At 42.5% G+C, this 233438-nt stretch overlaps 4 protein-coding genes across 15 annotated transcripts; 2 read left to right on the forward strand and 2 right to left on the reverse strand.

Moving 5' to 3' along the window:
• Positions 1-8608: 8608 nt before the first annotated feature.
• RAD50 (RAD50 double strand break repair protein) lies at positions 8609-48229 on the forward strand. Of its 3 annotated transcripts, none has more exons than XM_073355655.1 (26): positions 8609-8721; positions 11298-11477; positions 12222-12305; positions 13404-13555; positions 14385-14570; positions 14719-14923; positions 18721-18849; positions 20330-20495; positions 23364-23557; positions 25438-25644; positions 26514-26696; positions 26927-27084; positions 29146-29321; positions 29991-30228; positions 31960-32149; positions 33354-33480; positions 33805-33998; positions 34411-34521; positions 35109-35201; positions 35281-35394; positions 36246-36373; positions 37736-37960; positions 44873-44958; positions 45490-45632; positions 46760-46893; positions 47726-48229. In XM_073355655.1, the coding sequence occupies exons 2-26, from the start codon at positions 11349-11351 to the stop codon at positions 47910-47912; spliced, it is 3939 nt and encodes a 1312-aa protein (XP_073211756.1). In that variant the 5' UTR covers positions 8609-8721; positions 11298-11348; the 3' UTR covers positions 47913-48229. The 3 variants fall into 3 exon arrangements, with proteins under 3 accessions (XP_073211756.1, XP_073211757.1, XP_073211758.1); XM_073355656.1 differs by lacking the exon at positions 8609-8721 and adding an exon at positions 8769-8823; XM_073355657.1 differs by lacking the exon at positions 8609-8721 and adding an exon at positions 8808-8827.
• Positions 48230-87401: 39172 nt separating this feature from the next.
• On the reverse strand, positions 87402-138760 carry KIF3A (kinesin family member 3A). Of its 3 annotated transcripts, XM_073355658.1 has the most exons (19): positions 138609-138760; positions 134782-135064; positions 133184-133328; positions 132805-132889; positions 130661-130766; positions 129391-129530; positions 128522-128719; positions 126145-126319; positions 121440-121556; positions 119110-119181; positions 113299-113455; positions 112148-112328; positions 111670-111780; positions 110375-110500; positions 107868-107921; positions 106777-106845; positions 105653-105777; positions 104253-104297; positions 87402-87791 (listed from the first exon to the last, which is right to left on the reverse strand). In XM_073355658.1, exons 1-19 carry the CDS (start codon positions 138612-138614, stop codon positions 87626-87628), a joined length of 2361 nt encoding a protein of 786 aa, XP_073211759.1. In that variant the 5' UTR covers positions 138615-138760; the 3' UTR covers positions 87402-87625. The 3 variants fall into 3 exon arrangements, with proteins under 3 accessions (XP_073211759.1, XP_073211760.1, XP_073211762.1); XM_073355659.1 differs by lacking the exon at positions 119110-119181 and having other exon boundaries at positions 87405-87791; XM_073355661.1 differs by lacking the exons at positions 87402-87791; positions 119110-119181 and having other exon boundaries at positions 100483-104297.
• A 6017-nt stretch (positions 138761-144777) lies between these two features.
• CCNI2 (cyclin I family member 2) lies at positions 144778-153155 on the forward strand. Its single transcript, XM_073355675.1, has 5 exons — positions 144778-145203; positions 148315-148471; positions 149631-149765; positions 150568-150642; positions 151873-153155. Exons 2-5 carry the CDS (start codon positions 148358-148360, stop codon positions 152041-152043), a joined length of 495 nt encoding a protein of 164 aa, XP_073211776.1. The 5' UTR covers positions 144778-145203; positions 148315-148357; the 3' UTR covers positions 152044-153155.
• SEPTIN8 (septin 8) lies at positions 150648-228379 on the reverse strand. 8 transcript variants are annotated; one of them, XM_073355673.1, is made up of 11 exons: positions 228065-228373; positions 199881-199966; positions 198687-198801; positions 188308-188503; positions 186598-186784; positions 177565-177726; positions 174902-174998; positions 173484-173652; positions 173083-173215; positions 171455-171645; positions 150648-151069 (listed from the first exon to the last, which is right to left on the reverse strand). In XM_073355673.1, the coding sequence occupies exons 2-11, from the start codon at positions 199911-199913 to the stop codon at positions 151066-151068; spliced, it is 1287 nt and encodes a 428-aa protein (XP_073211774.1). In that variant the 5' UTR covers positions 199914-199966; positions 228065-228373; the 3' UTR covers positions 150648-151065. The 8 variants fall into 8 exon arrangements, with proteins under 8 accessions (XP_073211774.1, XP_073211771.1, XP_073211770.1 ...); XM_073355670.1 differs by lacking the exon at positions 150648-151069 and adding an exon at positions 151821-153278 and having other exon boundaries at positions 186598-186778; positions 228065-228379; XM_073355669.1 differs by lacking the exon at positions 150648-151069 and adding an exon at positions 151821-153275 and having other exon boundaries at positions 228065-228378.
• Positions 228380-233438: the final 5059 nt, after the last annotated feature.

Raw genomic sequence — 233438 nt, forward strand, 5'->3', positions numbered from 1 at the left:
TAGTCTCAGGTCAGAACTCATGATGAAGTCTAAACCAACTTCATCTGTCATTTATCTGTCAATCACTTAAACCAGAGATGAGTCTGATGGAAAGTACAGATTCAGAAAGTTTGGGGATGTTTAAATGTAAAAGGTTGGTCCTCCCATTGTAGAAATAAGGACCAGTTGCAAAACTCAGATCCATCTTAAGATTTCAAACCTTAAAGGATGTTGAGATCCAGGATTTTAGTTCAGGTCCATCTCTAGAACAGACTCAAAGTATATTAAATGTATGTAACAAACTATATTCATGAAATGTTAAGGTTACAAGTTCAAACACCAAAAAGTCAGCAAATGCAAAAGCTAAAGTTTTCAGAGGTACCCAGAAAACCACAGGAGGGGTCTAGGGACTTTTAGCCACCCAGGAAGTGGGTGAAGCTCCTTGCAATGGAGCTGGAGGTGGCATCTCTTCTTTTTCTCCCCATTGTGAGCAGGGTCAGATCTGAAAGTTATGATAGTGACTTGAACTCTTCGTTCTTTATCCCAGCAACCGTTGACAGGAACCAGCTGCCTCACTGCTTCAGTATCTGTCACTGTATCCAAAGATTGACAAATACATTAGCAGATTGTTACTGTTACGACTTCTCCAGGTGTAGCTCCTACTTTGTGTTTTATAAATATCTGTTTATTTACTAAAAGTGGAATCCAAATTATTCAATATGTCTTAGTTATGACAGTCCAATACAGACTGCTGCTCATATGGAGAGTTCACTGTTGTTATTTCTTGATTTGTTCTGTGCATGTGAGATAAATAATTCAGACTGAAAGTATCTGTTAGCTGTTTGTGTACAGGAAAACATCTTAGATTCAGCTGCAAAATTCTATGGGAGGGATGAATTTTGTGGCAATAGAATTACATAGGGTCTAGCAATTCCCCATTGGATAAATCAGGGAGCAACTTTTAATTGTTTCTAATTTTCTTATAATTTAGTTGGGTGTGTGCTTGTTTTCCAAATAAATAAATATACTAGTTTTTTAGTGACAACTAGAAGTTTTTTGTTTTGTGAAGACTAGAAGTGATTTTGTTCAGTGATGAGCAACAGAAATCTTAATTTTTTTCAGTGGAAAAAGTTGTTGAGGTGTTTTTGTTTTATTTCCTTCTCCAATAACCCAAACATAGCTCCACCTTTTTTTAAAACATGAAAAAATTCAGCCCACAAGAAGACTTTCAGAAAGTTATGAACAACTAAAAACAGGGATTTGTAATGGAAATGTTATTGCAACCAAAATTATAGTGTTTAGGAACATAAAGATTGCCATACTGGATCAGACCAATGGACTCTCAAGTCTGGTATCCTATTCCCAACAGTGGCTGATACTAGCATCTTCAGAGGAAGGTGTAAAATCTGCATAATAGACAATTATACAATAGTGTGCCTATGGGGAAAATAGTTTCCTACTTGAGGTGGTTAAGAAAAGGCTATATATCTAGGTTTTCATACTGCAGTAGTGGTATTTTAGCACCTAAATAATGCAGTGATTAGTGTTAAATAAGAATGTAAGAGACAGATATTTGTACTAAAACATGAGGGTTTAGAGCCCTTATAATTATTTATCCTATGTAACGTAACTGGAGGTATTCTTAAATCCATCTTGTTTAGGTTCTTATGCCATGCCCACCACCATGACATTACTCATCTAAATGTCTGATCCTTTTTTGAATCCTATTAAATCCTTAGCTTCAATAACACCTCATGGCACTGAGATTAATAAATTAATTGCACTACACTAATCTCTAAACACTATTTATTTTCCAGGTAGATTTAAAGGACAGGTTGTTTTTGTCCCCAAAATTAAATTTTAAAATAATAATCCTACAGCAAGATACATTGCCATATTGTATTCTAATCCTACAATAAGCACTAATATTTTTAATGGGATTTTTGTGGTTTTTATATGAATTTATAGACTTCTCATTCAAGTTCATAAATCGCCAACTCCTATAATACTGTTTAGACTACAACCTGTAACCATTTCCTGGCTCAAGGTTGTCACTGAGGGAGAGCAGCTGCATGGCTTACACTGACATCAGCGTCATGGTACAACCACTGCTCTGCCACGGATGTGCAAGCCCAGGCCATGAATGTAGAAAAAAGTCCCCTCAAACACACACAATTACCAAGAATATGGTTGGGATTATTTTGCCATGTGAGGTGCATAGCTCAGCTCTGATGCCACTCTTACCCACCGACCTGGAACATCATTTATTTTAGGTTTTAATCGGAATAATTATCTTGCCAGTATTGAAGTGCTGAACAGAGTAAGTGGGTTTAAAAATAAAAATAAAAGTGTGTTCTTACTCCTCTTTGGTTTGATCACTTGTACTATGTATATATAATTATCAGCATACAACCTCCTAGTTTAGTTAGACTTTCACGAAAAGGAGGGACTGTGCTGGATTCTGAAACTGGACAGATTAGAGCATATTCTGATCTCTAATGTGTTCCATAACCTAGGGCCAAATGCAGATAACATCTAGCCTTCATTTCTTTAGTGAGGGAAAAGTGCTCTGGTATCGCTGATGTGTGAGGTAGTCTTGGAGAGTGGGGGTTGTACATGATAAAATAATCTAGTTTCAGCCTATTAAGGTCTTTAAAGATTTAGACCAAAAAAATGAATATCAACCAACACAGAGTGCAGAGCACTTGTCCAACGTGTTCCTTGTGCCTCACCTGACTCAGAAGGCTGGCTGCTGTGTTTTGGACAACCCAAAGCTTTTGCCTGGCCTTGGTTGCTAAAGCCAAAGTAGTGAGAGTTCAAGCCCTGAGGTGATTTGACATCAGGGAGGCAGCATGTACTGATCTAAAATAATAATTAGTTATGTAGACAGCTTTAACACACCTATTCTCAGATCTTCAGAGTTGGATTAAATAACTTCTTTCAATAAAGAGCACCCGCAGCCCGGTCAGCCCCTATCAGTAACCCAAGGCTGGCCCTGAGACAGGTGACCAAACTGCTGTAGAAAGCTAGTTAAGAAATTGTAGTTTTTATGGGAAAAAATATTTTTCACAATTTCTCATTATTTTTTTCTGTTGTTCTTTCCTCTCCCCTTTCTCTTCTTCCCTCCCATCCCCCATATCCATTGGTGATATGAAAAAAGGAAAAAAGGGGGAAAGAAGGGAATGAAGGAAAGAGGGAGAGAAGGGAGATGGGGACTGACTGAACAAATGGACAATTCAGAGAACAACAAAAATATGGACATGCGGGGTGTGAGGTGGGTAGAGTGGGGGGTTGCTATGGGCATGGGAAGATGCAGGGGGTGTGAGGAGGGTAGAGTGGGGGTTGATATAGGAATGGGGAAGAGGCGGGGGGTATGAGAGGGCAGAATGGGGGGTTGATATGGGAATGGGGAAGATGCAGGGGATGTGAGGTGGTTATAGTAGGGGTTGATATGGGCATGGGGAAGATGTGGGGGGTGTGAGGTGGGTAGAGTGGGGGGGTTGATATGGGCATGGGAAGATGCGGGGGTGTGAGGAGGGCAGAGTGGGGGGTTGATATGGAATGGGGAACATGCGGGGGGGTGCGAGACGGGTAGAGTAGGGGGTTGATATGGGAATGGGGAAGATGCGGGGGGGGGTGAGGAGGGCAGAGTGGGGGGTTGATATGGGCATGGGGAAGATGCGGGGGGGTGCGAGGACGGTAGAGTGGGGGGTTGATATGGGAATGGGGAAGATGCGGGGGGTGTGAGATGGGTAGAGTGGGGGGGTTGAGATGGGCATGGGGAAGATGCGGGGGCTGTGAGGAGGGCAGAGTGGGGGGTTGATATGGGAATGGGGAAGATGCGGGGGGTGTGAGATGGGTAGAGTGGGGGGGTTGATATGGGAATGGGGAAGATGCGGGGGGTGTGAGATGGGTAGAGTGGGGGGGTTGAGATGAGCATGGGGAAGATGCGGGTGGTGTGAGGAGGGTAGAGTGGGGGATTGATATGGGAATGGGGAAGATGCGGGGGGGTGAGATGGGCATGGGGAAGATGCGGGGGTGTGAGGAGGGTAGAGTGGGGGGTTGAGATGGGAATGGGGAAGATGCGGGTGGTGTGAGGAGGGTAGAGTGGGGGGGTTGAGATGGGAATGGGGAAGATGCGGGGGTGTGAGGAGGGTAGAGTGGGGGGTTGAGATGGGAATGGGGAAGATGCGGGGGTGTGAGGAGGGTAGAGTGGGGGGGTTGAGATGGGAATGGGGAAGATGCGGGGGTGTGAGGAGGGTAGAGTGGGGGGTTGAGATGGGAATGGGGAAGATGCGGGGGTGTGAGGAGGGTAGAGTGGGGGGGTTGAGATGGGCATGGGGAAGATGCGGGGGTGTGAGGAGGGTAGAGTGGGGGGGTTGAGATGGGAATGGGGAAGATGCGGGGGGTGTGAGATGGGTAGAGTGGGGGGTTGATATGGGAATGGGGAAGATGCGGGGGTGTGAGGAGGGCAGAGTGGGGGGTTGATATGGGAATGGGGAAGATGCGGGGGGTGTGAGGAGGGTAGAGTGGGGGGTTGATATGGGAATGGGGAAGATGCGGGGGGTGTGAGGAGGGTAGAGTGGGGGGGTTGAGATGGGAATGGGGAAGATGCGGGGGTGTGAGGAGGGTAGAGTGGGGGGTTGAGATGGGAATGGGGAAGATGCGGGGGTGTGAGGAGGGTAGAGTGGGGGGGTTGAGATGGGAATGGGGAAGATGCGGGGGTGTGAGGAGGGTAGAGTGGGGGGTTGAGATGGGAATGGGGAAGATGCGGGGGTGTGAGGAGGCTAGAGTGGGGGGGTTGAGATGGGCATGGGGAAGATGCGGGGGTGTGAGGAGGGTAGAGTGCGGGGGTTGAGATGGGAATGGGGAAGATGCGGGGGGTGTGAGATGGGTAGAGTGGGGGGTTGATATGGGAATGGGGAAGATGCGGGGGTGTGAGGAGGGCAGAGTGGGGGGTTGATATGGGAATGGGGAAGATGCGGGGGGTGTGAGGAGGGTAGAGTGGGGGGTTGATATGGGAATGGGGAAGATACGGGGGGTGTGAGGAGGGTAGAGTGGGGGGGTTGAGATGGGAATGGGGAAGACGCAGGGGTGTGAGGAGGGCAGAGTGGGGGGTTGATATGGGAATGGGGAAGATGCGGGGGGTGTGAGGAGGGCAGAGTGGGGGGGTTGAGATGGGAATGGGGAAGATGCGGGGGTGTGAGGAGGGTAGAGTGGGGGTTGAGATGGGCATGGGGAAGATGCGGGGGTGTGAGGAGGGTAGAGTGGGGGGTTGAGATGGGCATGGGGAAGATGCGGGGGTGTGAGGAGGGTAGAGTGGGGGGGTTGAGATGGGAATGAGGAAGATGCGGGGGGTGTGAGATGGGTAGAGTGGGGGGTTTGATATGGGCATGGGGAAGATGCGGGGGTGTGAGGAGGGTAGAGTGGGGGGGTTGAGATGGGCATGGGGAAGATGCGGGGGTGTGAGGAGGGTAGAGTGCGGGGGTTGAGATGGGGATGGGGAAGATGCGGGGGGTGTGAGATCGGTGGGGGGGGGTTGAGATGGGAATGGGGAAGATGCGGGGGTGTGAGGAGGGTAGAGTGGGGGGTTGATATGGGCATGGGGAAGATGCGGGGTGTGTGAGATGGGTAGAGTGGGGGGGGTTGATATGGGCATGGGGAAGATGCGGGGGTGTGAGATGGGTAGAGTGGGGGGGTTGATATGGGCATGGGGAAGACGCGGGGGTGTGAGGAGGGCAGAGTGGGGGCGTTGATATGGGCATAGGGAAGATGCGGGGGTGTAAGGAGGGCAGAGTGGGGGCGTTGATATGGGCATGGGGAAGATGCGGGGGTGTGAGGAGGGTAGAGTGGGGGGTTGATATGGGCATGGGGAAGATGCGGGGGTGTGAGGAGGGTAGAGTGGGGGGGTTGAGATGGGTATGGGGAAGATGCAGGGGTGTGAGGAGGGCAGAGTGGGGGGGTTGAGATGGGCATGGGGAAGATGCGGGGGTGTGAGGAGGGTAGAGTGGGGGGGTTGAGATGGGAATGGGGAAGAAGCGGGGGTGTGAGGAGGGTAGAGTGGGGGGGTTGAGATGGCATGGGGAAGACGCGGGGGTGTGAGGAGGGTAGAGTGGGGGGGTTGAGATGGGCATGGGGAAGATGCGGGGGTGTGAGGAGGGCAGAGTGGGGGCGTTGATATGGGCATAGGGAAGATGCGGGGGTGTAAGGAGGGCAGAGTGGGGGCGTTGATATGGGCATGGGGAAGATGCGGGGGTGTGAGGAGGGTAGAGTGGGGGGTTGATATGGGCATGGGGAAGATGCGGGGGTGTGAGGAGGGTAGAGTGGGGGGGTTGAGATGGGTATGGGGAAGATGCGGGGGTGTGAGGAGGGCAGAGTGGGGGGGTTGAGATGGGCATGGGGAAGATGCGGGGGTGTGAGGAGGGTAGAGTGGGGGGGTTGAGATGGGAATGGGGAAGAAGCGGGGGTGTGAGGAGGGTAGCGTGGGGGGGTTGAGATGGGCATGGGGAAGACGCGGGGGTGTGAGGAGGGTAGAGTGGGGGGGTTGAGATGGGCATGGGGAAGATGCGGGGGTGTGAGGAGGGCAGAGTGGGGGGTTGAAATGGGCATGGGGAAGATGCGGGGGTGTGAGGAGGGTAGAGTGGGGGGGTTGAGATGGGCATGGGGAAGATGCGGGGGTGTGAGGAGGGCAGAGTGGGGGCGTTGATATGGGCATAGGGAAGATGCGGGGGTGTAAGGAGGGCAGAGTGGGGGCGTTGATATGGGCATGGGGAAGATGCGGGGGTGTGAGGAGGGTAGAGTGGGGGGTTGATATGGGCATGGGGAAGATGCGGGGGTGTGAGGAGGGTAGAGTGGGGGGGTTGAGATGGGTACGGGGAAGATGCGGGGGTGTGAGGAGGGCAGAGTGGGGGGGTTGAGATGGGCATGGGGAAGATGCGGGGGTGTGAGGAGGGTAGAGTGGGGGGGTTGAGATGGGAATGGGGAAGAAGCGGGGGTGTGAGGAGGGTAGAGTGGGGGGGTTGAGATGGGCATGGGGAAGACGCGGGGGTGTGAGGAGGGTAGAGTGGGGGGGTTGAGATGGGCATGGGGAAGATGCGGGGGTGTGAGGAGGGCAGAGTGGGGGGGTTGAGATGGGCATGGGGAAGATGCGGGGGTGTGAGGAGGGCAGAGTGGGGGCGTTGAGATAGGCATGGGGAAGATGCGGGGGTGTGAGGAGGGCAGAGTGGGGGCGTTGATATGGGCATGGGGAAGATGCGGGGATGTGAGGAGGGTAGAGTGGGGGGTTGAGATGGGCATGGGGAAGATGCGGGGGTGTGAGGAGGGCAGAGTGGGGGGTTGAAATGGGCATGGGGAAGATGCGGGGGTGTGAGGAGGGTAGAGTGGGGGGGTTGATATGGGCATGGGCAAGATGCGGGGGTGTGAGGAGGGTAGAGTGGGGGGGTTGAGATGGGAATGGGGAAGATGCGGGGGTGTGAGGAGGGTAGAGTGGGGGGTTGAGATGGGAATGGGGAAGATGCGGGGGTGTGAGGAGGGTAGAGTGGGGGGGTGAGATGGGCATGGGGAAGATGCGGGGGTGAGAGGAGGGTAGAGTGGGGGGGTTGAGATGGGCATGGGGAAGATGCGGGGGTGTGAGGAGGGTAGAGTGGGGGGGTTGAGATGGGCATGGGGAAGATGCGGGGGTGTGAGGAGGGTAGAGTGGGGGGGTGAGATGGGAATGGGGAAGATGCGGGGGTGTGAGGAGGGTAGAGTGGGGGGGTTGAGATGGGCATGGGGAAGATGCGGGGGGTGTGAGGAGGGTAGAGTGGGGGGGTTGAGATGGGCATGGGGAAGATGCGGGGGGTGTGAGGAGGGTAGAGTGGGGGGGTTGAGATGGGCATGGGGAAGATGCGGGGGTGTGAGGAGGGTAGAGTGGGGGGTTGAGATGGGCATGGGGAAGATGCGGGGGTGTGAGGAGGGTAGAGTGGGGGGGTTGAGATGGGCCTGGGGAAGATGCGGGGGGTGTGAGGAGGGTAGAGTGGGGGGGTTGAGATGGGCATGGGGAAGATGCGGGGGTGTGAGGAGGGTAGAGTGGGGGGGTTGAAATGGGAATGGGGAAGATGCGGGGGGTGTGAGGAGGGCAGAGTGGGGGGGTTGAGATGGGCATTGGGAAGATGCGGGGGTGTGAGGAGGGTAGAGTGGGGGGGTGAGATGGGCATGGGGAAGATGCGGGGGTGTGAGGAGGGTAGAGTGGGGGGGTTGAGATGGGCATGGGGAAGATGCGGGGGGTGTGAGGAGGGCAGAGTGGGGGGGTTGATATGGGCATGGGGAAGATGCGGGGGGTGTGAGGAGGGCAGAGTGGGGGGGGGTTGAGATGGGCATGGGGAAGATGCGGGGGTGTGAGGAGGGTAGAGTGGGGGGGTGAGATGGGAATGGGGAAGATGCGCGGGGTCTGCGGTGGGTCTACTGGAGGCTGATGTAAGTTTCGGGGTTGCAGGTGGGAGAGGGTCTGAGATCCGTGTGGGAACCATTGGTGCCTGGCTAGGCTCCTGGCCACGACCGTTCGCACCGGGCCCGGGTGGCCGCTCTGTGGGGCGCGTGACCGGACAGAGCTGGGCGGAGGCCGCGCGCTCAGGCCGGACACAGGCAGCTCAGCTGGGCGGGCTCCCTTCTTGAATTGGGCGGGGCCGAGCTCGCTCGCGCTGGAGGCCGGGCGTCAGAGGGCGGGCAATCACCAGCCTGAGCGGCGTTGCGGCCTGTTGTGAGGTGACCTGGGGCGCGTGCCAGGCGGGGGTCTCTGCTGTGGGGGGCGCCGTGCCCTACCCGGGCTGCGGCTGTTTCCTGAGGGAATGGGGGCCACTGGGAAAGGCAGGTGAAGGGGAGCGTTGGGCGGCCGCCCCCCGCCACGGCGCTAGCTAGGCGCCGGGCTGGGGTATAATGTGTTTGGAAAGGTGCTCTGGACTCCCCGCCCCCGGTCACCGCCACCCCTGGAAATGCCCCGGGCCCACCCCCTGGAACCAGCCACCCTTGGAAATGCCCCGGGCCCACCCCCTAAAACCAATCTCCCCCCCGGAAATGACCCGGGTCCATCCCCCCAAAACGTGCTACCCCCTGGGAATGCCCCGTCCCCACCTGCCATCCCAAGAAATGCCCCGTGCCCAGCCCCAACCTGCCACCCCGGGAATGCCCCGTGCCCCCTCCCAACCCGCCATGCCCACTCTCCTGCCCCTAGAAATGCCCTATGCCCACTCCCAACCCACCACCCCCAGAAAGGTCCCTTGCCCACCCCCCAAGCTGCCACCCCGGAAATGCCCCATGCCCACCCCCTAACCTGCCATCTCCAGAAATGCCCTGTGCCCATGCCTCTAACCCACCATCCCTAGAAAAAGAAAAGGAGGACTTGTGGCACCTTAGAGATGAACAAATTTATTTGAGCATAAGCTTTCGTGAGCTACAGCTGCTACTCTGAAACTCATCCCTGGAACATGTCCTGTGCCCCCCACTATGCTCCCAACACACCATTCCTAGAAGATTCCCCCTGTCAGCCCCCACCTTGGTAACTTGGCATCCCTGGAAATTACCCCACCGACTAACCTGCCATCCTGGAAAATTCTCTGTGCCTACCCCTCCCCAACTCACCATCAGTAGAAAATATCACATACCAACTCCTATCCTGGTAATGTACCATGTCTGGAAAATGCATTGTGCTCCCACTTACCCTGATAACCTGCTTTCTCTGGAAAATGCCTAATGCCCCCACTCACCCTGGTAATCTGCCATCTTGGCAAAATATCCTGCACCCACTGCCGGTGTCCTAATCTGCTATGGCTGGAAAATTTTCACCCCCACCGTGGAAATGTGCCATGTTAGGGAAATTCCTTTCGCCCACTACTATTTTGGTGTCTTGCTATCTCCAGGAAATTTCCTGTGCCCACTCCCACCAGAGTAACGTTCTAGAGGATACGGCATTGGACTGGGTTTGAGGAAACCTATGTCCTGTGTGTGACTCAACCATTGTCCTGTACTGTACTGTGATCTTGGGCAAGTCACTTCACTTTTCTGTGCTGCAGTTTCACCTCACATTTGATCTATCTTGTCTAGACTGAGAACTGTTGCAGCAAAAATTGTTTCTCGCTATGTGTTTTTTCAGTGCCTAGCACAATGAAGCCCTGATTTTAGTTGGGGTTTCTAGCAGCTACTGTAGTATAGATAATCGTGGAATTGAATAATAATAACCTGTGGCATCAGGAGCGATCTGTTATTGCTGAGAAATGTCTTTTTTTCTACTCCCCGTCTGTTGCTGCAGTAAATTGCTTGTCATGGGAAATAACCTTTCATTCTCAAAAAATATCATGCTGCAGTGATCACTGACAGGGAATGATGCACAGGGCAAACTGCTCCATGCCTCACCTAATGAAATAATAGCCAAACAACTAAAATGCACATCTTGGTTTCATCCAACAACTCCTTTCTCTGTGTTCATTATCAATAATCCCTTTACTCTCCATCTGTAGCTCACGAAAGCCTATGCTCAAATAAATTTATTAGTCTCTAAGGTGCCACAAATACTCCTTTTCTTTTTGCGGATACAGACTAACACGGCTGCTACTCTACATGGGCTGCGACCCTGCTGCCTGTACTGAGTTCCACTGATTTCAGTGAACTCCATATGGCTGCCAGGGCCAGCCTGCATGATTGTAGGTCTAGGCCTGTAAATCTATCAAAGATGAAAACATCTTATAGCAGTAGGACCTTATGTGAATTAAAATGTTAGATTGTGGGGAAGGGGGTTGGGGAGGGAGATTACTGTAGAAAAACCTGAAAGCCAGTCCATATGTGCTTGAGTTTTGATACTGTGTTTGTAGTGCAACAGCAAATTTTGAAATTTTTCAAGAAAAAGTGTTAATTTCTATAACTTTTTCTTATTGACACGTTTTGAGCAAAAGCTCATAAAATTCAGTTATAGTTTTTACTATAGTTAATTCAGGATATTTCTTTTACTAAACACTCAGGAAATGTTAAACATTTTTAGGCTGACCATAGTTGTTTAGTTGTAATGGGGAATAAGTAAAGAATGGTAAGTTTCTTAACTTACCAATCTATATTTTGTTTGGTTTTTCACTGTAAAAGAGAAAATCTCTAAACCAAAAATAAGATTTTAATTACAAAATAATTTAAAGGAGTGTCTGTAATCCACACCTTCAACCATTATCAAAGAATCTTTGCTCTGCTTTCTTAAATTACACATAACATACTTTTTTTTGATAGTACAAGATTTTTTGGGAGAATGGGATAATGTTTGGTACCTAAATCATCACGAAATTTAACTGTTTATTTTGTAGGATTTTGAAAATTAATTTTTGGGATTCAGAAAAGAAGAATATTCTACAGAAATGTCTAAGATTGATAAGATGAGCATCCTTGGAGTGAGGAGTTTTGGGGTAGAGGACAAAGACAAACAAGTTATCACTTTCTTTAGTCCTTTAACCATTTTGGTGGGGCCAAATGGTGCAGGAAAAACGGTAAGACTTTTGTACAGTGCAAACAGGCTTCATGTCATTATAAATAATTACAAACTCATACAAACAAGAGTGATTGTTTATATGAATTTATAATTAATGAAATTATAAAACCTTAAACAGTTCGCATTTTGTGACACTTGCATAATTTGGGCTCCACTTTCAGGCTTGCATTCTGCAACGAGCTTTGCATAGGCACAGGATTCTGCCTGCATGGTGCTCATTGCAAGGTCAGAGCCTTAGTTGTTTTACAAATACCTGTTTATGCACTAGGTATTAGAACCATATAAATTAGAGATGGGAAAGATCTGTTTAGTGTTTCTCAATGACCAGTCAGTCTGTGGACCAGCACCAATCCCTGAGAACTTCCTGACACAGTTTAGGAAGGCAGCAAACCAGTCCCTGGTATCCAAAAGGTTGAGAAACTGCATTAGATCATCTAATTGATCTCCTTGCCAATGCAGAATTATGTCATATTGTACATTTACTAGTGTTTTGTCCAATCTAATTTTAATCCACTATTGATTGGAATATCTCCACCTGAAGGTCTATTCCACAAGGTAATTAGAGCTATTGCCCTGAAGTTTTTCCCAATACTCAGAACACTTATCTTAATTTCATCCCATTATGTTTCTCCTTTCTTGGTTCTCAGGTATTTAAAGACAGTTACTCTCTTGCCTCTTTAGTCCAGCTTTTTACTTGCTCTAAATTGATATTACTGATACCTATTTATTTCCATTTTTGTAGACTATCATTGAATGCCTTAAATATATTTCCACTGGAGATTTCCCTCCAGGCACCAAAGGACACTCATTTGTTCATGATCCAAAGGTAGGAGTCATGATGGCTAGCTTGTATGTCTAACTGGTAGTAGATATGACAAAATATTTAATGAACATTGGATTGTGCCACAAATGGGGGGAATCCAATAAGAGTTAATTATTTAAATCACCCATTTTAATGTAATACAAAAGCATGGATTGAAGTTGGGAGGGAGAAATTACAAGAAATGAGTTGTCAACCTTAAATTTCTTGGTTGTCTTTTTTCTCACAATCTTAACATTACAAACTAGATTGTTTTGCAGTTAAATTTACCTTTTAATTTACTTTATGAAAGATTTCCACATGTGTATATACAACATCTAAGATGTTAAATTGTTTAAATCTTGTTTAAAAATGCTAAATTCATGTTTGCAACAGTATTTAGTTTCAGTGTGAGAATATCTGTTTCATTATTCTCTGGCTATGTTTTATAAGTTTTAGTTCCCAGAAAATACTTATACAAGAATAGGTAACATGTGACCTGATCACTTTTTAAAATGTCTTTTGGTACAAAATGTCTGTCAAATAGTTGTTTGGTATTTGGTATTTTCTTAGTCAGTATTGGTAAATGGATGGTTTTAACTAAAATGTTTTGAACATGGACTATTCCTTCCCAGTTACTGATATTAAATAAATAAGATTTTATGGGAATATAATGTGGACACGTTGCATATGAGCTAACCTACAGTATTAGAGATCTGCTCTCTGCATGATTTAGGCCCGGATCCTACCATGACTTGCACACTATGAGTAGTCCCATTGACAGAAATGAATGTTTGGTGTCTGACTTGGAGGAGGTTATTTTTCTGTTCTTTTTACTTAAGGGAAGGCCCTCTGATGATAACTGTTTATCAGATGGGTGTGGGGGAGTGTTTGCATTTTAGGATATAAGAATAGCTAAAGTGCAAGGTATGCATAAGAATCCTGGATAACCTCTAGGCCAAAAAATGATTTTGAGTGAAATCCTGGCCTCATTGAAGTCAATAGCAAAACTCCTATTGATTTCAGTGGAGCCAAGATTTCACTTACGGCTTTGGAACAGATGCTTGGATGACCACAAAAGTTTTCTTTGTTAAATAAGTTTTCATATTTTTTTTCCTGCCAAAGGTTGCTAATGAAACAGATGTCAGAGCTCAGATTCGACTGCAGTTTCGTGATGTTAATGGAGAGCTTACAGCTGTTCAGCGATCCATGGTTTGTACTCAGAAAGGCAAGAAAACAGAGTTTAAAACTCTTGAAGGTATCATTACCAGAACAAAGTAAGTTGTAGGTTTTTTAAACATTGCCTCTTAGTTTGAGTGTCCATTTGCTTTGTCTGTATCTTTTCATGTAAGAAAAGAGATAAGTGGATAATTTATTCATTCAAACCTTCACCTATTCTTTCCGATTAAATTAAGTCTAACAAAAAGTTACATGTAGTCCCACTGCATTGTCTATTTGTTTTATGTGTTACAAGAAATCCCTAGATTTAATGGGTAAAACTTTCAAAATGGCCAAAGTCTCTTTGGTTTTCCATGGACATAGGCGCCTAAGTCACTCAGTGATAGTTTAGTTCTGAAGGTGGTGTTTATGCACTACATTCACTTTATGTCCTGTTGGCACTGCAGAAGTAAATTAAAGTAATTTTGTGGGGAAATAGTTCCGTTCCAACTCATTCCAAGTACCTATCTGTTTGTTTGACTCTCATCTCTGACATTTTTTTAAAAAGATCATTTGTTTTGCACTGATCACTATGTTTTTTGCTCCCTCTGCTGGCTATGCAGTCATAGTTAGCAAACTGGTGCTATATACATGGCTAACATGACATTAAGTTACAGAAAGATAGCTTGAAATCAAAGGAGTGCTGTATCAAAATCCATTTAGTTGAAAATGAGGTATTCAGGGTTAAAAATGGAAAAAGTGAGAGAAGAATGAGGGGCAAAAAACATTTACCATTGTAAAAGTAATTATTTGTGACTTAGCATCAAAACAGGATGGGTTAGAATGTTGAAATTATACAGAATGTTATTTATTTTAGAAAAAAATCATAACTGTACAGCAACCAGTAGTCATCTTATTGTTATGCACTTTCTTAATCTATGTACACAGGCATGGGGAAAAGGTCAGTCTCAGTTCCAAGTGTGCAGAAATTGACCGAGAGATGATCAGCGCTCTTGGTGTTTCCAAATCTGTGATTAACAATGTCATTTTCTGTCATCAAGAAGAATCCAACTGGCCCTTAAGTGAGGGAAGGGCCCTGAAACAAAAATTTGATGAGATCTTCTCAGCAACAAGGTTTACTTCTTTCCATAACTAACATAATTACAGTAAAGTACTCCTTCCATTTAATTATAATTGTTTAAATGCTCACTAAAAATGCTCATTCGTAAAGCTGCATGTGCCAATAGAATTTGAAATTTACACATGGTTTTCTTTTTGAAAGGTATATTAAAGCATTGGAAACTCTTCGTCAGGTACGTCAGAAGCAAAGCTTGCGGGTAAAAGAGTGTCAGACTGAACTGAAATATCTAAAACAGAATAAAGAAAAAGCACGTGAAATTCAAGATCATCTTAGTAATAGGGAAGCTCAACTGGCTGCTTCTAAGGAAAATGTAAAATCTATTGAGAATCGACTTGATCCTCTAAAGGTAATTTTATTTGTATGATCATGTAATTCAAGATTTTATTGTAATACTGTACATATTCACTAGGGGAGAGAGAGTAAAGGTTGCTTGCTATGGGAATTTCCTGACTTCTTTGTGATTAAAATCTCTCCAGTTTAATGTTGTATTATCAGGGGGATTTTTTTTGCCATTTAACCATAAAATTCAGAGCAGAACTTAAGGCCATTTTCATCATGACAAATAATGAAATTGTATGAGTAGAATTTATATTCAAAGATGTGGTGGAAATGATCTGTTCTTATCTTTACACCATCTTGGACCAGTTTATTTGTTCTTATATTTAAATTAATTTACATCCATTTGGAGATTTTCAGGCCAAATCTTGAAAGCAACATGTATCTTTCCTTTCTTAAGCTGTCTGGTTTAGTTACAAAACTTTTGGGAAAATGCAATTTTCAATATTTACTCAAGCACCTCAACAGCTGATTTTGGAAGATTGATTATACAACCTGCATAGTTTCACAGGGTGGCATATTTTCATATCTATTACCTTCCCCTCAAATAATATATTAGTACTTGAATATACTGTCAGCACAGGGTAGAAAAGCATCTGTGCAAAACCCTCTCCCTGCCTCTAAGTAAATGATACCTTGAGCCTGTATTTCCCATGATGTCATGACACATTCCATAGCTACAACCAATGTAGATAAATTATAGCAATTCTTGTCTCAGTAACTCTTCCATTAGTAGTACTGTGCATGTTTTTCTGGGATACCCTAGTGCAGCAGTTTTTAACCACGGTATGCAGAGAACTGAGTGTTAGCTATCTTTAAAAGAAGTTAAAATACATTAAATACATTGCTTTTATATTGTGTTGCATCTACATAGACAGTCACGTCAAGTGTGTTTAAGATGCTTAGATAACCATGCAATAGGTGAGGTCATTATTTTTTTACACATATCCATGAGGGAACAAGGTATCCCTTGCTGATGGGTGCAGCCTGTAAGTATGTGGCCTACATATTCTAACTGGCCACAGCAGGAAAGGAGGGAGTTACAGAAGCCTACTTATTGTCATTAGCAGCACATTTGATCACTCCACATCTAAAGTGATTGAGCTTCATCCAAAGATGGTGTAGAAGGTCAAAACCAGAGGGCTGGACTGTTGGATGTGTTATAAGATAGTCATTGGCTATGTTTGAAGCTTGTTCTTACCCCCTAGTATGCCACCTGGGAGTGATATTGAGGATCCTTAGGGGAATTGTCCAAGCGCAGTGCCATGAGCTGAGATGTTGGCTTGGTGGATTAAACAAATCTTTAAATGGGTAGATATGGAATGTCTTGCACCTTAGGGAGCAGATTCTGCAAGGCTACTTGTTGCCTGAAGTCAGGAGGGACAGTGTTGTCTCATGGGGCTTGTTATATGCATGGTTTCATTCAGCTGAGTGTCTAGGAGTCCTGTGTGAAGTGAGATGAGACACACCAGGGAGCAATACTCCGTTACAGAATAGCACAAGGTAAGCCCAGGGTTTCTTAGTGTTTTACTCCTGGGGGAATTCTGCACCAAAAAATGTAAAATTCTGCATATTTTATTTGTCAAAATAATGCAATATAATCACACCAGTTTCACTTATTTTGGTAATTTATTTAAACTATCATACAGAAAAAATCACAATAACTGTTCAGTATTTCCTAAACACGTGAAAGTTAAATTACAAATACTTGGTAACCAATACCCTGCATTCCAGTTGTAATCCTGGATTTTCATTTAAATTACATTACTTTTATTTTGGTGTTTGGTGTTCTGTAAAATAGAATGTTGCTTTAAATTGTTCACTTTCACACATGAAAGTCATACAGTTTTGCTAATCACTGTTGTGCATTTTTTTTAAATGGAAAAGTAAAATAGATCCTGAGCTGTAACCTTACCCCATTCATTGTGCCTCTCTGGAACAGGAAAAGCGAGAAAGCCCATACTCCTTCCTAGCTGAGGACTCTATAAGGCTCCTTTACACCACTCTAGCAAGGTAAAGGAGCCTTAATTGACTAAGAATGGGAACAATCAACTAACAATGGGAACATTAGCAGCCTGCCTGCTTAGGGCTTGTCTACACTGGCAATTTACAGTGCTGCAACTTTGCCGCCCTCTCCCCTCCCCTTCCGCCCCCCCCCCCCCCCCCCCCCAGCACAACAAGTTTCAGCGCTGTAAAGCGCCAGTGTAGACAGTGCACCAGTGCTGGGAGCCACACCCGTTGTGGAGGTGGTTTTTTTAGAACACTAGGAGAGCTCTCTTCCAGTGCTCTGCCGTGACCACACAAGCCACATTAAAGCGCTGCCAGTGTAGAGTAGCCCTTAGTTGTTACATTTATGCTCTGCCTCAGGGACAGAGCCTGCTTCGCACAGCCCTACACCTCCAAGCCCAGGACGCAGCAACGGTGAGCGAGAGGGACAGAGTGAGTCTCTCTTACTCTTTCGCATGCAGGCACCTGCCCAGTCCCACCCCCATAACGTCTCTGCCGAATGCACGCAAGCCCAGCCTCCCTCCTTCCCCTCCACGATGATCTGCTGGCTTCTCCCAGCAGACGCGCCTGGGCTGCCGCAGAAGGGACGTGTGTTCCCCACAGACTTTTTTGCTCCCACATTTTTCTGTGAGGGAGTCAAGAAATCTGCAGACAGTATGAATTCTGCGCCCCTCCAGGAGTAGTGTTTGTGCTTTGGCTTCCCAGGTAGAACCAGCTGATTTGCTGATCAGGCTGTTGTCTTTATTTTCAGCATCGTTTTGGAAAGGTATTCCTTGAAAATCAGTGTACAGCCCTGTGTAACTGCTAGATATACAGGCTTTGGGTCATGGTCCAGCCTTTGTCCATTCAGGAGGCTGTTGAGCAGTTTGTAGGCTTTTATGTGGTGTAGATGGAAGGAGCTGGAAACTGTCTTTTTGGTATTAGGTTTAAGTCTCCATCTTTTACGATAGTAGGCCATCTCTTTCACGTCAACATTCAACACTTCTAGGTGACTGGAATCCTGGTACTGTACTACCAGACAGATGTCATGACATAGATAAAATGCTTGGCAGTGGTATTGGGAAGGTCATTGTGAAGAGACTGAAAAGTGTTAGTGTTAAAATTGAGCTATAAGGTAAACCATTGTTTTGGGACCTCTAGGAGCTGGGATGTATTTTTTTTGTCCAAGCAAAATTTTAAATTAGCAACTTCTCAACAACAGTTCAACAGCCATGACAACCTGCTTCAGTGGGACCTGTGACAGTTTGTATAATAGGCCTGTATACGAGATCATGTCATACTCAACAGTAAGGCCTAGGAATACTGCACCTGTCTTCTGCCTGTTCTGAAGGCCATTCTCAGTGTGGGTGGTGAGTGCCAGCACTTGATCACTGAGGTTATCATCAATGGTGGGGGAAATTCTCTGAAGAATAAGCTTTCAAATAATTTGTTAATATTACTTTTCCATTTAAGTAATGACTGTAGTTGCTGCAGGGATGCTGTCTAATCAGGAAGGGGAGGTGATCCACAAGATGATGTCTTGATTAACATGTGGGGCAAGGTCTGAAAAGATTTGAGAACCCTTGTCTTAGTGTCTAAAACTCCTTATAAACTTGTAGGTGCTGGAAATGACCCATTTTTAAAATGCAATATATTTAAATAGAAAATTTGATTATAAAATCCATAAACTGTAGTGAAGCCAATTTACTTTAGCAATCCTCTCTTCTCTTTTTTTTTTTTTTTTTTTCTTTTCTTTTCTTTTCTTTTCTTTTCTTTTCTTTTCTTTTCTTTTCTTTTCTTTTTTCTTTTCTTTTCTTTCAGAACCGTCTCGCAGAAATTGAACAGAATCTTGCAAAAGTAGTGAGACTTGACAATGAGATTAAAGCTCTGGACAGCAGGAAAAGGCAGATGGAAAAAGATAACCAAGATTTGCAACAGAAGATGGAGAAGGTTTGCTTTATAAATCCTGTGTGTCACCATCCTTCATCTTAAAAAATCAGAAGCAATCATGTATTACAGAATGAATAGTACATTTACTATAGAATGAACCATAAATTTTACAAAACTTGTGTACCCATAGCCAGAACAGTGTTTTGTTCCGTTGGTTTTATTTTCCAAGCATTTTTGGTCACAATTGTTGTAAAACTGAATACAGAAAGGTGTGAATGTTTTTAGTGTACTCAACGGAGTATTCTTCAGTAAATATATAAATAAATATTATTTTTTTTTAAATCCCCCCACTAGTAAAGTCTCAGTCCAGGAAAACACTTAAAAATACAAACAGTCCCATTCAGTTCAGTGGGACTACTCACATGCTTAAGTGTTTTTCTGGATCGGGGGCAAAGTTTATAAAAACTCAGTAAAAAAAAGTACAAAGAAACTATGAAAGGTGGTGGCTGTGGTTTTAAAATATACAGTTTGCTAAGAGTATTAAGCAGTTAAGTGTGGCTGACCCTCCTAATCAGTACTGTTTTTATTATCAGTCACCAGCATTGTTGATGTTTTCAAGCAGGCAAGATGCAATAGGTTGTTGTATAATGTAGTTAGGTAGTAATACAGATATCAATAAATATTATTCTGCATGTATGATTTCTGAGCAATTTACGACATTACAAAGTGAATTTTCAGTATGCTGTGGCTCTCAGAGTGAAGAGCAACCAGACAGCCACGAGTGGCCACCATCAACAAAAGTGACCCCTAAAATAAATGGTTTAAATATAGCAAGTAGCTGTTAGAATACGTCATGAAGATGTGTTTTATTGATTTAGTAGGGAGATGGGGATTAAAACTGTTATTATTACCTTTCCCTCCAAGATCTACAGAGTAGAATGAACTGCTCAGTGTGATGAACAATGGGGTGAGCAATTTTATAGAGTAGTAATGACTTGTCATGACCATATGTAAATGGCATTAACTGGCAGTGGACAGCAGAGCAACCCAAACTTGACCTACAAGTACAAGGACATCCCTTCTCATTAACATCACAAATATTCCTGTTTTCTCTCCCCTTTAAAATAGCCAGTGAAAAAGTTAGTGGTCTTTTATTATGTTTGTGCTAATTATCTGAAATTATTTTGACAACTAGAAAGAATTTGTCCAAGAGCATGTATCACAAAAAATATGTATCATATTGTTTTATCAATATGAAAAAAGGAGAATCCCTGTATTGGACCCAGATAATTTTACTTAGTTCTTGTGGCTTACTCCTGCAGTAAGAAGTTTATTAAAGCTAACTCAAAATACCTTTTAGCACTGCAGTTTGAGTAGTCTTATGGTAAAAATTACAAATCGGGTAATATTTTATCTTTTTATTTTGTGTTTAACCTTTGGAAAATGTATTATATAGTTTATAAGCATGTGCAAAGTATTTTGTTACAAATCAGTTTAAAAAGCTAACTTTTTAATACTGCAGTATACTCTGACTGCATAGGTTTTTCAAGGAACAGATGACCAACTAAGGGATATGTACCAGAACCATCAGAGAACAGTAAAAGAGAAGGAAAGGAGATTAACAGACTGTCAACGTGAGCTGGATAGAGCAAGCAAAGAGTGTCAGAGATTTAACAGAGAGAAATCAGAATTACTTGTTGAACAAGGTATAATAGGCTAATTTAAAAAAAAATAATGCAGAAATTATCTAATATAATATAGACACTTGTAAAAGGATGAGTGACAGAATTTCCATGTTTGAGCCAATGAGAATCTTGAAATGTGGTATACTTATTCAGTATTGGCTGCTTAGTACAGGGGGTCAAAGTTCAAATTTGAGACTTTGATCTTCACTGTCAGAGATAACCAAAAGGTCATTAGTCTTCTCCATGGGATTTCAATTGTACACGTGCCCTTTTGATCAATAATGTTGACGTTGATGCACTCATTCATTTATGGACTTTTTGTGGAAAAGGAGCCATTTTGGGCATTTCTGTTCTAGGTCACCAAGAAGTCATCAGTCTAACAATTTACAAAGCATATGTTTGGTCTGTGAGCTGGTTGCGTTAGCATGAGTCCTCCAGTTTGGAGGAATTGAGATCTGTCACCAATTGTAGTTAATGGATTTTAGCCAAGAAAATTGTTGGGAGGGAAGCGAGTGCACCATACATACCCAAAGGGTTGACTTCAGGCAAGTTGTATTTCATGTGGTTTCTTTAAAAATCCCTAAATACCATGCATCATGTTCTGTATAGCTTATTAATTATTTCAAGATACATACATTAATTACAAGTTTTACGAAAATATCTATAAACAGAAAGTGTTGTCATAACTACAGTTATAATAATATCAATATTTGATAGTATAGTTAATAATGATCTTTGGAAGGACTATAAATGGAACAGGATTACTAGGTTAGTAAGAGCATAACCTTTAAACGGTGGACATTCCTTCTTGGTGTTGTGGTAATTAACCCCTTAGGTCCTGTGTTCTTGATTCAGACAATTACCAAAATTCTTTAAAAGGACAAATTAACTTAATACACATGGTATGGAGGGAGGTTATTGCTTTTCTACTTAAAACAATTTTAAAACCTATATACTGAATTTTATGTGGATTTAGAAAGAGAAGAAATTAATATGAGCTGGCAATTTTAGTGCAATTTTCATAATTACGTAATTTGAATGACTGAGGCCACAAAATAGGCACTTAGAAAAGAAAAAATTATCTTAAATATTGGTGGCAGCTTATCTCCTGCTGATCTGCCACTGCATTTCTTTGCCCCACCTACTAACATTCCTGCATTAGAATAAATGGGTTTTTGTTGAATTGGTCAAAGAAAAACATTTTGCTTTTAGGGTTTTTTTTTTAAATCTGTACAAAATACAGACTGAGAACTCCAATGCCTTGTTTCATTGCAAAGCAAGTAAAAGCTGTGATCTGCTGTTAAGATTTACTAGTGCAAACTCTTCTGCCTTCATGGAGTCTAAATGTAGGTCTTGTTGAAGACAAATGGAGCCTAAAATAGGGGAATAATAAAATGTTGCAAAATGTGGGAAAAACGGCAATGCCAATAGACCTTAAAAGGGCATTTTTGGGTAGTTTAGATCAGTGATTCTCAAACTTTTGTATTGGTGACCCCTTACATACAGCAAGCCTCTTTTTACATTTAACACTATTACAAATGCTGGAGGCGAAGTGGGGTTTTGGATGCTGCCAGCTTTTGATCCCCCCGTGTAATAATTTTGTGACCCCCTGATGAGTCACGACCCCCAGTTTGAGAACCCCCTGGTTTAGACACAAAATTCAATTTTAATGTCCTTTTTTAAAAAAGGAATTTACAAGACTGTAGAAGTGTTTTCATGATTTTTTAAAAGTCAGTTAATATTTTTATTTATTTTAGAAAAATAACATGAGACTTGAAATCTAGTCTTTAAAAAAAGAAAAGTTAAATGTTGTTTTGAATACTGCACGAGACAGACATCCCACTTTCCTGGGATCACAGCAATTACATTTTCCTATTTTAAAAAATTGGAAGTGGAAGGGAATTCTCCCCTGCTGCTGTGTAAAAGGCCCACACAGACTGTGAAAACTGAGTAAAGGTTCAATGCTGCAAACACACTCACAAGTAAATGAGGATAGTCCCACTGAACTCAGTTGACAGGTTCAGCCTTATTGACTACATGGGGGGGAAGTGACAAAATGCTGTGAGATGTACAAAGTAAAAAACAGGGGAAAAAAATTTCTCTAATGTCTGTCAGTTCTAGAAATCATATAAGTTACTTGAAACAATAGTAGGTAAAAATAAATTTTCCAACAGAAGTGAGTTGGGTTTCTTGTTTGTTTTTGGATTGTTGTTTGGTTTTCTCCCCCTTAGGACTTGTTTGTATACAGAAGTTACATTGGTTTAACATAAATCAGTTAAAAAAACAATTTAGGTAAACTGTTGCAACCCACTGTGTGGGCATACCTGCGTTGATTTAAACCTGGTTGTATTTTGTAGCTTGTTTCTGTCAATTTACCAATGAAGGCTAAACCAATAAAAGTCATGTTTAAATTATTTTAGCATCCATACACAAAGTGGCCCTGATAAAATCAGTTTAGCAGCACACCTTTAGTGTGAAACTATGTGGGCACAGCAGACCTGACTAAAAATAAAAGTTACCCTAATTAGCGTATGTTCGTTGTCCAAGTTAAGGGAAGTTCAAAAGTAAATAGCTAGCATAAATAGTGATAAGTAAGCTAAACTGTTTGTGTTAATAAATCTAAAGTGGCATCAGTAACATAAGAAATGAAACATATTTCTTTAAAAAAAGACTTTTTAAGAGTCTCTTCAACTATAGAAACTGCTAAAATTCAGTTATTGATGCATGCGATTTAAAAAAATTCAGTAGAAACATCCCTTCCAAGTGATTTGCATATTGAACATAATCAGATATAAGCAACATATGTTCTTGATGTATACACTTCTAAATGTGAACCTTATTTTTTTTGTGTGTGTGTGCGCGCATGTGTGTACAAACATATATGTGAAGGTCGTCTTCAGCTACAAGCAGATCGTCACCAGCAGGACATCCGAACCAGGGATTCGTTAATCCAGACTTTGGCAGCACTGTTGGAATTAGATGGTTTTGAACGAACACCTTTTAATGAAAGGCAAATTAACAGTTTTCACAAGCTTGTGAAAGAGAGACAAGAAAGAGAAGCAGAAACTGCCAGTCAGTTAATGGTAAGATTTTTGTCACCTTTCTTTATGCATTCTCATAATTAATTCTCATAATATCTGTTTTCATGATGCATGTGACTTGATAGCAGTAGAGTCATCAGAAGTCATGTTCTTTATTTCCTAGTCAAATGTTCACAAGGGACCTACATTACCATTACATTAATCCTTATCTCACAATTAGAATAATAGAATATCAGGGTTGGAAGGGACCTTAGGAGGTCATCTAGTCCAGCCCCCTGCTCAAAGTAGGACCAATCCCCAACTAAATCACCCCAGCCAGGGCCTTGTCAAGGCTGACCTTAAAAATCTCTAAGGAAGGAGATTCCACCACCTCCCTAGGTAACCCATTCCAGTGCTTCACCACCCTCCTAGTGAAAAAGTTTTTCCTAATATCCCACCTAACCCTCCCCACCCCCCACTGCAACTTGAGACCATTACTCCTTGTTCTGTCATCTGCTACCACTGAGAACAGCCTAGATCAATCCTCTTTGGAACCCCATTTCAGGTAGTTGAAAGCAGCTATCAAATCTCCCCTTTTTCTTCTATTCTGAAGGCTAAATAATCCCAGTTCCCTCAGCCTCTCCTCATAAGTCATGTGCTCCAGCCCCCTAATCATTTTTCTTGCCCTCCGCTGGACTCTTTCCAATTTTTCCAATTCTAGTATTATACACACAGTTGTCAACCGTTTTTAGAGTATGCTTGGTATTAGAAGATGCTTCTGCCAGGAAGACCTTGCAAGGACACCTTATATTGTTCAGGTGCTGTTGTTTTTTTAAATTTACACGCAGTGTAACTTATCATAAGCTCTAATGTAGTGAAAAAACATTTAATACTTGGATTGTAAGTTCCCTGGGGAAGGCACCATCTTTTTGTTCTGTGTTTGTACTGTGCCTAGCACAGTGGTGTTCTTACCCATGACTGGGGCTCGTAGGTAGCACAGCCGCCAACTTTTCATTGTGCTGGTGGGTGCTTAACCCCTGGCTCTGCCCCAGGCCCTACCCCCACTCCACCCCTTCCATCATTGCCACAGCCCCGCCTCTTCCTGCCCCTGTTCCGTCCCCAAGGCTGCCCCCTTTCCCCTCTCTCCCCAGCCTCCTGCACGCCACAAAACAGCTGATTGCTGTGGATGGGAGGGATGCGGAGGTGCTGATTGGCGGGGCCTGCTGGCAGGCAGGAGGATCGGGGGGAGGGGGAAGTGCTGATAGGGGGCTGCTTAGGACCCACCATTTTTTTCCCACCCACGGAGTCAGCACCTATGTTAGGTAGTATGGTAATACAAATAATATTCTGCTTAACATGAATGTCTAGAATTGGCTGGAAAAAATCCTCCTTGCCTATGCAAAATTTTGAATTTTGGAAAAAAAACTTGTCCCACATCAGGAGAATCGAAATGGAATTTTTCAGTTTGTTCAGAGGACTGCCCGACTCCTGCTAGGATGGCTGACTCCCCAAACACATGGTTCTTTGGGCTGCTCAGCTTAGAAGCTTGCTGCCCAGGCATTCAGGCATCCCCAGCTCCCAAGCTCTCTGCCAGGTGAACTGCTGAGAAGCGAGGGAAGTGGGTAGATGAGCTGGTGGGAAACCAGGCAAGTTTTTGTTGGAAACCTGCCTGGTGTCTGTCAAAAGATTTGTCAAAATCAACGCTTTCTTGCAAAATGATTTGATTTCAACGACTCGGTATTTTCCAACAGAAAAACATTTTTGTGGAAAATTTCCAACCAGCTCTATTACTGTTCCAAAATATTTCAGTGTGTTGCATTAGACAGGTGCCAATATGGTCATAGTGATCTACTTATAGAAAAAAGTCTGTAGGGGGCTTTGTATAAAATAATTCAGCTGTAGATAATTGCTTAGTAACTGTTTTGGATGGCTTCTTTGTTCAGAGAGAATTTGCAGAAAAAGAAACAATGAAACAAAAACAGATAGATGAAATAAGAGATAAGAAAACTGGACTGGAAAAAATCATTGACCTGAAGTCAGACATTCAAAATAACAAACAGCTTGAACTGAAGAATGTGAAATATGAACTGAATCAGTTGGAGGAGTCTTCAGACAGGATTCTGGAACTGGATCAGGAACTCATCAAGGCTGTAAGATTTTCTATTTGAATAATTTAAATAAATACACACCAGAAAGCATATTTGGTTGTCTTGTTGCTTTTGGTCACATCAAGTATTGCAGATGCGGACAGCAGTGATATAATGAAAGAACCTGATCACCTCTGCCATCCCCAAAACCGTGAAATCTATATCATGTTCTTTGAGAGTAACCTAGATTTTACTTGTTGGAATCAGTCATGATTGTTCTTGGACCCTGAAAAGAACATGGTGCCATGATTTTCACAGTTATAAACTTATAACAAGCCATCCCTATTCAAAGGCAAGTTGTCTAATTGCTGCCTCCTTACTTGTGCCTTTTTAGCCAAATGTTTGTACTTGTTTGCTTATAGCTGAAGAATTTAATGCATCATGGAATTTCTCCACATAGTCTTTCCCTTAAGTAAAACTCTTAAGTGTACTTTATCATTCAATGGATGCCAAAAAGCAAAGACCGAACAGGATGTGGATGAGGCACATTGAAGCCATATTCTATCTATCTAGCACCTTAACAGAGGAATGAAAACTCATTTTTCTTCTTACGTTAGCATCCATCAGGGTAGTAGATGAGCAGTTGGGGAGGCTGTACAACCTTTTTGGAGTCTTAACATCCATGTCCTCTTTTCTTTGTTTTACATCCCTTACTTACAGCCCCATTTCATAGCCTTCATCCTTCTGTCTGGAGTCCTTTCCGATCATGTAATTGTCCTTCCTTTATCCATCAGAGTTATTACTGTTGAGTAATGAAAATCCCTTCCTCTTGTCTCATTATCAGTCTGACTTCATTAGTCTTGTTTGAATTGGCATAATTATAAATCACATTTTAAAAATAAATCTTTGGTTGATTTTATTTTTCTGTTTAGGAATGTGAACTAGATAAGGCTGAGAAGAACAGCAATGTGGAAGCTCTTGAATTGGAGGTACATAAACTTCAGAATGAGAAAGCAAACCTGGACAAGGTCCTTCGGAAATTGGATCAAGAGATGGAACAGCTAAACTTGCATACCACGACAATCACTCAAATGGATATGTTGACGAAAGACAAAGTAGCGTATTTTTTTTTATTTTCCTAGTATCTTCCTTATTAAGAAATGTACATGAAGTTAATATCTTTCATTGAGGCTTTATGAGGAGCAGTTATTTATCAGAATCTTACATCATTAATTGCATAAAAAATTGTGCATTTGAAAAAAGATGTAACTTTATAAGTACACTGAATAAAATAACAGTTTGTGAATATAGAAAAGTATATTTTAAGTGTATTTTGTTCCCCAAGGTGGACAAAGAGGAGCAGATCAGAAAAATAAAATCTAGACATATTGATGAATTGACCTCATTGCTGGGATATTTTCCTAACAAAAAACAGCTTGAAGATTGGCTTCATGCTAAAACTAGAGAGATTAATCAGACAAGAGACAAGCTTGCCCAACTTAAGTAAGTATTCATTTGCTTGATTCTGGCTTCAGAATTTAATTTCTGAAGTTAGTTCATTTTGAAGATGGAGATTTTAATCCATTGTTTCTGTTACCTTACTACAGATATGTCTTGTTTGATTTATTATTGTTTGTTGCATCTTAAAATTAATGCGTATATAAGGTCAGAAGGGACCGTTATGCTAATCTAGTCTGACCTTCTGCATAACACAGGCTAAAAAACCTCACCCAGGAATCTCTATATCAAGCCCATAATTTCAGTTTGTAAAATTATTGAGGCCCCAGTCCTGCAGTGGGATACATATTGACAGACCCCCTTGCAGAATCCAGTTGAAGTTCATGAGACTCCATATAGATCTGGTTATAAGATTTGAGACTCAATGATACTGCAAAGTTCAGAATCATGAAATATAATGATCAGTCAAGAAATATACTTTTCTTGAAGAATAGAATGACAATTTGGTTTGGGTTTCATCCCCTTATGGTTGTAGAATAATGTTTTATTCAATAATATAAGTCTGATTTTTTTTTTTATATTGGAAATATCCACGTACCAGGTACGTTCTGTAATGGACTTTGTTTATAACTGTTAGGAAGCAGTCTAATTTTAGAATTTCTAACAAATATATTTTTGCATATGTAACTTAGCCCCCTTTCACAAGGATACTTAAGCCAAAAGCCAGTTCAAAATATTTTTAGAAAATGGGTTAGTATTAGGGCTGTCAATTAATTGCAGTTAACTCATGGAATGAACTCAAAAAAATTAATCGTGATTAAAAAAGTTAACCACGATTAATCGCACTGTTAGACAATAGAATACCAATTGAAATTTATTAAATATTTGTGGATGTTTTCTACATTTTCAAATGTAATTGAAATCAGTATAACACAGAATACAAAGTGTACAGTGCTCACTTTATTTTTTTATTACAACTATTTGCACTGTAAAAAACAAAAGAAATAGTATTTTTCAAATCACCTAATACAAGTACTGTAGTGCAATCTTTTTATTATGAAAGTTGAACTTGCAAATGTAAAATTATGTACAAAAATAACTTCATTCAAAAATAAAACAATGTAAAACTTTAGAGACTATACGTCCACTCAGTTCTACTTCAGCCAGTCGCTCGGACAAACAAGTTTGGTGTTACAATTTGCAGGAGATAATGCTGTCTGCTTCTTGTTTACAATGTGACCTGAAAGCGAGAACAGGCGTTCGCATGGCACTTCTGTAGCCAGCGTTGCAAGGTATTTACATGCCAGATATGCTAAATATTGGTATGCCCTTCGTTGTTCAGCCGCCATTCCAGAGGACATGCTTCCATGCTGATGATGCTCATTAAAAAAATAACACGTTAACTAATTTTTTGACTGAACTCCTTGGGGGAGAATTGTATGTCTCCTGTTCTGTTTTACCCGCATTCTGCCATATATTTCATGTTATAGCAGTCTCAGATGATGACCCAGCACATGTTCGCTTTAAGAACACTTTCACTGTAGATTTCACAAAACGCAAAAAAGGTACCAATGTCAGACTTCTAACCAACCCAAGGTTTAGGAATCTGAAGTGCCTTCCAAAACGTGAGAGGGATGACGTATGGAGAATGCTTTCAGAAAACTTAGAAGAGCAGCACTCAGATGCGGAAACTATAGAACCAGAACCACCAAAAAGAGAAAATCAACCTTCTGCTGGTGGCATCTGACTCAGATGATGAAAATGAACATGTGTCAGTCCGCACTGCTTTGGATCGTTATCGAGCAGAACCCATCATCAGCGTGGATGCATGTCCTCTGGAATGGTGGTTGAAGCATGAAGGGACATATGAATCTTTAGCACATCTGGCACGTAAATATCTTGCGGCGCTGACTACAACAGTGCCATGCGAACGCCTGTTCTCGCTATAGTATTCCTTATAGATTAGGTTTTCAGCCAAAACTAGCAGGAATTTGTCCAATGTGAATTTGAGATTCAAGCTAACCTAATAGTTTCTGGGCTATAATGGTTTGTAAGCTTGTTTCAGTGCCCTTCTTTAATATAAGAATTCACACATTCCTGTTTCAGTAAAGAACTAGCTTCAGCAGAACAAAATAAAAATCATACCAGTATTGAGTTAAGAAAAAAAGAAGAGCAGTTGTCCAATTATGAAGACAAACTTTTTGATGTTTGTGGAAGCCAAGATTTTGATAGCGATCTGTACAAACTTCAGGATGAAATTGAAAAGACTTCAAAGCAGCGAGGTAAGTTTAGGTATTTCTTCACTTTCTTCTAAGCTCTTTTTAAATTTAAATTCCAAATCTTAAGACAGTAATACTGCCTGTTATATGGAGTAGTGGGTCCTTATCTTTATTTGTGAGATGAGCAATAGTTAATATAAAATTTTATATAAGGCCCAACCTGAAGGTGCCACATTTAAGAATAAAATTAAAATCAGTTTTCCTTAGTTTTATTCTTTTACTTCTATATTGCATGTAAACAGCCACGAAAACATTTTCGTTATCTCAGTGAATTTGCTACCTTATTACTTTATTCTTATAAATTTACTAATAACTACTTTGACGTAGTAAATATGTAGGTCCTGATCCTGGATTGTGTCAAAGCTGGGAGAATATTCCACTACCTGGATCTGCCAGCTATACAAACAGTGCAAACTAGCAGCTGCTGTTTGGCCATAGACTTGGCTCGTCGTGCCTAATGTTAGCAGAAGAGTCTAGTAGTATTCAAAGAAAATTACAGTCACTTTCACAATTCATTTATAAGAGAGAGCAATTTAAGCTAAAATATTCCATTGTTCTGTTAATTTCACAGGTTTCAACTTTGTTTCCTTTTATAGTGCTACAAATTATTGTTGCAGATTTGGTTATTCACTGCTTTAATTGACAAACTTTAATTTATTCTTTTAAAAACAGCTATGCTTGCTGGAGCCACAGCAGTTTATTCACAGTTTATTACACAGCTGACAGATGAGAACCAGTCATGTTGTCCAGTTTGTCAGAGGGTCTTTCAAACAGAATCAGAACTGGAAGATGTAATTAGCGATCTGCAGTCCAAGTTACGTCTTGCTCCAGATAAACTGAAGTCAACAGAGTCTGAGCTTAAAAGAAGAGAAAAGAAGCGTGATGAAATGATGGGGCTTAAACCAATAAGGTAAGGTACCATGCAAAGTATACTGCACCTCTTGTTACACACTTTTAAAAGGAATCATATTATTCCAAATGATGATAGTTTCTGTGCGTTACAAAGAACAAGGATAAACGTGAGGAAAATATTTTGAAGTAGATAATTCAACTCTCAAAACACTAACCCTCAAAAGTGTCATTACATCAATATATAATAACCAAGAGCTTTGTCCTCTACTCCGTTTAGACTGTACTATATGTTTGACAATTCCAGTACTTTCACATTTCTGTTGAGGGTTAGGCAGAGGAATTGGTTAAGTGTTGCTTCTTCAGAGGTCATGTCCAGTATAAAAAATCCTTCATTTTTTTTTTCACTTTTTAACATCTATATAACTAAAATGGTGAAATTATTTATGCTGTCACTAAAATGTCTTCATTCTACTTCATGTTAAATATGTTTGCCATAAGTGCTGAAGCAGAGGCTATGTTGCTGAAAACAAACTGTGAATCAAGCTCACCATTTTACAAACATTTTGTTACAGGAGATATAAATCAATTATTTTTATTAATCTTTCTGTTTCTGAGAAGGTTTTGTGAATTCAGACCTTCTGGAGCAGAAGTTCTGAACTTAGGATCTGCGGGGACATCCTAGTGGGTCCCCAGTACCTCCTCTGTATTGCTGAGGTTCAAGTGTGTGTGTGTGTTTTCCTGCCTTTTTTGGAATCCATCCTTGTATCCATATACTGCTAATCCAGGGGTTCTCAGACTTTTGTACTGGTGACCCCTTTCACACAGCAAGCTTCTGAGTGCAACCCCCCTTATATATATAAAAAAAGTGTTTTTAATGTATATTTCGCACCATTATAAATGCTGGAGACAAAGTGGGGTTTGGGGTGGAGGCTGACAGCTCGTGACCCCCCATGTAATTACCTCATGACCCCCTGAGGGGTCCCGACCACCAGTTTGAGAACCCCATCCCTGCATGGATTGAATTTTATCCCTTGACATTAGATATTTCTAAGGAGCAGTTTAATTGTTGTTGTCTTTGAAATTTACCAGATGGCACCAGATAGCAGTTAATGTTGAAAAAAAATCACCAGATGGATTCCTGCAGATCTCTCTACAAAGATTAATTCTCCTTGCTTCAAAATTGTCTGCATCTTTTCAACTGGGAAAAATGTATCACACAGGGCACTTTGAATTACTCTCCTTTTCTTCTCTCCCAACTCTCCCAAAACAAAACTGAAAAAAAGTTTAGCATTCATGTCAGTACCAACAAGATTTGGGGTTGGGGTGGAAAACGCATGAATTTTGCAGAGGTGAAGGATCTCCAAGCTCAGGAAATGTTGGGAGCCAGTTTTCTAGTAGAGTCTGGTTAGCTCAGGGTTGCATGTGACTTAGTGTGTAAGGGCAGGGGCCGGGGGGGAATACACAATATAAAAAGCTGAGATGCTTTTTCTTCACAAGGTGGTAGTATTGTATAGTGGTTTTCTGTAAGATCTGAGACTAGCATGAGCACATTGCTTTGATAAGGTTTCTTGGCTTTGAACTGATCTTAGCTGACTGAAAGGATAGGATCTGTTACCATAGGTTGATGAATGAGATAACCAGATAGGCAGGTTTCAGTAAGTGACAATTTCTGTAAAATAGTTCCATCTGCTCCAATTCTAAATCATAGCACAAATTACACATTATATTGAACTTAAGCTACTATTTTTAAATGGGCAATTGTTATTATAGATTTATATTTTATATTAAGGCAGACCATAGCTGAACTTAAAGAAAAGGACATACCAGACTTAAGAAACAAGCTACAGAATGTAAACCGAGATATTCAGCGCCTAAAGAATGATGTAGAAGAACAGGAAACTCTCTTAGGTACAGTTATGCCTGAGGAGGAAAGTGCCAAAGCATGTTTACAAGATATAACACTTATGGAAAGGTATCAGGTAAGTTTACTAGATTTATTAATGAATAAAATAACACTCCCTTAGTGCTACCTTGGTATGCAGTCCATCACGGTGCCTCTAAATGTTGAAGAATCTCAAAGCCAATAGAGGAAAAAAAGGATTTAAAAAAAATAATACCAAACTTATCATATGTTTTGGGTGATGATAATATTATATACTTGTATAGTGCCCTTAATTTCAGAGGATACTAAAGTGCTTTACAAACAATTCACAAGCATCACTGGGTTTGTAGAACTCCATGGTGGAAGTAGGTGAAAGATCTTTTTCCTGTGTTCTCCAAGTGGGAACACAATCGCTTTGGAAGCAACTCCTAATTAGTAACTGAACTGTCCTTTACACCCCTAACCTTCTGCCACTCTATTCCAACTCTTCCTGCATCTGGGCTTCATACTATGTGACTCTCCAAATATTGCCCATTTGCTATAGCTCCATCCACATACATGTGGGGGCAGCATTTGCCTCATAATTAAGTGAAAATATTCATGCAGCACTGAATAAGAGAAGATAAATTCAAGAATGTTCCTAACTCTGACTGATTTTTAAAAAAAACAATACAATAGCTGACATAGTTTCAGCTGTGTCAAACCGTGGCACAGTGTTTAAAGGTGTCAAATGGGCAGGAAATAAAGTCCTATACTTCTGCACCCTGTATGATTTGAAGTAAGTCATGTTGATCATACTGATTTAAAATTCCCTTAGTTCTGAATGCATCATTATATATTTATTACTCTGGCTACATTTTTCCTTTCTTTGTTTCAACAGACCTTAAGTGTAAGCTTTTACAATTGTGCCTAATTTAATAAAATGGACTACAAAATTACATCATCTATTTTACACACTGAATTTTTCAGATAGAAACCTTTGTGTGAATGCTATTTTCCCGTGCACATCTGAAGTTCTGAATTTGAGAATATTTAGGTGTTCAAAATAAATTATGCAATTTTGGAATCTGCGTTAAGAACTCTTTGCAAATTTTGTCTATAGTATAAACTCATTTTCTAATAACCTCGTCCATTTGTACATTTGTTTTAAAAATAAATAGTACATTTTAGATTAAAACACATTTTTTAGTATAAGCTGCTCTGAATTTGAAGTAGTATAAGTGCAAGATTGTTTTCTTAAAGTTATTAAATACAGCAGTCAACAGTACAAAAATCTTAACGTTTTTTCCTGTTATTTTCAGACTGATCTCAGGGATGTTGAACGAAAAATTGCACAGCAGGCCAATAAGCTGCAAGGGGTAGACTTAGGTCGAACTGTTATACAAGTAAGCCAGGAAAAACAAGAAAAAAAACACCTGTGGGATACAGGTAAATCATAGAATTAAACTGTTAGTTTCCCAGCCACTATGCATTTTGAATATTGAAAGTAACTTTTTAAAACTCTGTATTTTAAAGTATATGCTTATTTATATTTTTAATGTTTTAAAGCAATAGTTGATGATTATTTAAGATCTTTTAATGAAATCTTATGTCAGGCATACTGCTTCTCATTTTTCATTGGAATGTTTTGTGTGTTATGATCTGTCATCTGATACTAAGAGTAAGATTTCAGTTAGTGCAGAGTAAAAGGTGTTTTGGTTAATGTAAGGTTGATTAAATGTGTTTTTTTTTTTTTAATTTATTTTTCTACAGTTACTGGTAAAATTGAGTTAAATCAAAAACTTAAACAGGACCAGCAGACTCAGATCCAGCAGCTAAAGAGTACAGTGAATGAACTTAAAGCAGAGAAGCTACAAATTTCCAGTAATATGCAGCGTCGACAACAACTGGAAGATCAGACTGTAGAATTGTCCACTGGGGTTCAGTCTTTGTACAGAGAGATCAAAGTAAGAAAATCCAATAGTAATTTATTTACTTTTGCGGAAATACTGTTAAATATTTAATTTAACTGGGGTACGCTAGGATTAACTTTATCCTATTTTAACATTATCAGTTATCATGGAAATTAAGATTTTTTTTTTTTAAATTTCTCATCTTTATTTTGCCACCATATAAATTTGGGGACCTATAGCACTTGCTTTATCGGCATATTCACAATTTCATTAACCCTGAAAAAATAAACATACTTCCTTAAAAAAACATTCCAGGTCACAGAAAAACCATGTCTGTTCACATTCGTGCATGTTTTTTTTTTTTTCACAATTTTAGAAGCAATAACATGAAACAATCTCTAAGGCATTGAGAAGATAAGGATGGATTTCTAATGGAAATTAAGCATCTTGGCCTTTTTTCCCCCAGGAGGCGAAGGATCAGCTATTTCCTTTGGAAGCAACTTTAGAAAAACTTCAGCGGGAGAGAGTAGATCTAATCAACAAAAAGAACACAAGTAACAAAATAACACAAGAGAAGGTTAGACTACTTATCACATGTTAGTAAAATATATTTTGCTTGTTGGGATAGTAGAAATTCAGTCAATTAAAATTACACACTCTTTTAGACAAAGGTGCAGGGCCTTTGTCATCAGGAAGTTTGCCTTGTTGAGAATTGTGGTGGATTTACATAGTAGAAGATTAATGTGAAGCAACCTATCAAATGTGTGAGATTGTTTAGCATTTATATTGGTACTCATTGCCAAAGCACCTGGCTACTTTACATTTCTGACAGCAATTAATTAAAAATCAATAAAATGTAGTAATATAATAAATAGCCTTGTTAGGGGAAAAAAGCTCTGTGTAACAACAGTCATAAAAAATAACTATGCATCTATCTGCTAGAAAATATAACATTTTAATGTGTTTTGAAAAATATGGTAATGTGAGAGAAACTGGATAATACTTGGCTTTTAAAAACTAAATGGTTTCACAGCAAAGTAAACTTTAGCTATGATAATGATCTGCACTTTGAAAATGTTCTGTACTTAAAGTTTATGCAGTTCTGTGAAGTATATATATTTCTTAGACCTAAACATATATTTCATTAGATACTTTTCTCCACAGATAAATGAGATCAAAGAGAAAGTTAAAAATATCCATGACTATGTGAAAGAAATTGAGAAATATATTCAGGGAGGAAAAGAAGACTATAAAAAGGTAATTTTATAATAAAGAGAATAAAAATACTCTTAAACTTTATTTTTTGTTAAACTAACAAAATTTCCTTTTTGTGTAGCAAAAAGAGTCTGAACTTGATGAAGTAAAAACTCAACTAGCTGACTGTGAGAAACAGAAAGAAAAAATAAATAAAGAAATGGGAACAATTAGACAAGACATTGATACTCAGAAGGTAGGTTCCGATTCGTCTTGGTTTATGATAGAGCATATACTGAATGGTTAGGCCTTGATCCTGTAGGTGGGTCCAGGCAGGTGGTCCCTAGCACCCAGGCAGAACTGCGGTGACTCAGGAGTGACCTTCGCTGGCACAGGGTCTTCCCACATAGATCAATTTGCCTGATCAGGACCTTAGTGAGAATAATTACCATGTATCAGCCCAAAAAATTGCAAGATTTACACATTCTAAAGTAGATGCATTCTTGAAAAGCGGGGTCTGTAATGTTCAGTTTACGTGGTAGTCCAAAAGAGATAAGTATATAGTGTAATTAACAGCCTACATTTGCAGAAGTGACTAGTAATTTTGTGTCTAGAGCCTTCTGGGTAGGAGGGCCCTTTAAGGATACCCAGAAATCAAGGCATCAGAAGCAACTAGTCACTCTTGAACATGTTTATTAGCTTGTACCTGTGCTCTTTCAATACTTGAAATTCTTTGATGGTGTATTTAACAAATACTACGTATATTCTCAAGCATGAGATTGGATTTATCTCATTTTTTTCACTATGCTATGTGTTTAATCAGAATGAAGTATTATTGTGACACCTAAATTTTATTTATTTGCAAGCAAAAATCCCACTGGCATGTCTGATATTTTATTATTAATAATATTCGTTGTAATGCCTAAAGGCATTTTGAGGCATACATGGTTCATGGAAAATTTCATCTCCGATGACTTATCTGTCAGAGCCATTGATTAAAATAATCAAAAGCTTTCATTTAGTTGTGGAAAGTCATGTTTTTTGTAAAAACATGGAATTTGAAAAATGCATTAATCTGTTAAACCACTTGACTTTATTTGACTTTAGATCCAGGAAAGATGGCTAGAGGATAACCTTACATTAAGAAAAAGAAATGAAGAGCTAAAAGAAGTTGAAGAAGAACGAAAGCAAAATTTGAAGGAGATGGGGGAAATGAAAGTTCCACAGCTGAAAAAGTAGGGGTATCTTATCTTTTTTAAAAAAAAATAGCATCTTAAATGTTAAGCGGGCATTTTCAAGAAGTTGATCACATCTTAACAGAGAATTGTTTCATGGACAACCTTTCCTCCACTCACACAGACCACTTCCCCTCCAAGTTCATGCTTGCGTAAAATCCCTGTGTCAACTATAGCATAAGCTAATTGCTTAAATTAAAAAGTGGTGCTAATTAAAAGTACATTAAATATTTTCCTGTCTTTTTGTGTGTCATTTAGTAGTAGGAATTAAGAGGAAGGCCAGCAAATATTCCAGAAACCATAGTTTTGAGGACTGCTGCTTTACAAAATCTCCAAAGGTCCAATCCTACAAACACTTCTTACATGAGTGAAGTTACGCGCATGCATAAGTCCATTTGATGTTTGTGGGACTCCTCATATGAGTAGTCACTCACGTGTGTTTGCATGATCTAACCCAATGTAATCATATATGCTTTGTGACTACTGTGGCAACCAATCCTGCAAGTAGCATTTCAGATAGAATTATAAAATAACAATACCACCACTTTTATATAACACGTCTAATACAGCTTAATATTTTATGAGCAGTGTATCTTTTCCGATAGTTTTGTAATATGAAATTTAAAATGTCATGTATGATTGTCTCATTTTAAAAAATGTTGCTAGGGAGAGTATCTTTGCCCTCTTTCTTGTTGCTGCACGTTGAATGGTTTCAATGATTTTTCCATTATAATTCCAATCAATGGGTGGGGAATTAATTCACTTCTCCAGACAAGTATATCTTGTCTTCATGTCTTTTTTTTCATGCTCAATCCTGCTTGCATTAAAGTCAATGGCAGATCTTCCATTGATTTCAGCAATTTTGGTATTAATCCCTTGGGATTGTATATTCTTTGGGGCAGTAGCTATTTTTTATATTTGTTAGTACAGTGCCAAATGCAGTATTGGCACCTAACAAATTATCAAAATAATAATCTTGTTGCTGAGCAGCAGCATGAATAATTAGGTCCATAATGTCAGACTAGTTATTTTATATATTTCTAGCATTCCAGCCTCCAACATTGGTCATTTGTTTTCTCTAACTAGATAGTGGCTTTAAATTTATTCTGTAAACAAATTTTATCAAAAATGTTTTCTCACTTTTTGCCAATATTAAATGTACTTCCATAGTACGCTTCCAACTTTCAGACCAATAAATATACCTTAGGCCTGGTGGATTAATTTCTAGTACTTAAGTTTGTATACAAAATGTTACTTTCTGGCATAAATAGGGAAGTAGGGCTGTTTTTTAAAGACTTCTTTGTATATGAAGCCTTAAATGCTGAACACATAATATACCTTGATTCCTCTCTTATTTGACAGTGAACGACAACGTCTGGAGGAAAAAATAGAGGATTTGAAAAGAAATCACAGTTTGGCATTAGGTCGGCAGCATGGATTTGAGGAAGAGATCATTCGGTTTAAGAAAGAGCTTCGAGAATCTCAGTTCAAAGATGCGGAGGAAAAATACAGAGAAATGATGATTGTTATGAGAACAACAGAGCTGGTAAACAGGGACCTAGACATGTACTACAAGGCACTTGATAAGTGAGTATTTTAATATGATGACACTCCCTAAACGTTTAGAGACTGTTTTACACTTAGAAACATCACACACCTCTCTCATGAGCCTAAAACTAAAATAATTTTTGAAATGCAATATTATCTTTTGCAGTGCAAACTATGCCACTAAAGCTGACTTATCATGTGTAGCTACTGGGGAAAAAAAAGTCTGATCAATATTCTTTTCTCCTGAGATGTAATTTTAAAAAGACATTGTCAAGCCCAAGGTTGACTGGGTCAAAATTGGTTAGGTTTTGATCAAAGCAAATTCTTCAATTTAATAAAAATAAATTATTCATATAGTACACTTAGGAACAACCGTGTATAACAAACCATTGGTGAACACAACAGGAAAGGGAAGAGTTTTGGTATGGAAACAGCTTTCAATTTCAAGCTTTCTAGGATAAATTCAAAATAGTGAGTAAATTAATTCTTAAAAATTCTTGACATTCTTGAAAAATACCATGATTCTTTCCCTGATATAAAATCAGTTATTTAAGTTTAAAGTTCCTATAGAAATATGAGGTATTTCTTTTTCAATGGTTCTATAATATTTATCCTGAAAACTTGCAACCGGAACTTCTTTATAGCTAGAAGATAGGATGAAGATAGCTGCATTTTCTTAAAACAAATTTTATTAATGAAGAAAATAATTCAGCACATTGCACAAGATTGGAACCATTAAAATGTCCCCAGAAATTAAGGTATATCTGTCATCATGTCATCCACTCCATTTTCATGTATGCAATCCAGCTGAACCAGTTAAGTCATAACAAAGTTGTCTTCCTAACCCTCTCAGACCCATTTCATTCCCAGTTCTTTAGAGAAACTCTTTGGGTCTGGATGTACATGTTAGGAGGTATGGGAGAAGATTCATATCATTATATTCATTCACTGGACAGTTTTGCTGAACCTAAACGATAATGCAGGATCATTCTGTTGGCCTTTTGTGTAGAACTCTCTCCGTGCTATGAAACCCACTTTCATGGGGCTCCCCAGGGAAGCTAAAGGCAGAGGTAACCCAGGCAGCACTGTTCCCTAGCAGCAGAGTTGTCTGGGAACCAGAGGAGGATCCAAAGGTGGTGTGGAAACACAGGATCTCCATGCAGATTGTCCTGTTCTCCTATAGATCCTTTCCCACATAAAGGAATTTTTTAGGAAACTGTATAAGGAGAGTCACACAGAAGTTTCATTTTCTTATCACTCCCTCTGATCATTGGCACGCCTCATACCGTTTTTTTTTACAGGGGGAATGGGGAGGGAGTAAACTTTCGACTCAATAAAGATACACAAGGTATAACTGTTATGGATAATCAGGGATGTTTTTCTCTCATTTAGCCCAAAAAGTCAAAAATAACAGTTATGAGCACGGTGGAATTTGGTTATCACACCCATTTTTTCCTCTTCTTTTCTATATAAGTTCTTGTACTACCTTCATTACCATAGTATCTTAGTACCTTCTAGTCACGCACTAAGCAATATGATTAGCATTTGTCACAAGTGCTTTCCTCTTTCTAACTCTCTCTCATACCAAGTGGAGAATTATGTGTGCAGTGTAGTGTTTTGACTTGGAGGGGTTTGAGGGTTTTTTAATGTATGTGCTGTGTTTTCTGTTAGAGAAGAAAAGATTGAACAAGTGCTCCTTAGAGTAGAGTGTGGTGAGGTTTGTGATGGTCCTTACTTCCTGTGGGAGTCCTTACGTCCTGTCATTCAAGTCTCAGATTGACCTCATCAAGAAAGACTTTTCTCTTGCACAGAAGATCTTTCTCTTCTGGTAGAAAGCTCCATTGTCCCCAAGAAGCAGAACTGTTGATCGCAGTCTTCAATCCAGAGCTTTAGTTGATCTTTTTGATACGCTCAGCTGGCCTAGGCTATTGAGTACCTTGCAGATAAGGATTGAGAACTTGGTGTTGATATTCTATGGGAAACCAGCATAGAGAGTGGAGAACAGGTTACATGTGCCTGTGGTAGCCCGTACTCCTAAAGAGATGTGATGAAGCATTCTGTACTAGTTGGAGTTTCCTAAGGGCTTATGGCTTCATGCCCAGGGCCTATGTTAAATGAATGTAAAGATAAAGCAAGCTGTTGGGGACTGTTTTTCCTCCATAATTTTTTTTTAAAAGCAATAAACTAGTTTTCCTTTCTACTGGGCTTACAATTTTTCATCAGTAAAGGTATTCTACATGTTTGTTTTACAATGGAATTTAAACTACAACAAATATTCTTTAGTGTTTTCTGTATTTTACAAAGATTTAGAGACACAGAGAGCACAGTTTGGGGCTAATGTTATGATACTAACATATTATAGTAAATTATCACAATTATATTAGTCTTTTATGGATGCACTGCGGATGTATAAAGGTTAGTCCTCCATTGATAATGACTTAACCAGAGATGGTTATATATTGTGATGAACAAGAATTAAAATTTAAATTTATTACAGTTCTATTCAGTAGATATTACCTCGTGTTTTTTCTGCGGTGTTCAAAGGTTGATTTTCAGTGAAAGTATACTTTCTTTACATGTAAATTTTTTCAGAATATGAAATTAGTGTAATAGAAGTAATTTTATTACTACAAAAATTAATTTCAGTTAGATTTGTTAATATTCCACTATAAGCCTCTCCAAAATTCATTAAATAGTGAATGTTGAAATTTAGTGTGCAACCTTGCACACTAAATTTTTACCTTGCAACCTAAATGGACATGCTCTCCAGGAATTCCCCTGCAGGTTTCCCTTTTAGAGTTCAGAACTCACTTGCATAGTATAGATTCTATTGTGTGTCTGTTTAAGGCAATACAGGAAATCCAGTCATGTAATTTCAAGAAAAAACAGATAAGCATCACTTATTGGTAATCTACAATAATCAGTGAGAAGAAATGTTGCCTCTAATGGTCAGAGTTTGAAATCTCTACATGTAGGCTGGGAAGGTTTTATGTGCACTTTTGTGTTGTCAAGTTTTCGCTGTAAGATTTTACATAGTTTTATTGTTTTGAAATTTGAAGATTGGTAATAAATATTGATGAGTAACAAATTCCTAAGTCCTTGAGAATGTTTTGAAGTTTTTTCCTACATTCGTGCTTAGCAATTCCTATTAATGGCATTGGGAATTTTGTATATCCCAACAAGAGGTAGAGAATGTTTCTGTTGATGGGCAGGTGGGAAAAATAGTTTTTTAAAATAGTACATTTTATTGCCCCAGTTTAAAAAAGGAAAAAAGAAACATTCATGCAAATGACGTGAGCCAGCAATCTACTTCTATTTCCATGTTCTTATCTGATATTATAGCAAAGCACCAGGTTGAGCACTGCTTTCTGTTTAAAGGTCAACTCAAAAATGCATCTTTCCTTCAGTGCTTACTTCTTACAGGTCTTTGGTTCAATGTCAAAAAAAGAAATGATTCAACATAAAAAATATACGTTTGATATTATTAGGTGGGGGATTCAAATGAAATATAGGATTAATAAAGTTCTTATGTCAGTTTTACTACTGTAGAACAAGGTGGGTGGAATTTATTAGTAGAATTAAGCATTTCCAAATGATTGAAACAGTATTCTTGGTAGAGCCAGAAGGGAGGAAAGAGTCCTCTGCACTCTGTAATCAAGAAGATACTACTCTATGTCCCCCTCAATACCTGCTACCTGCAAAGCCCAACATATTATTGACTTGACTTCTTGACTGCAGAGTGAGTGCCTGAGTTGACTTTTGAAGCCTAACCCCTTCAAAATACTAAAGGGGCAAAAATGTTTCTTTTTCTAGCTAAAAGGGAGAAAAAGAGCACACATTCCTATATACATGTCAACCAAAGACCCAAGTTTATTTTTTATCCTTTTTGACTGTTAATACAAAAAGCCTTCCCACCATAAGAATGATGCTCACTAATCTGACGTTCCCTTCCACCGAATAAACTCCTACCAACAATAATAATAAAAAGGAAACTGCTAATATCTAAAAAACCAAAGGAAAAAACCCATCCACCTACCCCAAGCAGAGGTTTTGCCTTGAAAAGGGAAACATGTCAGAGATTACATTAAATCTGCTATTGACTTCACCTTTGCCATTGGTTTTACTTTGTAGGTACTCAGATACTATGCTGATGGGCAACAGTATATAACACCAAGATAGATAGATACTCGCAAAATCTCTGAAATTACTTCAGGTTTTAAAATACACTATAAGACAAGACAAAGATGAGAACAAATAAATAATAGTGTGAATTAAGAAATCCTTGACAGAAAAGATTGTTGTTTGGTCAAAAGAGTTGCCACAGGGAAGTATTGTACTATAACTTTTCTCTGTGAGGAAAATTATTAGAATTTATAAAGGACTGTACATTAAAAATACTGTTTAGTTTAGGGGAAGGTTCAGTGCTCTGGGAGCCAAAAGATCAGGAGTTCAGATCTCACCTCTTCCATTCCCTGCTATTTAAATATCTGGGCATTCCATAGCCTTACTAATAACATCAGACTAGATTATCATAATGGTCCAACATGGCCTTAAAATTTATGAATGTATGAAACATATATCTAAATTGAACCTCTGTTTTTTTTAAAAAAATGTTCTGCCAAGCTTTGCTTCTCCATCCTTATGAGATAGAAACCAAAACAATCAAATATCTGTCCAGTTTTAAATATTTTTCTTTGCCCTCTAACATTAGTGATTTTCCAGTCTTGTCCAAAAGAATGAGAATTTGTCAAAATAAAAGGAGATGACTGAGTTAAAAAAATTTTCTTCTATTGCAACCATGTTTTCATTTTTATTTTAATTTGCATGTTTTTATCATTTTTAATATACACTTCGGCTGGGCTAAGAGGCAGGGATGGTGAACCATCGTGTGTTGGTATAGGGTTGCTTGCTCATTCCGCTGTAGTCAGTGCCTACAAGTTTGCCTAGTGACTGATCCATAATTTTAAACTCTACAGTGCATACTGAATGTAGCCCAAGCTTCAGATGTTCTTTGATTGTGGTATGTTATATGATGTTCATTAGTCTCTTGCCAGATCTCGTTCACTTCTAAAAGGATTTTATTTTATTTGTGTTTTTAAAAATGAAGGCATATTTGTGCTTTTAAATTCGATAAAGATGGACATTTTTAGTGAAGGAAGACAAAATTATTACAAGGTTCACTTGCAAGACTGAAAAATCCCTAAATGTGACTTAAAATACCATCCTGTTTGCACATGGTGTCATTCCCCACTCTGCTAGTCTGCTTTATTTTTGTATACAGGCAAGCTGTATACAATAAATATTTGAGTGCTTCAAAAGTAGGACTTTGGTAAATTTCAGTACCTGCAATAAATGGATAGAATGGGGCAGGAGGTATAACGACATGTATATGCACACTCTGTCACATGCATATATATGTGTGCCTGCGAAGCAAGACATGGCTGAGAAGTCTTTCTGGGATTTTCTAAGCCCACCATCCTTGATGATATCCCTTTGCCTTCCTGTTGTGCCTAAGTATTGGATGGTTTCCAAATCAGTACATAAGAATTACCTGTATGCTTCAATATTTAGAAATGCTGGTTGAGATTTTCAAAATCTAGGATACTTAACCACACATCTCTGTTCATTTTAAATGAATAGCTAAATTCCCTGCATTTCTTTGAAAATCTGAACCATTATGTAGAATCAGTCATAAAGGTGAAAGGCGGTGCTATTTTGTTTCTGTACTGTCAACATTCTGTTCCTTTCATAAAAAAAGTAAATAAAAACTAAATGTTAGCAACATACTAAAAGAACAAAAGAGTTTCTGTTTAATAAAATTGTAATTAGCACCATCCTTTTAAAAAATTACCCCTCTAAGAATCTGAGCTGTAGACATGGTATGTCTGCCAGAATGACAGACATCAAGCACTATAACCAAAAGGTAATGTAACTAGAAATTTAGAATAGAAAGTTTCTTTCAGATCTCTGTTTATGGTAGTTGTGATCTCATTTTTCTGAAGGAGAAACCAAAAAAGACGAATTTTGCAAACATGTATGCATTTGAGTAACTTCATATATTGAACTCAGTGAGGGTACTTACATATGTAAAGATAGTCACCAGCATAAGAGTTTCCAGGGTCAGGGCCTAAGTCTATATAGCTCATAACTTTCGGAATCTTAAACAGGTGTCATTTTTGTGAAAGTTAACTGAAATTTTTTTAAAAATGTGGTGCACCCATAACTTTGAATTTATTTTTGCCACTTTAATGCTAACCATAACTTACTAACCCTAGTGTAACTTAATCACAGTTGCTTTGTAGTCACTGCAGGTTTGGGGAACCTTTAATTTTTTTGGTAAAGATTTGAAATGTAGATTTTACATGTGAATTATGATTATATTAAAAGTTGTTAGTAGTCCTGTTCTTCAGTGAATGAATGCACATGTAAGAGTTTGCCTACATGGGAAGTTACTGCACTTCAAGTGAGGATGTCAAGCTATAGTATTACTAGTTTGCCATGTGGTACCATCTCATGTGAACACAGCCACAGCGCAGTAAAAGTCCCAGAATGTGGTGGCTTAATATACTGCTGCGTGGCAAGCTGGTGTGCTGTAGATTCACATCCTGGATTGCTGTGCAGTAAATTGCCATGTAGACAAGCCCTAAGAAGAGTAGTCAAACAATTTTGCTTCCATTGCTCCAATGTCTCTCAAGATGAAAATATATTAACATTAAAAAATAAGAGGTTGCGTAAGAGAGGGATTATTTACTTGTTTGTAATGTATTTATTGTATAGATATTTCTGCTACACTCACGACTATAAATTACTATTTTAAAGAGCATTTGAGTACCAACTATTTGCTTAGAAGACATAGAAGGAAAAGTGGTTCTTGCTCCAAGGAGCTTGCAGTCAGCCGCAGTGCACAGTTACACCCAAAGCAAATAGACTGTTTTTTTCACCCTTTCTTAGAGCAATAATGACATTTCACAGCATGAAAATGGAAGAAATCAACAAAATCATTCGTGATCTTTGGCGAAGCACCTACAGAGGGCAAGGTACCTACATTATTTTTTGTAGTTTCAGTTTATCGATATCAGTCTTCAGGTGCTGTCTAGTAGGTATAGAATGTTCTATAATAAAAACTGTGTACTCAAAATATAAAAAGCTAAGATATCAAAATAGAGAAGGTGCCATTCTTCAGAATCTGCATCTGTCCCCCTTTAGACTGTGAGCAGATTGTAGTAGTAATAAAGAATTATGTGGTTAACCATGGTTTGGTTTAATCAGAAGTAATTCATTCTCTTCACATATTTTCCAAAGTTCAGACATCCTTCCAAAGAAAAAACTTTTGCTGGTTAAGCATGCTTCTTTAGTTTTGCCTGTTTGTATAAATTAACCTGCTAATGTCAGATTCATCTGATGGCACGAGTGTTCTGAATATTCTTTGTATAATTATATTGCCTACAGTAACACTCTCTCTCCTTCCCAACTCTGTTTAACTATTGCACATTTTACCACCTCACTGTCTCAATCCATTGTTTTAAAACATGTTTTTATAATGAAATTGCATTTTCTTCCCATATTAGATATCGAATATATAGAAATTCGTTCTGATGCAGATGAAAATGTTTCAGCATCTGATAAAAGGAGGAGCTACAATTATAGAGTAGTCATGATAAAAGGAGATACTGCTTTGGACATGCGAGGGAGATGCAGTGCTGGGCAAAAGGTATATTACGGCATTTTATTTAAATGCACATTCGAGGAACAAGCAGTCTGTGGGAGGTTTGGATGTTTGGGAGAATAGGCGTATTCTGGATCTTTAGAAGCGAAGATAAGGAAAGGGGAACAAATGGCCTAAAATTAAAATGAGTGATTCAAAATATGTCTAGCTGCTCCATGGCACTCATGCATTGACAGGATATTCTATGAAAAGATGCATACAGTTATCAAGCTAGTGTGGGGAATGCCCTCAAATTAATCTCTTGCTGAAAGCAATTCTGTCCCCCTTTTTTTTTTTTTTAATAAAAATTCCACATGTTATGTTTTGAGGAAAATCTAAGACTTGCCAGACAGCAGTGTAAAGATAAAACTAAAAATACTGTTGCAGTAGCCTAGGATGTTCCATGAGAGCCCTTTGTAAATGAGTGGAATGTGTTCATTTCTTTTTCTCCTTAGGCATTTTCTGAGAACTAGTTCATCAGGAAATATGCCTACATCTGTGGTCACTGGAAAGCATCCTTTAGTAGAGTATACCCCTGCTACAATTCCCATTGTGTCTTTATAATTTTTACTTGGTCATAAGGTCACATGAGAACCTAATCAATCAGGTTTAGTAACATAGTATCAGCCTGAGTAGTGGCAATTCAAGTGTCTCAACTTCAGAAAAATAATTCAGTGGTTCAGTTGCCCAAAAAGGGACCAGGTCCACTAAGATATACAAACAGATCTCAACCATCCAGTGTCAAAAGGTGTGAGAATGGATCAAAATAAGTGTGATCACCTAATTAAAGACTGTATCTTAATGCATTCTTACATACACATGGAATTAAGTTTCCTGAGATATACTTAATTCTGTTATTTCCTAAGTTTTAGGTACTCCACTTTCCAACCTTCACAACATTCTTTTAGCATAGCTTTTTTGAATTAATTGTTTAATTTAGATTAGAATTTTTTCATTTTGTTCTGTCTGTTAACAGTGAATGAATCTGTTAATGGACATTTACAAACATCTGGCATGTTGTCTTTTAACTCTAAGGCCTGCTGCTGGTTTTTCTTGGTGTTATAAATTGAACAGTTATGTACATCAGTGCTTTCTAATAACATACTGAAGAGTGAGTTTTTATTTTCTTTCAGGTGCTTGCTTCCCTCATTATTCGTCTTGCTCTGGCAGAAACATTCTGCCTCAACTGTGGCATTCTTGCACTGGATGAACCTACCACCAATCTTGATCGAGAGAACATTGAGTCTCTTGCACATGCTCTGGTGGAGTAAGTGACTTCAGCTTTCATTGGGAGTCTTTTGGGATGGATGTCTTCTGAGTTTTAATAGACTTGAGCAAGGTGGATTCTTTGTTATAAATAGATTTGGTTTTACACTACTGTGTCTTCATTGACCTATAGAGTTTTAAGTAAGAACAGAATCAGGTCCAGCATTTGCAGTAGTTTTGCCACTGGTTAGAATTTTTTTTTTTTTTAAATCTTGCCCAATGGCTTGCTAATTCTGTACACCTCTTACCATATTTTGGGCAGGAAAAGCTTTAGATTCCTGCTTCTTTGTTTGGAAGAGAAGAGAAGAATTGTTTCAGTTTTCCTTCATTTTACACATAGCCAAGAAGTAACATGAACGTTAGCTGTTAGATTGTTTGACAGTTTATGCTCCTTGTCTTGGTGCATCCACATTAGGGCTACCACAGGAACAATGAAGAGCTTTTTAGTCATGCAGTTAATATGGGTCACAGCTCTTTATTCTTTTATCTTTGCTAAGAGTTCACTACATCCTTGATACTCAGAGCCTAAGAGTATGAACTGTGAAGCATTTTACTAATGGGCAGATTCATTAGATGACAGGAGGAGAGCCTGCATTTGTTTCCAATAGATTCCTGTTTTTGCCCAAATCGTTAATCACATTTTCTTATATATGAAAAATTAAATTAAAAATGAAGAGATAATAATTAGGATGATACCTTTTTTATTGAATACAGTATTGATTAGAATACTGCATTAATGTTGTTTTAGAGTTTTTTATTTTGTGTATTTGCAAGTTATGTAAAGTTAGCATGCAACTTCCTTAAAAGTGTCCTAAACTTCAACTCTTTCATAGGATAATAAAAAGCCGCTCGCAACAGCGCAACTTTCAGCTTCTTGTCATAACACATGATGAAGATTTTGTGGAGCTTTTGGGCCGTTCTGAATATGTGGAGAAATTCTACAGGATAAAAAAGAACATTGACCAGTGTTCTGAGATTGTGAAGTGCAGTATCAGTTCCTTAGGTTCCTATGTTCATTAGAACTTTGAAGTAATTTTATATTGTAGGATGACTCAGTAACACAGCAAAAGTTAAGTTACTGGATATGAAGAAAGGAACTATATTTTCTGACACTGAAAAAATATATAGCTTAATGTTTAAATTCTAGTTAAGTAGTGTCAAACTATTGTACTGTTAAACTCTGCATCTTTAAAAAAAATCTAAAATATACACATTTCTGTGCTTGTTTTAAATGTAAATACAAAAATATGGAGGATTTTGAATTATTACAAAATGCTTAGAAAGCACTATAAATGTACCTGGTGCTTTAAAAATATAAATAAAGACATGTTCTTCAAGTATGTGTCAGCATGGATTCCTCTAAAGGTGCACATGTCTCATGCATGCAAGGTCAGATTCTTTTGAATAGCAGTGTCTTTTAGGGCTGTGTACGTGCCCTGTGCCGCATAAAGGGCAGAGTGTCCCACCATCCCTCAATTCCTTCTAACTGCCTATGATAGCAAGATGGAACCCAGCAAGATTCCAATTTTCTACTTTTCAGAGCTTCAAACTTGTCTTTTTTCAGTTAAATTGATGAAGAAAATTTATCTTCGCCCTTCTTCCATGTTTTCTTTGATTGGATGTCCCCCATTCCTCCCCAAAAGGAGGGACGGGCAGATGGACACACCCACCTACCCACCCTTAAATAGGAGGGCAAGATACTGTATGCCAACATGGTTGACACTAAACCATCAGAGTTCAAATCCTGCCTATCCTGCGATGGACTCATCCCCGCTCAGTCATTGATACAACCTGTGACTCTTCTGCCTGGAGAGAGCCATATCCTGGACAGGTGTTTTGTGTGCAGGTTGTTTTTCTCCAGAACCTTCACATTAGGGACATTCAACTCAAGTTACACGTGCTCAAGGAACCAATGTGGGCATGCTTGAGCAGTTGTCCACTTCAGACCCAAAGTAAATGTCAACCAAGGTGGAACCAAAAGAGCAGATTGGCAGAGGCCCTGGGGGGTTTTCACTTTCCTCTGCAGCGTGGGGCATGGGTCACTTGCTGGAGGATTCTCTGCACCTTGAAGTCTTTAAATTATGAGTTGAAGACTTCAGTAGCTTAGACGTAGGTCAGGGGTTTTACAGGAGTGTGTGGGTGAGATTCTGTGGCCTGCGTTGTGCAGGAGGTCAGACTAGATGATCATAATGGTCCCTTCTGACCTTAAAGTCTATGAGCAAGCATCAGTCAGTACTCCCCCAAGCAGACACCATATCCCGGGATCAGGCAGTGAAAGTAAGGAAATAAAGAGGACATAGTTAACACCTGCACAATCAGTATCAACCCTGACAACCTCGGCACCAGTGTCCTAATCACTAACAACCTTGACACAGACTACCTCAATAATGGACCTGGCACCTATGCCACTGATACGGAAAGGCAGTGCGAGAGACAAACCTGCACAGACCATAAAGGTAGCTCCAAACAGCACGTGGGATCATCCCACAAGGAAGATGTAAAAAATAACTCCTTCAAGGACTGAGCCTCCCAAGTCCTCTAGCAAGGAGAGTATGGCACAGGATGAAGGAGGCCTGGCACTGATATTAGTGCTGATGACTGAGCCAATTACAGGCTCAGTTACTTCCCTCAGAGACTCCAGCATCCCCCACTCCAGAGTGGCAACCAGCTCCAGAATTGGTGCAGATGCCACATTATGGCTGTCATTTGAAGTGATTTATTTGTCCTCACTCTTGCTAGCTTACTCCTTCCTTGCATTGAGCAGGGATGCCTTTCCCCTCCCTTCAGAGAGCAACCCCAAGGACAGTGCCACAAGTCCTTAATAAGATCTCTGTGCCAGGCAGGGCATAAGTGACACTGGGCCAAGCAGCCTCAAGCAAATCAGTACCCCATGTCACCTTAGCTATAACTGACTTAACTGGGGACCATCATTGCATGTGCCCTGGAGCAGATGCCCCTTTCACGCATCCAGGAAGAGGAGGAGATCCCATTCTCCAACAGCAGGCCTCATCTGATGAGGCAGTGACAACAGCTCCTCCCCTAGGAGCTGGTGACTTCAAAGCATTCTTCTGTCTGACATTGCAGATACTCTGGGCATTGAAATAGTAGTAATATGAGAGAAGTCCCATGTGCTTTTGGGGATGGTTTTTAAGTTTGATAACTGCAGCCAGGATTTCCCTCCCCATAGTGTGGCATACTGGAGCCAGCTAAGGGACTCTGTCAGAATTCATCCACTCTCTTCCTCTATCTAAACAGGTGGGGAAAAATTACCAGATGTCTCCGAAGGGCTTTGAACTTTTGTACATCCACCAACTCCAGGATCTTCAGTGGTGTTCACAGTCCAATAGAAAATACATGTCATCACAAGATACACCTACGGACAAAGTCGCAAAGAAATTAGATCTGTGTGGGTACAAAGAGTGCACTTCTGCCTGACTCCAGCTCCAGGGATAGAACTATCAAGCCCTGTTTGCAAAATATAACATTTCTCACCTGGGAGAGGGTTACTCCCTTCCTGTTAGAGATCTCTGACAGGAGAACAACAGGGAGGAGTTGCAAGAAATCATAAGAGTGCCAAATGGTTGCTAGAATGTCACTGTGGGTGGCCATGGACACACCCAGCACAGTTGATGGCTGTGGCCATCATGATGAGATGAATCTCTTAGTTGTTAGCATCTGAGTTACTCAAAGAGATACAAGTCACCTGCCCTTTGAGAAGTTGGAGCTCTTTAGCAAAAGAACCGATGGTGCTCTCCATTCTCTGAAGGTCTCGAGGAGTATGTTACTGTTAGGGATTTTCATACCCTGCCTTCCAGAAACCATAAAGGTATCAACCTTGGCAGAGGATGCCATTTTGCTCACAAGGCTGACAACACTGGAGCCAACCCAAAGCCTGCCACTACCTTTGGGAGCTGCCTTTCCCATTTCAGCCAACCTTGATCCATTGTCCTATTGGATAAATGGGTGTTAGCATGGCCATGCTATTCATTTCCACCAATTGAGCTGCAGAGAAAAGAAAAAGTACCTTCCTCCCCAAACCTTTTCCCCATTTCCAGTGGTAACAAGGTCTCTAATATTCACTCAGGTTCTTAAGTAAGCATTAACCTCTGTGAAGGAAGCACGCAGTCCCTACCCACCTTGCTCTACAACCTCCTGTAATAGTTTGACCTAAGTCCTGTTCAAGAGTTCCTTGCATCTCCTCTCCAAGACCCTTGTGGACAGAGAAGAAGGGGGAATGCCTTATAAGCTCTAAAGAGAGTTTCTCATAATGAAAAAGCAGTAGTGTCACCCACAAATCTAAAGGTGTTTGGGGAAAAAACAACAGAAAACCCAACAAAAACAACTCCCCAAACATACAAACACAAGGAAAATGTCCTTGGCAGGGTGTGGCAGGGTGCAGAGAGTCTGGGCCATAGGCGCTGACTCTGTGGGTGCTCCAGGGCTCAAGCACCCACATAAAAAAAAACAGTGGGTGCTCAGCACACACCAGCCACAGCTGTTTGACTGTGCCTCAGGGAAAACTAAGAGTCAGCCCCTGTTGTCAGGGCCCCTGGCATAAGTTAGAATATGTAGAGATCACCAGTAGCAGTGCATCATGCTCAAGCTCTGCTACCTTCCCACCCTCCCCCTCACAATACGCACATCCTATGTCTCCAGAAAAGGCAAGTGGGTGCCGTTAAAACCAGAACAACTAGCCATCCCCAGGATACTTTTGTGTTGGAGCTACTTGTCAGATTTCCCCTACAATTTCATGTCTTGACACAGGGAGCTCAGGACTGTCTGATCCAAAAAGAACAGTGTTTGTCTCAGGCCACTAGACAGTTCATTTCTACAACCCAACATCTCTGTGATGTATGTACTGCTCCCCTTCTCTGCATTTCTGGAGATGGTTCAGTGCTGCAGCATAGTCTGTCTTATTGGGATCCAGGCTTCGCCCGCCCACTGCTAAAGGATCCCCCCCCTAGCCTAAGAGGGAAAACCAAATAATTACAGGGGACAACTAATGAACAAGGACAGAAGTGCGGTCAAAGGGTCAAACGAAGGGAACCGGATGGGGACACCGAGCAGAGAACCCTGGACAGCGCCCACTGCTCCTCAAAGGCGTCAAGGGAGTCAGTGGATGCAGCCCAGAGGAACTCTCCCCAGAGGCATGAACGGACGGTGGATCGGAAATAGGCCCCACAGTCACAGGAGACTCCATCGGCCAACCTCCTCACCCTGGTTTTATAGATGGCCACTTTAGCCAGGGCCAGGAGGAGGTTGACCAGGAGGTCCTGTGACTTAGTGGGGCCACGGACAGGGAGCGACTAGAGAAGGAGGTGAGGGGAAAAGTGCAACCAAAATCTTAACAAAATATTCGTGAGGAGCTGGAATAGGGCTGCAGCCTGGCGCACTCCAGGCAGACGTGTGCCAGGGTTTTCCTCATGCCGCAAAAGGGGCAGGTGTCCAGGATTGGGGTGAACCGCGCCAAGTACACGCCCATGCTCACGGCCCTGTGAAGGAGCCGCCAACTGATATCCCCAGCGGGCCTCGGGACCAAGATGGAATATAGGCCAGCCCACTGGGGCTCTTCACTCTCTAGAGGTGGCAGGAGGTCCTGCCACTTTGTGTCGGGGCGGGACACAAGGGTGAGGATGTGAAGGGTGTGGAGCACAAGCATGTATAGATGTTTCCTTGGCACGGTCTGGAAACGGACCAGCTGCAGCTCGTGTAGCCTGCAGCATAGTCTGTGCTGGGCACATCCCTTTCTCCAGCTTCCCTCCAGAACTTCTGCCTCTAGGGCAGCAGTTAGTGGCAGTTTTCTTTGCTCCCAACCATTTCCTATGGCAACGTTTAGTTTTTAGGCATTAGCAAGCAATTTATAACTTTTTTTTCTTCCTTTTCTCCTGGATTGGGTAATTGGCAGTGTGGTGGCCTCATCCACCTGCATTTGCCACTCTTCTGCCTCCCACTCCCCTCAGGCAATAGCAGAGCCAGAGCACCAAACAGATGCCACATTTGGTTCTGGCCTTGGACTGCAGAGGCCCACTCCAGACAGCTTCTCTCCTCATTCATTACTAACGGCAATGCCCTCCACATGTGGGATCTGGAGCCAGTCCAGTGTCATTGTTTGAGACTGCAGATACTAAGCCTTACTTTTCAGCTCAGGCCAACAGAAGAGTTCTTCCAAAACTGTCAGAACACTCTAACACCTCATTAAGATAGCTTAATGATATGATATATTAATTAACCTTAATGCAATTAGAGATTAATAAATTACAAGGCTAGAAGGGATCGTTGTGATCATCTAGTCTGACTTCCTGATAACACAGGCTATAGGAGTTCCCTGAATTAAATCCTGTTTGAACTTGAGAATATTGTTTAGAAAAACATCCAATCTTGATTTAAATTTCCAGTGATGGAGAATCCACCACAACCTTCACTAAATTATTCCAATGTTAATTACCCTCACTGTTAAAAATTTGCACCTTATTTCTAGTCAAAATTTGTCTAGCTTTAGCTTCCAGCTACTGGATCACATTGTATGTTTGTCTGCAAGATTGAAGAGCCTTCTACTATCATATTTCCATTCCCCACTTATGGGACTATGATCAAGTCACCCCTTTAATCTTCTAAATATAATTTCCCCAATACTAATTTCCCCCTACTGTTGCTCACACCTTCTTGTCAACTGTCTGAAATGGGCCACTCTCATTACCATTTCAAAAGTTATTTTTCCTCCCTTGGTATCCTGCTGTCAATTGAATTGTCTCATTAGACTGACCTCACGCTTGGTAAGGCAACTCTTATCTTTTCATGTATTTATACCTGCTCCTGTATTTTCCACTCCATGCAGCTGATGATGTTGGTTCTAACCTACGAAAGCTTATGCCCAAATAAATTTGTTAGTCTCTAAGGTGCCACAAGGACTCCTCGTTTTTGCTGATACAGATTAACACCACTACCACTCTGAAACCTAAATAGATTGAATTATTCAAGACCTTCACTATAAAGCATGTTTTCCAATGTCTCAGTCAATTTTATGGCTCTTCTCTGAACCCTCTCTAATTTTTCAACATCCTTCAGAATTGGACACGGTATTCTAGTGGTAGTTGTACCAGTGCCAAAATACAGGTAAAATTATCTCTCTATTCCTACTTGAGATCCCCTTGTTTATGCATCCCAGGATCACATTAGTCCTTTTGGCCTCAACATCTCACTGGGAGCTCATGTTTATAGGATTATCCACCGTGACAGTCTTTTTCAGAGTCGCAGCTTCCCAGGATAAAGTCCTCCATCCTGACCTGCATTTCATGTTCCTACGTATATAACTTTACATTTGGCCTTACTGAAATGCATGTTGTTTGCTTGCACCCATTTTATCAAGTGACCCAGACCACTCTGTATCCGTGACCTCTCCTCTTTATTATTTACCACTCCCCCAATCTTTGTGTCATACACAGACTTTATCAGTAATGATTTTATGTTTTCTTCCAGGTCACTGATAAATCTTAAATAGTGTAGGACCAAGAACTGAACCCCCTGGAACTCCATCTGTTTGATGATATTTCCCCATTTATGATGACATTTTGAGACCTCTTAGTTCGCCTGGTTTTATTACATTTATGTTTGATGTTGATTTTGTATTGTTCTAATTTCTTAATCAAAATATCATGCAGTACCAAATCTAATGCTTTGCAGAAATCTAAGTATATTACATCAGCACTCTACGTTATCACCCAAACTTGTAATCTCATCAAAAATGTCCAGTTACTGTGACAAGACCTGTTTCTATAAACTTGTGTTGATTGACATTAATTGTATTCGCAAAAAGAAAAGGAGTACTTGTGGCACCTTAGAGACTAACCAATTTATTTGAGCATAAGCTTTCGTGAGCTACAGCTCACTTCATCGGATGCATACCGTGGAAACTGCAGCAGACTTTATATATACACAGAGAATATGAAACAAAACCTCCTCCCACCCCACTGTCCTGCTGGTAATAGCTTATCTAAAGTGATCATTAGGTGGGCCATTTCCAGCACAAATCCAGGTTTTCTCACCCTCCACCCCCCCACACAAACTCACTCTCCTGCTGGTAATAGCTCATCCAAACTGACCACTCTTCAAGTTTAAATCCAAGTTAAACCAGAACATCTGGGGGGGGGTAGGAAAAAACAAGAGGAAACAGGCTACCTTGCATAATGACTTAGCCACTCCCAGTCTCTATTTAAGCCTAAATTAATAGTATCCAATTTGCAAATGAATTCCAATTCAGCAGTTACCAGCAGGACAGTGGGGTGGGAGGAGGTTTTGTTTCATATTCTCTGTGTATATATAAAGTCTGCTGCAGTTTCCACGGTATGCATCCAATGAAGTGAGCTGTAGCTCACGAAAGCTTATGCTCAAATCAATTGGTTAGTCTCTAAGGTGCCACAAGTACTCCTTTTCTTTTTGCGAATACAGGCTAACACGGCTGTTACTCTGAAACCTGTCATTAATTGTATTACCCATCTTTAATTCTTTATTAATTGAATGATATATTAGTTGTTCGTTATTTTGCCCAGGATCATTGTCAAGCTGAGTCCATTAATTTTTTTAAAATATTGGCACATTAACTTTGTTCCAGTTCTTTGGAACTTCTCTGGTGTTCCAGACTTACTGAAACTCATTAATGGTCCAGAGAGCTCCTCTGCTAGCTCTCTTAAAATTCTTGGATGGACATTATCAAGAGCTGCTTATTTTAAAGTGTCTAACTCAGTGGTTTTCAACCTGTGGTCCACAGACTCCTGGTCTAACTTTAATAGTTGCTGTTTAATAGCCTCCTGAGTTACTGTTGGAATGGAAAGTGTTTCTTCATCATCATCATGATATGAATAAATCATCTGTTTTCCCCCCAACTACGGAACAGAAATATTTATTTAACGCTTCTTCCTTTTCTGCATTATTATTGACGATTCTACCATTTCCAAATAGTAATGAACCAATTCCATTGTTGAGATTTCTTTAGTTCTTAATATACTTTAAAAACTTCCTCATTATCCTTAACTCTGCTATTCATAGATTTTTTTTCCTCATGCCTTTTTCTTTCCCATATCAATTTCTACAATTCCTAGTTTCTAATTTATATCCATTGCTATCAATTTTCCCCTTTTTCCATTTGTTACATATTGTTTGATTTTTTTTTTTTTTTGTAGCTGTTTTCACTTCTCCTCTAAGCCAGGTTGGGTTTATAATCAGTGAAGTCTTCTTTCTCAGTTGTGTTATTGTGGCTCTTTGGTCATAATTGTTTTCAGGTTTTGAGAAATTTGCTCTTTTAAAGCGTTAAGTATATGTATTGCTGGTTTGGGCTTTTTCCTGTTTGCACATAACAAATGTGATCAAGTCACGATCACTTACATGTAAGTAACCATGTATGCAGTGTTGTTATAGCTTTGTTGGTCCCAGGATAATAGAGAGATGAGGTGGGTGAGGTAATCTATTTTATTGGACCAATTTCCGTTGGTCAGAGAGGCAAGCTTTTAAACCATACAGAGCTCTTCTTACAGTCTATGTGGCTTGAAAGCTTGTCTCTTTCACCAACAGAAAGTGGTCCAATAAAAGATATTATCTTGTCTCTCACATAAGTAACCACTCATTTTAATTCTTTGATTAATTCCCATCTATCAGTCAGAATAAGGTCTAGTGTAGAATTTCCCCATATTGAAGGCAATGCTCTTTCAGTGAGGAAATTATCATCTATAATTTTTAGAAATTCCAAGGTTGTTTTAATACTGGCAGCATGAGACTGTCAGTATATGTTAGATTGAAGTCCCCTAAGATAACACAGCTTTTTTCCCTACATATTATAGAAAGATGCCTAAGAAGCTGGTCATCTTGTCCTCTCATGATTTGATGATCTGTCGCAGACACCAACTAGTCCTTCATCTTGTGCTTTATCTGTTAAAATGTTAAAAAATCTGTTAAATCTCCCTTTAGAGAAAATCGTCAATTTGTTACAGATTGTGTTCTGGTTGTGTAAACTACCTCGTTTACTAGTATTTGAGGTTTAGGATTTCCTTTGATACTAGCCATGGGAAAAGTAAACCATTCTAGCTTGGATGGAGCCAGATTGATAGTTTCACGTGGCCAAGGAAAGAATGGTTTTTAGACCTGGCAGACTTGGTGTTGAAATCCTCACTGCATCTAACAGTGAGCCTTGACATCCTTCACTGACATCCGAAGGATCCTGGAATTCCAGCTGTTCTGATTTCTCTTTAGGATGGTACAAGCAAGGGACTTCAGCCCAGTACCATAGTGCATCAGATGTTGGTCACAGGATAGTCCCTGCCTATCTTACAAGTAGGGTCCTTGGGAGTTTTAGGCAAAATACTTAAGTCTCAAGATTTCTCAGCTTGCTCAAACTGGCTAGACTTATAATCAGACCAATCTTTCCAAAGTGGGATCTACCACTGGTACTAGCAGCTCTGACCACCCACCCCTTTGAACCTTTAACAATGGTCACACCATTCTATCTATCTATCAATCAACACCTGCTACTTGGTCACAATCACATCTGCTAGACAAGTCTTGGAATTAGCAGCTCTATCCATGCAAGAACCCTATTGTAGGTTCTGTGATGACAAGATGGTTCTTAAGGACTCCAGAATTTTTCTTACCAAAGATAACAGTGGTCCTCCCATTGTTCTGTCCAAATTCACAGCATCCTATTGAAAATATATCACATGGTCTGGATGTATGTATTAAAGATCTACCTCAAGCACACTGAATTGATTAGAGGATCTGGCTCCTTGTTTGAGTCCTTTCACCCAAAGTGCCCAGGTTTTCAGGCATCCAAACTATGCTGGCCAGATGGATTAAGTTGTGCATTGTGGAGGCACACAAATCATCAAGTGAACCTATTCTTGAAGGTATTGAGGTGCATTCTACATGACCGCTGGTGACTTGGGCAGAAGGACCTTGTGCTGCAACTGAGGAAATCTGCAGTGCAGCAGCTTGGTGCTCTATCAACACCTTTTATTAAACGTTACAAGGTGGATTTTCTATCTTCTACACCAGCTTACTTCGGAAGGAAGGCGATGCCACCACTGATCCAAAAATAACTGCCAAATCAGGCATTTACTTTCAAGGAAAGTCTTCTCTATTTGTCTGTTTCAGTCTCCATCCCTATTTAATGTTGAGTGCTTTTGCTACTTCCCACATATCACAGAACTGTGGCATCTGGGCTGCAGAGTGGGAAATTTCTTATTCGATAATTTCCTTTCTGCTAGCAGCGTCTCCCACAATTCTTCCCTCCCTGGTGTGGCTTCGTTAGCCAAGGGACATTTTAATTTTTTATGTCTACAGTATGTGGGCCAGCTGCATAATTTCACTGATTAGCATTGAGGTTATTGATTCCAATCATATTCTCGGAGCTCTGGAATAATGCTTCTGATGGGAAGGTAGAGCAGGAGACATGGCAAGCATGGGCTTCACTACAACACAACCCCCTCCAGAACTGCAGAGAAGAATGAAAACAGCTTTTATGCCACAGAATTGTGAGAGATGCTACTAGCAAAAAAGGTAAATATTAGGTAAGAAATTTCCCATTTCCTTGGCTCAAGGAGCTCAGGGCTTTCTTTTAACAGTGTTGTTAGCTCTCCTGATGTTATCATGAGTCTTGTGGTATTTGGTATTTTACTTAAAGCTACCGCTGCTGGAACCAACAGATTGCATGAGAATCTCAGGGTTTGCTTGTGTTTTTTGTCTTGTTTTAAGTAAGTTTCTAGCCCTCATATTGGCAGAGAAAAGCTGGAAACCAGAAGGGAAATAAAAAAAATCAAAATATATTATTTTTTAAAATATCCAGGGATTTTTAAGCCAATGTCATGATTTTGGGGGTCCTGACACGTAGTTTTTTAACACTTGACTTTGGCAATACTGTTAGTTACATAGACTCATACTTCCAGGCCAGAAAGACCATCATGATCATCTAGTCTGACTCCTGCATGTTACGGAAGTCCCCAAATCATGATTTAAAGATTTCATGTTACAGAGAGTCCACCATTTACTCGAATTTAAACCTGCAAGTGACCTATGTCCCGTGCTGCAGAAAAAAGCAAAAAACTCCCAGGGTCCCTGCCAATCTGACCTGGTAGAAAATTCCTTCCCGACCCCAAATATGGAGGTCAGTTAGTCCTGGTCTACACTACGGAGTTAGGTCAAATTTAGCCACGTTAGGTCGATTTTAAAATAAATACGTCTACACAACCAACCCCGTTCCATCAACCTAAAGGGCTCTTAAAACTGACTTCTGTAATTCTCCCCGGCGAGGAGAGTAGCGCTAAAATCGACCCTGCTGGGTCGAATTTGGTGTATTACAGACGCAATTCAATGATATTGGCCTCCGGGAGCTATCCCAGAGTGCTCCAGTGTGACCGCTCTGGACAGCACTTTGAACTCCGATGCACTAGCCAGGTACACAGGAAAAGCCCTGGGAAATTTTGAATTTAATTTCCTGTTTGGTCAGTGTGGCGAGCTCAGCAGAACAGGAGACCATACAGTCCCCCAGAATCGCAAACAAGCTCCAGCATGGACCAAAAGGGAGACACTGGATCTGATTGCTGTATGGGGAGAAGAATCTGTGCAGGCTGAACTCCAATCAAAAAGAAGAAATGCTAATATATATGCCAAAATCGCACAGGGCATGGTGGAGAGAGGCTACAGCGGGGACACACAGCAGTGCCGTGTGAAAGTTAAGGAGCTCAGGCAAGCCTACCAAAAGACAAAGGAGGCAAACAGTCGCTCCGGGTCAGAGCCCCATACATGCCGCTTCTATGATCAGCTGCATGCAATTCTAGGTGGGGGGACCCTACCACTACCCCACCACTGTCTGTGGACACCTGCAAGGGGGGAGTCTCACGCAACAAGGAGGAGGATTTTGTGGATGAGGAGGAGGAGGAGGAGGAGGAGAATGCGCAGCAGGCAAGCGGTGAATCCGTTCTCCCCAGCAGCCAGGACCTTTTCATCACCCTGGAGCCAATATCCTCCCAAGACGGGATCCCCGACCCTGAAGCCGGAGAAGGCAGCTCTGGTGAGTGCACATTTGTAACTACAGTACAGGGTTTAAAAGCAATAGTGTTTAATGTTGGATTTGCCCTTAAGAATTGGGATGCATTCGCAGCCAGTACAGCTACTGGAAAAGTCTGTTAACGTGTCTGGGGATGGAGCGGGAATCCACCAGGGACATCTCCATGAAGCTCTCCTGGAGGTACTCTGAAAGCCTTTGCAGAAGTTTTCTGGGGAGGGCTGCCTTATTTCATCCTTCACGGTAGAACACTTTACTACGCCAAGCCAGTAGCAAGTATTCTGGAATCATTGCAGCACAAAGCATGGCAGCGAATGGTCCTGAGTTTTGGTCTTTATCTTTCTGTGTTAGCCTCAGGAGAGTGATATCATTCATGGTCACCTGGTTGAAATAGGGGAATTTTTGTAAGGGAACAGTAAAAGGACTCCGTTCATGCTGGGTTGTTTGCGCTTGGCTAAAAGGGATCATCCCAGAGAAGAGCCATGCGGTGGGGTGGGGGGAGGTGTGTGCTACACATCCACCCAAAAACCACAGCCCTTCCTTTTAAATGTGAAACCCTGCCGGCATTGCTTGCTATGGGAAAGGATGGTGCTGCAGATTGAAACCATTCCCACATGTGATGAAGGCGGAGGAAGCCAACCCTGCATACCAAAAGGCTTACCATGGCTGCCTGGAAACTGAAATCTGTTGCTCAGCTGTGTGTGATGTGTCACCATACCAGCAGGCGCTCCTTACTACTGTCCAGGCTGCCTGTGTATGGCTTCATGAGCTATGGGAGCAAGGGGTAGGCTGGGTCGCCAAGGATAACTATTGGCATTTCAACATCCCCAATGGTAATTTTCTGGTCTGGGAAGTAAGTCCCTTCTTGCAACTGCTCAAACAGCCCTGAGTTCCTTAAGATGCGAGCGTCATGCACCTTTCCCGGCCATCCCACGTTGATGTTGGTGAAACGTTCCTTGTGATCCACCAATGCTTGCAGCACTGTTGAGAAGTACCCCTTGCAGTTTATATTCTGGTTGGCAAGGCGGTCCAGTGCCAAGATAGGGATATGTGTTCCGTCTATCACCCCACCACAGTTAGGGAACCCCATTGCAGCAAACCCATCCAACATGACCTGCACATTTTCCAGAGTCACTAGCCTTGATAGCAGAACATCAGTGATTGCATTGGCTACTTGTATCACAGCAGTCCCCACAGTAGACTTGTCCACTCCAAATTGACTCCCGACTGACCGGTAGCAGTCAGGTGTTACAAGCTTTCACAGGGCTATCGCCACTCGCTTTTCAACTGTCAGGGCAGCTCTTATCATGGTATTCCTGCACTTCAGGGAGGGGGAAAGCAACTCACAAAGTTCAAGGAAAGTGGTCTTACGCATGCGAAAGTTTCGCAGCTACTGGGAATCATTCCAGACCCGCAACACTATGCGGTCCCACCAGTCTGTGCTTGTTTGCCAGGCCCAGAATTGGCGTTCCACTGTATCAACCTGCCCCACTGCCACCATGATGTCCCAATTGCTACAGCCCGTGCTTTCAGGAACGTCTGTGTCCATGTCCTCATCACAATCATCCTCGTGCTGGCATCTTAGCTCGGTTCTGCACATACTCCAGGATAATGCGCGAGGTGTTTACAATGCTCACAACAGCAGTGGTGAGCTGAGCGAGCTCCATGTTTGCTATGGTATGGTGTCTGCACGGGTAACCCAGGAAAAAAGCTGCAAAACAATTGTCTGCTGTTGCTTTCGTGGAGGGAGGGAGGGGCAACTGACCACATGTACCCAAAACCACCCACGATAATGTTTTTGCCCCATCAGGCATTGGGAGCTTAACCCAGAATTCCAATGGGCAGTGGAGACTGCGGGAACTGTGGGACACCTACCCACAGTGCACTGCTCCAGAAGTCAATGCTAGCCACGGTATGGAAGACACAGTCCACCGACTTAATGCGCTTGGTGGGGACATACACAATCAACTGTATAAAATTGATTTCTAAAAATCGACTTCTATAAAATCGACCTAATTTCTTAGTGTAGACATACGCTGAGACCCTGAACATATCAGCAAGACCCACCAGCCGAACACATTGGGAAAGAATTCTCTGTAATAACTCAGAGCCCTCCTCATCTAGTGACCCATCACCAGCCATTGGGGATATGTGCTACTAGCAGTCACAAATCTAGTACATTGCATTGTAGGCAGTGTCATCGTACCATCCTCTCCAGAAACATTTCACACCTCAATCATGAAGCCAGTTAGGTTTTTTCCCCCACTGCTCCCCTTGGAAGGCTGTTCCAGAATTTCACTCCTCTAATCGTTAGAAACCTTCATCTAATTTCAAGCCTCAACTTGGCCAGTTTTATTTCCATTTGTTCTTGTGTCAACACTGGCGCTTAACTTAAAGAACTCCTCTCTCACATTCATTAGGCATTTCTGTGTTTCTCTCAGTAACATTGTGGGGTTAATTGGCTCTCCTCCCCCATTCTTTGGTGGCAGGTTTCCCTCCAATTTTCCTTTGGCCTTTTCTCTGCTGGACAGGCTGTCACAACAGAGGACACTCTAGAGAGGTCCCTATGGCCTGCAATCTCCTATAGGGCCTACTATGTCTGTTGGGCTCTTTTATTGCAGCGATGTGACTGTCTCTCAGGACATCTTGGTTCCCTTTCTGGTTCCATTTCAATGCCTACGAACTGCCAGCTGTCCAATCAGACTTGTATTCTCTTTCCCTCCTGAAGAGGGAATACTACTTGTGAGAACAAGGGAAACATATACATCAGGTATCATGCTCTAAAACTGGCTTGTTTCCATTATATCCATCATTTATGTTTTCTCAAATATTAATGATTTGTGGCTGCTACTTGTGCTATGCCCTATGTCTACATGAAGTCTCCACGTGTAATAAACAAGGTGCAACTCTGGTACTACAGTAACGAATGCTATAGAAATGCCAATAAATAAATTGAATACATTCACACTAAATAGTAAAATAAGTAACAGTATTCCCCTACTAATGCAAAACCAACACAAGTCATGACTAATTTTATTATTTATTATGGAGCAAAAATAGTGTGCTAAGCACTTTCAGACAGATATGAAGACAAGGTCCTCGCTCAGAAGAGATTTCAATCTTTATTTTAGAGTTCTTCAGTTAGGGAAGTTGGAAATTCTCCCTTTGCTCCCAAAACTCTGTTCCCTGACTCTTGAAATAAAATAATGACTTAAGGAAAAGAAAAAATCCCAATGGTTCTTCTAGGAACAAATACTCAGCATAGTCTCTAACTTGAAAGTTCAGTTTTTTTCATGCATAATTATAGCCACTAAAGTTTTTTCATGCCCTAAAACTAAGAATTTCATATTCAAATAAGGTAATTAGATGGCTAAAGTACTCCATTTGTGTGTGAGCAAAAGCAACTTTGCAAAAACTCAGTCACAACCCAAAACTTGGATACATAAATATAGATGATGCTTTTAAATGTTTAACCTTTTAATATCTCCTTGTAACTGTGGAACAGTTTATTATTTAAACAACATTTAAATATCTGACCTAATCTATTTCAGTATGACAATTCTGTGCTAACTACTTGGCCAACATGTATCTAACCAATATTTTATCATCTATTTGTACATGAGAACTGAAAGGTTCAACTTTGGCTAACTTGATACAATTTACAATTCTACTTAGTCTCTCATTCCATCAAAATTGACCTATCTAAAATAATAAATACCTATTTGGATTTTTCTGTACCAATCATTTACATTTGCTTATGTAGCCAAATGATTTGCTTACTAAAAATGTTACTGTGGTATACTGCCAATATACTTATCAAAACGGCATATAAAATCAACCACTGATTAAGAGATACTACACATGCTGACATGAGATATATTGTGACTCATGTTTGGTGCTATTCAGGTTATAAAAAAATTCATTTAACTCCTGCATCATCTCCTAAAAGTAAAGATCAGTGCAACAATCAAGAACTCTAGAAAAATTCTTCCTTCTGTAAGGATCTATACTCTCTGAGGGCTTGTCAACACAGGAAAGTTATACTTGTATTGCATACTCAGAAAAGTCATAAAATAACATTATTAAAATTACAAAATCAAGCACTCAAAAGTTATGGAATGATGTATGCATTCATAGATTCCAAGGCCAAAAGGGACCACTGTGATCATCTAGCCGATCTTCTGTATTACAGAGGCCATAATATTTCCCCAAAATAATTCCTTTTGAACTAGAGCAGCTCTTTTAGAAAAAATTTCAGTCTTGGATTTAACAATTGCCAGTGATGAGAATCCTCCACAACCCTTGGTAAATTGTTCCAATGGTTCACGACCCTCACTGTTAAAAATTTACACTTTATTTTGTGTCTGAATTGTCTAGCTTCATCTTCCAGCCATTGGACTGTGTTATACCTTTGTCTGCTGGATTGAAGAGCACATTTCTAAATATTGTTCCCCATGTAAGGATGTATAGATGGTAACCAAGTCACCCCTTAACCTTCTCTTTGTTAAGCTGCATAGATGGAGGTCCTGGAGCAGTGGTCGCACCAATGCCAAATATAGAGGTAAATAACCCCTCTACTCCTACTCAAGATTCCCCTGTTTATGCATCCAAGGATTTTATTAGCCCTTTTGGCTACAGCATCGTACTGGAAGCTCATGATCATTATGATAGAGTCTTTAACTACATGATCGCATGCTATTTCTTCCAAAAGACCTCATTCAGTGCCCAGAATGGACAGTACTCAGTGAGTCAATATTTTGTTTTATCTTCATTGTTCAATATGTGGACACATGACTTATTTGCTATAACTTAGTCAAAACCTGCAATGAAGATAGAATTATTAATTTCCTCGTGGGCTTCACCAACAGTAATTAATATTTCTTCACATAACCCCTGTGAGGTGAAAAACATTTCACATGAAAATTTCACCCAGCTTAAGTTCTAGGTGCTCTGAACTTCTGGAAGCCGTGACCCAGGCTCTCAGGTGGGGGCACCCAGAAAATGAGGAACATACAGTTAGTGATCACCCAAAAGGGCTTGCTCAGCATCTCATAGTAACACTGTAGCAGAGACAGGGATAGAATACAGTTCTCCAGGGAAGCACTGATCTGCCTTTATCATGGGACTCCCTTATCTCTTCCTGAAGTCCCCTGCCTCATTCAATACACATGTTCCAACTTCTGTTGGGGGTCATACAGACAACAGCCTCTTTTACTATATTACTCTGATTCATGACCAGAGTAGAGGGAGCTCTCACTCACCTTCATGTCCAAGCTCAGTGTTTCCCTCAGCCCCACTCGAACTGGCTTCCAGTCCCGCCATCATTTCCATCACCATCTTCCAATCTCTGTTTCCCTGACTCCCACTTCTAGCCTCTCTGCCCAACTGGTGCCACGCTTCCCCTCCCAGTTCCAGTTTCTCTCCCTCCACACTCCGGTTCCAGTGTCACCAGACTCCTTGTCCTAGTCTATTCCTTTCCCTACCCACTGATCCAGATTTTGTCCTCTCTGCATTCAAATCAAACAGCTTCATCTTCCCAGTGGACACGTGGCTGGGTGGGGGTCATCTAAAGGAGAGACAATCTGGCCCAGAGCAGCAGTTACAGAGAAAGTCCTGAGCCCCTGTAGCCCTGGGTTTGGCACATGCTTGGTTGCTCTGTGGGGATCGCTAAAGGTGCAGGCTGGTCACACATAGGAGCTGTGAGAGTATAGTTCAATCAGTCTGGGCCAGTGTGTGCAGTATCCAGCTACACACAGGCACTCTGAAGAGATGGATCATGTACAGTCCAATCAGTGCTAGGAGTGTGAGAACGTAGCAGGCTCAGGGAGGACAGTTTTTTGGAGATTTTAGTTGTTAAGCTCTAGCAAATCTCCACTGAGCAAATGCAAATTTTAAAAGGCTTGGAATAGGGCCAGATTTGGGGATGGCAAAAGGCACATCCCTGAAACAAAGGTCAACCCCTTGCCAAAGTTCAGGTTCCTCCACCGAGGTATAGGAGCACAAGAGCATTTCAAAGAAAATGTCTCAAGAATTTTTTAATATGAACCCAAGAACATACGTTTCCTTAGCTTCATTCTCCAAAATGACTGACTTGTTCTGGCTGAAATTTTTAGAAATAATTTCAGTCTGAGGCAGATATCCAGCATGGAAAACTTCAGCCCAAATGTTTGAAGTTTGGCAAAGTTGTAAACAGAGTCTTATATTGGGAAGTGGTGAGCAACCTTACAATAATAAGGTGGTATGTGAAGTTATGTTGATATAACTCCCCATGTGGGCACACTTATTCTGATTCCAGTAGGAGTCCTTTTTCCAGGCTTAGTTTATAAGTATCCACACTGGGAGTTATACTTGTATATTTATAGTGCTTTAACTACACCTGTGTCATTATATTGGTATAACTGGAAAATTTTCCTATGTAGACAACCCCTGATATAAAAAAAGAGTCATGGAAAGAAGTTCATGGAAGAAGCAAGTCTTCATCAATCACTGGGGAAGAGGAGGATTACTAGTGAGGTGGTAAGTGACAGCACTGTAAAACTTTGACTATTATGCAGAAGGAAAACCAAAGCTTACTATCAGTGTAATTGTTTAACACATCCAGCTTCCTTGTGCCAGCTTTCCATATACTGTACCGTAACTTAAGCAATAAGATATGGCTCTGGGTTATTTAAACAGTAAAGGCTCATTTCAAGATAGTTTCATTGCTGTAAGGTTGTCTCGTGTGCTCAGGGGGAAGTGAGGAGTTGTCTCTCATCAGTCGGAATGGAGACCTTATTAGGCATTCAAAGCTATCCCTTTATTTTCAAGAGTGTCACCATCCAGAAGCACAAAGAGCCTTAATTGGGAGCCCCCAAAGGCTCTGTGTGCAAATTTGTAGGGTACAGAGCGGCTTCAGCTTCAACTTTAGTGCTACGCACCTTTCAAAAGGCCTTCGCTGTAGGTACAGTTTAATTTTCCAGTCTCTTTCAATGGGGCTTCATGCCCTCGCAAGCAGCTGCCTCTCTTGGGCAGAGAAAAACGGGAAAAGTTCGTCAATGTTATTAATTATTAAGCACTGACACTGTGCTTGGCACTATGCAGGACACAAACCAAGACAGTGTGTCCCAGAAGAACAGACAATCTAAAACAACAAATTATCTGATATTTGTTACTGGGCGGAGAGAACCACAGCAGTTTTGCACCACTTCATAACAGGAGTTTTGGCTTATTACAGGCAATGCTGCTCTCAGGGTGAATCCTTAGTCCTTCTGACATATCACAGTTGGTCACTGTGAATTGAGGGACAATGATGCCTTGCAGTTGGGAAAAAGCAAGAGCATGTGTCCACTTCAGAAGCAAAGATCCTGTTTTCACATAAATGTGTTTAGGAGTAAAGAGGAAATGAAATATACGTCACATTGGTAGATACGGTTCTGAACAGCACGCTAAATTGAATGCTTTCTTGCGCTTTCCAGAGCCACTTTTAATGGACTTGAGCTCCCAAGTTTGGATCCAGATCAGAACCCCTTCAAAGTGCAGGCGCGGTTGGATTTTGGCTCAACCCATTGTAGAGATTCAGCATGGACCAGTCCTGAAGTTTAATCAAGCTTCCCATTTTCCCCAGATTTGGGGGTTATATTGGTTTGGACCTTATCTCTGCTTTTAAAAAAATAAGCTAATTTTTTTGCACTGATTTAAATTAAATTGATCATGCTCTCACCCACCTACTTCCAGCAGCAACAGAAAGCAAATGTTTTCTTTCTGACCCTTCCTCCCTGTTAGTGAACATGGCCTAAGTTTTGGGGTTTTTTTTCATGAAAGCCAAATCCATGTGAAATTTGCTTAGTTTCATTTCAAAAGTTTTTCACCCACTCTGTAATGAGCAAAAACCCAGATCTACCATCCAAGGCCATATTTCAACAGGAAAGAGCACATCTGCGTGCACGTAAATGCACATGCATTTGTGCACTTATGTTTGCTTGCACAAATTGCTGTTTAATGTTTCAATACCTAAATTTGCATGAAAAGCCTGGGAAGGGAAGCTTGGAATGAAGACGGACCTCAGTTCCCCTTCGCTGGAAGTGACTCTCTGTGGCATTCCCAGGATAGCATAACATAGAGTCCAAGGTGGAAGCAAAAAGAATCGACACTTCTCCATCAAACAAAAATAGAATTGTAAATTGTTGCACAAATTCAAGATGGGTGGGGGGAGACGATGCTTTACCATTTTCTTTGGGGATATGGCTATACTGCAGTCAGTATTGGAGCAGTGAAGCTGTACAGGATGGTCTTCAGTTCAGACTAGCAACCCAAGTAATTACCCCGGGTTAGAGGCAGCTTTGTACCGGCCATGCCAAGGCCTATGCTGCCATGGCTTCACTGCTCGAGCACCTGAAGTAGCTAGATTAAATTACACCCCATGATTGCAGTGTAGACATACCCTTAGTTGCTGAATTTGCTTTAGTACTTTCAGTAATCAGAGACTGATCTGTAGAACGAAGTTTTGTCTTCCTTTTCCCCCCATCACACCACCATACTGGGTCAACTGATAAGCCTGCTTTTCTTCCACCTTGAGTATTTTGGTAACTAAACCTATAGATTAGTGCTGTTTCTTAGAATCTCTCTCCGCAGGCTCCCCTGTTGCATTCCACCCACACTGGCTGAACTGACATAAGTATGGTAGGCTTTCCCCAGCTCTTTAACTGTTACAGTATCTAGAATCGGATTCTGTCATCTGTCTGGTAAAAGATTTTATCTCCCTCCTGGGTGATAGACCCATATTTACCACAGTTAGTTGTTGTGCTTTTAGTACTCCAAACTCTTTGGAGACATTCTCCTAACAACCCCAAATCACTCACTTTCCAGTCACAAATGTGGACAAATATGACAGGCACCTTTCCAGAGTTGGCACCATCAAACTCCCATGGAATTTCTGCATTCTTACATCAGGCTTGGGCAGTAGGTTTTTAGATTGTAAACTCCTTGCATCAAGAACTACCTATGTCTCTTCTGTGCCATTGCAATCACTGTGCAGGGATTTCACTAATAAGAATAATATTGGAACAAGACTCCTTTGGACGTCTTGAACAGCACGGGGGAACAGAGACTGACTTTGACCACTTAACTGGAGAAATCTCCAGAATGGGGAGTCTCTGGTAGGCATACACCTAACCTAGTCAATTTCTAAATCTCTAGCCCTGTGACCTCTGGCTGAGAAGGTGGGGTGGGCAGGTAGAGGAGTGACCCAATGCTTGGCTGGGTCTGAGCTAGAGCTGGGTGGGAAGTGGATTTTCCATTTTGCGGGCAATTCCACAGTAGTTTTTAATTTTTTTCCATTCCAAAATGGAACAAAAACAGAAAATTCTCAATTTCCCACAAAACATCATTCCAGTAATAATTTAGTTTTGGGTCAATCGAAACACTGGACAAAAATCAAAATGTTTCATTCCAATTTTGACTTTATTTTATACAATGCAATTAATATACAGACATTAACTAACAGTTGTTTCAAAATGGCAAATCAAACCATTGCATTCCTAAAAGGTCAAAACAGAACATTTCAGTGTTAATAAAATGCCTTTTTTTCAATCTTTTTCCAATACAACATTTCATCAAAACCGACCTGTTTCCACAAAGCATTTAATTTACACCAATGCAGCGTTTTCTGACAGCAGAACATTTTGTCAGATAGTTTCCAACCAGCACTATGATCTTTAGGGCAGCTTCCACACTCTAATCTGGGCTTCAGGCTAGGGCTGGGCAAAGAACTAGGTAATATAATTAGCTCCAGAACCCACAATCCTCCTTTTTTATATGCCTAACATTAAGCCAGATGCGGTAGAGGATATGCCATAATGAAGGCTATGATTATGTCATGGAATCCGTGACTGCCAGAGATCTCTGTGACATTTTCTGCCTGGGGCTGGAGCTGTCAGCTGACAGGCTGCACAGCTTTCAGCCGCTGCTGGCGGCAGGCCCCCAGCAGCTCCTAGCCCCTGGGCAGCAGGGGAACCCCGCAGCTCTCACCTGCTGAGGGTGATGAAGGACCACCCATTGCTCCAGCCACCACAGCTGGTGAGGGGACCCCCCCAGAGCGGCCAGGGGAGCCCCCTTCCTCCCCATTTGGCCAGGGATATTTTTAGTAAATATCACAGACAGCACAGGCTGCTGTGAATTTTTGTTTATTGCCCTTGACCTGTCCATGATATTGACTAAAAATATCCCTGACCAAGTCTGAGCCTTAGCCATAATGCCCAGGTGTAAAAATGAAGCCAGAGTTCTTAGTAAGTAACAAAGCACATGTGCCTTTGGAGACTTGTTTTTCTAAAACTGTGTTAGAAAGCATGTAATGACTTACGTCTGTTCCTGAAAAAGTTTCGTACCATGGAATACCTTGACTTCTCTTAGAATAATGTGTCCACCAAATACTAGTCTATAATATTCAAAGTTCAGGCTGAAAGGGAAATACCATTCTCCAACTTAAAACTATTACATATTAGCCAACACAGAACTCGGGCCGCTGAAAAGAGTTGTGGATGCCCCTGGTTTAGCTGTTGCAGATATTGTGATAGACTTGTATTCTGTGTCCAGGTCACAGAATATAGAACAATTTAAAAAAAAAAAACAACACTTCATGTGTTAGACCAATTTCTAGGTCATTGCAGATGTTTAACGTCTTGATAAGTATTGAGGGTTTCTTTCAAATCCAATTTAGGCTTTAAAAATAAAAAGCATAGCTTGTAGCCACCTGCATTAAAACAATGCAGCTGTTTAAATATGTTTCATATACTAGACAGATAAAACTGCACCTTTTAAGCATTAGAAATGCTTGGGAAGGAATTTAAAATTAATTGGAACTGTTCGTTAAGTCTTCAGAAGTGATTATGTAACCCCCTAGTGAGTGTATGTTATAAGTCCCCCTGTGTGCCCAGGCCACAGAAGTTATAAGTCTGTTACAGTCCCAGCTAGAAAGCTAAGTTCAAGCTATAGCAGTGCATGCTTTTAAGTCGCAAGGTCCCCAGTTTAATCCATGGGGTGTTGGCCAAGACAACAGCTGTCACACATTGAGGAAATATAAATGAAATAAAATTTGATTAAAGTCATTGTAACAATCTCACAAGAACCATTTCAATATATTCTCTTGATAGAGGCATTTTCAAAGCCAGTCATCAATTTTTTTTTACATTTTCAAACCCAGTCTCCCTCACTGGTCCCACTTTTGGGGATGTGCAAGATGACATTACTGTCATACTAGGCTGAAGCCATCCAGAGGGAATTAACACAGCATTATCAGCAGTAGGTAGAGCCCCAGGTGAAATAACACAAAATAAAATGGAAAAACAATGTATAAATCAAAAAAACTGACCCTGCAGCAGTAGCTCCTGCAACTCTTGGCTGGCAAGGTTGGGCCAGTTCCCTGCTCTAGTTGTTGCAACTTCACACTTGAGGTCGTAAGGCTGTTCAGGTTTGGCCTGGCTGCCCATTGCACATGATGGTGGAAAGGCGGCAGGCCAAACCTGAGCAGCCCTGTGACCCAGCGCACCAGGTTGCAACACCACTTACTGAGATGTGGCCCAGCCACCCCCCTCCCCAGTCATAAGGATAACCAATATCACTATAAAGGTTTTAGTAGTGTCTGTACAAGCCTTAACATTTTTGTTACAAAGTAATAAAATTCTAACATCAAACAATCACAAAAGCCTATCTTCGAAGTGCCTAGCTGCCGTTTTGCTCTGCAAAGTGACTTGGGAGGGTTCTATTAGCCAGACAAGGTGAGTGACATAATATCTCTTATTGGACCAACTTCTGTTGGTGAGAGAGACGAGCTTTCAAACTGAGCTCTTTCGGGACCATGCCTCATCGCCAGTAATAAAGATTACAGCTGTGCCAATAACCGATTTTTTGGTGTGCTGGCAATATCGAAAAAAAAAATTCAGTCAAGCCAAAATAAGCTGGGAAAAATTGGTTACATTTTGATTTTGAACAGTTTTTAATGTTTTGTGTTGCTTTTCAAATACAAATCAAAGAAACTCTGACCCAAAAGTCATTTTGAACCTAAAAATAAAAATGTTTAATTTCATAAATGTCAAAATGAATTTTTTTTTAACCAAAACTGTGTGTTTTAACCAAATCAGCCTGAATTCACAAAATATTTCAGCATTATCAGCTCTTTATTTTTTTGTTTAAAAAAAAAAAAGTTTTGGCTAAAATTTCCCACCCGGCTCTAATAAAGATTCTTCTTTGGATCTCCTATAATAAGCTTGCAGGAGACCTGAAGAAGCGCTCTGTGAAGCTCAAAAGCATGTCTCTTGCACCAAAAAAAGCTGGTCCAATAAAAGATTTTACCTCACCCACCTTGTCTCTTTCATTTGACACTTGAACAGATGCCTTAATAATGCTCTACCCTGAGGAAAAAAGCTGACATCCTCATCTCAAGGACTAAACTGGTAGAAATGTTGGAAAATAAAGAACAAAAGTTTGAAATAGTGAAATTCTAGTGACATGGACTAAATGGGAGAAATACTTATAGCATTTGTAATTTGTTTTGTGTGCATGTATTTTAAGAGGGTGGTTATGTTTTCATTATATTTGTTTTTATTTTGCTGTGCACTTTGGAGGGAATCTTTTCTGTAGTTAAGATTATTATAAATAATACAACAGAGTATATGCATATTAATAATAGACTATATTGCTGTATAGTAATGCATTTGGTTTTTAAGCCATCTAACATATAAAAGTAAGGTATGTATTATATGTATATTAATAATGGGTGTGATCCACAGCTTTTGGTCACTGGCAATTTATTGTGTGCATGCAATTTAAGAGGTTGGGGTTTTATTAAATATTATTTGTTTTTATTTAATGGGGGATGATACATAAAATTATTTTAAACAATAAAAAATCAAGGATTTGTGTGTTGCTAAGAGTATATTATTACATACAATAATGGACATGGTTTGTCAGATAATGTTTGCTATATGTAGGCTGTATTTTATATGCATGTTGCTATGCATATTAATAGATATGTATACTATATCACAGAGTCTAAGTTTACAGCCAGAAATAATTATTCACTAGATCTGATAAAAGCAAAAATGATTTTGTGGTTCGGAAGTGGACACAGAGCAAATATGCCAAATCATGAGTTCCCCATCAAGGTCTACCTGGTAGATGGTTTGGAAAAAATGATTAAGAGGAAAACACTTTTTTTACATGTAAATACGTGTAACAAATAGCAAACTATTGTTTTCACTTAGTATGCAGTGATGTTGTAACCGTGTTGTGATGTTTAACTCCTTATCAGATCAAGTGACGTGGGTTTGTTTAAAAATAAATCTCTTTGTGTGTCATCAAAATCCATACAGCAGAATAGTTAGTTTACGTCATCATCGTTTCCTCTTATACACTATAAAATAATTTGCTTGCAAGGTGCATAAACGTTGAGAGCGCTTCAAACGGTTCTAACCAGGCAATACAAAGAGTTGTGACCAGGCAATCCAAGATGTTCAGTTTGTTAAAGGCAACTTTTGCTCTTTTCTGTCTGATAGATCATATTTCTTCCCGACCAATGATTAGTACCTCTATCAAGTCTGCTCGCCAGGAAACCAGCATGAAAGAGATGGTCAAGAGAATCACCAACCTAAGTTCAGGAGCTCAGGTAAATATGTCTAAATAATGTTTTTCGTTAATGATACCTAAGGAAACGTATCAGCATTTTGTAATTATTGGTTTCCAGTGCATAATATATACTTGATAATTATAGGCCAGATTCTGCCACATATTTTCTTCCTTGGAGCTGTTAACAGAAGGCCTCATTCTTGCAAACATCTACGCTTTACTGCAAGCACATAAGTAGAGCCATTGATCTCAGTGGGATGACTAGTTTCCTTCCAGTTAAGTACGTGCCTAAATATTTGGGCCGAAGGCATTATTCATTGTGAATACAGGCAGCAGAATTTGTCTGTCTCACCTTTGTAATTACACAGCTGATACTTTGTGTTCTGTTTAGATACATTTTTCTCTTTTGCTCTAGCAAACAGTAATAACAACTGTTACAATATTAACCTATGCATATGTAGTATCTATATTTTGAAAATGGGCAGGATTGAAGGAGTAATCTGATTGGCTAATCAAGGTTGTGATGATATCCTGAAATACAGTTTCGATCTTTTGCCTGCTAGCTCCTTTTTGCTTGTTTGTTTGATCACGCAAAGTCAAAATCGAGGTGAAGTCACACACTCCAATAAGGAGAGAGGTGTTTAAATTTACCACACTTGGGTCACTCTTCTGCTTTGAAGTCAGACGCCCGAGGCGTGTTCTTATCCCACAGCAACTGCAGCCCGTGCTTTGCACTGCTGGAACATTTGAAAATTCCATCCTTAATGCTTAACATCGAGGAGTTAATTTTAGATCCACTTGAGTCCATGGGAGCGACACCTGTATGACTGAGGACAGGACTTGCCTCATAGCAATAATATCAAACCGCTATGAGGCTAGAACAACTAACTGGTGGTGTAAGAAATAACACACAACAGGATATGGTATTTTGTGTGCTAGGCAAGGTGCCAGAGATCCCGAGCACCTGGCACCCAAGAAGTCTGTTGGACTCGGAACAACTGCACTGCCCAGATCACTAACTGAGGCCAAATGGAGATGTGACTAATTAGACAATAGATGAGAACTTTGTGATGTTTATGTGAAGTTGAAAAATATTCAGTTTATTTAAGACTCTAGTTTTAACTTATTTCTTTGGTTTGGTTTTTTTTCTCCCAAAGGAAATAATAGGGAAATACTTTACACATAGATTGTTCACAAAGCTTTGCTTGATTGTACTGGGGGTGGGGTTACACTAAAAGCAGAAGTCTGCTGAAAACTGCCAGACACACACACTGTTTTGCTTTGAATCACTCTAAATTCTTATTCTGATGGCTATCATTTGTATTGCTTTTCCAGATACCCTGCAATAATACCAGAGTGATGAGGGTCAAATTCACTGATCCAAAGGTAAGAGATGATATATATGTATACAGAAAAAATATTTAAGACACAGACAGAAATAACTAAAGATTTAATTGTATATATAAACAGTATTTGTATTAGTTAGCGAACAGAAATTAAACAAGTACCACTAGCTTTTCTTCACACAGACTTGCACTGTTTTACTAATTTGGTTTAAAAATACAACGTTAGTGAAATGTCGACACAGAAATCTGCAGCAAAGACTTGTTTTACATGAGCCAAAATGGAGACCTCAGTGATTAACATGTCTAAAAGATATACCAGTTGGTAGATGGTGCGCAATTTCTGCTAAGTTTTCTTTCATATAGCACAGGGATGACTTAAACACAGGCCATGTTTAAAATAATACCCAGGCCTGACCATTCATAAATGCTCATCAAAAGCATCTTGTTATCGTCTGATAACTGCCTAGTGTAGCCACTTCATGTCAATGGAACTGCTCTGTGGCTACATAAGGTCCTATAAAGACTACACCGAATATATGTGCATAACCAAGGTCATTTATCATATAGAAAGGATTTAGATGAGATTAAAGAGACTCTGTAAAGGGTAACTAAAGGGATTCTGGTTTAGGGAGTCAATGGCTAATTTCCCATTGATTTCAATGGGAGGAGATATCCAGAAACCATTAGCTGGGTGTGACCATTTATAGCAATTGCAAAGGTTTTAATCATTTTTCCTGCTGTCTTGTGTTTTATAGGTGCCTGAGTCTGAAAAGTTGTGCCAAGCCTTAGAGGCTCTGAAGAGCGTCACTAAATGTAAAGATTATTACGAACCAATCCTAAGCAATTTGCTCAGTCTGCATGAAAGAAACGTAAGTATCTGTTGAAAGCCCATAATATAGTTCAGAATGTGTTGGCCAGGCATTTCTGATTATACTCTCATTTCTGATTATAGTCTCATGCCTCAGCTCTATTTGTTATACAGCCAATTTTTATTTTAAACCTGTTCTTTTTTTGCAATTTAATTGCACTCGGAGTCGGAGAGTGAACCTCAAACATTCTCACAACAAGCTAGTCCAGATCTTAAGAATCAGTTTCAGGCACATACAAGATTTTATGAGGATGGTAATAATCATGAATGCATAGCAAATCCGGTGCTGTTAGTGTCATGAACATAAATGTTGCTCAGAGCATTCAAAGAAAGGTTTCTACCTATCTTAGAATGGCTCAGATTTGTGATAGTTGTGAGCCATTCAGTAATGGATTAGAAACGTGTCCTCTTAATGCAAGTAAAGTAATGAAATAATATTCTGCTTCCTTCCCCAAAACACAGATAAAAACAACCTTTGAATCTTTATCAGATTGCGGAAAAACATATTCAGTAGCCTATAAAGGGCAGGCCCTTTACTATCAGTAAAGCACTTGGCACATTGGGGATGTTATATAAATGCTAATGCTAACCCTAATATAATAAATAGGATAGGGGCTCCCTTGTTTCTGAACTTGAAGGTCTTCTCTCATCATCCTTTCCTAGAAAGGCAAAATTCCTGAACTGCAGGTTCGTAGTAAACCCCTCTTTTAATTGAACAGAACATACTAGTATTATTTATGATCTGTAAAGCTCTGTAGATCTACTGGTATCTTATTGACATACAGAGAAAGTCCGTGACCTGGAGAGCTTAACGTTTACATTCCAAGTTCCAGTCATTGTCTCCACAGTCAGTAGGGGCAGGCGGTTATTTCGCAGAACTGATTTTGCTTACGTATTTGGCTCATAAAGCAAACAAATGGCCATTTGTTTTTTAAGTGATTTGAAAATTGCTGGTAGCTTTGTCTAACCATTTCTGACCTGGTTTCTTTAGCAGAACTGCTCCTTGGAAAACGGAGATGAGATTTATCTGAGAAACTTCTTGCCTCAGCTGGGAAACTACACCCAAGGACTCATCAGAAACTTAAGAGTCAACTAAATTAAACCAACATTTGATCAGGCTGCTGGCTGCAGATGACGTTTTAAAACCAACTGCCCATTAATCTCTGTTCTAATTGCTCTTAAAATAGGTTGTAACGCTGATAAATGCAACATGCTCTTCCTCAGCCTTGGACAGGTGAGTGTCCATTGATTGGTATGCTAACCCGCCCAATGCCAATGCGCCATTGAATTGTAAAGGGGCCAGCACTAAAATTAATTTGCGCTGTCTGTCAAACGTGAAGCTGCCTCTTCCGCACTTGTGCCTCAGTTCAACAAGGTACTTCGCATATCATGCCTAACTGTAAGCATGTGACTTGTTCCATTGACTTTAGTGAAACTGCTCACGTGCTCAGGGTCAGGCACGTTCTTAAGTACCTTGTTGAATGGGGATCATACAAGTGGCGTAATTGTGGGCCTATTCCTCAAGGTACACTGGCATGGTTAGTTTTGTCACTCTATGCCCGGAGACATTCTGCTGAGGCACAGTGTGTGTGTGTGTGTATAATATATGTGTGTGTGTGTGTGTCTCTGTGTGTACCTAAAATAAATAACTAAAAGCTCAGTGGCAGGAGGGAGCATCAGTCCCTCCTTGCCCTTGGGATTTCTATACCACTGGAGCCAATAGCCTCCTCCTGACCTCAGCATCCCGTCAGCCTACAATGGGCAGGCTTGGAGCTCCTACATGGCCACTCCATTGTCAAGGCCACACAGGGGAGCTCTCGGGGGCTTTCTGTGTGACCTCTGCACTTGGGTATATGTCATCTCTATTTCATAAAAATGCTTTTATTGCCATACTAAATTGGTTGGCGGTATTCCCCTGGAGGAGAAGGTGAGCTGTGATAGGGGAGAGCAGACTACAGAGCATAGGACCTGATTCAAGAAACTGTCCTCCTTCAGAAAGGCACTTATTCACATACTTAATTTAAGAAAAAAGAAGAGGAGTACTTGTGGCACCTTAGAGACTAACAAATTTATTTGAGCATAAGCTTTCGTGAGCTACAGCTCACTTCATCGGATGTATTCACTGAATTTGTTAGTCTGTAAGGTGCTACAAGTCCTCCTTTTCTTTTTGAGAATACAGACTAACACGGCTGCTACTCTGAAACTTAATTTAAGGGCATGCTTAAGTGCTTTCCTGAAACAGAGCCATAATGGGTAGGGATGTCATTTATTTGTCTGATTTTTGGAGGCAGAGGGTGGTTGTAGCTGCTTGTTATTCCCTTTGATAAAGTCAGCGCATGTCACCATCTTCACAAAGGGACCAAAACTACAAAAAAAAAAAAAATCAGAAAGTCCAATAGAAATATTTTCAAGACATGTTTTTAAAAACACAACCTATGAAAGCATTTCACTGGGGTTTAAATGTTTCCTCTACAGTGCCCTGTTGAGCTCAAGTTTGTGCCATGCATGAGACTGTCTTAGATCCCAAGGAGACAGCTCTTATTAGAAATACCTGTTATGCTGGTGGGAAAGCTAAAACTAGAAAGTGAAATTGATTATAATCAGACCATTTTAGTTTCATTCTCTAAGCTGAGAAAAGTGGAAGTGTTGAACAAAATAACAAACAATCAAGGGGTGGGAATTCTTTCAGATGTAATAATCCAAGTATTGTTAGTACAAAAGGTAAATATTTTTTAATATATGACTTTAATATTGATAGTGTCCTTTTAAATCATTAATAGTAAAAATCCAGGATTCTGTACAATTTTGACAGTTTATTGGACTGCTTTGATGCTTTTAGTAGTTCAGCGGTACAATATAGTTTGATTTTATTTATTATTGTATTTTATTTAAAGGTAACTTATTTTATAGTGTATGTTCTAAAAATGATTTGATCAAGACCAAAGTCCTGATTTAGGAACACATATGCTTAAATTTAACAGCGACCTACAATAAGAGGCCAGTGCTTAGAATTTGCATTTTACATTTTAACTTATATATTTGTATTCTGTGTATTTAAAATCCTGCTACCTCATTCTCAGGGCATTATTTTCCAGTTGCCTTCTCAAGACAGCAAGTGAGCCTGTGCTGAGCCATAATTTATTCTTCTTCCCTATATTTAAACTATTTGTATTACAAAAGAGTTGTTAATATATTCAAACTGTCATATATAATTGTATTTTATTTTTTTATGACAAGTTGCTACTGACAATATAAAATATCTTGGTTTCCAAACAAGCAATAAAAGATTGAACAAAACATTCTGCAAATGACTGACTGTATTTGATATTATTCTTCATGGTATTTTATTAAGTAGCTAGGTTAAAATGTGGCAAAAAAGCAGCAACTGCCACATATGTGTGAATGTAAACCTCAGACAGAGGAATGGAAGGGGCCGATCCTGCAATTTCCATATACTGTTTCCAATTAAGTCATGTGATTAAGGGCTGTTGGGCTTGACCTTATTATAATGAATGTTTGAGCCAAACTGAAGACAATATACTGTGTAACAAGGCAAAACAAAGTGCAAAACAATGAAGTCTCTGGGCTCCAACTTCTTACTTGTATGGATTAGTACATAAGAAAGCTAATTTTGTGCACCAAACCCTTAAGCAGTGCTTAATTTGTAATGAAAGGGCGGCTGGAGCCCAAGCCATTTGTTGCTGGGGCTTAAGCAATATTTTTGCTTTCATAACTGGTGCGGTAAACCCAAAGGTTCTGGGGCTCAGAACTGCCAAGCCTAGAGGTGCCCGGGGTTCAGCCTTGGTAAGCTCTGGCAAAAATTAAACACTGCCCTTAGCATGCAAGTTGATATCACTATTGACTTCAAAGTCCCCTGGAAGGACCACTGAGGGGATACAGGAAGGTGTCAGGCAGGACTATAGGGTTGTGTAATGGAGACAACCAGACAGAGAAAGCATGTAAGGGTTATACTTATATTGTAAGGTCTCTGGGGCAGGGACCACCTTTTTGTATCGTGTTTGTACAATGCCTCACATGATGGGGTCCTGGTCTGTGACTGGGGCTCCTAGGTGATACAGATAATACAAAAAAGAAAGGGGGCAGCTTTTAGCAATTTTAAAGTTGTCTTGAGTGGCAGAGATCTTGACTGCAGCCCACACAGTTACTCTCTAACCGTACGTGGTAATTCTACAAATTAGCAGAGTATGAAAACAGACAAGAATTTTTCTATGCATGCTTCCTTGAACATGTTTACCGTAGCTGGTGTTTCCACAACACAACAACAACAACAAAAAAGTCTGCTTTTAGCAAGCCGTTTAAATCTGTCGTTGGGGCAGCACAGCTTATTTTCATTGGACAAAGGGCCCATTTAAATGATAGGTAAAGTGAGCCCATTTTCAAGTTCACAATGAAATGTAAAACGGCCCTCAAATTCCATGTCGGGTTTTTTTTGTCTCTCATTGACATATTTCATGTTCTACTTTGTGGAATCATCATTTTTACCCCACACTGTAACTCGGAAGTTACAATTACAAACTGGCAGTTAAAATTGCTAAGATGTTATCAAAGAAAGCGTCAAAAAAGCAAAGCAAATACACCGCAAGCCACTCTTCAATGGTGAAACACTTCCACAGAAGGCCTTAATAACAGCCTGGCACAATGCTTGATTTCAAGATGCATGTATTCCTGTATTCCCACACCTCCAGCATTACCATTACCTGTGTTAGAGGAAGAAGTAACAGGAAAAAAAGGAAGAAAGACACACAAAAGCCTGTTATGAATGACAAACTAAAGATTTCCAAGGACTGCAACTCAGAGACCCTATCAGGATCAAATTATTCCCTTGGGACAAATCACATACTTGGCAATAAGATACATGTGTTGCACAAATAAATCCTCATCCCTAAAATGTAGCAGAGGATGGACATATACGTCACTGAAATTGCCAGTTCATTAACCCACATAACCATGGGTGTGGAGGACAGTAGTCCATCAGAACAATGACTAAATACCTTTAAAAATCTGGGCCTTTGTTCCTACGTGTGTGGCTTTCACGTGGCCCTATTGTTAACTTGCACCCAGCTTACCAAATGATTCAGCTTGTTCTGTATCAGTGATGTGTCCTCTTCATTATTTACCACGTTCCCCCCCAATCTTTGTGTTGCTGGCAAAATTTATTAGTGATGATTTTATGTTTTGTTCCAGGTTATTGATAAAAATGTTAAATAGCCAAGAACAAGGACCCCACTAGAAGTACACTGGCTCAGTGATTATTTTTCCCCACTTATCATCACATTTTGAGACCTATCAACTAGCTAGTTTTTAATCCATTTAATGTATCCCACTTTGATTTTGTAACATTTTATTTTCTTAATCAAAATGTTGTGTGGCACCAAACCAAATGCCTTACAGAAGTCTATTGCCTCAACACTATTATCTTTTATCAACCAAACTTATACTCTCATCAACAAAAAAAGCTCATCAGTTTGACAAGATCTATTTTCCATAAACCTGTGTTGATTGGCATTAATTATATTATCCCCATTAAATTCTTTATTAACTGAGTTCCATATCAGCTATTCCATTATTTTGCCCAGGATCAGTCAGGCTGATTGGCCTATTTCACAGATCATTGCATTTCTCTTTTAAAATATTGATACAACTTTACCTTTCATCCAGTCCTCTGGCACTTTCCCAGTGTTCCAAGACTTACTGAAAATCAACATTAGTGGGACAAGAGCTCCTTGGCCAGCTCTTGTAAAGTTCTCGGCTGGGAGTTTACTCCAGTCCTGCTGATTAAATATTATGAGGCGACCATTAGCACTAGTGCTAGACATTATGTGCAAGCTATGCATATACAACTCTGCTAGTTCACTTTAATCACTTCAATCCACTCCTTCTTCTAGCGTACTTCAGGGTCCACCTGAGCAACAACTGCCAATCAAGCTGAACTGAAGTTTTCTGGCATGTAGAGATAGCAATGAGCCTACCAAACCTCTTTGTCATTGGTAAATTACAGAAATCTACTATTTTTTGTACTCGGAAATGAAAAATGAATGTATTAATTGACTGTCTCAAAAACCAGGCTATCCCTGTTTGGATTCCTGTTATGTTTAAATAAAAGAGGCTTTAGGAATCAGTTTACCTGCTGCCATTGTCCCTTAACTTTCCATTGAAAGCAATGGAATCTTAGGATGTAGCTGATACATGCAACAGCAAACAAGTGTTTAACTTTCGTCACAACAAAATACCAAACTGGATGTTTTTAAATCTGCCATAGGGCTAGAATCCTGGGAGGCCTAGTTCTGCACTCTGCTGGCAACAGTATGCAGAGCTGACTCTGGGCTTTTCACTAGCAAGTGTGAGAGCAACATTTGGCTTATATAATTATTTAGAAACAATTCTATCAGAATTGCTACTTGTATTTTCCATACGGTAGCAACAGCTTTCTCCCCCACCCCCAGAATCCTCTTCTCAGCATCATCATGTCTAACTTCTCACACTATTTACAGGTACTGACTTATCCACACACTGGAAAGAAGTAACCAATAATTATGTCATACAATCATTGTCAGGGGACATGATTGGAAATGAAATCACATGTTCCAACTGGGGCTGCATTGATTTTATTGTTAAACAATCTCACAACTGACCCAAGAATTTATTCATAGAGATTTAGACTGTATCCATACTATGTAACTATATAATTTAAATGCCTAAGTATAATTAATATTATACATCGCATCCTACTCCATGGAAAGCACGTGGTAATTTTTTATTTTTTTGTATTCTAGCCCAGTGATTTTACTACTGCATAGGTGATGCAGTTTTCCGTAGTGCATCAATCTGAGGCATTTAAAGGTTACTTTTTTTCTGTCAGTTTAGCGGAGCAGATGATTGAGTCTTAATTTCATAGCTTTCCATTATGATTGGTGAGTATCCGTGCTCAGTGATAGTGATCAACTGACATCTTAAAACAAAATATTTTTTTTATTTAGCAGTTGGAAAAAAGCATCAGAGAAAAGGGGATTTTAACTTAACAAAAAGCCTGCATGCATATTTAGGCTCATCTAGTCTCAGGCTTCATACAAGCTAAGTTCGACAGGCTTTCCTATTCAGTTACCGGAACAGAACCATGTTACAGTCTCCTACCAGCTCAAATCTTCCTCTGAGTCTGTGGGATTCTTGGTCTTGTTTTCCCCCTTATCCACCCTGTTCAGACTGTCTTTTGATGCTCGACCCCACCCCACGACTACAGGCTAGAGCATGAAGGCTGGCTACTGGCTCTGGCATTGTCTCTTTAGTGTAAGCTATTGCTAGGAAATGACTAGAAAGTGCCTCCGCCCTCTTTCCTTATGTTGGTAGATTCTGCTACCCAGACAGACTCCTGGGGTGAATGATCCATCCCTATCTATGGTAGACACAGCATGGCAGTGACAGACAATATTAATCATTATTAAAACGCACCCCCACACACACACACATTTGTCACTGTACTTCTGGTCAATAGAGATACTGTGATCATAGGGTCCTCCCGCTAGACTGCTTTAACCTCTCATTTTATCTACCTTCGATTAAGGAATAAACACACAAGACCCCCTCATAACCATTCAGATTTCAGAAGCCCTTTGGAAGATCTTTTTTAGTCAGTGACTCTCCTTTCATCTGAGGCATTTCATGACTAGAACAAACACAATGACTCTCAGTTCGTCTGCCCCTCAATTAACAAAGCACACGGTAGCTCTTATCTAGCATCTCATTGAAAGTTGCTATTTGAGTTTGAAAAATACCAGTTAGCTATAGCAAAACTCCAAACTTTCCCAGCGCGGCTCTATGCTCAGCATTATTTCCGGATGCGACACCGGTGTATGATGCTGAGGAAGGTATTGTCTGAATCCCCCATAGTCATTGGCACCGTACTATTTTCACAGCCTGATTTTGTCCATAACACTTAGTTTGCCAGCCTCTCTCTGTAGCTGATTTACAATAATTGCTTGCAGTAAATGTGCTGGGCTGAAGGCGAATACGTGAAGCAAGCCAAAGTAGTTGCTTTGATTTGCGATTGTGTGTGTGTATGTGGGAGGAAAACTCTGAGTCCCATCTGGCTAGGTGCTGAGGGCTCAACTCCCACTGACTTCGATGGGAGTTTGTAGTGACTTGACCATCTTAGTGGAGTCTCACCAGGATCTGTCCTAGGTCTGGTATGAGTCACTATTTTCATTAATAAGTCAGATGCTGGAGTGGAGAGTATGCTTATAAAATTTGTGGATGACACCAAGCTGAGAGGATTGCTAGTTCTTTGGAGGGCAGGTTTAGAAGTCAAAACGACCTTGACAAATTGGAGAATTGGGCTGAAATCAACAAGGTGCACGTCAATAAAGACAAGTACAAAGTACTAAAGGAAAATCAAATGCACTACTTCAATATGGGGAATAACTGGCTAGGCAGGAGAACTGACGAAAAGGAGCTTGGGGGTTACAGGGGATCACAAATTGAACTTGTCAACAATGTCATGCAGTTGCAAAAATAGGCCACTATCATTATGGGGGTATATTAACTGGAGTGTTGTAGGTAAGAGATGGGCAGTAACTATCCTGCTTCACTTGGCACTGGTGAGGCCTCAGCTGGAGTTCCGCATCCAAGTCTGGGTGCCGCACTTTAGGAAAGACGTGGACAAATTGGAGAGAGTCCGGAGGACAGCAGCGAAAACAATAAATGATTTAGAAACCCTGGCCTGTGAGGCGATCTTAAAATTGCTGGGCCTGTCCAGTCTCAAGTCTGCTAACAGGGTCCAAATACGGTCTGGTCTGCTGTAAACAGGCGTGGGAACAATTGGTCTTCATATTAGCAGCCGGTAGGACAAGAAGCAATGGACTGACTCTGTAGTAGTGGAGATTTAGGTTAGCTCAGTGGGTCTCAACCTATTTACCAGTGTGGGCTGCGTATGCAGCCCACAGTGCATTATGTGGGCTGCAGGTTGTGAACCACTGCGTCAGACACACACTGGCCCGCCCAGCCCTGAGCTGCCAGCCTGCCCTTTCCCCTTGGTGGCAGGCCCGCACCTCACTGACCCCCTGCCCAGCAGCCCCCTGACTCCCTATACCCAGTGTTCCCCACCCAGAGACCCCCTTCACAGAGTGGGGCCAAGAGTGGGGATGCTACGGCACAGGGCCGGGAGCAGAGCCCCAGGTAAAACCTGGGCGTGTTGCACCACCCTAGTTCCTGGGCCTATGCTGCCAGCACCCTCCTAAAATGCCCCACCCCTCACTGCCCAGAGACCCTCCAGAGACCCACTTTCCTGCACTCTGCCATACTCACCGGCCCCCACTGCTGGCAGGGCTGCCTGATGCTGTCACCCCCTCACCCGCCCCTGCCCCCTGCCAGACCAGAGAGGCAAATTTTGAATTTATTTTTTGCAACCAGCTGGACTGCAGCTGTGTGCTAATTGGGCCACATGCAGCCCACGGGCTGAGAACCACTGGGTTGGCTATTGGGAAACACTTTCTAACTATCAGGCTAGTTAAGCACCAGAATAAGTTTCCAAGGGAAGTTGTGGATGCCCCATCCTTGGTGCTTTTTTACGAACAGGTTAGCCAAACACCTGTCAAGGCTGGGCTAACTAAGGCCTTGTCTACACTACATAATTTTGTCAATGCACATTAAGCGGCACGCCTGTCGGAGGCACGCGTCCACGGTTGGTGCTCTAGCATCGACAATGAGAGCAGTGCACTCTAGGTAGTTCTCCTACTGTGCTACTCACCACCTTCTGCAGCTAGGAGTTGTGGGAAGGTGGCATGGATAGCAGTGCATCATGGGTGTGGGCTCAACGTCCCATGATGTCATGTTTTTTTCCATCCCAGCATTCCATGGCCTTCTGACTGTGTTTTGTGGCATTTTTCAATGCCCCCTGTTTACTGTGCACCCATCATCGCTGTCTGAAAGGATGGATCCCACACTGCTCTCATGGTCACTGTTATGAACACATCACGCATAGTCATGCAGTATATCATGAGCTCCAAAGCTGACCCTGCTGTGTGCCATGGAAAGAAACACCACCAGATTACTTTTGGCATTCATGGAGCAGCTGAACATGGTGGACCATCACTTTTGGGCTGGGGAAACATGCACTGAGTGGTGGGATTGCATCCTTATATAGGTCTAGGCTGATGAGCAGTGGCTGCAGAACTTTCGGATGCGTAATGCCAGCTTCCTGGACATTTGTGCAGAGCTCGTGCCAGGACTGTGGAGCAAGGACACCAAAATGAGAGCTGGCCTCTCAGTAGAGAAGCACGTGGCAATTGGTGTGTGGAAGCCGGCGACTCCGGACTGCTGTTGGTGGGTTGCGAATCAGTTTGGAGTTGAGAAGGCAACCACTGGGGCTCCAGTTATGCAAGTGTGCAGGGCCATTAAGCACATTCTGCTACAAAAGACTGTGCCTCTTGGCAATGTGCGTGAAATAGTGAATGGCTTTGCATCAATGGGATTCCCTAACTGCGGCAGGGTGATAGACAGGACCGGCTCTAGGCACCAGCAAAGCAAGCATGTGCTTGGAGTGGCACAATTCCAGGGGTGGCATTCCGCCCACCCTTTTTTTTTTCGGTTGGGCAGTTGCGCTCTCAGAGTTTGGTGTGGCAACAAAAAAACCTAGAGCCAGCCCTGGTGCTAGATGGCATACATACCCCAAATTTGGCCCCGGAGCATCTGGTGATGGAGTACCTCAATAGAAAGGGATATTTCTCTATGGTATTGCATGCACTTGTGGCTCACCATGGGAGTTTCACTGACATCAATGTGGGGTTGTCCAGGAAGGTGCATACCGCATGCGTCTTCAGGAGCACTGGCCTGTACAGAAAGCTCCAAGTAGGGACATTATTTCCAGACAAGAAGATTCCAGTGGAGGATATTAAAATGCCCACAGCGATCCTGGGAGACCCAGCATAGCTTTACACCCAATGGCTCATGAAGCCTTACATGGGAAACCTGGACAGCAAGGAGTGCTTCAGCAGTTGGCTGAGCAGGTGCAGAATGACCACAGAATGTGCCCTTAGCAGATTAAAAGTGCGCTGGTGCTGCCTTTATGGCAGGTTGGACCTAAATGAAGAAAATATTCCCATTGGCATAGCAGCCTGTTGTGTGCTCCATAATATTTGTGAGGCTAAGGGGTGAAAAGTTTCCCTGGGGTGGAGCATCTCGCTGCTGAAGTTGAGCAGCCAGATACCTGAGTTATTAGAGAGGCACAACGGAGGAGGGAGGCGGGATGGGCGTGCATTATTCGAATCAGGGAGGCTTTAAAGCAACATTTTGACAATGAGCACCATTCATGTGTCTTTCTATATAGCTCTCTGCCATGCTTTGTTCACTTACTGCTATACATGAAAATTGTGATGATTCCTGACTGGGATTTGTAGTCAGCAAATGATCAAATTGCCACTATGTATTACTACCAGCAGCAACCCCCATGTGTAGGAGACAAATAAAGATTCGTTATCTTTCAGAGAATTTGCTTTTATTAAATACCGATTAACAACACATACAAAAGGCTTGGTGGGAAGAGAGATAAGAGTGCAGGGCAGGGCCGAGTAGGCTCTCATAGTTGTGCGTAAGTCCAGCTTACATTCTGAAAGCTGTCGGAAGGGGTGGAGTGAATGGGGTACTGAGACGTTTTGGGAAGTTGCAAGGAATGTTTGGGAAGAGTTTGGGGAGTGCATGGAAAGCAGTTCTATATTAGCTGCAGGCATGGGGGCGAGCATACTTGTATTCTGCCTGGAGCATGATTAGGCACTTCAACATCTTTGTTTGCTCCTCCATCACTTTAATCATCCACTCCTGGTCCTTTACAATGCGCTCCGCACTCTCCTTTCTGTTCTGCCTTTCTATTTTAAATTTTTCCTTCAGGGGCTCTCTCCACTCCCTGCGTTCTCTTATTTCGGCCTCTGAAGATTGGTGCATCTCTCAGAACATGTCCTCCTTGCTCCACCTTGGTGGCCTCCTTATCTGGCAGAGATGCTCTGCTGGTGTGTAAGGAGTTCCCCTGAAGGCCACATCTGTAGCAGCACAAGAAATGATACACAGAAGCACGATTGTTAGTTCACACACAGCATTGAATCATTATAGTAAAATACACCTTTATGTACAAACATACAAATCACTTTCTCACTATCCTTGGGAAGCATACATCGGTTAACAACCTAAACATGGTGAGTTAACCCCGGAGCAGGGGGTTGCGTGTTCAAGATGGGGCAGAGGGTCTATGTGTTTTTTTAAGCAGATCACTGCAGGCCACTAAAGACAATATTGTAAATGCTGCCACCATTTTCCACAGGTAAGAATCATTTAAGCCGATATCTGACTCCTGAGGGTAAGCAAAGATGCAAGGGTACATCTCCTGCACACATGCAGCTTCAGACCCCGTCCCTATGCTGCTCACCTGTGTGCCACTTTGGTCCCTGCACCAGTGACTGCTGAGTGATGCAGGAAAGTTTTCTACACTGGGGGAAGGATCAAAGCATATGTGCCACATCATTCCCAACTCAACCGCCTCATCCATGACTGCATCCTCAGGATTGAGTCCACTGTCTGTCATCTCCAGCCTAGCCGAATTTAGGGTTGCCAAATTTCTAATTGCACAAAACCAAACATCCTTGCCACACCCCTGCACTGCCCCTTCCATGAGGCCCTGCCCCTCCCCTTCTCTGAGGCCCCACCCCCATTCATTCCAGCCCCCCCCATCACTTGCTCTCCCACACCCTCATTCACTTTCACTGGGCTGGGGCAGGGGGCTGGGGGTGTGGGAGGGAGTGAGGGCTCCAGCTGGGGGATGTGGGAGCCGAGTGGCAGCCAGAAATGTGGGGTTCAGGGTGTGGGAGGGGACTTTCACTGGGCTGGGGAAGGGGGTTAGGGTGTGGGAGGCAGTGAGGGCTTCAGCTGGGGGGTGCAGGCTTTGGGATGCAGGATGAGGCTCTGGCCTGGGGCCAAGTGGTTTGGAGTGCATGAGCAGGCTCAGGGTTGGGGCAGGGGGTTGGAGTACAGGAGGGGGGTTCAGTCTCTGGGAGAGCATTTGGGTGCAGGAGTGGGTTCCAACCTGGGGCAGGTGGTTGGGGTGAGGATGGGAGCATGGGGTTTGGGAGGGCGATAGGATGTGGGACAGTGTTACAGACTGGGGCAGGGGGTTTGGGGTGCGGCCTCTGGCTGGGCAACACTTACCTCAGGTCAGTCCCAGTCGGCAGCACAGCGGGGCTAAGGCAGGCTCCCCGCCTGCCCTGGCTCCGTGCTGCTCCTGGAAGCGGCCGGCATGTGGCGGTGTGGCCAGACAGCTCTGCATGGCACATGCTGCTGGCGCCCGCAGATGCCGCCCCCCCCCCGCAGCTTCCACTGGCCACAGTTCCCAGCCAATGGGCGCTGCAGAGCCGGTGTTGGGGGCGGGGGCAGCACGCGGACCTTCTCTGAGTACCCCTAAGCCGAGCGGCCGCAGGGACATGCCGGCTGCTTCCGGGGAGCTGTGCAGAGCCTTGGCAGGCAGGGAGTCTGCCTTAGCCCCACTGCGTTGCTGACCAGACTTTTAACAGCCCTGACAGTGGTGCTGACCGGAGCTGCCAACGTCCCTTTTCGAGCGGGTGTTCCAGTCGAAAACCAGACTCCTGGCAGCCCTAGCTGAAGTATCCATGGGGCTCTTGGCAGTGGAGGTGAGGTCACTGCCAAAGATGCCGTCCAGCACCTTATAGAAGTGGCTGGTCTTCAGTGCAGCACCGGAGCAATGGTTTGCCACCCATGCCGTCTGGTACACCTGCCTCAACTCCTTTAGCTTTGCACAACACGGATGTGTGTCCCATTTGTAGCCCTTATACAACAAGCCATGAGAAATCTGACTGTAGATATCCAAATGCCTATGGCTGGAGTGGAGCTGGGATTGCACAGCCTTCTCTCCCTACAGACCCAACAACTCAGGTGTGCTCCAAGCAGGAGAGCGTTTGCTGCGCGGAGCCGCCATGGTCAGCTGGGAAGATGCAATGTGATGCCACACAGAAAAAACAGGAAGTGGAATTTCAAAAATCCCTGGGCCTTCCAAGCAGGAGGGGTGGAGGCCTGAGTTCATGGGTGCAGGGCAGTGGAGTTCAAACTGCTGACCAGAGTGGTCAGGATGGGCATTGTGGGCCACCTCCTGGGGGCCATTTACAGTGACAAAACCAAGCGCGGCATCAACACTGACACTTTGTCGCTATAACTTTGCTGCAAAAAGCTCTAGTCCTCTCATCAGAGGCAACACATGGTGGGGAAGGGGCATGACAAGGTTCAGTTTCTGCCGGGGTTCACATCAGATCTCGTCGAGCAGCAGCCTTTCACCACTGTGCAGGTGGGAATTGATGGGCGCTGCTTCCAGCCGCAGAGGGGATGGGGGAGAAGGGATGACCTGGCAGCGCTCATCCCTTCTTCCCGCCAGCAGCTGGAAGCAGCTCCCGTTGCTCCCTGCCTGCATAGTGCCAAAAGGCAGCTAATAGCTCCAGGCTGCTGCGGGCCACCAACATAATCCAGTCACTCCTGTCCCCTGGGTGCAGAGTGGGCAGGAAGGGGTTAAGCCCTAAAGAGGCATTGTGGACTGGGGCCCCAGGGAACCTGACTGCAGGGGCTTCAGCGGCTAGGAACACAGCCAGAGGTGGCTCAGCGGGGGAGGGCGCCTAGAGGACAGAGCAGCCCATGCTCCCTGGGGCCAGGACCAAGGATGCGGGGGCGGGAGAGGGGAAAGAGGACGCTAAGCCCCTGCCTGGGGGGCTACTGTGGAGCTTGCCGGTTGGGCTGGAAATCGCTTCCCCTCTCTACTCCAGCACACATCTGAGGTGTGGAGAGGCGCCCCCATGCCCGCCTGTGTAGTGTCCAGCTGGTGCTGTGCAGGGCTCTGGGCAGTTCTGGCACATGCAGGGCTGCCTTCCCTGGGTGCCGGCCCAGCCAAAGGCAGTGGGGGAGGAAGGAGCCTGCCGGGCAGGCTGCAGGTGAGCTGAGAGCTCCCACCAGGGGCTGGTTCTCAGCACAGTGCTGGGAGCAGGACACGCCCCGCCGGGAGTTTATGGAGGAGCAGTGGGGATGGTGGGGGGCGAAGAGGCAAAGCGGGAGAGGACAGCGTGGCGGGGAGCTTGTAAAGCACCGCTGGGTGGGCAGCAGAGACTACACATGGGGCCATCATGTGACCTCCAAATCTTTAAATTGCCCACCCTGCACTGTCAACAGTTATGAATCGCTGGCTCTCATCCAGGTAGTTTTTATCGGCAAAGCAGAAGAGTTTTGTGCATGAAAGGAGCATTGCAGCGTGTACCCCTCCACTGTTTTGTCAATGAAACCTGAAGTTTGTCACCAAAACTATGTAGTGTAGACAAGGCCTAAGACAGGCTTAGCCTTGCCTCAGCTCAGGGGCTGGACTTGATGACTTCTTGCGGTCCTTCCCAGACCTACATGCGTCTATGATCCCAGCTAGGTTGTTTAGCTAAAATAATTCGCAATGATCAAGTTAACACTGTTGATATTTAAACTACCATCAGTAGACTTGGCAATTAACACCACATTGAGATGCACAGAGCAGCTAGCACTTCTCTTCAACCTATCCTTCAGCGTTAGAGCACTGATTCACAGTCAGAAGGGTTTCTCTGCAGTTACAGAACTACCTGTAACAGTTGGGTGACTATGCAGCCAAGATTTTTATAGTCTGATATGGCATTTTTTTTTGAGTCGGTTACTGAATATTTAAGATGTCTGTAGGGGCCTGATTTAGAGCCCTCCACGGCTTTCCCTGGATTATGGTGGGTTTTGCTCTACCCATTGACATACTCCCTAAAGGTGATTATTTTATTACTTTTTTGTTCTGATCATTTACTGATCATTTATGGAAGTAAGCAACAAAAACATTATAGATGTGGCAGCAATGTTCATGGTACCTAGGATGCTTCTTCCCCCATCAGGGTACCTTTAATTCACCATATCAAGATAAAAATATAATAGGAAATGTCCTTCCTTTTTATGTCACCTTTTTCTATAGTGACCACTAAAGGATCTTTTTTGCACCAATTTAAGACACTGTAGATAGATAACGTTATGCAATGACCATTGTGAAACAAAAATTTGCTTTATATCAATATTTGTAAATATTAACATTAAAGAGAGGGAGCGAGAGCAATGAAAGAGTAGACAAGGTAATTAGAGGTCACTTCAAACCACAAAATTGGGACAAAGCCCCACTGGTGGTCAGATATGGGATGTTGGTTTGGGCTTATCTAGGCTCTAACTTTGCTTAACAACTGATTATACATCGCCTGGTGTAATGAAATTAGAAAAACTGCAATTTAGAGTTATTTGTATGCAATTACAGCATACAAATACCCTGAAGTGACTCCTATCAGTTGTTATCGGCAGGACGGAAATTTCCTATGATCAATTCAATTGTAAGATTAGAAACAAAAGTCTCATTTTTCCCTTTTATCTATATCCTGGAAGCAGATATAAGCTCATGAACAGTAATGACTTAGCCAGTTGTGCACAAAAATCTATTTATATTTTCAGTGTTTTTCCGGCAGCTTCAGCAACTTCATGCCTATAAGTAGTGACACTTTTTCCAGAATCACACAGCAAGGTATTGTAAATAAATCCTCTTGATTCACAATTGCTAGATATTTGAATAATATATAATCAGACATGGGTGTAAGGTTTCCAGTTATTCTAACTTGCTTCTGCTTGTTAGCCTGCAACAGTCATATGGTCCTGGGAAGGCACAGAATCTGCTGGGTCACCTATTTAAGAGAGATCATCAAGATACTGGACAACATTACGAAGCAGAAGGTATGTGAATTCTCAAGAGCGGTCCTTTCACTATTTGATGGGAGGGACAAAAGACTTTATTCAGATTCTGTAACTGCTGAAGTAAAGATAAGCGCTGAGCTGACAGTGGCAGGCAAAAAAATTTGTTAAGCAAACTAGACTGAAATCATCCTCTAGTACCTCTTTGAGGAGAGCAGATAACCCACAAGCTTATCCGGGGGTTATCGGCTTGTCTAGCCTGATGTCTCCTCTCTCTCTCTTTTTGCCTTGATCAAGGTTTCCTGTGGTGAGATGAACGTGACAAATATTTTTGCAAACACAAAGGTAAGAGAAAAATAAATCATCCTAAATTCAGGCATAGCAGATGGTTGTTATGGGCTTCACCAAGAAACCCTGTTCAAAGACTGTGTAGCTGTACCAGTGCAGGTGGAGCTGAAGAGTTGCCTCTCTTAGCTAGGGAACTGGACAAAAATACACCCCAACATATGGATGATGAACAATTCTGTTTCTCATTCTGCTAGAGATAAAACTGAAGCGAACACCTGAGTTAGAGTTGAGGCCACTATTCAGATAATAAAGGGCAGAAGCTTGCAGGCCTTCTTCAGGCAAAACCCTTCCTCCTGGAGGTTTTCAGAATTTAGCAGAAACTATTTCTGATAAGAAAGTTTGTAAGCGTTCTGTTCAGCTACTTTCAGTGAAGAGCAATCCCACAGAGCAGTGGTGTTGACAGGATTGCTGGGATTACAATAACTGAAAGGCTTTACAGGCTCTTTACCTTTGCTGGCACAAGAGCACACACTGCAAAACTAAAAAGAATTGAAACTTCATTTTTCTTGGAGCTCTGTGTGTGTGTATGTCTCTCTCATACACACATGCCACATCATCCTATATTGCTATTTCTGGTTAGGCAGAATATCCCTTTAGTTGCACTTATCTGGAGGAAGCTTGTTTAGTTAGCACATAGCGATTTAATAGCAGATAATAAAGTCTCAGATGCTTTTTTGTCCTCTGAAAACTGCTGCCTAAGTCAAGTATCTCTAGCTTTACCGTTCCTGCATTCATAGAAAGGTGATGTTCTATACTGCTGCAGCAAGGCAGCTCATGATCCTACCTGATCTCATCTGCTCCCTTATGGACGATGCCCACCATACTGCTGAACCCCTCTTGTGCTCCTGGGCGGGGGGTGACAAGCCAGGCACTGCACCCCTTGTGCCCCACTGAGCTTGGCTCTGAACTGCCTCCAGCTGGACTGGCACATAAGGGAATGAGTTGCGGGAAGAGTCACTGGATGCTGGGAACACCAGAATAGGGGTGTGGAGAGGTGGCAGGAGGATCCGCTGCAGAGAGGCTGCCATGCAACCTGCTGTCTCCCTGCAGTTTGTATTGGGGACAGGGAGGTAATGTAGATGTCAGCCTCGCCGCCCGTTTGTAAAAAGGCAGGAATGGTATGGAGAGGCAGAAATTTCACCCAGAGCCTGTGTCCCTCCCCACTCCCAGGCTTCACTTTTGACACACACCGTTTTATAACAGATCTTGAAAAGTTTTCATTCTCGTTCAGTGGCATTGAACATCGGCTCCTTCATGGGGGATGATCACTGAAAAACCACTGGGATGGTGAAATTAGGGAAACCACCGTTCACTCAATTGCCATGGAGTTTATCGATGTTGTCAATACGTTTTTCTCATAGTCATATTTATTCAGGATGATCTAACAAACCAACATTCCTTTCTTTCTAATCCAGTTTCTGGCGTCTACAAGTTTAGTGAACATACCCCAAGTTCCAACCTGTCCATCCCTCATCCTGGTAAGTCACATCCAAAGAGTACTTTAACATGGAAGCTTTGGCATCAAATACTAAGTCTGCTCTGGGCTATGGAAAGCAGAGTCCAGCAGGACATCCTTACAGAACAGGGTAGCAAGTGAGATCTTCAAGCGCATCAGGCTCTGGGTAGAGATGTTGCATCGACACACCTGTAATGTAAATCATCTCTTTTAAGGTGTTTCTAGCTTTGTCTGAATCTGTTCAGATGCAGCTAGCGTCTATTGGTTTTCAGCCCTGGAAGAGGATGGCTTCTAAAATTGTTTATAAAAGTCAAAAGGACTCTAATAGCTTCTGCCACTTCAATTACTTCTAAACTGCCTCCTCCCAAAAATGTTATAGTTAACTTAGGTGGCACTTTTCCTATTTGAAGCATTTGAGGAATGTTAACAGACTATCCACAACCCTCCCCTCTGAGCTGGGCAGTATTATGCCCATTTAACAGATGGGAAAACAGAGGGAGTGAGGTTAAAAAGTATATGCTGTCCACATGCCTGCCTATTTTCCCCTTGGAGTCCTCAATTCGCAATCTCATAATCAGATAGGATGACCAGATGTCCCGATTTTATAGGGACAGTCCCAATATTCAGGACTTTTTCTTATATAGATGCCTATAGCCCCCCCCCCCCCATCCCCTGTCCCGATTTTTCACACTTGCTATCTGGTCATTCTATAATCAGCTCATTACGATGTATCAGTTGACATTGGAAAGTGCTCCTTGCTTATGCCTCCCTTGGAGTTGGTGCAAGACAGGAGCTCCTGAATCAGGGCTTTCACTTCACCACTCTTAATGAGAGAAAGGCTAACAACGTAGAGGCTGATCTGAGGCATTTTATTTAGTCTGGAGTGTTAAGAACTGCCTTTTTTTCCTGAAAAGTTGGCACTTCCTTCTCTGCTGCTAGCTGAAACCAGAACTTGTAGGCACATATTACACACACACACAGACAGACAGACAGACAGTGTGAGCAGGAAGTAACCGTAACTTTTTCAGATCTCATGGTTTTAGTTCAGGGTGCAGTTTTCTTCCTTCCTTAGAATCAGAAGTGGATTGCATCTTCCCAGCGTTCATCAGCTGCTAATAAAGTTTCTGCTACCACCGCGCAGTTATGTTTATCACCCCGTGAGAGTTTCTAGAAAAGGAATACACTTTTTTTTCCTCTTTCTTTTAGAAAAAGGAGACATTTGATATTTTATGCAAAGCTGCAACGGTTGTTGAAAACGGCCGTTACTGCCATCCCTACAAGTTTCCCTTGGAAGGCATTTATGTTAATTTAATACAGCTAATTCAGAAGGTGAGTAATGTCCTTGCATCAGAGCCAGGCTTTTTGGCCGGGGTATGTACACAGTGGTAGATTAACCACTGGGCCAAGAGGGCCCGTGCCCAGGGGCCTCAGCCAATTGGGGGGCCCCTAGAAAAATGTGTGCTCCTGTGCCCTGACCCACACCGCCCAGTGCTCCTGTCAGGGAGCGGGGTCAGGGCACAGGGGCTCGCCCCATTCTGCCTGCCTGCCTGGCACTCCTGCCAGGGGGCGGGGCAAGCGCCTGTGCCCCGACTCCACTCCCCAGCAGGAGCACAGAGTGGGTAGAGCAGGGCAAGCCCCCACACCCCGACCACGGTCAGCGGGGGAGGGGGAGAGGGAGGGGGAAGAGAGAGAGAGAGAATGCAGGTAGAAGAGGTGGGGAGGGCCCCGCACTTTCCCGGGGCCCCACAAAAGCCTAATTGCTTCTGTACATGCATCACCTAGCACACGGGGATTCTGGTCCATGACTGGGACTCCGAGGCACTACCCTACTAGAAATAATATGATCCTGTGTTTTCAAATAGGATACATTTTAGAAGTACATTCATCATTTTTCACTTTTGAGGGAACCTCACACAGAGCTCAACCAAGTGTTTTTCTACTGATTGGCTGCTTGCATGACGTTTTTCACCAAGTCATGGGTGATTCAAGCAAATCCTGATGAGTAATTCATCCATTCACATACACTTCATAATTTTGTATCATTCAAGCCACATTTGGCTACAAACTATGTGAGAAAATCCTTCTCAGAGCAGGTCTAACCACAAGAAAGGTGTTTGTTCTTGCCACCAGTTAGCAGCTAAAACCACCACCATAAACTAAGTACCTCAGCAATTGTACTAACATCTGTGATATGACCTTTCCTTTATAGGTACCCTGTCCGGTGAAGGCAGACAACAATATTAAGTTGAAACATTTTCTAGAGAATCTGAAAGATTTCTCCAAAAAGATAATGAAAGAAAAACTACAGTAGAATTAGAAGATAAAATTTTCCGTTCACAAATGTACAGTGGCATTGTATTATTATTATTAATAAAGATTATTTATGATTAACCTTAAAATAAAGTGGTTTTGGATCAATGTTGCTGATGTGTTATAGGAGACATTTATTGGTAACCATTTGTAGAGCATCAGCAATGTACTTGGTTTATTCAGAAGACACAGCTATAAAGACAGTCTCTGCCTCATGCATTGTACAATGTAAAGCAGGAATGTGAGAGAGCCAAAATGCGCTGGGAGAAAGATGAAGCATTTTTTCTTCTGTCCTCTTCTCTGCTCACCAACCACACACAACATGGGAGCACAAAAGACACAAGCACATGTGTGTGTAGGGCTTTATTAGGGGTCTGAGGGAGGACAGTGTTTCTTTCACACTGGAATTGCAAGGTTATTACATGCCCAATGAAGGAAGGGAAGGTATGAACTTGGGAGAGGGAGAAGGAAAGTAGGACGAGATGAGGATCAGATGTTTCATTTCGGTATGGTGGACAAGGGCAAGTCTGCGAAGGAATTGAAGGAGGGTGTGGTGTGGGAGGAGCAATGGGTGAAGATAATTTAGCAGCTGCGTTTTGTTAGGCCAGGAAGGGAGTGCTGAATACTACAACGAAGATGGTTTCAGTAATCAAGGAGGGAGGGAACCAAGGCACAGTGACTGACAAGTTTTACTGTTACCCCAGAAAAGGAGGATCAGATTTTTGACAATTGTGTGGTGCGAGCAGTGAGAATTGGTGCTAGCCCAGATGCTCCAAAAAGAGCTATAACTCCGACAAGAGGTCAGTGTTAGTGACAGCAAAGGAGAAAGGAGGAATTAAGCCTGGGAGGAAAGATAAGGAGCCATGTTTGGTTTCAGCTGGCAAAGGGCAAGAAAGAATCCAAAGCATGTGAGAGTCAAATGGATGGTGGGAAGCAGTCATTAAAGCCATGAATAGAATATTCATAGAGTCTATTTTGCAAATCCGATGTTCAGAAACGTGATCTTATGCAAGCAAGCTACAGGGATGGCATAAACCTAAGGCCAGCAATAGCAAGCCAGTGGCTCAGAAGTACATAGACGTTGGCTACGTGCTTCAAAGGGCAATATCAATTCTAGAGCCATGAGGTGGTCACAGGTGATTTTGCAGAGTCCTTCATACAGCAGACCTCAGATTTCCTCTTTTGAGTGCTCAACTCAGTGCAGCGCATGCCATCACCACCCCACTTTAATACTATCAACAATTCAAAGAGGAGTTTGTGACAGCAGCAACAAAGGGCAAGAAAGGAGAAAGACCAGAGGGCCAGAAGGGGCAAGAACGAGAAGTCTGAGCTGAACACCCCCAGACTCCTGTGGCATTCAGAGCAGGAGTTTAGTGTCAAGTCTTTCTACCAACAAAATGCCTGACGCAGCAGGTTGCACTTAACTTCAGCAAAAAGTGTGGGAGATTTCTGATGAAACACAGCATGCAGTAGCTTTGGAAAGTCCCTGTACTCCAGTAAGGTTCAACTGGTACATCAGCTGAGTCAGAGTATTCTCAATGGAACTGCTCAGTTATCTATCGAAACCCTTTATCTATTGCCTGCACATAGCCCAAGAAAGATTTTCTTCTGCGAAAGGAAAGCACTCTAATACACAGTATTGTGTGTGTGTGTCAATAAGTCATTCCTTACAGCAGAGGAAATGGAACTTAACTTCTAAAAACCTCAGCTAATTTTGCAGCAGCCTCGCAACACTGTTTAGAGTATGCAAGTGTGGTTATTAACACCAAGAGCACATTTTTAAAAACATGAAATCAAGAGCAGTTTCAAAATGCTCCCCAATCTGTCATCTCATCTTCTACGTGCAGGGACTATTTTTGTTGTTGTGTACACAAAATGCATAGGCCAATGGCCCCTAATCCAATCACAACACAAATAACTACTACAAACGGGGACAAGACTACCTGCCATCAACTCTAGCCTCTCGCCCCCTTTCCCAGGAGGGCATATAGGCATTACAGCATAGGAGGTGAGCAAGTGCAAGGGATAGCAGGATGGTCTGAAGGGAGAAAGGAAGAATTTTCTGAGGTGAGAACACTATTCCAGAGGATGCTGGCAGTGAAGCTACTAGAAGGGGTGGATTACCATACCAATCAATCAGAGAGTGGTCTCCAAGGACGACAGCTGGAATCCATTTAGAGCTTTAAGGATAGATTTTCAGTAGTGCTCAGAACCCAGCTGCCCCTCCAATAGATTGGCTGGGTAAGGATCAATTTTGAAAATCTGGCCTGTATACGGAAAGTGTTGCCTTTAATCTATGAATCAAGAAATGAATGGGCAGCCAATGCAGCTGACAGAGCAGAGGTCATGTGTGCCCAGCAAGAATCACCACTTCAAAGGTGGGGCAACTCTATTCTGCACAAGCTAAAATTTCTAAATGGTCAAATTACTCTTTCTGCAGTCAACACAGGTGGAAGATTGCATTTGTGCTATGGTCAGATCTCGGAGCAAAGCAGCATGAAGCCAGCCTAGTGGTGAAATAGAAGACTTCCCAAGAGCACCAAGATGGTGCATGAAGTTGTGGTGGGAATTCAGTAGGTAGCACTTGACTCTGAGTCATGCCAGGGTGCAAGTAGGGGCCTTACACAGCTGCAGGAGCTATCTTTTGGGCTAAAGCCTAGATAGTCTGACCACATGTTATTAAAGATTTCATGACACTTTTGCTAAAAGTAGATGTAATAAATGTTAGTTTCTGGACAAATTCTAGGGCAGGTAATTCTATTCTTCCTAGTTAAAAGTCCCCTGAATTTAAATTGGACACAATCTTCACTTCTGCTCCTCAACTGCATACAACATTACACAATTTAAGAGCAGCTAGGTTCCTCTCGAGAGCATGCCACATTTCAGTAGTGGGTAAGATTTTTTTTTTTTTTTAAAAAAAAAGCTCTAGCCCAACCAGGAGTTTTAGGTTTGAAGCAAGAATCACTGGGTGAAATTTTATGTTGATCAGACCAGTGCTCATGATGATCCCTTCTGACCTTAAAAACCTATGATCCTTATTGCTTACTTCCCTCGCAGGGGTGACTGACTTAGTTAAGACTAGTAAAACATTTGAGATCCTTGGAGGAAAGATGCTCCAGAAGTGCAATTAAATGCTATCATATTTCAAAGCTCTATTGCTGATCTTAGCTACCGTCCTTCTAATGACCATTACATGGATCAGTCAATGCAGAGTAGTAAGAAGTTGTGTACACAGAAGAACAGCCATACTGTCAGACTAATGGTCCATCTAGCTCAGCGTTTTGTCTTCTGACAGTGGCCAGAGTCAGACTCTTTAGAGCAGGGGTAGTCAACTATTTTTTGTTGAGGTCCAAATTTCTTGGTCAAGGTATAGTTAAGCTCCACATTCCAGAGAACGTTTTAAAAAAAATAATAATAATAAGTAAAAAAGATTTCAGGGTCAGTTCAAAAGCATCTGGCGATCAGGACTTGGCCTGCGGTCTACCTATTGACTACCCCTGCTTTAGAGGAAATGAACGGAACAGGGCAATTTCCAGAGATCCATCCAGTTCCAGCTTCTACCAATTGGAGGTTTAGGGACACCTGGCGCATGGGGTTGCATCTCTGAACATCTTGACTAATGGCTATTGTTGGGCCTATCCTGCATGACCCTATCTAAACTCTTTTTTGAACCTAGTTATACTTTTGGCCTTCACAACATCCTATGGCAACAAGTTTTACAGGCTGACTGTGTTGTGTGAAGTAGTACTTCCTTATGTTTGTTTTAAACCTGATGCCTATTAATTTAATCAGGTGACTCCTGGTTCTTGTGTTATGTGAAAAAAGCCACACTGATAAAAAGATGAAACATTAGAGGAGTTCAAATTTTTATTCCTTGGCAAGAACATGCACACACAATACTGGTATGTACAATATAACAAATAAAATTTATACATAAAATACAATGAATAATCAGAAACAACACTTCCAAAAAGTTAGCAAAACAATAAATAGGGAGTAATTGTACAACTAGAATTTCTTGCCTATATACAAATTGGTGAAACAGAACTAAAGAGAAATAGCTATAATTTAAAGTGTGCAGACTACAGTATAAGTCAGTGAAAGGCACTAAGGAAGATTTCCCCCCCATTCTAGCAATTCCAGGACCAGGAAAAAATTAAATGCACAATATGCTCTATTAAAAGCAATGTTAAGAATGTAACAAACTGACAAAAGACCCAGGAAATGTCAGTGTTAAGGCCAACACTTCCTGAAGAGAGGAAACTGGGAGGAAAACGGACAGACACAACCACACAAAAGAGCATGAGTTAAGGAAAGACTGAACTGAGACCAGAATAGCTGTATTGGCTAAAGCATAAATTTAAAAAAAGATTTAAAAATGAGTTTGGACAGAATAAGCCTGCAGATAATCCAAGAGCTGCAGGGTAAATCTGTAGCCCAGATGCATTTTTAGCAACTTTAAAAATAATGCCCATACTCAGACAAACATTCAAACCTTTCAAAGATCAGTCAAGCTTCATAAATATAAACAGAACCTACTTAAAAACATTTCATTTCAAAGTTCCTCCTTTTTAATAGCAAGGGATTTTGTTCTCCAAAGCCGAAGCTGTGACAGCAAATCACAGCCAGCAAGTCTATCATGGAGCATGCTGGTTTTATGTGCAAATTGGTATAAAAGATAGAAATGACACAAGAAGCTTCCTTTTTTAACAAACATACCTACAGAAAAGCTGTCCTCTTAACTACTGTTGTACAAGTAACATTTGTTTATCAGGGACTTGTCTTTTACAGATCTGTTCCACTGTAGCAAATGCACTTTTAGACTTAATCATTTAATGTTTTAGTATGGGTAGAATGGCTCACAATGGCACCTTCAAGGTGCCATTAATGGTCTGTCAGACAGACAGACCATTTGGTAAGATCATTTTTAAAAAGCACTGATTAAGGAGGAAGTGTTTATTTGCCTAGTTGCTGGATCCTACTGCAACAAGGTCATAATGGTATTAACTTTTATCATAAAAACCAAGGAACTCCAGATCTTCTATTACTGACATTGGCCCCAATTCTACACTGAGCACATGGCTCCAGAAGCCCACATGAAGCTTGGGCTTCCTGCGGCTGCAGAGGTCCTCTTGCACGGACCTGGTGACGGCCTGGGGCCATAGCAATGACTTCTGAGCCATTATGGGCTCTCTTCAGTCTTTTTAGCATGTATGACAAGTATAGAAGTTACGTAAATTAGGATGTTTACTAAGTTTACTGCAAATTCACCGTAAGTTAAGTTTAAGTACCAATACTTAAATTTTTCTTCAAGATGAGAAGTACACCTCATTTTGGGGGAAGAGCTTGATGAATTGCCTCTTATTTAAATGCTGTGCTATAAAAAAAGAAATCTTGTCTAAACTTTAAAATGACAGTGTCAATTGTTTTTAAAAAAAAACCCACGCAACATAATAAGTTTTGCTCCTGGGTGAAGACACTGAGTATGCCTACCCTGCAATTAAACACCCACAGCTAGCCCATGTCAGCTGACTTGGGCACACAGGGTTTGGGCTGCAGTGTTGTAAAATTGTGGTGCAGATTTTCAGGCTAGGGCTGGAGCATTCCCCCTCGCAGGGTCTCAGAGCCCGGACTCCAACACAAGCACAAACATCTACACTGCAATTTTACAGTCCCCAAGCCTCGCGTTAGCTGACACGGACCAACCCCATGTGTTTAATCGCAGTGTAGACACACACATCAAAAGAAACAGATTTTTTAAAAAGGACAACAGGGCTTAACCAGAATGCTACTGAAATTCTCAAAGTTAAATATGTCCTTGTGAGACCAAATTTTAACTGCCAGACTGTGCATCTTACACTTGCATAGAGATCCACAAGACAGAGTTATTGGTGATAGTACTAAGAAGACCACATTGTATTTTGATGCATTTTTAAATATTCTGCACACTACAGAAAGAATATTTCAACTAACTGTAAATCTTGTTACCAGAACGAATGCATGACACCCGCAGTGGAACAGTGCTATGCTTTTGTTTAGGGACTCCACCTTTTCACATCAGCAGTCACAGCTTTTTACACTCCATGCAACATTGTAAGGTTATGCTGAAGTTACAGACATTAATAATAAACGGGTTTATGAAGATTGAGGACATCTGTAACTGATGTGTTCCTGCACTAGTTACAGAACATACACAAGACAAAGGAAGAATTTCTCTTGTATCACAAAAGCAATATATTAAAATGTTAAATGTTTCGTAGCAGCACAGTATTCAGGGGGATCAAATGAACTAGTAAATCAGCAGCCACTCAATGCAAAGGATAATGATTTTAGAAGAAATTAAGATACTGTCTCTAAGTGTAACGGAAAACAAAAGGCTACTTGGGTGTAGACAGGACCGACTTTTGTGCGGATGTTACTACTACCTGGAGATTGGAAGTAAAGGAAGCACCTCTCTATTTTAAAATATAAAGGGTCCAAATTCATCCCTGATCAATAGAGCATTGCCCCCAAAATATTAGGGCCAAGGGTGCGAAAGCTAGCTACAAGCTCTGAAAACACCTAGCCTGAGCTATATTATGGGTTTGTGGCATTCTCTTTAACACATTAGGATTTTATCTTCTCCATCCATATTGAGAGTAGAGCAATTCATACAAAAAATGCAAGGCTCAGTTACAATCAGAGAGATCAGTTACACATCCTCCACTCAGTGCAAGCGCAGTCAAGGTGCAAAGCAGCCTTTTAAAAAGTAAAACATATTCTCTTGCATTTTCTTCAGCGATGGCCATCCTCAGAAAAGTAGTCAAAGTTGTTGCCTAGAAATTGTGTGCATTTAAACAGTAAATAAAAGGACAACAGCACTTCAAATAAAATGAAACGAAACAGTTTTGTTTTCATTTGCATTGAAACGAAACAAAACATTGTCCTTGCCCAATGTTCTTGAATTTGTACAGTTTAGGTTTTCAGAACAGTCACTCTTTATGCAACAATATACAGTAAGTCTACATATGTCAGTTACTAAAGGAACAGAAAGACAGACAATTAGTCATTTAATGTATGAAATTCAAACAGCAGCTACAAATAGGGAGTATTTAAATAGCCAAGGAGGGGGGCTCAGTATTCAGATTAAGTTATATCATGGATTTATACCCACTACGTGAAAACATACAACAGTGCAACACAGGACAACAGCGTAAGCCGCTAGTTTATGTACAAAGCAGGACATAAAACAGAGTTATTAGGATTTAAAGTTCAGGATCTATCCACCACACTGGGCTAATATTTTTAAAATTTAAACACACCTAAAGTTCTTGCTTTCTATACATTTCAACAAGGTTTACTGCCACTGGTTTCCCTGCACAACACAAAGAATGGTGTAATATATTGACAATTTTGCAACAACACATATATTGGTTTAACATATGTTAATATAACATACAGTATAAGGGTAATTAGAGAAACAAGTTCATTTTTGTTTACTGATGAGGCATTGTTTGGTAGCCCCTTCTGGTCAAATTGTGCCAGTTCTTCAATATTTTCTAAAGAACTATGAATTTTAGCAAAGCATTACAACACACATTAATCTTTACTCTGAAGCAGAATGCAAAACACCTACTGAAGCAGAGAGTCAATGACGGCGCCTGGCTTTGCTGAACGTTTTCTGTTCAGAGAGGAGGAGTGGAAAAAGACAAACACACATTAGTAGTCTACCCAAGAAAAGAACCCAAGAAGGGGTTACATTTTCCAAATCTAAAGTATATAGTATTAACATTTACACAAGTTTGGTTTAGGTAGCCTCTAAAAATAATATGCTAAAATCTCAACAACGGCATATTTAACATTTTAGAAGACCAACTCAAAGTACAATCTATCTAGGTTTACATTTGGTCATCCATCAGCACCACCCTCATTTGGACAGGTAACTTATGTGTACTCTCACATGTCACTTGTGAATCTGACCTCCAAAGTCTATGCATGCTAGAATAACACACATCAAGTAGCCAGAGGAGAGGAATGTAGCAAGAACTACACACACAAATGTTTAAGGTGTTAAAGTAGGCCACTTCTTAAGTCACTTAGACTTGATGTGTCTTTAAGAGTCAAATTTACCACACTTTATGCCTCTTAACTTGACCCCAAAAGTTAATGTTTCTTGCCAAAGCCAACTCTCCCATGATAAAAAACTACATAGCATGCGCAGTATGTTTTTTCTATTGACTATAAATCTTCACGCACTACAGTCAGTTAAAAAGTGTACCTTAAAATCTGGGGTATGTGTAACATGACTGAGTAAGCATAATGTATGATGTTTGCTGACTTGGTGTTACTGTCCCAATCTTAATGCTGGTGGGCTTTTTGTACAATTAACCCAAACTGGAACCAGAACTAAACTTAGCAACTCCCAAACCTTGACTCAGACTGAGTCTCTACCTCATATCACCTAAGGAACTTTATATTCCTTTGTGTAGGCTTCAGTGATTTTAGCATTGTTGAGGCATGTATTCATATATGTCTCCCATGTAATTCCATTCTCCATTTTATTTAAATACCACTATTTATACTATGAAAAATCTTATACCCCTTTTTATAGTTCTCTGCAGACATAGGACTATTTAGTTTGAAAAAGTTAGTTTTTTAAATGTCAAAATTATTTAAAAAGGGGGGAAAAAGAAACTGTCAATTTTTGAAAAAACGGAGGAGAAATCAGAACCAGCTCTAATAATTTGAAATCTTGGCAACAGAAAATTGCCCTTAAATCAACAGAGCATGCTTTCCAAGTATTATGGCTTTTGATCAGCATTCACTATAGTTCAATGACTTTCTCTGTGGAATGCATTACAGCACTGCTCAAAGGGCCTGGGGTCCTGCTGTTCATTCCTTAACTCCCATTCAAATTAAAGGGATGCCCAAATGCAGCCTACTGGACTGATCCCCAAAATAAACCTTTAGTTAGGACTTAAAACACTTCACTTGGAAGTTCCCAACCACATACAAAACCATTTCACAAGAACTCACCTTCTATTAGTTTTAGGCCTTGATCTTCCTTTTGAAGTCCTCGGCCTCTCTAACTTCATCAAAGACTGCCTCAGGCTTTCTTCTGTGTAAGCTAGATAAACATGGGAAAGATCCACCTCAAAGGGCTAGGGAACGAATACACAGAATCCATTTTACGACTGTTAGTATATGTTCTTCTATAACACTTAGCAAGTGCTTCATCAAAACACAAAGACTATAAAAACAGAGTTAGAAAGTTTTACAGCAGGAGATGCAGCACATATGGTAGGGCCCTACGAAATTCATGGTTGTTTTGGTCAATTTTATGGTCTCAGGATTTTAAAAATGGTAAATTTTATTATTTCAGCTATTTAAATCTGAAATTTCACAGTAATTGTAGGGGTCCTGAACACACACACGCACACAAAAAGTTGTGGGGTGGTCACAAGGGTTTTTTTTTTTGGGGGTGGGGGGGTGGAGGCGAAGAGGAGTTGCGGTACTGCTACCCTTATTTCTGCACTGTTGCTGGCGGCGGTGCTGCCTTCAGAGCCGGGCAGCTGGAGAGCGGTGGCTGCTGGCCGGGAGCCCAGCTCTGAAGGCAGAGTCACCGCCAGCAGCAGCGCAGAAGTAAGGATGGCACGGTATGGTATTGACACCCTTACTTCTGCGCTGCTGCCTGCAGAGCTGGACCCTCAGTCAGCAGCCACCACTCTCTGGCCGCCCAGCTCTGAAGGCAGCAGCACAGAAGTAAGGGTTGCATAGTGTGGTATTGCCACCCTTACTTCTGCCCTGCTGTGGGCGGGGTGCTGCCTTCAGAGCTGGGCACCTGGCCAACAGCTACCGCTCCCTGGCTGCCCAACTCTGAAGGCAGCACAGAAATAAGGGTGGCAATACCACGACCCCCTTGCAACTCCCTTTTGGGTCAGGACCCCCAATTTGGGCAACGCTAGTCTCCTCCATGAAATCTGTATAGTATAGGGTAACAGCATACAAAAGACAAGATTTCATGGGGGGAGACTATATTTCACGGTCCTGGACACATTTTTCAAGGCTGTGAATTTGGTAGGGCCCTACATATGGGTATTCATTGGCTTGTACACTATAGATCTATACAGTTTGATCCATATTTAAGAAGAGACACTTACATCTTTTTCCTTTTTATCTGGTACCGGGGTCTGTTTTCTCATGTTGTTCCCTGTATATGCAACACATTTCTTAAAGAAAGAGAAAGATTCGTTAGCAAAGTCAACTATATTATAAAACTGATTGCATGACGGGGTAGGTTTATATTTGCTTCCAGCCTCAATTCAATTAATCTGGGAGTTTACAAGATGAAAGACACACTTTGCACCTTTTACCCATCATGACAGTTAAGATTAGCTTGGATTAGAGCTGAATGAATAATTTTTTAAAAATCCACTCATTTCAAACCAATTTTTCTCTCTCTCTCACCAAAACAAAAAAAAAAAATATTCAAAAATTTTTAATTTGGGTCAAATCAAAACATTTGACATTTTTTGTCTTGAAATGTGGATTCAAAACATTGTAAAAAAACAGTTCATTTTGACATTTCCAACATTTTTGTTGTCCAGTTTTTTGTCAAATTCAATCCCAAATTCACGAATAATTTTAGTGCTCTGAAAAATGCATTTTCGGATCTTTATTTTTTTTTTTTTCCTTCCTGCTCAAATGCAGCTGGGATGTTCTTTATAAAGTGCCTGAAGCAGAACTTCCTAGGACTAGTGGCTAAATAGAACATCTATAGCTCTGCCACTTTTACTACCCTTGGCAGTTTGCCAGTCTAGTGAACTTCAGACCATGATGCAAGATAAATATATATACACAAATATATATTTCTGTAAGATTTCAGATGATCTTTTCTGTTCCAGCAACATGGCTGGTAATATTGTTGGTGACAGCTGCAATGGCTTTGATTAGCTCACATCAATGAAACACCAAAATCCTCAGAAAAGACCCAAACAAAAACCTGCCATAACATCTGGGATAAGTAACAAACCCATCACAGAGATCTTGCGGTCAGTGTCTTAAACAATGGACTTTCAGGGAATTGTAGTAACACTGACTCTCCATTATGGCACAATCTAACTAGTCAATGAAAACTGTATAGCTAAGGTTGGCGAGTTAGCCTGAGAACCCTCGCTTTCATTTCATACCCCTTGAGAACCTTTGCATTGCACTAGTGTAGCTACCTGCATTTTCTATCAGCTAAGCTTACCAACTGCCATTCTCCAATGTCTTCATTCCAGTGAACATAGTTTTCAATCATTTCCTTAGAAGAAATAAGAAAAATAATTGTTCTAGGTTTGTGAACTTTAACTCTTCATACACTCTAAATACATCTTCCATAAGGCACACCCAAGAGATCATGGGCAAAGTGAATTTAACAACAGCATTAAAGCCCTGTTAAACATGGCTCCTCCTCAAGTCAATTTAATCAAGGCTGATTCATTGATGTGGATGACCATACCCTGTTAAAAAACCACACCCCACACTGAAGGCCATGGCCTGTGAGGATAGGTCTACACTGCCATAAAAAAATCCGTGGCAGCAAGTCTCAGAGCCTAGGTCAACTGACTGGAGCTAAAAATTGCTGTGTAGATGTTTGGTTTCAGGCTGGAGCCCAAGCTCTGAGACCCACCCTACTTGTAGGGTTTCAGAACCTGGGCTCCAGCTGAAGGCTGAACATCTACACTGCAATTTTTGCCCCGCAACCTAAGCCTGAGTTAGCTGAACTGGGCTAGCCATGGCTGTGCATCTTTTATTGCAGTGTAGACATACGCTTAGTCTGAATCACCTGTTCCAGGGCATATTGGAGTACCCTGCACATGTACAGGTCTCCAGTCATTAAGATAGTTGTCTGGGTGTGATATTCATAAAAACAAAGGAAAAATGCTTAGTGTGTTTTGTACTGGGTGGTGAGAGATATTTAAATTGTCAGGTTTCAGAGTAGCAGCCGTGTTAGTCTGTATTTGCAAAAAGAAAAGGAGTACTTGTAGCACCTTAGAGACTAACCAATTTATTTGAGCATAAGCTTTCGTGAGCTACAGCTCACTTCATCGGATGCATACTGTGGAAAGTGTAGAAGATCTTTTATATACAGACAAAGCATGAAAAAATACCTCCTCCCACCCCACTCTCCTGCTGGTAATAGCTTATCTAAAGTGATCACTCTCCTTATAAAATGTGTGATAATCAAGTTGGGCCATTTCCAGCACAAATCCAGGTTTTCTCACCCCCCCCCCACAAACCCACTCTCCTGCTGGTAATAGGATTTGTGCTGGAAATGGCCCACCTTGATCATCATACACACTGTAAGGAGAGTGGTCACTTTAGATAAGCTATTACCAGCAGGAGAGTGGGGTGGGAGGAGGTATTGTTTCACGCTTTGTGTGTATATAAAAAGATCTTCTACACTTTCCACAGTGTGCATCCGATGAAGTGAGCTGTAGCTCACGAAAGCTTATGCTCAAATAAATTGGTTAGTCTCTAAGGTGCCACAAATACTGCTTTTCTTTTTATTTAAATTGTCAGATACAATGAATCTCAGGCATACCATAAACTGGTGAGCCAAGAGAACACTACAAAGAAAGTTCTAGGTACTGTCATGTTGTGCGTCTTTTAACATCAAATACTGCTGCTAACTTCATCTTCATCCAACTGTCCCTAGACCAGAACGGGTCCTGAAACATCCCATTAGTCATTCTGGAGAATGGATCAATTTTCATTCATTTTCTTGTAATGAACTGATAGCCCTGTTTTGGGGGGATCTGCACCAGTTTTAACACTTTGCCTTTGGGTAGGCTACATAAGCTGGCTTTGTGCCTTGTAACTCCTACTCCCTTTTGATGGGAACTGTTCATCCTCAATCAATAATGCTTTTTATAGTAGGAGGTCCAACAGGAGATTTTCATTTCTGTGAAGAGCAGAGTGAAAGATGAATATTTAGGATGCGTTGGCAGAGTTTGAGCCTGTAGTTCCCTGTTGATGTAGTCATCAGCTATTTGTAACCACTGTTGTCCAAAAGCTACTCAGTCCCAGGGTGAAGTTACCACAGTGGACAATTACAGGTATACATTTTCCTATTGTAGAGATGGCCTTCAATTTTAGAAAATACTTCAGATCTTTTAGACAGAGGGTGGAGAGGAAGTGGATCCTCCCCAGATAATCAAGTAATTGCTTCACTTTATCAGTATACTCAACCAGGCTTTTCAAAGCATTACATAAAGACTACAGGGAGCAAGGTGACTGGTGAAGTCATTCTGTTTAGTGAACAATTGTAATGCTCACCAGAAACCTCTGTCTTGGTATTTTCAGAAGATTGACTCAGTCACATCTGGGGTCTCTGATTCTCATGTTTTTGACAGTGATTTAAAACTAATATGGAAATGTGACAGAGTTGTGCCTGGTAGCACGTTCATATAACTGTGTTGGTCTGAAACCTAATTACCTTGATTTTCCTTCTAATTAAATTCAATTAGAGGTTTGCTGTGTTTTATAAATACTCTTTTACAAATATATACATAAGTTAGAATCTTAAGTGGCTCATTGTTTTTTGTGCGATGCTATTTAACACCTACTAGCTCTAACAAACTGGATACAGAGATGAGGTGTGCTGAGTCACTCCCACTACTGATGGGGACAGAAGGAATGCTGGAGGAATCAATGGGTGTGTCTAACATTACTAAAAACCCCAAATCCAAGACTAGGCTTCCCTTCCTTTACCTGGTAGTCCTGAGGAATGAAGTTATCTATGATGAGCATTTGAAGACGAAGCTCCCTGCTGAGCTGCCGAATATTCTCCAGCAATCCTTCAATCTCTCTCTGATGTTCCTGTTGCAGATCTGCCATCTATGGACAATAAAGCAAGCCATCAGGAAGCTAGAAGTAGTTCAAACATGAAAGCCCTTCAAAAAGTTGTTGGCCTTTCATCATTCCACCTCCATTTAAATTCACAGGCAAAATGAATTCATTTATTATAAACTATCCCCAAGAATTGATAAATTTAAACATACGAGCTCAGACTGGCACTTTTTGCCTACAAGACTTCTGCAAATCCCTGCTCTGCACTTGTTGGAAGAAACCAGGAGCAGAGCAGTCTAGGTATACCCTGTTGAAGGAAGGGACCTGCACACCCTAAAAAAAATCCCATTATCCAACAGACTACTATGCAGCTCAGGCAACTGCAGGAAGCAGCTCTCGGCCTGAAGACCTCCTGCAGCATGGGCTACAGGCACCAGCCAACAGACATTCTGAGCTCCCACAGGTTGTAGGGAAAGGGAAAGAATGTGGTAACCAGGTGGCGGGTGATTGGGGATCCTGGCCAGAAGGATAGGATAGGGGAAAAAAGCTACAGAAAGGAGAAAAATATGCCACGGAGATGAAAAGTCACAGGAGAGAAAGAAAAAAAAAACAACAACAAAAGTGAAATTCCAAGGGAGATACAACTAAGATAAATTATTAATCCCATATTCTGTCAAGTGATTACATTACTCTGAAAGAAAAGATAAGAGACTATTCAAGTCAAGCAGAAGCAGGCAATTGTGCAGAGCAAGTGTGTTGGCAACTGATGATTTTATAACACGTTTAGCGATAACTGGTGATTTTATTAAAGCTCCAGCTCCCAGAGTCATATGAATGAGACCCTCCGCTTTCATTTCAAAGAAAAATAATTCTCGCCTTCATTAGGGTGACCAGGTGTCCTGATTTCATAGGGACAGTCCTGATATTTGGGGCTTTGTCTTATATAGGCGCCTATTACCCCCTGCCCCCGTCCTGATTTTTCACACTTGCTGTCTGGTCACCCTAGCCCTCGTAGATTCAGAGAAAAGCTTGAAGATGTAACCCCCAGAGGCTCAGATTACCAGCGTTCAGTTAGTTCTCTGAAAACATACAAACCAAGAGGTGCTTTATAAAGACACTGGTAAAGCACTTTTCCAGGGTTACATAGTGTAGGGCACATATTTACAAACTAAGTCTGTTTTGGAAATACTAACTAAACAACTCTTTTGGACACTGACCTCTGATTTTGCAGCCATTAGCATTGTCCAGACTTTCTTCAGCTTCTTGGTCTTGCCCTGTGCCTCTTCCTGCAGGCTGGTGTACTTCTCCTCAATGTCCAGGCGCTCTTGCTGTTTGCAACATTTAAAAACAAAAGGCAACACACAATTTACTATTGTTAGAGAAGCATTTGGCTGTGGTATAGCCAGAGGAGAAACTACTTGGACTAAGTGAAGTGCCGGCTCTGCCTACACTGATCTGTATCACACACGCCCCACTGTTTTTACGCGCTGCTATAAAGCTCGTCCTTGCACACACTTCTGTGCCAGAGAACTGCCTACCCATTTCAGGTGTCAGTCTCTAGGAACGTTGGCATCAGCTCCTGCCATAGCTTCCATATCAAGCGTGCACACAAGGCTGAGAGAGACAATGGAAGGTGAGCACAATCAGTCCTGTCAGTTAAGATCATCAGCACTACAATAAGGAAGCTAATCAAACCTCTTTTTCCTCAAGCTCTTTGCGAAGCTGCTCAGCTCTTTTTCTTCGCTCTTCAAGCTCCATGTTAGATTCCTCTAGAAGTTTCTCCTGCTCCTCAGCTTTTGCCAGCAAGTCCACACCTCCCACAATCACCTTCTTCTCCAAAGCTGATAACTTCTCCAGCAGCGACTGGTGTTCCTGTCTGATGAGAGAGACAGGGAGTGGAACACCATGTATTCCAGGCTCTCTCTAGTGGTGGGGCCTGGCCTGAACAATGGGTCTGAACTGTGGGCAGGAGAGGGCCTGAACACTCATCTCACTTTCGAGACTGCAAGAAGAAGAAAATACAAGTTACTGGAGAGAGCTGCAGCTAAAAGTCAAACAGGGCAGCTGACAGTGAACAGTCTCTCCTGCTGCAAATCCTCCCTTCCACTGGGGGCTGCTGGGGCACTGAGATCAGGGAGACTGTCTCCTCCTCCACTTTCAATGCTCCCTCTGCTGGGGCTCAGGCAATGTGGGGACCCAGGAGGAGAGAGAATAAGAGGTGGCAGCAGCAGCTGTTTACCTCAGGGCCTTGGTGGGAAGGAGAAGAGAAAATAATCACACATGGGGGCCAGAGTAAGACAAGCAGGGATCATGGAGGCTTCACACAGGAGTCCATTACCTCTCCAGCCCTTGTCCCACCAGCCATGTGCCTTGTGCTCTGCCCTGAGGCCCTGTGAGAACTCACAGGTCACTTTTCAGCTCCAGCCTGGATCAGTCTTTCCACATCAAGATAAGTTCTGTGCCCAGAATCAACCACCTCCATCTCATTAAACTGTATGGCAGTAAAGGCTGTTATGATGGTTCTTAGTATTTGACTACTTCATTAGCAGTCAATACATACAGGAGCTTGTCCAGCTTTTTCAAATTTGGATTTTATTTTTTTTTAAAGCTGGCTGAAATTTTGAAAAAAATTTAAAAAATGCATTTTTTTTTTAAATTGGATTTTCTGACCAGCTCTAACCTACACAGGAAGCTCATTTGCTTTAACAGCAGGACAGGAGAGCATTCATTTTGTGCATCCCTGCTTTAATCAACCAATTCATTTGAATTTCCACCAGTCACACATCCCTAATTAGATCTGATTACTGAACTGTAAAAAAAAATTGTTCTTATGATACAGTACTAACTGGGCTTTGAGCAGATCTTTCTCTCTCTTCTCCAGTTCAGCCCTGGCTTTGTTTCTCTCTTCCTCTTCCATGTCAAGCTTGGTTTCAAGTGCTTTTCTCTCTTCCTCAATCTTGGCTTGCATCTCTACCATTTTATCTGGGGAAACTTTCTTCTTGCCTTTGGAAAGATTCAGGTTAAGGATGAATTATTTGATGACAAAAATAAAACACTGTCTTTTATTATAGAAATCTTCACTATCTTGTCATCCGATTTCAAATTAAATGTGATTTTCAACAAAAGTTAAATAAAAATATTTCAATGGCAATATATAGTTATACCCTATCTCTGCTCCTACTGGAGTGTATAATAGTACTATTCAGTGCAAATGGATATTTAATAGATGCTGGTGATGCTTCCCAGCTCTGTCAGGAAACCAGCTTGTATCACATCACTGTCCAACACAGGCAACTTTTATACTAAACGTTTTAGAGTAGCTTTGTTATTAAGACTTCAACAAAGCCATCCAGTGGCACTTTGGAAACTGGACAAGAAGAAAAACAGTAACTGACTTATATGAAGAAGAGTTAGGTGCACACCAGACTAGTTCCATCTTAGAAATCTAGTGACATTTACAAGCCATTCAAGCCCTGCTTTTGCTATTTATTGCCACTGGGGACACAGAAGTATTAAGCTAATATTAGTGTATAATAGTAAAATCAAATTTAAAAAAAGAATAAAACCGTTGTGAAAAAGTCTGCCATCTTAAAAAAAAGCCAGAAGTTTGAGACCTAAATTACTTTAAAGGGATAATGAAAAGTTAGTCTGCACAGTTCAATACAGAGTTTATTTTTTAAGCAAACTTTAAAATGTAATCACTTCTCTTTATAATTAGATGCTCAGGTTTCTTTTTGTAGCCTGTTAGGAGAGTTGAGTTCTAAAGCTAAGTTCAGAATTCCACTTTCCAAAAATTCACACTGGAAGAAATTTTCTCCAAGATACCCTTCTGTACTGCATTCCCTATGGAACGTCACTGCGAAAGTTAGCAGTAAGATCTTTTAAGACTGTATTGTCCACAATGAAGAACTACAATGTGCAGAGAAATGCAGAAAAGCCCGATTAGATAACAGCAGATAAGGGATGGACAACAGCTTGTGGACTCAGATTGTCTTTGTAGCAGTATCCATTCAGAGATTCTGGGGTGGTGCGATTTGTAATGGTCTATAAAGGTAGTACTTTGACCACTGGTAAAAAGTAAAAAACAAACCAGTTTTTTACACTACACCTCCGTGATTACAATGGAGGTAACTTGAGCAGCTAACTGGTATTCAGACTGAGTTCAGTAGCCCTATAAGGTCATCTGAAAATAATTCAGAATTCTAGAACAAGAAGAATGGCTCCTATAAATCATCCTCCAAATCTCAGAGATCAACATTAGTTGAAAAATAACTTTGGATTGGGAAGATCTTAATTACAAAACTGCACAACATATCAATGCATATGAACATGAACAGGTTTCGGATTAATTGCACGAGGGGTCGCAGAGAGCATAGCAAGATACCAAGCTAATTTAGATTTCTAGAACTTTTAGTGTGTGGAAAATACCCTTTATTTACCCTGTTTTGATTTTTCCCAGCTGCATTCTAACAAAATCTAGACAAAAGAAAACTAACTTGAATGTGTGAAAATCCAATAGCAACAATTTACCGCTACTGCAGGGGAGAAAAAACAAGAAAAAAAACCCTGCAGAATACCCTGCCAAACATCATCATTTGGTAAAAGGCTCTCCACTGCGCATACACACACAACTTTTGTAAAGACACTGAAACATCACCTCATTAATTTTTAAATTAGGGCTGTCAAGTGATTAAAAAATTAATTGCGCAATTAATCGCACTGTTAAACAATACTAGAATGCCATTTATTTAAATATTTTTGGTTGTCTTCTACATTTTCAAATATATTGATTTCAATTACACAGAATAAAAAGTGTACAGTGCTCACTTTATATTTATTTTTTATTACAAGTATTTGCACTGTAAAAAAAGAAATAGTATTTTTCAATTCACCTAATACAAGTACTGTAGTGCAATCTCTTTATCATGAAAGCTGAACTTACAAAATGTAGAATTAGGTACAAAAAAACCGCATTCAAAAACAAAACAATGTAAAGTTTTAGATCCTGCAAGTCCACACAGTCCTACTTCTTATTCAGCCAATCGCTAAGACAAACAAGTTTGTTTACATTTGCAGTAGATAAAGCTGCCCACTTCTTGTTTACAATGTCACCTTAAAGTGAAAACAGGTGTTCACATGGCACTGTTGTGGCCAGCGCCACAAGGTATTTATGTGCCAGATGCGCTAAAGATTCATATGTCCCTTCATGCTTCAACCACCATTCCAGTGGACATGCATCCATGCTGAGGATGGGTTCTGTTCAATACCAGTCCAAAGCAGTGCAGACCAATGCATGTTCATTTTCATCATCTGAGTCAGATCTCACCAGTAGAAGGTTGATTTTCTTCTATGGTGCTTCGGGTTCTGTAATTTCCGCATCGGAGTGTTGCTCTTTGACGGCTTCTGAAAGCATGCTCCACACTTCGTCCCTCTCAGATTTTGGAAGGCACTTCAGATTCTTAAACCTTGGGTCGGTTAGAAATCTCACATAGATACCTTCTTTGTGTTTTGTGAAATCTGCAGTGAAAGTGTTCTTAAAATGAAGCTGTCTCATCATCTGAGACTGCTATAACATGAAATATATGGCAGAATGCGGGTAAAACAGATCAGGGGACATACAATTCTCCCCCAAGGAGTTCAGTCACAAATTTAATTAATGCATTATTTAACACGTGTCATCAGCATGGAAGCATGTCCTCCTGAATGGTGGCCGAAACATGAAGGGCCACACGATTGTTTAGCATATCTGGCACCTAAATACCTTGCAATGCCAGCTACAAAAGTGCTATGCAAATGCCCAATTCTCACTTTCTGGTGACACTGTAAATAAAAAAAAAGAGGGCAGCATTATTGCCTGTAAATGTAAACAAACGATTGGCTGAACACGAAGGAGGACTAAGTGGACTTGTAGGCTCTGAAGTTTTACATTGTTTTGTTTTTGAGTGCAGTTATGTAACAACAACAAAAATCTACATTTGTAAGTTGCATTTTCACGACAAAGATTGCACTACAATACTTATATGAAGTGAACTGAAAAATACAATTTCTTTTGTTTATCATTTTTACAGTGCAAATATTTGTAATCCAAAATATACACCTTGATTTCAATTAGAACACAGAATACAATATATCTGAAAATGTAGAAAAACATCCAAACTATTTAATAAATTTCAATTGGTATTCTACTGTTTAACAGTGCAATTAAAACTGTGATTAATCACGATTAATTTTTTTTGAGTTAATCGCGTGAGTTAACCAAGATTAATCAACAGCCCCATTTTAAATACACACACCCACACCCACCAGAAATGGGGGTGGGGAGGGGGAATTATGTAGGTATTTGGGTGTAGTATATAATTTCATGGCAGGATGTGTGACAGTAATTCAGGAACAGGACAATCAAAATAATTTGGTTTAGATTCCATTTGCTTCTCCTGTTGGCCCAATGGTAAGAAGTAGCAACATGTAGGTTCACAGCCGCAATATGTTGCTTGACCAAGCTTTGGGCAATATCCTTTAGAAGTTTGAGCTTTCTGTGAAATTCTATATAGAGAAATCCTTAAGCAAAAAGGTCAGGGACAGGTGAATGAAGGAGCCTTACCTGTCAAAACACATTCTTAGATCTTCTCAATTTTAAAGAATGAAAGTTAGATTGAGCAGCAAGACCGTTTACAAGCTCTGTATCGGTACTATATCGATCACAAATCAATCACACCAACCTGCTTGATCTTGCATTAAGAGGAAGTAGTAAGCAAATCGCAGATAGGCAGCATATGCATAAAAAAGGGAGGAAAAAGAAAAACATTACTGCTTGATTGTTTTGTTATAAAGATCATCAGTATCAGTATAAGGATTAATCTAAATCTGCATCTACAGACAGAAAAAATCAGCAGAATAATCATTGAGAAATAAGAGGCCATTAAAGCAAATATTTGTGTTACGATTTATGGTTGGCCAGAGTAAATTTTCTGAACCAAAGGATACTTTTTTTTTGCATATTCAGATTAATCTTCAAACCATTCTTGCATTCTCCTATTCAGTTCAATATAACGCAGATTCTATATATGACATTACGAGCCTGCCGCAAAGATCATGCCCTAAGAAACATCAAAGCGGGCACCTACCACCCTAAAGTAAGACTGAGTTATGTTTTCAAGGTAGCCAATTTTTTTTTACATTACCTGTAAAACCTTAGCACACAGAAAGAAAGCTTGCTTTGCATTTTAGCGAGATTTCCAAGTCAATTCTTTGTTTTATATGATCAACTGCACATATGGGATTTCAGCACAAGATTTCTATGTTCAATTAAACAGGATATTAGTAGGTTAATTTGCAGTAACTGATGCTTCCATAGAGGTATATGGCTAATTTTGGTTATTCAAGCAGGTGTGATCAGAATGAAACAGGAAAAGAAAAAGAAAAAAGATAATGCAGAAGGAAGACGACATGCAAAAGATCCACACAACATATGAGGACAATTACTATTTTGACTGTAGAACAAGTAGTGTTTATTCTACCACTGACGGTCTGAGCCAACTTCCACCGTAATAAATTGGAGTCTCTTCACTGACTGATGGGAGGTGGACTGGTCCCCAACTAAGTATTTCAGTAGACAACTTGCCATTAAGTGATTTGCCCACACCCAAATATTCTGGTTAAAAGCAAGTTTGGAAAAGCAAATGCATTTCAATGCCTCCAATAAAGTAAACCACTAGAGGGTTTTTACATTTTAAGCCTTCTTGACTGTGACAAGTAAATGGGATTTTGTATTTTACTATTGGTGGAAAAATGTTAATACCACCAATAAATGAACAGTTTAGAAACTAAGGAGCTCTCCTTTTTAGATAAAACTAGAAGATATCAACACCATGAACTATCAGCCTCTCTCTGCCTAAGAAAGGGGAAAAGTGTGACTTGGGCTTGCAGAAGTAAGATACAAACTAGTGTTAGAAAGTTCCCACCAATCTGGAATTAGGGCTTTTAAAGAATATTTTGAGTAAAACAGCCATAATTAATTAATTAATTCTGGTGTTTATAAGGGGACCAAAAAGCCCTGCCTGGAGCCAGGGGCAACTAAGCCAATAGTTTCTTCATCCAGACTATTGGCCCCTTCTCTGAACAAAGAATGACAATGATGCCCAAGCAAATGATGATTTACAGTGACTTGGATATCTTTCCACAATAGACAAGTCACATTTACTTGCCACCCTTAAAGATCTGAATCCAGATCTCTTTAGATCAAAGGACTGTGAATTAATCAGATGCTATCTAGCCCCCTTTCCAGATTATAAATCTAAAGTAAGATTTTGATTGTTCCACTGATTTGTTCTCTGCCAATGTCTCAATAAAGAAGGAAGCCAATGAAACAAAAACTGGAATTGGATTTTCCATGCTATTTCCCCCCTCTCTTTACAGTTAGCTCGAACAAAGCACTAACTTGCCTTACATTTTCTCAAACATTAAGCTAAGTTGCACGTTGAACAATTGTTTAAAGCTTGGAAGCAGCAAAAGAAAAGCATGCTTTAGCCAATTTATAAACCCACATTTTTCTCTTAAATAAAAAAAGTGGCAGGGAGCAGTGTGGCATTTACAAAATGGAGTGCACAGGTTATGGAAAGGCCAAAGCTTTGTTAAACGACTTAAGAGCTCCCACTCACTAGTGAAGGACTTATCCAGAGGTTTCTCTATGACAGAGCATGTGGAGTCTGAACTACTGGTGCTGCTACTGCCTGGAAAACAAAAAAGTAAGACCCACGGAAAACCCAGGAAAGAAGGAACAAGAATATGAAGAAACACACAGCTAAAAATTAGTTCCAAAAGAAAGAAATCCAAAGAAGCCCAGAAGAACCAGCAAACTGGTTTGAAAAGGCAAAGTAATACTTGTGTTTGGAAGCATTTGCTTGGATCCCACTTCGATTCACTCCTGTAGAGCCACCATTGTATACTCTAAAATGTAGGCTATAGAACAACCATATTTCAGCAAAAATCCATCCTGACCATGTCTAGTATGAGACAACAAAAAAATCACTAGTCATATTGGGTAATTGCTCAAAATGAAAAGTGACCCACATGCCTATTTTCACCTTAATTCTACAGATTATGAAAAAAATATTATGCACCATTCATTCTGTTATCAGGCACATGACTCCAAGAAGGATTTGTCCTATAAAGGGTCATAATACCTGCCTGCAAAGGGGCAGTTACTAAAAAGAAGCCTGTTGATCAGGTCACGAAGGTAACTAAATCACAAGAGAACACTTGACTCACCGTGCTATTTGGAATCAACTAGTTTAACGCAGCAACATAAGTAGTGGTGGTCAGTTTTTTTGCCACAAGAAATGACCCTCGCACAAGAGACAAGTGCTAGGCTACAGACCTATTAAACAATGGTATAGGCAATGAATTTCTAGAATCAATGAATCGTAATTGACAGGAGATAGCACCATACAATCCTCTGAACTGGCATACGCTGAAGATTTATAGTACTTAACAATGAAGGGCATATTACTTCACTGAGCTAAATTCTGCACTCAGATAACCTTCTGGATTTGCACCAGTTAATCCGAGAGCAGAACTTCAGCCCCAGAGATACTTCTGTAATTGTACTGAAGACCAGTTACAACAATTCTACTTTTTGCCCTTATGGGCTGATAACCCATTATGAACATCAAGTAGAGTACATGTAAAAGTAAAATCATCTAACCAATTGAACGCATGTGAACAAAACAGAAAGGCCACTTGTGGATTTTTAAAAACACACCAGGTAACCATGCCAACAGCACTAGCAGCAACTTGACTGAACACGATAAACAGCTATAACATGAACATTACCCATCAAAAACAATCCCACATAAGCTTGAAATGACTTGTTTAAACCATACATCATACTGTAGATTTAATATGATTATGTTGCAATACTGATCATCAGTAATGTGACTGAAGCCTCCTTAAACACCAACAATGAAACAAATTGTAGAGAAAGCTGCAGAATTTAGGCTCAGGACAGAGTTCTGGGAGTTCACTGTGGCAAGAAGCACTTTTTACATCTGAGTAAACCTTTAAACATAAAAAGGTTAATTAAAACTGGCATTTGAGCTTGGGGCCCCTCTGAAGAAAACAGACAATTTGTGACACTAATGAAAGACAAGCCAAATGTAACAGATTCCTTCCAGCATTAAGTCTGGAATTCTGTTTAAACACATTCTACACTTCAGACAGGAAAGAAGTCTGAGCACTAAAAATAGTTTAACGAACAGGATGAATTTAGCTTGTAATATTAGAGCCCATTCCTACAGTCTTTACTCCCAGCAAAGAGAAATCAATGGGAGTTCCTTCATCTCTTCCATATACACAGCAGGCTCTTATTAGACAAGGCCACTAAGTTTCCTGTTTTTTGTTTTGTTTTTTGTTTTGTTTTTTTTTTTTTTTTAGAAACTGCTCTCTCTCCTTGCGGTAGCTCGTTAGACTCTCCCTCCCAGGGTTGCCAACCCTCCAGGATTGTCCTGGAGTCTCCAGGATTCAAGGATTAATCTTTAATTAAAGATTATGTCATGTGACGACACCTTCAGGATACAGCGAAGCAAAATTGGCAACCCTACTCCCTCCCCACAACTCCATATCCCAGAGGCAGTTCTGTTGTGTGGGTTTGCTATCAGTCTCATAGACATGCGCACAGTAACAAGCCATACATGGCCACCCTTTTGTAACCAGGGAACCACCACGTAAGAGAAAGTTACTACAAGCAAAACTACCTAAGTGGAAGCAGATGCTATATAAAGGTATAGCAGTCTAGCTAGACTGACTGCTTCAAATGGCTTCGTTTCTACAAGAGGCATGATAATTGCAGCGGGCAGTAGAACTTTACTACAGTCTCAGTTAAGTTCATACTTATGCAAAGTTGCATACTGATTCCTTCATGCAAAGAAATTTCCGGAGTCAACTTCTTGACGACTAAGGACGAGAGAATTGGAGCATGCGAATACCTTACCCCTTCGTTTTTTACGCTTTTCCCCATCCTCTCCAACCTCCCCATCTTCTTCTTCTTCTTCTTCATCTTCATCTTCATCTTCAGAACCACTGATATCAGAGCCAGATATCTCTTCCCCTAAAACACAAATATATGTTTCCAAGGCACTCTCTTTCACAGCATATCAGACAATTAATTATAACAGCAGCATTTTATCTACCTTCAACTTTATTTGAGCAGTGTCTTGGCAGCAGATACTAAATGACTGTACAGGCAATGCAAATTTGGGAAAGATCTGGGTTTTTCCATTTGTTTACTCATGTAATAGGTACATGTTTCTTTTTCAGAATATAAAATCTGATAAATATTAAACCAGCAATCTCAGTAAAGCTTACAGTCCAGTTCCAAAATATGCTGACATACCAAAATTCTACCCATAATTATGTATTTTAGAAAGTTTGCGATTGGAGTCTAATATTGCAGCATTTGTAAAGCACAAGTGCTAAGCATTATTATGCTACAATTCTCCAACAAGGTATTATTTTACCTCTAAGCACTTTAGATGAAGTTTGAAATACAGAGAAAAATGGCTACAGTGTTCATAAGGAATAAATATTTACACTTTAAAAAAAAATCTATATGGCATAATGCTTAAACTGTCCAGAGTCTCTCAGTTGTTTTCTGAAAAGATGACTCTCTGTTGTAACCAAGGTATGCTTTGGTATTTTTAATGTTTCAACTTCAATTTGAAACCAAAGTCTGTCAGAACTTTAAAATGTAATTCAGTGCAAAAGTTCAAAAGAATAGCACAGCTGCATCCTTACATCTATGAGTGTCAGTTTCTGAGCTGTACGCTTTAATCAGACTTCCATTTGCAAGGCATTTATTCTGCGGTGCGGGGCCCAAAATTAGCAAAGGGACTCAACAGGGGTTGAAATAATGGGTTAAGAACAGTGGGTGGGAACACTACTGTACTTTCCATGTCTCTCTCGGATTGAAAAGATTTCCAAGTGGAAATCCGAGTGGAAATCTCCTTCTCTGTGCCTTCTCCCTTATCCACAGTCGGTAGGATACAGATGTGTCCGTATAAACACATGGAATCATAGCTCTGCTCTCTCAGGCTATATGCTGCCAAGGACCCCACCTACGAAGAGGCTGATTCTCGTTTGTGGGATGTGAAGGGCTCAGTTGCTCACAGAGCCTGTGGAGCCATATGGTTTTGTAGCTTTACCCCCTTATTCTTTAGGAGGAGACTTAAAAGCCATCTCCACAAGTTCAGTTTGATAGTTTCAGAGGCATTTGTTCCCTTCCCAAGCACTTTTTTCTGCTAGAAGGAGAACATTTAACCCTTTGTCATTATGCTTTTTAAAACCCCAGTTTGCACTTGTCCCCAGCCCGACATTAACATAACATGAATGAGGAGGAAGCAGGAGCGCACGAGAGGGCAGGGCTCCTGTCTCATACTGAGAAAGAGGGACGATCAGCGAGTTATCTCAAGTGCCTATACACAAATGCAAGAAACCTGGGAAACAAGCAGGGAGAACTGGAAGTCCTGGCACAGTCAAGGAATTATGATGTGATTGGAATAACAGAGACTTGGTGGGATAACTCACATGACTGGAGTACTGTCATGGATGGATATAAACGGTTCAGGAAGAACAGGCAGGGCAGAAAAGGTGGGGGAGTTGCTCTGTATGTAAGGGAGCAGTATGACTGCTCAGAGCTCAAGCATGAAACTGCAGAAAAACCTGAGTGTCTCTGGATTAAGTTTAGAAGTGTGAGCAACAAGGATGATGTCGTGGTGGGAGTCTGCTATAGACCACCGGACCAGGGGGATGAAGTGGACGAGGCTTTCTTCCAGCAATTCACGGAAGTTACTAGATCGCAGGCCCTGGTTCTCATGGGAGACTTCAATCACCCTGATATCTGCTGGGAGAGCAATACAGTGGTGCACAGACAATCCAAGAAGGTTTTGGAAAGTATAGGGGACAATTTCCTGGTGCAAGTGCTAGAGGAACCAACTAGGGGCAGAGCTCTTCCTGACCTGCTGCTCACAAACCAGGAAGAATTAGTAGGGGAAGCTAAAGTGGATGGGAACCTGGGAGGCAGTGACCATGAAATGGTTGAGTTCAGGATCCTGACACAGGGAAGAAAGGAGAGCAGCAGAATATGGACCCTGGACTTCAGAAAAGCAGACTTTGACTCCCTCAGGGAACTGATGGGCAGGATCCCCTGGGAGAATAACGTGAGGGGGAAAGGAGTCCAGGAGAGCTGGCTGTATTTTAAAGAATCTTTACTGAGGTTACAGGGACAAACCATCCCAATGTGTAGAAAGAATAGTAAATATGGCAGGCGACCAGCTTGGCTTAACAGTGAAATCCTTGCTGATTTTGAACACAAAAAAGAAGCTTACAAAAAGTGGAAGATTGGACAAATGACCAGGGAAGAGTATAAAAATATTGCTCGGGGATGCAGGAGTGAAATCAGGAAGGCCAAATTACACCTGGAGTTGCAGCTAGCTAGAGATGTTAAGAGTAACAAGAAGGGTTTCTTCAGGTATGTCAGCAACAAGAAGAAAGTCAAGGAAAGTGTGGGCCCCTTACTGAATGAGGGAGGCAACCTAGTGACAGAGGATGTGGAAAAAGCTAATGTATTCAATGCTTTTTTTGCCTCTGTCTTCATGAACAAGGTCAGCTCCCAGACTACTGCACTGGGCAGCACAGCATGGGGAGGAGGTGACCAGCCCTCTATGGAGAAAGAAGTGGTTTGGGACTATTTCGAAAAGCTGGACGAGCACAAGCCCATAGGGCAGGATGTGCTGCATCCGAGAGCGCTAAAGGAGTTTGCGGATGTGATTGCAGAGCCATTGGCCATTATCTTTGAAAACTCATGGCGATCCGGGGAAGTCCTGGACGACTGGAAAAAGGCTAATGTAGTGCCCATCTTTAAAAAAGGAAGAAGGAGGATCCTGGGAACTACAGGCCAGTCAGCCTCACCTCAGTCCCTGGAAAAATCATGGTGCAGGTCCTCAAGGAATCAATTCTGAAGCACTTGGAGGAGAGGAAAGTGATCAGGAACAGTCAGCATGGATTCACCAAGGGCAAGTCATGCCTGACTAATCTAACTGCCTTCTATGACGAGATAACTGGCTCTGTGGATGAGGGGAAAGCGGTGGACATGTTGTTCTTTGACTTTAGCAAAGCTTTTGACACTGTCTCCCACAGTATTCTTGCCATCAAGTTAAAGAAGTATGGACTGGATGAATGGACTATAAGGTGGATAGAAAGTTGGCTAGATTATCGGGGTCAACGGGTAGTGATCAATGGCTCCATGTCTAGTTGGCAGCCGGTATCAAGTGGAGTGCCCCAAGGGTCGGTCCTCGGGCCGGTTTTGTTCAATATCTTCATTAAATGATCTGGAGGATGGTGTGGATTGCACCCTCAGCAAGTTTGCAGATGACACTAAACTGGGAGGAGAGGTAGATACGCTGGAGGGTAGGGATAGGATACAGAGGGACCTAGACAAATTGGAGGATTGGGCCAAAAGAAATCGGATGAGGTTCAACTAGGACAAGTGCAGAGTCCTGCACTTAGGACGGAAGAACCCCATGCACCACTACAGACTAGGGACCGAATGGCTCGGCAGCAGTTCTGCAGAAAAGGACCGAGGGGTTACAGAGGACGAGAAGCTGGATATGAGTCAGTGTGCCCTTGTTGCCAAGAAGGCCAATGGCATTTTGGGATGTATAGGTAGGGACATTGCCAGCAGATCGAGGGACGTGATCGTTCCCCTCTATTCGACATTGGTGAGGCCTCATCTGGAGTACTGTGTCCAGTTTTGGGCCCCAGACTACAAGAAAGATGCGGAAAAATTGGAAAATGTCCAGCGGAGGGCAACAAAAGTTATTAGGGGACTGGAACACATGACTTATGAGGAGAGGCTGAGGGAACTGGGATGGTTTAGTCTGCAGAAGAGAAGAATGAGGGGGGATTTGATAGCTGCTTTCAACTACCTGAAAGGGGGTTCCAAAGAGGCTGGATCTAGACTGTTCTCAGTGGTAGCTGATGACAGAACAAGGAGTAATGGTCTCAAGTTGCAGTGGGGGAGGTTTAGGTTGGATATTAGGAAAAACTTTTTCACTAGGAGGGTGGTGAAACACTGGAATGCATTACCTAGGGAGGTGGTGGAATCTCCTTCCTTAGATATTTTTAAGGTCAGGCTTGACAAAGCCCTGGCTGGGATGATTTAGTTGGGGATTGGTCCTGCTTTGAGCAGGGGGTTGGACTAGATGACCTCCTGAGCTCCCTTCCAACCCTGATATTCTATGATTCTATGAGACTTTTAAAATTAGTACATTTCAATTATATATAGGTCACATCCAAACCTAAACCAAGGAGAAAAGAAAAGATGAAATCTGATAGCTTATATTAGCTCTAAATACCATCTAGTGGACAAATCCAATACTTAACTGAAGAAAAGCTCTAGCTTGCATTCAGCATAGAAATACGTGCATGCCATCTATTTCTATTTATGGGTGATTTTTGGGTTTCTTCTTTTTACTTGAGACTAATGTAACAAACTCATATGTAAAAGCATGGGGACTTCAGATGTTATTACAAAACTCCTGAAAAGCAGACCATGGTAAGTCTTTAAAAAGGAGACGTGTGATACAGGAACAGAATAACCTGAAGGTACAGAGAACATTATTAGGAATAAGGGAAGTTACCTTCCTCCAGCTTTTTTTTAAGCTCTTCAATTTCTTTTTGAAACTGACGGAGCAAGGCATCCTTGGGATCTTCATTAATTCTGGCCTTATTCTTGATGTTTTTGGCACGGTTGGCATACCTGAGTGTGCTGATAGTCTCATCATAATTATAGTCTGCCGGACCAATATTTGCACACTGTTACATAAAAAAAAAAAAAGGAGTTACTTGTGTAGATGGGATTTAGCACTACGTAAAAGCTTGAAAGACACAAATACAAGGAATTGCAAGACCAGGAAATGTAAAAACAGACCCACGCCCTGTACTGCAAATCCCTTACTGTAGTTTTCTGCCTGCAAACTGTACTTTTCTGCTGCCTCCAGAGCATGAACAAAGTCCTGCCACGGGATGCACAAGCACAGCTTCCATTTGACCCTATGCGTCTGGGTACTCTTGTTCTGGTCTATAGCCTCCCATGTCCATGAAGTGAATTTTATGTTCAGATAGATGTAAGGCTAAAAGCTGTACAGGATGAGAGTATGTTAACAGGACTGTTGTATACGAGAGACACAGGAGGTAATTGTACTGCTTTATAAGGTACTGGTGAGGCCCCAGCTGGAATACTGGATCCAGTTTGGGTGCCACATTTTAAGAAAGATGTGCCAAAGTGGAGAGTCCAGAGAAGAGGTACAGAAAATGACAAAAGGTTTAGAAAACCTGACCTATGAGTAGGGCCCTACCAAATTCGTGGCCATGAAAAACGCGTTGTGGACCGTGAAATCTGGTCTTTTGTGTGCTTTTACCCTATACTATACAGATTTCATGAGGGAGACCAGCAGCGTTCCCTTTAATTTTTCCCCATGCGTATGAGGAATGAATTTTATGATGTGCACAATATGGAGGTTGTGTACATAACAAAATTCATGTGGCGGGGGTGAGGCTGAGGGGTTTGGAGTGTGGGAGGGGGCTCAGGGTGCGGGCTCAGAAGTGGGGCTGAGGATGATGAGCTCAGGGCTGGGGCAGAGGATTGGGGTATGGGGAGGTGAGGGCTCTGACTCTGGGTGCAGGCTCCGGGACTACGGGAGGGAGGGAGAGAGAGAGGGAAGGAGGAAGAGGACTCCCCCCAGCTCTCTCTCGCTGCAACAGCACCTGGGCTGGAGAGGGGATGGGGGAAGAGGCATCTCTCCCGAAGGCAGCTCTGAGGCTAGGCCCGTGGGATAGGCGCCTCTCCACTGGCCGCAGCAGGTCCGGGGCATCTCTCCCTGCCGCAGCCCTGAGCACCTGTGCAGCGCTTAATAGGCTGCTGAGTGGCTTAGAGGGAACTTAGAAAACCAGCATTTCTCAAATTGGAGGTCCTGACCCAAAACAGAGTTTCGAGCGGGGGGGTCACAAGGTTATTTTAGGGGGAGGTTGCAGTATTGCCACCCTTACTTCCACGCTGCCTTCAGAGCTGGGCAGACGGAGGGTGGCAACTGTTGGCCGGGCGCCCAGTTCTGAGGGCAGCGCCCTGCCAGCAACAGCGCAGAAGTCAGGGTAGCAAAGCCAGACCGTGCCGTCCTTACTTCTGCGCTGCTGCTGGCAGTGCTTCTGCTTTCAGAGCTGGGCTCCTGGCCAGCAGCTGATGCTCTCCAGCTGCCCAACTCTGAAGGCAGCACCGCTGCCAGCATCTGAGCAGAAGTCAGGGTAGCAGAACCACAACCCCCGTTACATTAACCTTGCAAACCCTCCCCCCCGCTCCTTTTTGGGTCAGGACACCTACCGTTACAACACCCTGAAATTTCAGATTTAAATGGCTGAAATCATGAAAATTTATAATTGTTTTAATCCTATAACCATGAAATTGACCATGACTTTGGTAGGGCCCTACCTATGAGGAAAAGTTAAAACTGGGCATATTTAATCTTGAGAAAAGAAAACTGAGGGGGGCTGAAAGAAGTCTCAAATATGTGAAAGGCTGTTATAAAGAGGATAGTGAGCAATTGTTCTCCATGTCCACTAAAAGTAGAACAAGAAGTAATGGGCTAAACCTGCAGCAAGGGAGATTTAGTTTAGATATTAGGGAAAACTTTCTAACTATAAGAATAGTAAGCACCAGAGCAGGCTTCCAAGGGAGCTTGTGGAAGCACCATGATTGAAGGATTTTAAGAACAGGTTGCACAAACACATATTAGGGATGCCCTAGGTTCTTGGTCCTGCCTCAGCATAGGGGTTGGACTAAATGACCTCTCAAGGGGTCTTCCTGCCCTACATTTCTATGCACTGATGAAAGAGCACAGTCCAGAAATAAAGAAGGGTAAATACAAACGTCAAACTATTCCCATGAGAATTTTGCTTCAATTCCACCTTAAAGATATAAACCAGGTTACTGGGACATTGAACTTTGGCGTATCCCATTCTTACCATCATGGTTTTTGAGTTGCCCCCCAGGGAATCCTGAAGAAGTCGAGTCAATTTAGAGTTACGATAGGGCACATGAGTACTCTTGCCATCCACCAGTGCAGAAATAACATTCCCAAGAGTGGAAAGTGAAAGGTTAATTTTTGTGGCCTCCTTTAGTCGTTGCCCAGTAGCTCCAGTTTTTGTCTGCCTTTCTGATCCCTGGTGAAAGGAATACACAGGTATTTAGAGGGTGAAAGGACAGGATCAAGCAGGTCTTAATGGAATCTTTAGACTCATGGTAGCACTGAACAGTGCACAGCAAAGAGACATAGCTGGAAAAATGGAATGTACCATTCTCATATACAAACATTTATTTTAGAAAAACAAACTGTAGCTAATACACAACACTGCATAACACCCTAATGGTAAGTTTTTAAATATGATCTTCTGATTCCCCCAATCAATGGATATGAGGGAAAAGAAACATCTAGTAACTTATAAACAATTACACTTTTACAAGAAAAAAAATGTAATGGAACCATCTAGATGCACATAACACACTTGAGCGACCTCAAAAATTTGACTATTTTATCCCTTGTCCTCCCTCGGCCATCCTCTCCACTGGGAAAGTTATGCATGTCTAAGGAAGGCCCCAATCCTGCAATTTATTTCACATAGGCAGATCTTTGCATTCAGGCAGAATTGCACTGATTTAAATTGGGTTCCACAGCAGTCTGTCCCCACAGAAACTCGTACTGCATCTGGGCCTTACATCGTAAGCTCTTTCAGGGAGTGGCAGTGCCTTTTCCCTGTCTTGTTAAGGGTCCAGCATAACAATCAGTAACCATCCCACAACTAGCATTTTGTTAAATCTGCACATTACTACTTACCGCTAGATCTACAAGGTGCAGCTTGCCCATACGAACATGCATGTTTCCATCAACACCTTTCTCGCTGCATTCAATGGTAATAGTGAAGATGGCATGGGAACGGGAGCTGTGCTCATTCATATTAGTGGCACCAACAGAACCTTTAGTTAAGAGACCCAAAAACATCAGAATTAACAATGAACTAAAAGGTAAAACAGTCCCTAATCTGAAAACAAAGAGGCCACAAAGCAGTTATAATTTACAGATTTTATAATCTTACTTAAAAGAACTGAATGCATTTCTTGTTTAACTTCAGAAAATGACAAGACTTAATAATTAGTGTAGAATAATTATCTCAGCTGTAACACCCAACATTTTGCAGTGATTCTGATGCTGCTAATAAGTGTGATGCATCTCCCCTCAGACCCTGTGGTGAAGGAATTTTTTTCTGGGCTTGAAATTGCAGCATTCATCTTTAGTCCGGACGTGCAATCATTTGAAAGACAAGCAGAGGTTTTGCTTCTAGCTGTATCTCTGCATATGCCTTTCAAGGCCCAATCCCAAAAGGCACTAGGCAGCCTCACACCCATTCATCTCCTTTGGAAAATACAACTGACCTAGCAAAGACTGCAAATCCAAGAGAGATGATGCTCAGTACCCATTAGGGTCAGACCATTAATCCTGGCTGATTGAGTTGTGTTTACGAGTAGTAAAAATATTGCAGTTTTCAATGTAGTGGCAGTGACAGTCATTAACCCTTGCTTGATTTGTACATTAACCTATAGTGCTTCATTCAGAAAGTGTCCTGGATGTTAAAATGAGCTGTTTTGTTGCTCGGAGAAAACATGCAATCGCATCACCAGTTTACAATACTACAGAGCACAACACTGGTCTAATGTTTCTCAGCTGGGCAAAGGTGAGAGGAAGAAAAGGAGAATGAATGGGCAAGTTCAAGACCCACTAGGAGTCCCAGTGGTCTCCTCTTGCTTTGCTGAAGTCTCACAAGCTCAGTTACAGCCCCACTCTCACACCATCAAGACTCCACATTGGAACAAGCCTTCCAGCCAAGAAAAGCTGCTGTATAGGGCCTGTCCTACCTTCATTGGCTGCTTCTGAATCACAGGACTTAGCAAGGAGTCATCCCTCTCACTGCTCAGCTGAGAGTGCTGTTCCTGAAGAGTTGTGAAGACTGTACCCAGGTCCGAAAGTCAGCTGTCTACCTGGCAATGCACAGTGCTACACTAAACTGTGCTCTGGACAAGAGTTTAAAACCCTAATGAGTGCTACTTACGGTTTTTGTGGCCTAGTGTCATGATTCTATCCATATCATCTGCATTGTTTACAACATAAGCTGAAAGATCTTTGATATAAACTCCCACATCAGGTCTCTCTTTAACCTAAACAAGAAACAGATTTGTTTGGGCACTTCCAGGAGGTGCACAGAGATTACTTTTGGAAGCTGTTCTCTGTAGTATTCGCATATACCAGTTATCATAACGTAATGCACTAGTGTACTGCTATTTCTAGAAGCATAGCTTCTGTTCTATACAAGCATGACTTATCAGAACCATACAAGCCTATGGATCAAGAGTGTTGTAGCCTTCTACTGCCCCTTCTCCCAAGGCAAATCAAATGGAGGGAACACCAATCAGGAGGAAGCCTCAAATCTCCATAGAGATCGTAAAGAGGGGTTCAGAGAGGGGAGTAGGCACAACACATTCAGAGGCAGAGAAAGCACTTGGTCTAATCAACTGTTTCCTGGCCCCAGAGACCACTGAGAATTTCTGAAGTATTTAATAAATAAAAAGCTGGCTTGTCCATCTCTTATTTCTTCTCTCAAGAGAAGTACTTCAAACAAAGGTTTCAAGGCATTGCTACAATAACTGAACAACATACCCCACATGCCACTCTCCTATTCTGTACAGATGACCACATCTTTTCTCCTAGCCCTGGGAAGAGTTTTTGTGAAGTCAGCTAAAGAGCCATGGTTTAGAGCAGGGGTCTCAAACACGCAGCCCGCGGGGTTATTTCCTGCAGACCGCCAAGCAGCCCGCACCCCACCGGCCTACCTCTAGGCCAGGGGTGGGCAAACTACAGCCCACAGGCTGGATCCAGCTGGCGGGATTGCCCCCCCGTGGCCCCGTGCTGCTCCCTGAAACAGCCGGCACAACTTCCCTGCGGCCCAGGGACAGAGGGGGTTGGGGACAGAGGGCTCCGTGCATTGCCCTGGCTTCCAGGCACTGCCCCCCGCAACTCCCATTGGCCAGGAACAGGGAACTGCAGCCAATGGGAGCTTTGGGGGAGGTACCTGGAGGAGCCACAAGGCAGCACACAGAGCCCTGTGCCCCCCATCCCCCGGCCACAGGGACATGGTTCCAGCTGCTTCCCGGTGCGGGGCCGAGGCCGGCAGGCAGGGACCCTGCCCTGGCCCCAGTGCATGCTGCTGCCACCCTGGCACTGCTCTAGGTAAGCGGCACCAGGCTGGAGCCTGCACCCCCAATCCCTCCTGCACCACCTGGGGGCGGGGAGGGGGAGTTGGGGTGGGGACTTCAGGGAATAGGTTGGAATGGAGGCAGGGAAGGGGTGGAGAGAGGGGCAGGGACAGCGATGGTGGGGTGTCAGCGATGCGGCCCTCGGGCCAATGCACTAGTCCTCACGTGGCCCTCGTGGTCATTTGAGTTTGAGACCCCTGGTTTACAGCCTGGGGGTCTGCAGACCATGTCTAAAGGGTCCATGAAAGGCTGTAATTACCAGACAACAGTGGTTTTCAACCCATGGTTGCTGGACCCCTTGGGATCTATAGACTATGTCTAAGATGTCCAAAGGTATCCACACCTCCATTTGAAATTTTTTTAGGGATTGCAAATGAAAAGATTGAAAACCACTGGTCTAGAACCAGAGAGTAAATATACCACCCTGCAAACTGTTGGCTCTTATAAACAGGCTCATAACTCACTGAGCGATCTACAGACAGTCTGTCAGGGAGCTCCCAAAAGTCTTTGGGATGATGATAAGACTGTGAGAAAACTGGCCATAAAAGTGGGAGAAGTTCCCTGGAGGGAATCACAGGAAAAGCACCAGTGTAAAGGACAAAGGCACTTTGGCCACTGAGTTCATTTGACAGCAATACAGGTACTGACTAGAATGTTTTTGTATTTTGAATATTTTCAGCTATTCTTCCCCAGATTCTCCTAAGGGGAATTAGTCTAGAGTGTGAGGGAAATAATGTTACATTACTAGACTAAAGGTTAAGTGAGAAGAAGAAATGAGAAAAGGCAAAATATTGATAGGGGCAAAAGGTCACCTTTGGTGCTAAGGAAAACTTTTCTTCCCTTTCAAGGTCTGTCTGTTCTTTTAATACTCAGTTCTTCTTGAAGAGACAATTTGTTCCTTTAAAATGCAAAATGTCAGTGATTCAAAACACTCCATCCTCACCTCTAGCCTCTGCGTCTGGTCTTTTCCGAGCAGGTCACGTACTTCTTCATTGTAAATTTCCAAGTAAGACACTCGAACCAAAAATCTAAGATTAAAAAAGTCATTTATAAACTGAAATATTTGTTAAATGTAACTGGTTTGATCTCAGCGTACAAAGAAAATATGCAGAGTACTAATACAAACTGACAGCTTACTGATTCATAAACGAAGATGTGCTTAAGCACAAGAGGTGAAATCCTGGCCCACAATTAAGTCAGTGGCAAAACTCACATTGATTTTAACAGGGTCAGGATTTTACCCAAGATGTCTGAAAGTTTGTGCTTCCATCTTTTGCTTGTCTCGGGGACGGGGGTGAGGCAAAGGAAGAAAATTTGTTCACCTTGTGTCCCCCTCTGCCTTTGCAATGTGACCAAATATATGGGCAAATGAATTGGGGATGATTCCTCTAAGTTCAGGAACAGCTCGTACACCTTCCATGGTAAAAGTTTTGCCTGTGCCAGTCTGTCCATATGCAAAGATGGTGCCTGCAGTACAAGAAAAATATTTATAATGAATCGTAATACCAAAGATGGCAGTTTTTAAGCATTACCTTGGCACTACCAAAACCACCAGCAACAATGAGTTAGAACTTTCCAGCTTTTCCAATACACACTGTACAGGCTTACAGGAAACGTAAGTGTTGTACAGTCTTTGCAAACAGGGCTGAACTACCACAAAGGACTAATGTGTTATTTCAGTCAAGCACAACGGCTCTAGGAATATGTCTCACACAAACCGTCAGACCTAGGCCAATCAATAATGTATTTATTAACAGGGAGAACAAATATGGAAATGTAGAATGAATGACTCTTCGTTCAGGCACATTTACTAGTTTCCTTTAAATTTAAAAAGTAGATTATTTCAATCTTTGTCTTGTACAAAGGCAAAGAAAAGTAATTAACTAGACAAGGGTAACTCATGTTCTGAAATATGTACAAACCTGTTAAGACAGAAACATAAGTTTCTTTTCAAAAGGGTAACTGGCTACAGAATGGTGTCAACCTGCCTCAGGGCCACTCCCCATGGGTGGGCATCAGCATTCCCTCAACCACAGCTGTAGCAACCTCAAACTGATTCAGCATAGGCCCCACACATGGGCATTTCACAAACCAGGATACAGATTTTCAGAATCATTTACAATTTGGATTACATCACCAATCTGCGAGGCATGAAACTTCCTCCTTCGCTTGTATCAGAAAGACTTACCAGAATCATGGACCCAAGTATTGCAAAAATAAGTTTGGCTCCTAAGTCAGATTTTTGCTTTGTTGCAGCTACAAAAAACCCCTGGCCAAAAACAGATACTTAATTCTACTCTACCTTTACACACAGCCTTAACAAAGCTTTTGTCTTAGCATTTAAACTTCAGGAAACTTCCTATATTTTACACCTATACTTACCCCAATACAAATGAAGTATTTCTCCTAGATCTTTAAAATCTTTGCAACTTACTATTATTTATAACTGTCTATTTGGAAACAATTTATTTCCTTACCAACATTTTTCTTCCATTATACATACATGCCAAGTTGTTACTGCAGAGTTGCTCACACATGCAGGGCTACTGATATTTTACAAGAAAAAAAGCACTCGAGAACCTGGGTGTGCTAAAAAGATAAATAAAATGCAAATCCTTTACAAATAGAAAAAAGTAGTTGAGATGTTTGGCCCACTAACCTTGCCAGTACCTGATGCTCACAATGTAACTGATAATTATCTGTTACCAATTATAGAAGCACAACCACTGGCAACAGGGAACTCAGAATTGTGAATACCCTTATTGGATTTTCTATTTTAAGTAAAACGAGGTTATTGTTAACTATATGAATGATATGGTGCTTTTACCTGCAGTCTTTCTTCAGATAAACTCTTACTAAAATCAGATGGAATTTTGACAGCATAAGGGATCCTTAATTTTTAGGACAATAAGGGACTTACCATTGTATCCTTCCAGAACAGAGTCAATAATTGGTCTCGCAGTTAAGTTATAGACATCAAGCTGTTTACTCTCTGGTCCAAAAACTGTATCAAATGTAAATGTCTTTGGAGGTTCGTTGGAAGAGTCTGTTTTATGAACAGTAATGGTTCCCCTCATTTCATCCACATTAACTGCCATCTTGTAGCACATTACTTTCTCTCTTTCATTGAAAGGTCGGCATCGGACAACAACCTTGACATTATCACAGCTCTCAGGCTTGTCCGGCTTCTCAGATTTGTTGATCTACACACATGAAAAACAAAATAAACATCTTCATGTGTTACAGTGTAAGATGTACAGATGTGCTTAAATGTACACACTGAGTAATTATATTACATATATTTAAGTACGAGCAAGTCTTTCAGGATCAGGGGCCTAAGTGTTCAGAACAGGACTGATTTACAACTGGAGCTAACAGAATAAAGTGCAACAAAGAACTAATTTGATTAAATTAACCTTTTTCTGTTCACAAGTTGTACATGGTTTGTGAAATTCAAATGTATTAGTCATTCAAGATTTGTGAATTTCAACAAATGATTCTTCGCTCGCACGCTTTGTTGAAAATATTTGTTCATTTGAAAACATGTTCACTGTACTGTTTAGTTACATTGATATTGTTTTTAGTCCCTGACTGAAAGATGTAAGTAAGTAATGAACACAAACTGCAGATTTTACAATCAAATATACTGTTAAACATTTGATTTTGAACATTCACATTTTGCAACTATGTACACTAATAACACATGTAAGCTTGAACATTCCCAGAATTCAAATACAGAAGGGTCATGAACACAATCAAACAGATATTTCTTTTGAAGTGAATATTTGCAAAAAGTCCATATACACACTTCGTTCAGTTCTACTTCAAGTGTAACTTGGGGGACCATATTTGGGGTGCTGGGTTTTTCATATACTCCTAAAATACATGAAAGTTTTCTATTCTGCCATCAAGAATTTTGAAATATGAATTGTAAGCCAACTGTTACACAATTTGAGGTTGAAAACTGCTGATGAAAGACATCTATCACTCATCTTAATACTTACAATTGCCCAGTGAGTACAAAAAACCCTATCGCTCGATGCTACAGAGGTTGCTAACTACCAGCCAGCATCTAACTTTTGCTAAGCAAGCTAATCAGGATGTTAGCATTTCGAGAGTGGGGTTGGTTTGGTTTTTTTGCTACTAGTCAGCAGCCAATATTCTGGATTGCTGTCAAGCTTTAGGCCAAAGCACTACTGAGGCAGCATTTGTTCTGCTGGTAGATGAGCTCCTCCAGCCCACAGACAAGAGAAGTACATGTACTCATCCTGTTGAATGGGTGATCAATTATTGTTCCATCATAGGACCAGCAGTAAGAGACACTCTCTGATATGGCCTACAAAACAAGTGGGTTATAACGGGCAACAGTTCCTCCATCTCCAAAGACGTCACCTGCATCACTCCACAAGACTCAGTCCCTTCTCCCATTACTCTTTATGAAGCCATTGGGAGAACTAGTTAAATAATACTGGTGATCAGCACTCAGATGAAAAACTGGCTAAAGCTGAACCCAGTAAGACTGAGGAGAAGGAAGTAGCTTCAAAAGAACGTTCTTCTTGTATAACATTCCCCACTCAACCAAGGGCATCTGTCCTCAGATTGTTAAATTGGTTACTGTTATATTCCACTGGAACAATGAAACCACTAACCAATAAGAGAAGGGTGAGAAACACAGCTTTCTGAGCAGTTGAACCTAGCCTATGGAGGGTACTTCCACAAGGGATAAGAATGATTAGTAAACTCAGCATTCCGAATTAAGCATACTGGCATCAGAACACAACATGTAGGCAGAGCATTTTAAAAAAGAAAATCCCTATATATTAATCATGCTATCTCTCCTATAAGTTGGAAAGAGAAAGATTTCTATTTCTACTCTGAAATACTTATAAAGAGCTCACATGCCAAGCTAATAGGGGCCTTATAAGTAAATTAGATCAAAAATCTTATCACCAAAGACTAAACCTAGTAAGAGCCACAGGGTGGGCAAATGTAACAGTTACTTTAGGTTATATATTGCAGGTCCTCTGTCTGCAATCCAGTCATAAGGAGAAACCTTATTATTTAACTGAACCATTACTATTAGACAATGGTAAGGACTGCAGATCAGTAGTTCTCTGCTACAGTGAATATCACGTACTTTGAAATTCCTTGAACTCTCTAGCTCCCTAACATAAAAAAAAAAAAATCTGTAACTAGTTGAGATATCATACGAAGAAAAATAAATTGCAGAGCATACATCAGACAGTACATGGGGCACCAAACATTCTGGCTGCATAGATTACCAAAAGCACCTGTCAAAGGGTATTGGAAAGGCAGGCATTTTGGGCCTAGGAAACATATTACCTTAAAAAAAAAAAAAAGCAAGCCAAAAATAGCCTTATCACCATTAGAAGCTCAGGTTGATCGTAATAAATGTGCACAACAATCAGGATGACTTTGTGAATAACAAATAGAGACCACAGGAGGCACAACAGTGTGTTACTATCTATAATAAATTGAAATATGCATGTTCTGCAACCCAGTAATAGGAATATAGTATTTGCCATACTAGATACAAACCACTCACTCAAGAAGCCTAGTATCTAGCACTATCCAATGCTTCAGAAGAAGGTGCGAAAAATCTCTACACTTTCATTGTACAATAATCTATTTGAGGTGTGGAAGAAATTCCCTTTCTGAACCCTGCAACAACCAGTTTATGCACTGAACTTTGAGATTTGTTTGCATACAGAACTATTAGTAAAAAACATATAATATACTAAACACAGCAATTGGCGTGGAGGAACTTAGTTACAAAATAGGATATGATTTGAAGCAATAGTAGAATATTGCCCAGATCTTCCACCACCCACCAGGCCTATTCATTATAAAAGCATCCTGCCTGTTTATAAATGCACATGATTTAAGCTTCCCTGTGTCAAACTTCAACCACCACCTTTGTCTAGCACTTCTCTGCCCCTCCCTTCTCTCAGATCCCAGTACTCAGCAACACCCCAGGCCAGCACCATCCCTGTTACACCCGATCAGCACCTGCCTACACCGTGAACCCTAGGCCTAGGGCCCCAAACCTAAGGGCTCCAGAGCCTTCCAGCACCGTGAGCCTAGAACATCCGACACAAGCTACCCAGAGACAAGCACTTTACCAGGGCCCCTCTGCATCCTTCACCTCCGAGTGGGCACCACTCTCAGGCCAGACCCTCCCGTACCCTGCACTCCATCTCTCAATGCCAGGCCCATGATCCCAGACCTGCTCCACAGACCCAGCCCAGAGCCCCACTGTACTCCATCCCTCAGTGCCAGGCCCCAACCTCAGACCCACTCCCCAGACCCAGCCCAGAGCCCCCCTGTACCCTACACTCCACCCCCCAATGCCAGGCCCCAACCTCAGACCCAGCCCAGAGGCCCCCTGTACCCTACACTCCACCCCCCAGTGCCAGGCCCCGACCTCAGACCCACTCCCCAGATCCAGCCCAGAGCCCCCCTGTACCTCGCACTCCACCCCCACCCCGTGCCAGGCCCCTCTCCTCAGTCCCTCCTCCCCGGTCTAAGGCCCCCCCGTACCCTGCGCTCCATCCCCCAATGCCAGGCCTCGACCCCAGATCCACTCTCCCCCCCCGGTACCCCGCATGCCCCCCCCAAGCCGGCCCAGGCTCCCCGCTGCTCCCAGGCCCCGCGCCACCCTAGCAACGGCACAACACTCCGTAGCGATGGGGAAGGCGGGACAGCGGGCCGGGTCTGGATGCTCACCGGCATCCTGAGCGAGTCCCTGCGGGGCGGCTCCGGTCCGCACCCAGCTTCTCCGCCCGAAGGGGAAGGGCGGGCTCAGCGTAACCCCGAACCCGCTACAGTGTAACAATAACAGGGGCGCGAGAGCCGCGGCGCCTGCCGCTCCTGGCCCCACCTCCACGCGCGAGTGACTGGGCGCTCAGCTAACCCCGGCGCCATGCGGAGGACGCTCAACCAATGGGCTTGGGGATGGGGTGGGGCGCCTCTACCCCCCGCGCGGCCATTGGTGCAGGGTTCCAGCCAATGAGGGGAGAGGCAGCGGCTGGGCGAAGCGGCCTCACTGCAGCAGCCGCGCCCGGTGCTTCGGGGGCTTTGGCTCTGCTGAGGTTGGGGGCCGGGCCGGGCCGGGCCGGGCCGGGGCCACACGCAGCCCAGAGTGGAGGCTGGATCCAAAAGCAGCCTCCTGGAGCAGCAACTGTCGTCACCATATTGCATCATTAATAATAATTGGTGCTAATTAACTAATCATTCATGAGTACTGATCTAGGGGTTCTCAGCATGCTCTGCCCAGTTCAGGAGCTGATCCTGCAGTCTGATCTGCTCAGGTGTACGCCATACGCCCACGCAGACTCCAGCAAAGGGGCCGGAATCTGGCATTATCTGGCCAGCTGAGGATTCACTGGTCTATACAGCTAGCTTCTATCTCAGCCTCCTGACCCAGAGACAGGCCTGGTTGGAGCACTGCTACATTCTGGCTACTCTGACCTGACAGGTGGCCTCTTTGTGGGACTTTTACCAGCTAGCCAAGGTCAGAGCAAGTTCCCAAGTTGCTCGAACCAGGGCAGCGGTGGCAGAGCATGAGGGGCACAGAATCAGGGAGCTATAATAACCAATTCTCTGATGGCCTCCTCTCTGCTCCAAGGAGCTGATCTCTGCTACAGCAAAGAACCTGGCCTAGTGACTGTAGATGTTAGTGTTCACCATAGTCGGGTTATTAGTTTATTTGGTAGAAGGCTCTGTTGTAATTATGGCTACACTATGACATGTACGGATGAGAAGCAGTTATTACGCAACACCGTGAAAGGGTCTGGTCCTGCAAGTGCTTTCATGTTTGCTCAGCACAAAATCAAGCCTGGTCTCCTTCCTCACAGAAATACTCTCACTGACTTCAGTGGGGCTTACTCACATGAGTAAGGTGAGCAAACATTGAGACCAATTTTCTCTTAAGGGAGCCATTGTGAAAAATGAGAACACAGTATTTTTATACTGAGGACCAAATCCTGGTTTTAGCATACATCCTGAGTACTGGGGACTGGGAAGAAACAATTCCCTCATAGGCTGCACAGTAACTGTAAAACAGCAAAACCCTGCTGTGGTTTTACCCCACAGATCCTAATTCCACATAAAGAAATGGATCTGATTCTTTTCCAGTCTCTTCCCATCCTTCCCCCAAAATCCATAAGGAGTTTTCCCCCACGTTGCCTGCAAAGCAAATCTCCTGTGTACTGTCTTGGAGTCCTGTACCACCTGCAGAGTAGCTGCACAGGTGTAACTAGAGGGACCACCATTTACAGTTATAGTGGGCAGCCAAGGAGAGGGGAAGAAGTACATATGGGGCAACTCAGCCTCTGATTTTATACATCTACAAAAAACATCAATATCAGAAGAAAGGTGAGGTCTGTAACATTTAGCAACTGTGCACATTTGCCCTCAGGTTATATGAGAAAGTGGAAATATGGCAGGGGTCCAGACTAAGTTTTTATAAGAGGATGGGTTAGACACCTAATATAGTATTATACAACTAGCACTTATCCTGTGGCATATGCATGGGAACTTGCACATAATTACAGGAGTGTGTACCATTTCCTCAGACCTATAGGTGCTGTCAAAAGTGAGTCAAAAAGGTGAGAATAAGTAAGTAAAACATAATCTCTTCACAGCTATTTTTCATTATGTATATAGTGCCACAATGGTATATAGCACTTGACAGTGTGCAAAGAATCCTAATGGAGACATTTAGCCCTCCCCTCCAAGAGTTTATAACTTAAAAGCAAGAAGAGATTCAAATACAGTAAACAGACAGAATGGTGTGTGGATGTCTCCAGAGAGCAGCTGAGGCTTTGAAAGGGCATGGCATATATTAGCTGGGGGTCTACTCCATATGAAAGTGCTGCATAAAAGAATCCAAAATTAGGCATGGAGGAAAAAGACAAGGGAAGCAGTCAGGGGAGAACCTTGGGTGGAACAAAAGGAGCCAGAGGGAGGAGAGAAAGGCAAAAGCAGTTATATAGAGCTATGAGAGTGAAGAAGAGACACTTGGATTGTCTTCTGAGAAGCCAGGGCAAAGATCCAATTCCTACAATCCTTGAGTAGCAGGTAGGGAAACTGCTCCAAGCAACCGCATTTTGGCTGGAGCTACAGAAGAAATTGCACAGGGGTACACCAGAGAAGGACTCTGAAGGAAGTTGTTGTGGTCAAGGCAGTAGTCAATGCAAGGAAAGGAAAGAGGAAGGGACAGATTCTGGAGATATTCTAAAGGAAGAAAAGGTAGGAACTGTAGCCCAGTCTTGTATTTTTTCCTCTGCCAAAACTTGAACTGACTACAGTGAAAGCAAGATTTGGCCCTATGGTAGCTAATGGACAGATTCAGCCACCCTTACTCATACTGAGTGGAACTTTGAAATCAGCTGGCCTACTTGTGGAATGAGGTACCACCCAATTCAAGTAAAAGTGACACAATTTGGCCCTGAATGTGTGGGAATTAATTTAAAATATTTATTATGATATAGGTCTTAGCTTTTCTTTCTTTTTTGCTGAACATATTTTCCATTCGTATAACACAACATTTTAGTCACTACCACAATAGTTTTCAATCACGGGCCCATGGGGGTTTTAAGACTGTGTCTAAGGGGTACGTGAAATGTTGTCATAGTGATTTTCAACTTGTGGTCCGCGGACCACTGAGGATTTGCAGACTAAGATTTCCAAAGGGGTCCGCACCTCCATCAGAAAATGTTTAGGGATCCGCAAATGAAAAAAGGTTGAAAACCATTGGTCTACACCGTGAGTTTACTGGAATTTGTTTCGGGAGTGATTTCTAACATATGGCCATCCAAGGCTTGGGCTGCATGTACATTGAGAATGACTCATAGACTTTAAGGTCAGAAGGGACCATCATGATCATCTAGATTGACCTCCTGCACATTGCAGGCCACAGAACTTCACCCACCCACTCCTGAAATAGACCCCTAACCTCTGGCTAAGTTACTGAAGTCTTCAAATCATGGTTTAAAGACAAGTTACAGAGAATTCATCATTTACACTAGTTTAAACCTGCAAATGACCTGTGTCCCATGCAGTAGAGGAAGGAAAAGAAAATCCATGGCCTTTGCCAATCTGACCTGGGGGAAAATTCCTTCCTAACCCCAAATATGGCTATCTGTTAGACCCTGAGCATGTGGGCAAGATCCTCCAGGCAGAGATACCTGAGAAAGAATTCTCTGTAGTAACTCAGAGCCCTCCCCATCTAATGTTCCATGTCCAGCTCTTGGAGATTTTTGCTACTGGCACTCACCAATGAGTTACATGACACTGTCGGCAGTTCCATCATACCATCCCCTCCATAAACGTATCAAGCTCAGTCTTGGAAACCAGTTAGATTTTTTGCTCCCACTGCTCCCCTTGGAAGGCTGTTGGTTAGAAACATTCGCCTAATTTCAAATCTAACAAAAAAACAATAGCTAGCTCTTCACCTCCCTTGAACCAATCTGCACCCCCATAATCCTTCCCCTTTCTTAAAAGCCTGGGAAAACAGGCAGCCTTGCAGTGCATTCAGAAGGGTATTTAAATTGATACTATTATATTTTCATAATAAAATGTCATTAACAAAACTTGCTTAATGAAGTTCTTTGTACAACAGCTCAGGTGAACTTAGTGTGGGCCAATTTTTGCCCAATTCCTATTAAATCCATGAGTTGTTTGGCCCAACCAGTCAAATCCTAGCCTTTTGAAGTTAATATCAAGACTTCCATTGGCTTCAATGGAAGCAGGTTTTGGCTCTGATTTTGTTAATTCTGTGTGTGTTTGAGAATCGATCTCAGGGTAGTGGCTGAGGCCAAATGTTCCAGGCCAGGTGTCTATGATTATGATCGTATCAAAGAAGTGTTCCAATTTTGAAGGTGTTGCAGCACAATGATACTTGAGCTGTGATATTCTACAAGTGCCTGACACTCTTTATGGGGCCTGATCCAAAGCCCACTGAAGTCAAAAGAAAGCTTCCCTTTGGGTCGGTCTACACTCGCGGCAGTTGTAGAGTATGGACTTTGCATGTCCAGCTAGCATGGGTATAAATAGCAGTGTCGAGAGTGAGGCAGTCCTTAGGTGAGTAGACATGCCAGAACCCATGGGTACAATGTACCCTGCACGGCTCTCTAAATGCCCAGCCAGTGCATCCCCCATCTACACTGCTGCTTTTAGCAGTGTAGTATCCCGCTGTCCCTCCACTGCCAGAGCCTTTCCTCGATGCAGTGAAAGACTCTGACAGCAGAGAAAGGTTCTTGCAGGAGGAAGGCACCAGGGAAAGGCGTCTTTCCCGGCTGCTTCTTCTCTAACAGAGCCTTTCCCTGCAGCATGTAGCTACACATCACAGTGAGTGTGGACGCTGTGTGTACCCTACACACTGCCACAAGTGTAGACAAGGCCTTTGACTTCAGTGGGAATTGGATCAAGCCCCTGTGTAGGCTCCTCTTCCCTGTAAACTCTTTAAAGTGTCATGTGACTCCCGGATCAGCTGTGAACACAATCTGGTGGCTGCCCTAGGAAAAACAATGACAATTTGAAACAGGTAGAAGGAGGCAGAAAGAAATACATACATATGAGTGGTAGTGAACCAACAGAGGCAGAGTTCTCATGCTCCATCTGTCAAGCTGCCCTAGATAATACAGTTCATATCACAACCTTTACTCAGCTCTTTTGGTGGCTATATATTGAAGTGGATTGTCCTAGTGATTGGAGCAGGACCCTGGCTGCAACACTGGATAACTCAAGTTGTGAACAGCTACAACATGGTTTTGTCTTCGTCTGTGGATATATATGGTATAACCAAGTTAAGGAATTACATACCCTAAATAGGTTTCAGAGGAACAGCCGTGTTAGTCTGTATTCGCAAAAAGAAAAGGAGTACTTGTGGCACCTTAGAGACTAACCAATTTATTTGAGCATGAGCTTTCGTGAGCTACAGCTCACTTCATCAGATGTTTACCGTGGAAACTGCAACCACGGTAAACATCTGATGAAGTGAGCTGTAGCTCACGAAAGCTCATGCTCAAATAAATTGGTTAGTCTCTAAGGTGCCACAAGTACTCCTTTTCTTTATACCCTAAATAGCCACCAGGTTTAAAACAAAAGACCTACCAACATATAACTCTTATTTGTCAAGAAAGACATCTGCACCTGAATGGAGTTCTGAGATGCAGAGAGAGGCTAGAGCCTGCTATGCTAGTGAATGAAATTGAGACCCAGAAACTATTAACAGAAGTGGAATTGAGGAGTCTGTTTTTATTTTCCAGACTGAGTAAAACACAAAACAAAAAGACCATAAACAGTGAGAATCAAATGCCGTGTTTAAAATGTGTTCCCAGTTTAATATAACAGAAGGTATGGTCAGTAACAGACTAACAGTTATTAAAGGTGTGACACATAACATTAAATATAGACACTCACTTAGGTCCCCAATCCGGCAAACACTTCCACATGTGCTTCGTTTTTATTACCCTGAGCATCAGTGGCACGACTCGCATCACTCTCCAGACTGCGCATTGGTTCCTGCAGACGCGTTTGCTTTTTGCTAGTCGTGCCCGCTATGTTTTCGGAAGTGTGGACCCGGGCGTCAGCAGCGGAATCCCTGCCACGGCAACTCTCGAGAGCCCAAACAAAGGCCGGTGAGTGGCCGACGGCCACGCTGGCCTGGATACAGCGGGTGCTGAAAGCCCCCAGGGTACCCAGGGAGGCTGGGACAGTCCGAGAAGCAGAGGCGGCTGCCAGGCTGACACCGGATCCCGCCTCCAGCCGGGCGGGCTTGTTCCCAGGGCCGCAGGGCAGGAGGAGTTGCGGGCGGGCGGGCGGCGAGCTGCCTGCTCCATGCGGAGGCTCACGTAGCCCCCGGGAGGGGGAGCTGTCCTCCTGCTGCTGGGCTGGGCACCCCCGGGACCCGGCAGGGGAGGGCGATCTGTGCGAGCCCAGCTCCCGGCAGGGGAGAGGCGGAGCCTGGCGCGATCAGAGCCAGCCCCAAAGGCTGCGCAGGCTCCGGAGCCTGTCAACAGAGCGGTTCTCCCCGCTGGGTATCCCTGCCAGCGGCTCGTCCTCCGGGGCAGGGCAGGGCTGTCTTCCCCGCGGGCTGGGCGGGGGCCAGCAGCCCCCTTCTAGCATGATCCGGGGAGACCCCTCTGCCTGCACAGGCGGAGCCATTTCCTGGAGCTGAGGCTGCCGCAGCCGGAGCTGGGGCTGGACACAATGGGGGGGGAAGCGGCGGAGTGAAGGGCTGAACCCCACCGTGCAGGCGGCTCCCCAATGCCCTGCCCGCGCGGCCCAGGAGACCCGCAGCGGCCGATCCAGGGAGGTGAGCCCCGGGGAAGGGACGGGCACGGGTGTAGCTCTCGGCGGGACTGCCCCCCTCCCCCGCCACCGGCCCCCCTGGTACCCAGTGCTGGTACCCTGACTCTGATCCCAGCCCCCACCGCGTTCCCCGAGATTCCTGACTTGGGGCAGCCGCTCCCCGGCTCCCAGGGCCGGTGATGTGGTTACTTGTGTAGTTAGTTGCCAGCCCATCACATGATCGCCCTCCCTTTTGTTTCCGAAATGAAAACGAAAGAGGGATGGTGGAGTCGCTGCCTGCCTTGCTCCTGCCCTCTGCCCCTCAGCCTGGTTATTTTGTGGGTGCTGAGTGCAGCGTCCAGACAGAAGTTACCCCCCAGGGCGGGCTCAGATTGTGCTCCCAACATAAGGGCCTAGGAACGGAGTGGGAGAGGAAACCCTGGCCCAGATGTGTTCACACTAAGATCCAACAGTCAAATTCCACTCCCCTCCCCTTCCTTCTGGTGCCTTTTCAGCATTAAAAAAAAAACTAGAGCGAGAGAGAAACAGACAACTCCAGGGACCCAGGATTTTTTGCCCCCATCAGCTCTACAAGGGAGATAGAGCACAATGAGAAGTCAAGTGCCAAAAGGTCCTAAGGGCATCCCTGGCACCAGATCAAAATCATGGACAGTCCACGGGGTTCGCCCAGTTACAAGGAGACCCCCCTCCACCCTACATCTTAACACCCTGAGACAACCAGCCCCCCTGAGTGGGTTGTCATATAAAGGGGGCTTTGGGCCAATGTGTGACGAAGGGGGAAAAGTACAAGATACTCCCACCCTTCCCAGGGCCTGATATCCAAGTTAAAATGGGGTGGGGGGTTGTTAATGCTGCTCTAAAGCTATCCCTGCTCTGACTGTTTTCGGAGGGAGCGGATGGCACAGTACAGGCAGTGGCTGCTAGCCATGGCAACACAACGTGAGGCCCGCAGCTGGAGACTGATAGGATTATGGAGATCTCTCTCTCCACACCCTGGCTAGGCTCACAAGTGTTTAGAGAGGTGAGAATTTCCTAGGGGGTGCTAATTTCTTCAATCCTCACCCCTCTCACCCACCTTTCCCCCAACCATGTCAATCTCCCACTGCTTCCATCTTCTTTCTGTTTTAAAAAAAAAATAGTCAAGCTTACCTTATTGCTGCTGCTTCCAGATCCAAGGTTTAGCCCACTCAGGGAATGGGGTACCCTGTGTGACAGCATGTCCCTGTGATTGGCTCTGCCTCATCAGTGTGACTGGGGATCCAGAGTTATGGCCAGGGATTCCTGACCTATATGGCCTACCCAGGCCCATCCTCGTCATCCTGCTGTCAGCCCTGTGCAGAGGATGGTGTGTCTGAAATGTAGGTCTCTTATTCTCATGCGCCATTTGGGTAAATGCTGCCAGCTGCACCTCTTTGTGGAAACAAAGGAGGCAAAGACAAGAGAAGGAAATGAACTGTTGAATCATTTGATCCATTCCCCTGCTGTGGCAGGATTACTCTGTAACATGTCATTTTAAATAATGTGGTGCTTCAGGAAAGGCAGAAGATTGCAAATGGATTTTGATAAGAATCATTTGTAAATGTAAAATGTGAGAGATCCTTTCTGTTAATCACTTGGAGTGCCAAGTTTGCACATACAGTATTTTGGGAAGTATAGTTACTTATATTGCCACTATTCATTTTTCTGTATTAAGAATTGCTTCTGTTTAATTTTAATTGTTATTAATTTTTTTTTAAACCAGGAGCAGGGATATGTAAGTGTGTATCAGAAAGTGGCCTGACAGTTCTTGTTTCGAACTCTCCTTTTGGTTAAATTGGCTTCAGTTCTTGTTTCAAACTCTCCCTTTGGTTAAATGTTACGGCTTTCAGTTCTGATGCTCTTTTACACCCAGTGCTAATTAAAGCCAAAGTCATGTGCATTATTTTTGCCTTTAGCAGGGGAGGGGAAAAACATGTCATGGAGTTTCAGCTTTGGAAATGTAGAGTAGTTTCCAGAAGATTCATGGAGGCTTTGAATACTTAACTGAGCTGCTGAAAATAGTGATAAGAGCTTCTGGGAAGCAAAGATGAGGAAGCCAGGGTCCACAGGTCTTTATAGAGAAAAGAAATCGAGAATTTAATATTAGTAAAAATCAACCTTGGGTCCAGTTTCACAGGTGAAACACTATGTCCAGTGCTCATGCTCTTTCCTTTCAGCTACTCATGTGGCACTGAATCTTTAATTTCACCTTGACAATGAAGTTGACATTTCTTAATACCCAAGTCTAACTGTTTTGACTGGTTAGAGGTGGTGATTTTTCTAAAGCAATGCTGTTTAAAATTTTGTTTTTAAAAATCAAATTTCCTTACCTGTGTTACCAGTAACAGCCAAGATTAAAACAACAAACAGAATTTTTAAAATCTAGTTTATTTTTCAGTAGCTTTCATTTAGCATCTTTGCATTGCTTTCTGCTTGACTAACGGAAACAGACTCACCAGTTTCATTTCAGGTTCTCAGTCACTAGCACTAGACTGTAAAGTTTAGATTCCAAACACTGCAATCAAAGTTTTATCTCGTTTTAAGCAAAACTCTTTCCCCTGGAATTATAAAACCCATTGAAAACAATTTTGTTCTTAGGTTTTGTGTGAAAACAAAGCAAAAAAGGATGTTGAACCTGTTTACCTTAAATTAAAACTTTAGACCTCTGTTTTCCAAAACATTTAATGTAGCAGTTAATAGGGTTTTTTTTTTTTAAAGCTAGTTGGGAACCTCATTTCATTTATAGAGTGCGTGAGCTCAGTAGTAGGTAGTCTTCCATCAGAAGGCTACTGCAAGCATTTATGAAGTCTATGAAGAAAAGCCCTTCGGCTGCATAGTTGTTCAGTTATCTGAGGTTCTTTCATCATGGATCTGCTTCTGCTTCCGTGGAAGTTAATGGCAAAATTGTCGTGAACTGGCATGAAAGCAAGATTGGGTCCTACCTCTTAACATCTTTGGCCAATAGACAAGTAGCAGGGACATTCTTTAGCTAGTTCTCAACATTTTAAAGTTGAAGAAGCCACTATGAAAAAAATCCTCATATAGTTTTAAGGAGTTGTGATAATGTTTTATAATGCTTCAGTTTTCCTTGGTTTAGATAGCTGTGCCTGCCTGGGAAACTGGCCCATCCACTCGTTGCCATGAAGTGTACCAGATCTTCTGAGTGTCAGAGACTTCCCTTCCTACTAGAGGATGCCCTAACAAGAGAGGCCAGGAATTGGAAGGTGCCAGTTTTTTGGAATTTCACACTGAAGGTATTTTTTTCTGTTCTCTATGGAAATGCATTAGGATTCCAGAAGGTTTTCTGCAAAATACAGCCCCAATTCTGCTATCCGATCCACATGTCCACATCGCATATGGACTAGATACCAGGATTGGGATCTGTGTCTGTCCAGATTTCAATTTAGTATAACAAGATGCACAATATCGAAAACACAGTTGATCCAAAATAAAATTTAGAGAATATCCTTGCATAAATGAGAACCTGGGAGTCGCAATCAGATGACAGGGGATTGTGTTTATTTGGTGTTAAATAGGTCATATACGTAAGTAGTCCTAAAATCTACACTGCTTGATCACTTTTTATTCCGCACCCTCCAATTTCACTGAGATGAGAGTAAGAGAGGATGCTCTGCGATCTAATGATTAGGAGTCAGGAAACTAAATTGTGTTCCTGGCTCTGCCGTTGGCTCACTCTGTTACCTAGGGAAGCCACTTAACTTCGCTCAGTTTTTCTGTTTGTCATATGGGGATAATAATGCTTACCACATTTGTAAAGTGCTTTGAAATCAAAGTGCAAAATTGCCCTTGAAAAGCATTTCAGACTATGTCCCTTCTCTTCACAATCTAATGGAAGTGCTAGATAAGTGCAAGGTATTAGTATTTATTTTATTAATCAACCGGGCTCTATCATCTGAATGGATAATTTGAGATCAATATAATACAAGTTAATGGTGGACATTGTTATCTGAATCATCCCCTAATTTATACTTTGTGCCTATGACACAGCTCTGGTTGCTTTTATATTAACATTTAAATGCATACCATAAATCACTTACAATAATACAATGTCAACAAGACTTATTTTAGTCTGTCCTCTCCTCGGAACATGTCCTCAGAAGAAAAGCCTCTGTAGGTAGATAGGTTTTGCGGCATGTCCTCTATGGTAGCAAACTTGGCTTCTATCCAGTCCAGGGATAGAGCAAATTTGAGAGACAAGGAGCTGCACAAAGAACCTGTAGATGTACAAATCAGCTCAAGCCCTCAAGATGATCTCTACTGTTGGACTAAGAGTATAACTGAGCTGTTGATTAGAGCATTTAAACAGATGGGGTTTTAAATTCTATTCCTCCAAAGTAAGTGTGGTGTTTAACAAACCACCAATTGTGTTTTAACTTTCTTCCTCCATCTCAGGGGACAGATCTCTCTCCATCACATTATGAGAAAGCAGTTCTCTGGATTGCAGAATTGAGCTCCCAGTTCCAATTTTACTCTGAAACGTTTGCCTTGGCTATCAACATTCTTAACCGGTTTTTGGCATCAGTAAAGGTAGAGATTCTCTTTGGAAGCTTTCTTTTATGATTTTATTATTAACCAGGGCTGCCGCGAATATTTAATTAGGATTCAGTTTGTACACAAATCTAGCTGGACTGTAGGTATTTCAGAATCACTCCGATAGTGAACCTCTAGAAAGCACAGAACTCAGATAGCAATCAAGGCCCTGGCATGTGTTAAACTTTAAGTCAGTAGGACATAAGTAGGAGCTTAATTTAAGCACATACTTGAGTGCTGTCCTAAATAGGGATTCCACCTGAATTATAGTTCAAATGTAGTTATAAACATGAAGACTTTGTGTTCGTGCAACTACGTTTCACCACTATTTTACACAAACTACGGGCCTGATGGTTCTGCCTTTGGAATCAGTGGCAAAATTTCTCATTGGCTTTGGTGTCAACAGGACAGGACCCTATCTTATGTATTATTACTCAGAGTCATAATCGGCATCAGGCAAAGGTTCAAGTCTAGTATACAGTACCCACCAATTTACAATAAATAAATGGAATCATCACTTTCTGACTGGTAGCACTGCAGGTTAGGGCTGACTGTATTGCATGATCTAAAAACGGAATGCCGTGATACCTGCACTCAGGAGGGGATTCCTTCCATTGTAATTTTTCATGTCTTTGCTTTGTTTGAGCATTCCTTTATTAATAGGAACTTCAATTGAGGTGAAAGTAGTTTTAATGCAAACTAAAGGTGAAGACTTGGGCCTCTCTGTCTGAATGACCATTGTTTATTTTCATCTAGAACGTTGTCTTCTGTGCTCAGTGTTTTGCTCTTTCCCCTGCAGGCACAAGTAAAATACCTTCGGTGCATAGCAGTTACCTGCCTCGTCCTTGCAGCAAAAACCAATGAAGAAGATGAGGTCTGTATGTTTTATTTAAATACAGTAAATCAACTTCTGGTCATTCTTGGAAGTCATTCATGTTTCCAGGCTTTTACCAATTTATCCTCTTTGTCCTTTGGTTAGCTAACCTGTAAAGTGGGAACAATAACACTTGTCTTGTCTTGATATTACTTAACCATCATTTGGAAAGTGTAATGAGTCCCTTGAATGAAAGATGTATATTATTAAAGCTCTGTCCTTCACTTGTGCTGCAGTGGTGGGAAATTGGGAGATTAAGGAAGCCAAGACAGGGTAATAGTTCTTCAAAGGAAGGTTAGAAGGTATGTATTTTCCTGAAGGTAGAAGATGTGGCTTGACTTCTATCCAATTAAGTTTGGAGAAGATAACTCAAACATGGGTTGGTTCCCAGTCCATTCATTAAACACTTAAATCAGCAACTGCTTACCTGAAAAGAGATAATCTCTGTGAGATAATTACCCAGTTATAATCATGTGGCTAAAACCTCTTGCAGCATTTTGAAAGCACACCTCAAAAATCATGTAAACCGTTTTGGACTAGTTCCATTTCAAATTTGGAGATTAAAAAAAAAAATCAAAGGCTTGTAATAATAGCTCAAAATTGCCTTCCAAGAGCATAGACTGCATCCTCTCCTCTTCGTTATCTAAATGTGGCCAAAGCTTTTATTTTTCAAACTGTAATGAAAGGAGAAGAGCTCTGGGCTCAAGACCTTTTTAAAGGTCATGAAGTAGAAGAACTTGGTATTGTAAATGCTGGAGTCAGAATTGTGTTTCTCCTTGAACATGTCAACATCCTTGAAATGCTCTGCAGAGATGCTCATAAGCCTTCACACAATACATACCGTAAGGTTGTGCTTTGCAATATTTTCCCAGTGTACAGGAGAAGTTGAATCATTGGCCACAGGAAATAAGATAACCACAAATAAAGAAAAAGCACAGAGAAACAGGCTAGCAGGAGGCTTCAGGGAGACCGTCACAACAGCAAAATAATAAGGCTGGGGAAGCAGCGCTCTTGAATCTCGAATTTCATATTAAACAGGGTCACATTCCCTCTTGGTGTTGTCAGGAGGTATTTAGAAATCGGGTAACCTGAATTTAAACAATTCTTGGCTCCTCAAGGCACCCATGTGTTAATCAGATCCCTTTGCATGCACAGACAACAAAAGGTCGCGCACAACGTTGTGTAGTAAGGTGGCTTCTTTATTATTATTATTCTTTTCAATTTTCACAGGTAATACCATCAGTGAAGAAGCTTGCAGTGCAGAGTGGTTGTAAATGCTCTCCAGCTGAGATTTTGAGAATGGAAAGAATTATACTAGATAAGCTTCACTGGGATCTTTACACAGCTACACCTATGGATTTCTTAAACATTGTAAGCACTAAGAATTTTGCAAAAGTCTAAACCAGTTTTGTTTCTCGTTTAAGGAAACAGCTCTTTTACCAAATAAGACTAGAAAACACAGATGCACGTGCGCTCACCACCCCCCTCCACAGTGACTTTTAAGCCACACATTCTTAGCTATCTGCAAGTCTTTTGAAGAATGTTACAGTGCAAAATGTCGATTTCTTTTAAACACTGCTAGTCAAAACCTTTAATTTTTGTTTAAAAATTATTCAACCAGACCCCCATTTTTAAAGGACAACTAAAATGGACTTTAAAAAGATTCCTGTACTGCACAACTGTACTCCATTTTTATTTCTATTTTTTTAAATACACACTGCAAAAATATTTCTAACTATTTCCATTCTATTAATACTGTACATACAAAGCTGTCAGAATTTTTGCTACATTTCACACACAGGTCCTCTCAAACCATCTTTTGCCCCCCACTGAAACTTGACCACAGTTTTGGGCAATTAGACCATACGGATCTGGCACTTAGTCACATTATTTGCTAAACACTTCATAGAAACAATTACACTTTTCTTAAATAAATGATCATGTGTTTATAAGGCAAAAATCACATGTTATGAACATACCCTGGGCTCTCTTTTTATGGTAATGGATGGATATTTAAACCATATTAAGCTGCTGATTGTTTGAAAACCACCTATCATAGCCAGGTGCTTGGACTATGAATTTACTGAGGAAACAGAAGCATTACAACTGAATTTACTCCTATCTGCTGGCCTGAATACCACTTGTCTTTTGTTGGCAATCAGGATAATGCAGTGACTTCAGAATTTGTTAGAAAACACAGACCTTTTACATTCATTATAAGCTTTAAAACAGTGTGATGGTTGGCAAGTACAACACAAACCAAGTAACACATGGTAACAGGGAAAATATTTCTACACTTCCTGATGTGGATTGAAATTAGTTTGCACTTCTGGTCAATAACATATGAAACGTACAAAGTTCACTGTTGACCTCTGCTTTTTTTATATATATATGTATGTATATATTTATCTTCTCTCCAGTTCCATGCCATGGTGATGTCCAACTGGCCCCATCTACTAAATGGGCTGCCTCAGATGAATCCTTCCCGCCATGTTGCGTTCTTGACCAAACAGCTACAGCACTGTATGGCATGCCACCAACTATTGCAGTTTAAGGGCTCCACATTGGCTTTGGTGATCATCACCTTAGAGTTGGAGAGGCTGACTCCTGACTGGTTTCCTGTTATTACTGATCTGCTAAAAAAAGCACAGGTAGGAGTCAAAATGGCCTCAAACCACAAATTTGAGGCCAGCGCACAGATAAATGAATAAAGCTTGCGGCGTATTTACAACCAACATTGCACGTTTTTAATGTACTTCTCAGGAGTGCATGTATATGTCAGGGTCTGTTCTCCCTTTGATACCAACCCCCTTAGTGTTAATAGGAGTTAGGTACTCCTGGAGGAAAGAGGGCACTGCATTTCGTTACAGGGGTCTTTTATTGTGAAAGGTGGGTCAATCACATTAGACCCAATTTTCGAGACATTTCAGTGCTCATTTGCTCTCAAAGAGGAGGAGGTTCTTCATTGTTCTCAGTGGGAACTGCTGGGTGCTGAGCAGGATTGAAAATCTGCTCGTTTATATGATTTAGGAATGCCAGGATCTTTCAGTGCATTTACTTCAGCTAAAAACAGTCTGTTGAACATATGGATAGATGAAGGCCACACCCTACCTCCTGGGCATTTCTGTTTGTCTTGAAATGGAGACATTTTCTCTTATTTACAGAACACATGTGCTCATTAAGAACATGTGCAGTGAGTATGGAGGTAGTCTGGGAGTCAAAAAACCTAGAATCTGTTCTTAACTTTGCCATTTGCTCATCATGTGACCTTGGGCTCGTCAGTGACTGAACCCCCTACATCCTAGTTTCCTCGTCAGTAACATTAGGATAATGATTTTCACCCACCTTTTGTAAAATTCTGGAGATCTACTGATGAGAAGCTCTATAAATGCTAAGCTATTATTATAAGCCTTGAATACTGGAAAATTTGATATTGGTTTTTTCCTTTCACTGAGCTTACTTAGAATTGCACGTCAATTAAAGCTTTCACCAGAGGACAGAATAATTTAACAAACTGGAGAAAAATGGTTCTGTATCTTTCATTGCAGGTTAGTAGCGTCAAATTCATCCATTGTAAAGAGCTTGTGGATCAGCAGCTAATGCATTTACAACCATCCAATGCTGTTTATATCTTTAATCCTGCCAACCAAGCCATCCAAGCCCATCCAGAGGAAAAGTTACCCTACTGTTATTCTGAATGGAAGAATTCAAGTCAAATTAGTTCAAGGGTCACTGTGAGTCAGCCAGTTCCAGCAACTTTCACACCTACTTCCGTCAAAATTCATGAAGACAGCATGGAGACAGATGAGTTCTATGATGGATTCAGGCACCTATACAACGAGGATGGTGTCCCAGAAGGTGGAAGGGTCAGCATCGCTGGCTCATGCAATAATCTGAGGCAAGGAGAAAGTAGTTCCCCTTGTCCTCCATTACAGCCACCTGAAATTAACTAGGGGAGGCCATAATTGTGTAGGAACTAGCAAATGCGGTTGCCAATAGGTCAGATGAATGGAATGCTAGATGCTGTCAAATGAAAGCATTCCTTGTTTTGGATAGAGCAATGCCAAAAACGTTAACTTGCCGCCTTTTAAGTGTGTCCTAAAACAATGTTTGCTACTTCCCCACCATTTTTGTATGATCGGAGCATAAAGCTGGGTTAAAACCTCAACAGCTATGGATAGCTGAGGTCATACAACTCAGGGATCTAAATTCAGCAGATGGGGCTTCACACTGCACTCGGAGGAACTGATGAAACTACATTCCTTGGGCAGCTATTATTTAGGCTCTCTCCCAGCATGCATTGTGACTTCAGCCCTTCCAGGCTATAACATTGTTCTCTTCTACCAGCTGTTTCCATAATTTGAACAGCTGTAGGTGAGTTGCCTTGTGGGGAAGGGAGCTCCCATGGCATGGACGATTAGGTCTATTGAAATATTCCTAGGTGGGACCAAACTTCTGATTTAACAGTGAACAAAAATGTGTCATGAGAACAGACTAAGCCACAGTGTAGGAAATTCCAGTTTTACTTAAGGGCTGATCTTGAACTCAAAAGATGCTCTGAGTGCTCTGGCACCTTTCAGAATCAAGCTTTTAGGACTGATCCATTGCAACCAATGGAAAGACCCCAGTGGGCTTTGCATCAGACCTTCACAGATTATGTGGTGCAATTGAATTTTGTTCATATTGTAGCATGCGAACTGTCTCTCTCTTTTTTTTTTTAAAAAAAAAACACCTTTTCTTTTACAATGTATATATTTTTAAAAACATTTGGTTCTTTGCCTTAACTACTAATTTCCACAGTGAGGCAGTTAAACTGACTTCTGTAGTTTGTAACAGTTTTAAAGCAGCCTGGCAAATGTTTTAAAGGATGAGTCCTGAAAGAGTGATTGTTACTTTTTTATTTAAAACGGGGGCCAGCACTTTTAAGTTAATTTTTTGTTTGTATACTAATTTGAAAGTGTAATCAGAATAATACTGTAGGGAAAACAGATTAGGCCTTGATCCTGCAAGTTGTGGCCCAGTATGAAAGCTAGTTACGTGCCTTTGTATGAGTGCAGGTAAGGGGCTTCAGGCATAACTCATCAGAGTGAGGGCCCCGGCCCATTCACTCTCAGTTGCGCATGGGTGAACATGGGGTGGGGCTAAGCAGAGACCTGAATGTAAGTGTCGTCCTAATGCTACTAGAGGGTTTACCCAAGCCTCACTCTAGCTATGCAGCAGCATTCTCCTTAATGAAGGATGAGGTTTCCTGGCAATCCTTGTCCTGCTCATCTCTTTTTACCTTGTGCTTATGTGAAGCATCTCCCACAGCTACGCTGTGCGGGCTCAAAACTGTTAGTGGCTGAATTAACAGATTTAGTTTTAGAAATGTTCTGGTAAAATGTTGACAGCGTAAGCACCGTGGTACGGTCAGCTTTGTGCATGCGTGCACATGCGCGGGTGTGTAAGCCAAATTTCTTTTAAACTGCAAAAATATGTGCTAAATGTACCAAACAGTTGTTATCGCAGGGTGATGAATTAATGCAAGCGAGAGATGTGTGTATGAGTGCATTTGGACAACCACTGGAACCCAGGATGGAGTCATACAGCAAGGCAGGGCTATCACAAACTGTGAATGTTGCGCTTTATACTAGTTTAAACCACAGCTCTCCGTACAGGTTGAACAGGGTGGTTTGCCAGTCTGTCTCTTTGCAAGGATGTAGTAAATAAGTTTTCAAATTGGAATTAAAAAAGGATGCACTGTACCAGAAGAGAAAACTGTTTACAAGCCTTTCCACGCATCTCGAGGGCTAGTTTCTGGAGGGACTTGGAATGTTATTTATTAATCCTGCCAAAGTCGCATAAGGAACGTTTTCATTTTGTGGTAGGACCCCCCGAAAAAAAGCCAAGAAGAAGAAGAAAAAAAAAAAAAGCAACGCCTTCCTTTTCTATCACAAACTGTGACTTGACTGCCTGACTTTTAAAGAGGCAAGTTATCTTTTGTAGTTTTCATTAAATAAACTGTAATCTAAATTCTGGCTTTCTAAGTGTGTTCCTTAAGGTTAAGAATGTAATAAAATTGGAATAGGGTCACAATCTGCCCTGATGCCACTCCATGCAATCCCTTGAAGGTAACAGGGTTGAGGGGGTGTTTGTCAAGGGACAATTTGGTCCCAGGGCTGTTTCATTTTGTATGCTGTTTCTTATGCACCCTCAGTAGCATAGCTGTAACTGACCTAAAACACTCAGACACATTGCACATCTTCCTTCCTGTCTAGCTTTGAGCTTGTGGGTAGTTTCCTGCCCCTCAGCTGGACAATTCATCCTACACTATTTAACAAAGCCAAATTTTAACCTTTCTGTATTCTGGTCCACGGCACTTATCCCACTTTGTATACGGTTTCTTCATTCTAAAAGGCACACTCACACTGAAAAGCCTATTCAGAGGTGTCACCATTTCCCAAATCAGGAACATGACTTGACACTAAAAGTGAACAGCAAAATCTACAGAGTGCCCATTGCAACAAAGGTATTCTGGCAGCTCTGTACCTTTGGGAGCATGCATCACCTCCCAAACACATATTCTAATGTTACAGCTGTATCATAAATGTACTCGTTAGACTTCTGCACTTCCTCAACAGACAAACAAAATGTCACTAGCCATGGCTATGTTATCTACATAAAGATCATCCATTAGAACTTATAAGACTCCATGGTATATCGCTCAGACATACTTGCTGTTCTTTTAAGGACAGAAGAGCTACTGCAATGGTCTGACCCGAGCTATAAGGAAGACAGTATTATCTTGGGTGTATGCGGTGCATGTAAATTTTCACACCTGTAAGGGAATACCGTCTGGGCTTGTTAGCACCTCTTCCCTTATTGACTGAGCAACTAATCAGCATGGGAAGGCTGTGTATACTGTTTAGTCAAGCGTCCTAAGGATCAGTAATACCAGAATTTAGAATCATGTTGCCAAGTTCGATTTCATGGATCAGTATTTTCCTTTTGCCACCCCCCTTCCCCTCTTTTTTTTGGTACAAGTCCACATCAATCACAGATTACACTCATTCCAAGCAAGATTTGCACTGGTCTCTCTTCACAGTATTATAAAGGACATCAGTGTATTCCGTTAATTAGCCAAATCATTGTGGCAATAGCAGCTATGGCTAAACTGTTGTGTATCATTATCATATTAAATAACCACTTTATTATAGAGGTTATACCTGCCATTATAGAGGTTATACCCTGGGCAGAATTGTACCGATTCAGCCAGCTTTGCACTGGCTTGTGAAGGTCTGGTGTGGTTAGAGCTGATTTTGGCAGGACCACTATTTGCCAGAGGCTTGGCATGTACATATTTATACCTAGGAGTAAATGTATATTCAGTGGTGCTTACTCAAGACTATCAAAGCTTCTGCTAACCAAAAACAGCCAGTAATGTATGTTTCTAGCAGAGAAGCAGCTTGGGCTTTAAGACTGAGCATAGGACAGACAATCAGGAATGCCTCATGTCTAATCCTGGCTCTGCTACTGACTGACCATGTGATCTTGGGAAAGTTACTGAACTTTTGTGTCTGTTTCCTTATTTTATTTGGGATAAAATACTGATTTCTCTGTCTCATGGAGCACTGTGAGAGTCATAATTAATGACACTCATTTGTGGAGGGAGTGGGTTGTTCTTTAGTGGAATGTTCTCCTATGCCAACGTGTCACACCAGGAAAGATCTGGATGCAAAATATTATTGCAACATACCGTACGAGAGAAGCGTCTGGTTTTCTTCTCTCCTACACCACTGCAGCTCTATTGACTTCAGCAGAGTTACTCCTGATTTACACTGGTATAACTGAGAGCAGAACCTGGCTTCAGGGGTATTATCTCTATATTTTAATACAAGGTGAAGTTTTAGTGGTGGAAAAAACTCTTTCTGAGCCCTTAGGCGTGTTATTACCACCTATTTCTGTAATTAGGGAAACAGGGAGAATTTGTGGAGTGGGGAGGGTGAGTTGTACCATGGTTGATTCTGGATCCCCTTGCTGATGGTCTGTATGGATGGCCTAGCCTGGGTTTCCACATCAACAGTCCTTGTAAAGAAATACCACCGGCTAATTATAGAATATTCCCAAAGAGCAACAGTAGCTCAGCAAGACAGAGCACCTTGTCTGGTAAGGTGAAAAGGCTTGGGTCCGCTCTCACCCTGAATGGAGTTTTTCAGTCGTGTGGACACACCCTCTTCTTTTGAATGGTGTATTTAGCAAGCAATTTTTCCTGGTGTGAAACAACATTTAATGACACACTAAGGGCGTGTCTACACTACACAGCTTTTAGAGACAAGGTTTTTTTAATACTAAAATATTCAAATATGCACACCTCCACACCAGTCAAAAACAAAACAGTCCAAAGTGCATCTGGACAGTTCTAAGTGAGCTCCACAGTGACGGATATGGGCAGGACCTATGCCAAGGCAGCCCGGTGGTTAATTAAAATCCTGGATAATCAACATCAACTATCAAAGATGGGATCTTTTTTGCCTCTTGCCTCACCCTGGTCAGACCTCCCGCACACCGAAACACAAAGTAACAAGTACCTTTTACACAGACGTGCCATAACATAGGAAATCATCTACTATAAGTAATTTGTGGGACTGGTTAGCCTGTAAGCAGTTTCCTGATAAATCCTTCAGATACTGTTGTCTTCCAAGCAGTTTGAGATTCTGAATCAGAATCAAAACATGAACGTGAACTGAACATAGAAGCACATGCATACAGAGTGAAATAGTTTCCCATCAATGTGGTCATGTTTCTCCTTCATTAAATGTGTGCCACAGAGATTGGCTATATACCACAGTTAATAAAGCATATTACAAACAATCAGATCTAAATGTAGCATCAGGGCATTTCAAATAATATTCCAACCTTTGATCACTACTTGCTGCATACGTCGTGCAGTTAATCTAAAAGAGAAGGTAATTTACAATTACACGTATTAGGAAACTCCTGTGGTCAGACAAAGAAGAGATCCAGAAGCAGAGCAATGAAGAAGGATTTGAGATTCAAAATTCATTTGCCCTTACACAGGTTTCTGAAAAAAACAGAGGTGCTGAAACTTGAAGCAAAAGTACATGGCTGCAATGGGCTAATATTTTCTCCCTTTAATAACAGTAACATAAGAACAGTCATAACATTTAGTCCCATATCCTGTTTACAACTGACCAATACCAATGCTTCAAGAGAAGGTGAAAAACCTCAAAATAGAAAATTATGCAGCAATGTGCCTGTGGAAAAAGTTAGTGGTTGGCTTATGTTTTGAAGCATGGGAGGTTGATATTTTACTTACAAATTTTACCCTCCTTAGCGTAACTGACAATATCATATCAACGCCTAATCCTTGTTTGAATCCTACTATGCTCTTTTGTCTTAATAGCCTACAACAGCACGTTCCACACGTTAATTATACTTTATATAAAATGTTTCCTTCTACATCAGTTTAATCTGCTACCTTGGGGAGTTTGCTTTGGTCATTGCTGGGGATCGCAGGGTATGTGCCTGTGACTTTCAGTAAATGTATCTCTGTATTGAGTGTATGTAAAAGGCACCCCAATGCTCTGGTGATGGGAGCGTTCATGACAATGAGAACTCTGGGCCCTCTCTGGAGCAGGCGGCATACATGCACTATCCCTGTCTCAAGATGCACACAGTCGTTTGCTCATTAATCCAAATTCTGGACCCATTCTGTTCAATGGGCACTTCGCCACAGACTCCAAGATCTGGCACATTGTGGAGATCACAGAAAGCTACGTTTCTTTCCATTCTGTGGCCCAGCTCACTGGCTCCACTTGGCTCTTTGCACCATTCAAGCGCTACAAAGGGAGTGGAAACCTTCCTCGAGACACCTGCCAGGGACTGCCCTCAGATGAAGGGAGCCCCCAGCAGGCACAGGGCCAGCATAGCTAGCTCCTGCCCCTGCCCACTCACAGCCCTATTGCAGGGCATGTGTTGGGGCAGGGAAAGTGGCCAGAACAGGATGTGCTCTGGCTATCTCCATCTGGTGTATAGCTAGGAAAGTTGAGAGCAGCACCAATGTTGCTGTAAACCTGCACCCCAGAGAGAGAAAATCAGGGAGCTGTAACCAGCTCCCCAGTAGCCCCACTCTGTTTCTATCAGGTTTTTATTCTTATCTATTTTAAAGGAGACAAACAGGGTAAAGCAAACTAGATTTATGCCTAAGGTTATGAATTGGGACACATGGCTTCATTTTTTCACTGAACATATTTAGGTTTACTATAAAGTACACTTCTAAAGTATATATTCATTTCACAATTCATCTTTTTATTAAACCTACCTTTGGTGCAATGAAGATTATTCCTGTAACTAGTTTATGCAAGTGTTTAAACAAAAATGAAAAATGGGCTTCTGTATATTTCTATACTTTTGGTTTGGTGCAGAGAAAGTGCAGCCTTTTACCAGTATTTGCTTTTAGGGGAAGTGGCCCTCTGGCATAAACATATAACCTACAACCATGAACTCTACATTTTTCAGATTTCTAGCTTTAGGCCCTAGTGCATAAAACTTAACCCTGTCATGAACTAATTACATTTAGTTGTCCTTTAAAATGGTTCCACTATCACTCAACGCATCAACAGATTATTTGCAGATAGAGAAGGATTCTGGAATTGCAATCCAATATTACCTGGAACTGAAGAATCAGGTGCAAACACAGAAATTGGGGACAACAGAAGTTTTAGGAGAGGATTTTTAAACATGAGGCATATGTGTTATCATTGGGAAAATTGAACAAATAAAGGGATTCTTTTGGCTATAAAAGTTTTCACTGATAATCTACATTTAAAAAACTATACAAAATAGTTATTGCTAAGAAATATTAGAATCCATCTGATGTGTTAAGGACATTAGAAACTTCTCTAATTACAATCCAAAAATCAAATTAAGAGGAACAAATCAAACTCCCATTACTGTACAATGGCAGCTTAAGCAGCAAGCTGAAAATCTGATTCATGCTAACACACCAAGATGGTTCCTCTGCTACTTGGAAACTTTAACAGTGTAAATGCTTATGACTACTTTGTATGGGTTCTTAACCCCAGAGATGATTAGTATCTGGTTTTAGTGCTTGTCATGCATTAGCCGTAATTAGCAATTTATCTTTTAGTGAGTATCTTAGATTTCATTTATCAAGAAACCTGTTTCAAAAGAACTTGTCCAAATCAAAAGATACAGTATGTCTTAGTTCTTGCTATATACTCTCTTCTGTGCAATATACTGCAAGCATAAAGGTGAAAGCACCAGTTAATTTCTTCTGCATGAGATGTTTTGGCCTTAATAAATCTTCTAATTAACATGTCTTCCTGATGTTATGGAGCAGGCACTGGGAAGACTAAAAAAGCTACAGAAAGAACAAGAGAGAGTCAATATTTAAGTTGCAGGTAAATTGCATCAAGTGTAGAGAGCACAAAAGGTCAAAGTAGCACAAAACCTAAAGTTGCACATAGGCTGGTAACATGCAGCGCTAGGCATGCACGAGGCACCCCTGACTTGAACGGGGACATATTTGCGGAAGATTTCATGTTGGAACTGGGATTTTTAAATCAACTGGTAATGCTGGAGAAATCATCCAAAATAAAGATATTCCACAGAGACAGAAGGAAAGTGGAGCCCGTCTCCCTTGTACACAAGTTTAGCCATAACTGAGGACCTCTGGAGATTAGCTAGTTCAATGAAAAAACAATTTTCTAAGATTAAGTACCAAGAGGCCAAACCAGTCTGTGCCTTAGAGACTTTATACACTTAACCACTACACACTCCTCCCTCTTAAATACCACAGAAGTGGGAGGCAAGAAACCTGGGTTTTGCTGCAGAGCCACATATAGGTTTGCTGTGTGACCTAGGTACCAGTTGTTTGATCTCTTGTTTTTTATCTTTCCCAATCTATAAACTGCAGATAATACCTACCTCATCTGGGTGTAGTGAGGCTTAACATTCACCATTGTCTGTAAAAAAAGCTTTGAGATCCTTGGAAGGTGGTACAGAAATGCAAAATATTATTATAAAGGTTACTTCTGTGGGAGAGAGAAGCCACCCTGAGAAATATTTTACCAGGTCACAAAGTGTTCACCATTAATTATTACCAATGCAGCTACTAGAGAACTATGTACCCTCTTCCTTCACTCCCTTTACACATAGACCTTATAGGCCAAAGTTTCTTAATTTCCAGTTCAGGATGTGGTTAAGTCACATTTGCTGCAACTTCCATCTGCTTGGGATTCTGTGGGAAGTGTACTCATCTAATTCTAATAACTCCAACACTTAACAATTCCTAACTCTGTGATCCAGACTGGGCTCCCAGGCTGGATGGCAATAGTACCATCAAGGCCATCAAAGGTTGGTCAATGGTCATCAGAACACAGCACATGCTTTCCTTCTTTCATCCATATCCATTCAAATCCCCAAAACACCAGCTATTATGGAACACTTTTTATTTTTAAAGCTCTGGGTTTCAGGACAGCTTTGGCCAAAAACACAACCAGAGCTAGTGTCACATGTTAAGTCAAAGTCTGCCTGAGGCTGGAATTAAGGTTGTTACTTCTTAAGCGCAACCGTAATTTCTGAGTCCAGTAGCTTAGGACAAACAGATTGAGACACTAATTCCTCAAGTTATACTTGATTTAAGAGTTAGCAGGGCCCCATGGAAGATACATTCAGAAAAGGACTCCAGTTAGATTTTTAATTAGCAAGTCTCTCCAAAATAATTTTGTGTATTTGTTTCCTAGGTTTGCTGAGTAAACTAAGGGCACATTGTGCCCCTGCATAAATGAATGTTGCTTCCATTAACACTGAAAGGAAGTGTCAGTAGAAGACCAGATTCCCCACCTTTTCATGGAGATCCTATAGTGACAGTTTGGCCAACTTTACATCAGAGAAACATCTGATAGATCTATTCTTAGAGAATTACACAGTGGAAGACTGTTTATAAGCATCTTGAAAAAGCAGCATTTGCCCAATAGGAGAGAAACATAAGTTGGTACTTAAGAATTTTCCCCAAGATAGAAAAGCATCTCTTTTTGTACACCATATGATACATTTACTAGTTAGCTATTTTTATTTCATCGAGAGCCCAATTCAAAGCCATAACAGAAAACAAATACTGTATCTGGATAAGCGTGCAATCATTACACTATTATTTCATTAGGATGCTATTAGCAGATGGAAGTTTTAGAAAAGTACTGTCAAATAAACGACACCACAAAACTCAAAATAAATGTGAGATTTAATAAAAGAAATAAGTACAAAGTGAACAGAAATAATTGAAAGTCAAAAAACAGTACGAATGACAAAGTGAATGAATGCAACACTTTCTGAGAAGCATGTTAACTTTCCAAAAGAGCAGTTCCACAAATTTCTCCATATTTTTGCCAAATTAAAAACAAAAAAACCCAGCACCCACTTCTGTGTGGAACCTGCTCCATGCACACATAAAACGTTTATAAAATTAAGAGACATCCAAAATACATTTTAACTTAAAAAGCAGAAAAAATACATGGTAATGGGTGTTTAAATGATAGGAAATGGATAACTTTTCCATTAATGCCAGCATTTTACAGATGTATGTTAAAAAAATAACCAGAAAAAATATTCTAATTGGATTGCTCATTTTGGGTATAATTTCTGAAGCAATCGTTATTTTCTTCTAGCCTACAACACAAGAGGTAAATCTTCAGCCTGGAGTGAGATTAGTGTCACATTATATTGATAACTTGTTAAATAAAAAGCAAGTACATAACTACCTTAATGCACCAAACATTTAAATTTGGTCTCAGGCAAAAATGAAAAATCAAGTACTAACAAAAGAAGAAGCATATATTGACTTCTGTTGGGGGAGAATATTATGGTCTATCAATTCAAAAGGTTAATAATGACCAAGGGAAAGTTGAGGTCAGTATTTAACTAAAAGGACAATGATGTTTACCACAACATGAAGTCAATGTATATATAATAATAATAATAATAATAATAATTAATAATTAATATATCATTACATACATTCTGAATGTCTTCAGAAATATCTGGAAATCTCTCTCTTATGGCCATGGATATTAAGTTTTTATTTTTATCATCATTTTTTTTTTTAACTAACATACTAAGAAAACAATAGTTACAGCTCTAGGAATAAAAGTATTCTGATCGCTGATGAGCCAATCAGGAAGAAAATATTTGCATAGATGATCTTGTTGGCTGCAGCATGAGATCAGGAGAAAACTACTGTCTGAAAAGCCAATCATAATGCATTCATTTGCATGTGTGATCTAATTAGTTAACTTTATTCCAACTCTCAGTAATGTTGGCCTTTGAGAAGGTAAAATAATATAAACCAGAAGCTATTACTTTACTCATGTGATTAGTCCACTGATCTTTATGGAACTTCTCACATGAGTAAGAATACCATGATTTTCTACTAATTTGCCACATGACTATTTTCAGCCAATCATGTCCTAGGATTGTCGTGTATGTAACAATATGCTATATTCTTTGAGCATCTATTCTAAAAAACATATTAACCCTCAACATTTGACAGTTATTCTTTACAATATATTTAGTTTAAAGAGGCACAGCCTTAAAATTAAATGGTCAGATCTCAGCAAAGTCCTGAATAAGTGTTAATACTCTCTCTTAACTCTCTTTCTTTTTAAAATGGTCTGTCTTTAAAAGTACCTGTATAATTTTTATGAGGTTCTTACTTACAAATATCAAGTAATACTGTGACATGATTTTCAATATATTCATATAAAAGGCCAACATCTGTAAGAAAATATTTCAACACCTGAGCATGTATTAAAAAAGCTGCTTTATCAGGATATGCAAGTTGAAGAACCTCAGTATACAATACAGCTAAATGCTACCTCTGAACAGACCTGCTAAAGGCTCAGATTACAAGGCTATACACCATTTTTTAAAAGTCAAATAAGGAATTTGCCAGCACATTTGTTTAAAGACTAAGAGATCTCAAAAAATGATTAGAAGAAATGAATGCTAAATAAAATGGACATGCTCACAATCAACACCTAATTAGCCAGTGTTTGCTGAAACGGTTAACCAAAACTCTAAAGGCACTAAGTGGGAGATAGTATAAAACATTTGTTTTCTTTTAGCCCATTATCAGAAGGAATTTTTGAGTCTAACTATTTTTAGCTAAGACAACTGTGTCTAAATGAAAAAGGGACAATCTACCTAACACACCCACAGTCACCAACTGCCTTGCCTACATCATGCAAAGGGTGGGCCATTGCCCACTGCTTGAAATAGTATTGTTCCCTATACAGCCCTGTGGGCTAAACAATGGTTTCCAAATATCAAAATAGTGTTAAAGAGAAAAATTTGCGAGAGGAGGGGACTAATGGGACTTGGGAGTACTTAGCCCCGCTTAGAATCAGGCTGCTTGTATTCATTACACATCTGTTTATGGGTATATTTTTTACACTGGAAACAATTTAAAAGTTCAAGATGAATGATCAAACATCTTGACAGCAAAACACACTGGTTAAGTTACAAGTGGAGGTACAAAAATCCCATCGTTCCACATAATATAACATACCCTAAGGAAAGGAAAAATTTCCTATTTAAATGTTCCATGTTAGCAGTAAAGAAAAATCAAAACGTTGTCACAGGACTTGTATTGCCACTCTCTTTATATTATGCATGGCACAAAGTGTTTAGAGAAATTAGGTTTTTTTTAAAAAATTACCTGAGAGTAGGTTACTCAGCCTAGAGCACTTGGGACCTGTTAGGAAATTCAAAGTGTTGTTTTCAATTCTAAACTTATTCAAGTTGTGACTTTTGTTAGAAAAATAAAAGTGTGTTCTTCACACTACTCATAACAAATGTAGAAAAAAAATCAAATCAGGAGCCCCATTAAGCAGTAAAAATTAATGTAATCTGTAAAGTAACTATTAATTAGTAATATTAGTTCTGATAAAACAATTATGGTCACTTTACAAGTGAATGTTTGCCCATCAGGTCTGAAACAAAATAAGCCTGCTCATTTTCAGGATTAGTTGACTTTGTGTCAGAAAATTTACACAGTATGACATTTACTTCCTTAAAAACTATTCATAAATTCTGTACAGATAACAATACATTGTTACACTGTAAACACTGAAGAGGCTCATTTTCTCTTTCACTTTGGTCCACTCACACAATGTTATGACAGAAGTAACACAAGGTAGGAAACTCGCGCAACTTAACACATGAAAGTACAAAGTCCACTCTTGGCCTGCGTGCGATTAACTGAAAGAAACAAAACATAAAACAAAAACAGCATGGATTAATGTTATGGAAATTAAACAAAAGCAAACTCTAGAGAAAACATATACAATGAAGAAGAGAGACCACAGATCTGGCATTTCAGGACTTGCTAACTGCGTCCTAAACTAAAGGTGGTGCAAAGCATAATCTGGCTGACAATTGCATTTGTGAAAGCCAGCCTCCTTGTTGAAACATTTTATCTGATTATTTGCAATCCTTAATCCCCGATTCCTGATTTTAATAATCAAAGCTATGAAAAAAAATTAACTCTATAGAAATTTAAAATCAAATGTCAGATTTAATGAGCCATCTTACAAGAACTTCAATGAAACAGAATTAATAAAGCATTTCCACCAAGGATTCCTATTCTATCTCCCCATTCCTTCTCCCTGGGCTTACTTATCTCCTGCTCCCAGAGGCCGAAAGAAGATCTATCTGTTCAAGAACAGGCGGATGGTCCTCTGTTCAGACACCACTCCTACATCCACCAAATGGGTTGAGGAAGCATCCTTTGTGGCATTCTCGGGTCCTGATTTCCCAATCCCTGCACCTTGGGTAGTCAGTGAGCGTAGAACACTACCATTATGAGTTGGTGGCATTTTACTCTCTCCTTTCACTGGTGTAAATGACTGCACAAGTTCAGCATAACAGAACTGGACCGTCAGCCTTTGTCAGTTAAGGGAGCAGGAATCCCGTCTCTGCAAATCCAACCCAGGTCTCTTGTGTGATAGTGCTCTGTACTAACTACAGATTCAGCTTTATAGAGTGTCAGCCTGACTGAAGTTTTCCACACACATACCCCTTTCCCAAGGTTAATATGAAAAGCACTGCTCTAAAATCATACTAAAATATGTGACAACCCAACAACACAATCAGGAAGAGGCATCGAAGCAGGTTTTCAGTAGTATCCACCAGAGGTCGCTGTTTGCACAGGTAAAAGCTATCAAGGTTCCGGCACTTTGCTAGTTATGCTTTTGGTGAAACATCCCAAATTAAAGACACTGGATAATTAGGAATTTAAACACACAGCTCCCGTTAATTTCAGTGGGTCTTGTGTGGCTAAATCTCCTAGTCCTCTTGAAAAATGTTTACTACTAAGCATATTATAACTTGGGCTGGGCAGGAAACTGTTTTTCCATTCCAGGAGACTTTGAAAAATTTTCCCATCCCAAATCAGGATGAAAAATCAATCTCAAAATTTTCATGGACAAATTTTTTTAAAAAATGGTTTCTTGGGGGGGGGGGGGTCAATCAAAAACATTTGAGTTAATTAAAACATTTCATTTCAACTTCAACTTGTTCTCTTTTTTTTAAAAAAAAAAGTTTAGCATAAATTAAGTTACACTTTGAAAGGAAAAGTCATTTTGACCCAAAAAAACAAAACTTTTCGTTTAAATAATGTTGAAAGGGGATGTTTCAACAATTTCAGAATGTTTTTTCCAACATTTTTTTAAGTCGGAAAACTCATCAAACCGACCCTTTCTTTTCTCAAAAAATTGCTGGCCAGCTGTAATTATAACAGTCCCCATAGGGGCAGAGCTGGGTGGGATGGGTTGAGACATAAGGCTACATTAATGCTCTTCCACACTCTCCCTCCTGTCTCCACATGGATATGCAATAACGGTATTACCAAAAAAAAAAAAGGATGGAAATACCATTCCAGACAAAATATTTAAAAAGTAAGAGCATTGGCAGCAATGGTGAATGGAACCTTTTCCAGCTGGAGATTCTTATGTTCCGTACCACGCAATCCTGATTGAGCAGAAAACGTTTTGCTATTCTGTACAAACAGCATTCTGGAACTTGCCCCCATATTCATTGTCTCACAATGACTTCTGCAGCAGGTGTACAAGTAAAAAAAGGTGATATTTTTCAAAATGCCAAACTGAACCTGGAATCTGAGACTCAAGATAGAATCTTTCAGGTTTTTTAGTCACGGTTAGAGCCCCCACAACTAGAACTTCTTTATCAAACTTCTCGATGCACAAACCACAAAAGAATCCAGCTCAGTGTCCCGCCCATGCGTTCAGAAGTACTTACGTCAGCCAGAATAAATAGTCTGTAATTTATTCAGTCAGATTCTTACTCAGTTAATCTGTTGTCATTTTTACACAGTCCCATTTCTGACTGTAACCACCTTGTAATGACAGTGGCAAAACTCAGACTATTCAGTCATGTGCTAATAACGAGGGAATTTCAAATCACATCTCAGATCGATTGCTAAATAATGAAGCATATGATATCTATTTCTAAATGGAGAGCTAGATAATGCATCATGAATGAGATGCGAACCCATCTGGCTTCTGCCTGGCCAGAGTATGGCCACCAACACTACTGCTGATGAGGAATGCAATTAGCTCATGTCCCATATTCAAATAAATTAAGTCAAAGTATATGTAAATTAGCATGTTTGTGTTTTTTTTAATGAGATAATAAATACTGCAAAATTATGAGAGAGAGAAGCTGAGGCAGCAAGTGCTAAGTCACCCAGGATTTAAATGTTTATTTTAAATGCACGCATGAATTTGGGTGCTCGTTAAACAGCAGGCAGGCCTGCAAACTCCCCCTCATACTTTAAGGTACCTCCCTCTTTATCTGCAGCATCCTCTTCTATTACATTGACTCACACAATCAGGACAAGATGCAACTCAACATGTTATTCCTGTATCGATACAGCTCTCGAGCAGAGCTGGTCAACAAGGCCACACTGTGTACTGCTAACGATGATTAATTATAACTCCCAGGTCCTGAAGGCTATGTAATCAAATCAACACACTAAGCTGTGATGGCCTCAACTACATTTAGTAGCATCCTCCAGTCACAAGATGTACAGAACATTATGCAACATTCAGAGCGGCAACAAAGGCGGCTATTCAGCCATGGACTATACGCACTATATCCAAGGGCAGAGTATCAAGTCATTCTGGTCTTAAAGATTCTTTATACTGTAAGGACGGGGCCAGATTCTGATCTTTCTTACGTCAGTTTCAGTTTACACAAGTGTAACTGAGGACAGAATTCGGCCCCTTGTCTTTTGTCTAAAAAGCCCCATGACGTTATTCAATCATTTTCATGCAAAATCATGGCTGACATTTGAAGGTTTGAAATAAATTTAGCCCAAATATCTCAGAGATGCACAAGCACGTGGGCCTTAATTTGCACTACATTTGAATGGACAATCCTTTCATTATAATATAATATTTTATAATCAGTGCTTGTATTCTAGCTGCAGGTCGGACGCGCACAAAGCATGCAGGACAGCACCAGAATTGGTTTTTACCAGGAAAATGTTAATCCAAAGTAAACACATTAAATAATAGAAACAGTCTTCCCTGGGAGGAAACAAACTATCTACTGAAGTGTTATTGCATACTGTACTGTAGTTAGCATCACAGAGATAATATATTCGCTTGTAGCACAATATTTCCTAGGCAATCTCAAACCTGAAAGCCCTGTTGTCAAGAGTAAACTTGAATTATGATTGCTACACCTGTTCTTTATCTTTCCATCATCAAAATTATCAGTTACTGTTACCACCAGCTTGCTCTGGATCTGATGGAACATAAAGAGAATATTTAAGTTCCTCTTGCAGGAGAAAACAGCGTAAGATGTTAGAACAGCGGAGAAGTATAGCAGTTTTTAGGGTGACCCCTTTTCCATTTTGTTCCCTACCCTGCACTCACCGAAGACAGACTTCAATGGGAGCAGGAGCAGACCATTTGTTTCACTTGTTTTCTCTTTCCCCCGTCATGCGCATTGGGCTATATTCTGAAAACCGTTATTCCGACTGATGAGCACCCTTATGCCAGAAGCAGTACCACTGACCTCAGTGGGAATGCTAAGAGGCCAGTCACAGAGGTACCAGAGTCTGGCCCATAGGGTAGAAGAAAAATCTTCCTCCTATCTAAAGGTCAGTGATTCAAAATAGGCAGGAATGAGACCCAAGAGGCCACGATGCATTCATACCGTCCCTTCATTTTTAGCTGCCCTTTTTTCTTTTTTTAACTCTTTACTGTCCAGCAAAGCCAACAGCCCTTCAGCATCCTACAGACACAGTCTCAAACCCTGCAGCTCACAATAATGTTATTGCACTGCCTGAGGCCAGGCCTGAAGGACACTGTACTATTTGTTTTTTCTGGAATCCTCCTCTTCCCTCTCCTGTGAAAGAGAGACAACACATTTCCCTGAGGCTAAACAGGCTAAGCCAGTCCCTTGAACCGGCCATCAAGGAGGTGGGCATAAATGTCACCTGATTCTCATTTTTAACAGGCCTGAAAAGGGACAGGTCCATTTTCTCTCCAGTCACCAAGGCTTCTATAGGGGGCAGATATAACCAGATCCTTTCAGGAGGATTGGAAGAATGCTGGTTTAAGATTTAAAATCCCCTTTAATTTACTAGCTTTACAGCTTCATTTGTGTGGTGTTTTATTGTGTTTGTTTCTGTCTAAAACGACCAAGTTGTTGAAAGAATAAAATGTTTTGAATGGCTGAAAAAGGTTCAAATTAAACAGCTTACTTTTTCTTGTCTTTATCCTTCTTCAGTGGCTGCTGTGAAGTAGCTTGCAAGGACTGAGACTGCAGGGTTTCGACTGCTAATTTCCGCCTGTTGAAGGCATTCATCTCCTCCTCCAGCTCCCTCCTCTTCTCCTCCACCTTCCTCTTCTCTTCCTGATGTATCCTCTTTAAATGCTCAAACTTTTCGTGTAGCTGGTAGAAGACAGACTCCATGAGCATTGCCTCCACGACCGTCTGCTGGGCTACTGCCCCAGGCCCCACTTCTCACCACGGAGCAGCAATCACAGACTCTTACTGCTGTGCAGAGTCCCACTGAGGTCATAGAGCTTCAACACAAGACTCAGGGTCTGACATTGCTGCTCTCTCTGCAAGACAGGGGCCTAAACTACCTGCTTTTTGCATATTACTCGCCTTTGCACGTAAAGGGCAAGCCAACATGACAACCTCAACATTGTCTGTCTCAGTCTCTCTCTCTAGCCACTCATTATAATGTATAACAGCAAGAGGGAAAGGACGTCTTAGGGCCAGGGCACTGGATTAGGACTCAAAAGATAGAAGTTCAGTTCCAGGTCCTACCACAGGCTTCCTCTGTGATTTTAGTCATGACAGTAAGTGCTTGATTTTCACAGCTCCTGCTGGCGTCAACCAGAGCTGTGGGTGCTCAGCTCCTCTGAGAAGCCTTAATTTTCAGAAGCATCGAAGTGGCTTAGGAGCCTATGACCTCACTGATCCTCAATGGGACCTACGCAACTATTCCCATTGTACAGAATGGGGAGGAGGGAGGCACAGAGAATAACATTTCCAGAAGAATCTAAGCCCTCACTGACATTCAATGGGACTTACGCTTCTAAGTCACTTAGGGTATGTCTACACAGCATTTTGGAGTGAGCCCCCCCCGGCCTGGGTCAACAGGCTCCGGCTAGCCGGGCTTGCACTAGTGTTCTAAAATTAGTTGTATATACAGCACTTTGCAGCTTGAGCTTGAGCTCTGAAGTCCACCAATCCAGTAGTTCTCAAAGTTTTCTACTGGTGACCCTTTCACACAACAAGCCTCTGAGTGCGACCTCCCTTATCAAATAAAACTACATTTTTAAATAGTTAACACTATTATAAATACTGGAGGCGAAGCGGTGTTTGTGGATAGAGGCTGAAAGCTCAGGACCCTCACATTATAACCTTGTGACTCCCTGAGCGACCCCCAGTTTGAGAATCTCTGGCCTACTCCCTAGGTTTCAGAACCTGAGCTCCCACTCACTCCCGCTTGCTTCAAAATGCTGTGTGGACATACCCTTAGGTGGTTTTCAAAATGTCATCCTCTGTGCCTCCCTCCCCGATCTGTACAAGGGGAATCATTCCCTACCATGCCGGGCTACTGCAGGAATAAATTCATTAACGTTTGTGAGCTGTCCAGATCCCACGGTGATGGGGCCCACATAAGCATCTAGCTAGATACCATTGCGTATATTTGAGACCCACCCTCGGGTGCTGGTGTAGGCTACTCAGGGAGTTACGTGACTCTGATTGCTGTGCTCAGCTCACAGCTTTCAAGAGCTCACACTTCATCCACATCTGGACCTCAGAGCTGAACGGGTGGTTTGGGCTCGTCTCGCAGATCTCTGATACACCCACCTCTCTTTCCTTCTCTTTCAGTTCTGATTCAGTCTCCTTGACTTTGTTAACAAACATTTGCCTCATTTCTTCCTCTTTCTTCTGCAGTTCACCAAGGAACTCTTTTCTTTTGGTCTCATATGTTTCTTGAAGGCTGGATAAAAAGCAAATGCGACACTACAGTATTATTCAATAGTGACTAGCAAGGCTATGCCCTTCTCAACTGCTTGAAGGCAGAGGGGACGGAGAAGAGAAAAAACATCTTAATCAGCCGAGAGGTTCAAAATCAATGTTAGCAGGTCTCAGTCTAGTGGCCTGATGTTGCAAGCTCTCTGCCTGTGGGGATTCCAGTGGATGGAAGGTTTGCAGGATTACTACTGGAATGCTACTGGAAGTGGATTGGGAAGATGAAGGTCACTCACCTGAATGGCTGGCTGTCAGGATCTGTGTCCTTGAACCCCATCTCCTCCAGCTTGCACCGTCTGTACAGCTCATAGTGGCGGGTGTGAGTCTGTTCCCGAAGATCTTCCATGTTGACCCGAATCAGCATTTCTCGCAGTTTCACAAAGTCACAGTGACTTTCATTCTCGACTGATTAAACAGAAGGGAAGAAATTCAGCAAACATGGGGGAGATTGAGCGGAGGGGAAGATTGCAAGGATACGGGCAGGATATTTTAACCCCAGTGAGATCCTCTCTCAGGGAATGTGTACCTCTGGTGCAATGGGCGAAACTTTCCAACAGGAGAGCATTGCAGAAGCAGGGCCTTTCCGTTTAGGAATAATCTGCGTAGGCTGGAATCTGCTCCTTACCATGGTGCAAGCTAGGGCTAGGACAGCATTTCCGAGAGCTAGGGTCATGAGCACAAAGGAATTAATGGCCGTTCAATGGGAGGACCTATGGGACTTGGTGCCTCGCATACACTGCTGGTCATGGAAATGGGTGTCACAGAAGGATGCTAGGGCATGTGCACAAAGGTGGGTGGGAGTGGTTCTGTCACCAAGACTCTGCCCCACTCAGGGAAAACAGGAAATAAAATCCAGAAAAAATACATTTCCCTTCAACCTGGGTCTATCTGCCGTTCTGAGCTGTACATTTGGCAGCACGGGGCTCAGGTGAACGATCCTGCCCAGACTGCCCATCATGTGTTTTGAGAGGGACTCCATAAGGAGGAGCAGCGCTCGAGGGAGGGCACTTGTACTGCACTAATCATCCCAGCACAACACTGAGTGAACGCCTCTGGAAGCAGCCTGAACAAGCTAGGGAGGGTTACAGTCCCCCACCTAGACATTCAGCACACAGCCACCATTGCTGGAAGGGGCACTGGAAACAAGAGAAGCAGAAAGACCCTCAGGAGCAGCTGGAGTTCCCATCCTGCTCTGAGAAGAGCTCCCACACACTGTATAAAGCCAACCCTCCTTCCAAGGCTTGAGTTTCATTGGTAACAACAGCTCAACATAAACTTCAGTCTACGCTTTCGCCCTAAAATTGGCTGCTCCTAAGGTTTTCCCTGCTGGAACTTCTCTGACCCAGAGCTTAGTTCTCTCCGCTCATGAAAGAGACTCAGAACCTGCTCCAGCCTGGTTGGAGCAAAATGAATGCACCTGCCGGTAATGACCCAACCATAAGCACACTGCACCTTCAGGCAGGGTTAAAGCACCTGATAACTTGATTCAACAAAGGAGCCCTGAATGGTGATACAGAGTCCTCAGGTCTCTTGCCCTGGCGCCCAACACGCTGACGTGGTGGTAGGAGGGAGACATGCAGGAGAGAGCGTGAGCATACACACACACTGAGGGGCTTCACAGCTCTGAAACATGCCCTGCTGTTGACTTTCTTACCTTGCACCACCCCCCATGGGTACTGACGAGCTCTCACCAGCTTGTTTCCAACTTTCACCTCCTCAGTGCTGCCCACAACAGCAAAGGGCAGATGAGCCTGAAACAGAACCAGCCCAGGGATTCAGTGCACACGCTCGAGTCTCTCACAAGCATCAGTCTTACAAAGCTGCCATGAGCCTCTTCTCGCTCAGGCACAAAATCTGCTTCAAAATCATTTCTCTTGAGCGCAGAATCTTTGTTACTCAGAGTGAAAACAATCTCCACTCTGAAACGGCATAGGGCACCCTGCGTGCCCAACACCTGCTTGCCGTGGAGCTCTGCAGTGCGACTTGGAGCCAGAGCATGGCACAGCAGGTTCGGGTACCGGCTTTGGCACTGAGTCAGTTAGAGATTTTATTAATGCCCTGGACAGTTACTTCCAAACTACAGCTGTTCCCAACATATAAAGCATCACTGGCTTCCATGGCGAGCAAGTAGAGGCCCCTCCCTGCCAGATTGTTCTTATGGCTGTAGCAACCCCAGTGTGCTAAGCCCTATCCGCACACAGAGGGTGGGACAATGCCTTCTTTGAAGAACATAAAAACAAAGACATTTGTTAGTGGCGATTTGCACAGCAGCTCACATGAAGGCACAGGATGGGACATTGGCAGGACACATCACACATCTTAGTTATTAGAGACATGGTGTCGAGGAGTGTGTGTGTGGGGGTGGAAATCACAACATGTTTAGGGAACATGGCATCAAGACGACATCATCAGCTTCGTAAGCGCAGTAAAGGAGGCCATTGGCTGAGCACAGACAGTGTTTGTTGGACACAGCCCGCAGAGTAGCTCCCATCTTCCCTTCTCCCAGCACAAATGACTGAATGTCTCCTTACAGAGAGAGCTACAGACACTCAGTGCCTCGGTCCCATCCCAAGGCAAATATCAATTAGAGAACATGTGTTACATTCTCACTACTCTCCTCATATCACCGCTTCTTTCCTCTGTCGTGGTACTGATGCTGGAAGCTGGAAAGTCATGCTGCAATAAGTGTTATGGCACTTACCAGCACAGAATGACCACCCAGCCACACACTGCACCCCCTCCTGCCTAAGCACCAGACAACTGATCTTCCCCAAACACCAGCACATGCAGGGTTTTACTGTGATAGATACAAGACTGGTTCGATTACCTGCTGGTCTGCCAGCAAAGCTCTCAGTAGTCAATGGGAGCTTTGCTGGAATAAGGAGCACAGAAAACACTAGGAGCTAGGTATTATTGTAGTACCAGATGCAGGTAGGTATTATGCTCCCAGTTACAGCCAGTATCCAGAGTTCACCACATTGTTAAACGTACTGCAATCTTGGTCCGCTTCCCAGGGATTTCAAAGGGGAGGGGCTAACAGAGGTCCTTAATTATTAGAAGGAAGTACACTCAAAAGCAGAACTCATGGGGAAATGTTCCCTCTTCCTTTCCCCATGAACAACTTTGATGAAAGCAAAAGAATGTTCATTTTCATCAACATTTTTCTGCATTTTTCAGTTTTTTGTCAAAAAAAAAAATAATAAAAATCAGCAACCAAAACCCAAAATATTTCAACCAATGGGGCAAACATTTTTGTTTTATTGCAAATTTGTGCCCAATTTTTTCAGTTTTGGGTTGCCAGAACCCACCCCCCGACCCAATTTCCATTTTTATTTTTTTGGTGAGAGACCAAAACATTTAAATCAAAAATAGAAATTTACTGTGGAAAAAGCCAATTTTAGTTAAAAAAAAATCCAAAACACATCATTTCAGATGAAAAATTTCAACCAACTCTACTCAAAAGCGCAATTCAGATTTCAGATAGCCCAGTTCATGGAAATTAGCAAGACTCACACTCACTTAAACCAGGGCTGAATTTGGCCTTTAAAAAAACCAACACCAGAGCAGAGTACAATCATCCCTATTTTTCTTTTAAGTTGGACTCAATCTATTTAGCTTCCTTGGTTTAGGAGACTCTAAACTAGAGCTGGTTGAAATTTTTAATTCAAAGCTTCCCCTCCCCACCATGAAAAATGGCCTTTTTTAAAAAAAAAAAAAAAGAAAGAAAGATGAACAATTTCGGCACAAAGTTTCTGTTTCAAAATCTACTGAGTCTTCAACAAAACATTTAAACTCAAAAACATTTCAGTTTTTCTCCTCTCCCTTCAACTCTTCTTCATTTTCTCCTTTTTTCATTTTGCTTCTGAAAAAGGGATGGAAAAAACTCCCAAACTTCAAAAAACTGAACACTTTTCTCTTTTCTCATCCCTAAAGTCAGAAAATTTCTAATTTTTTCTAAACATTTAAAAACCAAAAAAATTTGAAAAGCATATTTTGACTTGCTGCAAACCCAGCCTTGAAATATCAGCATGCAATCTATTTTAGAGCAGAACATGGCCTCTCATAAGAGCTGTATGAGATTAAGTAACAGTCACACTTTAATTAAATTCCTGTACAGTGAGGTTTAAAGGCACAAACAAAATAGTCTCTTCCTCTCTTTAGCAGTAGCCTTAGGCCTCTGTCAGATGCACTGCTCATCTTTAAAACAGATCTAGTATCCACACAACCCCCTTGAAGACCCACTTTAAAACGTGTCGTTGTCCAGCAGTTTCCTTTGTTACAATATTCAGAGGAAAGGCAATAAGCAGCATTACTCACATTCATTACGGAGTTGATCTCTGCGACAGCTTCGTCATCGGTGGGGAACTGATAGATCTGCACTCCGTTACTGACCAGCTCGCTCATTATCTTTATCTTAAACTTGTGCAGCTCGCTCTTGGAAATGGTGTCTGCTTTGGCAATGATGGGGATAATATTCACCTATAGTGGGAGTAGGGGAGAAACCAGGGGAACCATTATCGGGCAGATCTGAGAGCAGCAGCCAATCATTGTTCCTAGCTGAGCAGCATATTGATGGGTTTTGAGCCGCTATAGCACTGACCCTCTTAACAATAGCTGTGCCACCTGGACGGCCACCTTAAATTTCTTAATATGCCACACACTTTGCATGTAATAAGATAGGCAGCAGCCCCAGTACAGCTAAGCACTGGATGGTGTAGGATGCCACCATCTAACTATGTTTTCTGCAACAGTAACTCCTGGAGAAGTTAAAGGACAAATGTCCTGTGATTAATGTGGACGACGAGTAGATGAAACCCTCTGTAACAAGCAAAAAATCAGACAAGACATTATCTGGTTTTAGCCTTAGCCCAGTGAGTGCTGGGACAGGACTTTGGTAGTTCCCGTAGGCGTAGCCATGATCAATAAAGCTCATACTTTTGTGCTTCACTCTTGTCTTGTTTAGGCCATTTCATCTCTGAAATGTTACAGACAGTGTGAAATGAGACAGTGTGATTCAATGGGGGAAGAGCAGGGACTTGCTGTCAGAATCTTTGCAGCAATTTATTTTAACACTTGCTAAAACTCTCCTTGAGTGCCACACTGTGTGTGTCTCCAGCAGATAAAGTGAGTGACTGGGAAATGACACTCAGCTGTGAAGTGCCAGCGTTCTTACGCTTGGCGTTACTTAACAGTGTTTTCACATCAGCAGCTCACACCCAAAACAAACACCGTACAGTTACCTCCCGCCGGGTTCTGCAAAGCCATTTCCCACAGCTGCGCTAAACTCCACAGGGAGAGAAAGTCATTCACATTCACTGTATAGCCCAGTCTAGCAAAACCTAGGGCCGTTTTTACATTTCTCAGGCAGGAAGCCATTTCACTATCATCTAACACTGTGCAGAAGTCTGCAGGTTTGGGGTTAGGGTGGAAAGTCCTCTCATGTTCTCCCTCTGGAGGGTTGGTGAAGGAGAGAGCACTAAGGGGGAGGAAGGGGAGAATTGGGGGAAGTGAGAAAACAGGCTTTGCTTTCTCTCTGGGGGACCTGGCACAAGGAAAGGCAGCCAGTTGTGAATGATTTGTGATGTCTGGGGCTTTTATAGGCCACCCTTGGAGGTGCTATGTGTCTGATGCTAGACCGCACGGAGTCTGAAGGCAGCTGGAGATGCGGGGGTAGGGAAAATCAGTTTACAGACCTGTCTGTGTCCTCTGGGATACAGGAGGTGGCAGCTGTTGGTGGTGAATGGCAAGTGCTTCCTGGAAGTGGGACCCGTTTCAGCAAGTGCTTCTAAATAATTTCTCTCTGCCCAGAAATGCCAAATTCCATGTTACAAACCACCACTGAAAAATTCTTCACTGGTTCCATACTCCAAACAGGGAAACACCAGACTCCAGACAAATTAAGGGAAAGTCTGATCTGTCACCTAATGTTTTTCTACTTCCCACATTTTTGACCTACAGAGGTTGGAATTCAAAACTGCCGCTTAGTCTGTCTATCGACGGCCATTAAAATAAACGAGGCTGCTCTCCCAGCTCTGAATCTCTTTGTAGCTTGCTAGGTGGCTTTCCACAGCTTTCATGTCATCCCCCTGCTTAACTTGCTGGTAGAAAAGGAGACCACTTATTGGATCAAAAAAGTGACCCTATTCGCTAGCTGCCCCATAATGATATTTTCCCATATTAGGCTTTTGTAGTGATGTTTCTACTCATGAAAGTAAACAACAAACAGCGCTAGCTGGACTCTGGCAAATTCTCCTGCCCAGCTCCTACCACATACCTCAGTCCTGTCCTCTGAGATCTTTGCTACTCAGTCCCAAGCTTCACGTGACTAGAACCAGAGGTTAGGAAGGATAGTCCAGTGGTTAGGCTGATAACCTGGGACTTGGGAGAATCAGGTTCAATTCTCTGCTCTACTACAGACTTCCTGCGTGACCACGGGCAAGTCACTTAGGGCTTGTCTACACCAAGGCCAGGTCTTCACTAAATACTTAGGCTGATCCAGCTACGTCACCCAGGGATATGACGTAGTTAAGCCAAACTAAACCCCAGTATAGACAGCGCTAGGTCGGTAGAAGAATTCTTTTGAGGAGATGGATTAACTACAGCAACAGGAGAACCTCTCCCATCGCTGTAGTGAGCGTCCGCACTACGCAGCGCAGTTGCAGCACTTCTAGCGAAGACATAGCCGCAGGAAAGTTAATCCGAGTTAACTGCCAAGGTGGTTTAGTTAAACCACATTAAACCCTTGTGGGGGACACTCTGATTCAGAATTAGAGTGTCTTTAGTTCAACTGAGCTTAATTCATTTCCAAAGGTTTAACTAATCCACTTTAAATTCATACCATTAGTTAATAAAGATTAACTTTCCGGAATGTCCTTGCATAGACAAGCCCTTATTCTTTTTGTGCCTCAGAGCCCCATCTATAGAATGGGATAACACTTCCCCACTTTGCAGCAGTGTTGAAAGGATAAACATATCATTCAGACACTATGGCAACAGGGGCCTATGACAGACAGACAGCCTGGAAAGCAGTCTGTCCGTCTTGTTCCCGTTGCCAGTGGCCAAATGTCCTTCTTGTGAAAAAAAACAACAACACAACGGGCTATCTTGTTAACCATCTGAGCAGAGAGAGAAAGGACTGAGTAGACCCAGGACTCCCAGTGGTGGTCTCTCCAGGTCTGGTATGAGGCCCATTTACCTGTGTGGAAGAAAGAATGACCTTGGGAGGAAAGCCCAGGGCAGACTGTATGAGGTTTTGCACCCTCCAGCATTTCTGTCAGTTTGTGCTGACAATTAAGCAGGGCTTGTGCTTTCAGAAACATTTTCTAGTCATTCCATTTTTGGACAGTTTAATCAGCCTGTTTCCCAACATACCCTCTTCTCAACAACCCAAATCCTCCAGGGAAAGGATCAGAACCTGGGACTCTCTCTGACAATACATCCCATAGCAGCTAAGGAAGGGTTAAAACATTGAAACCCAAACCAGGGATCAATTTGGCTCAGCTCTCTTTATTAGTATTAAATAGTCTAATCTGACCACATAGTCAGAGACTAGGGTGACCAGATGTCCCGATTTTATAGGGACAGTCCCAATTTTGGGGCCTTTTTCTTATATATGCACCTATTACCCCCCACCCCCGTCCCGATTTTTCACACTTGCTGTCGGGACACCCTATCAGAGACAACAGGTCCTCCTCTTCTAACAGCATTAGCTAGGCTCAGCCTTTTACCTATAACAATGCAGGAGGCAAAGGGCCCCACACAGTTTGGTATGCCCTTCCAGTGGGGATGAGGAAGCAGAGATTGTGTTAACAGCTGTTTCCCCTGGTATTTTCCGGGGCCCTTGCACTGCTCAGATAAAGTGAAAGCCAAGGCTCCTAGGATTTGGTTCTAATCCCCGCTGATCAGATTCTGTTTGCCTTGAAAAGGCAAATCAAGGAGAATCCTCTGCTCCACAATTTAAGATCCAAGAGGCTTTTAAATAGATGACACGTCCAACAATCAGCAGCCAATACAAATATGAATGCCAGCAATTAGCTAACAGCAAAAAGATAATGGTATTTCAGTTAAATTAGTCTTGGATTATTCCAATTTTTCCTGACACCTGGCAAAAATATGTACAGCTGTTTTTTAAAAAAAAGGGCATCAGGAAGGTATCAGAAAGCATCCTGTTACAATGATTATGTCACCCCCTTCAAACTGGGTTTCACTTTCCAAGAACTTGTCTACTAATGATCTATATGGGAGGCCTGGATGAAAAGCAGGAGGTAACCCCCGCACACACTCTCCCCCTCCCCTGTCCTCTTTGTCTATTACTCTCTTCCCCTACTCTTTTCCCTCTTGACTTTGATTTCCTTCATTTTATTGTTTTTTTGTTTTGATGCGTGTCATAAGAATCCCTGTGCCGGAAATACTGCTGTTAATGCACAGAGGAATCCATGACCATGTAAAATATCTTGGTCTTTTCTGATGGATAGTTCTTTTTGGTACTTGCTTTATACGGTGGCTTCTAGAATTTGTTTGGTCTGTTGTACAAAAAAAAAAAAAAAGATTGAAAAAGTCTAATAAATCAAAAAGAACAACGAAACTCCATTTGTTTTAAGTGCTGTTGAACTTGATCCACCCACCAATGTACATCATTCCTCTTACAGTGGCCTTCATGTATCTATTTGCAATATGAAGGACACAGCCCCAATCAACTGATATTCAGTTTAGCTAGGAGTCAGAGCCAAAGTCTCATCTGACTCCTGACTAAGTTTATAAAGCCAGCACAAGCCCATCTCAACAAAGCGAACACGGCTGAAACAGAAAGAGGTTTATCCTTCCACTACCTGAGTAGACCCTAAAACCACAACGCTAATAATGCTTTGGACTTACACAGGGTTTTCATTCAAGGATTCCACAGTGAGTTACAAACAATAATTGAGCCTCATAGAGCCCATATGGGGTAGGTAAGTGTTATTCCCATTTTAAAGACAGAGAAACTGAGGCACAGGAGTTTACCATCTGGTTTTTAGCTCCCAGTAAAATCGATGGGTGCTCAGTACCTTGGTAAAATCAGGTTACAAGTGTCTGAAGTCATTGGCAGAGCTGGGAATAGGATCTGTGTTCTCACGCTGCTGCTCTAACCTCCGCATAGTCTGTAAGAAGGAGTGATTATATGTAAGGGCAGCTCTTACTGATTCGTTCTGATCAAACCCCTACTTGCCAGGCCTCAGAAGTAAAGCTTTCTGAGATCTAATGGTAACCCCCTTCATGCCCCTATCTGATGTGATCCAGGTATTCACTGTGTATTCAGAATTCCTAAAAAGGATGTAGCCTTCACTCAGATGTCATTGGCTCATTCTACAGTGTTAAAGCTTTGGAATAAAAGGGCTATAAAGCACTCCATTTAAAAACATTGCACTAGAGGGCCAGCCCTGGGTCAAATAGGATCCCAGAGCGAAGCAGTAATTGTCGCCTCTGTCCTCACCCCCAACAAAAATAGGGAGATGAATATTCCCCAGCTCCAATGGCATCTCACGTTACTCTGTACCCAGGAGGTCATCCGACTGATCTCGCCCACTTTGCCCTTCCACAGCACTGGGTTGCTCCAGTGTAATAAAACCAAGGCCTAGGCCATAAAATATAGTGCTGAATAAGCAGTAGTAAACTACCAGGACACCGAACAAGGCTGGCTAGTGAGGGTTGCTTCAAACACATTCTGCAGAGAGCAAAACTCCTGCACCTTTGAATTTAGTTTTCATTAAAGTGCCATTGCACCCTGAAAAGGGACTGTGGAAAACTGCACCTTCTTACTCCTCCATTCTGTAAATCAATAAAAATATGTTTTCCTAAATTAGTAGAAGTGAATACATTTTTACTTCTTTTCACACTCCTGTTAGCACCCTAGAGTCAACACAGCTGGATTCTATTTTAGCTTGTGCACCAACAATCAAACCATTCCCTAAGTTCCAGTTACACCTGAAGGCAATGGAGTTGTCCAGGTGTCACTGAAAGCAGAGTCTAGGAATGCACAGAAACAACTAAGGGCATAAATTGAACCTCTCTGATTGGTGATGACGTGCAAGTAGTAAAGAGTCCATCTGGGATCTCCGAACTCAGGTAGGGCAAGCAGTTAGTTTTATCTTGTAAATGGAGCATGCTGATTGGGAAATCACGGAGAGATGATAAACATGGAGCCCCAGGATGCCAGTTTTACAGAGTCACTTTCTAGGGCAGAACAGCACTTTAAATGAATAACTCAGCATGTTTATCTGTGCCACAGAGAGATGATTTTTTTTTTAAAGTTCTTTTCTTATTTCCCTACTCGCACCAAGGGAAAAGCTAGACACATTTCAATTCAAATATGCCTCTTCTTGTTTAATAGACATCCAGTCATTTATTATTTACCTAAAATCCAGCTTTGAAGATGTTTCTGGCTGCCTGGAAGTAATTAGATACAGCAGACCACAGCTGGCCATGAGCTCAGCTGCAGAACAAATGTGGTATTACGGCACGATGGAAGACTTCATGCAAAAAAGCCTTAGCCCTAGAGGAATCTTGAAAATTCAGTACTTAGAGCAAGACACATTATTAAAATTAACATAGGCAATCAATCAAAACTGTATACCCAAGACCTGACCTCAGGCTGCTGATATGGTACTGCAGAGGTATAACAATCAGATCCCTACCCAAAAAACCGAAGCCCCTTGCTAAACAAGTCTTAGAACTCAAGCCAAAGTAGGATCCACACCATATGAGAGAGAGGAGGATGGTCTGGTGGGTAAGGGGCAGGACTGGGACTCAGTAGACCTGGGCTTTGATTCCTAGCTCTGCCATAGACTTCTGACCTTGAACTTGATCCTCAGAAGATCTCACTGACATTAACACCTGTTGTGATTAAACCCTTAGGCTTTGTCTACACTGGAACTTCGTCGGCAAAACTTTTGTTGTTCAGGGATATTAAAAAAAACCACACACCCCGAACGACAAAAGTTTTACTGATAAAAAGCACCGGTGTGAACAGCGCTTTGTCAGCAGGAGCGCTCTCCTGCCGACAAAGCTGCTGCTATTTGTTGGGGGTGGAATTTTTTTGTTGGCAGGAGAGCTCTCTCTTGCCGACAAACAGCAGCTACACTGCGGGCCTTTTTGCAGCACGGCAGGAGCAGCACAGCCGTGTCACTCAAAGCTGCATAGTGTAGGCATAGCCTTAGTCTTCCTGATTCCTCAGCTGCAAAATGGAGATGACAACATTTACCAGCCTACCAGGAGAGTGTTGAGAGACTAAATTAATGAAAGCTTGTAAAGCACTTTGGGATCCTTGGATGGAAGGTGGTAGTGAAATGCAAAATATCTGTACAGGCTTGGATTCAACAGAAGAAAGATCACCAGTCTCCCCTTTCCCAGTCATCATAAGCCTAGGTAATCATTCCATGCAATACAATCAATGTCGGAAGGCTTCAGGAGGGGATGCAATGGAACCATGTCAGTGTGGTTTAGCCAAGTGGCTTAGCCACCTTGAAAAAAATACTTCTCATATACGCCCAATTACAAATGATTAATTTTGGTATGATCCTAGCGGAAGCAGGGGAATGGTCTCACTATAATTTTTCCTAGCTTCTATACTACCCCGCTGGAATCCGATAGAATCCCCGGCCCAACTCCCTTTACCCAGGTGCCTGCCGGACCTCCTCTTTCTCTCTCCCATGCAGCAGAGTCCTTCTAACCCCAAGAACGCTGGGCCCAGGATCCGCGGGGGGCTTAACCCCCAGTTTTATCATGGGTCATTCAGGACAGAGCCTAGGGTAGCTCCACTCTGGGGTACTCTCTCCTCACTGTCCACTTCTCTGCCCAGTGATCACTACTATTGAGTTTTAACCACATACGATTTATTAAACAGCAATTATAAACAAATAAAGATCTGCCCACGTGGCCAGCTGGCTGACGTAGAGGGCTGGCCTCTCCCTATTGGCTCTGGGGACCTGTCAGTCCCAGGATTCTGACTCCTCTTTGGGCCTTCCCCTTTATCCTGGTATTGGGAGAGGGCCAACCAAAAAAGCACTAAGTTTCAGGAAGGGGCCAACAGCCCCTTTACATAAGGGCCAATTTAAAAAGGCAGCAGGAGATGTTAAGGGAAGGGAATGCACAAGGAAAGGAATGTAAAAGCTTAGTGGGACCGCCACCATCACAAAGGCACCAGGGAAATCACACATGGGCATTCTTGCAAACATACTCTAGAGAACACATAATGCTGTCATCACACCAAGAGCCAGAGTTTATTAGGGGAAAGTTTTCAGATGCCCAGTGATGTTAATGTAACAGCAACTCAGGGGTGCTGGAACAATTTGTACAGTGGGCGTGCTGAGAGCCATTGAACTGAACTGTAAACCCTGTATATGATGGAAACCAATCACATGACCACTTGCCACCTAAGGGAGTGACTGCCTGAGGACCTATGTAACGAAATAGAGATGTAACCATTAGCTGGACTATAAATAGACCTACTTTTTAGGATTCGTATGACCTTGCTAAGTTATTGCCCTTAGAATACTTTGAGAAGGCAGTATGATACAGGAGTTAGACCATTGAGACACGTAGGTTCTATTCCTGCCTCTGACTTTGATCTGTTGTTTGATCTAGGGCAAGTCACTTATCCTCTTTGACTTACTTTTCCAATGTGAAAATAGGGACAACAATTCAAAAGTGCAGCCGTGATAAGTCAAGTCCATACGTAAAAACATTTTTCCTCAACAATTGCTCCATCTGTATATCCAAGGGCAAAATCTGTTACCTTTAGCAAGAAGTCTCAATTTTTACTGCTTTCTGCCCCAGTTATCACTACTGACAGGACAATACAGGTAGCACTGTAGTGGGACAGCGAGCTGGAGCCTATCCTGGCTTGCATGTCAGCAAACCTCCTCTCTCCCCACTCCCCCAAAAACCAACAATAGTTAACTCTTCAACTGGAGACTCTCTCGTTTTCACAAGAGATAATGAGCCAGAAACAGCCCAGCTTGATTTTCAGACCACAAGCAAAGTTATTACAGCGATGGGTGCAGCAGAAAAACTTGAAAGAGACTATTTTCAAACTAATGTCTAGTTTTTCTTGCAAAAAGAGCAAATTTTATATGGAAGCCATTGAGAAGAAATGAACACAGAACCCCATGAAAGCATCTATATGGAGTCACTGATCAGGCAGATCCATGCTTTAACCAACCTAGCTCTCAGAGCTGTTATGAGAATTCATCAGTTGATGTCTGTGAAGTGGTTTGAGACCCATGTATGGAAGATGCTATGCATTAATATTGCTTTACATCTAACTGAAAGCATACATTACTTTTGAAGAGTGGATGCATGCCTTAAACGCCTTACCTTGCTATCCAGCTTCTTCATCGTTACCAGATCTAAGGATTTGAGCGAGTGCCCAGTTGGAGTGATGAAGTAAAGGCAGACGTGGATTCTTGTGTCATGATAATTAAAGAGAGAACGACGGATTTTCAGCTCTTCTTGCAAGTAGTTTTCAAACTGCGTGTCAATGTAATCAACTACTGGCCTGTAACTAAAAACAGATGCCATTAGCAACCAGAATGCTGCAGTTTAAATGAAGTTGACAGTGTAAAGTTATCATGCATTCTCTCAGCCCCATTATTTTAAAACCATCTACAAAGAGGCATAAACAATTTTAGCCCTCCACTGGCAACGTGTAGAATGTTATGTTCACACGCGCAACTTCTAATCAAAAGGCGTATTGTATTTTCAGAGGCTGTATTGCAGCACAAAAGGGATTAATGGTGGTGGAACTATGGAAAGCAGACAACTTCCATACATCAAGCTTTGACCAGATTTCAGGTGTAAAGTATCTCGATATAGTAGCATAGCAATACAAAGAGGAGAATCCAGGAATCCTGAAGAGCCTTTACCACTGGATAGCCATGGCAGATTATAACTACTCTGAAAGGAGGCCAATTGAAATTATTACAAGACGTCTTACAGGGACTTAGACTCATAGACTTTAAGGCCAGAAAGAACCGTCATGATCACCTTGTCTGACCTCCTGCAAAGGTCATTTGATCCAAACAAGGTGCATGGGCAGTTAAATGGGAGTGGGTGAGAAGAACCAATATCACAAACTGATCATTGTTATAATGGGCAATTCCAACTATTCCACAGTTGGTTTGGTTTTTTAACTAGATTTGTAAGAGTTTACAGGTTAGCTAACCAAGCCATCTGAAAGGGAAGAGACTATTATTCCCTGCTAAAGACAATGGGACGAAACCTAAGATGTGCTGAGCATCTGCAATTCTCATTGACTTCAAAAGGAGCTGCAGATGGTCAGCACCCCTCAGGATTTGGCTCAGTAAGTTTTTGAGTGAGTTAACTAGATCTTTGATTTAAGACGCAGTTCTGTATGTTCCCCACTAATCCAGCCTCTTTCTGACTCATGATGTGAGTGAGCTCCCCTGGGTAATACGTTTTGGATTGATGGAGTGATAACACAACAAACCCCCCCACCGTCACTAATAAAAGGACAGATTTTGCACACAACAGGATTCCTCATAGAGTAGGAGACTACTCAGCCTGAGTAAGGGTGGCAGAATCTGGCCCAATGCTACAAAAGAAGAAGAGGTTTACGGCTTCTTCAACAAGTCTGGAGGTAAGAATTGCTCCTCAGCGGGTGTCCTAAGACAGCCATGTTGATTACAGACATTGGGTCTGTTGGTGTGTGTTTCACTGAATTAAGCAAACAAGTCAGCAGGATTACACTGGATTCTTTAAGACAACTCACAACATGTTACAGTTTTCCCTGCCTCACTAACCTCACTCTCTCTTCTTAGCCAAACTCCCTCTAGCATTCTCCCATACTTATTACAGCGGCTCATTCCTGTCCTCTTCAGTCTAATGCGGCCATAATCAAGACTCCTCATAATCCAAATGGGAAAATTGGGTACCCAGTAACAGAGGCTCTGTCTGTAACATTCTGTTACATTCACAGGCTCCGTCTGCAGGGAGAATCACATATAGCTACATGTTAGAACACTAGAGGCTGGTGCAGAAATGGCAACTAGATGGCATGTGACCTGCCTTTCATCTTTATTAATCTGGTCTCCAAACCCCACTGCATCCACGATTGTCAGTTTTAGGTGCACGTTGCTCTCCAGCAAGTCATAGGTACGCGGTCGTAAGCGAACTGCATTCTCGTAGTGACTGGCCTCCTCCGTCTCAAAGGTGGTATTGAAAAGTGTGTTCATTAGTGTGGATTTCCCGATGCCTGTTTCACCTAGAAAGGAAGAGTCACCAGTTTATTGCAGAGTGGAATTCGTAAAGGGACTTCAGAGTAAATTAATTACAGACCACAACAAAAATTAAACTGAGAGAGATTACTGCAACTCCCCCAAGTTCAGAGAGGCATAATCATTGTGATGTTCCTACTGCCCTATTCCCAAAGGCCTCCAATTCTTATCTTATCCAGCACATTGCTTCTGTATCATCCGAATATCTCAAAGAACATGCAAACAAAATCAAACCAAACGTAACCAGAACCCTCTGCTGCCTCCAACCCAGATTTAGAGCCCAAAATGATGAAGTTAGGGAGAATCATAGAATACCAGGGTTAGAAGGGACCTCAGGAGGTCGTCTAGTCCAACCCCCTGCTCAAAGCAGGACCAATCCCCAATTTTTGCCCCAGATCCCAAATGGCCCCCTCAAGGATTGAACTCACAACTCTGGGTTTAGCAGGCTAATGCTCAAATCACTGAGCTATCTCTCCCCGCAACACAAAACACAACACAACTTACAGGACGTTCAGTTCTGACTGATTCTTCAACTCAAATGCTTCTGTTCACATGTTACAGTGTATTTGGCTCAATTTTTGCATACCTTTTATGATGTACTCACAAAGCAATAAGGAAAGGTTTCAGAGTAACAGCCGTGTTAGTCTGTATTCGCAAAAAGAAAAGGAGTACTTGTGGCACCTTAGAGACTAACCAATTTATTTGAGCATAAGCTTTCATGAGCTACAGCTCACTTCATCTCCATGTACTTAATACAGTTAACAATGCAAGTCAGTGCAGTGTGGTCTACGTTCCATGGGTCTGTGACAGAACTACATGAAATGTCTGCTTAAGTCTTCGGATTCTGGTTTTTTCATAGTGAGGTTTTTTGTGTGTGTTTTAGCAGTGCCCAATGTATTTGGCTTTTGGCTTCCTTTGTTTGGCCTTTTCACTTGTCTCTCTTTGGGGATTTGCACAAGCGGGGCAGGCGTGTTCTCCCTCTGTGAGACAAAAGACTATTTCCACCCTCCCAGGATTTCAGATTTTGACCATTTATGAAACAGAGGAAGAGGAAGTTATTCACCTTGTGCAGTAATGATGGTTCTTCGAGATGTGTGTCTCTATGGGTGCTCCACTGTAGGTGTATGTAGGTGCCCGTGCTCCTCTAATTGGAGATTTTTGGTAGCAGTGTCCCACTGAGCCTGCACATGGGCCCTCCATCCCTCGTTGTCTGCCTTGAGGCTGTTTAGTACTGCCCCGGCGAACCCCCCTCACTTCCTTCTCTACCGCAGAGCCCTATAGGGAACTCCGAAGTAGAGAGGAGGAGGGTGGGTTGTGGAGCACCCATAGGGACACACATCGCGAAGAACCATTGTTACTGCACAAGGTGAGTAACTTCCTCTTCTTCTTCGAGTAGTGTTCCTATGGGTGCTCCACTGTAGGTGACTCCCGAGCAGTACCCACTGCTGGAGGCTGGGACTTCAGAGTGGAGTCTTTTACTACAGAGAGTACTGTGGAGTCGAAGATGGTGTGAGTGGCCAAATCTTCAGTGATTGCACAATGTTCTGTGGAAGCATGGGCAGAGGCCCAAGTCGTTGCTCTATAGATTGCTGAGATAGGGGCATCCCTACGGAATGTGACTGAGGTAAAAACTGACCTCTTGGAGTACATATGGACTCTGGATAGAAGTAAGTAGCACCTTCGATAAGTGATTAATGCAACTAGAGACCCATCTGGATAGTCTTTGAGCCGATATCACAGAGCTTTTGGATCTTTCTGTGGATGAAAGGAAGTGTTTTGGGGGATTTCCTGAAGTCCTTAGTCTTGTCCAAGTAGAATGCTAATGTCCTTCTAATATCTAGCATATGCACAGTTATCTCCCAGTTGTCATAATGTGGTTTTGGGAAAAAACAGGGGGACGGATCTGTTGATTCATATGGAAAGTGCAGAGAAACTAGGGAGAAACTTGGGACATCGCCTTAGAGTTACTTTGTCTTTTAAAAAAAAAAAAAAAAAAAGGGCTGTGAACGATAGATGTGCTATCAGGGCCGCTATTTCTCCTATGGGCCTAGCTGAGGTGATGGCAATTAGTAATGGTGTCTTCATGGACAGGTGTGAGAGAGAACAAGTTGCCCTGGGACTCAGAGGGAGGTCTAATCAAAGCCCTGAGAACTAAGTTAAAAGTCCCAGGCTGGAGCAGGTGGTGTCAAATGTTGGAAGAGATTCCCAATGCCTTTAAAGAATCTATGCGTTAGTGGGTGAGCAAACACCAAGTGGGAAGCTGATTTCACCGCGAGATGAACCTTAAGGAAGTGGAATGAGAGTTTTTTTGTTTTGTTTTGTTTTTTACACTCTGTTGCTGGATGGTGCGATGGAGGCTGGTGTCTGCCAGATGACTTTGGTAGGATCTAGAATCGCCTCATTAATTGGGAGGACAATTCTAGATGAGAAGGCGGTGTGCAGAATTTCCACCAACTTGTGATGTGTATCTGCCACCTCCTGTAGGGGAATCTGCAGCTTGTCTGCCACCCTCTTGGTAAGATCCAGAAAGTTCTTAAAATCTTCACCTAGTGATGAGGGGTGAGCAGCACAGCCTTGTCTGGGAGCGATGAGGAGAAGTGTGCCGGAGGGGTAGCTTCCTCTTCAGGTTCTTTTTCCTGTTCTGAAAAAGCTTCCTCCTGCACTGACTCAGATGCTCTGGAAAGCCAGGCTGTAGCAAACCATCTGGTGGACTCTCCCTGACAGACACCGGGGATGGTCGCGACATGTGTGTGTACGTCGCCCAAGAATTACAATATGACCTTGGCGGGGGTGAGGGAGGAAGGTGGGCATGGGCAGTGGGCTTACCTCAGGGGGCCCGTACCGCGATTGTAGGCTGGCTTGATGGGATTGGGAAGGACCCTTGTAGTGTGACAATGGGCCACGATGAGGGCCAGGGAAATGATCTCCTCCTGGCCAGTGTCAGATTCTTCAGTGGGTAAAGGTGGCGCTGACTAAGGTATTGGCAGTATACAGCCCGGTGCCAAGAGCGATTCTGGGTGCCAGGACGTGCTTGATACTGGGGTCCTGGTACCAAGTAAGTAAGTTTGGGGATTGCGGTTCTTCCCCAATTATCAGGTCTCCAGGGCACCAGAGCTCATGTAGTACCATGGGTTCATTTGGTACCACAGAGGAGTGTCTGTGGTACGCTGTCAGTACCGATAGTTGGGCAGAGCACTCCCTAAATGAGAGTTTTGTTGTGCCCAGTACAGAAAGTTTGTTGGTGCCACTATTTTAGAGATGATAAGGTAATTGTCTCTCCCTGGGTACTGAGGCCACAGGTCTCCGGAGTACCAGAGCATGTGCGTTACCATGGGCTCACGTGGTACCACAGAGGAGTGTCTGTAGTATGTTGTCAGTGTCGATGGTTGGGAAGGTGCAGAACACCTCCTAGATGGGAGTTTTGTTGCACCTGGTACCAAAGGGTTTCTCTGTGCCGCTCTTTTAGAGATGGTACCATTGCCTGAGAGCCTGACTGCTGGAGCCCCTCGGTGCTGTGGGGACGGTGGGGCAGTAGAGCTCACAGCAGGGCAGAGCTGACAGCAGGAGACCCCTTCTCGGGTGCCTGCTTCAGAGCTGTGGTGCGGAGGGTGCCGCAACAGAACTCACAGCAGGGTGCCCCTTATCCCTCATCGGTGCCCTGCTTCAGAGCTGCGGGTGTCGTCCTACCGAGGTGGCCGCTCTACTCCCAAAGGAATAAAATAAAATAAAATAAAATAAAATAAAATAAAATAAAATAAAATAAAGAAACACTAGCCTAACTACTTTTAAGGAGAACAAAGGTAACAAAACAAACACTACTTATGCTAAAAGAACGAGGAGTGCTTGTGGCACCTTAGACACGAACATATTTATTTGAGCATAAGCTTTTGTGGGCTACAGCTCACTTCATCGGATGCATAGACACAGATAAGGAAGGGACAACAGCTCATTCCGTCTGAGGCCAAAGGGAGAAGGAAGTGAGGGGGGTTCGCCCCTGCAGTGCTAAACAGCCTCAAGGCAGACTACGAGGGAGGGAAGGAGGGAGGGCACTTGCACGGGACACTGCTACCAAGAATCTCCGGTTAGAGGTGCAGGGGCGCACATGCACCCACAGTGGAGCACCCATAGGGACACTACTCGAAGAAGAATACATCATTTTTTTAGCAGATAGGGCAAAATCCCTCCCTAGAGTAAAAGCATGAGATAGTGAATCTGGCCCAGAATGTGGGAGGAAGAGGCCAGGATTGAGAATCTGGAGTGGTTAGAGCAACCTCAGTTGCTTTTTATTTAGTCCTGGGCTGCCTGTTTGTCAATGGGCACTTCCTGAGCGTGCCTGTGGGAATGGAGAGTTTGTGAGTGCGCACAATCAACTAAGCAACTGTCTTGCCACATGCATGCCTAACTCCCCGATCTACATGTGCATGCAGTGAGCATGTGCAAAGAAGGCACCCTGGAGCTCAGGCTTCTGTGGGTATATCTACATTCAATGGAGGTGTAATTTCCAACTCAGGTAGATGTACCCATGCTAGCTTTCATCCAGCTCACGTGCTAAAAACAGAAGTGTAGCTGTGGCAGCACAAGTGGCAGGACAGGACAGCCACCCCGAGGATAACCCTGCCTGGGACCCTAGGTACTTATTTAGGCCACTATCCCCTCCTGCCTCAGCAGCTACAGCTGTCTTTTTAGCACACTAGCTCGATCAAAGCTGGTGTATGTACGTCTACCAAAGCTGAAATTTACACCTGAAGCTCAAGTGCAGACATACCCTAAGTATGGAAACCAGGCCTGTTAGTAAGTACTAGAGATGGTTTCCGGTCATTTTACATTAGCAAATGCTGCTTGCGAAGTATTAAGAAATCTTCCTATGCAACCACTCTGCAAAACCTTTCTTTAAGTCTCCAATCAAAGCCAGGTCAACCCTAACAAATGCCCAGAGGCCTTAAAACTGCTTGTTCCTCAACTATACTCTTAATCCTTTCATCCCCAATGTGCCATTAATAAGGGTCAAAGGTTCGTTGGGCTCCCACTGCACAGAAACCCTTAGCCCCCTTCCCTTCACAGAAGTGGACCTGCTAAGTCAGCTTAACCTGCCAGCCAACACACCTGTTACTCTGTTGTGCACGGCTGGTCTATGGTTGCAGGTCTGCCCTGGGCCAGCCAGACTGCCTGTCAGACGGCTGCTCCACATGGCCCCTCCCCCTGCTCTGATCTCCTAGCAGCTGCTGCCCCCCATCCAGCCATCTCGAGAGTGAAGATTAGAGGCACCATGAGTTCTTCTTCAGGGATGTGAAGCATGGATGTGAGCACACGCTACCCACAAGCCACACCCCTACAGTTCACAGACATGCTGGAAACGCCCCAGTCTGAGGCACAGGGTATCAGTACGTGCTGATAAGCAGGCAAACGCATGCAGCATTGAAACAAGGGAAAAGGGAAACACTGCTTGGCTGTTTTATTTCTTAAGAACCAATGCAAATCCCATTCAAATGGCTTAAAACACTCCTTAGATCTGGCTGGGTATAAATAAATCTTCCAAAAACATTCCCAGGCTGCCCGTTACAGAGAGCAGGAAATGGTGCTGCATGGCGCGAGAGTGGCTGCGAGGCCACACATCAAGCAGAACCAGCCAAGGTGGAACCACAAGGAGATAAGCAAAAGAAACGTTGCCTCAGGCACCCATCTGAAGCCACCCAGGCAAACTTCTGAACAAGCGATAAGCTGCTCAAAGGCAAAGAGGGGCTGGAATGTTTTGAAATATGAGTTAACAAAAGCCTCAGCGGGCTGGAGAGATCTGGTGATAGAATCCGGAGAGGGTGGAATGCCTAAGCTGTAGAGATGGTTTCCTCCTATAGATCTCTTGATGTGCAGAGCTTAGTCATTTCCCCCTCCCCCAACATTGCATTGTTGCCCTTATGCACAAGCTCCAATCCACATCAGCATGGTTTGTGGCAAAGGTAAAGCAAGACAAACAGGCACTTGTTTGGAGCTGGGAGTGGGGACAGTTAAACCAGTGTCACATGTTTTGGTCTTGCAGGCCTCATACCAAGTGCCATATTGCTGTACTGTCTTGGCAGAGCATTGCCCAGGAGCAAGGCAGCAGAGATCCGTTGGTTTAGAATCATCCCCCTCTCCAAATGTATCATCTGTGCAGGAAGAGCTAGAAGAAATCTCCGCCAAGTTGAATAATTTAGACAAGCAGAGGGATGGAATGTGAAGTCAAATGGGGATCCCAGAGACAGGCTCAGTGGGAAGAAGACTATAAAAGTAAGAAAATTAATAAAGGAAAGTTGAGGGGAAAATTTTTGTCTGTGATCCCCATATACCTACAGGCACCAAGAGACACCTAGAACGGATCAAGAGCCAGATTCTCTCCTGAAAATCTGCCTGACAAGGCTTTGAACTGATACTCTTTGTAAGTAAATGGGTTTGCGATGCTCTCCAGATTAGCCTACAAGAAGCCCCTATTTCTAATGAACGAGAAGGCTATGGAATTCTGTTGGCCAATGGTGCAAAGAAAAACCAAACAAAACGGTGTGAAGTAGCTTTGCATTTTTGGCTTATTGACTGGGCACGTGGACAGAACCTTTGGATCAGAGGGTCTCTCCCAGGCCAGCTTCCCCAGATGAATAATGATCACATGCACTGCCCACACACCAAGGCAAACTGTACAAGATATAATGGCTAAATTATAGTGCTACATTTTCAGCATTGACGGGCCACCATTTTAACTTTACTAGGCATGTCCCTTCCCGGCCATCACCTTTTGGAACCGATAAAGAGAGTCTAAGGTTCACCAATCAGTTGAGCTGAACTGACATGGTTATGGGAGAACAGGATAACTGGCAAGCTGCTAGACTAGAGAGGTACCTAAGCCTGATACAAGGTTTTTATTTTAGGCATAGCAGGTTCTGAAACCCTTCTGTTCCAACCTTGGAGAACAAATACTGCGTGGAATATTTGTACTGTAGATAGAATGGTGGAGAGCCAAATATTGGATCCCCCAACAATGGCTAAGTGCCATCTGAAGGAGACAGAAACCAACTGATGATCCAAGCCCACCTGACAGGGAAGTCATTTGGAAAGCTCAGGGCTGACCTTATCCAAAGTCTGTTAGGAAGCACTGACTTTCTCCCAGCAGTCTCCTGTCCAGGTTGGGTCAGGACTGGGAGGAAGAATTTGTAATGGCAGTCAACAGCTGTAATTGGTTCTTCTCCCTTTGCCAGGGAACTATAGGAAATTGATGATCTCTCCCAATATTTCATAGATTTAAAGACCAGAAGGGGCCACTGAATCATCTAGTCTGACCTCTTCCCCCCTCAAAAAATAAATGTGGCAATTACAAATCCATGGTCTTCTGCTGCTGACACACTGCTTTTGAAGAAGGGCATTACAAAACTCAGGGTAACATCCTTGCTTGACATTAAACTCTGGGTACAAGCAATGCTGTTTACTTGGGTTTTGTATATGAAAAAAAAAAAGTTGTAGATAGGGAGTTCCTAAAGGGGTCAGGATCAGAATAAAGGAAGTATTCCACTGCCCACTCTATGTAAAGCTGTATCCAGTCTGGGCAGGAAGAGATCTTGGAACACATTCCAGATATTGAAAATATCACTTCCCCTGCCTTGATCACTGGTCCAGAGCCAGTGCTGGGAAGAATTCTCTGCCCCCAAAAGCATTTCAACTGTTATTGCAGGTTGCAGTACTTTAAGCCTAAAACAAAAGCATGCCAAGCAAACAAACAAAAAAATCATCTGCAAGCCAGCACCTCAGGCATCACCGGAAAGGACTGGCTTCAAGCAGTCTGTGTGGCATCAGCTACTAAAATCATGCACAAATTGAAAGAGAAAAAGCAAAATGATAATGAGATTATTGTAAGGTCTGTTCTCTAGCAACCGGTCAGCATGCTTAGAGATAAATGTTTTATGCTGAAGGCAAACAGGAAATTCCATCCTTCTTTGGGGACAGAAATGGGTCCAATTCAAAACCCTGGATTCGCCCACCCTCAAATTCTGGGAAAGTTCCAATCAGGACCCAGCTCAGCTATAAAGCATTACTATTTCTAGCTGTAGTGCTAGTGATTCTTAAGCCTGCTATCAGCCACTTCCTTTCCCCATCCTCATATCCATATGTCTAAGGCCCTACCAAATTCACGGTCCATTTTGGTCAATTTCATGGTCATAGGATTTTGAAAATCATAAATTTTATTATTTCAGATATTTAAATGTGAAATGTCATGTGGTGTAATTGTAGTGGTCCTGACCCAAAAAGGAGTTGTGGGGGATCACAAGATTATTGTAGTGGGGGTTGTGGTATTGCTACCCTTAGTTCTGCACTGCTGCTGGTCGGGCACTGCCTTCAGAGCCGGGCAGCTGGAGAGCAGCGGCTGCTGGCCGAGAACCCAGCTCTGAAGGCAGAGCCACCCCCAGCAACAGTGCAGAAGTAAGGATGCAATGGTATGATATTGCCACTCTTACTTCTGCGCTGCTGCCTTCAGAGCTGGGCCCTCCGTCAACAGCCGCCACTCTCCGGCCACCCAGCTCTGAAGGCGGCAGCACAGAGGTAAGGGTGGCATGGTATGGTTTTGCCACCCTTACTTCTGCCCTGCTGCTGGCGGGGCACTGCCTTCAGAGCTGGGTGCCTGGCCAACAGCCACCGCTCCCTGGCCACCCAGCTCCGAAGGCAGCGCAGAAGTAAGGGTGGCAATACCATGAACCCCCTAAAATAACCTTATGACTCCCCACCCCCTTTTGGGTCAGGACCCCCAGTTTGAAAAATGCTGGTCTCCTCCATGAAATCTGTATGGTATAGGGTAAAAGCACACAAAAGACCAGATTTCATGGTCCAAGACACGTTTTTCATGACTGTGAATCTAGTAGGGCCCTTCATATGTCCCACATCAGCTCAGGTAGAGAAGCTGATTCTGTTTATCCTCCCATCACGATCTGGCTGCAGCTAAAACAACCCATGAGTAGGGATGGACAGGAAATTTTTTTTTTCATCTTTTGAACATTTTTGAGAATTTGAAAGATCTCCCTGTCCCAAATTTGGTTGAAAAGTCAAAGTATCAAAAACTTTTGTGGACCAACAATCCAAAAAAATCCCCAAAAACAAAAACCCAGTTTTGGCCAACTGAAAAATTGTGTTTTTATTTTTTAAAAATATTTCATTCCAATTTCAATCACTTTTAAAAATCTAATTAGCTTACATTTCAAAACAAAATTGAAAAAATGTTGACATTTTTGGAACTTTTGAAAAAAGTGTTTCAAGTTGTAAAATTCATCAAAACCCTTCCCACAAAAAGTTGCAGGTTAGATGAACTGGCATTATTGACCAAAAAAGTTTAATAATAAATAAAATTATTATTATTAATAACAAACAAATAAATAATAATAATCCCTGCCCAGCACTATATATGTGGAATATTTCAACAGAAAAAAAACCCCTTCAACTATCTTTACAAAGAGGAACACTGTTTCCCTCATGAAACAATAAAATATGACATTATGTTAATGGCAGTCTGGACTTCTGAGTGCTATTGCAATGGCTGCCACCTTGGCCAGCACACTCGGGACTGAATTAGGGATCTCCAGAGTTGCTACAACAACAGCTTAAGAGGATGAGAGTCCATTACAGCCCCAGCTAGAGAGCTTTAACTCTGGAGATCTATTCCGAGGGGAACCTGTAACACACACTCACAAGTGGTTTACACTGTTCCCAGATCTACTGCAGACTCATTGTTACACCTTCAGAAAGCCATTTAAGGACAAAACTTGCCAAAAGTGCCCACTAATTCTGAGTGCCTAGTGCCTGACAGGCCAGTGGCAGAACACCCACAACCCCAACTGATACTGAGCACAGCTGAGGGAGCTCAGAGCTTATGAAAAGCAGACCAGAGGCATCCAAAGTTGGGTCTACAAAGTAAACTAGCGCTTATGACAATTTAGGCCTATGTGGTTTGCTCCAGGTCACACAGTGAGTTTGTGACAGAGCAGGGAACTGAACAAACTTTGGCCTTAACTTCTCAGCATTTTCGATGTAAAATGCCAGTAACGGTACTTATCTGCCTTTGTGACGTGCTCCGACATCCATGGATCTGATGTGCTACTAGATTATTATTTATTGTATTACTATTACTAAGAATTTCCCTAATTTATGGTAAACTCTGCTTACCCACACAGAGGATGTTGAAGCTGAATCCTTGTGTGACAGATTTGCTGACAAGCTGATCTGGGAGACTATCAAATCCAACGTGGCCCCCCAGGGAAAGATTCCGCTTCTCTTCATTCTGTTAAAGCAAACAGAGTCGATTGAGCAAGAGCGCATTAAAAGAGAGTCAATAACACAAGGGCCAAGGAATAAAATCACAAGAAACGTTACCATTGTACTCAAGGCAGAGCGTGTTTCCGAGTCACTGAGGTAATCCTAGCACTACCCGCACAGAGGTTTATTATGTTTTGATATCCACATTCCAGACATAGTGGTAATTATAGCCAAGCATCAGTAGAAAAAATCTAATCTTAACAGGGAATTTTCTTAAAGAGGCAGCTGTCTGAACTGAACTGCTGAACCACTCCGGAAGAAAAAGTCGGGGCAAGATTCAGCTGCGTCCAGCTTGTGGAGAATAAAGCAGGAAAAAACCATGTTCCCATGTTTTATTGATCACTTCCCTCCCCCTTTTGTGTTCTGAGAGGTACCTGCACTGAATTATGTCAGAGCTAGTCTGGAGCTCCTTCAGAGCCCTTGATCTTTTTCCTTTGGCTTTGCCTTAAGCAGCTTTTTTCAATCACACTTCCAGGGGTACATGTTACAAGGAAAGACAAATGAACCCTCTCACCTCACCATCTGTGACCACACCAGTTCCTCTTCTTCTTCAGCTGTTCCTGTCTCTCCCATCCTCCCCCCATGCACACACCTTGCAATCCCATCTGTCTCCTTCCTCCCCAAGTGGAAGAAGAAGCTGGTCACTTTTACTGGAAGCTTGGTTTAGAAATAAATAAATAGGATCAACACAGGAGGAAATAACTCAGAGTAATAAAATGTCTCTCTTAATAAATCACAGATAGACAGAAAGGCATGAAGCCTTCAGTCTGCTCCAGCAGGGGTGCACATTCTACTACCAGGATTTTACTCTGCTGTGCCCTGGGGTCTGAGTAAATACACACAAGCAAGAAAGTCATCAGCCCAGCAGAAGACACAGGCCAAACTCCTGATGACATAACCAATCAGCTCCAGGCTTCAATAAACTAACATTTGTTTACACAGGGGCTGAATTTGGCCCGGAGATTCCACAGGATTACTATTCTTCCTTGTAGCTTTAGTCTATTGGGCCCAGAAATTGACAAACATGCTTACAGTTCTAATCACCTTGCAAAGTTGACCTCTGCCTGGCAAAGGCATCCAATGGAATGCATAACCAGGACACAGAGAATTCACACAGACACTGCCTGCCACTGCACAGAGAAAAGGGAAAAAGAAAATTGGCTCAGTTGAAAATCCAGAACCACTGTTACTAGTTACGAAAGTACCTAAAAAGGCTGAGCTCAGCCCTGGGATAAACAGACAAGTTATTGGGCTCAATGCAGAAGTAAAGGGGTGCAGTGCTGTGCCCTGTGTTACACAGGAGGTCAGTCTACAGCAGGGGTGGGCAAACCTTTTGGCCCGAGGGCCACATCAGGGTGTGAAACTGTATGGAGGGCCGGGTAGGGAAGGCTGTGCCTCCCCAAACAGCCTGGCCCCACCCCCTATCCGCCCCCTCCACTTGCTGCCCCCTGACTGCCCCCTTCAGAACCTCTGACCCATCCAACCCCCCCTGCTCCTTGTCCCCTGACCACCCCCTCCCGGGACCCCATGCCCCAAACCGCCCCTCCACAGGACCCCACCCCCTATCAAACCCGCCCTGCTCCCTGCCCGCCCCCCATGACCCTTATCTACACCCCCGCCCCGACCTCATCCCCTATCCAACCCCCCCATTCCCCGTCCTCTGACTGCCCCGATCCCATCCACACCCACACCCCCTGACAGGCCCCCCCAGGACTCCCACGCCTATCCAACTGCCCCCTACCCCCTGATCACCCCCCACCCGAATCTCCACCCCATCCAACTGTCCCCCGCTCCCTGACTGCCCCCCAGGACCTCTTGCCCCTTATCCACCCCACCCTCCTCTTACCATGCAGCTCAGAACAGCAGGAGCTCGTAGCCATGCTGCCCCACAGTGGCACACCACAGGGGCGGGGGGACAGCAGGGGAGGGACCAGGGGCTAGCCTCTGTGGCCAGGAGTTCAAGGGCCAGGCAGGACGGGCCCACGGGCCGTAGTTTGCCCACCTCTGGTCTAGATGATCTAATGGTGCCTTCTGGCCTTAAAATCTATGGGACATTGATTCCACTGGAATCAATGGACAAGGGAAATTGCATCCAGTATCCTTAGTTCAAATGATTCAGAACAGAACTGTTGCAAAGTGTTTATGTTGTATATATGTTTAGATTTACAATCAACTTTCACCTTCTCTCCACACAGCCAAGTAATACTACCAAAACTAACTGAGCAGACCACTGAATTTACACACTGGTTTTTCTTTTCATTTTCAAGTTGCGTCTAAATACAGTTAGACCTAATGGAGAAGCAAATGTCCAGAAATGGCATTTTAGGGTACTGCTTATTCAGTTTCATCCTAACATTTCCTTTGTGGAATTACACGTTTGCTGTTGTGACATATTTAAATGCAGCCATTTTTTTTTAATTACAAGCACGGAGTAGAAAAGATAAGTGTCTACTTATCTGATCAGGTTTTTCTGAGCCTGTTCCCATCCCATCCCTCATTACTCTGCCCTGATGGTTCAGTGTGTAACACAGCCAGACTACAGAAGCCATACACTTAGAATAAAGTTAATAGGCTGTCATGTTTTAAAATATATTCCCATGGGGGAGGGGAAAGCTCCAAAAGGAGAAACTTGAAATTCATTCTCTCTGTGAGAGCAAGATTCCTAAACAAAAAATTAACTTGTTTAATTTCATCTGAAGTCAAAGTTGTCTTCAGTTCTGCCTTGGGAAGAATAAATAAATATTCTCTTTATTTAAAAAAGACTTTTAATTAACTTTTAATTTAACTTTTAAATAGCTGAGGCAGCTACCACATTTGAAATAAGACTGAACCTTCTTTTCTGTGGGTGTAGATCTGTTTTTGTTACTGTCTTTCAGACGAAAATTATCACAATGCTCTCCCTGGAGCAGAAAGACAATCTGACCATCTCTCCCTTAGAGAGAGATGGTGTCTGTTCAGGCTCAAATGTGGTCAAGTGCTTAGACACCAGAAGTATTTCCCATTGTTTATCAACTAATGTACCATGGGGGCCTTACTCAGGGCACAGTGACACTTGGGTAACGTACCATGGGGCCCCTTATCCAGCGCACAGCAACCCCTGGGTAACATAACATGGGGCATCTTACCCAGAGCACACCAACCCGTGGGTAACAGGAGAGTGATAGAAGGCAGATATATTAGCCCCAGATTAAGCAGGTCCTTTTTCCCTGGGTAAGGTAACGGGGAGGTTCCAGAACAATCAGGAACTTGCTGGAACCAATTAAGACAGGCAGGCAGGCTAATTAGGACACCTAGAGCCAATTAAGGAGCTGCTAGAATCAATTAAGACAGGCAGGCTAATCAGGGCACCTGGTTTAAAAAGGACCTCACTTCAGTCAGTGAGAGGAGCACAAGAAGCTGAGAATGAGAGGGTGTGCTGCTGTAGGACTGAGGAGTACAAACACTATCTGGCATCAGGAGGAAGGTCCTGTGGTGAGGATAAAGAAGGTGTTGGGAGGAGGCCATGGGGAAGTAGGCCAGGTAGTTACATGATACAGGTGTTACATGACAGCTGTGATCCACAGGGCCCTGGGCGGGAACCCAGAGTAAAGGGTGGGCCCGGGTTCCCCCCATCCCTCCAACTCCCTGTTGGATACAGGAGGAGTGACCTGGACTGTGGGTCCCACCAGAGGGGAAGGTCCCTGGCCTGTCTCCCGACCCACTAGGTGGATCATCAGAGACTGCAGGGATTGTTCTCCTTCCTTTTCCCCATGCTGGCCAGTGATGAGGTTAGCTGAGTGAACAGCAGGTTTGAGCCACTTGCAAAAGTGGCCAACTGAGGGCTGCCTTGAATCTCTGAGGTGAGCAAATCTGCCAATAAGCGTAGGACCCACCAAGGCAGAGGAGGAACTTTGTCATACCTCCCATCACATTTCGGCATGATTTGTAGTCTTGGCCCAAAGAAGGTATAGCGGGCATACATCCCATACCTGAGAACCCCCTGCCTGCCAATGCATTTCAGGCCTGAGCTGCCTGTTAAGGCCTGGTCTACACTATGGAATTAGGTCGACATAAGGCAGCTTATGTCGACCTAAATCTGTAAGTGTCTACCCTACGACATCAGCCAAAGGGCAATGGGTCTCCAGCTTTGAGCCTCGCGCAGGGGTAACAGCCAACAGGTGCTGTAAGTAACGTCGTGTCTACATAGATACTGCGTCACCCTAACTACGTCAACCTAAGCGCTACGCCACTCGTGGAGGTGGAGTTATTAGGTCGGTGTAGTGGGCGACTTATATCAGCGGGAACAACGTTGTAAGTAGACCCTTACAGAGTCTGCCTTACGTTGACCTAACTCTGTAATATAGACCAAGCGCTAGACAGGCACCGCAAACCTGAAATGCATTGGCAGGCAGGGGCCTCTGTTCCCAGGCATGGGATGTATGGAGAGTCGGGAGCTTGCCCACCACCTGCCTGCACTGTGTTTGGCCAGTTGTTCTTGGTCTATTTTCATAAGCAAAAATTAATGCACAAAATTTTTCAAGAAAAATTACACATTTCCTCTCCCCTGTCCCCTTTCTGCGCCTTCCTCAAATTGCTGTTTACGTTTTGTCCAAGTGTTTTCTCTGTCTCTTTTCCTCTTGCTTCTTACAAGGAACACACTGTAACAGGGACTAGCAAAAGCACCATCTGGACATGTAAAGAACTCCTTGAGGCTTCCGCCCACATTCACTCCAGCCTCTCAAGGCTGGCTTCCCTTTTCCCCTACCCACATCACTCAGAGAGAATCCTCCCCCGAGTTGGTCACACAGGTTAAGATATTGTCAGGTAAAGTCATTCTGATGCAGAGACAATGCGGCAGGAAAGCACATTACTTCCACAGAAAATGGACTGTTATGGTCGTGCGTGGGGGGTGAGGGGGGTCAATCAAGCCTAACATACACCAGAAGTTTAAGATGCTTTCCATAATCACCACTGTCTGAAAAGGAAATAAACAAGGCTGCCTGAGAGCTATGATTAGAATAAGAATGCCCCCAAAAGACTTGAGAGAGGTTCCTAGGCAACAGCCGGCATCACTATTACTGATTTTAAAGCAGGCTCTAGCAAGGCCAAGCTAAATCAAAAACTAAAACATGCTGAGGAAAGGGAAGGAGAAAAGCCAAATCCCCAACAGCCTTTCTTTTGCTTCTCTTTGCAATGTTTAGTTGCAGGGCAGTAGTTGTCAAGAAAGGAGCTGCATTGCACATACCCTGTTAAAACACTGAACCTCTAAACTGGTGGTGAGGTTAAAAATTCAGTGAATTGCAAAAATGTGTCCAGTATTGTTGTGATGTTGTTGTTTTTCTCTTTTTATTTTTTTCAATGGTGACATAATCTGATCCAAATCCAAGATCCTGTTGCCACTGAGGGCAAAGCAGAAGTCAGCTGAACTAATGTGTGGAAAGAAAACTACCATTGCATTGCTGGTACAGACTAACACGGCTACTATCTGAAACATTGCATTGCTGTTATCCTAGCACTGCTGCAGCTATCTAGGAGGCATTACCAGTATGGCAAGGGCAGTTGATTTGTTCCATTTCTATGGCAAGCCTCTAGTGGCTTTGACTGGAAAGGTAGCTCAACCACCAATTAAAAAAAAATAATCACACTTCAGTTGAAGAGTGTGTGTGTGTGTGTGTGTGTGTGTGTGTGTGTGTGTGTGTGTGTGTGTGTGTGTGAGAGAGAGAGAGAGAGAGAGAGAGAGAGAGAGAGAGAGAGAGGTACCAACAAAAATTAATATAAAGGACAGAGATTAGAGAAAAAGGAATATTTTTCTTTATTTTTTCCAGTTCGCTGACTTTGTGCTCTTCACAGCTCTTTGTGTAGAATCAGTTTCCCTGTATAGTCCGTTTCTCTTGTTGTTTGGATAGATCTTTCATATAAACAACAAAGGAGAGGAAGACATTTTTAAAAAAAATATAGGAAACTGATTATCAAAGTACCATAACTAGTGCAGGGCTGGTAGAGTACCTGAAACTATTTGTATCTCTTTTTTAAGATGGCTAGATTTCAAATGTACAGTCTTCAACACATCTGCTTTCACCACACTAGCAGGTTATCTCAGTGACACATTAATGCAGTTCTAACAGCAATAAAGGTGGGTACCATCAGCTTGAAAGTGACACAGATGATCAAACAGTACCCAAAGGTGTCTAGGTGCTTCACGGAAGAAATACACAACTCCTACCCCAAAGAGTTTACAGTCTAAATTGTAGGTGTGACAACTAATAGAGGTGACAAAGAGTAAGGAGGCAACAAGGCTTTTACAGAAGCCAAAAAGACTAATAAAAATGTTTCTTTGGCCCTGTTTAAATCCAGTGGAAACCGTATTTTATTTGATCCCCCTGCCAAATCTGCAACCCAGACAATGCAGAATTGAGCTAATGCAGAAGAGTCAGGACATGAAACTGACTAGCCTGTTTTCACTGCAATGGAAAATGGAAATAGACAGTATGAAAGAGTGAAGTTAGATATTTAAACTGTAATAGCTATGGTGTACCCCACAAGGAAAGAAATCAGACCCTGATCCTACAGCTCTTCCTCAAATCATTAGTCCCATTTGACTAGTCCACAGCAGCTGCATCTTCTGTAATGCTTCTGTTCTTTGGTACCAACACCAGCTAAGGAGAATTACTACTTTAATTCACAAATATACGCAAGAGGCTGTGCAGGGAGAGGTCTAGATAAGCTTCCCCACTTCTGACAAGCCAGGCCTTCCAGGGGCTATGGAGATGCTTTCTCCAGTTTATTCACATCCCAATCAGCTTGCAGTGGGTCTGTGAATAATTCTGAGGCTTTAGCCTGTTCCTCTTAGATGAGAAAAAATACTTTTTTGTAAACTTTGCAACATGGTAATTATTAACTTAGTATAGCTCTGTGATACACAGATTCCCACAATGAAAGACCTTGCAGTGTTAAATAACATCCTCCCAGTCACTCAGTACCCCAATGACAGGCTGCCATCAGGATTTTACTCAGAGCCTTCCAACGTGCTCTTTGAAGATTTTCTATGCCTTGTTTTTGTTCGTCTCTAAGTTGCCACAAGGACTCCTCATTGTCTATGCCCTGAGATATTCTTTGGAGTTTTAACAGGGACAATAAGGGCTTATTTGTATTAAGAGCCTATGATTTGGTGGGGAACGAAAGAATTATCAGAAGATCGGGATCAAATTCATTAACAGCTCCAAAGTCCTTTAAATATTTTAACTAAGCCAATCATGCCAGAGAATCCTTGAGTGAGCTGTACAGCATACCATTTAAACTGCACAAACAGGCAGCATTAGTTTCATGATACTATGGCTGAGGATGCCAGAGGAAACTTCATGACACCAACCATTGCCCACAAGGAAATGGATTTCTTCCTATGGTTTGATTGTTTGGTCACCAGGACAGGGACCCCACAGGTGAAGTACCGAGCAAACTTTGGCAGTATAAATAAAACCATTAATAACAATAAATTTGCAAAACACTAGGGATAACTGATCAAGACAGGCCAAGAAACATACCATTTCAAACCAGTATCCACTCACTTAGCCATCTGAGCAGTTATATGCCTCACATACACAATGCAGGTGAGGGAATATCTTTTATTGGCCCAACTTCTGTTGCTGAGAGAGGCACACTTTTGAGCTCCCTAGAGCTCTTCTTCAGGTCTGGTCATATACAAACTGACATTCAGACCTTTGCCTTGATTATAACACATCCTCTGCAGCAGCTAGAAGATCCCACCTACTGACTTTGAAGGCTACAAAAAGGGACCCAGGGAAGAAGGAGGAATAGAGTCACATTTTCAACCTACTACTTTTAGTGCATCCACGGCCCCACCAACAAGACATCAAAGCCTCAATCCTATGGATTTAAACAGTCTTTAAGGGCTGGTCTACACCACACAGCTTTTAGCGACAAGGCTGTGTCAAAAGTCAGAGTGTGTAAACGCCCTTTGTCGGTACTTTGTCTGCACTTTTGCTGACAGAATGCTTCCAGCCCCGCAAGCGGCGTTAGCTCTGTCTGCAGGAGAGCGCTCCTGCCAACAAAGCCGCATTCACACTGCCACTTGTGTCAGCAAAACTTTTGTCTTTCGTACGGGGGGGGGCTTTTTAAAGTACCTGTGACAGACAAAAGTTTTGTCGACAACTTCGCAGTGTAAACATACCCTAAAAGAGCTAAGATTTCATTAAGGATAGAGTGGAAAAGGTGTTAAGTATTTTACTACAAAACAGAGACTGCACGCTTAAGTAAATACAGTTGGGTGTGGGGAGGTGTAGTGTATCAGAATTCAGCTGTATCCCCTTAAATAGTTTGCAAGCTGTCTACTGGTCCCCACTGTCTTCTATGTCTCAGAAGCCACCAGAGAGGCAGTGTGCATGTGTAGTCAGGCCTTAAACACTGTATATAGTCAGCAGACACAGCTATTTGGACCCCATTTTGCCTGTGTGGCTCCTTCCTGTTATGTTTGTGGTGTAGTTTGCTCTTTACACCCAGGAGGAACAGTAGGGAGGGATACCTTCTTTGTCCCAACCACGGTCAAACCACTGATGACAGAAAGCAGGTATTGCTATAAGGCAGTAGCTCCTCACATTTTCCTGTCACAGCCTCTTCCTCCTCATGTCCTGGATGCCATTTCCTTGGACAGCTGTCACCATCTCTCCTTTTGCCCGCCACCCAACCATTCCTCTATTTTCCCCCTCATGTATTTTTGCATTCTCCCTCCTCTTTCCCCTGCTCACCTGAAATCTCCCTGCTTCTCAGGAGGAGCGAGGCATCCATCAGCAACTTCCACAGACTGAGATGCATGCGCTCTTGCGCTGAGAGGAGTATCATGGAAGCAAAGCAAATGCAAGATTGGGCTGATGTGCAGCTACCTGAGTCTGCACTTCTGTACAGGTGAGCTGCATGCATGTGGCCAGCTGCACTGAGGGGCCTATGGAGCAGCAGGGAGCATAGGAAGATGGCCTTCAAGGAACAACCTGGGCAGGACTATTTTCAAGGCCTGTAGGGTCAAATTCTGTGGGTGTTGATTTCCACTACGATCTTAGGAGCTGAGAGCCTTCAGCACTTTGTAGGATGTAGCCTCTGCTCTCTACAGTCACCAGCTGGCCAGAAACCATATCATTAACGGAAGGTGAACATTTTGTCCTTCTTCGTCAAAACAGAAAGTGCCCAAGGAGAGGCTGCAGCAGAGAAAGGTCAGAGGGACCAAACCAGGAAGCTTTTGAATGAAGGGGTGGGCATCAGCCATTCTACATACTAACAAGCTTCAGCTAGCAGGAAAAGGTAATAAAGGAACAGAGAGAAAAAAACAGCAGCAGCCAGTTTGGTTGTGGTTCTTTAATGAAGTCAGATGTAGTTTTCCTGCTTCTGAACTCTTCCTGTTTTCATCCCCAAATGAGCATCAATTTCAAACTACATCATCCCATTTTCCAGCCCCTACTCCCCAAAAGCCTCTTTTCACTGCAACATGTGCACTTTATAAGGAGTGCCACCATCAAACCAATTCTGCTGTCTCTCGCGTGTACCATTTCCCCAGCAGGCCACTGGTGAAGAAAGGAGTCATGATGTCTTATGCCTGCCATGGATCTGACTGACCCCTATGGGTTCTCAGAAATGCAGTGTGTGCAGGTAAGTACTCAGAAGGGATTGTCAGCAGAGACTCACCTGAAAAAGTCCTCCTGCTTGACTTGACCTAAAAATCTGGTCTTTGCCAACTGCCAGTTTTAATCTTAACCTCATTTTAATGAGAAAGGCTGTTTGACAACTGACACTTGTGTTTTTAACAGGCAACAGCCCTGATGTTTTTTAATGATTTTGTTTTCTTCTCAACGCGGCAGCTCAAAGCAAAAAATAAGCAGGTGCCACATTCCCAATTTATTTGGTTAAGTCTGATGCCCAATATGTTCTTTAAAATCTTAGACCCAACTCTGGCAAACACTTAAGCACACGAGCAACTTGCAAGTAAAGTTTTGAGGATCAAGACCTCATATTTAAATCCTGCAGCTGTTACTAGGGCAAAACACCACAGGAGTGAGAACTGTTGGGCTTGGACCCTAAGGGATTATATAAACGTGGCACTTTCTTGTTTCTAAACTCCTCCCCTCCCCCCTTCTATGGCAAACTAAAACATGTGAAACAAAGATAAATAGCAGGCAGTTTTCCCAGGCAAAGCAGCAAAGACATAGCAAAAAAAAAAAAAAGGTTCTTTTTCATAATAAATAAAAATGGCTTTATTTTAAGAAAGTCACAAATTGTAAATTTAATAGATAAAGGGTTCACCTCCAATGAGCCCAGCCCTTGGGAACACTCCCTGCAGTGTCGTCATGGCTTGGAAGAATAAAAATCAGAACAAAATCGCTGACCGCCTTCACTCCAGCCAAGGTGTCTAATTAGAACTAGGGCTGCCCATTTTGGTTGGCCTTATTCCTGGAGATTTAACCCCATGACATAATCTTTAATTAAAGATTAATCTTTAATTCCTGGAGACTCCAGGCCAATCCTGGAGGGCTGGCAACTCTAATTAGAACACAGTTGAGGTTGCAGCATTCCAAGAGCTAATCCGATAATTGGAAGAACGAATGGTTGGTCTGGAACAGAGTCCTCTAGTTTCAATGCCAGGAAACTGTGACAAGTTTCACTGACAGCCATGTTTAAAGCTTGCATCTCTGAGCCTGTTTACTGCTTTCTTCAATAAAATACTGGAAGCCAACCCCACACAGTCACTGCATGGTGCGTCGCACCGAAGGGCTTCTCCAGCTTGGAAACTCTCATTGACAGAATATATTTTTGTTTACAGAGTGCCCTGGGTTCTAGGGAAGTAGTTAAGAGTTACATGTGCATAGTGCAGAATTTGGCCCTTAGAGCAAGAAGCAGCCCAAGAACAATAGCCTGGATTCAAACACCATCACACCAGGAGCTGAATTTTGTAGCTTGGGTATGCTATAAAATTGGCATTGTTAGCCCAGCACCCATCAGTACACCATAACATCAAATGTATTATGAGGTTTGTTCTTTTGTATTACAGTAGCACCCGGGGGGGGGAGGGGCAGAACAGATGGAGCAAAGAGTTTACAGTTTAACCAAACTACACTGTGAACAGGGATACAAGGAGAAACTAATGTTAAGGAGACAGATTGCAGTTCTCAGCCCTCAATTATTCAAAAAAGTGAGATGAAAAGAAGGAGGGAAGTTATACTTTTATATACAAAATATCCCTTAGATGCCGTTTCTGGGCCCAAACCTGTGAGGTTCTGAATACCCTCAGCACAATTGGTCCTTGCTGGGAATAGAGGATGCTTAGCAGATGGCAGGATCAGGCCTCTTATTAATCACAAAGCAAATGACTTTACCTTCTCATTCTCCACTCCCTGACACAATGGTACATGCATCAAACACTCTGATTAATGCAAAAGTCAATGGCATTGATTAAGATGCTATCCACTTGTCTCCCAAATGAAAAATGAATGGCACAGGGAAATTACTCATTCCTGCTGCAGTTCTGCAGTAATTCAGGCCCCTCCAAAAGAATCTTAATTATGACTAAGTGGGGGGGAGGGAGGAAGATTACGCAGAATAACTTGGCTAACCTTTTGACAGGTAAGTGGGCAGGGTGAGGCAATCTCAGAGGCTTACTCATTCTGTAACGCCTTACCTTTGTCTGTCTGTCCTTCCCACCACCCACAATGCGTATCTTGACCACACAGCTCCCTGCTGGTTTGGATGTCAGATCTGTGCAAGAGCAAGAGATCATGTTGCCCTCTAATGGCTGCAACCTACACTGGATACTAACCCTAATATAACTACAACAATACTACCATATATGGAAGGCATGATCGTGAGAGGCATTGAGAGCCCACAACCAGATCAGACCATCGTCACATAGGGTCCTTTCCTCTGACGATCTCCAAGTGCTTTACAGAGAGAGAGATGTTAATATCCTCACTTTACAGATGGGGAAACTGAGGCACAAGTCAGTTAAGTGATTTGTCTAAGGTTGCACAGGGAATCAGTGTCAGGTCTCCTGACGCCAGCCCCTGGCTCCAAACTTTGGCTTTCAAAGTTAATGCTAGTATATCAATAATATGCCAGATGATTTTCTTTCAAGTTTCCACCCTTCTGATCCTACATCTTTTCCTTTTGTAAATCCCCTCGTATGTTATTAAAGAGACCACCCACCACCTGACACTTTTCAGGGGCTGAGCAGCAGGAACCAATTCCGACTTTCACGGAGTAAAGCTTCTTTATCTTGGCCTGGCCGATTAGGAGGAGTAATGGCGAAACCACTGTCTGACCTTTCAGGAGCACGTTTATGATACTAGCAATGCTCAGACTAAAATTCATAACAGACCCAGGATTTTTTTTACAGATTAAAACGTTACCTTCCCTGAACCCATGTGCTGAGCACTATTAAAATATTATATTACCGCTCTGTCCAGCAAGTTTGACAATATGTAAGAACGCTGGTTAGAAAATTATAGCATCAAAGAGGTAGTAAAATCACAGCTCAGGATAGGTTAATGATGGCTAAGAGGTGCTGAGGCAGACAGCACAGCAAGTACCTATTGCAGGGTTTAGGTAAACTATGCATAATCTTATAGAGGCAGTTGATAATCATAGTACTGTTAGCTGTGGCCTGATAAGCACAGTTCTCAGCATTAAAATTCACCATATGATGAGAGATTGATGGTACAAAGCTAGACAGAAGAGATGAGACTCCCTGACCTTTGTGATGCTAAAAGCTGTTATGTCTAATAGCCATGCAGGTGATACTAAGTCTCAACTGGGCCCCAATTCAGCAAAGCACTTAAGCACCCACTGAAGAGTCACTGAAGTCAGTTAAGTGTTTTGTTGAATCAGGGCCTGGTATTTCAAAGCAAAGGCAAAAGTCCGATGGATCAATAAAAGCATTTAAACGTGGGGTTTGTATTCATTATTTGTATTATGATTACAGTCTGCTGCATTTGAGCTTCTCTCTTTTGCCTCAGCACAGAGTTTGCTGGTTTATTACATGGCTAGCAGAGAGGAAAGCATGTCTTTGTATCTGCTATTCTGTGCTGAAGAATCAGTGACATTCTCCTACCAGGGGAGGTGCTAGCATACAAATGGGCCCCCAGAGTTTTATAAATTGTGCTGTCTAGCCCTGAACAGATCTAATTGACATGATGGTAAAATATGTACCTTGACAGTGTATTCTAGAGTTCCTATGGATTCAGAAAGACCTCAGCCAAGGCAAGGCATCATCAGCTCATCATCAGGTTCATTCTGGGAGCCCTCATTAACAGAACTACTCATGTAAGCAGTATCCCCAACCACAAACGTTTGAATCAATTCTGAAGCACTTCGACGAGAGGAAAGTGATCAGGAACAGTCAGCATGGATTCACCAAGGGAAAGTCATGCCTGACTAATCTAATTGCCTTCTATGATGAGATAACTGGATCTGTGGATGAAGGGAAAGCAGTGGACGTGTTATTCCTCGACTTTAGCAAAGCTTTTGACACGGTCTCCCACAGTATTCTTGTCAGCAAGTTAAAGAAATATGGGCTGGATAGATGCACTACAAGGTGGGTAGAAAGTTGGCTAGATTGTCGGGCTCAACGGTTAGTGATCAATGGCTCCATGTCTAGTTGGCAGCCGGTATCTAGCAGAGCGCCCCAAGGGTCGGTCCTGGGGCCAGTTTTGTTCAATATCTTCATTAATGATCTGGAGGATGGTGTAGATTGCACCCTCAGCAAGTTTGCGGATGACACTAAACTGGGAGGAGTGGTAGATACGCTGGAGGGTAGGGATAGGATAAAGACCGACCTAGACATATTGGAGGATTGGGCCAAAAGATTTCTGATGAGGTTCAACAAGGACAAGTGCAGAGTCCTGCACTTAGGACGGAAGAATCCAATGCACCACTACAGACTAGGGACCGAATGGCTAGGCAGCAGTTCTGCAGAGAAGGACCTAGGGGTGACAGTGGACGAGAAGCTGGATATGAGTCAACAGTGTGCCCTTGCTGCCAAGAAGGCCAATGGCATTTTGGGGTGTATAAGTAGGGGCATTGCCAGCAGATCGAGGGACGTGATCGTTCCCCTCTATTCGACATTGGTGAGGCCTCATCTGGAGTACTGTGTCCAGTTTTGGGCCCCACACTACAAGAAGGATGCGGAAAAATTGGAGAGAGTCCAGCGAAGGGCAACAAAAATGATTAGGGGACTGGAACACATGAGTTATGAGGAGAGGCTAAGGGAACTGAGATTGTTTAGTCTACGGAAGAGAAGAATGAGGGGGGATTTGATAGCTGCTTTTAACTACCTGAAAGGTGGATCCAAAGGGGATGGACCTAGACTATTCTCAGTGATAGCAGATGACAGAACAAGGAGTAATGGTCTCAAGTTGCAGTGGAGGAGGTTTAGTTTGGATAATTGGAAAAACTTTTTCACTAGGAGGGTGGTGAAACACTGGAATGCGTTATCTAGGGAGGTGGTGGAATCCCCTTCCTTAGAAGTTTTTAAGGTCAGGCTTGACAAAGCCCTGGCTGGGATGATTTAGTTGGGATTGGTCCTGCTCTGGGCAGAGGGTTAGACTAGATGGACTCCAGAGGTCCCTTCCAACTCTGTTATTCTATGATTCTATGAAAATCGGGTGCCAGGCCCTACAAATCAGGACATTGGCTAAAATAATAAGGTTCTGACAATAATAAATTTTGGTTTCCTTGCTTGGATTTGTCTTCTGACTTTTGAACCTGAAGGGGTCACATTTTCAAGCTTTTTTCTGAACCATGAAGGTTAGAAGCTTACTTTTCATTCATATAAAAACAGAGATTCTCACCTTATCATCTGACTCCAGAAGCTGGAGATTTATGAAACACCACCAAATATCATGGGACATGATAAAATCACCAGAGCTGGTACACTGCAGAAAGACTCTACTAGGTTTAACACACAGTTTCCTAACAGGGACTTTTCTTTTTCCTTCTTCCTTTTTTTTTTTTTTTTTTTTTGGGGGGGGGGTCCAAACAGGCCAGAAACCATGTTCTTAAGCAGCTGGCCCACAACAATGTTTAAACATGGTTATTTGTGCAATGTGGCTGTGGCTATGAAAGAGCTGCTCAACACGAGGCATACCGCTCAAGTGCACCTTATTTGACAGAATGTCACGCATTTCACTTCCAAATTGCCCAAGGCCCACACAAATTGAGTGACCCCCTCACTTTCATTGTGGAAAATTATTGACATCAGAAATGAATGATCATGACACAGAAGCCATGGAGAGAGCCCGTTACACGACAGGACTGGATCTGGCTGTATTTTAAGCTTCCTGCATTAATAATTTATTGGTGCCACTTCTTTCTGGCCTCTCTCACAAATGGCCTTGGCAAGGCGAGAGGTATGAAACCGGCATATACCATCCACTTCTGGATGAGAGGATGTAAACTCTGCCCCCTTCTGCTCACCCTGACTACGTCCCTCTGCCCTCACAAGGCCCCCCAACTGCAACAAGGGCCCTCTGTAGGGTCCAGACAAGAGAGACAAGGGAATGGTGCCATGAAGGTACTGATCCCCCCTCCCTTCCACAGAGACGGGTTCAGAACCACACATGGAGAAACTCAGGGAGGGTAGGGGGTGATCTGGCCCTATATTAACAGCTGGATCCTCTAGGCAGCTCTGTGAGACCTCTTCCTTACCAATTCAGTGTTGCTATTACCCGGGTGATATTACTATCCTGCATCAAAATTCTCAGCACGGTACTGCGTATTTGCATTTCCTTCTCCACTGAGGCCCACAAGCACGCTCCAAAATAAACACTGCAGATTTCACATTTGAGTTTTGACATCACAGTCACAGTATTTCTTCGTACAAAGGAGACCATGTAAGTCACTTGATTCCCGTTGCACAGAACTCATGACAACAAAGTCTTCAATGAAGCTCCTGGCCTGCACTGCACTCTCCAGAATTAAAAATCACACACAGGAAAAACAATTCCTACCCAGCCCCACTCTTCCACTTTAACCCTTTTCTTAAGAATGTCAAGAATTTTCACAGAACACTCACGCCATTATTCAATATCTCCCCCAGCTTCAAGATGCCCAGACTTGGCACCAAATGTCATTAAAGAAACCAAACATAGAACAACAAAATCTATGTTAAATAAAATTAAACACAGTGACTTAAAATTGCACAGGCAAGAAAAGTCAGAGTTTGGATCCTCCTCTGTCCATAAAGTGACACTAGCAAAAGATGAAAACAAACTGCACCCACCCTGAAAGTCTGTGGGCTGATTTTCAGAGGTTCATAGCAACCCCAGAGCCCATAGAGGTCATTGGGAGCTGCAGGTGCTCAACATCTTTGCAAATCAGTCCATTGTTGTTTATTTTTCACACTGCCCTTCCTATACCATAGGTCCCTAATCCTGGACTACCCTAGACAGGCTCCTCCCAGGAAATAAACTGAATAAAGTGCTCTGTTTTCTGAATGTTTAATTCTAGGGTCACCCAACTATGTAAGTGTTGTTATCAGGCTCATTTAACAAACAGAACTCCGTTCTAATTTGACACTTCTTACGCAAACAAAACTCCCAAATTGCTCCCCTTTGCCTAAATGGTGGTGTGATTTCTTACGCCACTTTGTAACAATGTTTAAATAGCAAACCAAAAGCTGAGCAATCTCAGAACCAATCTAGAAGCCTGGATTTCTATATATGCCTGCACATCAGAGCGCTTTCCTCAGCTCTTGCAAGTAAACGGTTGTATTATATACACACACTTCTATTGTTGTATTATATACACCTTTGTATTATTCTTCTATTGTTCTACAACTCCTATAATTGTATTATATACAACTGTTCCCACGGCGTTTAATCAGCCTTTCACCCCCAAAGCAGCTCTTCACAGAATTATGTGGATTGCTATTTGCTTTACAACATCGTCTTGGGGAGGACGGGGTTGTTAAATTTTTTTTATAAGCAACATTTATTGTGTCAGGTAAACTTCAGCTAGGGTATACACTGCTGCTCGTCTCAGCTTACATACTGTACATCCATCTAAGAACAAACACTACCTACAAATACAACACTACTTCAGCTTTCTACAAATGAACTGACCAGCTCTGTCTTATATTCCCCTTTAAATCCTTTAACTGATAAAAAGTGTATGGCAATTTGCTTTCTAATCTCTTACTTAGCCATTCAGTTGCAATGTTTGCAAGATCTAAATCACGTTAATTAAACAAGGATTAGATGTACATTTTGTCATTGCGACTGAACACCCAGAAGATTGCCCTACATATGAGCTTTGAAAAAAAATGCCATATCTGGGCTGCCTGTCAGTGATGCTAGGGAGACAAGGTGGTAAGAACAGAAGTTGGTCCAATAAAAGATATTACCTCACCCACCGTGTCTCTCTAATATCCTGGGACTGACACAGCTACAACACTGCATACGATATCTACCATGACATATAAAGCTGCGCTCAGATGCCTCTCTCATCTTTTATTGGACCAACTATAAGTGGCAAGAAAATCCAGTATCAGGAACACAACATTTAAACACGCTACAAAAACTCCTCCACAATATTCAGTTTAAGATTTAAAGACAAAACCACGTAGAGCAACACAATCTATAGGATACAGTCAGCTCAAGCTTCACGTACAGGGGTAAAAACAAAAACCTCATCTGAATAGATATGTTCTCATGAAGGCTTCTTTTATTTTCTAAATAATTATCCAAAAGCTGGGGGCTTTGGTTTTTAGTTTAAACTTTCCCATATAATGGGCACAATCCTATTTCTGCTAAGTCAGTGGCAGAATTCTAATGGTCTTCAATGGGGGCACAAGCAGGCCCAGAGCCCCAGAACACCAAATCAGGAAAGCAAGAACCACAGAACATATTGTCTCCCCACACAGGGCCTGACTCAAAGCTTACTGAAGTCAGTGGAAAGATGCCCATTGACGCAACAAACTTGGTTCGGTCACAAAGTACACCTGTAACTCCATATATTAGAGACATCAAACATATGAAGAAAGAAGATACCTCATGATAGATATTTGTGGATAATATCTTTTATTGGACTAATTTCTGTTGGTGAGAGAGACACACTTTTGAGCTCTGTGTAAGCTCGAAAGCGTGTCTCTCTCACCAACAGAATTTGGTCCAATCAAATATATTACCTCACCCACCATCTCTCTCGAATATCCTGCAATCATCACAGCTAAACCACCACTGCATACAATATCTATCGTGTCATATAGAGCTGTGCTCAGATGCCTCTCTCATGTTAAAAGCAAAACTAAAACAAACCACTGTATTTTCTTGTTTTATCTGATATTTGGACCCATAAGCTATATTTTCAGGATCTGTATGAGCAAGCCAGGTGCTCCACATAGAAAGTCTTTTGCAAATACAAACTTTGCCTTTGAGAATGAAGAACATCAGTGGAAACAGAAGGAAACTATGGAACCAAAAATGAAAGACATTTCCTTGAAGGGATGAGAAAGTTCAACACTTCAGCTGCATAAGAATTCCATTCTCTCACAAACTAACCTCTGACTGAGAAGGCAAAAGTTAGAACAGACACTCTTCCTCAGTTCCTTATTTAAAAAAATACCCATGCCAAGCCATCTAGTAAATTACCCTCAGTTTTGTCTTTCAGATATTATTTACACAGCTCCTTAGGCGCCTTAGTTAATTAACCCTCACAGCCCTATGCAAGGGGATAAGCATTATTTCTGCCGACCCCATCCCCCTCAAGTTAGACACAGTAAGTGACTTTCCCAAGGTCACACAACAGGGCAGTGGCAGTGCTGGTTTGTAGTCCCCTGGTCTAACCACTAGACCACATTTCCCTCCCAACCATCCTCTCTCCTTACTTTGAGCAATGGGTCTGCAAGTGAATGAGACACACTGCCAAGTTCCACCCAGAGCAACATGAATGACTGTTGGACAAACTGAAAGCAGAAGTTTGGCCCACAACCTCAAAGAGATATTAGTGGGCAATTCTACACCACATAATGGTTTGGTAAAGGTTAATGGCATTTTTAAGGAAGTGTCATCGAAAGAGGAGAAGATAACTCTGATTCATACTATGTAATTATCCAGCTGCTCTATTCTGCATGCTGAATATTAGCCACAAAGATTATTTGTTTTAGTTACTATTTAAAATAAACATGGCTAATTCCTGCATATGTTTCCAGAATTCCTTGCCTGTTTATAATGAATTCCATCATTCAATACTTTTTTAGGCAAGGCAGAAAGGGATTTTGGTAGGGGGTTACTCTTAAGAGAGCCAATTAATTCTAGCCATCGCTGGGTTTAGTTTCCAGTTCTCATGACACAACAATCCAACGCACAGTATCTCCAAGAAATTTCCATTTCCAGCCAATGGACAATTCTATGTGTGTGAGTGTGAGCAAGATTAATTTTCTATCGATTTTCATAAAGAAAGACAATGAAAAGTACAAAAAGGTAAATGACTTACAGCTTGTATATGTTTCGAAATACCTCATGTTTCATATGCTATCCCAGTAGAATTATGCAATTTTACAGCTTATCAAAGCTGCGAGACCAGACAATACAAAGTCAGACAATACTACATAGATGTCACACGTTAGGGTGGAGTTAACAGTGATAAAATAGGAGAAGACATACATGAATAGGCAGAAGAAGGAAGGAGGTGGCTGTGGTGGGGGAAATGAGGAGAGAAAAAGCAGAGGGGTTATATGGAATGGAAGTCTAGAACTGTTTTAGCCATGTCAACATTTTATACCCAAACATATCGAGAAATCGGGTCCAAATCTCTTTGAATTCATATAATTGTTCTCTATGGTGATAAGCTATTCTTTCTTTGACTGCTAACTCAGACAGTCCAAATACCACTACTGTATGCTGTGTTTTGGTGCTTAATGGCAAATATCCGGAATACAACAAGTAACCTAATCTTGGAGGCAAGGCTATACATATACACCAAAACCACTTGGCTCCAAGAGCTACCTCAAAATCATCAGGCTAATAAGATGACTACTACATATCCTATTAACTGAGGCCTTTAGAAAGCTGCAAAATACCTTTAATCTGAAGAGTCAATACAGTTCAAAAAGCATCTAACTGCAAAACTGAAATAGAAGAAGAGAAATTCAACATAGTCCTTCAGCCATGATACTGCAGAATAAACCCTTACGCTACAACGCCTATGGAAGATGCAGAAAGCAGAAATAGTTCTCTCAGGGCCCATTTTTGCAGTCCTTATTCAGGCAAAACTCCCACTGAACCCATACTGTACGCCAGGCGGGGTGGGCAAACTATGGTCTGGGGACCGCATCCGGCCCTCCAGACGTTTTAATCTGGCCCTGGAGCTCCTGCCGGAGAGCCGGGTCTGGGGTTTGCCCCGCTCTGTGTGGCTCCTGGAAGCAGTGGCATGTCCTCCCTCCTATTCATAGGGGCAGTCAGGGCACTCCACATGCTGCCTCCCGCCCCAAGCACCGCCCCCACAGCTCCCATTGGCAGGGAACCACAATCAATGGGAGCTGCAGGGGTGGCACCCGCGGATGGGGCAGCGCACAGAGATGCCTGGCTGACCCTCCATGTAGGAGCCAGCGGGGGGACATGCCGCTGCTTCTGGGAGCTGCTTGAGGTAAGCGCTCCCCTGCCTCAACCCCCTGCCCCAGCCCTGATCCCCCTCCTGCCCTCTGAATCCCTCAGTCCCCACCCGGAGCACCCTCCTGCACACCCAACCCCTCATCCTCAGCCCCACCCCAGAGCCTGCACCCCCAGCTGGAGCCCTTACCCCCCGTACCCCAACCCCCAATTTTGTGAGCATTCATGGCCCAATTTCCATACCCAGATGTGGCCCTCAGGCCAAAAGGTTTGCCCACCCCCGCTGTACACTAACTGAAGTGAGCTGGGAGAAAGGGTGGGATTAGAGTCCAACAATTTTCTGCCCTCATTCACCAGGGCATTTTGTTGGAATTCACATCATTTAACAACCTGCCTAAAAGGGCCCTTTTTCTAGGGACTGATTTGATCTACCTCTTCTATTACTATTAAATGGTTCAGCTTGAGTACAAACTTCGAAGGCAGCATACGAGTTCCTTGCACACCCTAGGGCAAATGAAATTCAGTTGCAAGGAACATGTCACACCGAATCCACAGTTTAAAGTTTCCTGGGTCAGATAATGCAGAGGTAATGGAGCAGGGGCTTATTGTGGCATGTCATTTAGTAATAGTTCAGTCAGAACTCAAGACTGGATGGGAACAGGCCCACGCACCTAGGAGCACCTTCTGTACAAACTCTCTCATCTTTCCCTGCGTCTCCAACTGCTCCCAAGTAAGTTAGTGCAGAGCCGGATGGGTGGGAGACAGCAGGGGTGTGATGTTTCTGGTTCTAAGGCACGACAGTTCATGGGAACTTCTACTGTAGCTGTTTGACATCCCTGAAATTTCATGTATGTGAGAGACATGCTTTTTGGCTACAATAAGGAATTTCAACTTCTAAACAAAGTCACCCATCCAAGTACTGACAAATCCGCCCGCCCCCGGATCCTAGTTAGCTTGGGAGTTTATAAGAGTTCATAGCACAACGGGGAATATATTTGGCAGAAACTTTACAGATCCCATTGTGGGATGGGCCTGCACACAGATTTTTTTCAGAAAATAATGTTTCCCTATAACATCATTTCAGAGAACATTTGCCACCCCTTCACCCTTTGCTCCACCCCAAAAACATCTGTCATGTTTCAGAGCCTACACAGCTATGTATGCCAGCTGGCAAGCTTCTGAAAGGGAGACTTCAAGGCCTAGACCCAAGACTTGAGGAGAAGGTTCAGGAGAACAGAATTGCTCAAGTTCCTCAGCTCTCAAGCAGTTCTACAAGTTAGCATGGGGCGCTCCTGTTATCCAACATCCCATTGTTTCAGGGTCCTTTTGCCTCAGACTTTATTGGTTTTATTTAAGATCGGCCCAGCTCAAGTTCTGGATGCATGTACACATTTTATCAGTCAAAAATCAATACAAATGTCTTTGACCAATGTCCAAATTAAAAGCCCCCAAATCAAAACTCTCTCACTCCCCCTTTACACACTTGATGAAGTTGGAAGTGATATGGTGCAGATATCCTGGCCCTGAATGAATGGGGCACTATTCTCCCTGTTTCATGAGACTCGATTCCTTCAATGTATTGCACAATTGGAAGGAATAAATCTGGTTTTTCACATACTGTGTTCCATTTCCTCCTCTCCCACTCCAAGCAAAGAGGCATATGGGAAAGGGATAGGGAGATTATCAGGAAGAAATATTGCAAGAGCACAAGAACAGGCATGATGGAGAAAGTTCCACAGACACTAATGACCTGATCCTCAGAGGTGGTAGGCACCCATAGTTCCCACTGGGGTATATCAAACCTTGAGATGAAGGAAACAGGAACAGCAGGTACACTGGGAGGAAAAGACAGAGAGCCAGTTTTCCTGATTTTAGCTGGAAATAACATTGGTATAATCTTCCCAGAGATAATGTAGCTCCCAAAACGTTACCGCTCCTCACAGTGCTGGAGATTCGCTGACATCTCACAGCCACAAACCAAAAAAGGGGCCCTGTCATCTCACTGCATCCCAGAAAGAGAGAGTTGTTCTTCAGGTTTGCATATGTTATTGCTTCTCCAGAGGGCATGCAGGGTTCAGATGGTTCTAGGATTCTCCAGTTCGTGTGTTCTTACTCCCACTGCCTCAGAGCTCGCAGGGATCACACGTATTTAAAAAGATGCTCCCAACTCCCACTTGGAGTAACATATTGTTTCTGTATTACAGGAGGAAGAGACACATTGGATTTGCACTGACAGAAACAGCAATACATTTGGAAAAGCTGATACTTTTCCAGCAGACATTTGTTCCGCACATACAGTTAAAACACTCTTCTTTGTAACCTGACAGATTGTGGGTCAAAGAAGGATGAGCTTGTGCAGGCCACTTGGGGACAGACTGTGGGTCAGAAGTGCAGCCAGCAGTGCCAGCCCCACTGGGAGGAGAACAGTGAGGAAGATCATTTCCCATCCTCACTCCTCAGGCAGGTACATACCCCAGTTAGAAGATCTAGCCAGCACATGGAACGGAATACGCTGCACATTCCAATTCAGAGTAGCAGATCTGCAGCTGCACTTGCTCCCTGATCTGTTAACAATTTTAAAACTCACTTCTTTCTGAAGTTCCTATTTAAATAATCTCTTCCAAACTGAGCACAAGGTCAAAGGTAAACACTCAAGTTGGATAATAAGAACAGACTAGTCTGTTTCTCTCTAGGGCTCCCAAGTCCTAGCAAAATGCTGCAATGGGCAGGGTTATAAAATCTGCAGGAGAATGTCTGAATCCAAATAAAAACTATTTTCGCTGGAATTGTTTAAGTCATGGGAATATTTCTGAAATGTTATTTTTAAAAATATCCAACCTAAGTTTGGGGCCTGCATTGCCCCACCAGTGGCCTTTTCATTGGCAATTGTTCAGTCCTAAACTGGATACATGCAGCTTTCTCCCTTCTATGCTCAGTCTGTTCCTCATGCCCACATCATTCTGTGAGGCCACACGAGCCAGTGTTTGCCAGCAGAATCCTTTTCATGGGGAAGAACTATGATATCTCAAACACCAGACTGTGAAGTGACTACATGCAATAGGCAGGAGGATACCAGCTGTTAAGGAGAAAACTCCTGTTTAAACAAAACCAGCAGTGAAGGCAATGTAGAAAGTTTTGCAAGACTCATCCAATTCTGGTGAAACCTTACAGATACTTTAAAGGTTTTTCCTGGTGGTTTCTCAAGGTCATTAGCTACACAAATGAACAGGTGACAACAATACAACAAAGCTCATAGTTTTTCCAACAGGCAACAATCGCTGGACTCTCTTAAATGTCTGCCAAAATCGAACAGGCACATGAGGTTAGCGGCAAAAATTCCACCATCCTGTCACCATTGGGGAAGACACTCCATTTTCCTCTTTAAAAGTAACAGTTTCTCTGGCAAGATTTTAAAAGAAGGATATTACTGGTTTCTACACAAACCACCAAAAAAATTAAAAAAAAAAAAATCTAGCTACATTAGTTTCAGGACGATTGTGCAACCATTAAACTGCATATACAACTCAGGTCTACCTATGCGCAAATGCCCAGTTATTATTCCAACTGGTCTCCAACATACAGAAATCTCCAATCTGTGCAGTCACAGTATTTGCACATGTAGATTAGGGATGACATTCTCAAAATCCAGGGCCTAGGGGACTGACAAAACAACAGATGCCCGAACATCCAGTGTTAAGGCTGAATATCAGGCCTGACACCTGCGCTCTAACTCATACTAATGCGCCATTCTGAGGGCACATGACTGCCTGAATTAAGGTCAAAGTGACTTACTGCATTTGCACCTATCAATTAATGTATTAGTGGGTTAATCGGACCCTTCACTATGCTACTTGTTGAAATGAAATTTGCCAGGCTTTTTGGCTTACAAAGGCCTTGAAAAAAGTGGGACTATTTTTAATTGTGGGTCTCCACATTTTGTCCCATTTTGAGCTCCATTTACTCTACTCCTCTTCTTCAGTGCCTGCTCTCCCACTTCTTCCCCTCCCATCTGTTTAAACTCTTTCCAGGCCCATTGCATTTCCCTGTCGTTGTTATCCTCCTTCTGCTTTGCTCCTCGCATTTTCTGCCCATGGTGATTGGCTGTTGCACAGCACAGCAGATATACTGACATCCTTTTACTACTGCCAGTGGCTGTGGCAGCACACAATCAAACACATGTCACCTCTTAAGCACAGGATGGCTTGGGGGACTGATAATGAAATTAATACCTTTCATGTATAGGATGTTGGTTCAAGTGCATCCCAGCTCAGTAACATTGGATGGATATTTAGTAATTTATATGAAACGAACTGCTGGTCTCCGTCCAATTCCCAGGGGAGAGATATCCACATCACAAACCAGCTGGGTGGTTTTTATTTGTTGACCATGTCAATAGACACTCTAGGGTAGCAATGGGCTCAGAGGCTGAACTATCCTCCCCTATGTAGAGCAGGTCCTTCTGGGTCAGGGCTGGAGCCCACTGATGGAAAGCCAGTGCTGCCAATGTCTGTGCTGTAGCTGTTGTGTGGCTCAACAGAGGACTACAGTTTCCAGGGCTGTGAAACCAACATATCTTACAAGCACTATATTTACAAGAACAAAAGCACTCTTGAGCACTGATGGTGTGATTCTGCAGCCTAGAATGAATGCAGTCTTAAATGCAGCTTTCTGTGGGTGAATTTTCCTTTCACTTGTTTTTGTTGATTGTTTCTAATATTACTACTTCAAAGGAACTTCATTGTGTTGGAGCGGTCTGTGAAGACATGGTGGAGAACTATACTGGAGAAGTATGCACTTGGAGAGTTTTTAAATACAGATTCTTAATTTGAAGAATCATAACATTGTGAGGTGTCAGTGTCAACTAACTGATGACACCATTAGACTATACAATCACTAGGACTATTTAATCAGATTTTTTTTTGGAAAGTTATATATATAGGGTTTTTCCATGATGTTCCTCACAGTATATATGAGAACATGCTAATTGTGTAAATAAGGACTCTGGATTCTGAGCTTAGAGCATCACAGTCATTTTGAAAGAAATTAGCCTCACTGCTCCTTGACAATAGGGAACTATTATCATCTGTACTTTACAGTTGAGGAAGTGTGCCATAGAGAGGTTAGGTGTCTTGACCAAGATGACAACATCTGTAGCAGAGCTGGGAGTAGGACTCAGCTCTCACAACACAACACTTTAATCACACAATCGCCCTTCTTCCATAGGTGCTGTCTCATGTAACAGAGCATCTAGGCAGGTCCACTGTCAACATGGGGAGGAAATGGGTTGGGGCTCTTCCTATATAAATTAGAAACTGCACCAGTGAGATATTTAGTTCTCCCCTCCCTGTTTCTTTCAAGTATAAAATGTTCTCTCCTGCTACTTGGGCAATACTGAGACCACCTGACCTGGCATCCCTGGCCTTTAGATAGGGCCAGATTTTCAAAAGAGGTCAGTTACCATTCAGGCACCTAAAGAAAATGAATAGATTTTCAATGGCAGCTGCTGGGCACTGATTGTTCTGAAAATCCAGCCACTTCATGTAGGTGCCTAAATGGGAGCTGAGTTCTTTTGAAAATCTGGCTCTACCTAAAGGTCAACTATTTATTATTAAAGAAAGGCTCAGTCCACAGGATGCAGGAATGAACCCTATTTTCTCAGAAGTTCAGTGAGTGCTGCATCTGGTGTTCCAGCTTGATCCCATCTTCAATTATTATTGATTCGCTTTAAACCAGGTCAGCGTTAATGTCACACATATGCAGCAAGCTAACATTCTAGAAATTCTTACATAAATATCAAATGGGAAAAAATTACATCCCCTTTCCATGTAAATGATTCTGTTTCCATTCTCTGCTTCTACCCCATCCCCGCAAAAAAAGTCTTGAAACATCTAATTTTAAAAAACAAAGCTGTACTTGCATTATGTGAACTTTAAACAATTTACAGTTTTTCAATTACATTGACAGGGGATTTCTCTCCCTGTGCCCCAAGTATCACTTTTAAAAATTCACTCTCCAGCTGAGAAATGTTATGCCAGGTTGCAGAGCAATGAAGCAGAGCTGAAGACTCTTGGTAGAAAGGATTTATTATAGAAGGAACTTATCTGTTTTAGCACAACTGACACGTCTATCATTCAAATGACCGTTGCTTCCAGCCCCATTTATTTAGCAACATCAAAATGCAAAATGGTGAGTTTAAGGAACTATGCTATTTAATGTGGTGAAGACATTTTCCGTTCTCAAAAGGTAGAAAGATCCATCATCAGCCTGTTTATTTAGAGTACCCTTCCAACACAATTTTAAGCCTGACAAAAAACAGCTTTAAGCCAACAGATTTCTGTCAGATCAACTTCTGGTAGCACTTATCCAACATGTATTGCCACCCTTCTATTCCTCACCTAAATCATGCTTCAGATTTATTATTCAATATTCTTTGTACATTGACTCAAGAACAAAGATAAAACATAAGTACTCTTTAAAAAAATACCTTCAAACACAAGGCCAATTTTTCTTTGTGCCAATTACTCTTTATGGTAATATATACTGTTAGCTATGGAGAGCAAGCCTTTGGCAGTGTTTCAAGACATTGACATAAAACTGGTATCCAAACAATTATTATTATTGTAAACAAGGCCTTAACTCACTTTATTTATTTTTCTCATCCCTATATAAATGCATACCTATGAACACATGAGTATTCAACTTCCTTTGCAAGCATTTTTGGCATCACAATGGTATTCACAAACTATAAACTTCTTTATGAATCATTTATGCATCAAGCCACACATTGAAACTATACAATAGGCTGGATGGAAATTTTCTTCTGGAAGTGGTTGTATCCTTAAATCCATTGCAGAGTGACCATTTGTTTGCTGGAAGCATATTTCTGCATCTATCGAATGAAGCTTCAATACCAGCATCTGCCATTTGGCTCTGAACCTATGCCCACACTTTATATTGTGATTTTATGTATGTAACATCCCACCTGTTCCCTACAGGTCTGTAATCTATTCTTTCAAAACAAGCATATCAAAACACTGAGGTGGTATTTGTAGAAATGTTGCAATGTTTCTCTAAAACTTCCAACGTAACATTAAGACACACACTAAATCATAGCTGATTTTGTTTATAAAAGTGCAGGTCAAACTGTAAATTAATTTTATCATCCAGAAGCACCCACAAGATTGGCTATAGAAATATCCTTTGCTTCTTTCTTGTTTAGTTGCCAACATTTACACAATTAAGGATTTGCAAGGGCCAAACACATCTGCCAACTAAACAAACGTTTGCTATATTCTAGATAAGATAATGACATGCACAGGAGTTCAACAATCAGCTTTTTCTTTTATTCTGAAGAAAACAATTATTTGTTGTAGAAAACAATGAATAGGAGGTATAGCTGTACAAAACAGAAGCATCTCATGGGGCAGGGGAAACAGAGATTTAACATGTTTTTTTATAGGGATAAATGAAAAGTAACACAGAGCAAGAATGAATCAGCACTACAATATACAACACAAGTTAAGGGCCAGATTTTGTCTTCCTTAGGTTGATTTAAATGGAACTGCTCAAGAAGCAGTGTGGTACTTAATGTGAATTACAGAATATAGTACTTACAAATCTTTTACCCCAGGACAAGTTCAAATAGGGCATGATTCAGCCGCCCTTAATCATGCCAAGCAGTACTTTACACCATGAGTGGAATAACAGAAACAAAGGATATTTATCTATCTCCAGCCCGGTGAGATTGTATCAGAGGGACTCCCCCCCAGAGCATGAGAGTGCGCCGGGTAAACGGGCAGGATCGGGCCCAGAATGATCTGACTGCCTTTCTAGCCTCCTGCTTGCTGTTCTGGCTCTTTCATTACTGGATGGAGACGCTCCACCTAAATTCAGCGGGACTGTCCCTTTGTTGTGTCACAACTTGCGCAACGTAACAGAGGAAAAAACCTTTCGGGTTTGTAGAGTTAAACATTGCAACACGTCTGCAAATACCCAGCTCTCCACAGACACAGGCCCTCTTCTTGAAGGCATTCGACTGATCACCTCCCCGCCCCGATCATCTCTTCCAGCTCGCCATTCCCCACTCCCAGCGAAAGCCCAACGGGAGATCAGCTCCTGACCCCCGCGTACTAGCAACGCCGGGAGCCCCGCTGTCACCGCCCCCTCCCCTTGTCCCTCCCGCAGCCCGAGCCCCAGAGCATCCTCCTGCAGCAGAGCCCAGCCCGGGCTTTACACCCAAACTGGGGCTCAACCCTCCAGCCCGCAGGGCCGGGGCTCGCTGGGAGAACCGCTGCTGGGCACGGGGAGAGCGGGACCGTCCCCGCGCGCTGGGCTGGGCGCCCCGGGGAGAGAGGGGAGGTCCGGGGCTGGCGGAGAGCCGGGACCCCCGGCCGCACGCGCGCTGCAGGGGAGGCTGAGCCCGGCTCCGGGCTGCGCTCCCCTCCTCGAGAGCCAGAGGCGGGCAGCGCCCGCCGGCGCGGCCCCAGGGGGGAAGCTGCCTCCAGCGCGTCTTCCCCAAACTTCCCGGGCGCCCCGGCACAAAGCGGCGACTGACACATCATCTCCCGCCCCGCCTGCAGCCCGCGCTGGGGGCGCGCTGCCCGGAGCCCCCGCGCCCGGGGGCAGCGCCGAGCGGGGCTTCGCACTCACACAGAAGCGCTCCAGGTCCGTGGCCGCCATGGCGGGAGCGGGGGGGGGGGTCTCTGGCCGGGAAACTGCCTTGCCGGAGCCCCGCTCTTCTCCCCGGACCGATGCGGCTGAATGAATCCAATATGGCCACTTCCTGGAAACTCCCCTTTGCAGGCTGGAGAGGCCACGGGGAGCCGCCCTCAGCCCCCCCCCCCCCAGCCTGCGGGGGGAGGGAGTCAGCGAGGGAGGGGGGCTCAGGGCCACCGCAAAGACACCCTCCCCCGCACCCCTTCAGCCTGAGGCTCCCCCGCAAAAGGGGCCGGGGGGGGGGGGGCACCCGGGCGGTGGTCGCCGCTGCTGTGCCGCCCCGTGGGGGGATGCTGGGAGTTGTAGTCCCGCGCCTTTGCGGACCCTGTGCCAGAGACAGATGGATTTTGGTTCAGGGCGCAGCCAGGGGCACCCGTGTCACGAGCTCCGAGGGCCCAGAGCCACCTTCCCCTGGGGAGCCCCGGAGAATCCCAGCGAGCCTGAGTAGAACTGAGGGAGCCCGGCCCGCCTCCCTCCTTGCTGGGATGCGCGGGCCGGGTTGGCTCTCCCCGGGCATGCCAGGAGAGAACGTGCTCCTGCCACAGGAGGCGCGAAGGAGGTTCTGGCAACTGAGCTGTAACAGTGAAGCAAACAGGTGAGGAACCCGGAGGTGAAGGAGTCTAGTCACATCACAGAGAGGGGAAGTGCGCTAGAGTAAGACTTTCTGCGGGGGTCTCCCGTTGCATCTTGTCTTGCTAGACTGTAAATTGTTTGGAGCATGGAGAGTGGTGACTTGCGCAGGGCTAAGACTTAACAAATAATGCATTGTAATATTATCAGGTTTCAGAGTAGCAGCCCTGTTAGTCTGTATTCGCAAAAAGAAAAGGAGGACTTGTGGCACCTTAGAGACTAACCAATTTATTTGAGCATAAGCTTTCCTGAGCTACAGCTCACTTCATCGGATGCATAAAGTATTTTCCACTTTACGCATCCAATGAAGTGAGCTGTAGCTCACGAAAGCTTATGCTCAAATAAATTGGTTAGTCTATAATATTATCAGCAGGACTGGTAGTGTAATGCCGACAGACCCCGGTTGTCAGCTGCGGGATCGAACTGGGGACCTCTGGAGCTGAGTGAATGAGCCAAAAGCCAGCTGGCTCTTAGCTAAGGCTGTAAAGCAAACTCACTTAACTCTCTCTCTAATGGTCTCATTGCCACTGGATGGGACAGAACACCACACCCAGGATGTATGTGGGTTACATACTTCCCCTAGTTGAGGAAGCACATCCTGAGCTTCAGAGACTTCCCAGATGAAATCCTGGACGAGCCCCCACTTGTAATGCTGACAGACCCCGGTTGTCGGGATCAAATCTGGGGCCTCTGGACCTTAGTGCATGAGCCTCTACCACATGAGCTAAAAGCCAACTGGCTGCTAACTAAGGCTGTAGAACAAACTCATTAATCTCTCTCTTTAAGTGGCCTTGGTGCCACTAGATGGGACAGAACACCACACCCAGGAGGTGTGTGGGTTACAGCAGCACAACCTGTTATTAAGATTGCCCAGCACATCCCATTATAAGACCCTGTTTTCAGTTGCTTATAACTTTGCCAAACTTTAACCATTGAGGCTGAATTTTTTCATTCCTCATTCACTTCCCACTTGCTGCCTCAAAGGAGGCAGAGATCAGACAGTTCTCCCCCTCCCCAGCTGATGCCTAATTTTTTTAAACATTCTGTTTCATGTATTTTGTTACCTGTTTCTGTGGCATGCCTAGCATGCTTTTGGGTATTTGAGAATAAATAATTATGTACCCACAAAAGCCGACTGCTATTAGCAATGTCTTTTAAAAGAAGCTAAAACAATAATAGCTTTTTTAGTGCCTCCCATAAGAGGATCTAAAATGCTTTACGAACATTATTGAATTAAACCTCTCCACCTCCCACAGTTAAGTATGAAAATATCACCACTAGTGAAACTTTCACAGAGCTGCGCACTCAATGAACAAATTAAAACTGAGACCACTGTTGGTTCCATCGCTGTCCATCTCATGGTTATCTTGTACTCCCCCAGTCTGTTTGTTGTATGCACCTGTTACCTCTCATCTTATACTTAGATTGTATGCTCTTTGGAGAGTGACCATCTTTGTGTTATGTGTGTTTTACATGTGTTATCTGATCCCTCACTGGGGCCTATGGGTACTACCACAATATAAATAATAATAATGAAGTAGTGTTAGATTATACAGTAATGAGCCGGTTTGCTGTGGTACAATAGGTGTATAAAATCTTGTGTTAATCAATATGATCCTTTATTCGTCACATTGTTCCTAAATCATTTTGCAGGAGATCAGACAAGCATGTGACTGGAGGAATAAAACCACAGGATATGAATATCAGAGGTAGCTGAGATAACTGGAGTGAGGGGGGCAAGGGTCATTAGAAATAAGCATTCTAGTCTCTATTACAGAAACCAGGTCCTGTGATGAAAGTGCTAGGATGTATTTTCCCTGCAGCAATTTGGAGGTATTTTCTAATTAGGTATCATTTGAGTGAGTTGCACTGTGGATTACATCAAAGAAGTATGATAAGCCCACTGCTCTTTGGCAGATATATTGCTTTGTCTTTCCTGAGCCCATCTCCCCTTTGTACATTCACTTCCAAGCTGTTTCCTGTGTTAATCTGCACTCTGACAGCAAGGCTGCCAAGATGTCATCTTTATGGGTTCTTTCCTGAATCTAGGGTTTATCAAACACATTTATGGCCTGATCTTGAATACCCTCAACCAGGTTCATAACTTTATGCTTGTCAGTAGTCCCACTGACTTTAACGGGACTAACTGTGGGCCTGATCCAATGTAGTCAATGGGAGTTATTCCACTGATTTCAGTAGGTGTTGGATTAAGTCCAAAATTGCTTGCATACAGGATCAGGGCCTTCATTTGTATTTTTAAATGTAAGCTGAAAAAATGTAAGCCCATGCCCTTTTTTGCTTCTTTTGTGCTGTATAAAGTAGGCCTGCTTAGTTTATTTTCTCTCCCCTCCCTGTCCCCTCTCCAAAAAAAAAAAAGTTCTGTTCTATAATTTTAGTACCTTTGAACTTACAAGGATACAAAGTATTATCTTCCCTGTGTTGCTAGAGCCTTTGAGAATTGGAGTGGAAACTTTCTCAGCCCTTGACCAATGGCATAGGCTTGCTGAGTCCTTCACCAACAAAGCTTTCCCCTCCCATTTGTTTGTATGGAGTTTGAGTTAAATAGATGTTAGAACAAACCAGCAAAAATCCCACTAAAAGTCCCCTCCTCTCGCAGATCTCAGGTTGTCATCTCCGCTTGTCTCGTTCCCACAGGTTCTCCAGTCCTCCAAGGAATCCTCAGGGAAAAACAGGGAAGTCAGGACCTGATACTTCTAATGTGCACAAAAGGCAGATTTCTTAAAAGGCAAAGAAAACCTTGCAGACCTTCTTTATTACATCATAAAGAAGCAAAAATAAATTAATTAAAAACCCGCAAACTTTTTTTTCCTTTTCTTTGCAGGTGATCTTTAAGGCTCCAATTTACCAAAGCATTTAAAGTACTTGCTTAACTTTAAGTATACGCTTAATTCCCACTGAAGCCAATGTCTGTGCTTAAAGTTAAGCACATACATAAGTGCTTTGCTGGATAGGGATGCACTTAGTAAATAAATCAAGATTCTTTCCCCCCAGTAAAAAGAAAACTGCCCCAGTGGGGCTGCTGCCACTGGGAAAACTGCCCAATGGGTCCAAGGCCCATTAAAGCCAGTGGATAGACTCTATTGACTTCAATGGGCTTTGGCTCACTCCCGAAGAGAGTAAAGATGGAGAGGCAGGCAGGGGAAAAATCCAGAGACATGGTAACTGGGTCAAGAGACCACTCTATTGTAGCTGCATCCTGTGACCTGATTGTATTTGTAGTGAAGATGGTGCCTGATTGTTGAAACATTTTCCCTTTCTGAGGTTGATGTCTCTTCTCATTTTCTTTGGCTGCACCAAAAGGGGTGTCGTTGAGAGGTGCTTAGCCCCATGATCAGCACAGGATAAATGCCTAGAGAGACAGATAGACAGCATGAGGATTTTATTTTTAACACCTTATTATTTCAGAGAACACATTGTTCCTAAGGATAGGGAGCCTGATTCTCTATTCCTGTATACAAGCTCTACAGCAGTGCAACTCTGTTAATTTCAATGGCTTTATGTTGATGCAGAACTGGTGTAACAGACAGGAGATTCAGACCCATTAGGCTTCAAGACATCTATCATTCTGCAGATTGTTCTTAAGCACTCAGGAATTAAATTTATATTATTATTGAGTTGGGTGGGCGTTCCTGCCAGGATCTCTAACTCTGGTGGAGTATTTCTGCCTACTGAACATAATGCTTACTTAGGGCTAGATTGTGGATTTGCCACAAGCCCTGAGTAAGCTTAGCTACCTCATGAACAGAACAGTGAGCCACTAGTGAGCCAAAGATTCACATTTGGGTCCCTAGTTCCTTCCTTGCCCTGGGAGAGGGGGAAGGAATCTGCACCAGCCCTTTCCTTGGTGCAGCTTTCCTCTTTGCCCCAATCAGATGTGCTGGCAGAGGCATTGAGAGTAAGAGGGACAGTTTTCTCCTCCGGCCCCCTCACATTGTGACCTAGGATGCAGGTAGCCCATGCAGGAGAGAAAAGGAGGCACTGTATGGCCTTTTACTCCCCTGTGCAGGCACATTGAGCAAGTGACTGTCCTGCCCCTAATTTCCTAGCTTTCCCATTTATGCCATACCAAAGCCACATGCAGCCCTTTTGTACACGGTCACCTATTTTTCAGGGCTGGATAAAACCCTTGATCTTCCTATGTCATCTGCACTGGCCGAGATGGGGGCTGGATTTGATTTCTTCCACATCATTCAACACAGGCCAAACAAGTAAACATTCTGTGGACCTTAAATGATTCCTTCTGCCTTTGTTTTACTGCAACATGCCTTAAACTGGAGGGCTTCACAGTCATAGCTTTAGCTTCAAGACTGCTGAGGAGCTGAGCGTCTTTGAATATCATTAGTAATCATGATAATACTTTGTGTTTATACGGCCTGATTGTTCAGCGGTGCTGAGCGCTCATAACTCCAGTTAAAGTCAGTGGGAGCTGCAGGTGCTCAGCTCCTCTGAAAATCAGGCCCATTCTTCCCTCCTCACACACCCTGAGTTGTATTTTACTCCTTGGAGCAGTCCCAGCAAATTGCCCAAGGTCTGAAAGCATGTAACCAGCATAGCGGGGAACAGAACCCAATCCCCTGACTCCTAATCATAAAGGGCCACATTCTCCCACCCTCACTGAAGCTGATGCTGTGAGTAATCCCAACCATTTCAATGGGTC

The sequence above is a fragment of the Lepidochelys kempii genome, chromosome 8 (assembly GCF_965140265.1).
Source record: "Lepidochelys kempii isolate rLepKem1 chromosome 8, rLepKem1.hap2, whole genome shotgun sequence".
NCBI classification, from domain to species: domain Eukaryota; kingdom Metazoa; phylum Chordata; order Testudines; family Cheloniidae; genus Lepidochelys; species Lepidochelys kempii.

Coding starts and splice junctions, on each gene's coding strand:
- KIF3A (XM_073355658.1), bottom strand. Junction 130,767..132,804: donor ACCAGACGCAGAGGCTAGAG/GTGAGGATGGAG, acceptor TTTCTTGTTTAG/GTTAAAGAGAGACCTGATGT. Junction 105,778..106,776: donor CAGATAAAAAGGAAAAAGAT/GTAAGTGTCTCT, acceptor TTCGTTCCCTAG/CCCTTTGAGGTGGATCTTTC.
- SEPTIN8 (XM_073355667.1), bottom strand. CDS start 199,913: ATGCCTTTGCCAGGCAGAGGTCAACTTTGCAAG. Junction 171,646..173,082: donor TGAAAGAGAAGGAAAGAGAG/GTGGGTGTATCA, acceptor GTCTTCTACCAG/CTACACGAAAAGTTTGAGCA. Junction 153,279..171,454: donor AAGGATAAAGACAAGAAAAA/GTAAGCTGTTTA, acceptor TGCTTTTTTTAG/CAGATCAGTAATAACAGGAA.
- RAD50 (XM_073355655.1), top strand. CDS start 11,349: ATGTCTAAGATTGATAAGATGAGCATCCTTGGAGTGAGGAGTTTTGGG. Junction 27,085..29,145: donor GACAAGCTTGCCCAACTTAA/GTAAGTATTCAT, acceptor TTCCTGTTTCAG/TAAAGAACTAGCTTCAGCAG. Junction 46,894..47,725: donor CTTGCACATGCTCTGGTGGA/GTAAGTGACTTC, acceptor ACTCTTTCATAG/GATAATAAAAAGCCGCTCGC.
- CCNI2 (XM_073355675.1), top strand. CDS start 148,358: ATGAAGTGTACCAGATCTTCTGAGTGTCAGAGACTTCCCTTCCTACTA. Junction 149,766..150,567: donor GGTTTTTGGCATCAGTAAAG/GTAGAGATTCTC, acceptor TTTCCCCTGCAG/GCACAAGTAAAATACCTTCG. Junction 150,643..151,872: donor AAACCAATGAAGAAGATGAG/GTCTGTATGTTT, acceptor CAATTTTCACAG/GTAATACCATCAGTGAAGAA.